General features: G+C 36.6%; 11 protein-coding genes across 19 annotated transcripts; 6 read left to right on the top strand and 5 right to left on the bottom strand.

Annotated features, from left to right (window-relative positions):
• Positions 1–4,929: 4,929 nt before the first annotated feature.
• Positions 4,930–17,537, bottom strand: tmem74 (transmembrane protein 74). 2 transcript variants are annotated; one of them, XM_026283704.1, is made up of 2 exons: positions 17,408–17,537; positions 4,930–6,796 (listed from the first exon to the last, which is right to left on the bottom strand). In XM_026283704.1, the coding sequence occupies exon 2, from the start codon at positions 6,735–6,737 to the stop codon at positions 5,895–5,897; it is 843 nt and encodes a 280-aa protein (XP_026139489.1). In that variant the 5' UTR covers positions 6,738–6,796; positions 17,408–17,537; the 3' UTR covers positions 4,930–5,894. The 2 variants fall into 2 exon arrangements, with proteins under 2 accessions (XP_026139489.1, XP_026139488.1); XM_026283703.1 differs by lacking the exon at positions 17,408–17,537 and adding an exon at positions 8,056–8,140.
• On the top strand, positions 14,698–19,753 carry trhra (thyrotropin-releasing hormone receptor a). Its single transcript, XM_026283702.1, has 2 exons — positions 14,698–16,009; positions 17,443–19,753. The coding sequence occupies exons 1-2, from the start codon at positions 15,230–15,232 to the stop codon at positions 17,872–17,874; spliced, it is 1,212 nt and encodes a 403-aa protein (XP_026139487.1). The 5' UTR covers positions 14,698–15,229; the 3' UTR covers positions 17,875–19,753.
• A 39,809-nt stretch (positions 19,754–59,562) lies between these two features.
• LOC113116816 (transcription and mRNA export factor ENY2) lies at positions 59,563–61,012 on the top strand. Of its 2 annotated transcripts, none has more exons than XM_026285135.1 (5): positions 59,563–59,731; positions 60,012–60,096; positions 60,374–60,444; positions 60,531–60,605; positions 60,787–61,012. In XM_026285135.1, the coding sequence occupies exons 2-5, from the start codon at positions 60,047–60,049 to the stop codon at positions 60,858–60,860; spliced, it is 270 nt and encodes an 89-aa protein (XP_026140920.1). In that variant the 5' UTR covers positions 59,563–59,731; positions 60,012–60,046; the 3' UTR covers positions 60,861–61,012. The 2 variants fall into 2 exon arrangements, with proteins under 2 accessions (XP_026140920.1, XP_026140921.1); XM_026285136.1 differs by lacking the exon at positions 59,563–59,731 and adding an exon at positions 59,753–59,873.
• An 84,178-nt stretch (positions 61,013–145,190) lies between these two features.
• gdf6a (growth differentiation factor 6a) lies at positions 145,191–151,399 on the bottom strand. The gene is made up of 2 exons (XM_026283701.1): positions 150,947–151,399; positions 145,191–147,486 (listed from the first exon to the last, which is right to left on the bottom strand). Exons 1-2 carry the CDS (start codon positions 151,281–151,283, stop codon positions 146,609–146,611), a joined length of 1,215 nt encoding a protein of 404 aa, XP_026139486.1. The 5' UTR covers positions 151,284–151,399; the 3' UTR covers positions 145,191–146,608.
• Positions 151,400–156,078: 4,679 nt separating this feature from the next.
• On the top strand, positions 156,079–168,151 carry sybu (syntabulin (syntaxin-interacting)). 5 transcript variants are annotated; one of them, XM_026283698.1, is made up of 8 exons: positions 156,079–156,340; positions 160,175–160,229; positions 160,453–160,630; positions 160,774–160,977; positions 162,631–162,730; positions 163,791–163,940; positions 166,079–166,234; positions 166,356–168,151. In XM_026283698.1, the coding sequence occupies exons 2-8, from the start codon at positions 160,206–160,208 to the stop codon at positions 167,509–167,511; spliced, it is 1,968 nt and encodes a 655-aa protein (XP_026139483.1). In that variant the 5' UTR covers positions 156,079–156,340; positions 160,175–160,205; the 3' UTR covers positions 167,512–168,151. The 5 variants fall into 5 exon arrangements, with proteins under 5 accessions (XP_026139483.1, XP_026139482.1, XP_026139481.1 ...); XM_026283697.1 differs by having other exon boundaries at positions 160,750–160,977; positions 163,794–163,940; XM_026283696.1 differs by having other exon boundaries at positions 160,750–160,977.
• Positions 168,152–169,846: 1,695 nt separating this feature from the next.
• LOC113115949 (receptor-binding cancer antigen expressed on SiSo cells-like) lies at positions 169,847–175,302 on the bottom strand. The gene is made up of 7 exons (XM_026283695.1): positions 175,028–175,302; positions 174,507–174,603; positions 174,253–174,331; positions 173,139–173,297; positions 172,489–172,596; positions 172,262–172,353; positions 169,847–171,035 (listed from the first exon to the last, which is right to left on the bottom strand). Exons 2-7 carry the CDS (start codon positions 174,587–174,589, stop codon positions 170,918–170,920), a joined length of 639 nt encoding a protein of 212 aa, XP_026139480.1. The 5' UTR covers positions 174,590–174,603; positions 175,028–175,302; the 3' UTR covers positions 169,847–170,917.
• Positions 175,303–176,251: 949 nt separating this feature from the next.
• On the top strand, positions 176,252–186,953 carry zdhhc3a (zinc finger DHHC-type palmitoyltransferase 3a). Its single transcript, XM_026283694.1, has 7 exons — positions 176,252–176,490; positions 177,391–177,710; positions 178,569–178,693; positions 179,783–179,879; positions 180,651–180,732; positions 183,342–183,472; positions 185,381–186,953. Exons 2-7 carry the CDS (start codon positions 177,411–177,413, stop codon positions 185,537–185,539), a joined length of 894 nt encoding a protein of 297 aa, XP_026139479.1. The 5' UTR covers positions 176,252–176,490; positions 177,391–177,410; the 3' UTR covers positions 185,540–186,953.
• Positions 186,954–189,493: 2,540 nt separating this feature from the next.
• Positions 189,494–191,716, top strand: kiaa1143 (KIAA1143 ortholog). The gene is made up of 3 exons (XM_026283693.1): positions 189,494–189,693; positions 189,868–190,012; positions 190,938–191,716. Exons 1-3 carry the CDS (start codon positions 189,586–189,588, stop codon positions 191,138–191,140), a joined length of 456 nt encoding a protein of 151 aa, XP_026139478.1. The 5' UTR covers positions 189,494–189,585; the 3' UTR covers positions 191,141–191,716.
• A 388-nt stretch (positions 191,717–192,104) lies between these two features.
• gpd1l (glycerol-3-phosphate dehydrogenase 1 like) lies at positions 192,105–199,536 on the bottom strand. The gene is made up of 8 exons (XM_026283691.1): positions 199,356–199,536; positions 198,787–198,964; positions 198,358–198,498; positions 197,305–197,443; positions 197,103–197,215; positions 195,235–195,471; positions 194,995–195,101; positions 192,105–193,667 (listed from the first exon to the last, which is right to left on the bottom strand). Exons 1-8 carry the CDS (start codon positions 199,397–199,399, stop codon positions 193,571–193,573), a joined length of 1,056 nt encoding a protein of 351 aa, XP_026139476.1. The 5' UTR covers positions 199,400–199,536; the 3' UTR covers positions 192,105–193,570.
• An 802-nt stretch (positions 199,537–200,338) lies between these two features.
• On the top strand, positions 200,339–241,823 carry osbpl10b (oxysterol binding protein-like 10b). Of its 3 annotated transcripts, none has more exons than XM_026283686.1 (12): positions 200,339–200,783; positions 204,666–204,841; positions 206,429–206,508; positions 210,956–211,453; positions 220,145–220,367; positions 220,576–220,718; positions 231,827–231,973; positions 233,905–234,394; positions 237,779–237,965; positions 238,049–238,231; positions 239,978–240,131; positions 241,044–241,823. In XM_026283686.1, the coding sequence occupies exons 1-12, from the start codon at positions 200,572–200,574 to the stop codon at positions 241,086–241,088; spliced, it is 2,538 nt and encodes an 845-aa protein (XP_026139471.1). In that variant the 5' UTR covers positions 200,339–200,571; the 3' UTR covers positions 241,089–241,823. The 3 variants fall into 3 exon arrangements, with proteins under 3 accessions (XP_026139471.1, XP_026139472.1, XP_026139474.1); XM_026283687.1 differs by having other exon boundaries at positions 200,341–200,783; positions 211,217–211,453; XM_026283689.1 differs by lacking the exon at positions 210,956–211,453 and having other exon boundaries at positions 200,341–200,783.
• Positions 241,824–243,221: 1,398 nt separating this feature from the next.
• On the bottom strand, positions 243,222–284,089 carry stt3b (STT3 oligosaccharyltransferase complex catalytic subunit B). The gene is made up of 16 exons (XM_026283690.1): positions 283,605–284,089; positions 264,834–264,942; positions 262,628–262,915; positions 261,809–261,874; positions 258,169–258,268; positions 253,645–253,743; positions 253,327–253,473; positions 251,792–251,840; positions 248,869–249,023; positions 247,833–248,044; positions 247,014–247,201; positions 246,764–246,935; positions 246,431–246,604; positions 245,879–245,992; positions 245,497–245,703; positions 243,222–244,883 (listed from the first exon to the last, which is right to left on the bottom strand). The coding sequence occupies exons 1-16, from the start codon at positions 283,865–283,867 to the stop codon at positions 244,803–244,805; spliced, it is 2,424 nt and encodes an 807-aa protein (XP_026139475.1). The 5' UTR covers positions 283,868–284,089; the 3' UTR covers positions 243,222–244,802.
• Positions 284,090–288,358: the final 4,269 nt, after the last annotated feature.

Below are 288,358 nucleotides of genomic sequence, written 5' to 3'. Positions count from 1 at the left end.
ATTGTCTTGAAGCTTGGTGGATCATTTACCCTGTAGTTTAAGGATTCTAATAGCTAATGGCAAATTTAAGTAAATGGTTGCTTGATTCATTAATTGGTAGTCATATCACAGACAGGTCATGTTCATGCAATACCAACTGAATTTCACATCAATGATCAAATGAATCAAATGAATAATTCAGTTGTGTTAATGGAATACAATGGTTTCTGGAAAAAACAGGGATACATGACCCAAGGTTTTGGTTCTGTAACAATTTACTCAAAAACAGCTCTAAAAAGAAAACAGTGTCTTATTCGGCTAAATCTAGTGTTGATTTAGTTTCAGTAACAGTGGATGTTGTGTAAAGCCATCTCAGTTCAGCTCTACAGAAGATAATACAGTGTCATTATTCAACCCAAAAAGTCATATAGTCTTGATTCAGTTCACTTTAAAATCAGTGTCGATGTTGTAGACTGTGTGAAAGTGTGTGTGTGTTTGGTTGATATGTACACATACGTTTGGCACATGCATGTGACAAATGTGTTGGATGTCCGGGATGATGACAATGACAAACCTTGTAAAAATCAAGTTTAGTTAATGTTGGTTTCATATATTTCGAAAAATAGAAAATGTATTTTAATTGTATTACATTTAAAAATATATAAATAAAAAGGCCTACATACAAAAATGATGTATTATAATGATAAATGATTATATAAATGTATTATTATTTATAAATATTTTTCAAGGTTTTTATTTATTTATTGTCACATGACAGCAAAAGAGGTTTCTGTGTTGGTTATACACTTTTGTAAAAATAAATAAATACAAAAAAATAAAACAATCTTTTTTTATTATTCTTATTACTTTTATGCATTTTTTAAAACATTTTTATTTGTAAGTTTAACATCCGCATAAAAGAATATGACTTATTTCACCAACTGAAAGCATGTTCCTCATAATACAGGTATAGGCCGTTCAATACACTCAGTGTATGTTTTTTTAGTAACTCAACTGAAAAGATATAGACAAAAATGACAATTGACTCAGTAGATTGACTGTTTTGTCTGCGTGTATTTTGAAGTCATTCACTACACAATACACAATCTGACAGTTGTTCTCTTGATGTGTTTACAGCCAGAAAGCAAAGTCCGGCTCCAAGGTTAGGAGTGATGACAGTGCACAGCATCAGTTCTCGGTCCAGCTGAGAAATTCGAGAACGGTCCAGATATGATCGTTCACCAGTGATTCCCGCAAACAGTCCTCTCCACTCCACAGATAACCGAGGGGGAGGAGGGGAGGCAGGGCCCAAGCGAGATCGCATCAGGGCATCACATACCTTGCCAACATCACCGCTTCACCAAACATGATGCAGCAGTAATCCTTGACATGGTGCATGAGCCCAAAATGCAACCGAAAGACACCTTGATCTTTGCGATACGTGAGAGGAAACCCTCGGTCCACATGCCCACTAGTCTGTAACCCTTTAACAGCTATTGAATAAATAATTCAACTCTTTGTTTGTAGCTCCATTGAGGGTTCTAGTGGTGGAGAGAAAAACTTGATGCAACACAAGCGATCCTAAATAAAGCTGGCGAGATGCGAGGTCAGGTCACCTCCCTTGCATGCATGTGTTTGTGTTTTACAACAAGATCAACAAGAAGAAAAGGTTGTTGTGCAGTTACATGGGCTACGTGTAATGAGGCCGTTTTGCAGATGCATAAACGGGAAGCGTTTAAAGCTGTTTGTTTGCATTGGCTATGTCTGATATGATTAATAGGCCACAATGTGGTTACCTTGCATGCAAAAATGTCCTTGCGAAACGAAATTATTTCCAAAAATGTGCTAATCTAAAATCTGCTATCGCAGAGTTCACCACATGGGAGCGAAATAAAATGTCTGTAAACTGATAACAGAGAGGATCTGATACCACCATGCAATTTATAAAATCAAATAAGCTGTGAATCTAGGCTAAGTTATAGATCCAGCACTCTTCTTATGTAGATCTAAAGGTGCCACCTGCTGGCCGTCAGTGGGAGCTACATTCAAACGATTAGGCGAGTTTTATTTAAATATATAAGAATGTGCTTCTGGTTATATGTAGTTTTAATTGCGTAAAACTATGAAATAATAACCTTTATTTAGAATAGAAATGACATTGGCATATGTTTAAGAACATTCTATTGCAAGTGTTGAATATTCTATGTCTATATGTGCTGCTTATTTTTTTTTTTTTTTCATTTTGACTAGAGAAACCAATTCCAGGTTATTTTGATCCTCGAAGGTCTTCTGAAGAAAATCATACCCATTATAATAAGGCAAAATAAAAAAAAAAAGAAGAAAAGATTTCTTCACATTCCATGTGAGAAAGTATAGAGAAAATTAACAGCATTTTAATTCTGTTTGCCCTCTGCGTTTGTTTCTCCTTATTTACTCCAGAGCAGATACCAAACACTCAGTGCAAATGAAATGTGACAAAGGCAATCATTTCCGGATGCACTCCGAGTTCTCATCAGTGTTGAGACGGCAGGGCATTATTTTCACCCGCGTTTGTCTGATCTAAACAGACCATTAGTTTCTTCACAGCCTTCTTTCGCCCGGACAGACCACAACGAGCCATTCTGGAAAACTCTGCTGCCGACCTGTATTCTCTTCTAATATGAATAACAATCCATCTTGAAAAGCAAGCATGCTGCTTATCTGTGTGTAAGCTTCATCAATAAAAGTCAGTTTAGATGAGAATAAATTGATCTGACGCCAGCTAAAGCACACCTGTCTGTAACTTTTATTGAATTCTAAAACCTTGATTATCTTCTTCAGGTGTTTTAAAAGCATCAGATATTTCAGAAAGGTACATTTCTAGGAAAATGAATGCTGTTCGCTAAGCTGAAAGCTAAATATTACTAAATATTCATCTTATGTGGCATACATAGATGATAACAGATTCCTAATGATACTATTTGGAGACTTTTAATGCAAGTGGGACAATATGATTGTCTTTGCTGACTCAGCATTGAAAGCAAAGTAGCATCTGCAAGCAAATGTGCATGGAGCCTTGAAATTTGACTTTTCCATTTCGCAATTGAATCTACATGGTTTATCCAGACAGGTAGAAACCTCCCCGAGCCAAAGAGGCCCCTCAGAGATTTCCCATGGGCTTTTAGAAGCATCTTTATTCCACCTCATAATGACAATGCTTCAGGCTAATAGAGCTGATGGGAGAAACTAATCTAGGTGCTAACGCAGAGTGCAGGGAAAAATAGTTCCATTTCAGCTAAAGAGCTTAAAGGATTTAATTTACATTACAAAAGAGATATCAAGTCTAATGTTAATAAACCTTTGTAAGCCATACAAATGCCTACATTGTGCTGCTGCTAAAAATAATGCTGGGGAAACGCAGCCAAGAGTCGGGGTCAGATCACTGAGGCTGTCTCAGTAGAGTGCTCTTCTCAGAAATCAATACCACTGGAAATTTTCCACAGGGTTTCCAAGGGTACAAGTACACACACTTCAACTTTCCATCAAATACTGGAGCATTTCTGTAGGAACAAGTGGCATCCCTGTGCTAGAGAATGAATGAATAGGACTAGATGACTAAAAGCTTCCAGTGAGGTTAATGTGTTCCATCTTGAGAAGTTGAAGTGTACAACAAACAACTACACAAAAACGTTTTTTTTTTGCGAGTGCTTACGTTAAATTAATTCAAATCTTCCGTAAAGTTTGCAGTGCTAAGCACATTTCCAGAAAAAGACAAATTATCTTTAATCATGTATGATCATGGAGAAAGAAGGAGAACTGTACATTTGTTCATGAAAAATAATGGCAAGTATGCTTTGTATACGTAAAGGGTTAATTCACCCAAAAATGAAAATTAGCTTGTGTTTTACTCACCCTCAAGGCACCCTAGGTGTAAATGACTTTCTTCTTTCCAGTCGGAGTTATATAAAAAATTGTCCTGGCTATGCCAAGCTCTGTCATTGCAGTCAGCAGGTGTTGCAGTTGATCAGTTCACAAGTCGTCAAATAAACAACGCACATTTAATAAAGGCATTCTGTAGTAAATGCATGTGTTTTTGTAAAAAAAAAAAATCCATTTTTTAAACTTAACAAACACCTTTCTCTCACTTGCATCATCTGTCATAGGCATAAGCAGTTCCGGTGGATGTCGTAGTACGTATGCCCATCACGTGCCTCTAGATATGCTAGTCTCACTAGTTTGCTTATAGGAGAAAAGGAAGCAAAGTCTCCTATCGAAATCCTCCATCATTTTTCTTTCCCAATCTTCAGTTTGTACTTTGAATTCATGACCGACGTTTGTTTAGTTCTCTCTCTGCATTCGTCACTTATCACGCAACTCCAACGTACTATGACATCCGATGCAACGGCTTCCACCTACAGATAACGGAAGTGAGAGAAAGGTGTTTATTAAGTTTAAAATATTCATATTTTTCTTACAAAAACACATGCATTTAATACAGAAGGCCTTTATTCACCCACCGGAAGCCATCTGCGGATCGCTAATGTGGGCAATTACCAGTGACTCAGCTCTTATAGACCTAAAATTTAGATCTCGCTCATTTTCAGGAAGATGTTATTGGAGCCATGAGTAATTTTCCTGTAAAATTGCAACATCTTTATTACAATCAGTCAGAAACATGTACATTACTTTTTTGTTACTGCTAAATTCGAAGCATCTGCACTGCTTTACTGCTTGATAAGGCATTGCTAATGTACAGTAAAAACACCAGAAAGTTTAGTTAATGAGTTTAAAAGCTTAAATCTTTTCATTAGAAAGACATTTGATTCAATCTTTTGATTTTTGATCCCATGGACATAACCAGTTAAGTTAGACAGATGACTCATGATCATGTCATATTCAGGTATTTAAGTGGTCACACTTATCACAGTCAAACACAGGCTACTGATTTATCACAAACAATAAAACACAAAATCAAGAATAATGTAATTTTATTTTCATTTCAGAAAGTGAGTCCTAAGTTATAAGTTTTATGAACAGTCATTAATCATCAGAGTATGAACTGATACAGATGATATGATATTGTAAGTCTTATGATAACTCGTGAGCACAGACATTTTTTTTGCATTTGTGTCAATATCTTGTTACATACGGAGAGCCTATAGGTTCAACTGTGTGTATACAGTGTCAGTGAAGATACAGTATGCTTTGCTCTCTCAGAGAAATGGATTTAAATTTCCAAAAGATAGCAAATCATTGTGTGGCAGCTTCCTCCATTAAATATTTATAAAATATTTTAGCACGTTGGTTGGGTGGGGGGTTGGCGGGCAGAGTATTAGATTTCTGCATGGCCCATTCCGCACATGAACTAACAAGGACAATATGAGAAAATAATGGCAAAAACATCCCAATTATACACTGGCATTTTCTCAGTGTAACACAGAACAATGCTTTCTGAGGATCTGAATACACCAGAGTGCTCTAAATCAGAAACTGTAGCCCTCAATCACTCTACATACCATGACGAAATGGCTGCTGAAGTGGAAACATTTTAGTATTCTGAAAGAGTAAGAAAGAGGCAGTAGGATTGTCAATATTAGCAGCAGGGTGCTGTACAACAGGACTCATTTCTTTTAGAATCTCTTATTTTCAGCTTGGAAATTAAGGGCTTGAATACTATCAGAAACCTCATTTAACATCCTGCCACACAACCTGAAGTTCGAACCTCTGTTTATTCAAAAATGTACTTGCTTCATGATTAATACAAATGATATCATGCTGTGTCTTTCTGAAGCCTGAGGAATCTGTTATGTGATATTATGTTTTTCTGCATCAGTAAGCAATTGTCACTGACACAAGGTTGAAAAACAAGCTCTTTCGGCCATGCTGGAAAGGTCAACATTACACTGGCAGTCCAAAAAAGAAAATGAAGAAAACAGTCAACTAATAGCATCGCCATTCTCCTCCTCGACCAAACTGTGTGGTGGTGATGAGCGACTGGGACTCGACCTTGTTCTTAAATTAATTGAACCATAGAGCTTTGTGGAGTGCTTTGAATAAGCGAAGGCTTTCCTTCTGTACATCTCACCTTTCCACATCGAAATCATTAGCAGAGTGGACAGCACCACTCCACCCAGGGTGAGAAGGCAAAGGCCGGCAATAACGCACCTGTCAAGGTGCGCACCTATCCTGGCGCTCTCATTCTCCAGTCTTTCCATTTCACGTGCAGAGACGTTGTCGGGATTCACTCTGATGTCACGAGGGACCGTGTACGATATGATCACCAGCGAGATCCCGGTGATCAGGAATGTGACTGCGCTGATGAATCCGTAATCCACGGATTTCCCTGAACTCTCTGAGCTGAGGTCAATGTCGGACATCAGCGACAACTCCTGGAGGCCCTCGGGATGGATTTCGCTCGAGGAGTCTTGGAGTGAAGCTACATGGCGAGAGCTTTTCTCACTTGTGTCCGGGGTGGCCAACCGGAGATTGACGTTTTCATCAATGTAAGTGAACGAGGTCTCCAGCTCCTTGTCACAACACACCCTGACCTTCTCTGTAGGCTGATGCCGGTGCTGACCACGTTGTCCTTTGACGGGAACCGTCCTTGGTGCTGAATTACACTGTGCCTCACAGGCAGGCGCCTTCAGAGTGGAAGAAGCTTCTTCCACCGAACTGTTTAGCCTGCAAACATGAAGAGGGCTAGAAGACCAATCCAGTATGCCGGGAGGATCAGGTCTTCCCCCTCTATTATCTATGTAGAGTAACTCCACCGAGGCCATCAGATCCACTCCCACAGATTACTTTGGTTTCTTTCCGCATCAAACCATCCACATTATACCTATAAACACATAATTTATATTACTTTAGATGAGAAATCAACTCATTGAGCATATATATAAATATATATATGTATATATATATAGTAGCTAGTGATTGACAGACAGTTTTTTTATATTTGCACATTTAAATGTCTGATAGAACAGAATCTTTGTTTAATTCCTGCTTTTCACACAATGATATCTAATCAGCACACACAAACACAACTGTCATTTATCTTGGTTGCATGCTATTGAAATTACATTTCTTATTTGTTCTTGACAAACTATGTAAATCTTTTCAGTACTATGTGAACAAGCATTTCTGTACACATCTCACAGGAATTTGTTCTGAAATTTCTCAAATTCTGGACATAGTTGTCACATGACAGATCGCAAAAGATCTGATTTGCTCCCAACAAAATTTTGAGCAAATTTAAACGTATACACAGTGTTAGTGGATTTTCTTTTGTAGGTCAGTGTAGTGTACTGCAGCACGTGTCCCAAGCACAACTGTGACTCATGCGTACTATGTACTGCTCTTATGCTCACTACAGTGGTCTAGAAACAGTTAATGACTGTATTTGAACGAAATCCTTTGCCTCTTTAATGAAAGACGATTAAAGTTACTGATTAGCTCTACTTCTTCGATATCCAATTAGCAAAGCAATCCGTATAAACCCCAAGATAAGCTATAAGTCCCTTTAAAACGCATGGCTCATGGTCGATGGGGATATAGACAATACACTTCACAATAGAGATCCATATCATGACATATTTTTTTAAGAGCGATATCAGTACAGTATCAGTACTTTTACATGCAAGTGGTCAAATAACCATTATTCATATTTTTTTTAATTTATGTTATTATATTTATACAAATTTGTTTTGAAATTTATGTAAATTAATTTGAATCTTAGAATCGATCTTAAAGAAACCAATAAACTGGAAAAGTGTGAATATCAGTATACAAACGTGTCAAATCGATTATTGGTCAATATATACCACTCGGGGGGAAAAATGACAATAAGTCTTGCTACAAATCATCAGATCTTCAATAGCTAAAACTACACAATAGCTAAACCGGAATACGATATACACATATATACAGTAGTTTTGGCACGTGTCCATCAGGATGCATCGTTACACTCATCAATAGGTCATATAATATCCCGCAAAGACAGCGGTACAAACAAGACACATTCCGCATCCTGCATCTCATTAAATTTAGACGCAAATCACAGAATGTGTGTTTGGTATAAACAATGTACTTAGATAATACCTTCTCGTTTGCTGAACATTTTGGCCTCCCGGCTGCTGCTCTCTGCCGTTCTCCCTCCCACGCTCCGTTTTAGAGATGAACTGAGCTCTTGCTCTTGATGGCCAAATTACAAATTCTACTATGGCAAAGGCTTGTTTATGAATATTCATTAGCTAGGGGTGACGTTTCTCAGCAATCTTCCTATGTGGAAGTGTTTGAGTATGAATATTAAGAAGATTGCGCTGACGTCCCTTAGTTGATGTCCTATAGCAAATGGCCGCTCATTGAATTTTAATTAGGTGTTTGTGACGTTCCTTGCGAAAGTTCCAATGGCGAAGCAGCGGCTTATGAATATTAAGTTAAGTCTTCGCCGTAGTAAGATTTAGAAATTCTTCTCAGGTATCTACGCCTCGCTGACTTACATCACTCTTGCGTTTTCAAGTAAATCATAAGAGGTTTAAAACTGTATCGGAACCATGGGAAATGAAGCTCTAGGAAGCGACAAGTAATTATTTTCTGGACAATTCACCAGCGTATGACTGGAAACTACAGCCTGGAGATATTTCCTACTACGACCAGTAAGAAGCAGCGACTGTGCTAAACCACACCCATTCTTCACCATCTGCTCTGCCTCTGTGGTCCTTTGAAAGCTTGAAAGATTACTGGTCAGTTTGAGGTCTGTATAGTCTATTTTTATTTTACACAACCAGCCTGTACCAGATCATATTCCTTAGAATGACCTTGTTAACACACCTTTACATTATTTATTACTAGGCCTACTATATCATCCATAACATAATATATTCTGTTTTTTAAAAAATATACTGTTCTGTGGTTATTAAAAGCTGAAGACTTGAATCAGTAAAAAAAATAAAAATAATTAAGAATATCTAATCAACCTGATTTTGTTTTATTTCAAACGTTTTTTTCAAAGTACATTCAGAAAATATCCCTAACTAGCATTTCAACAAACAATCAATTTCCACATATACATGCTATTGTGTTGACCAATACAAAGGATGACTTTGGCTCAAAGCCAGGCAAGTTCCCATTTAAAGGATGAGTCTGCAGAGAAGCGGGGCTTACTCAGCCAGAGATTAATGTCCCAGACTGGTGGAGGCTCAGCTCAGGGAGTATGAGGTGCACAGTCATGAATTCCCATCTGTCACTGCAGACTTTATGAAAATAGGTGGAGCAGCTGCATGCTGCAGTCAATTTGGACTATTTTCAACAGGACAGAAATCTCAGAAGAGTGCACAGCTTATTTTCTGCTGCATGCCCCTCTGAGATCTCCATACTATCAGCTGCCAGCTGAGCCAATCCGGCATGCATTGCCAAGGACGAAATTGAGTTTTAAAGCCTTGAGTATCAATCAAGTCACCTTGGAATGTACAGAAGCATGCTGTGGCTTGCCAATCTATCCTCATGTTGTTTGATCCAAGTGGTTACACAGAGTGATATGTAGACACTAAATAACATAATTTAACAGCAACAAACCTGCAGTCACATACCTTTGCTCTCGCATATGTAAGAACACATGAAGGCAAATAAAAGGGCTAACGGTCCCTAATTAGAATTTTTTTACAGGATCATTTCTAAACTGAAAAAACCACATACTGAGATGTTACAGTATATTAAAACAAACAAGTATAACATTTCTTTGTTCTAGGACCTGGAAGACCTAGGTGTGAAACCAGGTGGTGACACTTGTCTGCCAGTCTGTGCCAATAAGGTTAGTATTTTCACCAGCTGCCTCCCAGAGGTTAACGTGCATCCACTTCAGCCTAAAGGAGCCAAGAGAAAATGAACTTGGAATATAATCTGACATGACACTCACCTGTATACCTGCTGACCTATATAGTCCAGGTGTGCATGCTGTGAAAACAAAACTTTGCATTGATTTTGAACATTTCAGATTACTATGAATAGAGGACTGTTACACTACCGTTTAAAAGTTTGGGGTCATACTATTTTTAATTTCTTTCTTTATCTGATCAGAAATTACAGTAAAAAAATAATATTGTGAAACATTAGACAATTTAAAATAACTGTTTTCTATTTTTATATATTTTAAAATGTAAATTATTCATGTGATGGAAAAAGCTACAGATTCAGCAGCAATTAATCCAGTCTTCAGTGTCACATGATCCTTCAGAAATCAGTTTAATATTCAGATTTTGTGCTCAAGAAAAAAATATTATTAGTGTTGAAACTGGTTGTGCTGTTTAATATTTTTGTGGAAACGAATGCTTTTTTCCCCCCAAGAGTTTTTGATAAGTAAAAAATAAAACAAAAAAACAGCATTTTTTTATCTTTAACTTTTGATTAAATTAATGCTAAATATTTTTTTTAAACAAACAAATAAATAATCAATAAATCTTACTGACCCAAAATTTTGAATGCAAGTGTATTAGATATAGGACATACAAAAAGCACTAAAAAATTTAAAAAAAAAAAAAAAAAAAGAGTTTGCCGAGGTGTTGGATATTGTTGGGGATTGTATTTAACTGATTAGATGCTGAGAGTATTTAATTCGTTATTAGAACCTCAATGACAGTGTCTTTGTGAATAATAGAGACAAGGTAAGAGAATGCAAGAAGGTAGAGAAGGGAGGAGCTGTCCTTGGTGCTGAGCACAGTGACTCAATTACATCTGAGCTCAGGCTGAAATCACTTCTGCCCACAAAGCTAAAGATGTCACATGATGAGATCCAAGGTCACATGTTCTGTGATCCAGAAGTTCTGCATTTTAAGCTATGTTCAGAATGGAATACTAGCTTAGTACTTACTGAATACTGTGCAGTATATACTTAATACTGATTAAAATAGTAAATGAAACAGTAGGCATTATTTCATGTCAAAAAGTATATACAAAAGTAAGCTACATTGTCAAATTGAAATATATAAATATTAAAAACTAATAAAAACGGCAAAAGCACATTTCAAAATGACTTAAACTTGAACTAAAATTAAAAAAATAAAAGCTAATTCAAAATATTATTTATTAATAAAAATATTAAAGTTTATAAATAGAACTAAAATAACGCCAATGACCTCATGAACTCAAATTGTAGTTTAATAGCAAGTGGCTTCCAAATATCATCTTGATATTATGCAATTTTGCATAAAAATGTCATCAAGGTTTTGCAGTCAGATGAATCATTTATTTTCAATTATTAAAAATGAAAGAGAAACAGAATCACAACTGATATTTCAGTTCATCAATCATGCTGGAAACTGGGCATATAAAAAATATGTATAGTGAGCACATTATATACTGCAGCATTAAAGAATAGTATGGTAGTGTGCTATTCTGAATAAAGTCTCAGATTAACGGGGTATATGTCTGAAATAAAGCTCTTAAATAAAGAAAAAAAGAGGAATTATACTCTGAAAAAGACCACTCTAAACTCTTAAGCCTCTTAAATACACACAGTATAAGACAGAAAGTTTAGGGCATGTGGAGGAGAAATGTTTTTAAGGACATGACTGAAAGAGACAGAATGATGGACAGCTCTTTTAATTACTAAACATCTTTGAAAGTCATGGAAAATAGTGACTCAAAGGGGAAAATAATGTTTTGCTTGTATCTTAATATGAGCTCATCCTTATACATTTTACATTATAACAACACAACATCCACTATCCCATAGTTTTAATTGACAAAAAGGTTTCTATAGAATAAGAGCTGAGAATCAAATATTGTAATAAATTTAATTTGTGGTAATGGGTCAGTGTCGTCAGCACCAACTACCTGCACTCATCTAATTTTTTTTCTGATATGAATGGACTCTTTTTGCAGCCAATAACGACTGGTTTCACCTCATTGTGTGCACAGCCTTTTGGATGGGAGATCTTGTCATTACGGACTCTTGTCATTAGGAAAATTAGAGATTCCTGAGTCGCAGCCAGAAATTGTATTTATTCCTTTGAGATGCTGGCTGCCAAGCTTTGAGTGGTCTGCTGGCATCGTGTCGGATTAAGAGCAGAACAACATCATAGTGTTTTAAATTCTGAAGTTTGCTGAAATCAAATTCAATTAGAGAATGAATGATTTAAACAGTCCTGCAGACGATGAATTATTCATTACATTTCCATAACAAATGATGAAATCACAGCCGTCTTTATGAATGCTTGTCATGCTCCCATATTCATAAACTCATGAGTCTCAGCTTTGATAATCTCTCAGATCTCTCAAAGGCTATGCTTGTTGTTTTCAGAGTAGAAGTTGGGTGATGAACCATTACAGGAAGTTAACTTTGATCAGTGCAATATGGGCTCCTTTGTATCTTTCTAAAGGAGATTTGATGAAGAATAGCTTCCAGATTTTATTCATCTCATAATTTGTGCCAAACCATAGATGAGCAGAGTTTAGATAAAGTAGGAACTGGTATTGGATTGTTATGGGATGCAAATCAAATATACACTGCAATAGGACTCATCCTAGTACGTAAAAATGTCCATCTTGGTCATTGTAATGTAATGTAAAATGTCCCAACAGTATTTTTAAGAGTGATAAAAAATCTTTTATGAATCTGTTTTTTTTTTTTTTTTTTTTTTGCAAGATTTTAGGGACTATTTGTGTAGTAATTCAACAAGTCCACAAGATGGCAGTCAAAGACTAATCGTGCAAAGATGTGTGTGAAAAGTCAAACATTTACTTTACATAAGGTAATGGGCGATTATCTATATGAAGATAATCTATGGTTGCAAATATATTGTACAAACAATTAATTATCTATCTAGAACTTTTAAACAAATAATAAATGAGAAAAGCTGTCAGACCTTGCTTTCATATTTCTACGCTCGTGTACACTTGCAAAGGTCTAGAAAGAGCTGAAAAAACACTTTACTGCATGAAGCTCCTACTGAAATGTTGTTGATATTTTTAAAGATGGCCATAATGGATTATGTCTTTATGACCGTCAGATACAGCCATAAACTCTACAAATAGATCTGACCTTTCGCATAATGGAAAAGTGGAAGGACTTGTACATTCTGTCTGTAATATCCTTTATGGTGTAAAATGAAAATGTTTTTAACACACACACACGTTTGTTTTTGTGAAAAGTGGGGACATCCCATAGGTGTAATGGTTTTTATACTTTACAAACTGTATTTTCTATCGCCCTTCACCAACCCTACACCTAACCCTAACCCTCACTGGAAACCTTGTGCATTTATACTTTCTAAAAAAAAAAAAAAAAAAAAAAAAAACACTCATTCTGTATGATTTATAGGCGTTTTGAAAAATGTGGACATGGGTTATGTCCCCATAAGTCACCCTCTCCTTGTAATACCTGTGTCATACCCATGTCATTATACAGAGTTGTGTCCTGATATGTCACAAAAACGAGCACACACACACAGACACACGCACGCACGTACACACGCACCCGCGCGTTTGTTTTTGTGAAAAGTGGGGACATCCCATAGGCGTAATGGTTGTTATACTCTAGAAACTATATTTTATCGCCCTTCCCCAACCCTACACCTAACCCTAACCCTCACAGGAAACTGTGCATTTATACTCTTTAAAAAAAAAAAAAAAAAAAAAAACTCATTCTGTATGATTTATAAGTGTTTTGAAAAATGGGGACATGGGTTATGTCCTCATAAGACACCCTCTCCTTGTAATACCTGTGTCATACCCGTGTCATACCCATGTCATTATAAAGAGTTGTGTCCTGATGTCACAAAAACAAATGCACACACACACACACACACACATAAACATTTAGCAACACATTTATAATGAGCAAAAATGAACCAACCTAAAAAATCTCACGCCAATCAAACATAAACTAAATCGATGGAATGACTTTCAATTTTTTTTTTTCGATAACAGTGACAACCAATCAGAATTCACCCTGCTTTAAAGAACATGTGAATTTTGTGGCCCCGCCCCTTTTCAGCTGCGGTCGTTGAATTCTTTCTTCGGTTTGCATTTACACAGCATGAAGGTACAGTTCTACAAATGTATGAATGAACCGCTTGTTATAAAATGTTCGGCCTACTGACATTTGTTATTAAATCCGCCTCGAACATCACAATGCTCATGATAACTTTCGATATCCCTTTGAAATGTAATTCCAATTCGCCATCTAATTACTCTTCAACAGATACCGCAAAAACGGAAGTTCAAAGGCAGAATTCTAAATCTGTTTCTCTGGCGCATCGATGATTAGTATATCGTTTGGTATGGTTATCTTGGTTTAAACCACTGTATAAAAAACAATGTCTGAAAGGACATTAATGCTCCAAAGTTAAAGCCTTTTAATAGATAAAACTAGCTTTTTTTCCACTTCCTTAAAAATGTAATTTCAACTCACCTGTTTACAAATACATTGTCAAATGACAGTATACATTATAGCGCAATGCACAAAACTCAAAATATGAATCAAAGTGATTTTTCTGTCATCATAAATAGGCCTACACTGTAGACTATTAAGACTTGTGCGTCCTCAGTAGACTCAGTTAGGTGTCAATACTAGCTCTCCTTAGGGTGTAACCTCTTGCATTCTGCAGGTGAAATCAAATTTAGCCAGTCTTCCTGGGCTTGGATCAATCTGTTACCTTATCACAATCCTTGAAACAAACCCCCTAAAACAAGCACTATCAGTTCTGATATACCCAGAGCAAACTGGCTTTTAAACAAACACCATATTGCAGAGGAACACTGTAATTAGAATGTGAAATGGGCCTGTAATTGTTTTTTTGGCAGTTTAGCCAAGAAACCTATAATCGAGCAGACCGTGTTTTGGAGACACTTCCTCTCTTGCTTGCTGCTGCGGCATTACGCACCGCACAACCTGCCCTTACTGACGCTCTCGGTCTCGTATGGGTTACAGGGGTTTTGAGAGACCATATCATCCTGTGCAGACCTGGGCGGTGCAACACCTCTGTCAGCTCTCTGCCGTTATGCACGCCAGAGACAGGATTTTTATGTATCACACAAATTACCACGGACACATTCTTGGCTGTGCACCAAACGCAAACGCTTTAATTTGCATCTCTGAGATCTAAAGTCTGTGAGCGGTGTTTTATTCCAGAAGGACATTTTAAACTGCACAGATTTTAACTTGAAGGAATTTTATTTCGCTGGAATGTTGAAACATGCCCTTTTTGAGAGCTAAGAAGTGATTTTTATTTATTTATTTTTATTGCGCAAAGGAGAAAACCAAACCAAGTGGAGCATGGAGAACAGCACTTTATTAAAACTGAACAACGGGACTCATGCTACGATATGGACTGATTATAGTATCGAATACAAGGTCGCTAGTATCTTATTAGTGATTCTTATTTGTGGAGTTGGAATTATTGGCAATGTTATGGTCATTCTTGTGGTCTTAACGACCAAGCACATGCGTACCCCAACCAACTGCTATTTGGTGAGTCTGGCAGTTGCCGACCTCATGGTCCTGACTGCAGCCGGGCTGCCCAACATCACCGAGAGTCTGTTCGGTGGCCACTGGGTGTACGGATATGTTGGGTGCCTCTCCATCACTTATTTTCAGTACCTGGGCATCAACGCGTCCTCCTGCTCCATTACAGCCTTCACCATCGAACGCTACATCGCCATTTGCCACCCAATAAAAGCGCAGTTTATGTGCACCCTCTCCCGAGCCAAAAAGATCATTGTTCTCGTTTGGGTTTTAACGTCCCTCTATTGCGTTATGTGGTTTTATCTTTCCGACACGAAAGAGGACGTTTATGAGAACGCTGTCCTCGTGACATGCGCCTACAAAGTATCTCGAAACCTGTATTTGCCAATATATTTCACAGATTATGCCGTGTTTTACGTTATTCCGCTTTTGCTGGCCACTGTTTTATACGGAATGATCGCAAGGATTCTTTTTCTCAACCCACTCCCGTCTGATCCCAAGGAAAGTCGAAGAAACTGGAAAAAGGAGTCGTCCGTGCATGGGAACTCCAGGAGTTCATCCAGCAACACAACTGCTGCTTCTCGGAGACAGGTAGGGTGTTGATTTTATCTCCTTAGTTTGTGCAGAAATAAGTTTTCTTCTGTGCGTAATGTTGCGCTTGTTCTAGCATTCACTGGGTTGGATCGGATATCGTTATTTCTCGTTTTTGATTGGTGGAATTTTTCATTTGTGATACATTCATCAATATTAGAATGAATGAATACATCCATAATATTCATTTTGTTCCTTCGGACAGGACAGTCTGTTGCAAATCTAAACAATCAAAAATAAATTCCACAATTCTTGCAAAAATGTTCCTTTTTTAATTATTTTTAAAAAAGTTTTAGAGGGGATACACATGGAGTTAAAACATTTCTTCCTAACTATAAATTGAATAGAAATATCAATACAAAAAAGTGAACATTTAATTAATTCAATTTATACGCTCATTACAACAAGATTAATATTATAACAAGACAAATAGCCCAATCTATCTTTTCGCAAGGTCAGGAAACAAACTACACTTGTTTCAAGTCTGACGATCTCGCGAGTCCTTTAAAAAGAGTTTGTTTGATTTCCTGAAAATCTCATTTGATTTGGAAACTGCAGTGGTTGTACTGGGCGCTGTATGTTTTTAAAGAGCCGAATCATCCGAGTCACTTGTTCGAGATTCTAATACTTGATTCACATTAAAGGGCCGGCTCCTTCGACCTACGCTGGTCTCGCTGTATAGATTCGGTACCTGCGTTGAGGTGAACAGAAGTACGGGAAACATTTGTGATCCAGAACACAGGATCTGATGCTGATTATTTGAGAAATGTTAAGTGTTGTGATGCTCACATAGCCTCGAGCAGGTAAAGGTCCTGATGCATAGTGAAGCCAGACAGCTTCTGATAAACTTGGAACGACTGCACATGTGGTGGTGTTGTTGCCCTAGGGCTCTTTGAGTTGTCCAAACATGGTGAAAAAACACACCTCTCATGACCTTTATAAAATTATTTTTAAACCCATGAAGCAAATCTCTACAATAAATGAACCATGACATGTTATGGTGCTGGAATAATCTGGCAAACAATACAACAGCTGTACCGTGACAATCATGTTTATACTGTTGCAAATGCTCAAGATGGAGTGAGAAATTAAAATGAGCATGCTGGTACCTCCCTAATAAGAAAACAGGTGTTCTGCTAGTCCATAGTCACTCATATTCAAATACATTAACCTTACACAATAATCAGTATTCAATCAGCAATATAAATATGTAAAACTGACTATTGATGGTATACAATAAATTACCAATTTTTAACTTAAACAGTTGAGGCTTGTAATAATATATAATAAAATAAATACAGTATTTTATCATTTTTTTAATAGATTTATTAAAATGAGATTAAAGAGGATTTTTGTTTAAAAATATATATAATTATGAGGGATCAGAGAGTTACATACATAACTGAAAACTTCTGTCATCCTCTTTGCTGTAGGTGACAAAGATGCTGGCAGTGGTGGTGATCCTCTTCGCTGTGCTGTGGATGCCCTATCGGACGCTGGTGGTGGTCAACTCCTTCCTCAAGAAGGCCTATCTGGACACCTGGTTCCTTCTGTTCTGCCGTCTCTGCATCTACTTGAACAGCGCCATCAACCCTATCATCTACAATGCCATGTCTCAGAAGTTCCGCGCTGCCTTCCACAAGCTCTGCCATTGTGGTCCCCAGCGCTCCGAGAAGCCCCCCACGTATAGCGTGGCCCTCACATACAGCGTCATCAAGGAGACCTCCAATGGAGAAAGCCCAGACCACTATACCACAGAGCTAGACGACATACGTGGAGCCGCCGAAGAGCTTCTGCCTGAGAGAAAGAGGCTCTCATTTAAAGAGTCCTCACTAGCTTGTAAAGACACATTGGCTAATGCTTAGATCCTTGGTTGGTGTGTTTGACTAAGGTGCTTAATTAGCATTTTCACAGTGTCTCAGTGGCCTATTGGATTGGCTGCCACATGGAAACAGCATTTTGACAATCATTGACTCATTCGAAACAAAGCAGATTTATTCATAACTTATCCATAACCTAAACTTATATATTAGTTCAAAACCAAAATAGGTCTTATCCAGTCTGTGCAGGTGACGTAATGCTCCTGAGGCAATCATTGGTGAGGACTGACAGACAATTGGATGGATGATTGAACATTATTCAGAGACAGTATTGATTTGGAGATGATTGAGTGTGTGAGCTAGACTGCACGGTTAATTGAAATAAAGTCTGCAATTGTGATTTGGCTGCGATTTGATTCAGTTAATACAAGAGTTGCATGTTTCAAGAGCCATGCCTACAAAAGAAGCAAAATTGATTGCAAAAGTACCACTTGTCACATTTTGCCAGTTTCCGGGTATCTCCATTGAAAAGTAAGACACTTGCGAGTAGTATGTCCCGAATGGCCTGTGTCAAGTGTGGCACTGTGTTGTTAAACGTGAGCAGCTTGTGGCAGTGTTTTCAGTATCTCAAAGTGGCTTGGTTTGCAGTAAAACTTCTCTACACAAACGCGTTTTTGCATATGCTTAGTTTGGGTGGCTGCATGCATTCGAGAACAAACCATGCACCAAGCATTTTCCCAAACTGTAACAAGAAGCACTTATAAGCTGGCTATTAAAGAGTAAACAGAAAACAGAATGCTCCATTTGGCTCCTTCGCACTGCCAAAATAAAATCACAATTACATTTTCCTCTAAAATCGTGCAGGCCTAGTGTGAGCTGAGGGGTGAATTCTTTGGCACTACAAGTCAGAAGATTTGTATCTGTGGACTCAAAAGAGATGGCCAGTGGTCTCTGTGGCCACAGCTACATGTATCATGGCCAATAATCACTCTGGAAAACCTGTTCCAGGAACAGCTGTCACATTGTCAGTCACTGCGATCAGAAAAAAATGGATGGTTGATTACTTCTCTCATTTGTTTCAATTGTAAGCTCAATATTACATTGTAGAGAAATATCCTGCCCAGAGATACTTTCTTTTGCAAAGGGGTATAAAATGACACCATTATAAGACTTAAAATACCATAGTACATCTAGAGCCGAGACCTTAATTTAATGGGTGTTACATATTCAAGCCCTTAATTTTAGCATTTCAGTCACAATTCACCCCCACTTTCCAAATGTATCAGTCTAAAACTAGAGTAAACAACTGTCTGTTGTTTTTGTCATTCTGTTGTTTTTGTCATTATATATATATGACAAAAATACAGACAGTTTTTTACTCTAGTTTGTATATTGTGTTCATCATCAGCTGAAGCTGTTTTCTCACAGATCTTTCTGATGCTCACGCTGGCACTGAGATTTCCTAGCAGAGCTCAATTTTGCATATGATAAACTGCAAAATTAAGAAGGCGATGAAGATAATCTGTGATTTTGGATGTCTGTACCTTTCGCATCATCGTGATGTAATGGATAGGAAGGTAATTTAAGAATTATTTTCTGCTGTAAATATGTTTTGATATCTCTCTCCCTGAAAAAGCAACATGTTTCAACTCTATCTGTTGTTTTCAGTACTTGAAATATACATGGACATAGATTGTGATGTGAGATTTTAAACCTAACACAACTTGAACTGCACACTTATGTTTTTTTCAGTGAACACTTTAGTGAATGAAATGTACAGCTATTGTGATGTAAACAAAAACAGTGTGCGGTGGTAATATTTGCTCATTATTAGTGTTTAAATAGCCTTTCTTGATGTTTTAAAACATGTTTTGTATTTGTATTTTGTACAGTTGTTGTTTCAAATAAACTGATAGTAAATGTTTGGGAAATTCCTCTTTGCCTGATTTGATTTAATCTAAATGTTAGTCAGATATCATGCTAATGGGAAGCTGTAATGTATGAGTATTTCATAACAATAATCTGGCAACATAAATCCAATCAAATGGAATCCAGCTCATTTCCTCTAAATCATCCCTTGGACACTGTATTTTGTCGCAAATTAGCCAGTGACAAAAATTCACATTTGTTTATGAGATTATGAGTGTCCCGGTCAAACTCCTGCCTGTCAGGCCCATTCCATTGCAAAAGCAGTCCTGACCCTCACTAAACTATCCAGCTAGTGGAGCCCCGATGCAAGGTGGATGATCAGATAGAAGACAGAAACTCTAGAGGAAGAGCTTGAACAGCCATTTATTACCATTCCCTCCTGCCCTCCAATAACAATAAATCAACACTCCATGTAGAGAAGTGGGTTATCAACGAAGTAATTTATAAGGGGCAATAAATTAAAGAGTGCTAACAAACATTCACAAGTTCTTGTGCCCATATAATCTTAGCATTAGTGGTAAACGGATTTGGCTTAATGTCTGCAATGGAGGGCTCAGAGAGATTATATAAGTGGTAAGAGGCTGTTTTTATACTTGGATATTAATTGGAAGATTAGATCGTCATACTCCTCCCGAAATTACGTCAATAACTTCACTTGTTAGAGTGGTTGCAATCGCAAGTGAAATATAATTGGCTTATTTGAGCATGACGTTGCAAAAGTTTTTTGTTTTATGGAAATTCTGTCATTAATTGTTCACTCGTGTTATTCTTAACTCAAACAATTTTCGATTCTATTCTAGCTTTATAAACCTTGTTTAAATATTCTTAAATCAAGATAAAAAATGACATGAGATATTTAGTCTTATTTATGATTAAACCAAGGATATATATCTACTAATGGGAGTAAGAAAATCAAACTTGTCTGTAAACCTTTACATTTATTAGTCATAGTGGCATTTATTGATTTTCTTGTTCTAAGCATACAACTAATACAACAAATTTTTGATACCTCAATGTTTAATATATTTTTCAGAAAACAATTTAAAATGTCATTTAGCATCTCAAGTAAATCTGTCTTGTTGTAACAATGTGCTGGTTAATAAAACCACAATACTGAGTGAGAAAATTACTTTTGATGTGATATAAAGCTAAAAAAACGTAAAGCAGGAATTGATCTGTGTAAAGCATCAAACATGGTGTAGAAACAATTTTCACTCAGAAATCGTAGGTACATTTCACAAATATCATAAAGAAATGGCAACTCTTTAAATGCAATGCTACATTTTCAATTAGAAATACTGAAAAGCGTGTTCTTATAAAACACTTTAATATTCTTTGTTTTGTTTACAGCCTATAAAATATAAAACATATACATTCTTTGATTATATTTCTTAATTTTTCCACATTTTATTTTACACTTTCTATTTGGCTACATGTACCAGCTGGGTTTCTGCACCAAGACACATTGGCTTGTGTGCCTGGGGCCAAAAAGACACAAACAAATGCATCCAGCATTAGTCCCGAGTCAGATGTGGTGAGAATGAGCGAATGTTAATCTGAACCAGTGGTCTCTTGACATAAGAGTCAGCAAAAGAGCTCGGCTGGACAGGAATGATTAGTGTAAACAGCTCTAGCCCAGTTCAGCCTCATGCTCTTATGTCAACACTTGACCCACTGGAGATAACGTACACTCCACTTCTATTTTAGGATGCTGCATTGTATAACATCATAGCCTCTGAATAAAGAGTCTGTGCTACAATTGAATTGCTGTTCCTACTAAGTGCTTATTCAAAACATAGTGATCTATCAAACACAAGGACAACCAGTGAGCATCAGGTGTTTGGCATGCTGCAAATAAACCTTTCCAGATTTTACAAGGATACACATTAACAGTTTGGTTTCTTATATGTTTAACAAATATTGACTTAAGAAAAAAAAAAAAAACCTTCCCAGACTGTTTGCTACTGCAAATGAGACAACTTATGAAAATCAATGTTTTAAACTCCCACAGGCCGCATGGTGGAACACAGAACAATAGACAGAGAGACCCGTTGGCATGGCATGTACATTTTTGCAGTCCAAACAAAACATAACAAAAAAACGGCAGTGACACAAATGCCCACATAAAAATGTCAACTCTCCATGACTAAATTGCCAAACTTAACATTCAATTACAGTATATGTAACTGGAACTGCAATTTCTGTTCAAATCTAATTATTGTTAGCCTTGTATTTTTTTATTATTTTTTTTATTGGCCTTGTATTTGTCAGATTTACAACACGTGTAAATAAAATCATGCAGATTTTAAAATGAAAGCTGGTAAATATTAAAAATGATCCACAGATGTAGCTGAAACCTGGGATCTTAGATATTTCAAGCAATGCCTTAAACTTGTCACATTCTATTTATGTCTCATGGATTTTGCAACAAACACAACAGACCAAAAATATATTTTAAAATATCAAATTGACCTAGAAAAAAAAAAGTTAACTTTAAATACATCAAATGTCTGTATGCCCCTTAAAATAGTTGAGCTGAAATGTATTCACCCTCAGGGGATCCAATATGTAGATGAAATTGTTTCTTCACCTGAACAGATTTGGAGAAATTTGATGATTTTCTCTCACCAATGGATTCTCTGCAGTGAATGAGTCCAAACAGCTGATTGAAAGATCATGATAATACACAAGTAATCCACACAACTCTGTTGCTCCAGGTTCTATACTGATATTGCTTTCTTCAGAGAAAAGAAAGTTGTACTGTCCAAATAAGATTAAGCATTTACTACCAAAAAATGTTAATGTGAGAGGCTGTGCATCTGAATTGACTTTTTTTGCTTGGTTTCTTACTAACGAATGGTTAGAGAGTTGCACTTGTAACCAGAAGGCTGCAGGATCAAGTCTGTGTCACAGTCTGTGCTGGCAGGAGTTGTAGGTGGGAGGGAGTGAATGAACAGCGCTCTCTTCCACCCTCAATGCCCATGGCTGAAGTGCCCTTGAGCAAGGCACTGAACCCCCAGTTGCTCCCCGGGTGCTGGATGCATAGCCCACTGCTCCGGTGTGTGTTCACTACTCACTGCTGTGTGTGCGCACTTAGATGGGTTAAATTACAGAGCACCAATACTGAGTATAGGTTACCATGTCTTAGCAAATGTCACTACTTTCACTTTCACATGAGGGTTGCTTGTGAATTATTGTTCACTGCAGAGGATCCATTGGTGAGAAAGTAACTTAATGCTACATTACTTCAGATCTGATCTGATGATAAAACAAACTAATCTACGTCTTGGATGGCCTGAGGGTAGGTACATTTTTAACAAATTGTATTTTTGGGTGATTTATTCCTTTTGCGTCTGCCTCACTTCAGCTCATCTTGGGCTGGTCAACATACAAAGACACAAAGCCTCACTCACAAACTCACTGAAGCATTAGTGTTATCTCTGCCCATTTCTTATTATAATGCAGCTCATTAAATTCAGTTACACGAAACACAAGAATATATATTGTAACCTCTTTCTCAGAGTGCTTTCTCAAAGGAACAGTTGGCCCAAAAATGAACATTGTCATCCTTTACTGATTCTCATGTTGTTTCACACTTGAATGATTTTCTTACTTTTTAGTTATACTAATAAAGTCAGTGGGGTTAAAAACAATGTTTTTCTAAATGAGAGGGGGAAAAAAGAGAGTCTGGGGTTTGGAATCATATGAGGATGAATTATGACTTTTTGGTCAACTATCCCTTTAATACAAAAATGGATTTCCTCACTCATATTGTGCTGTGATAACGTACTGTGATAACATATTTCTTAACTTATCTCGCTGTCATAAGAAAAAATAAACAATACTAATTTATAGTACATTTTGGTACTTCAGGGCTATTTAAGGTTCAAGTATCAATATTCCTTAAATATATCACATTAACAATATTTTTAAAGGAAATTCTAAGAATATCTAAAGAACAGTTTATAGCAATGGCCTCATACAATGTTATGCGCTTATGCAAAAAACCTTAAATGGCTCTACAATCACTGCCCTGATATCAATTGAGTTCAGACCGTATAATAATGGGTTGTTGAAGTTGCATTGCTAGTGTCCTCTGATTGGCTTTTGCTAGCTAAGTAAGAACATAAGTGCAATTCAGACCGAAGGTATCCACTTAATGTAGTATGAACAAATACTATACATACTTGCTGAACACTAAGGCCTCTCTTCAAAGTAGGATACCTCTGATTCTAAGGTGTTGCTGTGAAAAGAGACACATATGTGACTATTGACCTGTGAGGCTGTTTTAACCGTAACCTGTAAAAAATATATACGCAAACCTGACATCAATGGAAATGCTGTCCTTTGTACTTCAAGGAAATTGTGTGAAATTTTATAGTAGCTGTACTGTTTTCAGGCATACTAATTCAGTAATAAACAATGTCATAGCTAGTCAGTTATCATGTGGTCACAAAATAGACCCTGGGAACAGTCCAGGTGTTTACAGCCCAGAAGTGCTCAAACCATACACATCTTGGTTTAAAACCCAAGCTCTACTTGTTGAATCAATGAAAAATTAGCTTGATCATATAAAATGCCTCAATAATTGTTTTTAAATCAAACTGCTCTCATTATGGATAGGAAATCAAGCAGCGAAAGTTCTCTGTGGATTATCTCAGAATTCGTCACAGCTTGTCAGGCAACACTTCACCTAGTGTGTTTATGATATATTGTAGGATGAGAGATTGAGCAGATGTTTCTGCCTCAACTGTGCATAAAATTAATGGTTAACCTCTATCATTCCCATGTTGCAATGAATGAACAGTAAGGCCTCATTGGCATTCACAAATCTTAAACCGGTGTTGCTAGGCAACAATTATTTCTGTCTGTCAAAGCTGGGATTTGATGGGTGTCTTGTGGACAGCTGTGGAAATAACTCAGCGGAGGGAAAGGAATCAGTCGACAGGGCACTGATAGGTCCATTCAGGTGCTAAAAGCTGAACCATGGATGGACAAATCCGATAAAATGTGATTATCTTTGACTAATCTGCAAAAAAAACATATATTTGAGATTAATCAAATCACATTTTGCCTAAATCATAGCATCGTTCTAAATTGTATTTTGGAATAACCCTGACATTAATCACCTCTGGCTATATCAAACTAAATGGGATTAGCCATTATAAAAATAAATCCAGGATTATTTCAGACTGAAAGATTAAAGATGCATAATTTAACAAATATCTATTTAGAAGCAATTCAACATTTTAAATGTTTTCCACAACACATTATTTCATACATATTTGCAAATAATAATAATAAAAATACAACAACATATGCCTTGACCAAAAAAAGGTTTTGCAAAAAAAAAAAAAAAAAAAAAAAGGTTTAAATTTAAATATGGACCTACTCAGAAATAATTTTACACCTTAAACATTTGTCGCAACCCATTCTTTTTAATGCATGCTGTATGTACACAAAATAATAAATCGATTTCTTTGACAAAAAAGCCACAGGTGCCTTATGAAAAAGGTTTTGCAGAGCAAAAGAATACTAAAGAGGGGGCGCAGGTGACAAACACTCACAGACAAGTGAGTTTTCATTCCTTTCTTTTGTGAAAAAAGAACAACAACAAAAAAAAAAACAGGATTTGGGCTACTGTGATGCTTACATGATTCTTGGCAATGCAAATACAAAACAGACAAAAACAATGAAAACACATTTTCAAACCGGTCTCAAACACTCCTCAGTCTGCTTTTGGTCTGTCAAGGAGATTTCCACTTTAAGCACCAATGGACAAGTTAACCCATGAATCATAAACAATCAATAAATAATAAAATGCTGGTTTTATATATGGTTTAAGATGGTCTCCCAAACTCAACCAGCTTTTCATTAAGTATCTGACCTGAAGTCAAAGCAAATGCCTACAATGTCAATATTGCTTAAAGGGGGGGTGAAATGCTCGTTTTCACTCAATATCCTGTTAATCTTGAGTACCTATAGAGTAGTACTGCATCCTTCATAACTCCAAAAAGTCTTTAGTTTTATTATATTCATAAGAGAAAGATAGTCTGTACCGATTTTTCCCGGAAAAACACGACCGACTGGAGGCGTGACGTGTGGGCGGAGCTAAAGAATCACGAGCGCCAGTAGGCTTTTGCGTTGAGAGCGTTTGGAAGCTGTGACTTTACCGTGAGGAAAACAAAACATCATCCAAAACAAACCATGGCTAACAGTCAGATTCAGCGTATATTTATGATCCAGAATCAGATCCCGAGGCTGAAACTGAACGAGAGCAGCAGCAGCAACGACTCGCTCCGAGCGGGGCTCGAACCCGGGTCTCCGGCATGGGAGGGGACGCACTAACAAGGAGGCAGAGATATTTGAAGCAGTTTTACTCACCGCATGCGGTACCAACACACGATCGTGACCCTTTTTCGTTGGGATTGCATCATCCTTAAGAAATAAACGATACGCAAATCAAGCATCTTCAAAATGCAGGGAACAAACACAAACACTTGCACAACTCCGTTGATGCTCTGTAAAAATAAACTCCATCCACAGGTCCCTTAATGCTGTTTTTTTTTTTTTTAGGGAATTTGTGCAGGGTTGTCTTGCCCTGGCAACCAAAAACACACTTCTTTTGTGACTTTTCGCGACACTCTCGCTCTAATCAGTGAATGAATGTCTGTGCTCAGCCTCTCAGTGCTCTGCTATACGGGAGCGCGCGCTCTTCCGGCAGACGTGCCCTTAGGACCCATATAAGGAAATTCCGCTCCATCTAACGTCACACAGAGCCATACTCGAAAAAAAACTTTCCGAAACTTGTGACAAACCGGAAGGAGTATTTTGGGAACAAAAACACTCCTTCAAATGTACAACTTAATTTTTGAAACTTTGTCCATGTTTAGCATGGGAATCCAACTCTTTAACAGTGTAAAAAACTCAGTATGCATGAAATAGCATTTCACCCCCCCTTTAAGTGTTCCTTGTACTATTTATCCTTCAGTAACTATGAATTCTCAACAATGAATACTGATACATGGATAAACAAAACTGTCATTTGTTAAACCCATCACACAGGGTAAAGCCACACTTGGAAGAGATGGGAGACACATCCGTACACAACTGGCAGACCCAACAAAGGAGGAGTGCACAGACTGTAACTAAATACATAACTTAACAAGGCAATTGGGAGGAACACAGGTGAACAGAATGACTAATTAAGAGACAATGAGGACGGGAACAGGAACGACCACATAAGGGCACATGACGGAGAAACACAAACAAACACAGCACAATCCTGGCATTGATAGAGTGTGCACGGTACTAACTTTTAATCACAATTTCCATAGGACATTTTAACTATGTTACTGAAATGTTTACTGTTAACTATATTGTTATATAATTTCCTTAAAACTTAAGCATTTTGGTGGTAATGGGGTCTAGTGACAGAAATAATCATTAAGAATTAAAAGCAACCAAAAATAACAAACGATTTCATCTGATTTTAACTGCAGTGCTAGTGGAAAACTACACTGTTACACCCCTCCAAATGCTCTTGATGCAGACAGAGATGAATAAGCCTTGTCTGCTTTGAAGCATTAATTTATACCACATATATGATCACATTATGTTTCTAATACGAAGCATTTAATCACATTACTTCTCCATATAAAGCTATTCCACATAACTGAGAAATATTTCATATTTCATCAGTGTGTACTATTTCAGAAGTAATTATCTAATCCATTAGTGTGAATTATTTTCCCTTACACATGACTGGACCCCCACTGGAATCTCATTTTCCATTTTTGGTCTAGTGTTTTTTTTTTTCTTGTATCAATTTTCTTTGGCATGCTGAATGCTAGATCTCCCACTGTCTCTTGTTCTTGCTTACCAGGTTTTGGTGCGTCATAGCCTTACTGATCTTAGTTTGCACAACCTTAGTGTCTCTTATTTCACAGACTACTTTAAAAGCTCCCTGTACAGAAGTAGTCTAGATGTGTTGAATTTTGACCTCTTCAGATGCTTTTAGGAGAGGTGAGTGACTTTATGTTGACCCCCGTCACCTCAAGCTTTGATTCAGTTGCTTGGAGGTCATTTATCTGCATACTGATGAGATAATTTATCAAAAGGTCAGCTAATAACTACTTGACAGTTCACGTCAAACAGTGAAATTCTTCTGTCTGGCCTTTACAAAAGAAGCACTAACTGTGGAGGTCTACAATTCACCTTTGAAGTTAGTTAAAAATGAAAATAAATAGCTGTGATGCATATGTTTGCTAATGTCAGAGGTTTGTTGCATGCTGAGTTCAAAATGAACACTCATGAACAATCAGGCAAGTGTCAAATGTAAGAAAAACTGGCTTTCGAATTGGAGTTATTTGCCATTGGATGGTTTAACCTACTTGGTTTAAATACAAATGAAAGAATAGAATACAATTACACACATTAAGATTGCAAAATGAAAATCTAAGGAAAACCCTTTCTCTCTCTCTGCACAATATAGTAATAGAGGATTTATGAATGGCAGTGAAGCAATGCAACTAACACGGGTAGTTCACATGACAATGACAACATGACAAATGTCTGGATTTAAATTTACATGCATTCTATATAGAACATACAACTTCTGTTCTTTTATTTATCGTTCAGCAATTTGAGCAATTGCTTTAAAATATAACATTTTCAATAGCCCAATTCCCTGAGCACGCCCATATCTGCAATCACTGATCATATCCCAAATTAGGAAATTACTATAATATAGTCAAAGACTGATTATTAGAAATAGAAAGTTGTATTCATGTTTTTTCATTCATTTATCAGATGGAATACATACTGTATAGCCTTTGTACACATCTGCAATCATCCAGTTTTCCAGAGTATATATAATCCTATTAATTTTCCCTCAGATATTGTTTTTGTTGCATGTGGTAAGAAGGCAATTACTACTGGTAATTAAGGAACTGGCAATTGCTCAGGGAAAGGTGTGTTTTCAAATGACAGACACTTCAAATGTTAAGTAGTTGTCCTTCTCCATTAACCTCCTGTCACATTATAGCCATGAAGCTCTAATATCTCTCACCAACAACTGTAGATGTGACTCACATATGAATGGATCATGTGGAATTATGGTTCAGATGCTGTTGTGCATGTGATACCATGTGGTCTAAAATGCCACATTGTGCCAGGGGAAGAAATAAAGCTTGTTATTAATCAAAAATGGTTTAATCAAAGTGCTTGCGATAAATGAACCACTGAAAATAAACTGAAAGCCGTCTATGGGAGAATTTCATAATTCACTCACCTGACGCATGTAATTCTTTAAACAAGAAGAAACTATTTGGTAATATGTTAGTAAGGATTTTAGATATTAAAATAAACTGATTAAGAATACTTATTAAGTATTCTTAATACTTAATACTTATTAAGCCAGTTTATTTTGGCGGTGTACCCAACAAAACACTTTTTAGCAGTTTCACAGCTCCACATGTCAGGATAGGTCTGTGCCTACACAACACTTTCCCTGGCATCAAATTGTGTCTGTTTGCTTCATGGCAGACTGACAGATTTTCCTTTTATTGCACACTATATTCCAACAACAAGACTCCTCCTGCTCCATATCTGTCTGTTTATCCACAGCCATCAGAAAATCCTTAAGTCTTAAGCTGCTCTCAGGTTCAGTGAGTTTATATATGCTCCACACCATGTGTATCAAGCCCAGTTGTTGTCGAAACATCTGTAATATATCCACATGTATACATTACTGAGGGTGACTTTTAATATACTGCTGGTTAAGAAAAGATTAAATTGTGATATGCAAATTACAATATTTCTGGAAAATTTACTGTTAATGTTTTTGAACATGATCAACAGTCTTGGTTTCCAACACTAATGTCAAGAAGAGATTGGAAAACACACAAGATGTTCTTCCTCATATATTGATATTTGTTCTTCTGGACAGAGGACTTTTAGATAATGTAGTTTCCAAGAAATTATTTTTCAAGGCCTGTGAATTCCTATGGGTTGCCCAGGGTGAGAACTTGAAGGTGATATGAGACCAACAACCATGGTTTCCTGTTCCTTCCTGTTCTAATAAAGATATTGCATTGCCAAGGAAACACTAATATGCCACTGTGACTCATGCACCTCTTTTTGAGGAGATGAAAAGACGCAAATCATCTTTGACTCACGCCAGACTGGACAGATATGAGCATCGTTTCCATTTCAACCCGAATACAAACAGGTTCTTCAGAGAATCTAAATTGACTTCTTGAGGCAAAAACTTCTTGAAAGATCACATTTGAACTTCGATTAGAAAATGCTTAGTTTTGGGATAGGTGGTTAAGGTTATATTTTGCACTTAAAGCATATTTTGATGTTGGGATCAGATCAGGTTTTTACAAAAATGTTGGACAGACATTATAATACATCTAAAATGTTTGTATGTTTGTGTGTGACTACCTGACTGACTTTGCCTTGGACTTACTGGCATAAATCAGCACAACTGAAGGCGATTAAATAATTAGATAAATTTTAGTGAATGTCCCAACTGGCTGGACTGCTCATTTGCAAATGCAAATGAACTCAACTTAGCTTAAGTAAATAACAGGCCTGATGATGATAATTATGACATCTCCACGGATGCGAAAACATGCTTACTCACTTCGCGCTGAAGTCTCATTAGACATTTAATAACGATGCAGCAGTAGTCACTGCTTTTGGCTTTGCCTGATCCTGCTCACTAGATCAATGTCAGACTTCAGATCAGATGGCATTTCACATACCGCATGTTGCTATAATAGATCCAAAAAATTGCTCACTTTGTTAGCAGAGCCTCAAACAGCTCTTCCTGTCCATCTGCATTATCATTGCTGAGCCGGATAATTGCATGATATGTGATAGTCAATCAGAGCAGTTAATTTACAGTGACACTACACAGACAGACCGGATTCAGCAGTGCTGAGAGATTTACAGTTCATCGAGATTTATCAAGAAGGAGTTATGGGATGTCAGCAATTTCAATATATGAGATGAAGTGCAGAAACCATATTAAGGCCCTTTGAGGGAGATACTGATTCTTCTTTGTATTTCAATTAATTGTAACATGAATCACAATATGCTTTATACTTTAACAGACTTGCACAATATTATTAGCTTTAGGATTCCCTGGGTCTATAAAAAAATTAAATGATGGTAACAATGGTGCTCTGTCACATTGACATGGAAATTCCTTACATGAAACATTTCGAATGTGCTTCCTTTCACTTGCATCGTTTATAAAGAGGAAGGAAAGGAGGATCGTCACTATCAAAAAAGATCTCTCCCTCTTAATTGGAGCAAATTGTATCAAGATAAATATTTGCTACCCATACAGGGATGTTTAGAAGGCCAAAATCCATTTGGAGTTGACTGCAGGGAAGCAGTTGCCTGTTTTACAGCAGGGTGTATCCGTGTGTAAACGGCTGCCAGGCAGGTTGTCTGTCCTGCTTTATCTTTATGCTCTGTGAAGGACCGGGGACCACAAACACATTCTCTGCTGCTTCAAGATGCTTGCCTGCTATCTGTTTTCACAGCTGACTGTATCCTCAGAACCAAAACCCCCACCCCTACTCATCCCTTCTTCATTGGAACAGATTTAAAGAAATTTAGAATCACATCACCAATAAATCCTTTGGTGTGAATGGGTGCCATCAGAATGAGAGTCCAAACATAGAAATAATGCACAAGCAATATACACATCTCCAGTCCATCAATTAATGCTGATCCAGCAAATCCGTCATTCTAACTTTAAACGATCACTTCTTGCCACAATATGAGTTTCAATAATCCATAATAACCCTTCCTCCAGTGAAAAAGCCTAAGATCAGCCAGCATATTTGTTTAGAACTATTTTGTACCGTTTCAACTTCAATTTAATCTCAATTATGTATGTGTTTCTGACAAACATGCAGCTTGTGGATTACTTATGGATTACTGTGATGTTTTTATCAGCTGTTTGGACTCTAAATCTGACGGCACCCATTCACTGCAGAGGATCCACTGGCGAACAAGTGATGTAATTCTAAATTTCTCCAAATGAAGAAACAAACTCATCTTGGTTGGCCTGAAAGCGAGTACATTTTCAAAATCTAAAATTTCTGGCTGAACAAGTCTTAACTTTGGAAATTATTAAGTTAGTAGAATTCATCAAGAATAACAGCGCTATCAATTTGCACAAGTTTTCTGCATTGTTTGTGGTAATACATAAAGTATTTTAATCTTTTAATAAGCAGCCAACTTAAACACAAACATGTTAAACATTAAGTAAAATAAATGAATTCAAGCTAAATAAAAAGAAAACAATTCAAATAAATTACAATAAATAAATGCCAAAATGCACTTGTCTGTGAATGATTTGATTAATCATTTTTATGATGAAAATGTACACAAGCATTTAAATGTACAAAACCCACTTGCTTTCCCTGTGTGGTAATAGCATGAAGTTAATTGTAGTAGTCAAACACTGCTGACTTTTGTGAATTATCTATAATAAGCCTAATTTACATAGAAATGAGTCTTGTTTGTGCTGGGAGGAATGACAGTTACTTCATTTAAATAATCACTGTACAGTTCTGTCATGAAACTATGCTATTTTCAGAGCATTTAGCTCTTGCTTAAACTGGATGGTGGGTAATTAGTGAACAAGATGCAGATTTTACGATAAAATATCATATAATTGGCAATCAGACTGTCACGAACCAGGAACTTTATTTCCACACACAGACAAACACACACTCAAATGTTTATCAATATACACACTTCTCTTGATTTTCAGTTCTCCTTAAGTCCCAAAAGAATTCCTCTCTGGCATCTGAACTGTCAGAAGGTCCACACTCTAATGTTCCCGTGGGATCTGAAAGCACTCATAAATCCCAGAGGTGTCTAAAGTCTGCCTTCAGATATAATAAGCAAATTCTAATGCTTAAACTTTTTTAAAGCATGTATTAGGAACATATCTGAGGTAAAAAGGTAAACTGGAGTTGTGACTTAATTATACAGCTGCATTCAAAGAGAAAATCCAGACTGCAGATATTTCAAATATTGTGTTACAGTTTATAAATATTTGTAATTAATCTAATTAATATGATACCCAAAATATAATTGGGAATGACCCAATTAGCTGCTGTGATGACCTGAACGTTGCATTAGTTTAAGTTCTCTTCTTGTCCATCATCTTGTCCAGCTTTGTTTTATATAACTTAACATTTAAGACAGTTTTAGGGACATTTATTTATCCAACATTTTGGTTTTTGATTTTGAATCTAACACTGATTCTGGTGTTGTCACCACCCCCCCCCCCCAAAAAAAAAAAAAACCCCAAAAGACTTCACCACCCACCAACTTTTCAGAAGGCAAGAAAAACTGATACTGATGAGGCAATGTAATGCTTATATTCAAATCAATATGCAATGATATTATTTAATGTATGCAATTTCAATGATATGAGGGTAAGTTCATGGCAGAATTTGCATTTTTGTGTGATCTCTTTAAATCCCTGCCCGGAATGCCATTCTGATTATTCTGGCTTAAATTATCTATGAGGTTTTGACATAAGTGATAGGAACATTTAAAAAAAAAAAAGCAGACCCTTCATGTCAGTCCTCATTTCCTGTGTAGAACATACGTCTGACTATAAGTGCATACACAAAAGTGTACAAAACATTACAGTTTTCTACAACTTCCATCATTTTCCCTCAATGCAGGTTAGACAAATGCAAATGTTCTCCCTTGAGGGTGGTGCATCTTTACAACATTGGCAATAATAGCCCAGCAGGTTCCTTTCATCCTCCCATGATGTTCAGGATTTTCAGAATCTCTTATTGTGATTAAGAATGGTTAATGGATGCTCGAGTCACACCGCTGGGAGGAAAGCATACATTCTCCTCACATAGCCTGCCTAACACACAGAGAGCACACAAAAGGACTCATCAAAGCTGTACTGATAAACTAAGAGAGAAAAAAAAGGAAAAGAAAGAAGCGTACACCCACAATGCAAGAAGAGTTTGTGTGTGTGTGTGTGTGTATTTGTTTGTTTTATTTATTTATTTTTTATTCATCAAAAACATTGTCAGTTTCCAGAGAATCTTATAAGCACACTGTCTGACAGACAGTAGAGCAAAATAACCTAAAACATTGTATATATTCCCGGAAATAGTTTGCTCATACAGATGAGACTGCCTAGTTTGTGATGATCCACAATGGTCACATAAAAGGTCACATAAAAGTGGTAAAGTGCTTTTCAGAGCATATTTGTCATGTTTATCAAGTATTCAGTGGGCATTACGTAGATACTGCTGTCAGCCAATAGTCCAATGACGCCTCTCCTACGTGGTAAAATGACATCAAAATCTCAAAGTGCAGTTCATCTACCAGAATTCATAAATCATATTGCTGGGAATGATCAGTTCTCCAAACAAACACTGGCACATTTATGACACCACAGCACCCACAGTGTCGCCAGGACAAATACAGTCTCCATCAATTTACAGCCAAAGTGTATCATTTCTGTTCAACTAGTATCGCCCTAAAGAACAGCAAAAATAATGACTGTTTTCAAACTGGTTTCTCCCCCATTCACTACTGGCCAGACAGATGACTGGAAACCTATCTAGAATTAGCTGACATATTGCTTTGTGTATTCAGTGATTGGGAGTAACTAGGTACATCTATTGGAATTATGTAATTGAATTACAAAATAAATGTAACTGTACAGTTACTGAAAAAAAAGTGTACTTAAATTACAGTGACTTTTGAAAATGTTAACGATTGCAAAGGGGAGTTACATCGGAATATATCTGACTATATTCGCACACATACAGATATGATTTACTTATTTCCCAAATTGCATTGACTGCTTTAAAATATGAAGCACCAATGTTTCAGTATAAGTATTTCTTTTTAGGCAGTACTTAAAGGGAGCGGTGTCACATACATAGAGGGCAGATCCTCACATTTTTTAAAGGGGAAATTCATGCATTAATAAGTAGCAAAGGATTAAGTAGCTGCATTGATTACTTTCATGCCACTGATCAGACTTTTATATGTAGTTTGGGTTAACAAAAGGTTTTATAGGTTTGACTGAAATAACAATAACTGACACTTTAAATCAATGTTTCAAGAAACAACAACAAAACAAATGAAAAAAAAAAAAAAAAACAGATAAAGACAAAGAAAGTAGCCACTGATAATATCTAAACATATCCAAATCCAAATGTAATAAAATTAATTTATATGTGATTTATGTGTAAATTATGTGCAATTTCTTAGTTACTAGGGATTGTTACAGAGGCATCTAGTGGCAACACACGATGTTTATATTAAAGTCACCATGAAATGGAAGTTGCGATTGTCTTCTCTTCTCTGCTGTGACGTATATCAGAATGAAATGGCATCTGAAATGAGAGGGCGGAACTTGATTTCATCCTTCGGGAATTGATCGGATCAATGGAAGCTGGGTCTGTAAGCCAGTTTACAGTTAGTTGTGGGGGATTTCTCTCTATCGGATTCACAGCCGACACCCAAACGTGAATAAATGTTTTATTTGTTAAGGATGAAGACGATGATCAATGGCACAAAACATGCCTAAACAGCGCAGGAAAGAGAGAGAAACATGGCATAAATTATTTATAATAGACACAACAGTATTCCATTAAAAAAAATAAGAATTTTCAATTTTGATTTCATGTTAACTCTAACAGTCAATTTACAAATAATGCATTCAGATCTGTGGAATGCAATTCCGGTCCTCGTATTGTTAATTCATTTCCAGCTGTGTTTGATTAATTAAGTCATTTGCTTCCAGGTGTGTCCTATTGTTGTATGTGTATTTATAGTGTGTTCTGCCTCTTGTTTCCCATCCATTATTATCAGCCATATATGAGTTCTTGAGTTTTTATCCCTTGGTTCGTTGAATTAAATTCCAGTTACAGTATTCTCCAGTGTCTCTTCGTTTCTCCCTCATGAACCATAACCGTAATCAGTAACATAAATTGAATGTATGGTTACATTTTATTTGAAGGTGTCTGTTACAGTGTTATTAAGAACTGAGTAATAATTAACTACATGTACTTACTATGTTGTGGGTTAGGTTAGGTAGGTTAGGCTTGGGTTACTTGCATGAAATCATGCATAATAGTTATTATAATAATAAGTACATGTACCGTGTAACAAGGACACCTTACAATAAAGTGTTACCAAATGTATTTAGGAATTCAAAAAGTTACACTATTTATTGCATTTTCAATAGGGTAATTTAGGATAATCTCTAACCTATTCATTTCCGAAGTATCTTTTCCTGCAAATTAAGGTACATAAAATAATTTACTCACCCATGTTGTTCCAAACATATCTGATTGTATTTTGAATATCATACTGGTCATTCTTGTCCATGCAAATATAATGAATGGGCTTTGAAATTAAAAAAAAAGCACCAAAGCATCAAAAGCTATCATAAAATGAGTGGATTTGACTTGTGCTCTATATTCCATGCCTTATGAAGCCATACAAGTATAATAGCTTTGCGTGATCAATAGACTGAAATTTAAGTCATTATTCACTAAAATTCCCCTGCAGTGAGTTTCCATTTAGAGACTGAATTAACCATTCAGAGTAATTTTTATGAATCAGATCAAATCATTTATTGAAAAGATCTGCTTCATCCACACATAATACATTTTCTAATTCTCTTAAAATCAAAGTGAAAAGAGCTACAGCAAAGGTGAGAACAGTAACTTCAATTTAGGCACTATTTATTCTGTTCCTCGCACAAGTTGTGAGGCACCCGATGTAGTCTTTCTGATATAGTAAAAGAGTCATGCTGACCATTTGTACAATCTTTTGATGGTGCCTTTTGGGGCTTGACCCAAGTACTGATTCATTTGACCCTGTACTTATTCAAGCCATGAAATTCTTCAAAAATGCGTCTTTTGTGTTCCACAGAAGAAAGAATTTCATGCCGGTTTGCTACAACAGATTTTTTATTTTTCAGGGAACCATTTCTTTTAAAATGTAATAAAACAACATAGCCACTTATAAAGGATAATAAACGCCACAATGCTCTGTTGTGGGGGAGGCTGAATCACAAAAGACTTTTGGCAAGATTTACATTCTCTGTAACATTCACTCCTGCTCTAAACTGAACTGTTTTGACCTTGCCTAAAAACACAGAAGAGAACCAGCACAATGCCAAATCGACCTCTGCAGCCTTCTGCTAAGCACATGATTCTTGCTACTGTCGCTCTGCCACAGTGTGGGCTAAAATGTCAGGCCTATGAATCAATGTTAGTTGGCAGTGTGCCACCATGGACGCTGTTACCACCACCACAGAAATCAGTCTAGTAGAGATTTGAGCGAGGACCCATCGCCATCATAATAACCACAGCAACTGAAAAGATTCTGGCCTCACCTCACTGATGAAAGAAGATAAAGAGAGAGCATAAAAAAGTGAAAAGAAAAATACATATAATATGGTGACCATGTTGCCATGGGTCCGGCACTGTAATTATCTAATCACATCATTTTATTGAGAAAAAAGAAAAGAAAATGAGTGATCCATGTGTTACTTGGACGGTTGCATAAAGATCATGAGAACTCATTAAACTTAATCCATTTTAATTTCACATCCAAACCCATTCTCCCTCTCCATCTCTAAATAGTGCATTCATACGATCAAATAAAAGAGTATCAGTGAGTGTGGTGGGTGAGTGGCCTTCATCAACTCGGTATGGGGGAGATGTGTTTATCAGAGGACGGGGATGACAGCATTAAATGTTAATGGAATGGAAAAGGAGCAGAGGTGGACTGCTGATCAGCCTCTCAGTGAAGTGCATGCATCAGGACACAGCTGCAAGAGATGACAGCACTGGACCAGCAGGCCTGCTCTTATACTGCCACTTAACTCAGAATTAAATGAATTTACAAGTGGCCGTGAAATTGCAATATTTGTAACAAGTATGTATCTGAGTGAGCAGATGGAGGGTTAATGTTTGATTAAATAATTAAAGAAATATTTAACGAGGTAAACTAAAAAATTAAAAATGGAAGTGCACATTTACTTTAGCCTCATATAAACAAGAAAACATAATTATGGCAGTTAAGGAAAAACAGATTCAAAACTCAAAACACTGACAAAAACAGGAAAAAAGTCAGAGAAAAAAGAGGGCAAAAACAACAAGAAAATAGTTTAGGGGTGTTGCTTTATTTTATGTAATTTTATAATTAATTATTATAATTAATAATAATACATATTATTTTATAATAATAAAAATATTATTTTAATAATAATAAAAATATTATTTTAATAATAAAAAACATTATTTTAATAATAAAAAATATATTATTTTAATAATAAAACTATTATAATTATTAATAATATGTAATAATTATTTTATTATTAAAAGAGAATAATTAGACAAAAATGCAACAAATTAATAGAACAAGTGAAGTATCAAGTCTCACATGAGTGTAAAAAACAAAGCATTACAAGAGAAAGAGAACAACAAAGGCTGCTGTTTAATTTTAGGTACAGTATTTTCATTAAGAAATGTAAAACAAATTATGACATTAAATACATTTTAAAAAGGAACACATGTGCATAATACAACAAATGAGCAAAAAAAATGAAGGGCAGTTGTATTTTTTTTTTTACAATTTATTTTTGCCGTTTGTGCCTTTTATTTAATAGGACAGACAGGAAGCGAAGTTGGAAAGAGGGGGGTGGGGGGGGCAGGAAGGTCTGTGAGCCTTCATGTTAACGCTCATGAGCAGTGTTGGGGAGTAACAATAACGGCATTATGTAATTTAATTACTAAGTAAATGTAACTGTAATCAGTTACAAAAAAAAAAGTGTAATTCAATTACAGTTACTTATGAAAACGTTAACGATTACAAAGGGGATTACATTTGAATATTTACACACATCCACATACAGATTTAATTGATTTCTTTCCCAAATTGCACTGACTACTCTGAGACATACGGCCCTATAATTTCCGCGATGCAGAATTTGAGGTAATGCAATTAAAAATAATATACTGAAATATTTTAAATAATTAAAAGGGAACAATTGCACATTTACCGGAACCCACAAGCTTCATCATCTCAAAGCTGTGCGCAGAAAATAAAATGTCTTACGAGATGCAAAACACAGGCTTTGAATAAACATGGCTCCAGGGACTTCACAGCTACTGATTTTAGCAGCTGGCTACAGAGGAAAGACTGTAATGAGTCACATTCATCCATTTATTTTGCACTGGTTAGATGACATGGTAAGGGGCCGTGACTTCAGCTTAATTGCTTATGCGTGTCATTGTGTGCAAAAGAAAGAAGTTGCATTAAGGTTCTAAGACAACTTTGGGTGGACCACCTAATTGGACTAATGCCACCCTGGTCTATGTCTGCCCTATCCAAACACCTTAATGACTTTTAGACACTCCATTTACCAAACATAAAGTGCACAGGTTGTGTTTAGACACTTGTAATGGTCGCTGTATACACCCATTGTATTTGAAGAGTAGCCAAAAGCAGGACTGCAAATTTGGCTTGCACTTTGGTTCTTTGTTCTAACAAGGTTAGAATCTGCTCTCTAAATCCCACCCCTACTAACAGCCAAATTGTGTGTTTTGTCAGGTAATCTTGTTTTGTTTTTGTAGTCCGACAGTCTTTCCTGACAGATAGCAAACCCATAAGCATTCATCTGCCTGGGGTTGAAACTTGATATGTTGAGTAAACTTTCAACATCCTAAAAAACAACAACAATGTACCAAAGAAAACAAACTGTGTCTTTAGGCTAAAATCCAGCTAGGAGAATGTAAATGAACTCAAGGTGAAATCTGCTGGCATCCTTAAAGGGATAGTCCTATATATATATATATATATATATATATATATATATATATATATATATATATATATATATATATATATATATATATATATATATATATATATATATATATATATATATATATATATATAAAATATTATAATATATTTTAAATAATTTGAAAACAGTTTTGGGTCCCATTGACTTGGACGAAAAAAATTATACAATGGAAGTCAATGGGAGCTAAAACTGTTTGGTACACCAACGTTCTTCAGAATGCTCTTTTGAGTTCTAGAAGAACATAAGTCAGAAAGGTTTGGAATGACATGATGATGAATCAATTGTGACAATTTAAATTTTGGGGTGAATATCTATTTAAGGACAAGGCCATAATTCAGAAGTGCAATATAATATTGTGCTAATTTTTGAAAGTGGTTTAATAAAAGAATGACAAGTTCCTGGATGCTGATTGAATACAGCAGTCCAATCATGCAGTCCAAGTCCATGATACTTTACTATATAATTAGCTATGACTATAATAACAATATAATAAGAAACTTATTGCTTTTAGAATTTTACATATTATGGCATTATTATGCAATGTGGAACTGATTGCTCTATAAATATCCATTTGTGTTACACTTTTATTTTGGGCTTTATTTATGCTAGCACATTATGTTGTGTGTGGGACACAATATCACATTATATTGTTGTTGCTTTTCTAGCACCAATAATATGTTCATCTAGAGAATAGGTAATTAGACTCATTTGGACTCGGAGAATAAATGAAAGCTTATAAACAAAGCACAGAGAGAAAGAAAACAAATTTAAAGACAGAAATAATTCAGCTGCATTTTCTGCCACAGACATTCAGCCAGATCTGCTTGCCAGAAATGTCTGCCAGAAATGTATGTTATTCCTGTCATCTATGTTCCATCTTTTTTTTTTTATTACCCACAACTTTGTTAATAAATGGGGAGAGGAGAGAGAGAAACAAGATCTAGAGGAAGAGAGAGAAAAAGGGGTAAAATGTGAAAGCTGTTTGTGGAATTTCACACAAGTGAATGTCTGAAGCTTTTGAAATGCAATAAAGCTTTCTAATGTCAACATTAATAGCCTATATAGTGCACAACCTGTTGCTAAACAATATTATTTTATATAAATCTAAAAAATAAAAACTTCCAAGATATTGCTGATAGTGTTTTGGTTTTGGAAAGACAAGCAATCCTCAATGGATGCCAATCAAACAAAGCTTTGACAAAAAAAAGCCCACCTCTTCCAGAAACTAAGATGTATTGAAGCTTGTTTTGGCAGAGACTTTTGTTTACATCATCTGTTTTTTGTCATCATAAGAGGCTTAATCTCCAAATTTGAGCTGGAGTGCCAATGGCATTAAGCAGGATTAAGTGGCTGAATCACAGGGGGTTTAGGACCTTCTTGCTAAAATGTGTCATCCTCTAGTACAATGCACTGAAAGATTATCACTCTAGACCTGGATGAACAAGTCTCTCGAACAATGAAAGATCAATGAAGAATTCACCTGATTACACACAAATTATAAAGTGACTTGAAAGAGGACCATTCACAGTACAAATAAGACCAGATCGGAATAAAGGTTTAAAGGGTTAGAATGTCACAATAGTTAACTGAACTCATCAGCATACATACTCCACAACAAGAAATGACAATACAGTATGTATTTATTTGAAAACAATTATTATTATTTTAAATAAAAGGGTGTAAAGTTAGGCTCAAAAACTTACTTTTCAAAAGTATTTAACAAAATCTCAAAGGGGGTGGTCCAATGCGCTGAGTTGTTTACACTGTTAAAGAGTTGGATTCTCATGCTAAGTATGGACAACATTTTAAAAAACTATTTGGATGTATGACGGAGTATTTCTTTGCCAGAAATCGTGGCTCTTTATGACGTGGACAAGGAACTCCTTATATGGGCATTTCTCCCTAGAAAAATGTCCCAGCACATGCATCGTCCGGGGATCGCATTTTAGGGGCTAAATATCACATTTTTGGGGTCGCTTAAACCCATAGACTTGGCAAAACTGATCAAATGTCTATTTTGTTGGCATTCAGCACTCAAGTGCTGCAGCATGCCTCCAGGAGCTCTGCTTTTCCAGAGAAAATCGTAAAGCTGTATCATTCTTTTATACATATGATAAAACTAAAGACTTTTTGGAGATATGGAGGATGCAGTGCTACTCTATAGGTACTCAAGATTAACATGGATTGGGTGAAACTGTGTGTGTTATGCCCTCTTTAAATCCAAGCTCAAATTCTAATCCATGCCATGTTTAAATCGCAAACAACTGAGAAGTTGGGCATTTAAAATAAACCCTAAGATAAGCACATCCCACATTATAAATACAGGAAATAATCATTGCAGCTGCATAAACCTAGAGAATTTTGTATAAATACAATGTTCACCCACAGAGTTACTTGGCAAGTCACCAGTATTTTTGTAAATCAAAATACTGTGCAAAACTTAAAGTTTAACACTGGCAGAGATCACATATTAGCATGATAAATCTAGCTGATTAATGAATTAAAAAAAATAATAAAGAGCACTTGGATCCTCTTTCTGTTAGTTACAAAAATGTATTACATAAAAAGCCATTAATACTAATAATATTACCATAGTTCTTTCACCACATTTATGTAAAGATGATTTACATGCAAACTTTAGTGATCTGTGAGCATAAACTGAAACTCCCGTAGAAACGTATTTAGAGATGTTACATTTTTCCTTGTCGGTCATTAAAGTTGCCAGGTGCATTTCTGAGTAAACAGCCATAAACATCAGCATGAATTTAACAACACCACATGAAACATTATCCAACAAGTTGTCAAAAGCTCCTGCTAAGGTTGTCTACTTGTATGCAAGTTGTTTTTAACCCATCTAAAATAATATTTACAGATGGAGATGGAGGGGTAGAGCTTTCGGCGTGTTCTGTTGCCTGTGGCCTTAAATGACAGCAATTAAACTGACAGTGAATATAAAGTTGACTCATGTTTACCGCTAGATTCAGGATTTCTGTTGCTCTAAATCTGCTAATAAAGATCTACTGCAGCCTTTCCAGTGATATAGTCAAAGACATTAAGATAAAATATTTCTTGCATTGATTGAAACTGCATTAATTAGATTAGACACTTACAATCAAAAGTATCCTGGGATATGCTAGCTGGGTAAATAAAGTATTTGATTTAATTATTAGCAAATAGGTCCAGCAAGTCGTGGCCTAATGGGGAAGTCGTGGCCTAATGGTTAGAGCGTCGGACTCCCAATCGAAGGGTTGTGAGTTCAAGTCTCGGGCCGGACGGAATTGTGGGTGGGGGTAGTGCATGAACAGCTCTCTCTCCACTTTCAATACCACGACTTAGGTGCCCTTGAGCAAGGCATCGAACCCCCAACTGCTCCCCAGGCGCCGCAGCATAAATGGCTGCCCACTGCTCTGGGTGTGTGCTCACAGTGTGTGTGTGTGTGTGTTCACTGCTCTGTGTGTGTGCATTTCGGATGGGTTAAATGCAGAGCACAAATTCACAGTATGGGTCACCATACTTGGCTGAATGTCACTTCACTCACTCACTCACTCGCAATGGTGACTAAAAATACTAATCACTGTACCATGTCTTCATCTGTCCGCAGGTTCCCTGCCTTTCAAGACCAATCAGCATCATATACAAACCTGGAACAATCACTTTGTCTGTATTTTAATGAACTAGCCACAGGGAAGAGATCAATTTAGGTATACTCACTGAGAGCCATAAGAAAGAAAGTTAGAGTGTGTTGGTCTGACATACCTTATCATGTAAGACATCATATGCTACATTAGCCATACACAAGCAGAGCTCTAGAAAACTAATAAAATTACTCACTGTAAAAAAGGCAGAAAATATAAAGGACGAACAGTAAACCCTTAAAATGTCTGTAAGATGTTTTGCAAGAATGGAAAAAAAAATATGTTGAAATAACAAAATTAGTTAAATATAAAAAAGTTATAATATAATATAATATAATATAATATATAACAAAAGGCTATAATATATGTAGAAAGACATTTCAAATTAACACATTTATATGACTTATGGAAGCCAGTTTCAGCCACAGAATAAATAATAAATGGTAATTGTGACTTTCTATCTCATATTTCTCAAAATTCATTCTTTTTTGCAAGCAACTCTGAAAAAAAAAAAAAAATCTAAATTTGTGGGATATAAACTCTGAATTTAAATTTTATATCTCGCAATTCTGATTTTTTTTCCTGAGTTTTGAGTTCACAGCTCCCAATTGTGTTTCTGCTTCAGAACAAAAAATAAATAAAGGTAATTGTCACTTTATAGCTTTATAGAGTTGCAAGTTTAAGAACTTCTTGCAATTTTGTATTTATATATCACAATTCTGAAGTCGTATTTTGCAATTCTCACTCGATACCTCAAAATTGTAAGTAAAAAATTCACAATTACCCTTTTATTTTTTAATTCCATGGCGGAAACAAGCTTCCATAAGGTCTACTACATACTGTAGTGTAGAAAACAGCAACAAATCCAAAAGATCTGTTACATATTATAGATAATCACATAAGCTCAGGTGAATAAGGTTATTGCTGTTGTGCAGTGGACTGTGGAAAAATTATATTTTTAAATCGGATGGTTTACATTCTCATTCTTTCTGTCAGAGCCAATAGATTGTGACCTGGGTGGTTTGGATTTTGCTGCATTAGGTTGGATTTACTGTGACAGTAGTTCATGTTTGTTTAAGAAATATTACATAAGACGTTTCCTGTCCTGTGTGTTTATGGTGCAATATCAGGAGAGCAGCTCAATAGTACTGCGGCACTTCGTGAGCGATAAGGACTGTGAAGATTATCACCGCAAATTGTGAGATTGTCCAGACATGCTCAACAGGAAACAGTTTTATATAATCTCTAGTCTGACTTCTTTCAGTTATGTTATCCTAATTGCTAATGATAGATGTTATGTGTCTGCCAACACTGCTAATAATTTTTCTGCTGCTATCTGTGTGTGTGTGTGTCGGATGTACACCTTTTCAGGATAAGAGATAACTAATCGATATGGCAAACTAAATGAGGAGCCACTGAATGCTGGGTCGTGCTTCCAGATGGCTAATGTTTACTTCCTCCGTGACTCAATCTGCTCTTATTAAAACATTCTCTCGTAGCATGGCCTCCGGATGGCAACTGCGAGGTAGACAGGTGGCATTTATAGCATAAATATCATGATATCTCTGTGATATTAGGCTGATTGTGAGCATTAAGCCACCATTTGGTGTTTAAGAGCAAAGATTAGTGCAACAATCGACAAGGAAATACATATAGGCCCACATGTTTGTTTGTTCACATTGAAATTTTTGCATTCTATTTCACTAAAGGGTGTACAATTACAGACAATTTGACCTTATAATGCATTAAAAGAAATCTAAAAGTAAAAAATAAAGAGAAACGTCAATATTTGCAATCAAATGGACAGGCATTAAAGAAATTGAAAGTGCTGTCATATCCTCCAAATACATGTATTCTTAAGCAAGACTCAAGAAAGAAATGAAGAAGGATGGTTAAAGCAGAACCATCTCATCAAGCATCCATAAACATGGATAAATGGCAGCCTTTTGGAAAATTGAGCATGTAGTTTTCAAATTTAATGGCAGGAAATTGTCTATTTGCTCATCACAGTGGGGTCCAAAAGTTATATATATATATATATATATATATATATATATATATATATATATATATATATATATATATATATATATAAATATACAGAGGTCAGATGTTCTTGCTTTCACTGAACATGCTCTTTAGATTGAAAGATTTCTCAAATAGGGCTTGAAAACATGATCATCAGGTTCCCACAAATTGCAGAGTATATGCAGTTTATGTGCTGCTGTCATTAAAGCATGCTGTCATTAAAGCAAAAAAAAGGACAAATCAAATTCATTCTGACATTCTGAGTTGTCAAAAAAAAAAAAAAAAAAAAAAAAAAAAAACCTTTTGTGCACCCTTTACATTTTGGTCAAATCCTTCAGACATATATAATCATCAGAAGTTTTTTTTCTTTTTTCTGAAAATACAAAGCGTGTGGAGTGAGAAGCTTAGTATACGGTTTTCTCTTTTCAGCCTGTTCAATGGCTGTATTATAAATTGCACAGTCAGTCAAAGGCTCTTCTAAATAGCCCTTATCTCTCAGTTTCAGCCTGCTGTCCATAATAGAAGCCGTCATTTCACAAGGAGCTTTGCAATGGTACAAGAGAAGACTAATGCTGGACCTAGAAGTTTGTCTCAAATCCATTTTACCTAAAAATGAACTGAACTACAGCAGATATCACACAGGTGTCACCGAGCTTGGAGTAAATAGTGACTGCAACTGTCATTTTCTCATAATTAGACAACTACTATGATTCATTTGGCAGAGGAGGAGTGTTTCAACATCACGAAAACACAACAAATATACAGTAACAAAACAGATTTTCAATGTCAAAAAAATTCTTTATTAGTATTTTTGTGCTGTTTTCTAGTAAAATGATCAAAACATCATTAAAATGAGATCCAAGTACATGTGCATAATAGATTTCAAAAAAGATGTCAGATAACTTATCTTGAATTTCGGATTGTTTTCCATATACATTAATTTAACAACTTTTCCTGTTTTAAGAATAAACGCAACAAATTTAAAATTGCATCTAACAAATTTAGTTATTAAAAACATGAAATATTTGTTTCTAAAACATTAAATATTATTTATAAAACAACTTGTAATCTACAATAATAATAAATACAACGATTTAAGTACATTTTAATATGTCATCTTCTCTAGTAAATATCATCATTTTAAGATTTTTTAAAATATTTTTACAGTGTTGTTTTCCATTTTTTAAACAAAAGGAGTTGGGAAAAGGAGACATAATTGACTTCTGAAAAAAAAAAAAAAGAAAAAAGAAATCTGTGAGCAGGTATTCACAGTTTCCAAATACAGAGAAATCATAGAGGAGCCTTTAACTAAATGGTAGCACGTCTTTTCAAGTTAGCATTAGCCGTCATCTGGTGACTATGGCAACACTGCGAGTAAACGCAATGGATTTGTAGTTCTGATATGAGCTTTTGGAGTTCAAAGGAAGGAAAGAGGGTTTGTGAAAAATATGAATGTAGCACGTGTGTGTGTGTGTGTGTGTGTGTGTGTGTGTGTGTGTGTGTGTGTGTGTGTGTGTGTGTGAGAGAGAGAGAGAGAGAGAGAGAGAGAGAGAGGGACGGTAAACAACTTCCCTCCTTTCATATCTCACATATTGAACAGTATGAAAAGGCACTGATGAGGGGAACAGCGAGAGGATATTAAACATTGGTCTTTTTGTACTTTCCATCTTTTGTTTACAGTCATTTGACGTCAGTCACACACACCCCGGATGCACACCATGCAAACACTGACAAAATTGTTTCTTTTAAAAATACAATAAAATAAGAAAAAAGGCAGGGTTGAAAAAAATGAATTCTTAAAGGATTAAGGAACATAATTTTTCTTCACAAAGGGGAACATAAAGGCTAATTATTTAGCAAAGTACAAAAATATTAATTGACTTCACATGGGATTACACATATCAAACAAAACAACACTGCTCATGTAAGTCAGCATGAATTTGGCATTGCAAAAAAACTCAACTACATTTAAAATGAGGCCTCTTGCTGCTTCTAAAATGAATTTCTCAAGAACAGATGACTCATTTTCAGGCTCTTGACATTTTAGTCTGCTGGGAAAAAGTTTATCATGTGGCTGTGTTCAGCCAAAGTAATTTCCTTTTTGTTATAAACATGATGCATTTTAAAACATTTAAGGAAAATGTGAAAATGAGATACTGTTATCACAATGTTCACATTAATATAGTTTTCAAATCAAAATTTTTAGACGTGCAATAAAACTATGGTATTCTTTGAAATACCTTGGTGTATAAATACTGTATGATAATATACAATAAAAGTAACTTTTTAATGAGTTAAATATTCTCTAGTGTTACATACAGTACATTTTGAAACTGTATATTTGTAAGTTGAAATTATATTGACTTAACAACACATTCAATGTACTACAAGAACACAGAAAATGGAACAATGTATAATTATTTTATTTATCAAGCAGCCAAAATGCATTTCCCCTTAAGCAGCAATGTAATGACATTTCTGCTCTGCTGAGATCAACAAGGGTCTGAAAATGGGTTTTGTTCTCACATGTAGTGAAATACTAGCAATCATTGAGTTCTTCGGAGGTATAGTTCAATGCTGGGTTGAAGATTCAAATCAAAAAATCTTTTTAATTTGTAAATGATAATTTTTGTAGAGGCCTGACACAATTTTTAGGAAGATGTATTTCTGAAAGGTCTGGTATGATGGGGGGTCTTAAACCAGATGTTTTGCTGGGTTTAAAGGGGTTTAGGTTTTTGAAAACAAGCCATCTGACCTGCTGATCACCAGCTTGGCCACCATCATAAACCGGCTAAAACCAGCAGGGGATATTAAATTGTTTGAGATGTTTTTTGTTTTTTTTTGCTTTTTTAATTTCTCAGAAGAATATTCGCACTTTTGTGCGATATTCTGAAAAACAACAACATCCACATTTTAAAATAAGTCATATAATTCTATCAATGCTATTTTAAATTCTAACTCATCATATAAACAACATTAACAAATAACTGTGCTTCTTCAGGAAGCCATCAAACACTATGCTAGCGGTTGTAAAAATATAGCAAATATAGCTGCCTGTTGCAGCGATTCATTTTCGAGTCCTTTGACTCTTCACGGACCAGTGGCTATTAATCAGTGTCTGAGTGGGAGGCAAATCACTCTGGGTTTCGACATTCAGTCCCCATAGAAAAACTGACACCATCATTCAGTGTGATTACAGCAGTACGTCTCAAAGGCAGGTGATCACTGTTTTAGAAAGAAAGAAAGAAAGACTTTCTTCTGTGTAAGAAAATATTCAAAAACATATGATAAATAATGCAGTAAAGAATCTATTTCTTTAAGAGAGAAACTTCCTTAAACAAAGATATTTCAGTTAATTGCCTATTGGCTCTCTCACACTGCAGTGTTAGATTAAACTGAATGAATACATTCCATTTTATTAACTGGACCAGATTGGATTATAGCCACAAAATTGATAGTAATATATGTACTCTTTATTTCCAAAAGCAAATGACTAGCCCTTTCTAGTCACTTAGATAACGGCATTCTAGTGAATATGCAAATAACAAACACATGACCTACTTATTCTAAACTCTGTACAATGGAACACACAACAATTCATGACGCATGTTATGAATTATTGCACTAAAGGATGTATTTAAGCTTACTGCAATACGTATGAGTGTGTCATTCATGTTTTTGAGTTTAGAAGGTGAAAAGCAGGGCAGTGGAATAAAAAATGGTGGATGTTTTTTAGATCTCCTGAGCAAAATATTGTGATCTGTGCTAAATGCTGCAATATATGACATAAGCACAACAATCCAACATTGATTGTTCATCTACGCTGAAAAAAATGGTAACCTGAAACTACTTAATTGGTTGTATTCAAGTCAAGAATATTGCTTAAAATCGCTGAATAGCCCAATAGATTAATTTATACATTTAACAACAATAAAATAATTGTATGAGTTAAATTAAATAAAAATCGCTATTTAAGGTAACAATTTCAGGTTACCACTTTTTACAGTGTAGCACATGTTTCCATAGACAATAACATGGAAAAGCAGAGCAGTTAAATGCAAAAAAAAAAAAAAAATGCATTCTGTGTTTCCTGTAGTGACACTTGCTTGCTATAATATTCAGAATCACAAAACACACACACACACACATACAAAAAAATAATAATAATAAAAAAATGGCAAGACAGTTTTCAAGTGAGTTGTCGATTTCTTAAACAAATGACTCAATTGATTATGGTCCAAATAATGAAATAATTATGCTTATGAGCTGATTTTTATTTTACCCAATCAAACAATACACAAGGTAACCAGTGTAATCTGAATAAAAAACAAATGATTCTTATGAGTGAACTCTTGTGCAGATACTGAATCTAAATTTGACTCACTTGCTGAACTGCAAGTTATCATTATTTTCAGTGATCTCCATATTCAGTCAAGAGTTTAATGAATAAATAATTGAATATCCAGCACTTCATATGCACACATGTATCTCAGAGTTCTGCTGGAAGCAGGAAACAGTTACTAGAAATGCCAAATGCTGCTACTCATAACTGCAGTCATCGATCAGCCTGCTTCCACTTTGAAACCTTTTTTTGTTTTAGTAATTGAACCTCCATGAAATTTGATGCATTCCTAGACACTAGACTTCCTGACCTAAGCTCATTTAGCATTATTCAAGTCTCTACTCAAGATCAATCACTGTATTAGCAATAAACACCATTTATAAACGCTGACTAAAGAAGATCATCAAAAAAACATTAATGAAAAGCTTCTCGGTGTCTCCAACACACTGGAATCTGGTTGAGCTGAAGGCCAAACTACACTCTGGTGCTCTTTGAGGAGGCTGGTGCTTATTATTGGAGTCCACAAACCTCTAACCCTAAAGGTTATTTGCTGCATGCATGGTAATTAATTCTCAGTTATATGTCACAACACACCACATACACCCTACATTCAGACAAGATTTCCCCATCAGTATGTGCTCATCCTCAAATGTGCATGTTGGAGAATGCACTATAGCCTACTGAGAAGCTTTCTTGCAGAGGTACAGTTTCTGTACATAATTAGTTTATTTTAAGACTTTCTGGTGTGTAACATATATGTTATTTTAATGAGCAGAAAATTACCAGAGGAAATCTGTTATACCAGCTTGTCATTTATGTGACCAGAGGACATGGCATTAACAGAAGATATTCAGCTTGCATGCTAATGAACTAATTATCTAGTAAACTGCAATGTTGCTCAGTTCTGGCCTGTTACAAAACTCAGCGAAAATACCAGAGTACTTTGGTCAGCCAAGGTAGCGCTATCTCTTAAAGGAACACTCAACTATTTTTGAAAATAGATTCATTTTCCAACTCCCTTAGAGTTAAATAGTTTTCGAATCCATTCAGTCGATCTCCGTGTCTGGCGGTGACACTGTAGCTGTGGCTTAGCATAGATCATTGAATCTGATTAGAATGACAGCATCCCCCTCAAAAATGACCAAAGAGTTTCGATATTTTTGCTATTTAAAACTTTACTCTTTTGTAGTTTCACTGTGTACTAAGACAGACAGAAAATGAAAAGTTGCGATTTTCTAGGCCTATATAGGAACTATACTTTCATTCCAGCATAATAATAAAGGAACTTTGCTGCCGTACCATGGTTGCAGCGAGCGCAATGATATTACGCAGAGCCTGAAAACAGACTATCTCTGGAAATTATCTGGGAACTATTTGGAAAAAAAGCCTATTTTCAAAACTAGTGGAGTGTTCCTTTAATGGAAACTCTATTACAATTGATTGAATTCCTGTAGGGGAAGTGTTGATGCCTATCCCATTGACTGCAGGGTGCAGGACATGAGAAATATCCTCAGTCCATCGCTGAAGCTCCACACAGCTACATGAAAAATGACATGGCAGTTTGCACAACGGCCACAGTCGAAAGTTGGCTGTTTTTCCAGGCTTTGCCACCCTCCCAAAAGAATCTCTTCCAATGTTTAGCCATGATTATCTGAAAGCAAGAATTAGTCATTTGGCACCCAGGCGCCACGGTGTAGTCCCACATTGCAGTGTTAGCTGGCATTACCAAATGATGGAACACACACTTAATATTGGAAAAGCTTCTTTAAAAGTTTAGCTTGCTAAACACCAAGAAACTCCGTAACCATTTACAATTACCAAACTACATTCAAACTACTTTTTAAGTGTGTGCAGGGATGTGCAGAGACATTTTGAGGGGCAGGAGCTCAAGTTTAAAAAAGGGAACTAATCATATTTATTTTAAATCTTTTTTTAAAAACAAAACGTTAAATATATTTACACAACTCTGATTTACCAATCTATTTTAATTCCCTCACACTCAATTGTTTCATGTTTTTTTATTTTTTAACATAAGTCTACAAAAGGAAATTTCCAAAATACACATTAAGGTGCTTGTTTCAAGCCTACTACCCTTGTCTGTTTGCTTCTGTAGAACCAAAACAAGCTATCTGCATATTTAAGCATAACATTTCAAGGGAAACGACCCTTGATCTAAGTCATTAACTAATAACTGGGGAGGTTCTGTGGTAATATGTTTTAGTTATTTTGTTTTTACATTTCATCTGCAACACCTTGTGTCAAATGTGTGCAAATCAGCACATTTTAATTACTTAATGCCAGGCTTGCATGTCAAAGCGTTTCTCGTTTCTCCATGACGTTAGCCTGTATGCCCATGATATATTGCCTTAGCTAAACTTTAGCTAAATTATTATATGGTAGCTCATGAGTAATGGATGTTAGCAAGACAAATGAACTATATTTGCCTTTTGGATAATTAGCTGTAAACTCGAGCCACAGGTAGCATCGTCTTTTGTTCATCAGCACTAACCTCCACACCAAGACAAACACAAATGGAAAGGGAGGGAGGGCTTCAATTCTGTAGCTCTCTGCCTGTCTGTGATGTGTATGTGCCGATCAATGTGTGGGGGCAAAGGCATCAGAACTCGACAGTCTCAGCATTTCCCAACCTGACCTGATATTTAGATTTTTTATTTGTTTGACAGTGAAAGCTGTGCACAAACAGAAAGACACGCACACACACACACTATTTTGGCACACTCTAAACACTACTTGATGGGTAAACAAAAAGCTGGAAAGGCTACATTCAGTTACTCTCCAAATGGCAGAACCTGATTTTACCAAGTGAGACATGTTCCTGGGACAACATCTTTGTTGTCCCTGGAACAACATTGTGATTAACCAATCAGATTTGAAGAACCAGTTTATAGATTTTGTGAAGTTTATGCTTAAAATCACTGTTTGGTGCTTGTACATCAGTGTCATTCATCTATCATTTCCTCTGATTTTAGGGATTACTCATGGTTAAGGTTAGGTTTAGGTGTAGGGATATGGTCAAGAATATATTTTTGGAGTAAAATATTGTTCCAGGGTCAACAAAATATGTTGACCTAGGAACACATCTAACTCAGTAAAATCAGGACGTGCTTCCAAATGAGTACTCTATGAGTACGACTGGTGTTTGTCACCTGAAAAGGCTCAAGCAAACAAAAATGAGAGCTGAAAAAAAAATGAGTCTATCACCAAGCACATCATCAATTTGCAATTCAGTAACCTCAACACCACTGAGACAGTGAAGACATTGACTGATACTGGCAGTGGTAACACATAGATCTGAAAAAGTTCTCTCACTTCAATTTTAGTTTTAACACATCTGCTATATTGAAGCCCTTAAGTTGTGGTGCTGATGCTGACTGCATTGCAGCTACATGAGGTGGAAGCTGCCCTCATAAATTCCCTCTCTCCTTCACTGATGTTTGTCATCTCTGGATTTATTTGCGGCATTTCAATCGACCACAACAGAGTCCCACATTTCAAAGAGTCGGCTTACTTCATTAAGCATGCAACAACTTTGCATAGCTGCAGGTGGCCAAGCACTAGAGAATCAAAGCAATGACTCTAACTTAAGAAAGCATCTCTCTTCAGGTGCTTGCTGAGGGGAAACCCATTTGTAGCACTGAGATTAGCTGCTAAATATAGATGAGGAGCACAGACTCAAAAAACAAACAACAACTACTGTTGAGGTCAGGATTGCTGTGGCAGATGGATGAATTATGAAATTTGGGTTACTCTGGAGTAGCAGGGTTATGGAAAGCATTCTGATTCATTGTTAATTAAGCTCAGGAATTGACAGTCAGTGACAGCCTTGATGCCAGACTCGAGTATGCTGTGCTTTTTCTCTCAAGGGATGAACTTTACCGCTGCATCTCAAACAAGATTTCATCAATGACACAATCACCAATTTCCCACAGCAACTTATGCATAATCATCAAATGAATGCTACTGCATGCACTGTTCCTCATTGAGTGATTTTGCACCGGTTTGTGACTGATTAAAGTTGAAGCAAACGAATGTCGCTGATGAGAAGGACGCATCCTTCGCACTCCAGCATTCCCACCTGAGCCCTAAATCTTCAGACTGTCTCTTGTGATCGCTACCTCTCTCATGAGAAGATCTGTGCAATGCCATCAGGTAATGAGCGAAAGCAGAAAGACTTGAGAATCATTTATTTCAGTATCATAATCACGCTTTTTAAATCTGACAAATGTATTTGAGAGGTACAGCAGATGGGAGGTGTGTCAGGAATGACTGAGTGGAATTTCATATGCATAATCACGGTTCTAACACATTTGAAAGCTTCTGTAAGCAATTTGTGCATCATGAGTGTTACAAAACAGATTTGCAAAAAAAAATAAAAAATTGTGACTGCTTCCAAAATAGCCATTGTTTGGACCAAGGACTTAATAACACCTTAATAGGTTGACCAAAGCACAGGTCTTCCAGGATATATTTGACTTGTGTGCTGTAATCTTTGCTCACACGCACTCAGTACTGGACGATTTTTGTAGTTAATAACCTGCGTTTTAAATGGCATTTGACAAATCACTTTGGAGCCACAGGGAAGAGTACCATGACACATGCGCTTGCTTTGAACTACATGTAAACAACGCATGCGTGTGTTACTGCTGACGTAGAACATGATTGTTTATATTTAGAGGAAAGCACGTACATGTGTCATGGTACTCTCCATAATGGAGGCAGAGGGTAACTCCTCAGAGAAGAACTGTTGAATAAAACATTATTTTATTTTATTTATTTTTATTAACTTTTTTTTGCACACAAAAAGTATTCTGTTAGCTTCATAAAATTGTGGTTGAACCACTGATGTCACATGTATTGTTTTACATATGTCCTTAGTACCTTTCTGGGACTGGGAACAATTCAGTTGCTTTGCTGCCTATGGAGGGTCAGAAAGCTCTCGGATTTCATCAAAAATATCCTAATTTGTGTTCCTAAAATGAACAAAGGTCTTTAGGCGTTTGGAAAACATGCGGGCGAGTAATTAATGACAGAATTTTCATTTTTGGGAACCTATCCCTTTAAGTCAGAAAATCAGGAGCATGGAAATGGAAATTACTGTTTTTGTTTTTTTTTACTATTTAAAAAACACATATCTTCAAAACCAAGAGTTTTCTCTTTACATCTGATGCTTTTTAACAGTATTAGTCAGCATGCAATGGTGATGTTTGCTGAATAATGCCAAGCAAGATTACAATTTCTCTTACGTCTTTCACTCTGACGTCTTAATTATATAACAAAGGTAAATTCCCCCAGTTCATGACGAATTAAATGGCAGCTGTGAAGTTGCCAGGCATTAGTGGCCATAAGTGGCAGATCGAGTACTGCACCAAGGCTGTAGAGGAGAGAGATTGTAAATCACCACGTCCCTTCCATAAACACCACCTGGAGATACTTCCTGAAACAATTAAGCTGTTTTTAATGATTCTTTTAACCCCTAAATATGTCATTTTCCTGGGGCTTAACATTTAGGTTCTTCCTGCAAAGCATTAAAGCCAGACTTTATATTTGTCTAAAGCTGTTACTAAGCCAGCAGTCTTCAGTTTTCAGCATAGATGAGACAGATTCTGTTCATCCATGAAGAATCTCGATTAAATATCCCAATAAATTTCTCTGCTTAGGCATGTCTCAGCTGCCCTCTTCAATTCACTGGTAATGGTTAGTGAATGCTAAAAATTTGCCCTAGAGAAACAGGCAAAAGAGGATGTTTGACTGCTCACCTCCTATCACTTACACAACTTTGATGATTAATTATAAATTCATATCTCAAAGCATTAATAACACTTTCAGATTGTGTTCTGCAGCTCATATTCCAACAGTTAATTACTTGTTTCGAAAACGAATCATAGCATCAAAAGTTTGAAGTTAAGCTGAAAGAAGACTAAATAAGGATCAATCTATTTTAGACCCCTCAGACTGACAGTTAACAAGCTGTTTCTGGATTTTACGTGTGAGCACGATCAATCTACCCATCCTTTTCTCTCATTTAAAGAGACACTATGACTCTATAACAGACCTTGTAAGCCATCAGTCACTGTCAGACCAGGGCGTTTCCACTTGAGTGCACACTCACTCCTCAATTGTTTAGCATGAGTTCATGACTTTAACACACATACAGGTCACTATCAATAAAAATCAACACACAAAATTCTGGAAAGGTGTTAACGGCAAATGTCATGAGCCTGAGTCCATTAATCACGCAGCTTGGGATGCTTAGATGTCAGTAAAACAAAGGCAATTAAAAAATCATGAGGCATTCAAAAGCTCAGTAGAGTGTTTAATTAAACTAGAGATGAGCAAATCCATGGTAGAGACTGTCATGGGGTCTTCAAATCAAGCATAATAAGGCCCCTTGAAAAGCACAATGCCACACTTGTTAGCGGTTTATGACACCCCATATGGTTTAATTAGCTGATTTGGGAGGAAATTATAATTTGGATAATTGTAATACTTTTAAACCACCAGACATTTGATCTCAGAACTTTGGAAGGTAGCTACAACTGCCATGATTGATGATTTTTAAGATTGGTAATTATAAAGCAGAAATTGATGTCCGGTTATGTGTTATGGTGCTGTTGATTCTCCTGATACATAATTTTTCTGAACTTTCTGGCTTTAATCAATACATTTACCGCACTCTCTCAGGTAATTAGGTGCCAAGACCTATATACGTATAATCAAAAAATGCTAAATTGGTCTGCACTCGAACAAATCTATGAGGTTAAAGCAAGAGATACACAAGAGAGACCTTTCTGACTTGAAATGTGATTGCAAAGCTCGACTTCCAGATGCCACTTAGCCTTCAGTGTCACATGATCTTTCCGAAATCATTCTAATATGCTGATTTCATGTTCAAGTAACATTAATTATTATTAATATTGAAAACAGTTCTGCTCCTAAATATGTTTGTATAAACTATTTTTTGACTGATTTGATGAATAAAAAGAACAGCATTTTTTTTAAATATAACTTTTTGAAACAATGTCTAATCACTTATGGTGATTAGTATTGACCACATCAACAGTAGTATTTAGGTGTACATTATAATAAATATTAGTTTCAACAGATTCTGCTTGACATAGTCCAGACAAACCAATACGTATCAGATAAGGTCTTTTTTGTTTGTTTTTTTTGTTTTTATTTTTTTACCCGAGACCTGCTTAATCTGTACCAGAGGTGTTCTGCCTGGACCAAACAGCAGACAGTATGACTTCTTCTGGCTTCTGGCTGCTGTTGTAACCTTAATTAGTTGTTCCACTGCATCTTCACTCCCAAACAAGGTGCATGGAAGCAGAAAACCAAAAAGTTAGCACACAGGCCAAGATAGACATGTTGATTTAATTAAGGTTATAAAATATCCAACCAACAGCTAAGTGTTTCTGATTTGTCTTCTATGATGGTGATTTGTTGCAGTGGCCTACTACAGGAGGCCCTTAAAGAGATACTCCACACCAAAATGAAAATTTTGTCATTCAAAGAGATACTCCACCCCAAAATGAAAATGTTGTAATTAATCACTTACCCCCATGTCGTTCCAAACCCATAAAAGCTTTGTTCATCTTCGAAACACAATTTACGATTTTTTGGATGAAAACGGGGAGGCTTGTGACTGTCCCATAGACTGCCAAGTAAATTACAGTGTCAAGGTCCAGAAAAGTATAAAAGACATTGTCAAAATAGTCAATCTGCCATCAGTAGTTCAACAATAACATTATGAAGTGATGAGAATACTTTTTGTACATGAAGAAAACAAAAATAATGAATTCATTCAACATTTTGTCTCTTCTGTGTATCTCTGCATAATTGTAGTGCCATTTTGGAGAATATCTGCTGAACGCAAACTGCATTGGGTTGTTCTGTCAGCCACAAAACAAGGATACATTTTTTTACAAGTATTTACGCTTCGATTTACTTTTTTGAGTGTTATACCTAAACCATTTTGGTGTTAACAAGTGTTGTCAAAGATGAAACGACTTAGATTTGTATATGTATTAATTTGTGAGTGATCAACATCGATGCAACACAGAAAAAGCTCATAATCATCAATAACTCTTGTGTTCCTCAGCACTGGTGCCTGACAGTGTAAAGAAAGAGCTCCTGCAGAGAATAAGAGCCTTCCTCTCCCAGCACTCGACATGATGCTCAGCATATCTAAGAATACTCTAAGAGTATGTCATTTATGTATTGATGCAATGCCAATAGCAATGCCAGAAAGCTAAGTTAAACTGTTTCCATCATGGTATGATTTCACTCTTCATTGTGTATTTTTGTTACTGCCAATAAAGGTTGATCATGTTTGTACATGTTTTGTACAGCTTGATTCATTTAAGGAATTTATCTCTGTATTGAACTCATTTTGGAGAATATCCGCTGAACACAAACTGCATACGCTGTTCTGTGTCAGCCGCGATACAAGGATACGTTTTCTACGTATATTTACTCTTTGATTTGAACGAAAACAGCGCATCTGTGCAGCGCAGCTCCAAAATGCCGCTACGGTGATGCAGAGAGACACAGGAGACAAATTGTTAAAGTCATTATTTTTATTTTATTTGCGTACAAAAAGTATTCTCGTCACTTCGTAACATTACGGTTGAACCACTGATGGCAGATGGACTATTCTGACAATGTCTTTCATACTTTTCTGGACCTTGACAGTGTAAATTACTTGGCAGTCTATGGGACAGTCACAAGCCTCACGGTTTTCATCCAAAACATCTTGAATTCAGTTCCTAAGACGAATCAAGCTTTTACGGGTTTGGAACGAATGGGTACTAAGTGATGACAATAATTCATTATGGGGTGGAGTATCCCTTTAAAAAAAAATGTCACCAAGAATTTAAAATTATTTTTTAATATATTTTTTTTATTTTTATTTTAATATATAGCCTATATATACGTTCGTGATGTTTTTGCATGCTTTTTGAAGCTAGACAGCGTCAGTCAGGTATGGATAGTAACAGCACCACATTCGTATCGTTGACATTATTCAATTTGAATAATGTGAACAAAATAAAAATATAACAGATTTTTATTTTTAGGGTGAACATTAGAAATTGGTCTTTAAGCTACTGGAAAGCTTTAGTAATGTGTGCGCTAAATCATACTTGGTCTCGCCTAATTTACATATCAGTGCCATTGTAGGACTACATGTAATAAATAAATTATGAGCAAAGCATAAAATTTTCTTCTAAGAGACCCACATTACTCCTTGACTGGCATCATAATGCCATATTTTGAATATTATTTGGAAATAATATTTTAAGTTAACGTTACCTGTTACGAAGAGCTGACGCTGGGTTTTGTGTTGCATTATCTATGACACACCGCCTCCTTGTGGTGTAGGATACTTTCATATATAGAATTTTTTTACTATTAATTTCGCATCAATAAATCTAACATTATATTGACATACACTAAGCAATTAGCTAACCTTCTAAAAATAAAAATAAATTCCCTGACTTTCTGTGGTAATTTAACTGTATTAGTACTGTTACCACAGCTGGCCTAAAGTCACTGCTCCGAGTGCCTTGTAAAATTATTTAATGAAAAATAATCGATGAATAGATTTCCTCTTGATAGATTTATTTTATATGACGAATCTACAACATGTCTTTCCAAATGCAGTCTAGTGAAAACGGTGTATTTTCTGAAGCACGGTTTCGGTCTTTCTCCACATATATTTGGATAACCATGTCTTATTTTAACGTTACAAGTAACGTTACATTGTTTCAAAGACTATTAAAAACGTGAGTAGTAAAAAAAAAAAAAAAAGAAAAGAAAGAAAAAGCATGTTAAGGACGCTTCTTCTCTGCTACTTGAAACAACGCCATACAGCCACAGCACATCGTAGGAACCATTAAGTTGGGAGGAACCTTCCATCGGCGAGAGTGTTCTGTAGGGAAGGTAAACGGTGTTCGGAACGTCTGCCTACAAACAACACCAGAGAGGTCCATATATACACGCCGATTAGAACATTATGCTTACTTTCTTCAGTGTTTGGTACGTTTATTACAATTCACATAATTTACCATTTTAATTGTAATAACGTTTACTTCATATGTACGCACGGGCCATAAAAGAGATACCCGTGATCGTTAGAGGCAAAGTGAGATTGGTAAAAGGGCATTTCGGTAAAAAAAACGTACGGATTGTTTGCTCATGTTTAATGTAAAAATAGTGTATATTGTGTTTTGTGAGTGGGCACACTCTTTGTCTATTGCACTGGCACTGCGAGCTCGATATTATGTCAAAATGTAATCGTTTTAAATTCTTGTTTCAGATTAATATAAGTAACGTAACGTTAAAGAATCACAAATGAGGGCCGCCATTAACCAGAAGTTAATTGAGATGGGTGAGAGGGAGAGGTAAGTGTCTATAATCATGATCTATGGGTCTCAAAACCCTGCATGTGTAACGTTAATGGTTTTGGGCATCGTATTTCTGAAAAGACATTTGTCATTTTTAGAATTACGCTGAGCTCTTAAGTATTTCACTGCCTACAAATGTTTTTGATAGTAGTCACAGATGCCTAAAAACTCTAAGAAATTATGTCTAGGTAGGGTTCTTGCAAAGTTTTTAGACTCATCCCATTAGTGCATGCTGCATTTCATTTCTGAAATAGTCTTTTTTTCCCCCCCTCAGGTTAAAGGAGTTGCTTCGAGCCAAGCTCATCGAGTGTGGCTGGAGAGATCAGCTCAAAGCCCTCTGTAAAGGTAAAAACACTGGATCCGATCTATCTCAAATCATTGCATACACTTCAGTGGTTGATTTTAGAAGAAGTATCATTGGTTGATTGCAGAGGTGATCAAGGAGAAAGGAATAGAGAATGTTACTGTAGAAGACTTGGTCGCTGGAGTAACTCCCAAAGGAAGAGGTTGGTGGTTCTTGCTCATAAATCCCTTATGATTGTTATACTGAAACCATTTTGGTGTTAACAATTGTCGTCAAGCATGAAATGGTTCAGATTTTTTTTATATGCATTCATTTGTGAGTGATCGACATCGATGCAAGACAGAAAAAGCATGATCATCATCAATAACTCTTGTGTTCCTCAGCACTGGTGCCTGACAGTGTAAAGAAAGAGCTCCTGCAGAGAATAAGAGCCTTCCTCTCCCAGCACTCGACATGATGCTCAGCATATCTAAGAATACTCGGGAGTATGTCATTTATGTATTGATGCAATGCCAGAAAGCTATGTTGAACTGTTTTCATGATGTGATTTCACTCTTCATTGTGTATTTTTGTTACTGCCAATAAAGGTTGATCATGTTTGTACATATATTACTTTGTAAAGCTTGAATCATTTAAGGAATTTATCTCTGATGTATTGAACTAATTTTAATTTTTTTTTTTTTTTTTTTAAAGTCAGAGTCTAGTACAATATGCAGAAACTCATTCACCAATACACCACTGCCCTCTGCTGGGCAAGGCTAGAAACGTAATGATAAATCTCTAATAACATAATCCAACTAAACTAAAAATTGAAAACAAATAGTGATTATCATAGGATGTAATTATTTAACATTTAAGGGTTTGACGTGGTAGGAACAATGGTTGTGTTTTTTCAGTCAAGGTTTTTTTTGTTTGTTTTTTTTTTTACTTGCAAATTTTCATTGTTGTATTTTTTTTTTTCTTAATTTCAAACCTAACTTCAAATCCTTTAATAATAGTCTGTTTTTTTATTTGAATATATATATATATATATATATATATATATATATATATATATATATATATATAATCTCAGTTCCTGTTTAAGCATCAATTCAGCACAGATAAAACAAACAAAAACATTAAATTGTCTAATTAATGTATAATCAATTCCTTCCAATTGTATTGGTTTATTAAAGCCAAACTGCTTATCATGATTTATTTTAATAATTTATATGTAAGTATTCCAATATTGTATTCTGATTCAAAGTATGTTTAAATATCATTTTGACATTCAAACTGTGTGCATTCTACTCCTCTATTAAAAAATAAATGTATGTTATATTGGCTTAATGAAAACTGATACCTCTTAAAAATTTGTTGAGCAGAACAGAGTCTGGAAATCTCATAATGTTTCAGACGAAAAACAACCCCTTTTTTGTCAGAGACTTAAAATGACAAATTGTTTAAACCTGATTTTGAAATTTCGCGGAACACAAACCACAAAAGATAATTTCAAACCTAGAGCTGATTTGTAATAATTTGTAGTTTTGTCTTTAAATCAAGAATAGACATTAAATGTATATCAGATTTCTAGGGTTCAGCTTTTTCAGCTTTCCCATGGTGTACGCTAAAATCGTCTGAATTCTTTTGCCTAAATTTATGAGACTTAAAACCCAAGGCTTCAGCTCTTATGGAGCTTACAGTTCAAGTCTACATCTGCATGGGTGTGCGTCTGGAGAATGAGTAGGGGAAAATTGGCTGTTCACTTCTGCCTCAGGACTGAGGAGGTTTAAATGTATTTACACCCTGTTGTGCCTCCAGGGAACTGTTTTCCACAAGCTAATGAGACTCTAGAGCAAGGGCAACTCTGTTATTACTGGCATGTGCCTGCCGGTCAAGCAGGCATCATTCTTTCTCTCTCTGTCCCTCCCTCTCTCTCTCCCTCTCCCTCATTTCTTCTCTAAGTAGCCCATTGCAAATTACAAATAAGAGGAAATACATCATCCCTTTTAATTTAAGAGCCAAGGCAAGGTCTGCCAAAGTTAACACAAGACAATCTTAGGTAATGATCAGTGAACATGTATAAAGTTTCATTGACCATGACTTCACATTTCTCTTGTTTATAAGTGTTACAATCAGAATTCACTGTAATTGAAACATATATGAAGTTGAATCTTACTGGGGTAACTACTACAGCAACATTTTATTTTTTTATGTACTAAATAACTAAAACCATAAAAAATTGAATCTAGTTAAATAAAAAAAAATAAAAAACAAAACTCCATAAAATTACTAAAACGGAGTATAATTGAGAAGAACCAATTATAAAACTACTTCAAATTATGAATAAAAACTATAACAGTATCTCAATGACTTTAACACTGATCTGAGGTGCAGATTGTGGATCTTCTCATTGCTAACAGTGCAGGTGTCACGCAGGCTATATGATTACTTTGAAATTAAACTTCTTTCATCATTCACTCACCCACGTGTCATTCCAAACCATGTTATAGTTGTTGTTTTTTTTCTGTGGAACAAATGTCTCTGGTCTGATTTAGACCACATTCACTTTCATTGCATGGACAAAAACTATTGAATCTTTCTTCTGGGGAACAAAAAAGTACATTAAAAAATGTAAAAAAAAAAAAAAAAAAAAAACATGGTTCTTGATCTGTGCATATTTCTCTCCTGTTTCAGGCAAGACAGCTATACTTTCCTGAGGAAAGCAATATCATGGATAGAAAACGAGCATTTACGTTCAGAATTAACTGATAGACTATACATGCTTGGATTTCTGAATGTTTTTCTTAGCTGAACTCTCATTTTAACTGCACCCATTCACAGTCGAGGATACATCGGTGAGCAAGTGATGCAATGCTAAATATCTCTAAATCTGTTCCAATGAAGAGACAAAGACACCTATATCTTCGATGGCCTGAGAGTGAGTACATTTTCAGCAAATTTTAATTTTGGGGTTAACTATTACTTTAATCAAATGCACTGAACTGACAAGTTTAATAATGACACTATTGTCTTTTAAGAGCTGCTTTACAGCAGAATTTGATTGAGCCTCATATTGATTCTTCTGTTTATTACTGTGAAGCTGCTTTTGAAATAAGCAGTGCTACAAATAGAGGTGACTTGACTTAAACAGGTGACAGGGAACACCTAAACGATCTAATTGAGCTGTCATCGGCTCACATCAACAACATTTCAATGAGCAATACCTACAGCGTAGCAGGGATCATCTGGTTTCTTGCTGTGTCCAATGCAGTGAAAGAGAGAAAGTAGGCAGTCAGTACAAAGCAGACATTGTTTATACTGTTTTGAATGCAAGGCCACTTATTGTCTTGGCTTAATTTGCCATTCCCCCCTTTGAAGTGCACTACACATTTATATTTCCTGACTCTAAAGCCCCGACTGTTGGTTTTTACCCACCGCCGCTGCAACTGGATAGCGCTTTTCCATGTGGTGATCTCTCGGGCCCTCCTCTTATGATCGGAAACACAAGCAGAGATCATTTCTCTGGTGGATGGGGCTGCAGAGAGGCCCCCGAGCGGGCCAGACACTGCTGCAGGGGCTTCTGGCACACCCTGGCAGCAGAATGGTTTCAGTTAAGAATTTCAGTAATCACTTTTAGGAGCGTAATATATAGCTGACCTTTGGCAGCGACACACGACCCCCACTCCCCCGGCGATTTGATCAAAGGAGGCGGCGGTGGCTGTGCAAACACTGCTATCAGTGAACTCCAATGGATTTACTGCCTGCTTCTTCTCTCTTGTCTCGGCCCGAGTTGTATCGCTGATACATGGAGGGAGAAGGGTTTCATCTTACAGGATCTCACCCTCCCCACTTGAATTTACAGCCCCGATCGGGACCCCACCAATGACACCCCAGCCATCCCGAGACGGCCGCCTCTCTCATCAACCCCAGCGGTTTACTTGTGGGAACTCGGAACACACATGTGCTGTTGCACGCCCCACAAACTTAATGCTAGGTTAAAGAGGAAGAATCCCAACAGGAAAAGAGAGAAAGAGAACAAGAATGAGAGAGTGGGAAAAAGAACAGCCGTTAATCATGTCTTGAAGAGCCCCGCTGCAGGAGGGAGAGAGAGTGCATGACCTGTGTATCGCAGCAACTGGCCAGCCCAAAAGCTGGCATGGAACCAGGTGTCATGCAAACCACTCATAACAGAGAGAACTTAATTAACTACATGACTCAGAGATGAACGAGGACACATGGCTTTCAGACAGTTATGTTCACATCCACATGGGTTTACAAAGATGCACTTGCAATTTTAAATGCAATAGTTTTCTTCATATTGTATGCATTCTTTATGAACTCTTTAATGGGCATATGCACTTACAGAATAAAACACCCATTGAAAAATCATTAATTTAACTTTGTAGTTTGAGGTTTCTGGGGTCAGTAATAAATACAATGTATTTTTATTATGTGATTTTTTATTATTATTATTATTTTGCTCTGCTTTCTATTATTTATACTGAAATAAAAAGCATCTTTCATATAACTTAACTATATCTCTTTTAATGAAAATATATGATGCAAACCAATCTGTATGTGGGTGAAGTCACACTGACTCATATGTTGTAATGATCACTAATAAAACACATTAGTATAACAAAATACCAAAACAGATATACAAAAAAAAAAATAATAATAATAAAAAATGAAATTAATCTGAAAAAAAATATTAATAATAAAAAAAACATACACTGTGATCTATTTACAGTAAATGAAAATAAATAAATAAAAAATGAAAAACAAATTCTCAAAATGCTCTCAAATGAGTAGGAAAGGTCAATGTACTTTTGGTCTGTTGGAAATTTATTGTTGGATTTTGAGCATGTGTTCAGAGCATGAAAGGACTATTTATTAGTCATCTTAGTTATCACTATGATGCTCTTATCAAAGCCATTATCAACATAAATATTTATCAAAATCTGCTACCACGTGAAGTTATTTCATTGCATGCAATATTAATGCATGTTCAAGGCTGAAGTTAGAAATAAAAAACTTCATATATGCTGTATTCCCATTCTGTGATCCCATTCATTCTATCTGTGAAAAAGATTTGAGGAAATAGAAATACATGATCAAAACACATTTATCTGTCCTGTCAGTTTCTAATCCTGGCACAGCAGCAGCTCTTAATGCCACTGGATTGTCCGGCAAAATTCAGTTGAACTGCACTATAAATATTCCAGCGGGCAAAACATGAGCACTATACTAAGAAACATAACCATGAAAGGAAAAATGAAAGCCACTGCCTTATTTTTTACACTGCTTTTGTTTGGTGATAAAAAATAAAATAAAATAAAAAATCTGTGGGAATCAAAAAACAAGTAAAATTCTTGTGATGTGGTCAAATGTTTTTCTTCAGAGATTTTATAAGTTGTGGTCATTTCGGATGTCTTTGCACCATCTGTTGTGTTCAAAATTCCACAGTAAAATATGTAACAGTAACTCATGCAAGAGAGCAATAATACAGATTAGCCACCTGGTGGCGGGGCAACACCAGTCTTCCTGGATCAAGTGTTACCCAGGCCAAACCCCACTGACAACAAAAGCACAGCCGCAGATCCGCGAACTAAAGCAGTTGGCACCGATGATAAAGTGAACCAGTAAGATGATTCAAACCCAAACCAAGTATTTATCATGCTTGGAAAATATCCCCAGGTGGGCCATTAAATAACCTTCGGTATAATGGGATGAACGATAAAGATATATAAAAACACCCATTCCCCAGGTCATGCTTGTTTATTGGTTGACATGACCGGGAGTGTTTATTTGACTCATTTCATTACAATGTGCACAGAGTCATTAAAAGTCCACAGGATGTCCTGTGTTTTTATGAGATTCTTGGGCAAAATGGGGGAAAAAAGGGAACTGCTTCCTGAATCTACCACGAGAGTGTAACCACCTAAGGTTATGACCATCCTGAAAAACAGCAGGAAAAAAGAAACAAAGTAGCTTTAGCGTTGATTCACTTTCCTTCCCAGAGGACACATCTAAAACCAACAACACAACACTAATGGACACACCTTTTTTATAAGGTTGGCCAGATAATGGAAAAGCTCACATATTTCTAATGAAGCTAATATTCTGTAATGATGCTAAGGTTGGAGTAATTATTAGCTAGCCGACACGTATACTACCAAAGAAGAAGGTATGTCACAGCATTCCTGAAAGGCACAATTGTTTCCTGGTCGTCTTTCCTGTGGCAGCCTTGCTGATAAGCAGCAGTGTTTGGTCGGTAAACTAGAGTCAAGGTGCCTGCAATAAAGTACTTACGAAGGTGTGAAGGTTTTACAGCTTTGTGTGAGGTCATCTGTGTCATGCAATGGGGAAAAACATGCAATATTGTTACGGTAACGCTGCAGGAACACGGCTTGTTTGGTACGCAGGTGCCAGGCGTGCAGTAAGAGTGATTCACCTTGCTCCTCGTTGAACTCTTCCAACTTAATTAGTCTATTCAACTTCACAGCTGTGAAAGAGCATGTCCCTTGCCAAGAAAAACAATAAAGCAATTATACCAATGATGCATCATGTGCAGCGCATAGAAAAAGCAGCTCTGGAGCTTGCAGAAATCCAACTCAACTCATTTCAGCTCTGTTGACCTGGATATAAGCAAGTTTATTGGCCCACTGCTTCTTTCTGCACTTTAACCAACATCTGGTTGATGTCAATTAAAGCGCAGTTATGTATTTTACACAAATTTTACTTTAAGATTAAATACTTCTGGATTTATACCTCCAATACGGAAATCCAAAGATGCACTATATGCACTCTTGGAAAAAAAGGTTCTTTATTAGTATCTACATTCATGGAAACTTTCAATTGCAAGTGGGAAATGTTCTTCAGATTTTTTAAGTATTTTTCAGACTCAGAAAACTATAATAAGTGTTCTCCAAAAAGTTATTTGGGGAACCCAAAATTGTATTTTGTGGCATTGCTGCTATCTCCCCTTGATACCACCAGAGTTGTGGTTAACACTGGGATCAGCTGAGACTCATGTGGCCGGCCAGGCCGTGCTCCCCGCAACCCAGAAAGGCTGAGCCGCCCGCCAGCCCCCACTTAGCCCACATTCCAGGTTTATTCCCAAAGCTTCAGCCTTGCTGATGAGGGCAACGTGCAGTACTGTAACTTCAAGGCCATATGTCAGCAAATGATCACGCATATGTTCCACATCTCCACCCTGCCTATATATCATTGGTTTAACGTAAAGAAATTCGCATACACCTGATATCAAGCTTGCACACAAGTAAAGCACACGCCCTTTTCCCCCAGACCACCATCGGAGTGATCCAAACACAGCTGTCAAAACTCCGCCACTTCCAGTGCAGCAGAGGTGAGACAGGCGGGGTGAGAAGAAAAGGGGAGCACACACACATCAGACCGGTGCTATGTCATGGACAATATTTGAAATGACTCCCCAGGACCTCGCTACAGGCCAGGGACCCACTTTGCCGGGGCCTCTCTCCCCACCAACCAGTCACGATCAGCGGCCCGGGGTCCAGCTCCACCCTGCTCGTCTCACATATGCTGTATGTGCACTGCTGAAACCGCATACATGTTATGAGCTGCAGACGCTCTTAAGAAAACCTTCTGCAATCAAAGGGAAAAACGCATTTGTGAAAATTTATATAGGCGTTTCTTCAACTATGGGCACTTTCGGGCCTGTGGGCTTAAAGAAACTAACTTAAAACACTTTTCACATGTTCATTAGTTGAATTTGTCTGCTAACAATGCTAACAATGGTTACAGGAGAATTCTGTCATTTTGTAAATTTGTTTTTGAGACATGAATGATCATTCCCCCTGTGTAATTTATTTTACATCTCAAATTATGTATTTTATTTGCTTTGTGTCATGTAAATGTGTCATGTCATTTAAAAAAAAATGGCAGTTTGCTTTGTAAAGCTAATTTCATAGAATTTATCTGAAATACACAATTTAATCATGTTTTTATACTTTTTGCATAATTTGACCAAACCAGAGTTAGACTGGGTTAAATTATAAAAAAAATAATAATATTAACAAGTGACATTTACATTGATTATCTGAAGCACAATCTTTTGTCCCCATGGTTATCGGGAACACAAACAAACCTTTTTTTTTTTTTTTTTTTTTAAGTTTAGCTGTCTAACATAATTGAGATTAATAAAACAGAAAGAATTTAAAATGCAATTTTTTTTAAACTGTTTATGCAGTAACAATACAAATAACAATAAAAAAAAAAATCTAAGGCCATTTTAATTTGACAAATTTCTAAAACAGATATGTTTCTTTTAATAATACATAACTCATGGTTCAACAACCATATACAGTAGGGCTTAAGAGGCATAGCAAAGTCCATATCGCCACGTGCTTTAAATGTTTTGTTTTAGTACAGACAATTTAGTGTTTGTTATGTCTTCAACGAGTCTTTTGAGAGAACTGAATTGCCCACTGTATATTTTGTTGCACACGTACATATACACACACACAGACAGCTATGGCTCATCAGGAACTACTACAGGAAATGTTGAATTTTATTCTTGTGCAATAACTAAAAGCTCCTCAGACTTGTCGAAAGTTGGACTGAATGTATAATTATCCACTACAGCAGTGAACCCAGTATAAGGTTTCTCAAGGTCACATTGACACTAAATCGTAATATTCATAACCTATACTCCATATGGTTGTGATAACATTTGGACCTTGCTTCCACTTACAGTTAATCAGAGTGTATCAACACAGAAGGTTCCTTAAGTGACTGCCTTGTTGTGCAACCGTGGCCTCAGAGTCAAATCCCTCCCATAAATTATCAGATTCTTCTTTAGGTCAGCGACATAAGTCTAATCCCAAGTAATGTTCCAGGAAGTTCTCGGGAGAGCTTTCTAACCCGGAGAAGCTCCCGAGGACCACGCGTCATATTTTTTGGACAGTGTTTTATATGTTCTGTGGTTGTGTGATGGCTTGTCTCAAAAGTAGCCTTTAATCCTGCTCTATCCTGTTCTCTTAAACGAGGCGCGAGGAATGCGTCAGCCTCTTCAGCCTTGTTGCTATGCAGGTGAGCGACAAGGCGAGGGATTAGCTCTCAAACTCACACTCGATTTTATCAGATCCACCTGGAGATCAGGTCCAGCCCTCAGGGCTTCATCCTTGCGACAGTCACCGCTATATTTAATTGCTAAGTGGCCCAAACCTGAGATGTTCTCATCTAAAGCTCTGTACTTTTCAGAGTCTCTTGCAGCCTTGCAAACTCAATGAGGTCAAGTACCTCTTTATGCCCCTGTGTGATTAGCTGCAAGTTTGGATGATGAGCTGGCATTCTCCTGACAGTATTGGATGGCTAGCGTTTAAGGGAAATGTGCTTTTTTCATGTTAGCTTCGGTGAGAGGAAACGGTGTGGTTTCACAATTTCAAGATTATTACGGAGATCTTCGAGTCCTCTACCACATTAAGTGGTTGTGGTGCACACTCAGGTCCATTGAGACCATAGAAACATACACAGTGGTTTAGAGCTGGGCAAACGCCAAGACAAATGGCTGCTTCAGGTGAAAACAAACCTTGGCCAGAGCTAGCTAGCTTTTTTCTGTTCCATCGGAGGGTGTTTCTTTCTGGAACGTTCTTACTGGAGCTCCTCCACCCTGTAGCACACTCAGGGCCTGTGAATTCATCAAAATGAGGAATTAATGTTGAAATGCCACTCTGCGAAAGAAGCGGTTTCACAGGTGCTCGAGGATTTAAAGGGAACAAGCTCTTCAAAGCCACTCGGCCGCACTCTTTGTGACATTAAATGATGGAAACTAACAGAAACTGAGTGAAGATTTGTCAACTATAAAATACGACTTCAGAGGGTTAAAAAAAAAAGAAATGGAAATTACACATCCACATTTCCCCCTCACAACCCCATAGTCTCCATTGCTCCTGGCATTCGTGTACAATTGACCATATCTGGCACAAGACCACAATAAAAGTATTGGCTATACCCTGAGCAGTCATAAATCCTGAAGAGGGAATTTTACCTCTGCTATTTCACAGGGTCATTTCCCTGTGTGCGGGTTCATATGCAAATATTCATATTTACGAGCAGCCAATTCATGTTATGGCCTATTATGGCAACAGCCAGTAAGATGAGACCCTATATCATTTCTAGGTAAAAAATAAGACCACAAAAACTTTAGCTGGATGTTACTTACTTATTTTTATGTACTTCTTAAGTGTTAAAGGGAAAGCCAACATGAAAATTTCTATTCTCTCTTATGTTATTCCAAACCCGTATGACTTGTCTTCTTCTTCCTTAGAACATAAAAGCAGATGTTTTCCAGAACAACACTGGTCCCCATTGACTTCCATTGTATGACCAAGAAAGCTGAAAAATACACAGATATGTTATTTTGAACTACACAAGTCAAACATTTTTGGAATGATAAGATAGTGACACTTTTCGCTTTTGGTTAAACCCTACTTTACTAGGTGTAATGTGTTAATCCTTTTAACAAATATAGAACTCATCACTCAAAAAACCAACCAGTCTGATTGGATGAACCAAGCTCATTATTGTACATTCTCAAGGAATGGCATTATCTCACAGCATAATCCACAGCGTTGCTATGCATCAGGTTCTGCATGGGACTCAGGGTAGTCACCTGTGGCACACCTGAGGGGAGCCTGTTGAAGAGGTTAAGTGGCGTCAATTAAGAAAACAATTGGTTTAGTCACACAATTAAGAGCCTAAGTCTTGCTGAATGCAAAAAAAAAAAAAAGACCCTGAAGGACCACAGCCAAGGATCTCAAGCATTCACTCAATCTGAACAGCCCACCCCCCTACCGACCAATGGAATACCAGCTTGGGGGCTAAGGGAGCAGCACTGTCCCACTGGGGGTGAATGGTTTGCACTGTGATTTAATGCTAATGAAACGGCCTTAGCTGTAACTTAACCTCCCTTCAACGAGGGCAATAAACAGTCTGTCTTTCAGCACCAGCTCATACAAAGCTGAGTGAAAGCATCATGGGAAAGACTGCCAAATCAACGCTGGTGACACCGCTGACTGATTTTTTTCAGGGATCTAGATGTCTAGCTGGCAGTCAGGAGTTCATCTAAAAAAGGAGAGGCTGAGAAGGGCTAATCGGTTCTTTACTCAACTTGCACAAAATCCCTTACTGAACAAGTTCTTAATCCAATTCAGATATATGTAACTGCATGTATACAGTTTGTTGAATTAATCATCAGATCTGCTTATGGCGAGAAATCCCCATCACATGCAGAGGAGACCCTTGGGTGAACACTTGCTGGCATTCCAGAAGACGCTCTGTAGTTCATGTAACATTACACAAGTCATATGCAACACTTCGTTCATTTAGACAAGGGCCAATGTGCACCAAATGTTCGTCTAGCAATGCAGGTGGAACTCATTAACATTTGGCTTGGTGGATTTCTGCACGGCCCAGAGAGGAAGGGTTCTGATATGAAATAATATCAACACGTACATAGATTTAAAGACACACCTTCATTGCTCTCCTAAGGGTTATATGGAGCCAAATGGGCTATTAATTGACCAGCGTGTGCACCGTTATTTCACAGCGAATGAACTTGGGCGAATTTTCAGGGTGCCCTAAAGTTACTGGCCTTTTTGACAGATTTTCTTACAGTCATTTGGAATGTGCTTTATATGTTCAACAGATTTACTTGCACTTGTGTCCATTTTTATTATTGCAAAATATTATTGTTGCGTAAGGAATGGCTGTTTATAATGGCCCTGCTGTATTAGTACCACATCTATATGTTTATGCCGTAGCTTAGTCTAAATTATAACACGTTGTGTCCCTGCCAGCACATATGGGAAAGATATTAGCCAAACCAAGCAATTTATGTCTGTTTATCATGTTCACGGCTCTTAATTAAAGGAATAGTTCACCTAAAATTGAAAAGTTGTCATTTACTTTTCAAATCCCATATGACTTCCTTTCTCAACACAAGATGAGTTGTATAATGAAAGTAAATGAAGAACGGGGCTTTTAAACTTGAAAAAGGATTCAAAAATCACCATACAAGTGTCCACGTGAGTCATGCAGCATATTCCAAGAATTCTGAATCTATATTATAGCTTTATGTGACAAATGGTTTAAGTCATTATTCACTCCACTATACTGTTAACTCTTGTGAACAGACCACTGAGAGAATCAGTCAGGAACAAATTAGCCATTTAAATTAAAAATGACATAAGGGTGATTAAAGGGTGACAAAATTTTCATCTTGAGATGAACTGTCTCTTTAAGGGGGGGGGGGGGGTACAATTGTGTTTCATGTATTCAGAGTTGTTCACAGAGTTAAAGAGATGCATTCTCATGCTAAACATGGACAAACTTTTGAAAAATAATTTAGAAGAATGAATTTCTGTGCTGAAAATCTTACTTCCGGGTTGCTACAAGTTTCGGGTTTTTTTTTTAGATCGTGGATCTATAATGACCTAGACGAGAGCAGAACTCCTTATATGAGCATTTTTCATGGGAAAGCACACCTGCACACACGTTGACCAGAGGAGAGCGAGACTGTGCATATCAGTGTGCTTCATCGGAAGCACATAAATGAATATAAACAACACGAAACATCATTATTATAGCTCAGCCCACCACACGCCTCCAGGAGCTCGACTTTTTCCATTGATAATCAGAAAGCTCTATTTTTCTTTTATAAATATGATAAAATTAAAGACTTTTTGGATATATGAAGGATGCAGTACTACTCTATATGTACTCAAGATTAACATGAGATTATTTAAAACTGTGTATGTTATGTACCCTTTAAGCAAGGGGTTTTTTTAAATAATTTTATGTCTAGCTCTCTCTTTGTTCCTACTTCCACTTTTTGGCTCTCTTTCTCATTCATATACATATTCACAAGCACGCACACACAAATAAGATCAAATATCCACAGGGATTTTTGCAATCCCACTTCCTCTAAAACATATCTGTCAGTTGCATTAGTCTGACACTCGCATGCGGTGTACAGGAAACGGTACGAGTCTCCAAATGACCTGATTCCCAACGTTTCTTCTAAGCTAATTATTTCCAGTTGTAATTAGAATAACATGCTTTTTAATAACCCAGCAGGATCAGAGCTCTCCTGTTTGTCTGACACGGCTCATATAAACACTCTCCACCTGGTTGGAAGGGGGCCTTTGCATGGGGTATCAAAACCTAAATAAAAATCATGCTTGATGTGACACCCCTCGTGTTCATACTGCAGACAGATTCATGTTGGATAGGGTTTCCCTCCCTCCTGCCTGACTAGTCCTGGCTGCCTGATTGACTGTGATGGGCTTTTTTACACGCCACACGTGTTGTTTCGATTCCTCGCCTGGGCTGCATCGTCAGTCTTTTCAACACTTTTTTCCCTTCTTTTCTTTTTTTCTATTTGGCTGTGTGTGCAACTACCTCCCTCAGGGTTTATAAGATAATCATATTTTTTTTTATAAAATGAAACCGCTAGCTTGTTTCTTTGGAAACAGTGTTGAGTAGTATGTTATCACATAACACGGCCTCTCCGTTGGAAAATACATGACTTGAATTAAGTTTGGGAGGTAATAATTTGTGTGCTGTGCCGAGTGGAACAGCTTCATGTTGCTTATTGAAATTGTGCTTCTGTGACATCCGGAGCAGCTCCTTTTGTTCAACAACAGAACCTCACCTGAGTCAAAACCGCAAGCCAAAAGAGACCTTGTTAGCCCGTCTGACTGCACACACTCCTTCCAAACACCGCTTTCCCTGCTGTCAAATATGCGTAAAGCTGCGTCTCATATGATTCATAATAGTATCGGTATACACATCCATACTGTTCTGCGGCTCACTGCAGTGTCAGGTGACCTCTGAAGGAGCGCTGCCATACAGCTGTGCTCTCACATAACCAAACGGAGTGTGAGGCTGAACTTTAACACCAGACACGGGTCCAAGTCGTTGTTTTGCAAGTATGAGTCCAGTCTCTACTCCCAGCAATTTGTGTCTCATGTAAAGTGTCATGACATGATGGAAAAAAAAAAAACTTGTTTTGAATTTTCGAATGGCAGACTTGAGGCAAGGCTGGTATAGTCAAGTTTTGAATTAGAGCCTCGAAAGTCGGCGAAAACAGTAATTTTATGACACGTTTGTTCTTTAATATATTGTATTTATAAAATATTTTTTTTTTTTTTTTCCTGTAATGCCAAAGTTGAATCATTACAGTGTCTTCGGTGTCACATGATCCTTCAGAAATCATTCCAATATGCTGATTTGGTGCTTTGTTATCACTGTTCCAAATAGTTGTGCTGCTTAATATTTTTGTGGGACAGGATTCTTTGATTAATAGAAAGTTCTAAAGAACAGTGTTTAGGATGCATTTACAATTTTGCATATTGTATGTATCATACCATTTCACAAATATAACCAGACTTGATTGATTTGCTTGTACTTAATGAATATCAACTCCATATTCAGAATACAGTTGTCAGTTGTATATAAATAAATAAAACAGAATCTGAGTCAAACAAACAAAAGTCAAAATCGAGTCTCATGTTTTCAACATTTTGAGTCCACACTTACTTTGAACACAAACACACACACACAAACACACACGTTTGTTTTTGTGAAAAGTGGGGACATCCCATAGGCATAATGGTTTTTATACTGTACAAAATGTATTTTCTATCACCCTACACCAACCCTACACATAACCCTAACCCTCACAGGAAACTTTGTGTATTTTTACTTTCTCAGAAAAACTCATTCTGATTGGTTTATAAGCGTTTTGAAAAATGGGAACATGGGTTACGTCCTCATATGTCACCCTCTCCTTGTAATACCTGTGTCATACCCATGTCATTATACAAAGTGGTGTCCTGCAATGTCACAAAAACATGCACACACACACACACACAGGCCTATAGGGGGCAGTGTATGCATTTAACAGCCCCCACTCAGGTAAGATCCATATTGGTTGGGGTGACCACAACAGCCACATACTTTCCACTCCACCACTTCAGCAACTCCTGCTCAATTACCATTCCTTTCTGTTCTCCCCTGCCCTAACGCAGCCATTACAGCCACTGCATAGGAGGACTTTCAAGTATTTAAAAACACCCAGCTTCAACTAGGCCAAGAGGCATTTGAAGGACACTAATGCAGGGGGCCTGAGTCCTAATATAAACAACATTTATCACATGAAAGTCCTGGTTGGCCCATTAGGAATGACTTGAAGAGCGGGCACTCCTGCCTCTGATCCCTAATGGAGCTGCTTTATTTAGCCAGGCTGTTCTTTGCACCTAACCATCTCCATGCTTCCCACGTGCCAATTTGAGCTTTTTCTGTCATCTTATCTTGATCGTTCATCTCCAGCGATGTTTGTTCATTTAAAATTTCTCTTTTAGTCAGGAACATGGCGTTCTTGAATTTTAGAGCTGTGATCCAAGACAGATAATGCGAGTAAATGTTTCCAAGATGATAACAGGAAATAAATTTTAATGTAGCAAAGTTTTATGATGGTCTTTAACACAGGTTAATCGTTAACTAAACTGTTTTCAAGATGCTTTATTTTGCTGTTCGAACAAGTTATATTTTTGTCATTTTTTAAACCATTACCTCAAGAAGTTTCACTCGGCCCAGGCCTAACATGGTCAAAAGCATTTTTCCTCATTTCTAGAAACATTTCTGTTTGGAAATATGAGCTTCTCCTTGAGAAAGTGTTGACATAGTGTCACAAACTCTAAATGATCATAGAGGCTACAAAACTTTCTGTACTTGTCCTTTTGAGACTGCATTACACTTAATGTTGCGCTCTAACTATCCCGTAACATGACAGCTGACAGTGATCGGTTGAAGTGTCACAGCAGCTGTTTAAACACATAGTCCAGTTGATTGGGAAATAGCTAAATTCTGTGAAATTTGTTACTGAGCATGTAATTTACAACGTCCAAGAGAATAGTGCTGGACTCAGGTCCAGATTTGACAAATTTATTAGTCCTGGATACACACAGGACAGATAAAATCCTGTATTGGGCCACATCTATCTAATCTATCTGTACTATGAGAAAATAACCTTAAATCTGGACATTTATTTGTTATTATTACAGCTTATATCGGAAAGTGATTTGCAGAGTTGTCACCTTGGGGAGGCACTGGGTTTCGTCAGGATGTCAGCATTTGTATTACTTTGACCGATAAGAGGAGACAAACACACACACACACACACACACACACACACACACATACAGTTGGTGTAACTAAGACTACCAAACAAAAAGTGTTAATCATACAGACAGGACGAATCCTTGAAATAATTAGGCTTTTGCCCGGTATTTACTTGGCTTTAGTTTCTGAAATAGTTTCTATCAGTAGGGATAAAAATATATAAATACATAAAATAAAACTTAATGTTACTTCAAACAGAAAATTTACATGAATTATCATGTACTAATGCCTGAATTAATGCTTACTTCAACACTTAGCTACAACTGGAGTACTATTGATTCATGAATGAACAATGTAGCCTTTACTACATATTGGTACAGTATATGTTTGATAGAGAATGCATTAATTAACAGAAGTAAACTAAACCGTCTCTAAAGGAAGGAATAATAAATCATTTGACACTTAAATGTAAACAATGTAATAATGTCAGAATTTAAACTACTGATGTCTGCAGTTTCATCATTAACATTACTGATTCTGATTTTCAATGCTAAATGCACTAATAGTTGATATTGAAAGGTCATAATCTGGTTTGTGTTTTTCTCTTTCCTGTCAAACTCAACCTTCTGCGACTTCTATACAAAAAATGTCAAATTAAAACCCACAAAGCATCCCAACATCCCTGACGAATTATGACTTTAAGATAAATTAATAGTATATTTAGCATTTTATAGATTTGATAAGGAGGAACAGTTGCAATTAATGTTTTAACGTTTCAAAAGGACAAACAAGCACCATACTTTACAAGTTCCATAAAAGTAGTATGTATGATATTCCAGCTGAAGCAAAACTACAGCTTTGTGTCACAAACAGAGCAGAATTTAAGCCATTGTTAATTTATAATCCAGAAACACTAAATAAACTATCTCTACATTATCTCTAGAATGTGATCCGTCAGATTCATGGGTGAAGCATTCAGGTCGGTTTTGTGCATTTAACTGTGTGGAAGTACACTGTCATTGTTATTCATGTTACAAACTTTTATGAACGCTTCAAAAAAGTTTCAGTCACACAGAGTCACATTATTGTATGGCTTCAGAAGTCTTGAAATATAGTGCACAAGTATTTTATGATAATAGTACTTTCAGTCTATGGGAAAAAGCCAGTTATGCAGTTTTGGAACAACATGAGGGTGAGTAAATAATATCAATTTCCCTTTCTAACTGAACTATTCTATTTAACCAGCCTTTTTTTTTTTCCTTTTATCTAACTTTCTTTTTACTGTTTCTACTATGCCTTTCTGATACTTGTTTCCTGACTCTGACCAGCCAAAGGAGGAAATGCCTTGTGTTTGCCAGTGAGTGACACAATTTTACATGGGATTTCCATGGTGCATTGAGTCATCTGTGTTAAAGCCTGCAGTACCATTCTGTGACCCCTTCCCCAGTCAGTCACATCAGGGATTAAAGGTGAACAAGAGGGCAAATCGGCTATCAAGTCAGAAACACTGACCGTCAACTTTGTACTGTTTCTGTTCTCTCCTCCGTGCACAAACACTCTCCCATAGACACACATTCTCTGACACACACGGGCACAAACATATACACAATCCACCTTCTTAGCATGGGGTCACGGCCCACCGCAAGCAAAAGAATGAGCGAGGATACATAACTTCAAAAGCCATTACCACTCGGAAATCAGCTTATTGCTTCACGGTGACTTGCTTTTGCTAAAACACAACAAATTAATTCTCCTTTAAGTAGGAAGAAAAGAGGCTTGGGGTTTGGGGCAGGTTATTACATTGTTTATTTAGTAAATATATTTCTCAGGTTAAGTTTATTTCTGGAGGTACATTTATGTTAGACACAAACTACCAAGTTCTAAGAAATAAAAGATAAACTGTCAATGAATTCTGCAATTAAACAGCCTATTACAGGGTTTTCAGCAAAATGTATACGATTAGGGCAGAAAAAAAATGAATGAAACACCAAATATATACATATAAAGTAATATACAAAATAGCATATGAAATAAAATCAATTGCTTTGGACAAAAGATATTGCAATCCAATGCAATGTAATGTAATAAAACTAAATAAACAAATAAATAAATAATTGTAATTAAGAATTTAATTAAATAATTGTACTTAAAAATAAAATAAAATAAAATGTGAACCATACAACTTGCCCTGAACTGAAATTTATGAAAAATTCACTTGCCTGAATGTATGCTAGTGCAGTTTTATTGTGTTCACTAGTTCATTTTAGAAAACAGAAAAATATGATGTAAGGATTTCAGTTTTGAGCGTGAAAGAAATGCTGCTAGATAAAACACATTTGTGTAATAGTACTTTTGACTTACAGTTACTGACATATAGTCCTCATGTAATATTAAACTCCATTCCCTTTCATCCAAAAATAAAATAAAACAACAACTTACAAATAATTGCAATAATTCTGCAGTTAGAAGTTCATAAGGCTAAAACGATTCAAATATATACAACCTTGAATGGCAAAAATGGCTGTATTTTGTTATATACATTGTCCCAAAAATGTGAGTCTACCAGCAGGCCTTTCAGTATGACCTCAATACAAAATAGCCCTGACCTTTCGCCTCTCTCTGCGAGAGAAAAAAGATTGACAGAATATTTTCTTTATTACATTACTTCAGCTGTTGTCTTTGAAGTCCAGTCGTTCAAGATGAATGCGTACGCTTAACATTACTTGCATTTTCAATTTCAGTATGAAAGGTTGTCCAATTTACTGTTTGTATGAAATATGGTCTTTTAAACCAGGCAATAAAACAAGTTTTATGATGGCATTACCCAAACCCCCACAGGGAGAATGCTGCATTTGCTTTCTAAATGAAGCTTGCTGGAGATTTGGTGCAGGTTTGCTGACTCAGAATAATATACCACGTTAACCCTGGCCTGCTGGTCTATCAGGGATCAAGCTAACGTGGATTAGTGAAAAATAAATTCATATGGCAAAGTTTTTATTTTTTAAGACTTTGCTATACAGTACAGCAGACTGATCTGTGCTGTAAATTATAATATGAAAAATATATAATCTTGTCTTTAAACACAAACACACATTAGGGATCGTAATTAAAAAGAAAAGAAATAATAATAAATGCAACAACATTTTAGTTTTAAGCTTGAAAGCAACACTTCTAGAGAAACTGACACATAGCCCTTTTGACAACATTTCCATGTGACAACTAACCCCATTCCCCTATATCTAAAAATAAAAATAACACTAAAATAATAATTGCAATAATTCTTCAGTTGAAAGTTCATAAGGGAAAGTCCCACCCTAGGCTCACGGGGAAACCTAATAACAAAATAAATAAGGACAAACAATCATAACCTGCAGGACATCAATGAAAAGGGCTACTTATGTTATTAACATTTGTAACACTGTATAACATTTCAATATATTTTAAAACAGAAACCTGCATCTATGTAAGCCCATCTATGCTTGATATCTCAATTGTCTGAAATGCTAAATCTGTCATAGGCATCAACTGATGATACCATAGGTAACATTTAATGATTGCAACTTTAATACCTAATGGTTTTAACCTCTAGCTAGCCATTCAATGAAGAGAGAAAGTGAGCCACATGCTTTGAGAGCATGCTAGTTGGATTAACGACCATAAGAGTCAAACCCCTCTACAAGCACCACAGAGCTGCTGTGGTACACTGACCTAATCAAGCTTTAGGTCACTCGCTCAGATCAGTTCCAGAGAAAATAGCGATAGAGATGGTGAGTTTGTGTACAGGAGAGAGGGAGGGAGGCTAATCCTTTATCTCTTTGTGTAATAAGTTGTAAGACATGACTCCATAAACCAATCTCTCCTCCTAAACATCTTTTCTTCTCTTGAGACCTTTCTGACATCCAGCGATTGTTAGTAAACACTAAGGAACCACTAACCCCAACAGCGCGCTTCCTCTCGACCTAATCCATGCTTGCACAATGACCCCCCCCCAACACACACACACACACACACAAACCCTTCAAACTCGCCCCTCCTGTACAGAGATGGGGCGCTCTGATAAGCCGTGTTGGAATTCCTGTCTGGGTGTTCTTGTGAGAGACCTGGGTGGCAATGAGGAGCCGATAAAAATCACTCAGCACCGGACTCAATAGTCACCCCATGCAGTCTCTTTTTCCTTATTCATCCACTTTTCCTATATTGTCTTTTCTGATTCTGCATGGTTCAGATGGAATAAGGAAAACTGAACTTTTCACCCAGAATATAAAAAAACTGCAGAAACATGCCACCGGGTTCACCATGTCTTATTCTCATTAATACTTGAGCGAGATTAACTGTAGAGCATGAAAAAATGAAAGCTCACAAAATCCTATTTCGTAGAAACATTAAAAGGATTATCTAAAAGGTCATATTTACTCACAACACAACGTGTTATTGTTAAGGTATGAATGAGAACATGGCTAAATGCACTATAGTCTCCCACACACCCAAACAAGAACTCAAGATGCATCTTTTCCATAGCACTTTAATCCTTTTAAGACTCCATGTTGCAAGCAGTGGATTTCAGAGAATGATATAAACAAACCATCCTGACAAAAATACTGTCTTTGCCAGGAGAGGCTATTTCAGCATTTTCTTCAGATAGAAAAGAGTCATACAGTAAAAGATTATGAAAACATGTTTTTGCCTCAAAGTTTAAAAAGAAGGTGGTGGCTGCAATTATGACTTTATATCTACCATTTTCCAATTTTATTTCTCACATTTGTACCTTCATATCTTCTAATTGTGAATAGTACATTTTGGTCACTTGTTTTATAATGCCGAAGTTAAGCGATTTAAAGTCACATTTTAAGATTTAGTCGCACTGCGAAATTATTTCACAATGTGATTTATTGCTATATTGCACATTGTAAAATATACATCACATATGAGAAAATACATTATACTTCAAATTTTGAAATGTGACATTCAATCCTACAATCTTGACTTTGTGAAACAAATTGCGAAATTTCAAAATAATGAATTTAAAAACACATTTCAACATTACTTACAATGCTAATTTCTTTTTCACAAAATGTGAGTTTACATTTGTTACATTGTGACTTATTGAGTCGCACTGTGAAATAAATAAACAATAAAAAAGATACTTCAGATCTTGAAATCTGACTTTAAATTTAAACTTGTGATTTTGTGGAACAAACAGTGAAATTTCAAAAAATGAATTACAAAAAAAGTTGCGATAGTGCTATTGAACGACCAAATTAGAAGTTATGCAATTACAAAATGTTGCCTAATTATGACATTTAAAGTCACACTGTTAAATACAAAATCGTGACTTAAAAAAGAGCGAATGTATACATCACAACATGACAAAGAAAGATCTAGTCACAGTTTGAAATAAATATACATAAACAATTAGATTTCAAATCTTGAAATGTGACTTAATCTTACACTCATGACTTTGTGGAACAAATGGTGAAAAAAATAAAAATAATAATAATAATAATAAACGAATTACAAAAAAAATATGAGATTGATTATGAGATTTAAAGAGCAAACTGGGAGTTATTCAAATGCAAAATTTTGCCTAATTGTGACATTTAAGTGCAGACTGTAAAATACAAAGTTGTGACTTCAAGACTTAAAAGAGTGAATTTATATTTCACAGTATGTGACAATAAAAGATTTAGTCACACTGTGAAATAAATATAAATTCACAATTACAAAAACAATGAGATTTCAAATCTTGAACTATGACTAAATCTTACAATTGCGCCTTTGTAAATAAATTGTAAAATAAAATAAAAAAAATACAACCATGAAAAAGTGAGATATAAAGTCTCAATTTGTATATTTAGTCACATTGTGAAGTATAAATTTGCAATTTTAAACTTTCTTAAAAAATCTTGCAAATTCACCTTATATCACCTAATATTGATTTTATTTCCTATCTCAAAATGACCTTTTTTATCCTCTAACGGGCGTTGTTAAGGGGAAAATGAGAGTAAGTTCCATACTGACTGTGGTCTGCATGGCCACATGGCCAGTGTGCACCAGGAGAAGTGGGACCCTGACTGGGTGACAGCTCTCTTTGTTCAGCTCCTAGTCTTACTTTGGAGCAGCCATGAGACAAATGCCATTTAGGAGTACTTCACTTTCTATTTTAAACAAATTGCAAGAATGATACATATTATATTTATGAAAGGAAACTGATACAACCTTTGGGCATTTGTGGCACACACTGACCCCCCTGTGTCAGATTCCAGGATTCAGGCACTCTGCCTTAAAAAGGAATAAAAATGTATTTATTTAGTTATTCTGATCATCACTATGTTATATCTTGAGCAGGATATCATGATACACCAAATAAACTAGAGGGATTCTTTGTGTTTATTAATATATTTTTTTAATATTTATTTCAAATGTTTATAATCACATACAGATGTCAACGTGATCATGAACTGCAGAGTTTATTCCAGTCACAACTGTGTATACAAAAATATGAATTATGAAAACATGTGTTAAATGGTTGACTTCATGTAAGTCCGTCTAGGCCAACATTTTAATGGTTATAAATGTCAGCGTAACCCAACCTGGTTCATTCCCCACAAGCTTATTCTACAGGGTACAGCGTGAATGAATCACAATGAATCAAATGAGTATTACGACCATAGTAAGTACATTATATCAGTAGATGACTGCAATATAAATCATAACTTGCCACAATAATGAACCATGTAGGAAAGACTGGGGCTAGTTGTCACACAAGGATGTTATTTCAGTATTTTTTGAGTCAAAAGTTAAATTAAAAATGCTTTTCTCCTGCAGTGTTTTTGTATATTGGTTTCAGACAACTACAGAGGGGAGGGAGGAATAGATACAGTAGACAGACAGACAGACAGATAGACAGATTGATTTGTTTGATATTTTGGTACATTGCCTTTTACTTTTCTTTGTTTCACCATTTGCTTAAAAAATTGCAGTTCATTTCTGAGGCATGTTTTATCCTCTGGGGCTTTGGCACTACTGAAATTAAAGTTAAGATGATCTTAAAGTACACAGATCATATCAGTAATGCTCACTTTGCCCATATTCACTGAGATTATGTCCATATATTACTTTGAATGCACTTAAATGTTGTCACAAAAGGTCAATTCATGGTTAAAATGGTCAAAAGTTTTATTTTTTTATTATTATTTTTTTTTTACTACAACTTTAAGGTACATATCTATACAGAATCTGACTTTCAAAAATAAATCCTGGCCCTAAGAAATATACACTTGAGTAAAAATTGTGACAACCTGCCTCAAGTGTTTTGTGGACCCAAGGATTTAGTCTTCCATTCACCACCAAGCCTTTGCCTCTGACAGAAACTGCACACATCCCATAATGTCATGTACCTCTGCTATGTGTTGTGAGGCAGATGACAGTTTTAATGAAGTGGCACAAACCACAGCTGTGTCCGCCAGCCCATAATCAAGTGGCCTGTGAACCTTTTGGGTTCTCTTTCCACTCTTGCGTTCCTGGTTTGGGCTCATTTGATGGGGCCAAGGCGGCTGGCGGAGGGCATGACACCTGGAGCTCTCACATGTGTGGAGAGAAGGTGTGAAACCGGTGCAGTGTGCCGGTCATATAAAAAAACTCCATGATTACGGCACTGGTTACAAGTGCGCACGCAATTAACTGGGTCCACTCCCCTACGCAGTGGGACTGTAAAAGAGGCACAATGGGGAAGGAGAACTCTTTAATTATGCTCACAATAATATATGAATGTAATCTCAATGAAAATGCACTAAATCACAGAGGTGAGCTTTCTAGGCACACTGTGAGCGTTACTGATACGCTTTGTGTATATTTTATGAGCCCAGTTTGGTTTAAGCTTTAGAAACATGACATTCATTTTTAAGTGTATTTAAGCATGAGTGAGGAACGATTCTGTGCTGTTTGCAGTGCCAAAGGAAACGGATGGTAACAGTTGTGGAATTTAATCATTTTCCTCTCACTTTGTTTAGTATTCTGTAGTAAAAAAGACCTATTCAAACCAATTCAAAAATATATAAAAATATATGACCCAACATGACTTACATCAAAATGCATTATTATGAACGATGAGTGTTTTTGTGACATTTAGACTCAGGCCCCATCCACACGGAGACGGAGCTTACCCCAATCCAATCTTTTTTTTCCTCGTCTCAAGAAATATCCACGTCCACACGAAACCACATAATGATGTAGAATACATGCCAGACCAGTATGTGGCGCTGTAATTCTGCCACAGAGATACACTAAAAACAGAGAAGAAGACTTGGACTATGCTCATAAACCTTGCGCGTGGTAGACAAACGAACATGGAACAATACATTTATTAATCAGTGTTAATGTTAGTTAATAAAAAGACAATCGTTCAGTGTTTGTTCATGTTTTTGTTGCTTTTACATGACATAGAGGTGTCTGACTAGAGGGGGAGACGTGGGCTGATGACGTCATCGTTTCAGAGAATATACGGATTAGCCGTCCAGACGAAATCGCAAAGACTGCATTTTCAAATTTATCCACTCTGGGACCCGGTTTAAAAAAATAGCGGTTTCACCTTCTGAAAATGCCGGATCCGTGTGGACGAAACGCCTATCCGATAAAAAATTTGTGCTTATTCACAGAAACGCGTCTCCATGTGGACGGGGCCTCAATGGACTTGGAGTGAAAAGGCCTTTATACTTATCCAGAACAAAATAAGAGAATGGTAGAACAAATACGTATGATAGAATGAAGGATGGATAGATAGATCAACTGAACAAAAGATAGCACAATAGACAGAATGATAGATAGAATAGTAGAATGATACTGTATAAAAAATACATCGATGCACTGCATTTAATCGGATCAATGCACGCAAGGCTGCTGGCCCAGACGGCATTCATGGATGTGATAAACTTAGGGGATGTGCAGAGCAGCTTGCAGGGGTCTTCACAGACATTTTAAACCTGTCCCTCACCCAAGCAATTGTGCCAACATGCTTTAAGTCCACATCTGATGTGCCAGTTCCAAAACACTCCTCCCCGACGTGCCTGAATGACTACCGCCCTGTAGAACTCTGTAGGACCTGGACATTAACACTTCCCTCTGCAACTGGATTATGGACTTTCTGACCAACAGACCTCAGCATGTTAGGTCAGGCCACACCTGCTCCACCACCATCACACTCAACACCGTCGTACCACAAGGCTTTGTGCTGAGCCCATTCCTCTACTCCCTCTACACCCACGAGTACAAGCCTGTGCATGGATCCAACTCCATCATCAAGTTTGCAGATGACACCACAGTGATTGGCCTCATCAGAGACAATGATGAGACTGGCTACAGGGAGGAGGTTCAGCACCTGCCACATGGTGTGCTGACAACAACCTGCTCCTCCACAACAGGAAGACAATATAGCTCATTGTGGACTTCAGGAAGAAGAAAGGAAGAATGCATGATCCCATCCACATTAACTGGATGGTTGTTGAATGTGTCTCCAGCTTCAAGTTCCTGGGAACCCACATCTTGGAGGACCTTTCCTGGACCACAAACACCTCCAGCCTGGTCAAGAAGGCTTACCAGTGCCTCTTCTTCCTTAGGACACTGAAGAAGTTGTCTTCAGCCATCCTGGTGAATTTCTAATGGTGTGCGATCAAGAACATCTGACCAGTTGTATAACAGTCTGGAATGGGAACTGCTCAGATGCTGACAGCAAGGCACTGCAGAGGGTAGTGAAAACCGTCCAATGCATCACAGGGACACCACTTCCTGCTACTGAGGACAAACGCTGTCTACGTTGAGCTCACAGCATTCTTAAGGACTCCACACTCCTCATCCCTCTTCATCACACTGGAATATTTTTCTATAAACTTTTTAATGTCCACTGCACTAGTGTAAAAGATTTTCATATGTTCTTAGCTTCTGCTTATAGTGGACATACACTTATTACATAATCCATCTGTATAGTAGGCTCATAGTACATCTATCTCTATATCACACTGATAGTATTTAAAAATCTGTAAATTATGTCTATAGTACTGCCTTATCTATATATTTATTGTACATTTGTAACATTGTAGCCACTGTATATCCCGTACTTACTGCTTATTGAACTTCTGGTTAGATGCTAACTGCATTTTGTTGCCTTATACCTTACATGTGCAATGACAATAAAGTTGAATCTAATCTAATCTAATCTAAGGATGATAAACAGATAGAACAACTGAATTAGAGATAAAATATTAGACGCAACAAACATACAGACAGACATACAGATAGATAGAACAAAAGAATGAATGATAAAGGATAAAATGATGGATATAAAGATAAAGAGATAGAACAATCTAATTACATATAGAACGATAGATGCAATGATATATATAATGATAGATACAATGATAGATACAACGATAGATTGATAGATAGACAAAGCATCTGTTCCATTCAGGTCTGCAGAACAACTTGTGGTTAGAGTTCTTAGTCAGTAGCTGCTCTGTATGAGAAAGTAATATCACAGCCAAAACCACATGTACAACAAATCTAATACGGGTTAGACAAATACGCAGTTCTGATGTCATGAACATCAATTACCACAACACTTCAGTGCTGGAAGGGCATGCGCTGGAAAAACTGGTGCCACAATGATTTAATTGGCAAGAACTTGGCCGCTTTTACCTGCACCCACCCAGTTCCTGCAGGTGTCTCAGAGGAGGCCTCCCAAACAAATTACAGTAGGTCAAACCATTACTTCTGACGCTGAGGCACAAACTCACAAGGCTGGGTAAGCAGAGGTCCCTGCTTGACCTTTGAGTGAGAGGTCAGGCCACTTATGCCTGTTTTACACTATTATGTCATCAAATTATGAAGCTTAAACCATTGCCAATGCCACAGTCTGATCCAATACACACACACACACAAAAACACATTCACACCCACACTCTCTCCCCAACACAAATACATCACAGTGCCCCAGTCTTCAGGCCGGTTCGACATTATGGGTGCCATACCCTGAATCATGCCAATGTGTGTCTGTCTGTCGACATTAAAGTGTATGTCAGTCAGCATGTGTGTGTGAGAATGTCAGGGGTAGTATTTGGCAAGAGAGCCCGTGTTTGATAATGAAGTCATCAGTTTAAGTAAACTCCAGATGGCTTGGTTAGAGAATAGAGCTGTGCCATCTGCAATGCATTCAGCTTCTTGGTCTCTCCCCCTCTTCTAGTTTGGCACGGCTGCTAGTGAAGTGCTCACAGTCTTAATGCCATTACTGAAAGGTTTCAGAAGTCACAGCCAAGCAACGTTCTCATTTCACAATTACCTGTGCTCTCTTAAAGGAATAGTTCATAGAAAAATGAAAATATTCACACCCTCGTGTCGTTCCAAGCCTGTACTATGTGTTAGTGGAACACAAAAGGCTATTGGAAGAATATACTAGCTTTGTTTTTCAAAATAATGAGGAGGACTGTGGCTGTGAAACTTCTAAATGGCAAAAAAGCACTATAAAACTATTAATATGACTCGTGCCCTATGTTTTAAGTCTTTTGAAACCATATGGTTTTGTGTGAAAGATTGATTGAAAAGAAAGCTCATATGAGTTCTTGAAAGAATTAGCAGATTTGTGACCAATTCTTTCCCTTGAGTCAGATCTTTTCAAATGAATCAGTTCAGTTTACAAAACCAGTCTGAATGACTTAATCATGATTCACTGTCAGTCTTTCCTTCCAGTAAGTTTGAGTCAATGATTTTGGGCCTGTTTACACCTGGTCACTTCATGTGATTCCAGTGATCAGATATCTATCTGATTTGTTAAAATGTTTCCATTTACACTTGGCCAAATAAATGTGTCTTTGCAAAAGGGATATAAATCCGGTCTTCAATTCCTGCACTATACGAGTTCATGTCAATGAAAGATACTAAATACTTTTGATGAAGGTCACTGAGTGTTGAGCATTTGCGTCTTACTTTCGGTTTCATTTGCAACAGTTTTTGCGTCGGTTTGAGATACAGAGATCCGTGCCAATGCATGTTGCATTAGGGCAGTCATATCTGGCTATAACACCAAATAACCTATAACATGCTCTCACAGGATTATTATTTTAACATTTTGGGAGGAGTAAATTTCACATATGTGGTTTCAACAACCAGATGCATTTACACTCGTCCAGTTTTGTCTGGAATGTGGCCCAGTCCAATTCCTAAAGTAAAGTGATTAAAGTGATCAAATTTAAGTCTGTCTTGAAAGTGGTTCTGAGGAAATTTACACCTGGTCTTTTCATGATCGGATAGCTTTCTTATAAGAGAAAACGCATGAAATGACAAGATGTAAACAGGCCCAAATCATTCAGACCAGTTTTGTGTACTGATTCATTGAATTTATTCACAAATCGACTACTTCTCTCAAGAACTTTCGAGAAAGCTACTGTATTGTTTCAGAGCTTGGTATACACCTGAAACAAAACATATGGACTACTTTATGCAATTTTTTATTATACTTTTACTATTATTTTGCATTCTCTTTGAAGCTTCTAAGCTTTTACCCATTAGTTTGACATGGCTAATAATTACCTGCTCTCAACATTCCCATTTTTGTGTTCCACAGGAAAAAGTAAGTAGTTTTTCTATAACATGAGTAATCTTTAACATTTTAACTTAACCTTGCTGGCTATACAGTTTTCAATTTTTAGACTATGAAATCACACTATAAACTGCTGATCGTGACACATTAATGGTCCCGATGTAAGCCAATCCGTAGCAAGAGTTTGTGTGCATTGCAGAAAAACTCCCTGACAAATACCCCCACATCCCTATAATATTCTGGACACTAGATATGGCTCAAGTCTTTCCTATAAGTCTAGGTTTTTTTTTTTGTTTTTTTTTTGCTTTTTATCATTTGTCAGGAGAAAATAGGTCTGATCGCTTAGAAAGGTAATTGCACACCTCTCTTCAATAAACTACACGACTTGAGATATCATTCATGTCTATAGCAAATGACGCAGGACGAATTATGATCATATCACTAATAAATATACTAGTTATACTTGCCTTAGCATGCAGCGCTAATAAAGCATATCCTTATCGACTAATCAAAAGCATATTTGAGTTTTGTGAAATGTATGGTTGGATGTATTGAGCATTAATATCCGATTCCTGAGCATTACTCCAGACCTCATTCGGTGCATTAAAACAATTCACTGGTGACAAAGAACAACACTTGAAAAATAGCATGTATCCACTCTCGCTAATGCAGGGCTCAAACCCATTTGGAGAGCTCCTTCATCTTACTTAAAACATGTAAATGAAAAATCAGTTCAGCTGCGAGCCCCCTGAAGAAAAACAGCCCCCGTCTTCTTCAGTGGTGCTGTAATTACCATCACAGCTGGCAGTTCCCATTACGCCATCTCGGCCAGCTAAGAGAATGGCACAGGCCTCTCTACCACTCCACACTCTGCAAGCAACACCTGTACATTGTAAAGGAGAAGTGTGTAGAGGAGCACGCACACTCTCTCTCTCTCTCTCTTCCTTATTCTACATATCTTTCTTCTCCATCACTTTTTCTTGCCTCTTGTTATTTGCTATGTTCTTTTTGTCTTGACCCCCCACAGTTCTTTCACACTCATGCATATTTCACTCAAAAATAGCTTAAAATGCGAACTATTAGGAGGCGTGTCTGTTATCAGGTGGACAGAGGAACAGATGTAGCGCCTTATGAAGATGATCCAAGGTAAATAGTCTGAAACTTCAGTCAACCTCCTCTTTCTGTGCCAAGATAAGCCAAGCGACCTCTGAGCCTGCTTTAACAACAGACAGTGACAGTGATAAAACAGATAAACATGACTTGTAAAGAAGAAAAAGTTTACTTTTTGCTTCTCTGCAGCCTCAGTTTGGATGTCATGTTGGTTTTAATATTCTAGAGAGAGAACATGGAATCTGATTCTGCACCTACTTAGGCTGCACACTTCATCATGTAGACGGGCAGCTGAGCACGCTCAGACATACAGATGGGGGAAAGTTGAAGCTGAACCTATATATATATATATATATATATATATATATATATATATATATATATATATATATATTTAATTTAATTTAATTTAATTTAATTTTAATTTATATATATATATAGTTAATATATAATATATAAGTTATTTGCTTGCAAAGTGTATGACTATTTTATTTAATTTTGTTTTGTTATTTTCAATTGGTAATATTTATAATATAACCATATTTTTTCAAAATATAATATCAAACTGATAAAGTATGTATGCATGCATTTATGTATAATATCAAACTGATAAAGTATGTATGTATCTATTTATTTATTTATTTACATGACATCACTGATTAGATCAGTGGGCAACCCTGTTGCAATTAAATTTGAATTGAATTTCAGTCTTTAAAATTGTATGAGTATTTGACTCTTTCTGACAAACAGGAGACTAAAGGATTTACGTGACTAACAATCATGTGATACAATGAGTAACACATGGTTGATGGGAAGCAACAAAAGAAATGCAGCATTTAAAAGGGAACTAGGCCTACATGTTTTTTTCTTATCTAGTTCTGAAACAACAAAACAACACATCCTGCCCAAAGGGACTGTTGAACCTCACTATCAGAGCCAAATCTCAAGTGAGATCTCTTTTTAGGAGAGGCCTTCATCCGTTTTTAATTCCAATCTTCTAACACAAGGAAAAAAGACAAATTTTTAACTGCATATCTCACATTAATTAAATGTTTAGAAGTACACTAGCATGGATAGTCAAAGTTAACAGCCATGGACTAAAATCCACAAAAGTCTAATTTTGACTTTATAGGGCCTTTCAGGTTCATCCGTTTAATCTGTTGTTATGTAATTACAGTCCTTGCAGGTGCTGCTGATATGACCTCACCGATGAAACACAGCAACCCATTACAGTCCGAAACGGCACAGCAAGGTCACCTTTGTTTTTGTTCCTAGTGGCTCTGTCAAACATAAAAATGAGCTTGCTTTGTGTGTCTGTCTCTCTTTGTGCTGTATGTTTATGTAAGAAATTCTGTCAAAACATGGAAAAAAAGATAAATGTGGCTAATTAAAAGAACATTTCTTTGGTAGTCAGTGTAATAGATCCCTCATTGTGAGGTCTGGGGCCGCAGATTTCTTTAACATCTCAGAGCCCCGTCCGAGATTGAATTTGACTCCTGTGAAAGCAGTTGATTTTTTACAGTTTCACAAAATGAACGTAAGCTTTATGCAGCCACGGTGAACGCTCTAACACAAACATATCCGCACAGATGAATGCTAACTCTGCTCTTACTTTCATCATGATTTCAGTGTATTTTTTCCCAAATGTTACGTGTCAAAGACAGTTAGGGATGCCTATGGAGGGAGAACACAGCAGTGAAGTATATAGACATTCAGCAAAATTCCAGCATGGAGTGGAAAGTGTGAGACAGAGGAGCACTGTAGAGAAAAACACCACCACACCACACACCTGCTGTACCTTCATATACTGGTGAGCGCTAGAGAGGGGATATTCCAAGCATGCTTCTCCTTTCATCAAAACATGACACGCTCCAGCTGAATGCAATTAAACGGTAAACTGGAATTAATGACCGTTGATTTAGTTGTACATAAATTGTTCAGCACACAGTTACAGGGAGGAATCCATCACCGTAGTAAGCAATGAGTGGATTAATCAGGAAATAACTATGTTCTGGCTATGTTCAAAATGGAATACTGGCATACTGTGTAGTGCTGCATGCTGCCTATACCAAAAAAAAAAAAAAAAAAAAATATATATATATGTATATATATATATATATATATATATATATATATATATATATATATATATATACAGTATATATGTGAAACAAGTGCTTTTAACATGCAAAGCTAAATGTAGTTAGCTACACAATAAAAAGTAGCTGTAAACTTGATTGAAACCATTAAAGGGGACAATTTCTTTACACTATGTACACTAAACACTTTATTAGGCTATATGCAATTTTATTGTATTGAACTGTAACAAACAACAATATTGAACATTTTGCTATGCCAAAAATAAGTTGTTATACTACAATGTTATTCAAATCACTTAATCGTTTTTTTTTTTTTTTTTTTTTTTACATTAACTGAATATGTGCTACTGTTGAAAAGTTTGGGATGGGTTCATTACGATTTTTTATACTATTTATTTAAAAAGGACACATTATATTAGGAAAAAGTGGCTTTTACATTTTTAACTAAATAAATGCTTTTTTTTTTAACATATCTGCTTGTCTAAGAATCCTGAAATATGACACGTTTCCAGAATTACTGTTTATTGAAAACATAAACTGTTTTCAATTGTAATAATAAGAAATTTTTTTAAGCACTTAAAAATGTTCCTTTTTTACCTTACCAAACCCAAACTTTTGAATAGAAAGTGTACCAAATTGAATTTCTCAACTCTAAAAAGAAAGAGAAAGGAAGATAGTTTAGAGACTGCACACTAAGAAAAGGTGTTTTTTTTTATTTGTTTTTTAACAGTACAAGTTTGATTATTGTCAGACTGTGTGACAATAAAAAATCAATAGAAGTGTGTCAGATTAGTTTGTGTTAATTTTGTGTAATACTTTTAGCAGTACCTTCAAAAAACTAGAAAATATAGTGCTTACTTCCAACTCATTTATCATTTGGTGCCTTTGTCAAATTTTGGAAAATGCATATACAGAAAATGTATTTACTGTCCACAGTATGCATCACGCTATAGTACGAGTAGTGTGAAGTTTGTTATTTAGAACATAGCCATCATGTCTGTCTCATTCTCTTGTTCCATTTCATTCTTTCTTTCTCAGAGTAATACTAACCTCATCTAGAAAAACAGGCTGACTCTCACAAATCCAAAGCTGAACAGTTAATCAGGATCTGGGCCGTGAACAGCACTGGGCTTGCTCAAAACAGACCATGAAGAGAAACTTTGAAAGGCACAATTTCATAAGTTTTGTTTTCTCTTTTTTCTCTATTTGTATCTGTTGAACATCATTTCACTGGATCAGTGTGAGACTGTGGACCAGACAGCCACCAGCAGAGATTTATTCATGTTCCCAGAGATAATTCATTTTTAAATTCAGGAGTGCAGCCTCAGCTATTTAACACATATCGCACACACACACACACACACACACACACACACTAGACTCCTCCACAGCATTAAAAAAAAAAATATTTGCTGTTGAATTTGCTGTTGAGGGAGACAAACTGTTAGGATCTGACCTGAGGTTGATGTCTGGAGTGAGAAGATTCAGACCTTTCCCACCCTGGACAGACAATTCGTGGCTTGTGCTGCCCAACTGCACTGACAAGGGGGGAATGAAAACAAACATGTTTAGAAAGTACACAGAACAAGAGCAATATTGAGGGGTGAAGAAGGGAGGAAATCCCAAAAGGGGTCAAGCTCACATCCACTGACTTCAAAAACAGTGTAAAAGCCTGTTCATAACATGTCTGATGTGATTAATGGAAGCATGTGTTCACAAAGTTTTTTCATCTCAAAATAAACATCAAGCCCAATGCCAAATAATTCAAATTGTATTACAATATCTTATTGAGAGATTTTACTGGAAAAATAATGTAACTAGTGTTTAAATCTTAAAAGGACAACCCAGACTGGGGCATCCCAACTTACAGGGAATGATCACAGAACGTTTTTTTTTTTTAAGTTTTAGTTGAACATTTTTAAAACTTTACTAACCACTGTACTAGTTTCAGAGCATTCAGAATTACGATTGTGTTCATAAAATTGGACATATCCTTAATGTTTTCTGTAACGTTCACACAACCAAGACAAAAAACTGGACATTTAAATGTTCAAACAACTTTCAGATATAACATTTTCATAGCTAAAGGGGGAATGATGAAAAAGCTTGTCTTTTTTACAAGCTAGGATCATAGTGATGCATTGTTTCTTATTAAAACTGTGCATGTTTTCATGCCATCATTTTAGACTTAGCCTTTTCTGTGATCCTTTATGGGTCAAACAGTTATAGTATCTTGGGCCAAATGGCCAAATACAAAAGATACAACTTTGTATCTGCAAAAACTATGCACAGAAATAATATTTTACTCTGAAGATAACTATGATGGGCGATCTGACAACAGAACCATCTGACATCTATATCAATGTCTCTGCATGTGTGTGTGTGTGTGTGTATATATGTGTTTATATACATATGCATATATATACATATAGAGAGAGAGAGAGAGAGAGAGAATCCTCCATATTATATCAGTGTACAACTTGTGCAATGTAACTGACTCTCAACTGTGCAATGTTATCATTTGCATTACTAAAACAAATTATTTTACTGAAAACTTTTTTTTAAAGGAACGTAACCCTTGTGGGATGCGTATATAAACTGCCGCTCTATGGTGAGAAAATACCTTACTGGGATTACAGTTCATACCTGCAAATATCATTCATTTTCAGTCCACCCCCAGACATATGAAATTGAGGTGGGAAAAAATAGACAGCACAGTTCGATATAGCTCAGCGGGAGAGAAAACTGGCCAGACCCTGCCTCTAACCACATTAACTGCAGCAAACTTGGATAGAAATCAAGAAAGGCAAGAGTGGGCACCCCCTCACCCCCCACCTTTTCCCACATTCTGTTGTTTTAGGCAAGGGAAAGATTTCACACAATGAAACTCCTCTCAAAACAATCAGCACGCCAGACAATATCCCAAAGTGTACACTCCTCCCGAAGGAAAATAAATGAAAGCTCTTGTTTGGGTTAAGTCTTCAAAGAAAATAAAGTTGAAATCCATCGGAACAGACGGTCACCGTAGGGTTTGCGCGATTGGATAAGGATCGTTTTTGGAGTGTTGCCATTCAGTGCATTTGTAATTTCAAATCCACTGAAACGGAGGATGAAATCCGACCTTAAACTTCAGACAGACTTAAGTCTCTACAACAGAGAGGGAACTTTGCAACTTTGCAATAGTGGTAAAGCGGATCACGAACAAGCCACATCAAAGAGATTCATTCAGAATGGAAATAAATAGGTATAAACTACAATTTCCAGAGCTGCAACTTTGCGATACCATTGTACATTACTTATGATATTGAGATTTCATTACCAGGCCAGTGGAAAGTCAGAGAGTGCGCTTTTCGAGCGAGCGAGAAGTCACGCACAGGAGGCAGAATTTAGCGGTCGTTCTCATGTGGTCTTTTCTAGAATGTTTTCTTTTAAATGTCATGTTCTAAAGAAAGTTACAAGCAGTGTGGAATTTCCAGCAGCTGTTTTTCCCTAGTGACTCAGGTTGTTGCAATCGATAGCCCACAAAACTGGGCATTTGTAAATACACCCATAACCACAAAGCTGAGCCAAAGCTAAAACTGGCATATCACAGTCAATTAAACAATTTAAACAATCTGAACAAGAGCAACACTGTACCAGTGTTTCCAACTCAACATACTGAAAATTCAGAGCACAGGAAGACCTTTTTCAGAATGACAGGATTTGTCTGTTTAAAATGGATGGAATTCTGGTTTTGATTCTGCTTACGTAAAACGATTTTTTTATGATACTATTAATGATTCTTTTAGTACTTTTGAAGGAGCAATAAACTGTCTATACACAGAACAAAAGTACAATGCAAAAACAATATTTGTGTCTGCATGTCTAAACATTCGTTTAAAATTAAAATAATAATAATAATATTAAAGAATTAATACATGTAGTCATCTGAAAAATCGGTTTATATAACATTGATTTAAGTCAGATATATATATATATATATTATACAGTTTTGTTCAAAATAATAGCAGTACAATGTGACTAACCAGAATAATCAAGGTTTTTAGTATATTTTTTATTGCTACGTGGCAAACAAGTTACCAGTAGGTTCAGTAGATTGTCAGAAAACAAACAAGACCCAGCATTCATGATATGCACGCTCTTAAGGCTGTGCAATTGGGCAATTAGTTGAAAGGGGTGTGTTCAAAAAAATAGCAGTGTCTACCTTTGACTGTACAAACTCAAAACTATTTTGTACAAACATTTTTTTTTTCTGGGATTTAGCAATCCTGTGAATCACTAAACTAATATTTAGTTGTATGACCACAGTTTTTTAAAACTGCTTGACATCTGTGTGGCATGGAGTCAACCAACTTGTGGCACCTCTCAGCTGTTATTCCACTCCATGATTCTTTAACAACATTCCACAATTCATTCACATTTCTTGGTTTTGCTTCAGAAACAGCATTTTTGATATCACCCCACAAGTTCTCAATTGGATTAAGGTCTGGAGATTGGGCTGGCCACTCCATAACATTAATTTTGTTGGTTTGGAACCAAGACTTTGCCCGTTTACTAGTGTGTTTTGGGTCATTGTCTTGTTGAAACAACCATTTCAAGGGCATGTCCTCTTCAGCATAGGGCAACATGACCTCTTCAAGTATTTTAACATATGCAAACTGATCCATGATCCCTGGTATGCGATAAATAGGCCCAACACCATAGTAGGAGAAACATGCCCATATCATGATGCTTGCACCTCCATGCTTCACTGTCTTCACTGTGTACTGTGGCTTGAATTCAGAGTTTGGGGGTCGTCTCACAAACTGCCTGTGGCCCTTGGACCCAAAAAGAACAATTTTACTCTCATCAGTCCACAAAATGTTCCTCCATTTCTCTTTAGGCCAGTTGATGTGTTCTTTGGCAAATTGTAACCTCTTCTGCACATGCCTTTTTTTTAACAGAGGGACTTTGCGGGGGATTCTTGAAAATAGATTAGCTTCACACAGACGTCTTCTAACTGTCACAGTACTTACAGGTAACTCCAGACTGTCTTTGATCATCCTGGAGGTGATCATTGGCTGAGCCTTTGCCATTCTGGTTATTCTTCTATCCATTTTGATGGTTGTCTTCCGTTTTCTTCCACGTCTCTCTGGTTTTGCTCTCCATTTTAAGGCATTGGAGATCATTTTAGCTGAACAGCCTATCATTTTTTGCACCTCTTTATAGGTTTTCCCCTCTCTAATCAACTTTTTAATCAAAGTACGCTGTTCTTCTGAACAATGTCTTGAACGACCCATTTTCCTCAGCTTTCAAATGCATGTTCAACAAGTGTTGGCTCCATCCTTAAATAGGGGCCACCTGATTCACACCTGTTTCTTCACAAAATTGATGACCTCAGTGATTGAATGCCACACTGCTATTTTTTTGAACACACCCCTTTCAACTAATTGAACTAATTGCCCAATTGCACAGCCTTAAGAGCGTGCATATCATGAATGCTGGGTCTCATTTGTTTTCTGAGAATCTACTGAACCTACTGGTAACTTGTTTGCCACGTAGCAATAAAAAAATATACGAAAAACCTTGATTATTCTGGTTAGTCACATTGTACTGCTATTATTTTGAACAATACTGTATATATTAAACAGTTTCTGTAATTTAAATGAAGCTAAAAACCTTAATTTATGAAATAATGTTAAGTACTAAAATAGCTAAAACTAAATCTGACATAGAAATAAATAGGAAAATTTTAAATAACAAAATATCAAATAACAAAAAAAAAAAAAAAAAAAACAAGTAAAAAAAGGTTTAAAACATTAAAATATTATTAAAAACATATAAATAACACCAAAAGAGACCTGCTCATGATTAGATAATAACTTGACTTATTTTCTGTGTTCAAGTGACTCATTAGATTGAATCAAAGTTAGTCTTTTTGACCAGTTTTATTAAAAGAACTGGCTTGTTCTCAAAGCAGACTTTACTGCAGATAGTTATTTAGTGTTCCATCCGCATTGCTAGAGAAATCTGCATTGGTTTGAGAAGCGTTAATCAAGTTGAGCATAATGAATGGAACTGGTTTTAAATAAGAACCAGATCCTAGCTCCAAATCCTAACACTATTAAAACAAATCCAAGAACTTTAATAACACCTCTACTAAATCTGCATGGGGTTAATCGATCTGTGAGGACGTCGAACATGCAGAGGTGGGTGGAGCACAAGGTAAGCAGCAGTGGGGCATGATGGGAAGAGAGTGATGGAGCTGTGCCGTATTGCCTGCAGGGCAGTAGAAGGTCTCTGACCGCGGAGGACCAGGCTAGCAGGAGGCCCAATCTATCTCACAGGCTTCAGTGCTGGTATGCATCTCATTAGGAGAACAGCTTGCCATTTGAAGGCAAGGAGGAAGTTTACTGTTGTTGGATGATGAATAATCTTTCACGCTGTATGTCCTGAGGGCTAATCACCACTCCTACTGTAACACATCAAGGCACAAAATTACAGAAAAGTAAATAGAGATTTAAACCAATTAGCCAACAGGAGGATTATGCATAGGCATTAAGTGTTATTATCTCTAGCTATCAAATAAATATAGGCAGAAAATAAGAAATTAACCAATAGACAAAAAATGCAGTGTTCATGTAATCTTACATTGTTATAATATACTGTAGGATCCCAGAGATAGTCGAATGATGCAGTCTTTAGAAAATTAAAAGCCATCCGATTAGCACAAAAAGTGTTTTGCAATTAGGTTGAGGCCATGCAATTTAATTGATTAATAAAGTCTAAAATGTAAGAGATTTTTGGACACTGAATAAAAAAATAATAAAAAAATGTATGCTCATCGTACATCATACTTTATCAAAAATGCAGTAAAACAGTGATAATGTAGTCATATTTTTTTCCAATTTAAAACAACTTTTCTTTTTTATTATTTCAATAATATATTTTAACATGCAAGTGATTCCTTTGAAATAAAGCAAAGCTGAATTTTCAGCATCATTACTCCAGCCTTCAGTGTCACATGATCCTTCAGAAACATTTCAGTTATACTGATTTGGTGATCAACCTTGAAAAAGCTGTGCTGCTCATTATTTTTGTGGAAACTATTATTTTATGTGATTATTCAAAAACTAGCCTGCACTCGTGTTGTTAAGTATAATTAACAATTCCTGATCTTTTTTTTTTTTTTTTTAATCCACTATATTTTATTACCAATTTCTCTGTATTGTGAATTGAACTCTCTGTGAATGTGAGCTGCTTTCTTAGGATCTCAGGAGACAGCAAATTTAAAAAATGACCTAACTTTTGGGGACAGCTTGTATCAGGAACACATTTATGATGCCTTAAAATACTCCCTCCGTGGGGTGCTCACTAGATTTTTTGGAACAGAGCAATTGTCTGAGCCTCTTTTGCATTTTTATTAAATGTGTGAATTGTTCCTTTGAATAACAGGTGAATTATGCCCAAAGTTCAAACCCTTGGCCTCTACCCAAACTCCAAAACTCCTTCAGTGTGGATTCCAGCTCCAGGTTTAGTCTGAGAGAAGGACCCTATCCAATCCCTCTGTACTTCACCACTAAAACCACAGGAACGAACCTGGGAAAGGAAATGAGCATAGTGAGCGCTGAAGTTTAATAAAAAATGAATGAATGGGGTGTCCCAGGGACAGAATGAGAGAGAGCACAAGAGAAACAGGCATTTTCTGAAAGAAAAATATCTTTTAGAAATTGTACCTATTACAGTGGGGTTCTGTACATCGATAAAGCTGGTAAACTGAAACCAGCTGCTGCTTTGGCTTCACACAGGACCTTCTGGACGCTTTGAAACAATAATCTTCTTTCATTCATTGATCAGCTTCAAAACGGACAAACACTCATCTTGAGATAGGAACGTAGATCTCTTCCTAACGTTTTCTCTTCCTCCGACACAATGGGTCTGGATGTGGAGACAAACATTCCACACATGCCAAATGTCCAGGCTACAGGCAAATCATTAAACTCAAGGGAAAAAAGAGACTCCAGGACCTCCTCTTCCCTGTCTCTGTCTTCCCTTTGTTGCTATTAGCCTGTTAATTGATCCAAAACATTTGAGAGGGTGATCTGTGAGCATTAAACCATGTTGGGAACACTACAGTATATCTTCCAAAAACGCATAATAGAGCTATAAATTAGACAGATTAGCATCAAGCGGTGCCACCTGTTTACAGACTCATAGTTACTCATACAGACTCTTTAGAAACACAAAGTATAGGGAAACACATAAATAATCTTGACAGAGAGAAAATAAGAGCTGTTATCTTTTACAAACAACTGAAGGATATTGGAAAAGCTAGCTACATGCTAATATGAACTCCAATCAAGCTACACTTAAAAGTAGATTAAAAGCTTAAAAGCTGCAAGTTAATAGCATATTAAAGCATACATGTACAATAGTAAAAGTACATTGAAGCTATTTTTTTATAGGGAAAGTGTGTAAATAAGACTAGAATTTATTTTGACAATTATCAGAGTATTTTTCTCAAAAAAAGGCTATTAAAGTTAGCATGGTAGCATTGACTAAAATTGTTATATAATCCTTATAATGAATAAATACATTAATACTAAATGCAACTAAAAGACTATAAACACTAAAACTAGCTAAAACAATAACTAAAAAGTGGTGGAAAGAACAGCGTTAAAATGAATCGGATTTCACAATGATGCAGCTTTTTTTGTTGGTCAGCATGGCAAATTCAAGTGAACAACATAAACCTGTAGCAAACTGTGCATAAAGAAATCTTCAACTCAAACCTAACTCAAAATTCCCAGTTGCGTACTCATGTATATGATGACTGGATTCCCCCTGTGACAATTTGTCGAACAGCAGTAAATGTGACTGCACCTTACACGTTAGTCAAAGAGATAGTTCACACAAAAATAATTGCCATCTTTTACTCATCCTCACTGAAGTCTGTTCAGCATATAAAGTGATGGTACCTTTTTAGAAGAATTAGATTAAACTTCTTGATTCATATGATGATTCATATAATTAATATTATGATACCTTTACAAAATTTTGGTTACTGGAAGGAACAGAAACCACTCAGGTTTTACAAAAAAAAAAATCTCTTTCAGTATGTAGCATTGCTTCTTTCCGTTAGTCACACTGCAATCTAATGTCTGTTAGCATATTCTTGTCTTGTTCTCAATGCAATGCTGCCAAAGAAATAGAAGCCCCAACAAGCTGAGCAGCGGGAGTTAAGCGAGAAAATTCACTACTTTCAGGAGAGTGGAGATCACCCCTGAGCCCTCTTCACCCTCAAGGCATGGGGGTTTCGCCTCTGACATCTAAGCACTTGAAGTGTGAGGACAAGCTACCTATTTAGAGGCAGGTGATCTAGAGAACAAAGGGAGGATTCAGGGCCCTGCTGACACGCTGGGAGAGAAATGAGCGGTTATTAGCTCCCGATGGGACTTGACAGAGTATTTAAAGTCTGTTTCCTTTGATTGTGACAGTGTAATTGTTCGGGAAGATACCATCAACTCACCAAGTTACCTTAAGGCAAGGGAAACTGGACTTTCATTAAAGCGTGGGACAGGAGAGCTGGTTTTCTCTGCCTGTGGTTCCTAATGGGATGTAGATGAGTGAGCTTCTTAAGCCAGTGGTGTGAATTGGTTTCTTTAATGATTAATAAGGGCCGTGTTAACACGAAGGCAACTAGTAGGGACTCCTGTTGAAAGTGCGGTGTGACTGATTAGGCTGTCACTTCATTATTCACAGCAGAGATGATCTGCTGACGGTTCAGTGGTCTGAAGATGATGAACTTCAAAACAAGACCACAAACTAAATGCTAAAGTAACACTGACTTGCAGACACATGCATGTCCTTAACTAGACGGCGCTGGATTATCCATAACAATATCCAGGAAATTAACCGTATCAAAACAGTGAATTAAGAGACGGGCACAGCTGAAAGACTCTATCAGTACTCCAATTTCTGAAGCAAATCTTCAGTGATCTCAGTCCTGCTAATAGCACAGTCGACATCAAACACAACTTCGGAACGTGTGCAACAAGCCCAAACAAGAAATCCCAAATTAAGGTCTTCACAGAAGCACAATCGCAATCTCTGATCCCAGAGTGCAACAAAAAGAAATGGAAAACGCTGAACCCCTGTTTCCCCTCCTGGTTTCGGTCAGACAGTTCATGTCTTTTAAGAGGCAGATTGTAGAAGAAATAAATAGAGCCGTGGATAAGAGCACATTTCACTTGACCTCTGCGCTCCGAGCTCGGCTGCGTACACTCTCACCCTCCCCACCATCTCGGTCGTGGCAGAAAAGCAACAAGAGTGTTTGTTTTTGATTGTGGGGGTTGAGATGACACAGTTTGTTGGGCACTCTATTGGCCATGTCGCTAGGGTCCATTGGCCATGGCTGGCTCTCAAAAGCCTTCTGTGATTATATAATAAACTATACTACGGGACATGAGATCTCCACCATTCGAAATGCTCGTTGCCATTGGCCAAAAGACTGTGCTTTACTGAGAGCCCCAGAACGGCCAGGTCTGATACAAACCAGAGATGGAAATGTAACCAATTATTAAAGCAGATTGCAGTCGAGGTATTTTGTGTAATATCTTCACAGAAGGGCAAACTAATGTGGAATTTATGAAGGCAAGCCATTTTGCCTGGGTCTAATATCAGATTAAATAACAAACATTGGCCTCAGACAGTGTAGATCATAGTAGTGTAATATTATTGAACATTTAAACATTTCTTTTAAATCCACCAGAGGATGTTTATACGCTTTGGCATTTTTATGGCTTACGCTGAAGAAATGTAATTTTGCAAAAGCTCGTGCTGGCCCGCTGCTTTTGCAATTTAGAAGAAATATTGCACAAATCATTGGTACTTATACATTTTTTCCCCTCAGAGGATGTTTGTTTTTAAGGAATGTGTTACAACAAAATGGAAATAAACTGAATGTGCAATTACAGACTGCAGTGTGCTGACAGGAAGAAATGTGGAGACTTACAGCTGAAAATTTAAACAGTGATTCTCCTGACATCTCTGTGTGGGTTGTTTACTTCAACCATACGGGCCTGGTGTGAAGATTTTTCCTCGTAGAAAAACAAATGATTATTAAACTGTTTACATCATTCATGCATTTACACTGGCTTAGCAAAATTATATTTTTTACCTGCAGCTTTTGTGGTATCTCGATCAGTTCAAATGGGGTATGTTTGTTGTGAAAAAAAAATATATAACAGAAATATATTTTCCAGAAAGAAATATTCTCTGAAAAGCACCCAGGCCATTTCTGCTTTGCAGTACATTTCATATATAACAAGAAACTATAATGTCTGTGTTAATATATTGGATCAAATATACAACCAAAAGTTTTTGAGATCAAAATCATGCTGGTTAGTTTGCTGTAATCCCAATATCTCAGTTAAGTTAATATATTGGTGAATTTAAAAATAAAAATCACTCCCATGGACTGAGCAGATGTTGATTATATATATATATATATATATATATATATATATATATATATATATATATATACACACACACAAATAATTAGAATATATAATTACATGTATTATTGGCCCCTCCTGTTCATTTTTGAATTCTAATAAACTATATAATTTCTAATCTTTAAATGCTTGAGCGAGAATGTTTGGTACAACCAACCATTATAATACAGACATATTAATTTCTTAGCATTGCAGAGTTGCATAATTAAAGTGCTGTATAATGGCCTGCCACATAAAAGTGAAGCTACATTCATTAGTAAAGGAGTGAATGTGATGGATGGGAAAGACAGAGATAGAGCCCTGTTTATTTGAGTTGTGAAGGTCTGAGCAGACACTTGCCCCGGGTGAGATGCTTTCTCCAGATCAGACCCAAGAAGTTTCCCATCTAATAGTGTCGATCGAGAGCTACAGAGGGCCCTGGGGTCAGCAATGTAGACTTCCTTTTACCTTGAAGGGGTCAACAAACAGTCAACATTCTTTAGGCTATTTCTATAATTAAAAATTCCAAAATAACAATAATAATACAAATTTTAGTCTTACAAAGTTAAAAGTGGGCATGTCTGCTTTATACCCCCGGGATCTACGCCCCTTGCTGGGGCAGGCAAAAGGGTCAGCTGGTCAGCCGATGAGAAAAAAGACCCCCAGAGCTGTTTAGCTGGAGGCTGATGAGCCTGTCGCAGTGGGGAGATCAGGTCTGCTCTTTATTGGGCCCCGGGCCCCTATCCGCCACCAACCCCTCGTTCGACGACTCTCACATTTGCCATATCAGATTCTCCACCATTCCACTGTGAAGCTAAGGAGCACTTGATCGACAGTAATTACTGCTTCTCTAAGTCAGCGACTGATAGCTGGGATGTGTGTCCTAAGGGGGGCTTGGTCATGAGAAAGCAGGATGTACATATCTGCGTTTCGAGCATATGAGCAAGTATGTCAGAGAAAGAGAGAGATGGGCCACAATGCAGTGAAGCTACAAGAACAACTAACCCCCCCCCCCACCTCAGTCTCCAACCCCCACAAAATCACTGTCAAACTTAGAGGTCTTTATTCTCTCCCCTTTTTCTCGTTTTCTCTTTCCATGTCCGTTTATAAGTGCCTGAGTCTCAGAATTTAAAATAATAAGATCAGGTTTCTGGACCGATAAGTGCATCCAGACATGTTATCTGTACTATCACAGGAGCTCAAGACCTCACAATCCCCTTTCTCTCTCTCTCTCTCTCTGTCCTTACTCTCTCTACTGTACAATGATACACTATTCTCTACGTAATATACTTCATGAAAGGTGGTGTATGGTGCATCTTGTCATCATTTTGTATCGCGGGGCTTTTTGAAGCGCTCTCAGGTTAGGAGCGCTGTGCGTAGGAGCTATGTATCCATTCCACAACACCGTATTATTTACCCAGATGGGGTTAATTGCTGAATAAAAGAATGGTTCCTTTCAGTTAACCATTATACAGCCTTTCTCCACCCACCCAACTCACCTCTCAACTCAACCCCACAATGTCCTCTAATGCAGGGGTTTTCAAACCTTTTGATGCCAAGGACCCCCAAATATGATGCTCCTCTTGCAGGGAATGTCCTTTCTAAAATTATTGATGTTTAAAAATGTTTTTAAATAATAATAATACAATTTAAAATAACTGTTTTGTACTTTAATATGTTGAGGTGTTAAATATGTTATGTTTAATGTGTTTATGAATAAAAAAATATTATTATTATTATTATTATTATTATTATTATTATTATTATTATTATTATTATTATTATTATTATTATTATTATTATTATTATTATTATTATTATTATAATTATATAAAATACCTGTAATGGCAAAACATGATCCCTCATGAATCATTCTAATATGCTGATTTGGAGCTAAAATATTTCTTATCATTATCAATGTTTAAAAAAAAAACTAGTTGTGTTGAGCTGCTTACCAGTTTTATGGAAACCAAGACACATTGTTTATCGTTTGATGAATAGGAAGTTCAAAATATATCTTTATTTGAAACAGAACTCGTTTTAAATATTATACATTTCTTTACAGTCACTTTTGGTCAAATCATCCTTGTGGAATAAAAGTTCTTTCATTTAAAAATACAATTCACAGACTTCAAACTTTTGAAGGGTATTGCTGATATAAATTAAAATAATTTTACAATTAAATATTATACACAATATCTGTTTTTTTTTCACAACAAGCATTTCTTTGCTCATGCTGTTAAATCACAATTAATTGCTTTATTTCTTATAAGTCTTAAAAAGAAAATGAGAAATTGATAGTTAATATAACACAATTTCATATTTCAGTAATATGTGCATGTTAACCTTAATATTTTTTCTTCGTAGACTTTATGAACTCCTTGCAGGCCTTGCATTTTAATGGACTACATTTTGTATCATAATGTGCTTATTAAAGTTCCACAATATTGCCTTTTTTTTAAGTGCATTGAAACATCAATTTAGGTTCAGCTAGTCAAACAAATGCACGCACAAAAACCCTTGAGAATCCTGCCCTAAAACCTTGCAGTCCAGGCCTGAATTACTTCTTCAGGAATTACAAAGGACAAAGTTGTTATCGTCACTTTGATTCTTGTTTAGCAGCGTTTCTGAGGTACTGAGGGCTGCTTTGTGTACCTCAAGCCTTGTGAACCTGTGCAATCTCCATGCTGTTCTGATTCGTTTAACCGGTACGGGTTCAACGCTGAAGCGTTTGCTTTGAGGACGAAAGAGGAGCTCGGTGATATGCATCAAACTCCTCGGGCAGAAGAAAGAGCCTACTAGGCCACTTGTAACTCCACTGAGCGTGGAAAACAGTTCAGCTACTACCCCCCACCTTCTCTCCTGACCTGGCCTTTTTTTAAATTGTTCCTCACAAAGTGCATTGTCTTGCTAAGCTCCAGCAACCCCCCCAACCTCACAGCCACCCCCCAAACACACATGCATTCAGATACAGAAGCGCACACACACGTCTTGGGGTGTATAGCATCTGAGAGGTTTGAGATACAAGTACTGGCTTAGATTTTGGTTACATGAATCCTACAGGGCTCTGAACCAAAGCTTACCATATAATTGCACATCTGAGATTATCTATTGCCTTATTTAGTTCACAAATAGGTCTTGCTAGGTGACATATTGAGCTTTATTTTCAAGGAGATAAATGTGATGTAGTCAGTATTCCCATCCAGCAAGATATTAAAGAGTGTGACAAATGAGAAAACAGCCAAAAAGAGGAGATCGAAAAAGATGAATAACTAGGTTAACTGGATAGGGCATGGCCCTAAACAGTTACTTCCTTCTGTCAAAATAAACGTCCAATCAGCAATGGTGTTGATATGGTGCAAATTTGAGTTTCCGGTGCCATTCTCTTCTTTTTATCTAATTCATTTTCTGTCATCATTCCGCTATCCTGTCAAGAAAGATAGAGAAGAAAGTGTCATGACATGTGGCCAAGTATGGTGACCCATACTTGGAATTATTGCTCTATATTTATTCCATCCAAATTGCACACACACACATTGAACACACACCCGGAGCAGTGGGCAGGCATTTTTTCCTGCAACACCCTGGGAGCAGTTGGGGGCTCAGTGGCTTGCTTAAGGGCACCTCAGTCATGGTATTTAAGGTGGAGAGAGAACTGTACATTCACTCCCCCCACCTACAATCCCTGCTGGTACAAGACTCAAACCCACAACCTTTGGGTTATGAATCCAACTCTCTAACCATTAGGCCACAACTTCCCAATACAGAATAGAAAAAGACAAAATGTTATTAATGCACCTTTGAAGAAAATTTATTCAGCAATGGTGCTCTTATAAATCCAGCATGTGTCCATTTCCAATTAACAAATCCTTTTCTGTCATCTTTCATCTTGTCAGTGAAGAATGAAAACAAAAGGCAAAAACGCAATTAACAACAATGTACATAAAAACACGACTACAATACAAGCGAAGGCAAGGCTGGCTCATTAATAGATGTGTATAAAATTTTTGTTATCCATTAGCGAGTGAGCACCAAAGAATGAAATTAAATGAAATGAAAATATAGTATGCATACACACAAAAAGCCCTTTAAAATCTTGTCCTAAAACATTGCGATGCAGGCCTGAATTACTTCGATAAAAAATGCAAAGGATAAAGTTTCATTGTCACTATTTTTAGTAAATAAAATAACAAAACAGTCTTTCTGGAGTACCGAAGATCTGTTTACTTCTAATAATGATGTTAATAGAACTGACTACTAAAACCTATTTGATAACAGATTTGAATCATGGCCATAAACGCTGAGGTGGAAACATTCAACCCAATATTCAGAATAGTGGTCAAATGATATGCTTTAAATTTATGCATAAGCCTTTACATTTGGTCTCCCTAATCTTAAATATATGGTTACACCCTGGCTTAGGGTTTGTGACCGCATCAAAATGGTCTATGCTTGAATAAACAAAGATAACTCAACACCTTGGGAAAAATCCAAACCAAGATGGCCCTCAGATTCCCAGCAACCAAACTATCCCACACAAAAGACCCGACTTGCCTCGACCCCTGAATTCCTCCCTAGAGGCCAGCATCCCATGCCCCCCTCCCCCCCCCATCCCATAGCCTGCCACTTCAAACAGGACCAGGACTTGCACTGATTAACTGGCTTTCTCTGCCACCCACCTATTAATGCTCCAACCTTCATTAACACTGGGCTGATGAATGGTGGAGTGTTGAGAGGAGGTGTTAACACAGCACCTGCCTGCACTCATGTGGCCATTTATTAACCAACAATGACCTTCCACATCATAAAGCTGCTGGCCCTCTATTTGCTGTCTAATAAACAGAGGGTTGCCCCTCCACCCCACCCCAAACTTTTTCAAACACTTCAACCCACTCTAATTATTTATTGTGCTTTAAAGGACAGAAAATGTCTGTAAACTCAGAACACCTGGAATGCAGTAGGGGACAAGGATGAGACTGCAGGTGGTTCAAAGAGGTCATCTGAGCACACAAGCATACGTTACTGCAAAAATATATCCAGGTATGGACGTTCATACATTGTCTGAGATGTCTAAGGGTGTATTCACATTTGTAGTTTGGCCCTCTTGGTCCGTACCATAAATATATATATATATATTCCAAGTACAGTCATGAAACTCTAGATGGCGCAAGCTGAAGGGTTCTTTCCACAAACTGCTGATATTCACAGCGTTAAACTACTTGGCACAATCTGATTGGTTCATGTTGCATATGCCTCCAATAAGCTTGCTGCTTTACATTTAAATGGCTGGTTAAAATTCACTAGAGCATTTTGTAGCATGCTTTCAGAGTTCTTCTGAAACCCTTCACCTTCCCCAGCTCCACCTGTATAGATCTTCCACGGGATATTATATATGCTATTTGTGCAACAGCATATAACACATATTCTTAAATACTCACAGCACCATATCATCGTATTTATTGGCAGTAGTTCCTGTACTTGCTTTGCACCAGCTGCAATAATGAACAACAGCAATAACCAACAGCAGCAGCATTTCAGCAGATTAGCAGATCTACACCACCAAGACCAATTACACATTGTCATAACCATTACCATGCAAAAATCATAGAGCTGTCATGATAGAAAAAATATCTAAAATAGAGCTTCTAAAATATCAAAACATTGCCAGGAATTCCCCTGTTGCACATACAAACAAAGATCTGCTACAAGAAGATGAGGTTTCCGAAGCCTTCACTGAACTGTAGTAGGCAACATAAGGCTCCTATGATGGAGAACCAAATTTTTGTTCCATTTAAATGTATTTATTGCATTCACATTTCAGTTAAACAGCACCAGAGTTTGTTTGGAAGTACCTGTTGGATGTATACCAAGGTTCGAATGCCAGTGTTCACACTTACCCAAATGAACCTCACTAAAAGAGTAACTGGAGTGCATTGTGTTCAAACCAACCCTTCCAAGTGTTGGTTTGAATACAAAAAAAGCACAATTTAAGGCCTCATATGGGGAAAAGTAAGTTGATGTGGAGGTTTTCATTCTTTTCACCATTCTTTTGATTAAGAGCAATAGAAGAAAGTGGGAAAAATTGGATCAGAACATAACGCTAATCTCCCACGTGAGCGGCACAACTCATTGTACCGGAGCATTTACGCAAATCACCAGGCCACAGAGGCAATAATAGTCTAAATAACTTTAATATTAGACTCTATGGGTTTCATAAAATGAAAATATGATGGACGGATCACATCTCGCATCTTACCATAGAAGTAAGCCACTTCTGGGCTGCTTCTTTCGAGCTATTAAGTTTGGACTCGGAGCACCATTCCAGTCTCCCCTCTGCGGCGGATCGCAGGGAAACAGGAGAGAGTGAGGGAGATCATAATGGGCCCTAATGTGAGGACATATTTATTTCATTCATTAGAAGGAGTAATTGGGCCCCTTTTTCAGTGTGGCCTAGGTTAAACAGCCGAGTGATGGATGGTGCTTTTGACAGAGGTTAGCCGGCTTCCGCTCTCACTGCCATTCTTTTCTTTGAGAGATGGCTCCTGTCACGGCGTTCGAAGAGAGAGATCAACTGGGAGAGCGGCATTCTGGCCAAAAATCGTCAAAACTAATTTGGGGAAAAGTCAATGAACAGCATAGAATAACACACCGGAGCCCACCGCAACACTGAAAACCGCCCACCCAAAATGGCCGCGCTATTAAGAAACGACCAAAATTGTCATTCTTTACGATTGCTGGAAACATTTTCCTTGGTATCAAAAAAGAACCTGTTACACAAACACAGTTCCTGTCATTATGCGCACTCCAAACCACAGAGTATCGGGGAGGCATAAAAATACTTCCAGTGACCACAGCGAAACATTTAGTGGACTCAAAAAGATGGATAAACATTTGCATGAGGAGATATTGGCTAATAAAAGTATTTAAATAAATTTTTCCAGCTGAGCAGTGCTGTAAAAAGGAAACCATATTCATCATTCAAGGTTCAGTAACAATACCACAGCTAGTCAGTCGCAATCACAAACTTTCACAGAAGCGGTAATTACTGTAAAATGGATTTAAAGTAAGACTACATTTTAATAATGGCTGTAATTTGAACTTAATTAGCGGTCCTTGCTAAGGCACAAATTATGATAAAACAATATCATAAAATAGACTTGCGGTTGGGCTTGTTTGATTTGAGTAAGCAGGAGTTTTGCATTACTCACAATTTCTTTAATAAATATAAAATCAAGTCGTTAAGTTGCAGTCTTACATGCATAAAGTAGATTAATCCCAAATTTATTTTACACACAATAATGGCTTTTATGAAAACCATTCAGGTACACCTGACTGTATTCACTGTTGCTTTTTAATTCTGTGAACTGACGATCCACTGTACACCCTCCCCATCTGTCTATGATCCTTTCTTTTGGCAGAGTCCCATCTCTGGCAGGTGGATCAAACCATCATTCGAGCAGAGGTGGGACGGGTTCTTAAATTAAAGCGGGGGTGAAGCATGGTTTCACAGCTCCCTCGCCACAATGCACTGCCAGCAAAATAAATGCCATTTTATGCGTTTCCATAAATCCTTTCAAATGAGTACTTTTCCTTGTTTTTTCCTCCATTTGATTTGCCAGAGCTGCTTCCTGCCACAGAGCTGGTCGAATGCCTGCCCAATTGCACAGGCATCAGCTTACTATCATTAACTCTAAAAACACTATAAGAATGTGCTTCAAGATATTAGACATTTTACAACTCAGAAACTTCAGGTAGCACTTTATTTCGATACGGACATTCTGATGACTGTAATAAACTTTACAATTACTGTACATGTCATTAAAGTATTAGCAGAGTGTCTGCTTAATATCTGCTAACACTTTATTTTGATGGTCCCCCAAGAGACATCCTACTGACAATAATTAAATCTGCAAGTACATGTCAACTTATTTGACTAACCACAACTGACTAACAGTCTACTAATATTCTAATGAGGAAACTAGCATGTGGTTGCAAAGTTGCTTAAAGTTAAAAAGTGTAAACAAGCTCTAAGTTTATAGAATAAAATAATAATGAATCAAATGTTTGTACACACACACACACAAAGTCATCAGTCATGCATTTATATAAACATCAATATAAATATATAATTCTCAATTAAAAATGTATGTATAAGCACAGATGCACTGAAGACTAAATTTTACATTGCACTTAAAAAAACAGTAAAAATAGCAATGTTGTGAAATATTATTACTGTTAAAAATATAAATTTTCGAATTTATTGTACTTTTAAATGTTATTTATTCCGGTGATGGCAAAGCTGAATTTTCAGCAGCCATTACTCCAGTTTTCAGTGTCAAATGATCCTTCTGCTCAAGAAATAATAATTATTGTTGTTATTATTATTATTATTATTATTATTATTAATGTTGAAAACAGTTTTGCTGCTTAATATTTTTAGTGAAACAGTCATACATTTTATAGTCATAAATTTATATACACATAAATATAAATATATTCTCAATATATTCATTTTATATATTTAATATAACACATTCTCAATTAAAATGTATATGTACAAACACAGATACACTGAAGACAATTTCATTTTGCATTGCACTTAAAAAATAGTAATATTGTGAAATATAGTTTTACTATTTATCATAAATATTTTCTATTTTATTATATTTGAAAATGTAATTTTTTTCCTGTAATGGCAAATATCAATTGAAAAAAAAAAATATATATATATATATATAATGCTAATTTAGTGCTCATAAAACATTTACTGAATTATTATCATCATCATCATCAATGTTGAAAACCGTTGTGCTTTTTAATATTTTTGGTGAAACAGTCCTACATTTTTCAGCATTCTATTCAGATCAAAAGAAAATGTAATTGAATTTTTGTGTTGTAACAATATAAAAATCTGTCACTTTTGATCAATTTAATGAGTCGCTCCTAAATAAAAGTATTAATTTATTTCAAAAAATGATTTATATACACATACATATACTGATGTAAACGAGTTCAGCTGGCCACAGCATTAACATTTCCAAATGTTCAAAATAAATGAAAGCTAAACAAACTCATAAGTGTGCTTTTGTGTAAGAGCTCTGGTGTGCAGACTGGGGTAACGGTTTTGTCTCTATACCTCTTCCAGGCCTGTTTCACTATATTAGTCAGGACAGGCAATAGTGTTGATTACTCATTGGCCATTAGATTGCTTTCACTGCCATGGCTAAGCCCTCTGCATCATGAGATTGCTTGGCTGAGCACAAGATTAGAACGTACTTCAGCCAAATCCCCCCCTTTTCTGCACCATTCTCTCTCTCCTTTCCTCTTCCCCTCCAGAGTTCATGTGGCTACCCTCAGGTCAACACAGCACACACACATTTACAAGTGCACACACTGAGTTTCAGACAGTTTGACTAGCTGTACAATCACTATTACCTCATTTCCTGTGACCAATTCTTTACCCCCACATATGGCCAAAACATGTTTAATGATAGCTATTAGGACTGTCAATCAAATAAAAATATCAATTTAAATAAATATGTCATTTAACATTTACACATGCTTTTATCCTAAGTGACATATATTTAAGCAAACATTTTATAAGTTCATGCATTCCTTGGAAATCAAACCCATGACCTAGCACATTGCTCTACTGTTAATGAATCAATCAAACTGACTGCAATTAATAGCAATTAATCAAGTAAAGCAGGGTTATAAGACTTAACTGAAACCATCTGAAACTAAAACTAACACCACTTAAAAAACATCTCTGGGTAACATTTTAGTGTCTCTTAACTACTTGCTTATTAGCATGAATATTACTAGAATGTTGGCCATTTATTAGTAGTAATTAAGCACATATTAATGCCTTTTTCGACATCCCTAATCCTACCCAATTCCTAAACTTAACAACTACCTTACTAACTATTAATAAGCAGCATATTAGGAATTTGTTGAGGGAAAAGGTGTAGTAATTAGTGAATAAGTGTTCCCTATTCTAAAGTGTTACCCATTTCTGCTATCTGAAAAAATAAAATAATATTTATGAATATAATTTATGAAAATGAAACTTATTTCAGTTACTTGTCAAGACACTATTTCTTTATTTTAATTTAGTTTAGGGTTAGGGTTAGGGTTAGGGTTAGGGTTAGAAAACTACAAAAAATGACAAAAACAAATTACAACATTACTAAAAATAACACAAAATGAACATGAACATGAAAATGGAAAATATAAAAATAAAATTACACAAATTTGCTTCAAAACCTTAAAAGCTATAATAGTCTCAGGCATATTCATTAAATCTATTAAAAAGTAATTAAATATGAAATAGTTTTTATTAAATTTATTTATATATTTAATGCCAGTATAATGTGATCATTTATAGATTTTCTTGTAATACTACTAGTGAAGTGAGAGGAGCTAAAATATTTTTTCATAGATTTTTTTTTCACAAATAGCTAACAAAACTAGTTGAGAACCACTGACTTAACATTATTTATATACGTGCAAAATAAGACAACTGCAAAAACAACTCATAAAAACTGCAGATTATGAAATAACCCTGAGCAAAACAAGTAGTCAGACAAGAAAAACCTTGTCTTTTTTCATCTCACGCTCACAAAAAGCCCTTTCCCTGAAAAACAGCCGCCCTTTTAAAAGCCTTTCAACATCTCAGTAGATTTAACAGGTGTAAAAACACTGAGCTGGCCGATCATGTGGTGAGCTGAGCACTGGGAAATTCAGAATAACCTACAACATGAAAGTTAGAGGGAGAGAGAGCGAGCGAGCGTAGCATAGCATTGCAGCTTAAAGCTCATTAACTTCTCTCTCTGGCACCTTGCTGAGTTTAAAAGGGCCGGCTGCCTGGCAAAGACACGTCCACTGGCCGATAATCAGGTCAACAGCAGCATTGAGCATTCTTTTAAATTTGGTCACTGATGCTTGCAGGTTGTAAAAATACTTGCTTTTGAGTGTCATTGTAGCTTAATGTGATAAAGTAGCCATCTGTCATGTAGAACAATGGGGGATCTTTTAGACAAGGCCAGCCAACAAAGAAGATGTGGTAGCTTTATTTAGACAAGCCCATGTTAGTTATGAACGTAGTGCAAAATATGTCTTTTAAAAGTCTATTCAGACTATATAGACTACAGGCTCAAATGAGAGAGACACAAATCTTTCTCTATGCAAACAAACTAAAGGTGACGTTTTAGCGAGCAGCCCTTTTGATTAATGCTCGAAATAAAGCCATCTCCCGCTGATTCCAGAAACAGCGTCGGCATATAGCAACGATAAAGCGCTTACGGGAAGACCACCGCAAGTATACACAACGAACATAAAGCGAACTCAATCCGGGGCCAATTTCCAGCAAACAAAAACAAACCCATCCAGACAAAATAATTTGTCTTATAATTGGATTTGTCAGTAGAGTATGGAAAAAGAGAGACTATGGATTTACCACATGTGTCAATGTGTTCACACACACAAACTCATCTCCGGCAGAGGGCCGCTGGCAGGTTCTCCAACATTAATCTGTCACAGTTAACGCTGTGCCAAAGGTCTGCCATAAACTGATCAAACATAGTAGGATGTGTATGTGCAGTTGTCTATGTGGATGTGTGAAGGAATTTTTACTGAGCTTTGCATCTGGGCATAAATGCACCCCTAATGCAAACAAACACACACACATAAACTGACATTTCTTTGACTTATAAAACTGTCACTTCACACCTGCATGCATGAGCTGTTGTTCTGGCTGTCGATCGAGACGCTTCCTTTTCCCATAAGTCTTTGCACCCGGGCAGAAGGCTTTGGATTTATGGCGGACGTGATTGAATTTATTAGTAAATTTGTTCATTAATTCATTAAAATGTATGAATAACAAAATAAGTCCAAAAAAGAACACATATTTCAAATGACGCAAGGCTGAACATACAATGGTGCCGTGTTTAGCGTAGTCCATCGCTGAAAGCTCTGTGTGTGTGTGTGTGTGTACGGGCACTTACATCCTAACTGTGTGCCACACACCTGATCTCCAGTTTCATGGGCTGAATACCAATGGCCATTTACCAACAGTGATACTGATATACATCATATCCATGACAAGGGGGCTGCTTTGAGTTTTAAGAACGCACACACACAAACACACACACACACACACACACACGCACACACACACACACACACACACTCACACACACATTATACATACACTCTTATTCCCTCTCTCTTTTTGTCTCAAACCTGGGGCCTTTTCCTTTCTGCAGTCATGCGCATATTAAAAGGGCAGATACACTGGGAATATGGCTCTGTGTTTATGCTTGTATCTGCCATGTTATTGCTTAGTAACCAGAAATGTACAAATCCAGAGTCTTCCACACCAAATAGCACTGGGAAAACTTAACATAGAAGATGATCTACCTGACAGACGTGTTCCTCAAGTCGAAGCTGTGGCCTTGTGGTGGTGCTTATGTAGCGAGTTTGAATCTAGCTTACAGACTCGTTCTCAGGTGATGTTTATGATTTAATATTTAATTCTGTTTATAGTCTAAAAACAACATTTAAAATGATTTTTTTATGAAACATTTATTTATTTATTTACTTACTAAATATAAGTCAATATATTCCTGTTCATCATATTACCATTAATTCGTTTGAATGGGTTAATGAAGAGTTAAAAAAATATCTTTAAGGCTGAGGATGAATAAAACTTTCTTTAAATATACTCCAAAAGTATTAGTTACCCAAAAAATGTACTCAAGTAAATGTAACTCGTTACTACCCACCTCTGCACATGATGTAGGTGGTAATACCGACCAAGAGTTTTACAAAGTGAATGTGCATAAAGAGTCGAACGGCCGTTACAAAAAAAAAGGTAAACCAATGATGTCGGACGATTTTGATCCGAAGTATACAGACCAAGAACTAACCGCGTGTAATTTTTCTAATGTGGTAACGTTGTACGTGAAGATGTGCATGCACATCGCAGAGCTAGTGCAAGACAATTTTTTTTTTTTTTTTAATGACCTGTTGTTTTACTAGGTTAGAGCAGGGGTCTCCAACCTTTTGACATGACACAGGTGTGAGTAAATTATCTGGATATTTTTATTCTGGAGTTGAACTTATCTTTTAAGATGGCGAGTACAGGGTGTTGAGTGAGCTGGGTGAGACACAGCTCAGGAAAGAAAGAAAGAAAGAAAGAAAGAAAGAAAGAAAGAAAGAAAGAAAGAAAGAAAGAAAGAAAGAAAGAAAGAAAGAAAGAAAGAAAGAAAGATAGAAAGAAAGAGACAGAAAAGGGATTCTCCCTATGCGGTTCTCCCTCATGAACGCACACCTAGCGAGTTCATTCCTAGCATTCCAGTTCAAGGCAGGCACAAGCCCACCAGATTTGTTTGTTTGTTTATTTCTTTACACCAATCCAGCATATATGGTTATCATCAGAGAACCAGTCAATCCATACACAAGTCGATCCATACAAGCCTTGTCTTTACACACACATCCGGGGACATTTTAGAATGTTCAGTTAACCTAACCTGCATGTCTTTGGTCTGTGGCAGGAAACCCTAGCACCCAGCATAACCCACATAGACACACGGAGAACATGCAAACTCCTTGCCCCTTACCTTCTTGCTATGAGACAACAGTGCTAACCACCGAGCCACTTTGCCGCCCTCTCACCATCGGGTCATTTGACATGATTGACATTATTTACTACCATTAGCCACCACTATATTGTTGCCCTCTAACCTCTGGCGAGCATGTTGTTTGACAGAACTTTAAACAGTACGGTTTAATCTCCATGGGAAAAAAGCCCCTGAATCCAGACAGAGCCACTCAGATCAATCAACTATTAGAGGTGAGATAATAGGGCTCTAATCTCCAAGGTCAATGATTTATCTTTCTCTCTCCTTCTGCTTTCACAATATCATAACACACCCAAAGCATGACCTGCTACCAGTGATGAGTATGTTATTTCACTAATGTTTGTATTGTGAGGTCTGGGATGTTGTCTGTCGTTTGACAGAGTCTGACATTCCAGGGAAAACTTTTACAAAAAGAGCTTTTAAAGACTGATGCAAGAATAAATCAAAAAGTGAAATGAAGATGAATGCTTTGCAGCCCCGAGCACATACGGCTGATTAAATCAGAGACAATTTCAACATTCATTTTAGCTCCGAGTTTAGAAATATCGAGGAGCTTGACAAAATGTGCTGATTTAAAGGACAGGCTGCTTATACTGGGATGAAATGTAAACATGACAAGATGACTTGTTCAATTTATAATATTTCACTAAAAATATAGACACAGCTGCTCCATAGAAAATAAGACAATACCAATGTTAAAAAGTGAGGAAAAAAAGTCAAATAAAACACTACATTGTACATTGTAAACATTAAGAGCAGGAAACTTTTTTGTCATGACATTAGCCAAGAACCTAGTGCAAATAGTCACTTATTATTGAAATAAATTGAAATGCACATATTTGGTACACACTTGCTGAAAGTGCAAGCTTGTACAGCATAGTTCAAATCACACCAATCAGTCCTTAATTTTTGTCTGGTGGTCATTAGAAATTCTCTATATTCTCTACATGTGTCTCTTTGATGAAAAAGCCTCTTCTGCTGCACACCTTGAGTGAAAGCATTGTGAGGCAAGCAGCCAAAAATTTCTTTTCACAGCTCCTCAGAGGACCGAAAGCTAATATAAAATTGTGAATAATGTTTATGATAAACTAATATTCAATTCAAAATTGCTCCTTCCTCTCACAAACCCCTTGAAAGTTTTCAGTGCTGGAGCCAAGTGCTTTGGCAACTTGGCTGCTACCCTTTGGTTAGATTCAGGGCAGTGGAGGCCTGGTACAGGCTCCAAAACACCTGAAGTAAATTAAACTCAGGGGAGCCTGAACTGTGACCCCCCCACACTGAGCAGCAGGTGTGAAACACAGGTTAACAACAGCACAAATTCCCCAATAGAAGTCGTACCCTGAAGAACTGAGGGGAAGAGAAGAGAAGTCAGGGGCCAAAATAGTTGGTGGGAGTAGGCCTCAGACCTGGTGATAGGGTGACAATGGCTCTGTAGCACGCACCGCAGTCCCCACACTGGGATGTGATTGGAAGTGACTTCTTACAATAAGCAACTGCTTGGGCTCAGGCATGGCCATACATCTTTAAAATAAATACCTTTAATAGAAAGGCTTCCTCTCCCACATGCAATCAATTTGCTCTTGTCCGTCAGTGCAGTCTCGGCCCCCCTTTAACCTGCTAACCTCTCCAAACTCCCAAGTACAAACCCTGAGAACGGCCCCCCGAAAGAAAGTGACTTACAATAGGTCTCATCTGTGTGAAGTTCACAATTCTCCAGCGCTTCCCGCATTTGACACCAACTCAGAATGGCTTCCATTGTTCTTCTTGGATCTGGAAGAATCAAGGAAAGCAGCTGAAAGAACAAGGGACAAAAGTAGAACAGTGCTGTCAGAGCAGAACTGATATCAATTATTTATGTCATGCATAACATGTTCTTTCCTTGAGGTAGCACAGCATACATTTGGACAGTTTAAGCACTGTAATTTAGTGCTGTTCTCTGGGCGCTGGGCTCGTACAGTAGCCTGATAATTGTTTAAATCTGTTTTTCCCCCAGAGAGCCCTATGTGGAGTGGGGAGAGGTTATTAAAGACCCTTTCCATCCTGTGGGGAATGTTGCCCCCAGTCTGGGAAAGTGTTAATAACTACTCTTAACGTGATGGAACAGACTTTCACCACCGATGCGCAGACGGTAAAAACCATTTGCTCTAGAAACCCCCTTTGGAAACTAAACTGTGAAAGCAATGCATGTGCGAGACGCAACAACAGTGATCGAGAAGGCAGGTGCAGCTCTTTTTTGGAGATGTTCCATAAAGCAAAGAGGCCGGGGATAGGCGTCCTAACGTGGCTGATCTCCTTCTCGCTCAGCCAGATGTCTCGACGGGGCCGTGCATATGGAAGCACTCCCCAAAGCAAACACAAGAAGCCTCAGTACTAGCAGGAACCATCCACTGAGCAATAACAAAAAGGCCTCAACCCGAACCGGCCCCCAGTCCACATTTCGTTGGCTCACTTAAACACATGCAAGCTCATACGCACAAAAACACACACGCAGATGTGCAGGTTCATAATGAAAAAGTGCCCCCCACCACACCTCGGCATTCACTTCAACACACCTGCCACGGTGGTACACGTTTGTTCACTTCCTTGCACACATTGGCGAATACATCACCGTATTCCAGATGAAAAATTGATCCCGGCCGGATAAACCAATCTTGTAGCCAGCTGTCCTTTGATCAGCGTGCATTATTTCTAACTGAGGTCTGAGGGCCCCCTTTCGCAACAGCTTTTTTTATTTGAACTAAGACCTGAGGACCGGCCCGGTTCTCTCCTGAGGGAGGAATCTGAGAAGGCTACTATCTGTGCGAACATGCCCCTATATTACACCACTGATTTATCGGTACTGAACACAGCCACTAAAACGCTTTAATGAGCAGACAAGCTTATGAAGATGGACATGTGATCAAGAGCAGACCCTCACCCGCCCAGGGTCATGCAGATGACCTAATGGGGCTGCTGGGCTCCATATGCACTTGGGTCTCTGAGGTATGTGCATAACTGGCGCTGTAACAAAAAAGAGAATCTAGAGATTGCTTCAGACTGTGGATGAACGTGCAAGTGAATGACGAATGTGCAATGTCAGGGTTTAGGCCTAATTTTTTTTAAGTAAAACATGTGGGATTCAAATGGCTTTTACTAACTCAGAAGGATTTTGCACATAAAAGAAGGGATTAATTAAAATTGATCGCTTATGATAACAAAGTTAACATACATTCTGAAAGACAAGCCCAGGCTGTCGGAGAAAGGAGAACTGGCCAAATAGATTGTAATCCTTACAGATGCTCAAGCTTTCTTTAATTGAAAGTCCTCCAAGTTTATCATCCAAACAAAATTCATATCATCACAGCATTAGAAAAGAGTAGGAGGTTTTCAGAGCAGGCTAGTTTCCCTCAGACAGCCCCTGAGTGATAGCGGAGTCCTCCAAGTTTTGCTCCTCCTCTACTGGCTCATCAACCAAGGGCTCAAAGTGGACTGAAGATCTCCTATAGGCTAGGAAATTCAGAAATGAGATCTCTTCAATTTCCAGATACCCCCAGACAGCAATGATAACTTTTTTTTTTTTTTACGAAATTTTGGGGGCACAAACGAAACCCATGCTGACGATGACAGTCAGATGACAAGCATACCAGTGATTAACAACCAAAGCTAGTTACATAAAAAAAGGCCTAGATGACCTCACAATCATCCCAAGAACCATCTTAACTACTCACCAAAAAGCTACTGAACTCACATAAAAAGAACATGCCATTAAAATCAATCGATTATGAGAAACCCAATAAATCACTTATCACTTTAGAGAGGATATGCCATACTGGATTTGTTTGTGATAATCCCCAAGCCAAGAAAGGTGACTGCTTTGACATGTCCCAAATGAATCATAGGCTGGCCAGATAGACATTGCCTGCGAGAAACGAGACTACAGGTTTTAAGTCTTATTACATAAAGAGAGTAGCGTGTAAGAGACTTAGTCTCCAAGCATGTTATTTAGCATTGCACACTGTACCCTCAAATTCACACCAGCCCACAATCAGGTGGGAACAGAGATGAAAGGGAAGAGACAGCGACAGCTCTGAAAGAATAGAAAAAGAGGAGAGGAGAAAAGTTACGGCCCTTGCAAAATTGGAAAAACATAATTAAAGGGAGACTCCTCTCATGCCAAGCCATTACTGTATTACTGTGATATCCAAGAAATGCTGTGGCACTCTATAATCAAGGCCTGCTAAAACACGGCAGAGTACAAGAGCAGTTTCGGGGAAGGGCAACTGAACAATTGAGAAACGGCAGAATCATTTGCTCTGTTGTTAACAATAAAACCTCATGAGACTATGTGTCAAACTAGGGGGTTTTCACAGCAGATAAAGGTGAAATCCTCATGCAACGGTGGATGATTCTATCAACTTCCGACTCATCAAACACATCAGCGGCTTTTAAAAAGGTGAGTCACATTACCTCAGGTGGTATAAAGGCTAATTACAGGCTGTAAGTTTAGAACATCTAAAATTACACCTCTAAATACTAATTACCACATAAGAAACCACCTATTACCCTTAGCATCATACGCAAATGGACTTTGCGATGTTATGAGAGCACATTTACATCAGGCCAAGGAGGGAGTGAATGAGAAGTGGTATTTTGAGGAAGAGATCATTATATTGGGGACAAAGGGCTACAGTACTGTAGAAAAAGATAACCTAAAGTTATGATGAAAAGGAAGTAGTGACAAATCTTTTCTTCTCTACTGTGGCATACGTCCAAGTGTAAAAAAATTAGGCAGGTACTTGGTTCTGTGTATTGTTCACAATAAGACCTATAACATGAATTTAGAAAACAGACAGAGTGAATTTTCATTTCATGCTTACTTAAAACCTTAAAACAAGCCCTCTGGTCTTATCTAACCTCCTATCACTGTAAGACTAGCCATTCTGCTGGTTTTGGAGGAGATTTGGGACACTTTTCAACTGATCAGCCTGGGATATCAGTTGGCTGCCCAGCTAAACACTGTCTTGGACAGTTAGAATCATCTAAGACCAGCTAACCAATCTAGGCTGGTTTAAGTTGAGGGGTTTTCAACCTGTACAAACTGAGAGAAACCTTACCCAGACATTCAGCCAACACACGGACCCCCTAAACAAAGCTAGATTTTCATGAAAAGATTTTCAAACAGCTACACCCCTTTGACAAGAAAATTCCAGTAACACTTTACTTAAAGCCTTAAAGGGTTGGTTCAACCAAAAATGAATTACTCACCCTGAAGTCATCCTAGGTGTATATGACTTTCTTCTTTCAGACAAATTCAGGCTGTTATTTTAAAAATTGTCTTTGTTCTTTCAAGCTGTTTGATGCCACTCGGTGGGTGTTGCACTCCATCGGTCCACTCCACACCTCATCCATTAAAAAAAATGTGTCTCACACGGCTCCGTGGTGTGAACAAAGGCCCCCAGTAGCGAATCGATGCATTTTTGTAAGAACAATATCCATATTCTAAACCTAATAATCACTTAAATCTATCTTGCACTCACAATTGTAAATAAAGCAGTTCCAGAGGAATGATGTATGAGGTTAGCTTTGTGCATGCGCCGCTCAGAAGTGAAGCACACGGAAATGCAGCGGAGAGATCAAAACAAGACAACAGTTACTAATTAGAAGCAAAAAAGGAGGATTTGTAAAGAATGTCGGAGGATTTCGATATAAGCCAAGAGGAGACTGTTTTTTTCTATGCTAAAGTAAGGAAACTTAGCTTTCTTTGCTCCTGTTAACAATCGTTTGTTTTCACGAGACTCAAGGCATAATGAATGCAGTAAAACTACTTTTATAATGCATTATACACGGAGGCTTTAAGTAAAGTGTAATCAAAATATTTTATACTTTATCTTCTCTATGGGCCCCCCATAGTATATTAACAGAGCCCTGGTTAAGAAACCCTGGGTTTTAAACCATTGTACAATTCATGGGATCTTTGGATCAATTAACCCATTCCCCAGTAGCTACATCCGATCTGCACAGATTTATGTCAGAGAAAGGGCCGCGCTCTAAACTTGTGCAGGTCTGAGCCCGCCACCCCCCACATGTACCACTCACTTTTCTTAGTGATCTTTGGAAACATATACAAATGTGACACTGAGCCTGAGATATACTCCAGAGCTGCATTCAGGCAAAGGAAATCAGCACCGGTCACAGGATGTGACCAAAGCCTTTCACTCCCTCTTTTCTTCCTTCTTTCTTTTTTCACAGATCAATCATATTTCTGACTATCTGAGCAGGGCAGGCGGAAGGGTCCTGATGAGGGCTGTAGGAATGGCCGAAAGGACAGAGGCCCTCCACACACACACACACACACACAAATTAAAAAACACAGACCTGCAGCCATACTTTTATGTCTATGCACAGGGGGAGGATGTCGGCTGTAAACGATGCTGGCGGGCTGGTAAAGAATGAGCCTGCAACAGGATTCCAGGTCTGTGGTGCTCCGTTTACACTTTCAACTCCTCCTAGCTTATCTCGCAGATTCGTTGGGATAAGAGAATTATGAAACCGCTTCTGGCATCTAAAGCTTCCTGGGGGGTCAATGGCGTGATGAGAGACAGCTATGAGGGGGCGGTTACTCAAGCCTACAGGCCCCCACGCTCTCTCCCTCTGGGTTCTCTCGCCTGAGCGCAGGACCCTCGTGGGCCTTATCAAACTGTAATCATCACCTTGGATGTTGGGCGGCAGGCTGCCTGAGTGGGAGTAGGCTGCGGAGGGCCTCGCGAGCTGATAGCCTCGCTTCCGTGAGCTCCTTCCGGAACATTCCCAGCTTTTTGTGACCCAAGTTAAAGGACAAAGAGCTTCGACTGATGGCAACAAACTCCTTAAAGGGATAGTTTAACCAAAAATGTATCAATTTAAAACCTGTGTGACTTTCAGTTTTTGACCCAACTGACAGATTTTATACACAAAAATAATCGAAACAGTATGAAAATTATCTTCTATCGTGTTTCTCTTACTGTTAAAACTAAGGGTTTTCTCATCTAAAGGGTTTGTCGCAACCAGGCTCTGGACTTTTTTTTTAGAAAAGCAACAATTCTGAAAAAGGCCTTTATGGAAGCAAAATGGTATTTGGGCCACATAAGCAGTTACGCAAGAATGAGGTATTAATCAAACAGCCATAGTTATATAATTATTGCATCTGTCAGTATAACATATGATGATTATTCCCATTCCAATTCCATATCCGGCTATTTCCATTTGTTTGCCTTTGAAAGAAAGCAGGGGAGCACTGAAACGCTATAAGCAGGAGAAAAGACTAGGTTTTCTGTCATGACTATGTCTGTAAGACAAGTGACAATAGCTGTGATCCAAAATTTTGTGAAACATGAAAGCTATTCCAAATAAGTATGTTGAGTAACAGATTATTCATTTAGGCAACACATTAAGCAAGACAATACCACATGTATCCTTGTACAGAAAAAAAAAAATCAAGATTGTGGACAGATCTTAATTATAAACATGCTTACAATTTATTTGATACCGAAAACAACATTAGAAAAAGTGACTATTTTACGCAATACTTGTGTATGCTATGCTAATGTCACACTCATAATATAGAAATCAATTCTGAATATATTTTATGAACTCCTGAAATGTCTGAGCTAAAGAGATTTTTGTCACGATTTACATAACATGGAACAAAGAGTCCTGAGAAGCAATGGGCTAGGCAGTGAGTAATATCACAGAAAATAAATTCGCTAGTCTCAGTGCTTTAAATCTGGGTGAAGATGATTGTCATCATTGGTGGCACTGGACACTGGATGCATGGTCCCCAAAGTTCTACAAATACAATAACATTTAAAAAACTCCAGCTTAGAAAAAAAGCAAGCAAGGAAGACTAGCAGACATTCGGCACTCGGCCATCAGTGATTCACCCTTACACTCTGTCGTCTCCACTCGATGACACGCCTTGTGCCTGGGGCATAATTGTGCAAGAGGAACAGGAACCGGGCCACACCTATGAGTCACCTCTCGCTAACAGAGACCCTTGTGGTCGGGGTCCTCCAAATTCACAAAATCTGCATCATAGACACCCGAGCCAATATTCGCCACAAACTCCAAAGATCAAACCCTCGCCCCAGCCTCCATCATTTTCCAACCCCCACCTTTCCAGCCGCCCGCCAGCGCTACGTTGGTTTAATCCAACAACACTTCCTATAGCAGCCTGTTAACGTCATGGTGGATTTCCTCAATGTTCTCACTGACCCAGAAAGGAGCACCACCCCAGCACTTCGCCAGGACCCTTCCTTGGTTTACTGTTCCCAACAAATAGCAAATATGCTTCAGAACCAATAAATGCAGATCTGATATTTATTGGACTGTTATACGAGTATTCCCTACCTGCCTGGCCAGCCTTTTCTCCGTGAGCAACCTTAACTGCGCACAAGTCTTTGCAATGCTAATGAGGACATGAGATGAAAGGGATGCAGCGTTACAGTGCAAGGCTAGACTTACACAATGCAGCTGCTAGGTGAGAGGAAGAAACGGACGGGGAGGAATTGGAGAACACGGTCTGATTAGTGCCCTCAGAAATATCTAACCTTTGACTGCATAAAGGCTTACTTAAAACTCCAGTGACTAGATTTCATGAAACACAGCACACCTATGAGTAGTAGCGGGTGCTTCCTGTGAATGTAAATGTGACTGCTAAATATGGAATAATGTATATATATATATATATATATATATATATATATATATATATATATATATATATATATACAGGATATATTTGCTTTAGATGTTTAGGAAATTTATAAAAAAAAATTAACATTTAATTAAATTTAAACATACACTGCATTCAGCTTATTACATTTTAAGTAATAATACAAATTATTATTATTAAGAAATATCAACACTCATATTCATAATACAAAATTATTATGTGCCAAAAGAAATGACATGGAACATCAGGAAACTTTTGTTCAGCTTTTTTCATCATTTCAAATCTAAAGATCTATTTAAAAAGTTAAAACCATCAGCAAATCTATTTTCAATTTTAAAATACACGTGAAATGTAACATGATGTAAAATGTCATAGTGTAAGATTAATGAATGGCTAGTAGAGCAACTGTGTACTTAAAATAAATTACTAATTCTGCCTGCGAAAAAAATTTAATTGTGAAATTAAGATATACATGTATAAGTCACATTTTGAAACATACAGTCACAATTCTTAGAACTAAAATTGCAACTGCAATTCTATTGTGAAATATGGTCATATTGTGAGATATATCAAGTCACAACTAAGAAAAATAGAAACAATTGTAAAGAAATAGTTGCAACTTTCAACGGTGAAATACAAAAGTCTAGAGATTAGTGAGAAACAAAGTCACATTGTGGGATATTAAGATATTACAGATATTAAGTCTCAGTTAAGATTAAGATCTAAAGATGCAATTATGAGAATACAGTTCAAAAAATGTTTTTATTTGGAAAGTTTTACTATTTGCTATCTCCTCAGCACAGAACTGATATGAGAATGGAAAGCTCTTTTTTTTCCACCGAGCAACTTTATGACCGCACATCCCAATTTCCTCCCTTTGACCACATACATTGTTCTCTCTCTGCGTTTTCGCTGCTGCGGCCAAAACTGATGCTTATCAATACACTGTCACCTCCATCATCCATCAGTCAGCACAAAGCTCTCGCCTTAACCAAAGACAGTCGTTTCCTCAGGCCTGTAGTCTGTTGCTAGGGCCTGGCCAAGGTTCCTTCTTTTCCTGCCTCTTGGTCTGAGGCCAATAAAAACCTTCTAGTGCACAAAAGCCACCTCAAGGTGTCGAGCTTGCTGTTTGTGTGTAACTTTTACGGAGTGACTTTCTGAGTAAATGCTAAAGATTGGGCTTGAATTCAAAACATGTACATTAATCAGTAAATGAGTTTGCAGTCTAGGCATGATGGATTGAACCTCCTCTGAGGGACAGCACAGATAACAGGCAGCAGCCCATGCTAGTTCACAACAAGTTAAGCATGCACACACACACACACACACACACACACACTCTCGGGAATGGGATCTGGTCTGCGTCACATGCTGTGGGGCAGAGGAAGGGAAGTGTTTCTTGTTTTAGCAGCACTTAGGCCACCTTCATATCTCGCCGTTGCACCTTTATTCAATCACTTATAAAGCATAACCAAACACTTAAAAACTAAACCAGCTGAAATTCTGTTTTACCACCTTTCAACATGTTTACCAGAAGCAGGCTGCACTGTATAAAGTAAAAATGTACTGTTTCAAAGCAGCCAATTCTGTCTAAATGGACCCTTTTAACTATACAGAATCATTTATGTTTAGTTTTTTAGGTTAGCTGACAAAACATTTATGAGGCATTCTACAAAACGGTGCCAGTTGGGAATGTTTTTCCTATTTTCTTGGTGTACATTTATGTTGAAATATTTCCATTCTGATGAAATGTACATAAAACTCACTCTCTCGTAGATTGTAGATTTTATTTGTAATAATGTGTTATGAAAAATACTTGAAATTTTGTGCCCAAGTTATGCTATTACCCTTTGATATCATACATTTCCTATTCTAAAGTAATAAAGTACTGCATAAATTTAAACTTTCAATATTGTTATAATATTATTTTAAACTGTAATTATATTTCACAATATTACTGTTTATACAACATTTTTAACCAAATACAGCCTGGGTGAGAATAAGATACTTATATACTTATATATATAATATGAATTGTTTTTTTTTTAATTATATTTATATAATTATTATAATACATTTTTACAAAAAAGCCTTTAGACTGAGAATAAAATCTGGTTTGTTTTAGAATCTGTGCATTTTGAATACTTCAGCAATACTCCAAGATTGTATGAATTTTTTTATCCATCCAGTGCATGCTTGGCTTTTGTAATCATGACACACAGCTCTAGCATGTGCAGTGTGGCTCTGCTGTGTTTCACGCAGACATTTCTTTCACTGGCTTTGTCGTTTTGTCTGGCGGTGGAGCGCTTGCAGAAATCAATGTATGTTTCTTTAAATGTCAGACCGGGCATGGTTTAGGCCTCGTGTAACTCAATATGCATATATGCTCACTCTCAAACAAACACGCACACAATCCATAATCCCTCTTTCCTCAGACACACATACTCTAAAACAGACACACAACCTGGTTAACCATATCATATGCTTAAACAGCAACCTCTTGGATCATCCTTATGCTTGTTATCTACAGAATTTTTCACTAGAGTGCAATACAACACCTTAATCTCACCGAGGGAAAACTTTACTTTACGTAAATAAATACATACATAAAAGATTAAACAAGAGGAGGCATAAATCTTTGTAGAGTCACGGGAAAGGAAACTTATACTCATGAACAAGAAGCACATGTAGAGCACAAGCTACCAGGAAATTGGTATAGTCTTGTATGATTTTATAGGGATCTTGGGCATGCCCTTCAGATTAATTAGGACGTGGAGTAAGGAGGTATTTTTTACAGGAAGCTAAGAATGGAACCCCTGCTGTCTGCCTTGGGGCACAAATCATGAGTCAAAAACACGAAGGACTGTAACCAGGGTTCAGGTAGCTGGGGGGTAATGCAGGTCATATGCACACACACAAACAGATGCTTGCACCCTCACAAATACGTAAGGGCATGTTCAGCATCTACTTTTAATGATGTGGTCATTGTGCACACAGGTACGGTTTCTAATTTGCAAGCTATTTAGAAAGCCGAGAGCTTTCCATCCACTAATGCTGGTGGATCTACCTGGAAACAGGATTGTTTGGCTTTACTAAACCATGGAAATGTTGCCAAGGTGATTAGATAAACAAACGGCTCACAGATAGTAAATACAGATCAAATGTGGTGAGCACACTTAACTCTCTTGCTCTTTCTCTCATAAGTTGTATAAATGTATAGTAAAAAATTTGAAGCCTTATTTACTCACCGTCATATCAAACCTAAACATCCAACTTACTTCTGTGGAAAAAATTTTAATTAATTTGTATTTTTTTGTTGTTGTTGTTGTTTTTTTTTAATACTTTGAAAAATATTTTTTTTTTAATTTTTTCTCACATAAGGTCAACGGAGACTTTCAAAAATTATGTAATAGCACAACAAAAGTATAATTTAAATTGTTTTAACCTAAACATGGTAACATCTAAACTGGTTTTATTCAAGTCAAAACTATTATGTACTATTGCAAAATTAAAAATGCATTAATTGAACATTGATCGAAATTAAGTATTCTTTGTCCCGTCAAGTAAAAATAGCTTTAGAGGTAACAACTGCAAGTTATAAATTTGTATTTGTGCGCAACATTTTAAGTCTGTTGAAGTATTTTAATGGTTTTGTGTAATTAATGGATTATGACAAAAAGTGAAGAAAAAAAATTACATACTGATATTTGAAAGAATAATTTAGTTCAAGTTTTGAACGGGATCAAAAAGATTCATTTACATGGTTCCTTCACAAAGTTAATGGCTTTGAAGCATCAGAACGCTTGGGCTGCATCCAAAATCACATGCTTCTAGTAGATGAAAAACAGTCATTTACATTGTTCAGATAAAAGTAGGAAAAAAAGTATTCCAGTGACTTACTATTTCCGGCAAGATTCTGAAGTGTGCATCCACTTCAGAACACTTTACTATTCACGGGAGAGGATTTGTGAATGATAGTGAAGTGACGACAACATGTTGCTGAATGTATCCAGATTACATTCATACACATATTCACACCATATAGAAAATACTTTTTTTAATGGTCATTAAGCAATTACTTATTCAAAAGAAGCACCTACTCCGAGAGTATGCGATTTCAGACACAGCCTCAGAACATAGTGCATAGGTAGTATGGATCACTTTTATGGTGATGATAGTATTCCTTTAAAAAATCACTTGTGTCTTACATAGAGGAGGAAAAAAATCATACAGGTTTAGAATGACATGACGGTGAATAAATTCTGACAGAATTTTCATTATAATCTTCAGATTTTTAACATCAAAAGAGCAAAGCAAAGTCAAGACTGCAGAAGAGGATCATCAGCAAACTCCAGAGCACAGTGTCAGCACTAACTGTGGATGAATGTATGTTTGCACAATCTAATGCAGCGGTGCAGAGGTGAATGGGCCAGGCTTTTAATGTTCGACTGTTTATTTACTTAGACTTGTGCTTGGCAGAGAAACACACACCGCACTGCAGAACTCCCCCACAGGCCGACCACTGATCCTAGGGCAGTATGTGAGGTTATAGTGTCCCTTGTAAAATCTCCCCGCTGAGCAGGGGTAGGGGACCCCCATCCCCGGCAACATGACATCACTTAAAGCAGATTGCCACCATCCTGTTCCATGTAAATAGCCAGAGCTGTTTCTGTTTGAAAACGCTGTTTACATCAATTCTGTGCGTAATGCTTTTAAATACTGGAAAGTTACCTTTTTTCCTAGTAAGAGAAAAAGCATATCACCAGAGTAAGCATCAAGTGCTTTAGAAATTACAGGTTTGCCTTCCCAGAGGAAAATTTTTATTGTTATTTCATTGCTCATGAGACTTTATGTGGCGCTCGACGTTTAAGTATCAACTTTGTGTTAAATGTTTCTCATGCAATTCCTTAGATAAAATAGAAACAAATTCAACTGATTGTTAATATATATCTAAAGCACACCAAAAATAAACCAAACTAATTTGCTGGTCTGCTCTGTTGGCTGATTTCAGAGGGGGGTTTGCTGGTTTATGTGTACATTTCATTAGCTCAAGTTTGAAACGTTTGGTCTTGGAAACATTTCATTAATAACGTTTAAGTTCATATTTAAATCTCTGATTTCTGATTGTAAATTTGAGAACAGGTCTCAAATATGGGAAAACCCGAAAATACATTTGAAATTACAACTTCTAGACTACTGTCTAGAAAAAAAAAAAGGTCTCGTTTGACATTTTATCTTCGTATGGGATGTGGAACACCAATTTTATCAAACACACAACTTGATCCGGAAACATCTTGTCACGCTGGCACTGTTATAACCAAGAGCAGAGTTTTGCCACAGGCTACATAAACACTTGAGCCATTTTATGTGACCGGCGCACAGTAAGAGAAGAGTGTTGGTCCTGCGACTGCCAACTCATAAAATTGACATGTCTGTAAATCCAGGCTTTTATTGACACAGTTCTGTGTGCTGGAAAGCTTTTGTTTGTCTGTTTCAGGATTGTTATTATTCAGTGTTTTAAACGTGAACTCTCTGCTCTGCCGATGTCTCTTCGGATACACAATGGTCTTAATAAAAAAGGGGTTTTAAACCTGGTGACTTGTGGGAGTTTGCTGAAAAGCACAGATTTATACAATTTTGTGTTACTGTTTTGTATACAGATTATAACGGTAAACCACTGAATGTAGTGGAGTAACAGTGAAACATAACCACATTAAATCTCAGGAGCAATGAAATTACTTTTTAAGCAATAAAATATCTTCTGAAAATGTAAAACACACTTAATGATTATGTGGGTAATGCATCATTTTCACTAGTTTTTAGACATTTTATTCAATCATGTGTGGATTAGAATTTTTATAAATCATAACTTTTTAAGTGATGGTTAACCAGGGCTTAAGACTACAGCTAAAAATGTTACAATTGATAAATTGTGAATTGTCTTTGTAAAAATAAAAATTTTTAGCAATAAAACATTGAATGCAAACACAATCAATGCTTTCATGTAAAATGCATAATTTATCATTTATGTTTGTTGTTGTTGTTTAATATGTACATTTGAATTTTTGTTATAACAAAGTTAATAATCTTCAGGGCAATACTGTAATCTAATGGCTTCAGCTGAAATGTAGCTTTTATGTAATATGATAATGTAATGTATGAATTGTCACTAAAATTAAATAAAGAATTTAAGTAATATAGAATTTTTTTTAATCTTAAAAATCTTCTCCAAAGTCACATGAGCAATGAAAGACCAATATTCTAAGCAATTAAATATCTTCTGGGAAAGCAAACAATAAAAAAATAATAAATAATAATAAAAATAAAATAAAATAAAGCTCTGCAATAATTCAGTTAAATCCCTAAAAGGACATTGAACACCCTGCCATATGTTCTTAAGATGCGTCCCGGCTTCCAGAGGTCAGTGGTGCTCCACAGCTAACCTGGCTAATGGCTGTTGCACTAAGCAATGCAATTGGCCCAAGGGCACGTCATTCAGATCAGCAGCCTGTTGATGGAGCCAGTGAGCTGCTTTCAAGCTCATTTTCCTCTTTGGCTGCACATTACTCATTCAGTCAGAGATGCTCATCTCTTTTTACATGTCCTTTCTCGACCTTTAAGTCAACATTTGTTTGTATATTTGCATCTAGTTTGATTACAGCATTGACTATGCCTGAAGAAACTTACTATGCAGACTTGTATTAGGAGTGTTCAGTATGTAAAGTGGCTTCCTTGGGTCGTTCTCTCATTTTCTCACCACTCACTTCACTTAATGAGACATGCCAGTCAGGAGGGCATCCTGCTGCTAGGGACCGGTGCATTGCCTCGGAGCAGAGAGGATGAGAAGCAATCACCGATCAGCCTGGCTGGAACTCTGGAATGCCCCCTCCTCATACCAAACTCACCAGGAGCCCCCCGATCTTTGCCAAAAAACCCTGCACCACCAGCCTGTGGGAACTCAATCACCCCTGCCAGCATCCAGACCTACCTCACTGAGCTCAAACCAGGGTTTCTCTCTCTCAGCTCATCTGAGAAGATCCCCTGAAGTCCATGTGAAGCCACCTTTCACATGCTTTCCAGAGCACCACAATGAACATGTGCTCCATCCGCCCTGTTGAGAGAAGCACAAGGCAGAATAATTGAGTGACCCATCACCATAACCGACCATGTAACGGTTCGGCGGCCGCTATGCAGTCTCTCTCTAACCAATATCTTTTAACAAGATTCATAGACGTTTAACCAGTCCCTTGTTATGAAACCTTACCCATTATTGAGAGCTTGTTTAGGGGTTTTAATAAGAATAATGAAAAGATGTTTCACTACTGTTCTGGTATTTTTATGGGTGCTGCATTTTTTCCTCTTCTCTCTCTTTCTTTGCCTGGGTTAGCATTCCCTTTACTGCCTCTTTTCCGGAGTTTGGCTGGAAATGCTCTGTTTCCCCAAAGGCTTTTATTGCCCCCTAAGACTGTGTTAGGACACAGAATACTCCACAGACCTCAGAAAGAGGGAGCAAGAGAGGAGGGGTAGGTTTGAGATGTCAAAAGGATGTGGTTAAACTCACCGCATGATTTTCTCTGGCTCACATTTACTCTTAAATTTGAGCACAATGCCATGCGGAACATTTCCCGTCCATCTCAGTGCTTTAACTGCTCAGATATGCAGTGACCTTAAACTTAGTTTCTCAAAACACCTTTCCTAAACATCTAATGGTGTTTCTGCCACTCTGTTGATAGATGAGGAAGAGACTGCAATGACTGAATTACATTAATATACATTTTGGATATGTTTCTATTTAAAGGGACTTAGTATCAGTTACTAATAGGTTATAAACTAATGTACAAAAACAGAACACTCAAATTTAAATAAAATACTATACCATAACATGTAACACTACTGTTAATAATCTGGGGTTGGCAAGATTTTTAAATGTTTTTGAACAAAGCCTCTTATGCTTCCCAAAGGCTGCATTTATTTGATTAATACAGTACAATTTTGTATTTCTGTTTAAATATCTTGTTTCATTTAGAAAACATGTAAAAAACAAGTACATTGGTTTGTTAACTGCGATTGACATTGACATCAAAGACTTTTTTTTGCTATTATTTTGTACAATAAACAAGTTTAGTAGAGCGCTGACTCGCCACTTAAAGTCTCTTCTATAACCAGAAACAACAAATTCATCTTTGTGACCAGAATGGATTTGAGTTTCCTGCGGAGCTGGCAGCATGTGAATGAGGAATAGTTTAACCTGACCAGTGTACATTTGAAGGCATGATCTGGTGACCTGCAAACGTAAATTAATTGGATTCAGTGCACTATCCCTGCAATCCTAGAAGGCTGAAGGCAAATTCCAGGTCTTAATTTGGACTTGCGTTTCCAAACCCTTATGAAACAGACAAAGAGCCAATTTGCAAAGGCATCTGGTTCCCCTGACAGTATAGACTTGCCCTCCTCCCTGTCGCCCTCTGTCTCTCTGTCTCTTTCTCCTGCCCCCAGCCCGTCCTCGTCTGTTTATCATAGAATCTTGAAAACAGAATCAAACATGAAAGGAAGAGTGCAGACTCAAGCTCTTTAAGACTGGCTGGAAATGTGACATCTCTGGAAGTGTTTAGCCTGTCATAGCTGCCTGTTCTCTTCAAAGAGGAGCTGGAGGAATGAATTAATGTTGCTCCTGTAACTAACATCCTTCCTCTTCCTCTCATCCCCCTCCTTTCCCTCCCCATATTGCCGATTATGATAGTGTGTCTGTGTGTGTGTGTGTGTGTGTGTGTGTGTTGACCCTAAAAGAGATCCTTATGAATGGGGCAATCTCTGAGGGGCACATTTGCAATTACAAATTTAAGTATAATTTAAATCATAATGCAGTAAAGTACGATAATATGATTTTAAAGAAAAGTCTTGTTCTCTCATAAACAATCAGAGAATGGCCCAAAGCAGTGCCAGAAAATGTACACTACAATGAAGAAGTTTTTTTTATGCTTTTGAAAGACTTATTTTATGCTCATCAAGACACACAATGCATTCATTTTTATCAAAAATACAGTAAAAACAGTAATTATGTGAGCTATTATTAAAATTTAAAAGTACTGTTTTCTCTTGTAATATAATTCAAAATTTACTTTATTCCTATGATGGCAAAGCAGAATTTTCTTCGAAGCTTCTCATGGCTGAATAAAAGCATTTATTTCTTTAAAGTAAATAATCAAACTTAAAAAAAATCACACTGACCGCATACCTTTGAATGTATTTCAAATGTAGTTCCTTTGAATGTAGTTCTGCACTTAAAATCATGTTGCGAAAGGGTTATAAAAGTAAGCTATGGCCCTGGGTCTTTCGTGGTTCTGAAAAAAATATGAATTAATTAACACACCAATCATTTGGCCTATGATTATTTTTGTGACTTCAGAATTGGCACAATGTGTCTCCACTCACCAAGTTAGAATATGCTTCAGAATACTTGGAATGCAGTGCATTTTTATGCTACTAAAATTTTGTGTTTTTTTTAGAGCATTCATTGTATGGAAATAGCTGTGTTTATTCTGCATAACATTATTCAAAATTCCACCTTGTGTGTTCCACATAAAAAAAGAACATCGAATGGTTTTAGAACAACATTAGTATCTTTCAGCAGTTTCTCCTTATGTTTTATTGTGGATTTTGGTTTAGCTCTCTCTCTTACTGTATTAATACTTTTTGATGCTTGATTTTAAAGTCAACTCTAAAAGAAATCGAAAGTGTCCTCTTTACTTTCTTAATGCACCTTTATGGTCTTAGTGAATGACTTATTGAAAAAAATGTTTATCTTCATAATCTTTAATCAAAACATAATAACCCACTCTTTCTTTTCTGTCACTTAGGTCACATGGACATTTGAATAATGGTAATAATAGCCAAATACGCCTAGTGTTTAATAAACTTGCCCGGCTATATTCTGGAATGTAACATGCAATGTTATCGTCCAATCAATTCTCAATGAATAAAATCAAGTACTTCCCTCCATTTCATTGCATATCCAGTTTCACTCAGAAGAACATCGAATGGCATTAAAATGGATTGTAAACAAAAATTCATGTTGACTTTAAGGAAATTTTTGCTGACATTTTGTAAAATCTAGATGATGAATTATAGCCAGTTGAGAGCAGTGTGTTAGTGGCATTTGACCATTCGCAGCTGGCCTTAGTTCTCTATCTCTGTCATCCTCTGAGCCAATCAGCGGCCCTCCTGCCAGCGGCCCAGGGAGGAACAGGATCAAGAAGAGGGAGAGTCTGTCTCCCAACTTCACTGAACCCAAGGGTCAAGAGGAGTTTATTATACCCAAACCAGGAGATTCAGCGTCCCTCATCTGCAGACAAACTTAGACCCACCCACTTACATGCACTATTGAACACTCATTTGACCCATGCAAACACACTCTCATACAAAGTGGTCCACAAAGGAAAGAATTCTGTTTGCTCACGCCACTCATCCATGTGAAAGCACCATCTCAACGGCAAAGCAGACCGTCTGTGTGTATCTCAGCACGTCCAGTCAAACACTAACAGACACATGCACCAACAGACCCCTTACCGCCACAAAGAGAAGTGGCACGACACTTTCCTTTTCACCACAGCATACTGACTCTCTAGCCTCCCTCCCTTTGCACCTTTGTATCAGTTGAGCAGCATATGGTTACTGCCATCTGATTCCACAGCTGAAAGTGCCTTTCACTTAAGAACAGTTCAGAAAAAGGTCAGACTTCTGCAAACAGAAATATCACGCTGGAGGGACACTCGCTCACTCTCATTCCTAGGTGATGTGAGACAGAAAAAAAGACAAAAGCATGAGGAAGATAAAGTTACATCTGCTTAGACAGGAAGGGGATCATAGCACACTAAGATTTTAATGGGAAAATGGGCAAAAATTCCTGCGACCTGTGCAAAAAGTGGCATTTTGGATCTTAGAGATGCATTTCAGATAAATCCATTACTGGAAAATATAGGAACAACAAAAAATGTATTGCATTAGTCCTAAGCAGTGATGTATTACATTATTAGTTGCAAATGACTATAAGAACATGTGACCCAATCAGCATCTGTTTTGGCTGATTAGTGCTGTTGTCAGCCGGTGTTTTATCTAGGACTTGAAGAGCATGTGCACTGGGCTATCTAGTCTCTCAGGTCCCCATTGTATCACGCTGGTAAATGATTAATGTCAACTGTTCCTCCTCTGACCTTGTTGGTTAAAGACTTGTACCTGACATCTCTCACCCTTAGTTGGAAGAGTTGTGCCTCATCAATAACAAAGAGAAACTCTCCTGCTCAAAATAAATTAATAGAATACGAAATAGAAGAACAAGTACAGGTCTTTTCCCCACCAAAACTAAAATAAAGAAATTAAAGATAAGAGATTATTAATACAAATTCTCATGTTTATTATTATCATTTTAAACAGTGAACTGATTTTAACTCAATAATGACTGTTTACTATTGTATTTTTAGAGCTACTTTACAGCAGAATGCATCAGAAATAAGAATGAAACCCTAACCACCAATGAGGAAAGTATGGTAATAAGAATATTTTCAAAAGACAAAAAGAAAAAAATTTGTTGAAGCAAAATGTTTTTTTTTTTTTAAGGTTAAATTTTTAAGGGTAAATGACCTGATGTTTTGTTTTTATAATTTGATCACACTGTCAACTAAATTTTATGTTGAGTACACGTTATAAAGTCTGGTATGCACTATTGCAATGAGCTCATCATTCCAAACTTTTGAGTCTTTCAGCAACAACTTCATCAAATATTTTTCTGAACATATTTTAATGAACACAATGAAGAGAACCACAAGGAGCCACAAAATCATCCATTGCTTTTGAAGACAACAACACAAACGACTTGAAATCCTGTCAGTCACATATGTGGTCTTTCCATCGTCTGCTAAACTTCAAATAGTCAAGAGAATAAACCACTTAAGCTTATCACCACCTCCTCCCATCTCTACCCCTTACAGGCCACATACATTGAGGAAAATCGCATGATTCTGAAACAGCAGCAAAAAGTATCTGATCATACACACACAGCTAGAGATTTCTGATGAAAAACTGCTTTCTGGAATCCCAGTTCGTTCTCCAAGTCCAAATTAAGTGCATGTGGTACGCTCGCTGCCGAGAGTGTCAGACCACATCATGAATGCACGCCGGCTGACTGTCTCCCAGACGGGAGCCTACAAAAACGAAACACATCCGGAACAACTCATCTGTTTGTTGTTTATGTGTGTGTTTGTGTGTGAGGGGGGAGGGTGCGGGTGTGCTTTCAGAATTGCACTCTTGAATGGCATTGTCGAATTACACCATAAATCTGTCCCTCATCAGGGAGACAAAATGAAAAGGGCTCCCCGCCATAAAACATCTGTAACAGTTCCATCCACCACTAACACGTAATGGGGTAATTACCGAGTGGGGGCGGTTGGTTTAGGGGACAACGCTGAACCCTTTTCTTTAGAAAGGCTCAGAGAATGTTCAGCCTGACATCCCAAAAGTGGATGAGACCCGGCCTCCATCCTGGAGGTGCATAATTGATATCTCATCTTTTTTAGAAAGGATATTCGCTCCCAGCCGGCCGCTCTCCACACCTCCTAATCAAGTCCAATTGAGGTTAACTGTATTGTGCTGAGCTGAAACGCTAGACAGGTAAGCTGCAAAGCCTCATGACTAATGGATGGTGTGAGCCAGCAGGGGCTGTGACCTTTTGAGACACCCCAGGCACCCTCTACAGAGCCCGGAGGTGTCCATCAGGCCGACTTACCAATCAAGAACCAGAGTTCAATCCCCCGGTCCACTCAGTTCGCCGAGGGTCTGTTCTTGCTTGCTCATGCCCAATGTTTGTTTTTCTCAGTGGATCACTTTACAGTACCACTCCAAACGCTCCATTATTCACAGCGGCGCAAGCTTATTTTTATGAAATCAAGCAGGCTCATAGGTCTCCGGCTCACCCGAACTTTACGTCGCATTTTAAGAGTAGCAGTCAAGGCACACAGCCAGCAGCGCAACCAGATGGAGGGTGGCAAAGAGGTCGCGTCCCTGCCCCGCCACTAAACACTGCTATTGTCTGATCGGCTGTGCAAATTTACCCTGCTCTTAGCACACACTCAAACCAAACCCCGAGACAAGACGCACACATACTTAATGACATTAACCAACACCAGACCATTGTCTCTAAACACTCAATTGAGCTGTGAGTCTGACAACGCCTAAATAGTTTCCAGAAAAATAAAGTATCTTGTCAAACAAGTGTGTGAGACGTTTATCATTGCGGACACCCTGCAAATATTTGCGTATTCTCCCTTTCTTAAACTAGAACAACCAATCTCCACACGCTTCTATTAGATTTGAAATGTTTTGCTGTCGTTAACTAAATAAAAGCACCGCCTCAGTTTTCAAAATGGCCCCCGGCCTGTGTTGTAATGAGATTAGCAGGTAAGCTAAAGCCAGGTGTTACTCAAAAACATGTCAGGGGAAACTCGACAGATGCCCCATTAGAGGAACTCCACCTTTTTTATCATCTGTCCTTCTATGTCATGGGTTTTCTGGCAAATCATCAGCTGCTAATTGCTTTGGCCTCTATTGATATAAACCTTATTCAGAATTTCCTTATTCGGAATAACATTATTCGGAATTCCCATTGGTGTGTTCCACGTAAAAAAGTAGATTATACAGGTTTGGAACAACAGAAGGATAATTTAGTTAACTAACAACAGATTCAAAGTCTGTTTTAATAAAACTTTGAAAATATAATTGTGTATAGTTATGTATAGTTATTGTATAATCTTTTATTTTTGCTGATGGGTTTAAATTTCAGATAAAATCTCAGATCTCTCCTTCTCTGTCATGTTTTCCGTCAAACTGATTTTATTTAGCTTCTATTGATATAAAAACTTAGTCCGAATTTTCTTGTTCGGAATAACATTATTCAGAATCTCCATTTGTGTGTTCCACATAAAAAAGAACATTATACATTATATATTTTAAACAACATCCATTTAGTTCAGTGGTTCATAAACCTAATAACAGGCTCAAAGTCTGTCCTAACAGAACCATAAGACAGCAAGGTGGAAAAATATAATTGTGTAGGATAAACACACCCACACACAAAAGAGAGGTGAAAATGCTTACCTTATCTTTATTGTTGATGTCGGACATTGTTCATTTCTTAAAAACTCTCAGTCGGATGCCTCTTTAGAAGAATGCATTTTTTTTTTCCGTCTGTCTCACTCTGTCATGTGTTTTTCTTCAAATCAACAGCCACTAATTGCTTTGGCCTCTATTCATATAAATCCCAAAAACATTTTCAAAGAGAACAGAGCTACAAAATTAGATGAAGGATAATCTGACCTTTGACCCTGAGGCATGGGCACTTGTATGTACTGTTTGGGTCGGCCTTTTGTCTTTGTGTGGTGTCCAGCGGATGAATGCAGGGCTACACTGGGGGTCAGTCAAGGCATCTGCCACCCTTCAAGCACGCTCTCATCCACCCTCCATCTTCCCATCTGTGTTCGCTGCAGTCCTTCTGTCTCCTCAAACACACACTCCTTCTTACTGTCTTTTGATCTGTCTCTCTGCCCATTCAGTTTTATTAGCAGGATCCTGACACATGTCCCGGCCTTACTTTAAACCTTCGATTTGAATCATAAAAAATAATAATAATAATAATAATGAAAAAAAAGAAAGAAATGTGCATTTAAATGTGAATTTCTGTCATATATATTCAACATAGCATTTGAGGTATAATGTTGATTATCACAACTAATCATTTTTCATTGTCCTTATTTTCCTTTAAAAATGTAAAAATCAATGTTACAGTGATATATATATATATATTTTTTTTTTTTTTTTTTTTTTTTTTTTTGAAGGTTGAATTCCAGTAAGTAAATATAGTAAAAATTGAATACTTATGATGCATTATGGTGCATTGTTTGAGCTGTACAATTATTTGTAAACTTTAGCAGTGAAAGTTGTTTTTAATTATTTACAGTCATTTTAGGGTTTAGGGCACTACACTGTATTGGTGACAAAGTTGTAAAACTGCATTTAACTATGATGCTTTCTTAATATCTATTTGATGAATCCATTATTAGTAAATGATTTGTAAGACTATGAGCTTCCCAGAATCAAGAAAGAATCAAAACTGTATATCTTCGAGCTTGAGCATTACCACAGGCCTCCACAGTCGAAATCCTGTCTGATAGCACCATGCACAGATGTGATGTGTCAAGACTATTTATGAAGAACATTCCCAAAAACTGCGCTGAAAGGTATCTGTCCGTCTGCCAGGCATTTCACTGTACGATTTTATGAAAGAAAACACACACACGCACACATTAGACATAACATTCAAATAAACAGTGATGTCTCAAGAGGCATTCCCGACAGTAGAAGATAGCTCTCCAATGACCAGGAAGAGCCATTTACTTAATGCAGCACTGAGTCCAGGAATGCACTGAGGAACCCGGAATGGTAAACTCTGCATTCCATTTTGCTAAACACCCTCTGTATCTCCTGCATTCCGATCATCATCTACTCTTTCTATGAACCCAGCCATTATTTCATAAATCATAATCAAATAAGAGACGGTCTCTGGTCTGCAGTCGGTCTCCGTTTCTATCCTTTAAAAGTTCACTGATGTCCATTTAGGATTAAGAAACAGATTCTGATCGGTTTCGTGCTCGAAAGTGCCGGAAAACCTCAAATGAGGATCCAAAAGCAAAATACGGTCAGGCTGACATGAAGCCTGTCATATCTAGCAAGGAAATCCCCATTATTTTATCCAAAGTAAACTTATCCCATGTGTGTCTTTCAACACAACTTTTAATTCATGCAGTCCACTATAACGTTTTAGTGAGAAGAAACCTTAAACGAAGCTTGAAACATGTTACAACAAGGTTCTATACATTACGTGAAATAAGAACAATATTTTATATTTAATACTTTTTGATCTTCTTATAAATCTATTTTGATTTACTAATACCTTTTTAGCCTTTAAGTTGTTCATGTACATAATTATATCTAAATACATAAAAATATATATTTTTACAACAATTATTCAGTTTGGTTAAGATCTACATTATACTTTATTTTTTACATTTCAAGTTGTTAATGTGAATACTTATATTTTATACATGTTCTAATAATTTTTTTACATTTGAAGTTGTAAATGTGCATATACATGTGTGTTCACACATTCACACACACACACACACACTATAATAAGTATTGAACACATCACAGTTTTCTCAGTAAATGTATTTCTAAAGGTGCTGTTGACATGAAACTTTCACCACATGTCGGTAACAATCGAAGTAAACAAAACAAATAAGTTTAGAAATTATGTTCTGTTGAAAAAAGTGAAATGACACAGGGAAAAAGTATTGAATGTATGAAGAAAAGGAGGTGCAAAAAGGCATGGAAAGCCAAGACACCAGCTGAAATCTATCAGTGATTAGAAAGCAATCCTGCCCCTTGTCAGTGGAAATTACTATTAGCTGGTTTAGTCCCAACGGATGGCCTATAAACCTATAAAAATAGAGAAAGTTCTCGTGGCCAATGTGTCACACAAGAAACATTTCATAATGGGTAAAAGCAAAGAGCTTTCTCAAGACCCTCGCAACCTTATTTTTGCAAAACATACTGATGGCATTGGTTATAGAAGGATTTCTATACTTCTTAATGTTCTAGTGAGCGATGTTGGGGCCATAATCTGAAAGTAGAAAGTACATTATTATTCCATAAACCGGCCACAACCAGATGCTCCTCGCAAGATTTCTGACAGAGAAGTGAAAAGAATTATCAGAAGAGTTATCTAAGGGGCAAGGACCACTTGTGGAGGGCTTCAGAAAGACCTGGAATTAGCAGGTAAAATTGTTTTAAAGAAAACAATAAGTAATGCACTCATCCGCCGTGGCCTGTATACACGCTCATCATACAAGGCTCTATTGCTGAAGAAAAAGCACGATGAAGCTTGTTTGAAGTTTGCTGCACAACATTTACACAAGCCTGTGAAATACTGGGAGAATATAGTCGGGTCAGATGAGACCAAAATGAAACTCTTTGGATGCCTTAAAAAAACACCACGGTTGGAGGTCAAATTGCACTGCACATCACCCCAAAACACCATGGTGTAGCACTGGAAAAATTCATATAATTGAAGGAAGGATGAATGGTGAAATATAACGAGACATTGTTGATAAAAATCTGCTTCCATCTACCAGGATAATGAATATTATTATAATGTGATTATGTTATTATTATGTTTTTAATATATGTATATTTTATATTCAGCCAGGAAGCATTATAGATTGCGTCATATACATTGTTTAAAAAAAATCAACACATATTATGTATGCACTATATCCCAATCTTAAATAAATATATGCTGTTCAAAATCATGCTACCTAATAAATAAACTAATGTCAATGAACCTAATGTGAAGTGTTGCCAGAAAGAGGATAAATCTTGCAGAATGAGTTCTTGTGTGTTTCCATCTGTTTAGATAGATCTAATAGGACCTGTAATGGGTGATGAGATCCCACCTGACACAGCGTATGCTGTCTCCATCCTCATTCTGAAAGACATTATCATTGTAAGTGTCATTCCCTGAGACAGCTTAAGAGCACATTAGCATCTTTTTCCCCTCCTTGAACAAACATGTGTAGAGTGACACAATACTGTAACTGAGTCTGGACAACATATAGCATTTCAAAGCAATTTCCTAATTGCTTCCAGGCCAAAGCCGATGCCTATATGGAAGCAATCCGTCCCTTCAACCTTTTCATCTGAAGATTGGGAAACATTACAGTGTTAAGAAAACTTGACCTGAGGAGGGCTAATTTATTGGAAAACAGCCTGTTGCTCATACACTCAGATCCACGCTGGAGATGTATTTCCTTAAATCTCTGTGGTCCACGTTTCAACACTATTCAAACACTGAGAGGTGACTGTGAGAGGCATTACTCTACGACATATTAGCCCCATTACACAAGCCTGATTATTGGAGCAGAAACGTATGCTAGGATAAAAACTCTGCTAATAAACCACGGTGAAAATGAGCCACAGAAATCCCATGGGGTTTTTTAAACCGTCTGAGAGCTAATAAAAATGTGAAACAGATCAGGTGAAGAGCTGGATTATCTCAGGAGAGGATCTGTCAGTAGAATGGAAACAAAAGATGGACACATGAAAAGAAGCTGCTGAGTGGAAAAAGAATAGAAATGTTAGACTTCACACAGCACTCAAACGTTTTAACTCTGTATGACAACTTAAATGGAGGGGAAAAGCTAAATCATCTGCACAGGCCCAAAAGAATGGCACTTGTGCGTTCCCTAATTCAAATTGTTTAATCTAATTTATAAAGCATTAGGCTTTTATGCAAGACACTGTTATCATGTTTAATTTATGTCGTTAAAAACTAAGAGTGACGTATCATTCAAAATGATGGAAACCAAAATGCAGTGTACAGGAAAACAACAAGCATATAGGATTTTTTTAAAAAGTCGAAATATGGTTTTCAACAGCTCCTACAGTGGCTTCTATGAGGTCATCATCTCCTGTTTCCCGGGACAATTATTTAACCTCACTAATAAAATTACTTTATCTTTTAAAAAGTTTGAGAGATTGATATTATACGATGTGGAATTAAAGACTCCTACTGTAGTATATGCCATACAGTGTGCTTTTTACCAAAAACTGCATGTGGGAGAAAATAAGAATCATTATTTGTATATGTACATAAAATATTGAGAAATGTTTACATTAACAATTATAACCAAGTCTGATTGTTTTGCTGGCCAGCATGACATTTCATTGATATACTTAACAATTTTAATGATTTAAAAATAAAAAGTATCTGGGGAGTCAGTTGCACCACACAATTCTTGTGAATTAAAAATAATAATAATATATATATATATATATATATATATATATATATATATATATATATATATATATATATATATATATTGAAAATTACATAAAAATAACAAATAAAACACTGGACACTTAGTAAAATGCTATTGATATATAATTCAAACATTACAGAGGTTTTAAAATCAAAAAAATTAAATGGATCTTAGGAGTCAGTGGCACCACACAAAGTGCATTTATTTTCTTTCTTTTTTTTTATTAGTACAGTAATAGTGTGGATTATTATCCATTGATATACTGTATATATATATTTATATATATTTGGGAAAAACCTTAAACTCTAACTGAATGCACCTCAGAAAGTAGATTCTATGCAATTATGAGGTAGAGATTGATAATGGTATTTCCACCCTCGGCAATAATGAATACATTTTAAATTAAATTTGTTTTATCAGCGTAAGAAATACACGATTATCATGAAACTCTGTACATCACAAATAATAAAATTATTATAGAATAGAAATTATAGCGATTTGAGTGCATTTATAAATGTACATTAACAAAGAAATGTGGTTTTACATTTCTTCACACGTTGCACTTCAGGTTTTACTTTACAAATATTTACAGCTCATAAAATGAACAACAGTGCATTCAAAGCTAATGTGCATTTAAATATAATCTCGCATTCGAGTCTCTTTTTTTCCTTGTCAGTCGATAGGAAAAACGCTTCTTCCAGACTACTTGGACAGTTGCGGAAGTGCATTTTGTAAAGATGCAAACGTTGATGGATTTCCATTTTTTGTCTTCTCAGAAAGTACAAAACGACATTTTGTGGATTTTTTGTGGAATGGTCGATCGCTTCTAAAACATTTACTCGAGAACGTTACCCGATGCTCCTCAAAAAAGCATCAGTCAGTCTCTCTCTTTCTGTCTGTAGGGATGAAGCAGAATCGCTTTACGTCTTATTTATTTTGGGTACATTCACCTTTGCTCCCAAAAGCTGAAAATGCCTAAAATTACGCACTGGTGGTCGTAAAAAGCGTTTCCAGGGCACTGCGTTTTGCTCATTCATCATTATCCATATACCACACAGTATCTTATCCATATAACTAACAGATGAATTTGAACAGGTGCCCGTCTCCACATTCTTCTGAGTCCACAGAGATAATGGTGTAACACAATCCTCAGTGAATCCTGTCCAGACGGATACGCACGAAATCTGGCGTTTTTCTACCTGCCTCGTCCGAGAGACTACTCGTTAAAGAAATGTTTAGGTTTTTTTTGGACACGTGATTACAAAAAGAAACCCAGCATGTGTAAAGAAAAATGACGACGAACCTCCTAAAACACAATTTTGTTTCAAGCCTAGAGAAACTGTACATGCGCTCTTGGCACAACTGTGAACAGTGGCCGGTGGAGATCGTTTAAATCGTCAGAAATGTCTGTGATGAAGAATCCCTTTTGCATAGGTGATAATGCGCAGTTTGGGCGGCTCAAGCGCGTCTTTACGCATCGGTCAAGTTTTTTTATGCCTTGGTGCCAAACCCTCGTGTCTGATTCGCTACCTACAGCCACACTGTTCTACCACCATGTCCTCGTATTGTTTGTACACGACGTTGTTGCCGGAGTCTATGTAAAGTATACTGATGGGGCTGAGTTTTGTTGGGACGCAACAGCTCGGCGGCGTGCTGTTGGGGTCCATGGAGTTCATGAGCGTCTGAATGATGGCGTGGTTGGTCGGCTCCAGGTGCGACCTTAACGGGAAGTCGCACACGCCCTCGCAGTGGTAGGCTTCGTAGTCCAGTGGAGCAATGATCCAGTCGTCCCATCCCAGCTCTTTGAAATTGACATGCAGCGCCTTTTTGCTGCATCTCGATTTGGACTTTTTGCCATGTCGTTTCCCGTGGCGATTATTGAGCGCAGTTCTCCGTCTGCGCCGCGCTTTGAACTGCAGCGCGCTCTCCTCCTCCTCCTCGTCTCCGCGAGACTTGATCTTCTCTTTCATCTCATTAAACAAGTTTTCTCTTTTCCTAGACTTCGCGTAGACCACCAATATGGCCTTTTCTTGCTGCGTTCGGTCGTGCCGGTGGAAACCCAGTTGCTTTAGGTCAATTTCTGTGTCAGATTTGCCATGCGTAACCTTGAGCTGGAGACAAAGCTGATTCCCTTGATGCCTGCTTTTAAAAATTCCCCAAACGTCCAGAACCTCCCATTCTGCTCTTCGGGAATCCTGGAGATCAAGGGATCTGGAAACCAACGGCCTCTCTGATCGACACGAGAGTAGATGAAGAGTGTAGACGCCTGATGGGGACGCCTGGCCATCCCCGGGCGGTTTGCGAAATATCCTTAATTCAGCACCGACCAGCTCCTCTTTGTCTGACAGAGTTGAGACATCAAACAGATACGTTTGTCTTTGCAAAGGAAAGAGCGTGAGATCGTCTGCAAGATAAAGAGAAATAATTGCAGTCAGATTCACTTAGAGTGCCTCACATTCTCATAAAGGGCCCAGGTAAAACCTAAACCCTTATTTTAGACTCTCTTTTAGTCTTTAAGATAGAAAATACACACACAATTAGGTATAAAAGAGTAGATAGGTTGAAAAAACAACAACGAGAAATAAACATGATGAAGATGCAGCAGCATCTTTTGAGAAATATTTTCCTGTTTTTCTTTTTCTAAAATGAATCATCGCATGCACAACATTTAAAAATATGTAATAATATATGGATGCAGATTGTATAGACTAAATAAAAATGAAAAGAATATACACAGTCACACTTTTGGCTCACATTCTCAAGAGATCAGGCTTTATTTTAGTCTTTAAAAGATTCAAAGTGGGAAAGACACACTCAAAAGAATATCCCTCTAAAATTAGACAAGAAGCTGGAACAGTTGGAACCCACAAATTAACAAGATAATTGTTGACATTTTCAGAGAACTCATTTTTTCTTGGTCAGTGCAGCAAAAATGTATCATTTCTCTAAGTCTACACTCTTAAAAATAAAAGTTATTCAACATTCTACACCTGTTCAGTAAAGAACCCTCTATTCATCAAGAAACATTTTCGATGGATATATTTTGGGAGGGGATTAAAAATTGTTGATTGAACATTATAGGTCCTGAAGATTATAATTGCTTTTATGGGTCTATAAAAGCATTGGTAGGCTATATAATTTTCTAAAGCACTAGAATAATAAAAAAAAAAGAATAAATAAAAAAAAGAAAGATAGCTTACTTTTAGAACGTAAAAAATATCTCATGTGGATCTAAAGCATTTTTGGTTCTATTGGGAACATTTACGCAACGTTGGTGCTATAGTACTATAGTCCTTTATGCGTTTTTGTAATTTAACACTTTGCAAAATAATTTGTCTTAAGTATGTATACAGGTGACGACGCAAATAAGAGAGATCTGGTAACCATAGCGAGGAAGAGAGAGAGAGAAAGAGGGAGAGTGGGGGGGAAAGAGTGCGCCAGACACAAAGCGACATACTGTACGTGTTGAACAATGCACAATTAATGCATTCTTTCCCCTTCAGGAATCCAGAGGCCTAGTCGCACTTTATCACCGCCTTTTATCTCTCTGACAGACCAAACGAGAAGCATTTATCAGAATTCATGTGAGCTTGTGTATGTAAGAATTTCAGTTGAACTATTAGACTATTATCGTTCCAACTACGCCTGGGGCACAGATACCATTTACCCTGAACAAAATCCCAGATAAATACGTGCATAATTTTGAATAACACCAGGCTAATTTTAATATGGCTTTTCGAGAGCCTATTGCTTTTTAATGCTTAAATACAAAATAACTGCACTGCTCTTAAAACGAAATCGAATCTTTAAAAAAACGGCACAGAATTTGTAGTTTTAATTCATATTTACTACAAACAAAACGAAAATGAATATTATTTTGACTTTCTTCGTCCATGCGTGAACATAACTGTCAAATAATTCTAATAAAATATTTGTTTTCGTTCCTGTGCACGTATGGTTCACATTAGCGTTTTTATAAGACCTCGAACAAATCGAATACAAGGTCACCAAATAATTAACAGTTCTGAATTCCCTCCCACCACATTAAAATGCAACCCGCTTATATTTCATCCCTTCCGCCAAAAACAACATCCCCGTTCAAAAGTGATTATCCTACATATAAAATACAACTCCAAGCAGCAAGAGTTGGACGAGTTTACGCGACGGCCTAAACAAGATCACCGAGACAAGGCAAGGCCACTAACAGAAATTCATAAATCACTCCAGCCACACAGTCGCTCGCTTTTAATCAATCAACATTCTTCTCCAATAATTCGATTCTGTAAGACGAGAAAGAGAGAGAGAGAGAGAGAGAGAGAGAGAGAGAGAGAGAGAGAGAGACTTAGTGTGGCTACCGGGGCACCATCTGCGTTTTAATGAGTTACTTACAAGTGCCAAAAGTAATTTTCATACATTCCGTTTGTTCTTGTCTGATCCTGCAACCATAACGATCTAAAATTTGGGGAAATGTCTTATCTGTTTTGGAGGAAATTCCTTCCTGTTACACAAAAAGATTACTGCCTTATCATAATTGAACGGCGCTTGAGTGGAAATGATTCTTGATGACATTCAGCAGCGAATGACGCGCGTGGTTCCTATAGCCAAGACACTGTAGTGCAGCCTGGCAACTGGAACGGTTTGATCTTTGCGTTAAGTGTTGATGGTAAATGTTACAGACCGATTGCTACAGCATTTTGAGACGCTTATAAAACGTTTTGATCTGCAACTCCGCGTAATGCACTAAACTCTCCACAATTTGAAGGCTATAAGGCCAGCAAAATGCCTAAAAAGCAACAGTTGTCCAAGCCTAAACATACGTAAGGTCCTGTCCAGGTTTTGCTCTTCTCTTTTGGTGATGTTCCTCTGGCTGAACTAGTTCATTACGGGAGAATAGACTGTGTTTGATATGTTATGACATGGACACTCAATTAGATCACCCAGTTCAAATACTCCAATCAGCGGTTTGATGCAAAGCAACCCTCAGAGGGTCCAGTGAAGGGTCACAGCCAATGACACATCAAATCAAAATCAGTGAGGAAAGTAAAGCTTTTTTCATCATATCGGTTGGCGCTTCTGTTCTTTCTGCGAACGCGTTTGTCTGCAGAGGAAAAGTGCACTGTTTGCGCCGCCTTCCTCTTTTCGTTGCATGTTTTTGCGTTCGTCCCCCCACACATTGTTCACGCAATTATTTGTTGCAAAGAAATCCAATTTCACTGCAATTTATGCGCATAGCATTGTTAAATACAAAATGCAACTAAAAACTATTCTCTAAAAAAAAAACGAAATAAAAGTCTTAAACGTTTGAACGCAAAATACTGTATTTGTATTGTACAAATAATGTAATTCCTATCGGAAAAATATATTTTTTTTTTCCTGCATAAGGTTTGAGAGAACAGTCCGTGCTTGCACGCGGGGAAGTTAAGGGAAAGATTTATTGCCTTCATTTAGAAAACGCACCAATTAGTGTTTTATTGGCATGTTACCTTGAGGTCAATGTAAAACTAATATAACTTTATACTGGCTGAGCATTAAATTGTGGCCCAAGCAGGACCCTTAGCACATGAACAAACCCTCGAAAATGATTCATCCGATTTAAGTTATTTTCCCTCTAAGAACAATCTAGGTCTATTTATGGTTTTTAGAGCGAAAAAATAAATAAAAAAAAGTATTTTCTTTTTAACTAACAGAAAATTGTTGCTCAAGTCTGAGGTAAAGTATATAGCCTACATATATTTTTCTTTCCTGTTTTACATTATCACAGTAAAGATTTCAAAGTAAAAGAACGGTTCATTACTAAATATTGAAAATGCATAGGCATAGTGCATAATTCAGACGGATAATGCATGTAAGAAGACAAAACAAACCTTTCCCCCTGTCTACAAAACTCGTTATGGTGTTTGCAGACTTTGAAGAGCGGAAAAAACTTGCATTGAGCCCCAGTTTTTCAGCGGCGGAGTAAGTCCTGTATATAGAGATCATGTAATCGTGAGGTACAACCGGGTCCTTTAAATCATCCCGACGACCAGCTCCCGGAGAGGATGCGAAAATCTCTTTAAGAAATTTGGGTGACCTTTGCCCGTCATATGCGCTCCTGGCACCCTTGCTTCTTTTCTGCGACATAAGCGCAGCTGACTGGCAGCACGGTAAACTCCAGAGGAAAATGAAGAGCGTGTAAAAGGCGACTGCTCGCAAGGCATCCATGGTGTTACTGTCCACAAAAATGTGAAGACGAGCCGTGTCTCCCAGTGAACCCGATTTTTTTGGTTTGTTTCACGAGCGCGGACTGCGCGAGATCTGTGTTGCGTGTCTCAAGTGAAGTGCGCTGTAGCTCAAGAGCGCCAGACTGCAGACACTCTCGCTCACGAGACACGCCCACTCACAGACGCTCCTGGATTTATTGGAGAACTTCTCCAGACTCTCTATACTCCTCCTAAGTTGTGTTTTTTACGTCATTATAACATATGTTATATACAATTTATTTAAAAACATCACTAGTAGTAGTAGTAATCGATTTATTATTATTGTTATTATTGATGATGATGCTAATAGCATGCATAATAACAATAGCATATTATAAAGAATAAATATTGTGTGCTTTCTTGCTTAATCGTTATATTAAAATAATTGTAGAATATAGTATAATAAAACAATATTTTATAAATATTATTATTATATATAAATGTAATAATAAGCAGCCTATACAAAAAATATATTTATAGAGGAATAATACATCTAGCATATACTCGCTTTCGATAGATAGATCATAAAATCTATATTAGAGAGAGAGAGAGAGAGAGAGAATGACAGTCTTAAAGATAAAGCTGGGTTTAAAACAATGATTTTAATGATTTTAATGATTTTTTAGAAATTATATAAAAGTTTAATATAAAAAAAAAAAGTCCATATTTTAACGAACTGCTCAGTCTCAAGAGTCTGACCTAAAATAAAATAAGTCCCTGGGTGAGTCTTGTCTTGGTCTCTGCACCAGGCAACACAACAGGACACCAGGTCTTCCAAGTAGACTAACATGTTGACAGAGGTTAACAGGTCGACAAAAATATTCACAGATCTATTGCACTAGCTACAAGCACCTCACTGCAGGGCACATCGTCTCGTGAAGAACTGCACCAATCCCGTAGAAAATACAAGTTGCATTATAATGAAAGGTCAAAATGAAGAACTTATTTCTAAAGGAAGGAACAGGCAATGTGAGAATGTATTGTTGTAGAGTGTAAGCCCACAAAAACTAACCAAATAACTTGATCATGTGAACGTTTCTTCAAACCATCTTCAATGAGATACAATTATATTGAAATTTATGTTCAGATTAATTCCCAAGCAGTCCTGTAAATCAATATGTTTAAGTCCCAAAGCTGAAAGACATTTATTGTAACTGTCATGTAAAAAGTCTCACTTTTATCCTCACAAAGCTGGCCGCAGACACTCGGTTCATTCTCCAGCTTCACCTGTCCCGTTATCTTGCGCTACACTGCCTCCTCGCGGTCATCAATAGCGTTGCGTATTGAAAAATGGCTACATCACACAAATGATCAAAATAACACAACCCAGCAAATTCAATTAGTCGATGTAGGTCGATTCTATTATTTAAAGCTCTTACAATTATCAAATGTAACGCAACAAACAATTATATGGTCTCGGACACATACTAGTGTGAATTCAAGTTAATTGGGATATTTTCCCCAGTCATCTCATCTGCAAAAAACCATCCCACTGATTGGAAAAAGTGTCCCTGAATTTACAGGGAACTTACTGGGCTAGTTGTGGCACTTTATACTCTGATGAATATATATCATGTTCTCTATATTCACATATACCTTTGTTGACACAATCTGTCATTAAACAGACAATTATGGAAAACTAAACTCAAGAAATTAATTAAACATGGGAATGCTTTGAGATCACGCCTGAAACGTAAATGTGAGGGGTTATTTTCCCCTGGTGGCAGCTCCTAGACCTTTAACTTCATGTATGTAATCATTTTGTAAATTTACATTTACATTTAGTCATTTAGCAAACACCTTTATCCAAAACGTCTTGCACACGAGGACAATGGAAGCAATCAAAATCAACTAAAAAGCAATGATATAAAAGTGCTATAACAAGTCTCAGTTAGCAAGCAGCTAGTAGCTTTTTTATTATATAAATAAAAATAAAACAGATAGAATGGAAAAAGAAAAGAGCGAGTTAGTGTTAGAGCCCTTTTCTGCTTTTGTTAATTGTATAATAAAAAAATAAAAAAATAGATAGAATAAAAAGATTAGAAAAGCTAGTTTTAGCTGTTTTGATTAGTTTTTTAAAGGAAACAAGCAGTAAATGAACAGAGTGCAAATCTAAAAGGGACAAGTTTTTTATGAATAGAATTAGAATAGAGAGTTAGAGGGTCAAATAAAGATGGAAGAGATGTGTTTTTAGGCGATTCTTGAAGATGGCTAAGGACTCGGATTGAGTTGGGCAGTTCATTCCACAAGGAGGAAAAAGTTAATGAAAAAGTTAGTGAAAGTGATTTTGTGCCTCTGGGATGGCACAAAAAGCGTTGTTCATTGCAGAACACAAGCTTCTAGAGGGCACATAAGTCTGAAGTAATGAATTTAGGTAAAGGGGTTCAGAGCCAGTTGTGCTTTTGAAGGCAAACATTAATGCCTTGAATTTGATGCCAACGGTAGCCAGTACAAATTGATAATCAGAGGTGTGACTTGCATTACTTTCGGGTCATTAAAAATTAATCTTGCTGCCGCGTTGTGGATTAATTGAAAAAATGTACAATTAGGGATACAGAGAACTGGCTGGAAGACCTGCTAGGAGTGCATTGAAATAGTCCAGTCTGGACAGAAGAAGACCTTGAACAAGGAGTTGTGAAGTATGTTTTCCGAAAGAATAAATAGAATAAAGCAAATCTGCAAGACTGGGCAGTTTTATCAATGTGGTTAAAACACATAAAACAGAAAGTAAGCTGATCATCAATCATGACTTCAAGGTTTATGGCTGTTTTTGAAAGAAAGTGAATATGACAAAAGTTACGTAAAAGCACACACACAGCAGTGAACACACACCCGGAGTGGTGGGCAGCCATTTATGCTGCGGTGCCCGGGGAGCAGCTGGGGGTTCAGTGCTTTGCTCAAGGGCACCTCAGTCATGGTATTGCCAGCCTGAGATTCGAACCCACAACCTTAGGGTTACGAGTCAACCCACTTTTGACACCCACTGTGTCTTTTAAAAGTGCTCTAAAGTTGAGCTGAGAATGTAACTGGTAGCATTGTTTTAGCCAACAAATAATGTCATTAATCAATGGTAAATCACATGAAAAAAATCTTCAGTTCAGCACGGCAGCCTATTACATAGACTCATTGTTTTTTTTTCCTGCAACACAATTAGGCTAGTACTGTAAATACATAGCCTTCTACAGATTTGTATAATATTCACAACGTATATTTTTTTACTCTAGAATAGACAATTTCTAGAAATGCATCAGTTCTCCAGCATAACGTTTCGGACATTTTAACAGTAACACGTAAGGTTGTTTTATCAACTACCAGCAGAGGGCAGTGAAACACCGTATTAGAATAACTGCGCGCCCTTCATATGACAAACAGCAGATATACTACTGTATGCATTTATATTCAATGGTCACATGTATTTGCCATAACTTGCACTTTAATTTTTATATCAATTTAAAACGTTATTAAACTAAGTGATATTTAATTTTATTTTGTATTAAATGTGGTTTTATTAACAAAGTTCGGGAGAAGCACGATGAGATAATCATTCAATTTGGCACAGGTGCATCTAGTTTAGCTAATCATCCTAAATAGCACACAAGCGTATATATATATATATCCAGTCTTCCTACCTCCTGTCCCACGACAGTTTTTTCGGCATCCCTCCTCCACCCCAACTCCTCACTTCTAATCTATTTATCCCAAATTGGGGATAGGGGAGTTATTTGGGTTCGGGCTGTGCTCCGGGCCCGGACCCCTCCCCCAGGACAGCACGCCAAAATATGCCTACTATTCGCCTTCAGATTAGATGTAAGGGTGAACTCGTGAAACATAGATATGATTCGAAGATTATTATTATGAATCGTTTTGTGTTAACACGGAGAACCTGCTCTGGAGAATGACTTGATGCTCATTTGGTAAGTTGACTTCAGCACCATGGAGAGCTGACTCCTCCACTCGATGCACTCAGACTTTACTGTCAGCAGAGTTGCTCAAGTATGTACCCTGCTGCAAATAAACCTCTCAAACCACACAGAGCTGGTTTTCTTATATTATATGGTCTCCCAGGAATGGTCAACGTGAGAGTTTTCCACTTTTCAGCAGGTCGGCCTGGGATTCACCCAAACTGGGAATTGTTTTCACTAGTACAATTGACCATGTACATGATTTCTACACTTCAAATGTTAATTTGAATACTGCAAGAATTAAGAATTATCCTACTTCTGTTTGGTATTTTGGAAAAACTTTTGAGGAACCATACTGGGTTCCCCAAAGAACCTTTCAGTGAACAAATCTTAAAAGAAGTTTAACATTATAATCATTTAAGAACCTTTTTTTCCCCATTATAAAGAACCTGTTGTTCAGTGTTAAGGTTCCATGAATGCTAAGGTTTCTTCATGGGACCATCGATTCCAAAAAATAAAAAAAAATTAAGAGTGTAGGTCCATCCATCAACCATAAATACTGTGCACAAAAACAAGGCTCCACAGTATAGTCAACATTTGAAGTGGATCAAAACCTTTCATCAAACATATACCCATAACCAAAACAATACCCTTTCTAGTCTTAGGACAACTTTGATGAACTTCTTTGATCCACTTCAAATGTTGACTACTGTATAAGTCACTTTTAATAAAATCATAAGGTATGAGTAGAATGATTTTCATCAGTAAACCAAATCAATAAATCCAACCTGTTAAATCTCATTCGACCACGTAAGGGTTAATTTTTGCTGCTCGTTACATAACACACTTGGAACATAGGCAGATTCACGTCGTCCTGGCGATGCCAGTGTCCTCAGCCTCTTCTGCTCGAGCACACACGCACACTGATGCACTGCGATGTGCTGTGTGGAATAATCTGGCTTCTCTCGCAGACTGAGGCTGAGAGTCCACCACATCAGATCAAAACAAAGGCTGAGGACCGGGAGAGAGCGCATTTTGTTGTTTTGAAGCGATACGGAGCAGCGCATCCTTCACTCTCACTCTCTCACTCAGAGGAATCCATCCAGCCCATCACGAGGCAAGTGTATTTATTTACTGCGTCACACTGTTGTTTACCATAGCGGGTTTTACTAACACATAGATTCATGGAAATGATGTTATACATTCTAATATTAGCAGATAAAGGCTAGTTTTTTAATCATTATTTTTGCTTTTTTAAGAATAGCCTACGACATGTTCTTTGTATAGCCTCTATTCAACACGTTCGCTCTAAACTTTAATTACGCATTGCTGTACACGCATTGTGTAAGACCAATGTTTCATTTTAAGAAAAAAAAGTATATTTTCGATTAGTAATGCAGTTTATGTATATTTTTCTTTCGGTTTTTTTTTTAGTCGTTGTTTAGGTGGGGCAGAAGCGTCATTTGACATTTCAGAGATAGGTACTTGTCTGCAGCTAAACTCTGTCAGTGAGGCACCCTACCGTGTACTGTCAATCAACTTTGTTTTATTAAGGTTATTTTTACGACCTAAAAAAGAATAATATTGCCCTTTGTGGGAAAATCTTTGTTTTTTGTGTGTGTGTCTAGTTTTGACAGAATATTCACAGAACGCTATAAAACATTCTATCCATTTTTAAGTTATTATATTTAAATGATATATTGCATTGCCTTTAATTTAAATATATTTTAGTCATAAACATGTATTTTATATTGTTGTACAGTAAAGAAATTACTGTATCAAGAACTGAATTGGAGTTCCCTTTGAGAATAAGAGGGCATTAAAAAGACAAATAGTAAAATGCCAACAACAAAAAAATAAAAAATGTTATATATTGTAATAAATAAATAAATAAAATAAATTAATTTGATTCAGAAAATGACTTCATTTTATTATTCATATGTTACCCTGGACCACAAAACCAGTCATAATGGTCAGTTTTTCAAAAGCTGCATAAATAAGCTTTTCATTGATATATTGTTTGTTAGGATAGGACAACATATGGCCAAAATACAACTATTTAAAAAAAACTGGAATCTGAGGGTGCAAAAAATAAATAAAAATAAAGACTTATCCTTTCCTCATCTGGGAGTAAAACGTGAGCCAGGCATTTTTTGGGTTAAACTGATCTCATTTTAACTCTTAAATGAAAGGAAACCGAGAATCAGTTAAACAAGACAAAGCATTTGTGTGGCAACATGTCATCTATTGTCTTCTTAGAGAAAGTGGACTGAATTCTCCATGGAAATAGAACTTTAGAAAAAAATTATAATAAAAACTAATCTTAATAATTGAACTAATGAAATAATAATAAAAACCCTATAGTCAGATAAAAATGCTTCACACTATAGACTGTTACGTACAAGAGAAGGGGCTACAGAAAAAGGAAATGCAAACATTAGTGATCGTGCACACTGATTAATGTACAATGTCGGCCTGTATTTAACCAGCTTCTCCTGTAGTCAAGCTCAAATAACAAAACTGAAACTAGCCAGCAGAGAAAGCACTCAAAGCCAGTAGCAAATGCATTAGCACACATTACTCTCCGTCTCCAGTAGCTTTGAGTCATCACTGCTTTAGTGGACTAAAGACAGAGTGAGGAGTCACTGGTGTCACCATGTGTTGTGTTGACTACATATTTAGCTTGAAGACGTCAGCCTTAGTTACATATCTGTATATCAGAAACTTAAATACTAAAAAGTTGGTAAAATTGTTGATTATAATGGAAAATTACAATATAGTTTGATAAAAGGGGGTAAGAACAAACAGTATGTACACTATTAAAAAAAGTTACAGAACTGTCACTGGGGTGGTATGTACATTTAAGGTACTAATATGTATTTTTAAAACACTAATATTATGTCTTTAATATCGATATTATACCTTTAAGGTACTAATATATAGCATTTAGGTGAAATATAGTACAAAGATGTACCTTTTGTACCTTAAATTATTGCCCCACTCTGTACATTTTATTCTGAGAGTGAGAATGTCATGTTTTATGCATGAAATCATTCTTCTTAATTAAATATGAGCAGCATGTTACGTTACATAAGGTGTTATGAGTCAATGAGTGTATAACCTCTAACTCTGACTGCACTCCAGCTTTATCACCTCAAGCCAGCCGTGCCATTGGCATATAGGATGGATAAGGTGATTTAAGAGAAATTGCATCAGTAACTTCTAACTGTGTCAGGCTGAAACTAGTCTCAGCTTTTCTATTAGGCTGACATGAGGTAAAAAACACTAAGCTTCTTGCCCTGACACAAGGCATCAATCAAGGACTGAATGGCTGACTAATGTCACTGACCAATATCCGACTTCTGTAAAAGCAATGTTCCTCTGTGCTCACAAGTCTTTGTTGCTAGGTTCTGTTGCTAAGGCTCTGACTTGGGCTCAGAGAGGAAAAGGTATAGAGTGGCAGTTTGATAGTCAATAATTTTACAGCTTATTGAATAAGTAGAAAAAAAGTACAGTTCAAAAGCTTGGAGTCTGTAAGATTTTTAAATGTTTTTGAAAGTGTTTCTTATGCTCACTGAGGCTGCATTTATTTATTCAAAAATACAGCAAAAACTGTTTAATATTTCTGAAATTAAAATAACTGTTTTCCGTTGAAATATATCATAAAATGTAATTTATTTATTTGAGCTGAATTTTCAGTCAGGTCTTTAGTGTCAAGTGACACTTCATAAATCAATCTAATATACAGAGCTCAAGAAACATTTCGGATTATTATCACAGTTAAAATGATTGTGCTGCCTATTATTTTGTATTGTATTTTTCAGGATTCTGATGAATAGCAATTCAAAAGAACATTTATTTGAATGGGAAATCTTTTTTAATATTCTAAATATCTTTACTGTCATATATGACCAATTAAATGCATCTTTGCTAAATAAGAGTATAACTTTCTTTAAAACAAAAAAAAACTTACTCACTCCCCACCTTTAAATACTAATGTACCCTTTAATTTCAGTTCCTTTTCGTTTCTTTAAACAAAGCACAAAAATCCAAAACAAAAGAATACTTTAATAGTTGAAAAAGATGTGATCACATAAGACACTCAAAAAAAAAAAAAAAAAAAAAAAAAAAAGCAGCACGTTTTCCATATCCGAAAGGAATAGGTGACCTACATAAAGGCTGTCCTTTGACTTCTTTTGTAATGAAGCATGGCATCCAGACAAAAAACGGAAAGAGACAAGAACCCAGCTATGCAACAAGGGTCAATTACGTCACCCGCACTGAGAGCAACCCTAACCCTTATATAACAAACTTCAAAGAGATGCTGAAAAAAAAATGATGGTCTGTTAGTTATGAGCAGACCAGGAACACCCAAAACAGTTAAATAAGTTATTCAGAAGGATGGGGTTTTATCATCTCTGTACCTAGACAAGGATTAAATTGAACATATTACTTCATTTTCCAAGTGCAAAGCCTTTTACATAACACTTGGTAAATTCACTGATCATCAGAATAATGTTAAATAATAGCATTGGATCAGTTTAATTTAGAATAAGTGTTCCTGCAGTTTAATTCCAAGTAGGAGTGAATTAATTTATATTTAGTGGGTGGCTGAACCTGACGTATATGAAAAGGCATTCTTTGCATTTATTTTTTTTATTTATTTAAAAAGTATAAAAGTGAAGCATTAAAGCATTTAAGTATTTTAGCCTGTAAGTATATAAGTATTGTATACTGTACTGGTTATATAATTATATACAGGTATATAAGTTTTGTAGCTTGTGCTCTAGTCTATTTACAGAACCATTCATTAACTAGGTTAAACCAGCCTGGCATCTTGCATGATGTCCTCATTCATTTTAACACTATAATATTTCTTTGTTCTGGTTTGTTTGTCATACAGAAAAAACCTCAAGTTCAAGCAACCTGTTTTCTTTTTTTTTTTTTACAGTTTTATTTGAAGTATTCCCTAATTAAGAAGAATGGGACCTTTTCAGACATACGAGGTGCTGAATTATCATTAAATTATTTCTGTCTAAACACGTTTTTACTTACTGTAAGACTTATTGCATGTAAGCAAGACGTATATTTGGATACTTTAAGGACCCAAGCATAATACAGCTTCATACCAGCTTTAAACAGCTCACCTCAGATGCAGACTGTAGGTTTTCTGTCGGTAGTCGTAGCACCAATCCATGTTCCCAGTTACAGATTTTCCATTTCCTGCAGGTAAAAGAAAAGGGAAGCATGCGCAGCCGTATCCCTCGATTTGTCCTCCACCCTTTACGTACTAAAGCAAAGGAGTCATCAGCATCCAACATACCATTGTCAGAAGAGGAGAGCAAGGATTTTGACATGAGCTCCCAGCACTCGAAAAGAACCATCAGTCCCAATAGCCTGTCCTCAGGTAGGACACAAGTTATCATGACTTCTCTGATGGCTTTTATGTGTTGTTGACCTTATTCATATGGGCTCTTTGATAAGGAAAAGCACACTAATATCATTTTTAATTGGGTGTTATGTCAGTTCCACTTGGCTTTACCTTTGCAGATGATACTGGATGCCCAAGCAGTCAATGTGCATCGCCAACCAAGACCCCCTCAGGCTCTGACAACAGCCCACTGAGTTCACCCACTCTGGGAGAGCGCAAGGTCAAGGTGAAGAGAGTTCGGATGAACGTAGTGGCCGAGTGGAGCGCACCCACACAGAAGCACAAGCGAGAGAAGCAACAGCATTCACCAATCATAAATAAAGGTAATTTCATTTCTGCAAGCTTTGCAACCTTATTATATTCTATTTACATTTTTTATATTATTTTCCTTAGATTGTGTAGGTTTATTCAAAAAAATAATAGCAATAATAAATTATTATTAATTGCATATTGCCTTTCCAATGCTCAGAAACACATCAATCAGTCAGAATAATTGAAAAGGGGAAAATATATATATGATTTTTGATTATGACAACAGGTTAAACAGTCAATGTTTATAGAACTGCATGTTTTCTGCATTCTAAAAAGTAAAGAACCGCTTGGTTTAGTAATCTAACATAAAAAAAAACACAACTAGTGTACATAGAAGGACAGTTTGCACATAGAAGGACAGTTTGCACTTGGGATCTTTATCAGCTTGTGTGCAAGTGTGCACGTACATGGGGTGCAGGTTCAAACACAGAAACTTCTGTTTTGAAACAAGGGCATGTTGAGTAATTCATTTATGCCATGGTCACACTTGCCTGTTTCATCTAAATGTTCTTGGGATTCTGCTGGAATGGGTTTCTCTGAAGGTTTTCTTTTTTTAAAACAGAAAAAAATACAACACAATCCAGGAAGTAGCAGGTGCCATGTGCTTCATTACACTTCCTCAAAGGGGCCAGTGATTGGATGGCTTGTAAATGGCCAATCAGTGCAACTTAAAGTAGTTGGCTCCTCCCACTGCCTGTGAGAATTCACAGCATTTGAGCTTGATTTGAATTGAGCAACTTGCACAGTTTTGTAAATGTTAGCGATTCACATTTGTTTGGTTAGTTAGGTGGATAGAGGCACGTTTGAAAAAGTACGCACTTTATCATGGTTTTGTCAAAAGGAAAGAGATGCTTCTCAGGTGTGTATATTTTTGGAAAAACACAGTTCTAAATTATTTTACCCCATCTTTAGCGTATCTCTGTCTTTCAATCACCATTATTAGACTAGATTTTTAGATTTTTTTCTTCCTCAAAATATTTTGTTGAAATGTATCTTGATATAAGTATGTGTAATATAGTTCAGAAGGTTATCTATTTGCTTTCCTACTTCAGTGGTACTTCCAGGAAGTAGGTAATCAGTATTATATCTCTTTAGTCTTAAGTTTAGCAAAAATCGAATTGTATGAGAATATATCATATTTTTAAAAGCCCTCTGAATAAAATAAAATGTTACAATTTCAAATATAATGATTTTTTTTAGCAATTAACATGTTGCAAGATATGATAACATGGCTACTTTTAAATGGCTTTCTGGTTCTGGGATCTGCCAGCAATCTCTTAATGCTAAATCTAACTAGAAAAGTTAATGCAGGTAAGGTGATATTCAAGCTTACATAAAAGTGCTGAGAGAAACCAAATGTGAAGGATTCCTCTGTCACTGAAAGATTCAGTCCCTGACTTTCCAAGCCTTACTACTTCCATAATGGAGTCAAACTATGTTCATCACAGAAGTCTGTAACCCTATATCCTCTGACAGGCCTCTTTGATCTGGCTATACTGGAAGTATGCTAATTGGAAACGTGCCTGGGTTGTGCATTCGGCGGGTTTGAAGTCTCTACTTCCACAGTCTTTTTAGATACCCTTGAATGGATAAGTTTAGCTGATGTTGAAGTCTTTTTAGAGGAAACTTTTTAGACTTTTGATCCCGATTTTTATGCACTGTAGGCAGTGAGACAGATTTCAGCATATCTAGCAGCACTGGAAGCTACAAGACGCATGAAACTCTACCCAGCAACTCTGCAGGGAAGAAATCATCTTCTCGCAGGTATGCTTTTTTTTTTTTTTTTAGTTTCTGAAGCCTAATCCAAGATGACTGATACTTTTTATTTTTCTCTGTCAGATTTGATATTACATGCTAGAGGACTTATTTTAAATGTGAATGTTAAAGTGGAGGTTAAACTTTTTTTTTTTTTAGTATTGATTTTTCAAGGCTGGGGTGCAGCCTAACATGTGTTAATGCTTAGTTATCTCCTCTGCTATAAATGTGCTGATGATTTCCTGCTTTTATGAAGCCCCTCCCTCAGAAATACACAATGGGCTCAGATTAGTTAGCTGGTCCAGTGTGTTGTGATTGGCTAAACTGCCTCTAGTGCGCATCTAAATGTCCCGCCTCAGCGGCATGCACTCAGATTGTATTGTAAACAATGGCAGTAAGCCCTAAGAAGCCGTGGATTACAGTGAAATTTTAATAGCTAAGAGGCATTGTCAGGCATGACATTAACCAAAGTGAATTAATGGTATGTTTTTTTTGTTTATTGTCTCATACTTTTAGATGCACTGTTATTTGTAAATGCTACTGCTTCTGTTAGCTTTTATGGTTTTATCCTGTTTAGAGCTTTAATACAGTGGGGTTTATCCCTACAAGCCGTTTTTGTAGGCGTTTTTGCCAGAATTTTAAAAGGCATCAAGATGACATTTCCGTTTGCATTGAAATTTCAGCCCTGCAACTTTGCAGATATTTATACTCAAACAGCAACTAACGTTACACACTAACGTTAAAAGTGAAATCTCAATCAACCACCCCTTTAAGTCATTTTTTTTATATAGTGTTTAAAATAGTTTGATACAGCATGCAACATTGTTGTCACTTGATCTTATTATGAGATCAATGGCATACAGTTATGTAAGCATATAATAAACGTCACACACACACAATTTCAAATCATGGTGCAGATTTTGGTAAATCTACAGTAGTAGGTAAACAAGATAATTCAATGTATGCTAAAAGATTTGCATGGTTGGTTGTTATTCCAAATATAACCGGCGTGTCTTGCTATACAGTATCACTATACTGTCCTGTCCGATCTCGCTCTTATCTCCCTTAGAAGTGGGCCCCACATCAGAAGCCTGCCAGTGTTCAAACCCGCAGGAAGCCCTACTGCCCCTCGCGACACAGAGCTTTATGCCCCATACAGGACGCCCACCAAAGCCCCCTCCACTACTTACAGCAGTAGCAACTCCAACTCTACCAGAAGGTATGGACAAAGAGGTAGACGCAAACAGATGGAAAGAAGCTGAGAACATGCTAGATGCAATGTATTCTATGCAGGGCTCAGGCGCAATACAGATAGTTTTATCATGTCTTCAACCTCTTCACAGAATAAAGGATTAGATTGGTCATGGTTTGGCTGTGCCAGGCTTTGAGGGGATTTTGACAAAATTGTCTGCTCTCATTTTGCCAACGCAGACAGTAAAGCCGTTTGCTAGCTGATAGGAGCACTGTGTTTTTCAGTGCTACATTTTTTTTGTAGAGAGGGTTCAGGGGCATTAATATTTCATGTGCACACAGTCACTATGTTTGAAGATATTTAGGCTGTGTTGTTTACTTAATAGCATGATGTGCGGTTTCTGGGTTTTTAGTTCTGGCTTTTATGTGATTGAGGGTTAGGAAACTAGTAGATATTCTTGTTAACATGGTCAAAAGGAGTGAATTTGGTTGATTTTATATTTATATATATATATATATATATATATATATATATATATATATATATATATATATATATATATATATATATATATATATATATATATATATATATATATATATATATATATATATATATATATATATATATATATATATATATATATATATGAAGAGTTCAGATGCAAAAACCTCTAAATGCCATCTGAAATTTTCATCTAAAATTAGGATTTTTATCAAGGTCCTATGCTTAGGTTGAGTCATTTTACTTTAATTGTGATGTGCAGGTCCTTTTCCAGGCTAGTAAAGTGAAATAACTGAATATAAATATAGGAGCCTGATAAAAATCCTAATTTTAGATGAAAATTTCAGATGGCATTTAGAGGTTTTTGCATCTGAACTCTTCATATATATATATATATATATATATATATATATATATATAATTTTTTTTTTTTTTTTTTTTTTTATATATATATATATAACCCACACCCGTTACATTTTTTTTTAATGAAAGTGTGTGCTTTGTAATGCCTTTCTGAGCTTCTCCAGGGTCCTTGTTTGTTCTTCCGTTGTTCCATCTCTAGCACAGATGCAAATTTGACTTCAAAGCAACATAGCAGGTTGCTAGGATATTGTGCCTCTAGTTTTGCTGCCTGGTAACAGGGCCATTTCTTTGACGTTACTTTCATGATTTATATTTCATTCTTTATGTACTTTAATATATTCGTACCTTTACTTTGTCTTTTTTGTACTTGTTCATTATGTTCTTTAAATATTAATGTTAAATTAATAATTACCCTGCTCTCTTATTGCATTGTAGGTTGCATTTTATTATTTGCTTTGCTTTTATTTTATTTTTTATTTTACCTCGCTAACCATGATGCTATCAAAACAGGGTCACTTACCACATGTTGAAAACGATTGGCCTAAACAAAATTGAGTGGACCAAATAAAGGGCAGTTATAGTGATTTCTGATTTTTTTTTTTATTTTTTTTTTTAATTATTATTATTTTTTTGATATTGGCAAATCTTTTAGCTTTTGCATTTGAATGGAAACAGTAGCTGGGTTTCCATCCAAAGTTGCGAATTTAACTCATGCGCAAAATTGAAATATCGCTTAAAACATTTGCGAATAAGCACCATATCTGTGGAAGGAGCCAGAGAGAATAAAATCATCGCTTCCTAATAAATGGCACTAAATGGCATTAAGAAGAGTAGGAGAAGCCATTTGAAAGTAATAATTTTCTTGTATAATAAGTTATTTGCACCTCAAGATCCAAATATAAATGCGCAGTGTAAGACAGTTCTGGCAGGCAATTATACAGAAATACTTTGACAAAAGCATTTGCTCAGGCAATTCAGAATGATAATAAAAACATTTGAGATGCAAATCTGTCTGTTATTTAGTCCGATTATACTGTCCCATTGCATCATGTGAAATTTATTAGCAAAATGTGTTTCTATCTCCCGTTATTTGCATTAACCTTTTATCTCTGAAGTCAAAAAACACCTCGTTTCTGATGCAATACTTCAAATTGCACATAAAAACAGGGTGATGGAAACATAGCTTTTAACTTGTTACAGACACAACAGGCCGTAAAGATGATTACTTCAGCTCTTGTTGTAGCTTTCATATTAGCATGATTGATTACATTTTTAAAAAGCTTGCTTTTAATTTTCAGAAGAACCACTCCTGTACGCTACCATTCTTGCGGAGACAATCATGGCATCAAGCCTCCCAATCCAGAGCAGTACCTTACCCCTTTACAGCAGAAAGAGGTAGCCATACGACACCTCAAGACAAAACTCAGAGACTCACAGACCACAGTTTGTGACCGGTAAGAGTCTGCTTTGAAATTCTTGCTCTAATGCATTACTGAATTGCAGTTCCCTTAAGAGCTCTGACACCATTTGCCAACTGATATTACATGGTACATTTTCCACACTAATGGGTTTCAGGGAGGCTGAGATTGAGGAGCTGAAGTCCCAACTGGGGCGTATGCGGGAGGACTGGATAGAGGAGGAATGTCACCGTGTGGAAGCTCAACTAGCTCTCAAAGAAGCACGCAAAGAGATCAAGCAGCTGCGCCAAGTGGTGGAAACCATGAAGAATAGCCTCATGGAGAAGGACAAGGGCATCCAGAAGTATTTCATTGACATAAACATCCAAAACCGAAAGCTGGAGTCCTTGCTCCACAGCATGGAGTTGGCACAGAATGGCTGCAACTTACAAGATGAGCCGTCACTGGACTTTATCTTTGATTCTCCAGAAAGATCCACTACAGTCAAGTTAGAGATGGAGCTACATGGTGAAGAACAAGCAGTGGAAGAGATGGCTGATAGTGAGCTGCTGGCCAATGACGAGATGGCCAGCAGAGCTGAAATTCTCGAGAAGGTTCTCATGTCCACTGCGGTTGATTCCAGCCAGGATGGTGGCACCAAGATCATTCCCCAACCAGAGCTGTCCACCTTGGAGCCAAGTGTCTCAGAAAAGAGCACAAAGGGGCATATCTCAAGCAACCTCTTTGGTGCAGAAGATAAAGGTGTCCAGACTGATGAGATGATCTACACCGCTGATCTCCAAGCCCTCCTTCTCCAGCTGCTAAAGCTCCAAGGTGGTGGCTTCCCTGGTCTTCTTATTTCTTCTACCCATCAATCCCAGGAGTCACCTTCAGCACAGGTTCCCAAAAAGGTTGAGGACTTGCCTGAAGCACAAAAACCCATAAAGGAGGAGTTACCTGAAGCACAAGTTGAAGAAGTCAAAGGTGTTGGCTCCATTTGCAACAACACTGCCCAAAACACCATTAATGATTCTAGTCTGGTCATTTCCGAACCCAAAATGAGTCCCCCGTTCATGGAAGAGCTGAATTTTGACCTGAAGAATCCCAAGAACACCTCTAGCATGGCAGTGGTCGGAAAAAGCCACTGGAGCAACAACTTCTTGGTCGATCTGGTTGCTGTGGCAGCACCCGTTCTGCCCACCGTTGCGTGGCTCTACTCCCAGCACGGTTTGGTTGGAGGGGCTCCTGTGTACAACATTGCAGCTTTAATTCGAGGCTGTTGCATTGTGGGATTGCACTCGCTCCGCCATGTCTCTCACGGGCCAGACACTTAGTGGCCCTCACCCACAGTTACAGCAAGAGCACTTAAGCGTCGTCATCAAGTAGAAATTGTGTTTTTGTACACCTGTGATGATATGCATACACTTATTTTCAGTTTAGTTGCAACATTCCTACTTTGCACTGTGTATTTTTGAGGCACAAAGGATGAAATTAAGTTGATGTAAAGGGACTTGTTTTGTCCTTCTTTGTTTTTATTGCCCTTATGTTTGTGTATATATATTTTTGCATAATCTGATAATCTGGGTGGGTGATTTATGTTGCTCGAGTTTTGTTCTTTGCTGACTGCTATTCCCTGCTTTTTATGAAAGTGTCATTTAGAGTGGCAGTAGGGGTTGACTGTCAGTTGACCGTTGTTTTTGTTGTAGTTAAAATGTCACTTGTGTTCCAAAAGAACTAAAACCTTCTGCCAAAGCTTAAATGTGTTCAGTGTTTTGTGAAACTGTTTTTCTCTCCCTGGAGTTAGAGCTTTTACATGTTGCTCTGCAAACCAACAATTTCCTGTGAGCTAGCGTTGGAAAGGCAGCACTTGCCACAGTACAGCGAACACTTGTTATGTGCCTGAGCTATGTGCAATATTTTTGTTTATATCAGATGTATATCATTATATTTATTATTAAAGCATGGAAAACCCCTCCAAACTTGGACTTTTTTTTGTGTTCGGTATTGCATCATTTCTAAACTTGTATTACTTGTTTAGGCCCACTCTAATCAGTGTCCACAAAAAGCTTTAAAGGCTTCGAATGAAAGATATTTACAATGTGATAAAAATCCCTCACCATTTCTGCTATCATGCCTGTTGAATATTTTGGATAATTTGATAATGTTTTCATCTACCAATAGAAGTAGAGTATTTTTGTAAGGAGTACTAAAGATTCCCCATTAAATTCGTGCTGAAAATTAAAAACGGTCTAACATCTGGGCCTGCTTTTCAGCTAGATCTCATAAATAAAATGAATGTACAAAAAATCTTCACAAATCTATTATGGAAGGTGTTTTACGAAAAGGTTTAAGGCTGTGATGTTCCAAGTAGAGCGAGTTAAATCAGTAAAGTGATCCTTAAACTTTAATCCTAGATTAATAAAATGTAATTCTTTGCTCTTCACAAGATTAGGTTTCTTTGAACCGCTATATGTTAAAGAAGCAGTAGACTATTTTTACCAAGACAGAAAATAGTTTGCAAGTACAAGTGTAGACCTGTAATGTCATTTCACAATTTCACACTTTTTGCATAATTTAACATTACATCCTTTGTGGAAATGGCAGACATTTCGAGAGTTTTACACACTGGTTATGTTCTTTCTAAATCCCTCTTTTAAACCCAGGCAGTGGAACTTTTCACTCCAATAATTCATTAGTGGGGTTAACCCCGTGTTGTGGTTCAGTGTGAAATGACATTTAGGTGTTGGAATGTTACAGATAGATGACACAGACGCCCAGTCTCAAGTCTCATTCATGTGCTTTGGACAATCACAAAAACACCCAAAAGAACCCAAAACCTTAAAAAGAAATACAAAATATATGGAGTATATGAACATAAGCGCTGCTATATTCAGAAGCTGAGACTAAAGCAACCATTACACAGCAAGCATGGACCCCTGGGCCACTTGAGAAACACACAGAACAGTACATCTGCGACCAGATGGGACTCGACTATTGCATAATCATGCAACCCTGCACGCATGAAATGGCAAGACTGAGCAAATGCTTGCTGCTAGCCCAGTTGAACACTACAGTTACTGTAGCTATTTACTCTGTTCCAGACTATGTATTGTAAATGTTTCAATATTATATTTTGCTGAGGTGCCCCCCCCCACCTCACCCACGCCCCCCATAAAATCAATACAGTGCTTATATACATTTTATTTAATGAACATGGTCCAAAACAGAGACAAACTCATGTGAATACCATAAAGTCAGGTGTGATGAAGAAGCACAAAGCTGCAGAAGACAGCATGTAATGTATAATTCAGTCAGAGTTTATTTTCCTCTCTCATTCTAAGTGGGTCAGGCTGTGGGAGGGCTGGTCGGACGGATGGGGGCGTTGCTGAAGCAGATGGGGATTATGACATCACATTCTCAGAGCTGGAATATTCCACCGGTCCGGACAATGCGTCTGACCTTGAATATCACAAATGATAGCACATGTATCCAGCTTTATGATGCTGACTGAACATCTTAACAGTCCGAGTACAAACAGATTAAATTACGTCTAGTATTGCTGATTATGTTCAGAGACCCAAAGACGTCATCTTTAACACGACACGATGAGCATGTTTTTTGATGATGACAGTAGAAGATTCCGAAAGCCTCTGAATAAAGATAAACCACTGAACAGATAACCAAAATGTTTATTACAGCTAAGGCTGCACTGTGAAAAAAAAATGTAAAAACAACTTAAAAAGGGATGAGCATGCACAAATGGAAAACATAAATCATAGCAAAAGGTGTGATTTTATTCAGTTTTTCCATTGTTATCTGTACCTGTGGCTCTCATGGCTTCATGTTCCTTAATAATCATCACAGCATGCAGAGCTTAATTTCAGCATCAGCACCATCCTCCTCCTCCTCCTCCTCATTCTATCAATAAACATGATCAATTTCTACAATAAGAAATTCTTTAATAGCTAAAGAACAAACAGTGAATGCTTTTCTCTTAGTCATTGCTCTTCTCGGTAACACAGCCTTACTAAAAATAAAAGATGGTTTAGTTGCCAATTTGGATATTTTAAAAAGTTCAACGTTTCCATGACGACCAACCCACATCTCTTAAAAGCACTCTCTTCGAGCCTCGGTATATACTGAATATCTCTGCTCTCTATTCCCACAGACAATTAACCAGATGACTCAAAATATAAGGATTATTCACAATTAAACCCATCATTTCCAGGTAAAAAGAATTGCAACAGATAAGATAGACGGCTAAAAAGAATGTGAGGAGCAAAAACCCAAGGTTGCATAAATTTGATTCTTTTGAAATATTGAGATATCACCCATTTCTGGAGAGGTCCGGTGTTTAAAGCACAGACACAAGACTTTGATGAAGAAAAAGGCAAAAAAGGGAGGCAAAAAAGCTAAATCAAAAATGAACAGAATTCCTGAACTAAAATGGTTCTTCACGAAATCATTCAAGTGTTAGAAATACTGAAAGAAAGAAAAAACATTTCATTTTTTCTTTTATCGACTGCACCGTAAGAACAGTCCCAATAGCTCAAAAATAAACAAGAGGGACGAGTCTTGGTGCTGTGTTCAATCCAATACAAAAAGAAAACCTGAAGAAACAAACAAAAACAAAAAATCCCCAAATGGACAGCAGTGTGGCAGGCAGGACAAAACCAGGTCAAATGTAATATGAGCAGTTGTTTGGCTGTTGCTTTGAGTGTCCGGTGTGCTGTATTAATGTTAGGAAAGCTTGACAGCAATCTTCTGCTCTTTTTTCATCATTCTCTGTGCCTCTTTTTCCATTTTCTTCCTCTGTTGCTCTATTGCACGTCTCTCTCTCTCAGCCAGCTTCTGCTGCCTGTATTCACAATAGACAAAGAAAAATCCATTTCATTGCATTCATAAGTTTAAATAGATAATGGTTTTGAAAATCAATAATCTTTTTTTATCAGATTATTGATTTACTGTATCAGTAAATACACTAAAAAAACATACCCTTTCAAATATGATGGATAGATGTTAGATAAATGTAAAATAGCACTCTTAAAAATTACAACTGGAGTGGCAAGAATACAAACAGCTCAGTACTTCCATTGTATTTTTTATTATATATATCAACTGAAACTGTTATCAAGAGTCTTCATAATTGTGTCTTGTATGTATTACAGAAGAAAAAAATGCACACAGCTTTGGAATGACATAAGGGGTGAGTAAATGATGACAGAATTTCTAGTGATCTATCCCTTTAGTCGAGATTTGGCACAATGCAGAGGAGGTTGAAAGCAACTGTGCTTGTACACTGACACCTAGTGGACAAAATCAGAAAACCGCCATATTCTACCTCAAAATATTTTGAGTTCAATTATTACCAGACCATCACAGAATCTGCTCAGCTAATTTCTACAGAATTTAAACCTCTGACATATACACATCACATCATCATCATACCAGTTACAAAATATGTAACACGTTGCTTGTAAAACATATGTGACCCTGGACCAGAAAACAAGTTTTAAGTGTAAATTTTTCTGAAAGCTGAATAAATAATCTTTCCACTGATGTATGGTTTAATATTTGGCCGAGATACAACTATTTGAAAATCTGGAATCTGAAAAAAAAAAAAAATTCTCTAATGTTCTTAGCCATGCATATGCATATGCATATATATATATATATATATATATATATATATATATATATATATATATATATATATATATATATATATATACACATACACACACACACACACTGTATATACATACATACACATGGTAAGAAATTTACAAAATATCTTCATGAAACATTATATCCTAATGATAAAATGGCAAACTATTTGTTTGCTTTTTTTATGTATTTTTGGCTATTGCTACAAATATACCCTGAGCTGATTGGTTGAATTCGCCATCTTTTTCTGTTGCTTGTTTTGAGTCTTGTCACCAGGTTTTGGCGTAGTTTAGAGTGGGAAATGTCAAAATGTCTAACCGCTATGCAAAATGTGTACAGGTTGGCAGTCTTCAGAACCAGAAAACATTTTTTTTATTGCTCAGGACCACCTCATAGTCAGCTGGTCAGGTAGCTCACCTCAGCACATCCTCTGCCTCCCAGGCTGCATCTGCATCATCCTCCCAGGCATTGCTGTCCTCCTGCCAGGTGTCCATGTCCCCCAGCTCCGCCTGTAGCACACAGAGACATTGTGTTTCCTAAACATCATATCAATTGGAGGACTCCCAATAAATCTTTTGTTGCTGTTGATCTAAAGTGTTGATTTGCCTCACAATCGCAACTGTGATTGTTACACTGTCACTCACAGAGGGCTGGATGAAGGACATGTCCTGACTGGCTGCTAGTCGGCTGGAGAAACCTGAGGAGCTGTCTGGCATAGTGAAATTCAGAGGTTCCCTTTTCTTCAACACAATCTGGAAAAAGAGCACAAAATGGCACTGATTTTTTTTTTTATGGTTGAAAAATAAGAGACATTTTTTAACCCTCCTTTGATGAAATAAATGTAACGTCTTTAATATCTATTTATTTCAGCCTTGCTAATTACTCCAATATTTTGAAAGATATTGCACATATTACACAAAAATGGGATTGAGAAGGACTGCACTAGTGCTTCAACAATATTTGGCCCTTTTTTCATCACAAGGTGAAAGCTGTTATTCTCAAAACCCAAACTTACTTGATATTTTTACATGAAACTATAAAAGTCTCTTATTTTGATAGAATTTAATTTCTTCTTGCCCTAACTAAAGAAATAAATTGTAAAAAAAAAAAAAAAAAAAAAAAAGTAGTGTTTTTATTGTTTTTAAGAAAGAAAGCGAAAGAAGAATGTAAAAACATACAATATAAAACTACAGGGCAGAATAAAATACAAACTAAAAGAGAAGTTAGAGAGAAATAAATCAACAAATCACAGTGAACCAGCAGCAGATGAAACCCCTCCTAATAATCAATCTACCTTTTGTGTTTTCCTGATGGTGGGAGCCATGTCTTTGAAGTAGTCTGGCTCTTCTTCTTCATCTCCGTTCTGTGGAGGTGGAACCATCCCATTGCCACCTTCAATTTTAATACTTGTTGGAGCTTCCTCGTCCCATGAGCTCCAATCCTCAATCTCTGGCTGAATTGAATTATACAACAAACATTCACTCACATCAAGCTAAGGCCAATGGTAGGAATAGTCATGCCCAGTTTATTTCTACGTGAAAGTGTGCTTTATTTTTGTTATTTTCATAGACGCGTAAAAATGTGTGGCTTCTTTTTGTGAAGGACCTCCATGATCATTTAACCATTCGGACATGGTCGGTTTCTAAAAGCTCTTTCTTTGTTTACATGCACTATGAAATAGTGAAAAATGCGGCTTCTGATGCTATAATGGTATTTTTTCCCCATCTATTCTTAAACATATTTTTTCCTGAAATAAAAACAAAAAGTTTTTGCCACTATTAAGGCCAGGACATCATTTTCTAGACAAGTTTGTAATATTTTGAAAGAAGTGTCTTATGCTTTAGACAAAGTATTTATATGATCAATAATACAGTATGTGTGTATATGTATATATATATATATATATATATATATATATATATATATATATATATATATATATATACACACACACACACACACACACACACAATGTGAAATATCGTTAACTGTTTTATATTTTAATATAATTATATAACTGTAATTAAATTTATTCCATGGCAAAGCTAAATTTTCCGCAGCTAGTATAACAGTCTTCAGTCATATTATCCTGTTGCTTTTAAAAATATATATTTTTTATTATTTCTTATTATTTTGGTGGAAACTGTGACACATTTTTTACAGTAGTAAAAGTAGTAATACAATATTATTCAGTATTCTTTGATCAATAAGTTCAAAAGAACATAATTTGTTTAAAATATAATGTTTTCTGACAATGTGTATTTATTTTGAAAATGTATTGCATGAATTTGCCCTTAAAAAAATACTTTCTCTGTGCAAAGTATTTTTCTTATGACCCATTTCTTAAGCAATATTTATTGTAAATATTCATGACAGTCTCCAGCATGATTCCAGAATTTTTTATTTACCTGTTTTGCCCCAGAGGAATAATCAACTGTGGTCGGGAGGCTGATCTGATCCCCACTCAGCTTGCGGGACCTTCCAGTCCTACAGTAACAAACAACAACAGTCAAAACACAGCGTAGCAGAGTAAACTAATCACCACAGCATCAAATCTGTAAGGGACATGCATTCATCTCTGGATTCCCTGAAGTTAACAGGCTTCAGACTGACAATTCACAAGATGAATATGCGAGCAATAGAACAAGAGATTAATACTTACCTACAAATCAATCTTTTCAAGAATGAGAGAATAGATGCCAAGCAGGTGCATATCTTAAAAAGGCGAAACTGTGAGATGGCCATGTTATGAGTGATATCTAAATAGAGACAAAGAATACAGGGAAAAAGTGTATGTATTAATTCATACATTCAAAACAGAATTAAAATAAGCAACGTCAGCAATTCAGACATGAAGACTAGGCACTATAAGAATCCATGCAAAGTCCTCGGACACTAATTGTTTGCTAATTTTTTTTCCGTTTTGAGTTTTGATATGGTCCATACAGTTATATAATGCTATTTTGCGTCATCCAATTTGCCATATTGACCTTTACTAGCAGCAATCAAGGAAGCATGTAGTACCATAGCAATGGCTAATGTTAGCTACAAGCAAAGCCAGCTAACTAACTAAACATCTATGTTTCCTAATGAGGTTACTTCGCTTAAGTTTATATTCAGAGAGCTTGTATGCGTATATGCGTCATGAAAGGGCAAAAATCAATCTTAGTAACGTTAACTCACCGGTTTGGTCAATTAAAGAGAGTTGATGTGGATAGAATCATAGCACGGGGCTAGCAGATTGAGGCAAACACAACACTTGGCCTTTACAGATGGGACGAAACAGGGAGATTACTGTGTTTTGGCAAAGAAAGCTTTCAGGAAAGCAGAGCCATCATGAAGAGCGGCTGTCAAGTTGGTCATTCTCATCCATATTACTGCAAGCAGCCATCGCGCCTTCATTGTACAACCTCACACCAACAGGGAACTGGACTGGAGCCTGTGGGTTGCCAGGTTGTCCGCATAAAATAATTTTCCTGGGTTAAAGCGTGTAAATATTTATTGGTGTCAGGAAAAGACCCAAATACACAATATGTGTTTATGAAAAAAAAAACACACACACACACAAAAACACACGATACATTAACCATTGTTATTTTGTAAGAGCTGTTTCTGCACATTAAGCTAAATACAAATATAAAATAAAATTGCAATTTAAATACATTAAATAAAATTATCGGTGTGGTTTTGTCAAGCAAAATATTTTGTTTAAATTTAATGGTCATTTACAACTTGGCAACACGCATGCTGGGCTGTTTTGCGCAAATTTGAAGGGACGCTTTACATTTTCTGCCATACCACAAAATAAAAGTCCGTTCTAAAATGTACTTTTTTTTCTTTTCTTTTTTTCCTTAATAATTGCAAAAAAAATCTAAATATAATTAATCTTGCACACATTCTATCAATCTATCCTGAAATGTATAATTATAAATAAGTAATGCATTAAATCTGAATTTATGTATTTATTTATATTTTAAAGCAATCCCTTTGTAAATTTCTCAGTGTCCATAAAAAGTGCCAGATATACAACGATATTATCACGGGGTATCTGTTTACTTTTCTCTGCGCTAAGAGGACGAACCAATCACAGTCGTGTGTGATTAATTGAATGCCTATATTTTAAAGGCATTTTGCAATGATACTTTTTCAATGACATTCATTTTGAACCAGATTCGAATTCTTATGAAGTAAAACATTTAAATGATTATACTTTTAATGCTACAAAATATATCCAATAGTATTAGAACAACCTGAGATTTGAATGCGGCTCAATGGGATATTGGGCTGACTGAGCCTCTGAGCTCACTCAAATAAAAGACCTCAAGTTTCAGTCTCACAGGCAACGCCTAGCAATCCACAGATTCGTTTTCTAGAAGTGGTTTCCATTTCGGATCGTGATCCGGTTGCGCCTCTAATGAAAGGGGGTGTGGCGATCAGTTTCTCCAGTGAAGGGAGGAGCTGGCACAGCAAAAAAAAAAATGCAGCATTTCTCCATCCCCCATGCACTAATTGGGTAAACCACATTTTTTGTTAAAATACTAATCTCAAACATGTCCCCCTGTTAGCACTGATCCATGCATTTTTGGATGTTCTCTGCCTTGAGTGGGCGAGCAGACGCGAGGAGCTCCATCAGTGTCGCCAAATATGTGAGTAACGTTAGTATCGCTTTGGTCTGGTAGCGCTGGTTTCTTTACACAGCTGGTTTATTTAATTCAGTGTTATTAAGTCAGAATCACGTCATTATGAACTGTTATGCCATACACTTTCTATTTCATGAGAATAATATAAACGTTGCGCTTGGATGGTGTATGCGTTATTGGGGATATCTTGGCACACTCAAGGCGTAATTCACACCATTGTGAGATTATGTCACGATTCTGCTGCTTTGACTTTACAAACCAGATTTTGGGCTGTTTGGTTAAGTAAATAATTGTTTACACATTTTGAAACGCGTAATTTTAGTGCTAAATAATGTCTAGTACTCTTGAACAATGCACGACTGTCTCATTATGGACCCAAGTGGACGGGAATGCCATCAGTAGGCATAACGTTACAAGTTGGATGTAGTATTGATATGCGGGCCATAAATCGAAAAAAAAAAAAAAAAAGTGAATCTAAATTGTGTCTTCTAGTGACACTGTTGGCTCTGCTCAAGTGTGTTTATCTGTCAGACCGCATGCGTCCACTAAATATGACCTTCTGTGTCTCCTAAACCAGTGGTCCATGACCCCCACAGTTTACACTTTTACACCTATTTATTTACATGTATTTTCTAGTCTACTTTTTTTTTTACAAATAATTTTATATTTATTTTATCTTTTGTACCCACAAATAATTTTTTAACATAACTAAAAATTATCATGACCTTTTAGAATTTTATGAATTTCTCCTTGGTTGAGAACCACTGTCTAAATACTATACAAGATCTATACTTTGCTCTGCTTACCATGGTTTTATGTGAAATCACAATAGACTGTGCACCAACTTTTGTGATGTAATAAGGTAATATTATCCATCTTTGTCTCTTTTTCCATCATTTCTGACAGGATGGCATCTATGTGTTAGGATGAGAAGTCCAGTGCCGCGTTTCAGGGACGTCGAGAGGCAGGGCAGTGGCCTCCAGCCTGTACAATGTCTTCCTCCCTATCATGAGCGACAGAATAACATGTGGTTCATCCAAGATGTCTGCGGCATCGTTTGTGCGATCATCACCTGGCTTCTTGTCTTCTTTGCTGTGTTCGTTGTGCTGTTCGTCATGCTGATTCCATCGAAGAACCTCACCTACAGCCTGGTGAATGGCACACTCTTCAACAGCCTGGCCTTCCTTGCTGTGGCATCTCATTTCAGAGCCATGTGCACTGACCCGGTGGGTTTTTTACTTGTAATAATCAATTCTTTCATGGAGTCTACTGGGTAGGGGAGAAGATTTCCCATATTATGAGGGATTTCTACAAGTATATCAGAGGAATTGTATGTAATGCTTACGTATTATACTTACTATATCTAATATATATATATACACACACACAAACACACACACACACACACACACACTACTACTAATAATAAAGATAATAATAAAGTTAAGCAAAAAGTGACACAGAGAAACATCCGAGACAAGTTTTACAAAGCCATGAAAAGAATGAAAGGAAAGAGTAAAGATATAAGGTGTACCAAATACATGTTCCAAATAAATGTTTCACCATGCTGCTGCTGCTGTTGTTCTTTCAATAAGCACATTTAAAGGGTATACAATAAATGAAATGCCAAACGAACGTACAATAAAAAAAAACTTTTTTTTATCAAAAGTACATCGTCACCACATAAAATATAAAAAGTTGTAACAATTTATCAATTTTAATTAAATAAATGAACACGAAAACATCAAGTAACAAACTGACTCCAATATTGAAAACATTATACTTGACTCTGAACTGCTGTCAATCATTATTCTTTTGTCTATAATATTCTGTGACTATTGGTGCCCGTCTCACACCTAGATTGCCATTTAATCGTTGTTGTGTTAAGCGTCGCGACATGATAACATTAATCTACACCCCTCATCCAGCATCCAGCAGGTGTTGGAATGATTGGAGACAGTATACCGTCAGTCAGCCTTTTTGAACTTATTTTTGCCCCCAAACTTAGAATGATAACAAAGGTGTCATAAATGATTCCCATACTGCTATTAAACTGTTGCTGAAGTTTCCCGATGCTTTCTTAGGGAGCTGTACCAAAGGGCAACGCCACAAAGGAGTACATCGAGAGCTTGCAGCTGAAGCCAGGCCAGGTGGTTTACAAATGCCCCAAGTGTTGCAGTATTAAGCCGGATAGAGCTCACCACTGCAGGTGAGACAGGAGCATATGGAGACATTTCTATTTATCATGGTTATATTACTGTCCATGTTTTTTCTGCATTGAGATCATTTTAGATGCTTTCTATTCAGTTCTATTGTTTTATTACCATTTGTACAGCACATTCCTTAGAACATAGTCATGTTCAGAGTTAGTGTGTATGTATATACAGGGGTCGCACAAAATAATGTGAACACCTAATAAATGGGCAATATTTCATTATTATGTTTTTTTTTACCACCATTGGCCTTTAGTACAACTTCCAACCTTAGAATAAATTAATTCAAATGAATAGTCTCCAATGGATTGTCATCATCTGCCAGTCGTTTCAGAAATGTTATAGGGTGGAATCAGCGTCTCCAAAACTTCCCACAGTGGTTTGATAATATTCAAGTTGGGGGACTGAGCTGGCCAGGGTGTTCCAGCTGTCCAGGGTTTGTGATAAAAGGCATTCTTTTTTTCTGATTTTGGCATGTGTGTCTGTGATTTATAGTTTCAGCAGATGCAGCTCTTTCACAGATGCAAGTTCTCTGTAGTCTACTGAGGTTTGCTGTCATACTGCGGGAGTTTTTCTGTGTTGTTTGGACAGGATCCTTCTTAGGGTTTGACAGTCTCTATTATTCACTTTCGGGTTCCACCCATTATTCTTCTTCATTATGAAGTCTTCCCATGCTTTATGTATGCAATCATTATCATAAAGACTGGAAAACCAAACAACACTATAAAACACCAAACAATTGGGCTGGTAAATTCACAGAAGCTCCTGCTAAACAGACTTATGATATGGCTACCATTTCACACACAGCTTGAATTGAACACAATTTATCCACAACTGATATGCATATGACAACAGAAAGGATAAATAAAAGATAATAGCAATGTTTTCATTGTAGTTAAACAAATGATATTAACCCCTGTAATAATAAGTGCTCTCATTATTTTCTCCAACCCCTGTACATGAAGCTGAATGTTTTTGAAAACTTCAAACCATTGTTTAAGTTAGTCTTTCAGTTATTTGGAAGTGTTAAGGAGACTTTTTTCTTCTCTTTCTTTCCTCCATCCCTCTTTTCAAACTCACTTTAGTGTTTGTAAGCGCTGTATACGGAAGATGGATCATCATTGCCCTTGGGTAAACAATTGTGTTGGGGAAAATAACCAGAAGTACTTTGTGCTTTTCACAGTAAGTATTAAAATGGCTCAATATGCACAGTTCTAAAAAAAACACAGACACTAGGCGCATTTCCATTACTGATTTGCGCAAAACTTTGGCGATATTTTATAAATGTTGCTAAAAAAAGTATTGGGAAAGGATGGCGTTTCCATAAACCAATGTTATGTGACTAAATCATATCCTTTTGCCTCTTGGGTTAAGTCATGGCGATGAATTTTGGTGGGATTTTGACAGATTTTGGTTATATTTATTCAAATTCCCTTTTCACATTGCCTGAAAAACCACCTCATACAAGCTTGAAAACTTTTTGTTGCGATATATGGATGGTTTTGCAAAATTGACGCATCTGAAAAACTTGCAGATCTCGCTGAGAATCAAACGTTTCTTCGGGCTCTGCAGAATAGACATGGTTATCAGGTCTATACATGTATAAGAATAAGGGGGTTTAACCAATGCATTTTTCCCTGCTTTATCTTCACTTATCTTTCCATTTAGCATATTTTCAATTCGCAATTTTAATTTGCACAGGGTAATGGAAAAGTGCCTACTGTTGTGTTAACCACATGTTATAAGCATTTCATTTTAATGAAACTAAGAAGTTCTGGACTTGCTAATAAAAGTCCATTCAATTACTTCCTTCTGAATTTGAAAGTATAACTACCGGTAATATTACATTGATTGTAATGTTTTCAGTAGGGATTTAATCGTGTTTTATTTAATTATGGTTATTTAAAACCAACACTAACAAACATCTAATGTTGGTGCTGGTGTGTTTTTCAGATGTACATTTCGCTGATCTCTCTCCATGCCTTGGTCATGGTGGTCTTTCATTTTCTCTACTGCTTTGAAGATGACTGGACAAGTAAGCAAGAAAAGCAGCTTATTGTTAGCATAGCAAGATGGATAACTTGACCCCAGTGACCTCTAAATGTCAGGGTCAGATGACAGGCATGCAATTTAGAAAGTTATTTACTGGAAAAAGCATTCCAACTTTTGCAAATACAGATAAGTACTTCTTAAAGCGATCCGAAAATGTAAACTCTGTCATTTTCCTGAGCCTCCTTTCAAACGTGTATTTCTTTCCTGTAAACTTTGCTGACAAGATGCGCATTAAATATCGCATGCGAATTATCGTACAGCCTTGTGTGGAACAAAAAATTGCTGCTGAAATTTACTTAACGGTATTATGTAAATGTAATAGAATGTCCTTTTTATTAGGACAAAAAGTGGACAGGTAATGAAGTAGAAGCAGATTCAAATACACATGGTCACTGTTGGAGGACATTCTTATACCCCTGCCACATCTCCAGTGAAATATTATTTATTTAAAATTTTATTCAGCTTTGCATAAGTTTTTCAACCTGTGTTTGCTGCTAGCTTATACACGCACCGGCCACTTTTTTAGGTACACATGTTCAATTGCTTGGTAACACAAATTGCTAATCAGCCAATCACATGGCAGCAACTCAGTGCATTTAGGCATCTAGATGTGGTGAAGACGACTTGCTGAAGTTTTAACCAAGCATTAGAATTTGAAAAAAAGGGATTTTAAGTGACTTTGAATGTGGAATGTTTGTTGGTGCCAGAAGGGCTGGATTGAGCATTTAAAAAACTGCTGATCTACTGGGATTTTCACGCACAAACATCTCTAGGGTTTACAGAGAATGGTCCAAAAAAGAGAAAAAAGACAGTTTCTGGCGCTCAGTGGTAGAGCATTGTATTAGCAGTGCAAAAGGTCATGGGTTCAATTCTCAGGGAACAAATGTATAGCCTGAATGCACTGTTAGCCCTTTGGATAAAAGCATCGGCTAATTGCTGAAATGTAAATGTAAAATATCCAGTGAGTGGCAGTTGTGTGGACGAAAATGCCTTGCTGATGTCAGAGGAGAATTGGCAGACTGGTTAGAGATGAAAGAAAGGCAACAGTAACTCAAATAACTACTCATTACAACCAAAGTATGCAGAATACCATCTCTGAACGCACAACAGATCGAACCCTGAAGCAGATGGGCTACAGCAGCAGAAGACCACACCGGGTGCTGCTCCTGTCAGCTAAGAACAGGAAACAGAGGCTACAATTCACACAGGTTTACCAAAATTGGACCATAGAAGATTGGAAAAACCTTGCCTGGTCTGTTGAGTCTCGATTTCAGCTCTGACATTCAGAAGGTAGGGTCAGGATTTGGCATAAAGAACATGAAAGCATGGATCCATCCTGCCTTGTCTCAACGGTTCAGGCAGGTGGTGGTGGTGGTGTAATGGTGTGAGGGATATTTTCTTTGTACCAATTGAGTATCGTTTAAATGCCACAGTCTACCTGAGTTTTGTTGTTGACCATGTGCATATCTTTATGACTACGGTGTACCCATCTTCTGATGGCTACTTCCAGCAGGATAATTCACCATGTCACAAAGCTCAAATCATCTCAGACTGGTTTCTTGAACATGACAAAGAGTTCACTTTACTCAAATGGCCTCCACAGTCACCAGATCTCAATCCAATAGAGCAGTTTTGGAATGTGGTGGAACGGGAGATTCACATCATGGATGTGCAGCCGACAAATCTGCAGCAACTTCATGGTGCTATCATGTCAATATGGACCAAAATCTCTCAGGAATGTTTCCAACACCTAAATCTATGCCATGAAGAATTAAGGCAGTTCTGGAGGCAAAAGGGGCTCCAACCCGGTACTAGCAAGGCGTACCTAATATAGTGGCCAGTGAGTGCATACTCAAAGTACAGGTTCTTTAGAAGAGAAAAGAGTTGTTGGAATGAATTTCAGCATCACAACCATTCAAAAGGTTGGGGCTAGTAAGATTTTTTTTTTTTTTTTTTTTTTTTTTAAAGATGTTTATAGTTTTAGTCACCCAAAAATGTAAATGCTTTTACTGACCCTCAAGTTGTCCCAAACCTGTATGAGTTTCTTTCTTCTGTTGAACATAAAAGAAGATATTTTGAATAATTCTTGTAACCAAACAGCTGATGGTAGCCATTGACTTCCATAGTACAGTATTTTGTTCCATACAATAAAAGTCAATGGCTACCGTCAACTGTTCGATTTGTATTTTTGATAAAATAAGTGCAATCTTGCTGATTATGAGACTTCTTTCATAAACGTGAAACAAATCTTACTGACCTCCAAAAATTGAACAGTAGAATATAAATGTCAATCCAAAAAAAAAAAAAAACAGTGTTACCAGTGGCGTTTTTAAACAGGTCACTAGTATATTGTTAACCAAGCTTTGTGAAATGATCAAACCTCTTAACCCACGTCATGATGTGTTTCAACGCTTTCCAAGCCTATTATGTCCCAGTTTGCACCTACACATAGACACGTGTTGCCAGATACTCACCCTTTTTTTTTTTTTTTCATTACAAATAATTAAACAGAGACAAAATGAACCTTGGATTTTATAGTTGTGTTGGTATATTGTATAGCTGTATGTGTTCCCTCTCCCCTCTTGACCCCAGAGTGCAGTACCTTCTCCCCTCCAGCCACTGTCATCCTCCTCATCCTCCTGTGCTTTGAGGGCCTCCTCTTCCTCATCTTCACCTCTGTGATGTTTGGCACCCAAATCCATTCAATCTGCACAGATGAGACGGTAAGAGATCGCTTCCTTTCAGCTGTGGGTGAACGTGGTGGAGGTAGTGCTTGTGGTCTGATATTGTTATTTTATGGTTAATGCATGTGGACAGCTTTACCAAAAATGGGCTTGAAGTGAAATGTAACACATATGCAACAATTATAACTAGGTCTCTGTGTATTAAATAATACATCCAATCTATTTGTTTATGTTGTTATTCTTTTTTTGCTACATTTTTTACATTGTAAGTTATAATTAAAATATGCTGTAAATTGGTGACACTTGACACATGAGTCCAAACTATCCAGTGCTTCTGGTCAACTTATTGCATAAGACATGGGACCCTATTTTAACATTCTAAATGCAAAGTGTAAAGCACACGGCGTAGGTGTACAGGGCGTGTCCAAATCCACTTTTGCTATTTTAACGACGGAAAAATGGTCCGTGCGCTGGGGCGCATTTTTGGAATGGGTTATCCCTTATCTCTTAATGATTAATGGGCATAACATTCAATAAACCAACCAGTGTGTCATCTCCCATTCCCTTTAAGAGCAAGATGCGCTCGCGCCATGGTGGGTCGCTATTTACACAGCAGAATTTATTGGCGGAAAAGCTGAAAGTTTCTCAAGCGAAGAAACCGATCTGAACATGCACGAAGTTAAAGCGTGCAAGCAGATCATCTACGGTACAAGCAGGAATCCACCAAAGCTCCGTGCGATGAGTCAGTTAATATATATATATATATATATATATATATATATATATATATATATATATATATATATATATATATATATATATATATATATATATATATATATATATACAGTATGTGTGTGAATTGGCACGATTGTTCAATTAATTAGCCAATTTCATTCATCATTATAAGTAGTAATGGGCTGAATTGCAAATAGGTAGCCTAATTCTAATACACGCAATGACTATCATTATATTATGTAATAATATATAATATTCTTTTACACTGTAATCCTTTTGTTTTTAATATTTGGCATGTGTGATGCGCATCCCTGTGTCTAATAAGAACTCAACGCGCAATGTGGACCCTCCAGAGGCGCATTTTCTACCAACACGCTCTTTAAATAGCAAAAAAATATTGCGCCATTGACTTTGAGGTTTGAGTTGGTCTATGGCGCAGTCTATTTTCTGCTCCTTAAAATAGCAGTGTGCCAGGAATGCACCTGAACACACCTCTTTTTTGCTCCCATGGGTGCACAAATGAGCGCAAATGCATTTGCTAATTAAACGATGTGGCGCTGGACGAGAAAATGCGAATGGCGCCGGACTGAAACTAGCAAACACACTTGCGCTGCGCCTTGTGTCACATTTTGCCGGGTGTATGATAGGGCCCATGCTCTTGTGAACATTATTATTATTAATTGTTTTAATTTTAAGTATATTTATAGTTTTTTTGTTCTGAAAATAGGATGAATATTGGATGCAGCACATCATCCCAAAATAAAATGCTCTCCGTTTTACATATTTTTCCAATATGATGAATAAACCTGAACTATTATCACCTCTCTTTCTTGAATCCTTATTTGATTGGAATATTGGGAGTAAAGACAGTTTTACATATTAAAAATCCTAAAAAACAGTTATCTGTTAAATAACAGTTACAGTACCATTTTAACACATTACTGTTTGAGATACATACCGTTATATAATATATTATACTCCAAGATATTTTTATAAAAATAAGTGGGCAGTATATACTGCACTGAAAGGACTGAGCAGTATGCTAGTATTGGTATTAGCATGACGGTTCACTGTGAAAATCACTATATATAAACTGATTTCAGATAAACATTTGGATGAAGTTCTTTGTTTTATGGAATGGGTCAGTTGTTTTTCTTCTCTTTTGTAATATCCACACACTCTGAAGTCTTGGTTATCTCTTGTTTTTAGGGCATAGAGCAGTTGAAAAAGGAAGAGAGAAGATGGGCTAAAAAAACAAAATGGATGAACATGAAGGCGGTATTCGGACACCCCTTCTCGATAGCATGGTTTAGCCCGTTTTCCACCCCCGACCACGGGAAAGCTGACCCCTACCAGTATGTGGTCTGAGCTCAGGAAGCTTTATGCTAGAGACTCAAATATGCCTGGACTGCCCTTATAAACAGTATCTTTTAATTTGTATGTAATCCCAACTCAAACAGAGCATATACCAATGAGAATAAATCCCCTTCATCTTTCAGGGAACAAATCATTGCATATCCAATTATCCTTGCCTCTATTTATTTTAATTCAGAACAGAAAGTGGATGCTTTATCATGTCATAATCTCAAGCATCTCTGCCTAGCTACACCCAAATGAAGATGAATGTTGCGCAGATAATAGAAGCCAATTTATGCTAATATAATCACTATTGTAATCTTGCCAGACTGTCCAGAATGATAACCTACTTTCTGAAGGTACTTTTAAACAATGTTTATATATATATAAAATGTAAAAGGCTATTTTACCAAGGATGATAACTGTAATGATAACTATAAATAATTCTGGGAGAATAGTGAAGTCCACACGACATCTACTTTTTAAACAACAATGACATTAAGGAACAATATAATTTGAATCACTCTGAACTATTTTTTTCCAGCTCATGAATTATTAAAAACAGTGACAGCCAATCAGATGCTTTTATAAGCACTGCTATTAAGGACATATAGTTATAGTTATCCTTATATTTATCATTTTTGGTGTAAACAAGCCTTAAAATTATTGCCACTGGATGTGTACAAAATATAAAAAGTATATAAACAATATAGGAAGTTTAACAGGGGTGTAAATATGTTCTGACAGCTTGGATTCAAGTGATTCTCAACTAAATGATGCACTGATGACATCTGATCATAAATTGGTTTGATTATTTTTGAAAACGGTAATAAGCAGGAATGTAACTAAAGAGACCGTATTGATAAATACCGATAAAGCTATACACAATTTTCTTTTACATCCACAAATGACAGAATTGATCTATTATTAAATTCCATAATCAGTGCATTGTCAGCTCATTTCTACACCCCTGATTCTTAACATTGAAAATTAATTCCATTTAAATTACAATTACTTTATAAATGTAAAGAATGTGATTTGAGAAATCATGAGTACATTTGCTATTACATAAGATTTTGATTAATAACAGTACTGATGTCACTCAGCTGCCCTATAAGATTTACTTCCTGCACTCAATTTACACTCTGTACTTTTTTAGATCTGATTTATGTTTCCATAAACTTGGCTTGCAGAAATGTTTAAGAAGGGAACAGACTTAAAAAAAAAAAAACTGTTTTTGAAAACGTTATTGATTTACCATTGATGCCATTGTTGTGGTTAATTGCATTTGACATTTAATTAATATACATTTTTTTTTTTATGATGAACAGGATGATATGTGCTTGAACTTTTAGGTGTGTATGAAACAGACACTCTGTTCTTCTTTGGCAAATGGTAAATAATAAAAAGCCTGAACACTCGTCATTAGTGCTTTATGTGACAATGTGTCAAAGTGTCTGACAATACATTTCATATGTGAATCCAGTCTAATGACATGAAAATCAGCAGCTAAAATGCCATTCACTTTGCAAAATCACTGTGTTGCAATCTCTCAAGAGGTCCAAATGTTTCCAAATTTTCCTTGGTCTTTGTCTTCTTGTCTACTTCCTGTCTGTCTTTGACACTAACCTTTTTTATTATTTTTTGTTGTTTAAATGAGTTTCCTTGTTCAGAAATATATTTGTTTAAATAAATTACCTGTTTCATTGGTGTGAGATGGAGGTAAGCTTTGATTGCTACTCTTGTTCTTTCGACACAATGCACGCTATTTAAGATGATCTGTTTTTCTTTTCCTTTAGATACCTCATTTGTAATGTGAAGGCATGCTGCATGCTCCAAGTGTTTTTAACTTGTGCCATAAAGTGAAAGTCAAACCATTTCTTCCAGTCGTGTTTTTTTTTGTATTAAAGATTGAACAAGCATTCAGGTGCATGAGTAAAAGTAATCGCTCCCCATGACATTTATTTAAGCATGGTAACCATTTGCTTTCCTTTTCAGTTTAATCAGTGAAATTTAATTACTTTTTTTTGCCAATATGGATGTTGTTTTCTTTGTATTTATGGAGTCTATTTTTTTTTTTTAATCTTTTTCAAAAATCACAGTGTTGTTGTTTTTCTTTTTTTGAGGGCATTGAAAAATTTAAGTGTGAAGACCCTACAGGGAAGAAGACTCCTTGGAAGCTATGAAGTCAGCGTTCGGAGGTCCTCTTTCTATGGCCTGGTTGAGCCCATTCACAGATCTCTCATGACAGAAAGGTACTTTGGATCATGTTCTCATGTTCCCACAGGGTGAAATCATTGAGGAGGATGTGATTGAAATACCTTTGGAGCCTCATTAGGTCAAAAACCCTGAGACTCAATGGCACATTTTTTTGTTTGTTTTTTACCTATGGAATAAAACATTTACATACTGTACCAAAGTGCCTTAAAGCAGTATTTAAAACCAAAAATACAGCTAGCTCTTCTAAACTTATACTGTGCATAGAGAGATTGAGTTCCTGACAATGTCATAAAATATGTACTTCATTATCCCAGCTGTTCCTGGAGCAGTGATGTCTTTTAGACACTATAAACACTATAAAATAGTTGAAAACCAATTAATGTATAAATTTAGGTGCAGAATCTGACAATTTAAAAACATGGTTCTCAGTAGACCCTTCGAGCCTTTACCATAATTAGCAAAAATGCAGGTATGACTTAATGTATCATCCAGGGATTTTACTGAAATTTTACAATGTTGTTGTACTATGGCATTGTTCTTTCTTTTTATTGTATTTATGGCCTTTAAAAAATATATATAACTGTGCATCTTTCCATTACTGGCTACATTATTATTATTTGTAATGTTCTGTATTTTTTCCATTACCTGATGTTTCCCATGGCTGCACACTAACAATTTAAGCTTCTTCAAATGAATGTGCTGTTTTTACAAGTCTATTGCTGTCTGAATAAAAATGTATGGTTGCATGTGGGCTGTTATACACCCACATAGTGCAGGTCAACTTTCAGATGTGATTTCTGAGTAGAATATATGTTAATATCCTGCTGCTCTCAATAGATGCTGCTTTTGTGGTTGAGTTTCCCTTTAAAATAGAGTCCAGGTCAGTGGTTTGACATACAATAGTCATTTAATAACCAAAAACATTAAAACACTATCAGTGTGTGCATCCTTTTGACTACATTGTTCTGACTGGAGTGCTGGTTCAAGTTTTACTTTGGAAGAATGTTTCAGAGAAAGATGAGAGGTGAAACAAAATTTCATTTGAGATCCACAGCTGCATTTGGTCAAATATCCAGCAAAGCAATTATTATAAACTTGTAAGTAACCGACCATATGATAAAGATATAAAGCAAGTTCTTTGCATTACTATAGGCTCAAAAGTCATACACATTTCAAGGCTTTGCATGTTGTAATATTTCACATTATTTTCACTGATTAACTACAAAAGCAATCACACAACAGAAAAAAAAATATAAGTTTAGCATAGATAATTCTAGCATACAACTTTGCATCATTCTTATTAGCTCTTAGTACTTTTCACAGCCTTTTCTCTTGACTGATTACACTTCAAGCTAGGACAAGGAATTTATGCTGCCTGTATTCTTCTGTCAATCATATGTCTTATCCATATTTTCCTGTGGAGCCTGGGGAGTTGATCCATGCAAGACATAAAGCCCTGTCAGGGTCAAAATGATACCAACCCACCACAGCATGGCATGAGTTTCACCAAAAATCACATGTCCAAGAAAAGTCTGGAAAAAATACATTATTCATAAGGATATTATCATAAAGATATTATGATAAAAACCATTCAAAAATATACGTTTAATTTAAATGTAAGAATTCTGAGCCAGCGAGCGCCTCTAGAGGAAATAAATTGTACCGATAAATTGTTAGCAAGTAATATTTAGGTTCCAATGTAGAAACAGACAACGCGCCGCTGATTGGTCGTTTACAGACGCGTATTGATGAGGTTGCATGAACGCAAACTTTACGCGCCTGTTTCTTGAGTGTTTAGTGTTTGTAAGCCCATTTAGACTGATCTGAACTGAAACACGATGAATAAAAAGGCTAATGTGTCATGGGTGAAGCCAGCCGAGCCATCTTTTCTCAAGAAATTCAAGAACGATGTTGGTTTTAAAGAAGGGCCGACAGTGGAGACTAAAGTAAGTGTTTTAGTTACATTACTCGTTCCTCAGCTAAAAAACAGTGCTGCCTGAACGCAGGTCTACATGTTGTCTCTGTAGGCAGCTCACTAGGTTTTCATTCGAAACATTTATTGCATTAATTTGTGTTGTAGGAAATGGAATACCAAATAAATGTTGCTGTTGTTGTTGCAGAAGCAGCAGATGCCGCAGATGGATGAGGACAGTGGTGGCAGTGATCGGGAGGACGAGATGCCGCAGGTCGTGGTCTTGAAAAAGGGAGATCTGAGTGCTGAAGAGGTTATGAAAATCAAAAATGATACAACTGATTCAGACAAAGGTAATGAACAGATATAAAAAAAATAGCGATCAAACCATATCTTTCATGCAGTTCTTGAGTTTCTCATCATCGACCCCATATATGATGCGTGACCAAAATACTCAAAACGAAATAATTATGTCAATGAAATGACTTTTAACATTTAACATTCCATAAGTAAAAACATTTCATAAATCTAATACTATAAATATTGGTACAGTATTCATATTAATATGTTATAAATAATATGAATAAAAAGCTTAATTTTAATTAAACTCAACTATTTTGGTATTTAATCTTAAAATGTATTTAGTTAATCAAATATGTTGGTCCTGCAGATTTGGTGACTGTTACTCTGAATGTGGTTGGTGAGGGACTTATAATACTTGAGTAGCAATGAAAAGATAATAATTATGCAACCTTTCTGGTCTTGCTGTGAAATTGCACTCATTTTGAATATTTAAACTGCTTAGTGGCTGTTTTTAGGAGTTATGAAATAACTGTTTCCACTGTAGACTAACTAGTAAAGACTACGCCGATACATTGAACCAGTGGTTTGTATTATTATTTAGTATTATAAATCTATAATATTTAACTTCTGATTATATCTGACTTTTTAAATTTAATACTATTTTTAAATCTGTTGGTGATGGATTTAGGTTTGACACACACAGTTTTTTTTTTATTGTATTGTGTGTGTGTCTATATATATCTATATATATATATATATATATATATATATATATATATATATATATATATATATATATATATATATATATATATATATATATATATATATATTTTTTTTTTTTTTTTTTGTACCAAAGGATGGCAAGTAGATTTTATGACAGAGAAAGTAAAAATCACCCCAGTCTTCCCTAATGTTCTGGAGTTCAGCAAGTATAAAGTCATTCATTAAAGTAAATATTTTCATTTTCTACAGATGATCAGCCTCCACCGGATGGGAAGATCGTCTTTAAGAAGCCTGTCAAACGCTCCTCTGATAAATTCGGAGGCATTACTGCTAGCTCTAGCAAGAAGAAGAAAAGTGAGGATGGTGAGAAAAAAGAGTCAAAAGCTGGTGTCAAGGTGAAGAACAACAGCCTGCTGTCTTTTGGTGGTGATGATGATGATGATGAAGATTAGTTTGACAGGGATGTAAGCATCTATTCTAGTCAGATTGTCTTGGACTGCTTTTTGCAAAGACTAATCTGTTCTTTTAAAAATATATATTTCTTTGTGCGTGCGTGTGTGTAAAATAGATGTTTGTGGGATTGGTTAAATCCATGCATCTTATTTGTTATGATATAATTTGATAAAACATGACTCATTATGAGCATCTTTATCAGCAGGTAGGAAGTAACAACATTGATTTATTTTGCATTTTCATAATTGTCATTAATGATACTTTTAAAAGGCTATGGTGATGAGGGATCGAAAGAGAAACAAAAACATCTGGGTCAATTAGAAATGCGAATAAGATTTCAAAGATGCTCTTAAATGTTTCATAGAAATCCCTATAAAAATCCAACAGGATGTACAGATATGGCTTCTATAAAGGAGCTGTTCAGTTTTCTTTTTATTGTTTTAGGTTTTTGTTTTCCAAACAGTTGACACTCAAAATCCCTGATTCTGGGACATTTGAGGTTGTATTTTATTATTAAATACATTTTGAGGAAAGAAAATGCATGCATTCTGGAATAAAATGTTTTTACCACCATTTATCTTGAAAGTTTTTTTAATGTACACCATGTGTCTGTTCAGGAAGGAATGTCAATAATAATGTAAATAGGGTACTTTAAAAATCTTATCAGGTTGAGTAAAATTACACTTTAGGGACTAAATAGAACCAACAGTAGTTGGCACTTAAGAGATACGATAATATATATTAGGAACCGGTATTGCTATAGGTACATAAATTAACCACTATTCATTTTATGATTCCATAAGTCTCATAAAAATTTTAATGGAGTTTTCAGTTCCTTATGTTCATTACTTCTGAGCTACAGCTTAACATGGGACTATTTTATGATACTTTAAGATCTTAAAATTTTGCAATTACAGTGTTGCTTCACATTAAAACCAATATACATACTTAATCGAACAAATATTTAGCACGGAGATTTTTTTTTTATTGGTTAATTTTAAAAGCAGCATTTCAACGTTCAGCCTTGTTGACATTTGTTAGAACACACAACTTGCAAAAACAGTCACATTTAGAGAAGAAAAAAATAAACCTGGACGGGTTCTTATATCAACATGAATACATATATAGTTAATCCACTGGAGTGTTAGACTCAGTACACTGCAACTTTTCCACAGCTGAATACTTGGATGAATTAAACTCTTAGAATAAAGACAACAGGGATAATATGACACACTGTAACAGATTCATGCTAAGAGCTAGTCTCGAGTTAGGTATGACCTAACTGTAAGCACAATATAGTGCCCAAAAGAAGGCCATTATGGATCTAAACACTAGCTGCTCTCGTAATACACTCCCTCATTTAAAAACCACAGATCTTACGAAATCATTCCTTCATTTTTTGTCATTAGTACAACTAAATATTTCATTAGTATTTTAATGCTAATCTTCATAGAAATGTGAGTTATTACAACAAGAACTGTAGTTATGGTAGTTGATCAGGATGCTAAAGCGGTCACTATTTAGGGTTTTCAGTGATTGGGGGTTTCAGTGCATTCTTGAAGCTTAGATATGCAACACTATTATTTTTACTGTAATATGAAAACATTCTATAACATGTTTTTGTAAGTACCGCTGTCTTGAAAGCACTTATGTCTTAAGAGGGGGTTGCTGGGAAACTGAGGTGACTGAGCCCCTTTCATAGAATATGTTGTCCTTTAAAACAAAACAAAACATTTCCATTCAAGTATTGGTTGACCTGTGACAATTGTTCCTGACCAGTGAGGAGTTAAAAGGCATCTTCACAGAAATCTAGTTTTACTTCATCTACCATGACCCAAAAAGTTCAGTAACATTTATCAGAATGAAACCAAGCAGATAAGAACTAAAACAATGAAAGTGTTGTAAACCTAGCTTTTGTCCTTGTGTTAAACGATGTAGAAAAGTTTCCAAAACTGGTATTATGCTGGTTCTACAGAATCTTGAAGATTGTAACAGAGGTGTTCTAGTCGTGTCATGTTGCTCTCAATATGGACGCATAGTGAGCCTCAATGATGAGATCTCTATCGTCGTTAAAAAAAAAAAAAAAAAGAGGCATTTCATCTCTTCTGTCAGTGAGGTGATATTGTGGGCATTCCACAAGAGGGCAGTCAGACAGAGAGAAAAAAAGTCTCAAACAGGACAGATAACAACACAAGGCTTTTCTGAAAAACCTCTTCGAGTACATTGTCATGTATGATAACATCAAAACCTGCTGGGTTGGAAACAAACCCCCGAGTTCAAGCCTAAGCATTAGTATAGAATTGGACCTGGGATAAAGAGAGAACTTTAAAATAGAACATTCTATGGGTAAAATTAAAAAAATGTTGGAGGTAGGACCACCTAACAAAACATAAGAGATGATGGTGGAGAAGGGGGACACTGTGGTACTCTCACAGGTGCTCTGGATGGCTTTGCAGGCAGGTGATCATGTCCTGAACTGGTTTGCCCTCGAAACAGATCTGATAAACAGCCGTGAACAGGGGGAACCTGGAGAATAATGTAGATTTGAGATGTCACCAATTTTGTCCTGACTTACAGCAAGTCATTTAGCCCCCAGGATGCTCCAGGTGGCACTGCTGTAGAAAAGTCAGTCTGAATAAGACACTGTCTGCTATATTAGGAATGGTGCAATGTATCCAGCACTTTCCATAAATAGGATACAAATGTATGTCCTATTGATTTTTCAATCAAGATTCCTGTGAATTTTCAGCAGCCATTTCTCCAGTCTTCAGTATCACATGACACTTCACAAATCATGTTAATATGTTGATTTGGTGCTTTCTTATTATCAATGTCGAAAACAGTTGCTCTGTTAAATATTTTTGAATAAACTGTGACATACATTTTCATTCAGGTTTCAATGATGAATATAAAGTTCAAACAAACAGCATTTATCTTACACAGACATCTGTTGTAACATTTAAATAGCTTTGTCACTTTTAACCAGTTCACTATGTCCTTGCTAAATAAAAGTATTAATTTCATCATCTTCTTCCCCTTACTAACCCCAAACTTTTAAATGGTAGTGAATGCTAGATCATTTTGTTATCTAAGAAAGCATGAACATACCATTAACTAAACATTAGCATTATTAAACATAGCATTAACCAATAATTTAAATCATGTTATAATTTTGAAAATCGATTTAATTGATACAAATTCTGGCACCCTTTTATAACTTCTGTGTTATTTTTTATTTATTTTTTATTCTTACCGACCCCAAACTTTTGCAAGGTAGTGTCTCTAACACTAAAATGTGGGTTTTGTTTTTATAACTTAAGATTTTTATTGAACACTATAATTTGTTCCATATTTATGTTAAAGATAATCCCTACACTCGTTAAGCAAATCCAAGTTCATTGACCAAATACAAAGATATAGAAATATAGAGAGAGATCTTCACTCTGTAAGTGTCGTTCTTCTTTTTAATGCATAATGACAGCCACAGGCGATAAACATATGCATTAAAAAGAAGATTATTTAAAAAAAAAAACAATTCCAGAGTCAGATCTCTTTTGTACAGATTTTATTGCTATAAAATCATGCTAATCAAATCAACATAATCATGCAAAACAGAATCACCTTAACTGTAATCAGTGTTTTAAATGTGTAAAACAAAATAAGTTATTTATTTTATTTTAGGTTTTTATTTAATAGATAAAGTGCCATAATTGTTTGGAGGTGGGTGGAATTGTAACTTAAAGCTGAGTCACCTACCTGAGCATAATTTCAGTAGCTATTGTACATATATAATAATATATGATTATGACTATTAGTTAGAAGCACTGATGAACAAAGAAACGTTTACACATACTTATCCACCAGGCCTTTCTGTTTGAGGATATGATAGACCTCAGCAGAAGTCAATGGTCCCTGAAGCTTTTGTCCATTTAACATCTCCTTTTCCAGTTCCTCGATGCTCTGAAAGAAAAGGAAATCTGTATTGATCTTTTCTGCATCAGCAAATGTGCCAAACGCTCAGCGTCTTCCTTCAATCCATAAAACATTAAATTACATGCCATGAAAGGCTCAGATGGATCGGTTTTCTTTTTACCTTCCCTGTCCTGGCAAAAGCCTCTGCCACGCGCCGGTTTCTTCCTCCGTAGCAGGTGGTGATGAGGTCAGCCACGCCACAGCTCTCGAGGAATGTGGCAGAGGATACAGAACCGTCTTTGCTGAAGAGCTTGGCAAAAGCGATCATCTCCATCAATCCCAGACGAATGACAGCTGCTTTAGTGTTGTCTCCACACTGCAGACCATCACAGAAGCCTGCGCCCACTGCAACAATGTTCTAAAACAGAGTGAAATAAGGATGTATAGAATGTATATGGCACCTTCCATATATATATATATACAGTGGGGCTCGAAAGTTTGGGCACCCTTTGCAGAATCTGTGAAAATGCGAGTAATTTTCAAAAAATAAGAGAGATCATACTAAATGCATGTTATATTTTATTTAGTACTGTCCTGAGTAAGATTTGTACATAAAAGATATTAACATTTAGTCCACAAGACAAAAAAATTGCTGAAATTATTAAAATGACCCCACTCAAAAGTTTGGGAACCCTTGGTTCTTAGTACTGTGTTCTGTTACCTGATGATCCTCTACTGTCTTTCTGTTTTGTGATGGTTGTGCATGAGTCCCTTGTTTGTTCTGAACAGTTAAACTGAGCAGCGTTCTTCAGAAAAATCTTTAAAGTCCTGCAGATTCTTCAATTTTCCAGCATCTTTGCATATTTGAACCCTTTCAAGCACTGACTTCATGATATTGAGTTACATCTTATCACACTGAGGACATTTGAGGGACTCAAACACAACTATTTAAAAAGATTCAAACGTTCACTGATGCTCCAGAAGGAAACAAGATGCATTAAGAGCTGGGGGGTGAAAACTTTCACTATTGTAGTGAAAACTACAATATCTTACTCAGGACAGTACTAAATAAAATATAAAATGCATTTAGTATGATCTCTCTTATTTTTTGAAAATTACTCACATTTTTCACAGATTCTGCAAAGGGTGCCCAAACTTTCGAGCCCCACTGCTGTGTGTGTGTGTGTGTGTGTGTATGTATATATATATATATATATATATATATATATATATATATATATATATATGGTACAAACTGGTGTCCAATCATTTTTTAAGTGACAAAAGCACAAATCCTACATTCTAATATTAGATTCACTATCATTCAAATGTTCTTGAAAGAAGTATTGTATGCTCACCAAGGCTGCATTTATTTAATTAAAACAAGTAACAAACTGTAATATTGTGAAATAGTATTACAGTGAATAATTAATGTTTTCTTAAATTTGTAAAATGTCATTTAGACTACGTTACATGTTGTAATGGTGCTTTTCTGTTGGTTTTTGGAGACCAACAGCCCAAATTCACATTCAGTTTCATTTCTTCTATTGTGACACACATAGGTTTGGAACAACGCCGAGATCTGTCACCATTTACTCACTTTCATGTTGTTTGAAACATATATGTTGTTTTTATTTTTCGCTGCAAAAATATGTTTTGACTAATAATTTTGTCTACTGCTGATTTTTTTTATATGGGCAAAAATTAAACCACGGAATCATTTCTCAAAGTCTTTTGTGTTCCACAGAAGAAAGAGAGTCACACAGGTTTAGAACGACATGAGGGTGAGTGAACAAAAACTTTATTTTCAGTTTCAGATGAACCAAACCTTTAAGCTGTAAATAACCCAAACTATTTGTCAAAGCCTGTCAATATTACAACAATGTATTTACGAGGAAGACAGCAGCCTTATAGAATCTATTGTAAATTCAGCCATGCAAGCGTTTCTTTACACAGAGGTCTGAGTCGTGCCCAAGAAGCCCTGCATCTCAGGTGCCAGAATCAAGATATTTCCTTGGGGATAAGCGACGAGACAAGACTGATATTTACCTTGAGGGCTCCACAGAGCTCTACTGTGTCAGCATCATCCACCACAGTGATTCTGAAGTTAGGCGTCTGCAGGAGCTCTTTGAACAAGAGGCCGTTCTCCAACACCTTGCTGCCTGTGGATCGAAGAAAATATCTGTTGAGTTTGCCTCTGGTGGTTTAGTTGCTAGAATCCAATGCCACCTACAGAACACTTTTCACTCACCAATGGTGCTCTCGCAGAACTTCTCATCTGCCACTTCATTTGCAATGTTGGCCCCCATTAGGACACTGACATCAATGTCCATTTTTTCCCGAATGATATCAGAGATGAGCTTCAATCCTTCTGGTCCTTCATCAATGCCCTAAAAAAAAAAAAAAAAAACGAGTCCATCAACACCAATGTTTTTTTTTTTGTTTTTTTTATGTAGCATCACACTATTTCCCCCTCAGTAGATATAACTCTGGAGCACAGCTGTTTGGATCTTCTTTGCCTAATGACTCAAAAAATGAGGAGGAACACCAAAGCAGAACAAAAATAATAAAGGGGGTCAAATAAGTACACAAGAAATGGGTACAAATCCAAAAAAGAGAACAAACGAACCAAATCTTTTATAATTAAACGGGTAACACTTAAAGAAACTTGGTTACGTTTCAAAAAGAGAAGTGGAAAGGATAAATCTAATTTGGTGAGGTATAACTGCAAAGATGCATCGCTGAGCGGCACAGCCAGTAAGAGAGGAGACAAACTGGCACCAGGAGATAAATTGCATACGAAGAGATTGCCAGCAGGCCAGAGGGCCTTTTTTACCCATGAGTCACTTCACATATGGTGCACTTAAAAAAATAAATAAAATTCCAAAGACGTCTCTGCATTGTTCATTCCCGAACATCCTGTCTGCATGAATGAGGATGCAAAAACAGCCATGGGAAGCATTTTATAGGCACATTAAAGAAGGTATACTATACAGCAATATTATTTTATTTAGACAAATGCTTGATTTGTCATTGATGGACATTTTGTTCCATTTTGTTTGTCCGACATAAAAAATTATATTGTGTAAATAAAATGTATTTGATAAAGCAAGTTAATATTTTTTGAACCAATTACTGCCTAACTGACATCCACTATGTAATTTAAAACTAGGTTATCAAGTTGGTTTCAAAGCTGCTATAAAATCCACATCAGGTTTTAATTAAACAATGACAAAACCTTACCTTGTAAACCCACTTCAAAAAGCATTACAATTATTTACTGTAAAATACAGAGCATTCTTACTTTGATTAATGTGATTCCACGAGCCTTATCCGAAACACAGCCAACCATCTCATCGCACAGTTTCCGGATAAACTGATGAGGGACAACGAAAACCAGGAGGTCGGCTCCTTCTGCGGCTTCCCGAAGCTGCGGCACCGCAACCTACAAGAGAAATCTGACGCTTATATCCACACCCTAGCAAGCTTGACCAAGACTATATTTATGCAGAATGGTATGCAAAAGATGATTTGGTTTCAAATGATAGTAAACAGATGGCAAGCATGCAAATGTTAAAGACTAAAAACTATTTCAAGTGCAATATTTAATCTACACATCTAGATCTTATATCTATTATTATCTCAAGCATTATTAAATAGCAAAAAAAAAAAAAAAAAAATGCAAAAGACATTTATGTACTATTTACTTACAACTACAAGTGAACGGTCTTACCACATTCTCTGGGAGTTTGTAGCCTGGAAGGTACTTGACATTTTCGTGTTCTGTGTTGATGATCTCAGAGAGCTTTTTCTCGTTGACCATTTCTTCATAAACCCACATCTTGACTGTGGTGGCAAAGCACTGGAGTTTCTGTGCATTGGTGCCAATAATTCTTGCAATTGCAGAACCCCTTGGCACAGAAAAACACAACAGTATCTTTAATCAAAATGTCAGTCTGTTGTTAAACAGCAGTTCACTCAGGCATTCCAAGCAGGGGTTACAACTCTGAGAAGCTGCTTTGCCAGCTGCAGTAAAATGACGGTTTTACAGCATGCAGATCTTCAGATCAATGCAGTTAAGTAATTAACCACTTCATTTTGCCCAGAATAATAATGCTTAACATATGGATCTGAATATCAGCTCGCTGTAACTGCTGTTAGTTATAGGGAATTAGACTTGTGCTCCAGTCTAAGCAAGTCATGTCTGAGCTATAACAGTTGGACCACGTCATATGTTCTGTATATTAATCCCATTACCAATCACATATTGATCATATATAATCATTACACGTTCATACTCACCAGTTTCCTGAACCGACAATACATACTTTCAACGGAGCAGCCATAACCACTTTTGCTTTCCACAAGTGGATAAGTGTTTCAAGTAAACAATTTAGGTAATAATACTATAAAGTCAAGCAGTTACTCGGTGGGAGGGAACGTGTTGGTCGCCTTTTGACTGCGTCATCAACGATAGCAGGGGACTCTGGGAGTTGCAGTTTTTCTTTTGGTTCCACAGATTACTTTTCGCTGCCTAAAATAGTCGCTGTAAAAACAGTGAAACAGACAAGTTTATGTGTATACCGCGATTCATTGGGTGTTGAACTAATAATTCACTTATGATTAATTAATTTATGATATTTTATTTATTTATTTATGAGTAAGGCTTATAACTGAATATATTATGAACAGTATTATTCGACAGCGCAATATCTTAATATCTATAATATTAATGCATACTCATAGAAATACGGTATCGAGGACAAAATCTGCATAATGGGGTTTTCTTTATTCTATCTAATCGTCTCCTTTTTTTTAATGTCACTGTTCAAATGCCTTTATGCAGACTTTATTTTAATTTTACAAAATGCCCACCCTTTTAATCATAATTTATTATAAAAACATGAATTGTTGAAGGTTTAAAACTGCGACAATATTAAAAACACGTTATTAAAAAATATTTTTCATGTGTAAAAAAAGAAAACAAAACTTATTACAGTAGTGTAATTTCCTCCTTAAAGAACACATAACATAATACAGAAAAAAAAAATAATTAGGTAGGTAATCAAGATATCTGCAAACGGATAAATATAAATATAAATATTTATATATTTGTATTCATTTATGTATATAAACTGTATTTGTTTCATTTTTAATCTAATATATGTATAACTTAATTTCATATACTTCTGTTTTTTTAATAATTAAAGCTGTTTTTCCGTATGTATGATAATAAGGGGCGTGGATTTACGTTCAACATCATATTCACATTCACGAGCGCCTTTCTGATGTAGCGGCAGCATTCCTGTCGGTGGAGCGCGGGAGGGGAGTGACCACACACTGCTTCCAGAGAAGCCCACTAAAGAGTCCAAGGCAAGCCAGCAAGAGATAAATGAGAGTAATCTCCAGTCACATCCTCTCCATACGATGAGCATTTTCAGCAGTATCTTTGTTTTGCTTTTGAAACTGCTTTGGATTTTGAACCGTCACATTTTATGATCCAGAGTTTGGAAAAATCATGGAAAAAACATTGAACGTGTCGCATTCAGGAAGCAGTAAAGGAAAGTGGTCCGCGGATCTGGGGAATCCCGCACACAGGCAGGCAAGAAGCGGCTCGTATAGTCCCGGAACAGGGGCTATCTCGGACACTCACCCGTCTCAGACCCAAAAGAGACACTTGGAGGGGGTTTTGAACAAATACACCAATTTATTACAAGGCTGGCAGAACAGGTAAAGAGTTTCTGGCGCTTGCTCACACTTGACAACTTTTAAACCCACTGGGGATGACAGATGTTTTTATGATAGATTTAGAGTCTAGAGATTTAGAGGGAATTTCTGATCATATCATTCCATCATTTCCATGACATCCAGTATCTGGATCAAAGAATGAAGACGTCATCTTCCAGCAATAAACAGAACGCGGGTAATTCCAGTGCTTTATGACGCTATAGTTACATGAATGAAATCATGTTTCATCGCTTACATTTGTTACATTTTCTGCCTCTGTTGATGCTGAACATCTGGGCAGCTTTATCCACCCACCTAAAGATCGTGTTTGGTTTTTGTCAGAGATAGCAGTATGAAAGAATGGAATTAATATATTTACATCCATTATGACATCATGCATGAAAAAAATGTGTGGTTAATATATATATATATATATATATATATATATATATATATATATATATATATATATATATATATATATATATATATGTGTGTATATATATATATATATATATGTGTGTATGTATATGTGTGTGTGTAAAGTAAAAAAAAAAAAATGTTTTTGACTCTTTCCATTCACAAAGTGCAATATTTTAGTAATGTTGCACTTTGTATAATCTGATTAAATCTGTTGAGATGGAAGATGGAGATCTCACCCCTTAGTTTGCCTACCTGTTATCTAAGTTCTGCAGTTATGTAATATTCTCTTATGATTTGATTTATCCTACAAGCTCATTGCAGATTTTTATAGTATAGTAAAATTGCATTAGTAGGAAGGTTATTTCTCTACATAATAACACAAAATCTAGTCTGAGATAATAAAGGTCTCCTGCAAGACCAACATTAGTGATCTGAAAGGTCATGATTTCATGATATTGTCCTCTGTTTTAAAGCACCTTCCCTTAATGAAAGTGTCTATTTGTAGTCAGGAATCTAAATGTACAATGAGCTCTCTACCAGCTGAGCTATGCAGAAACACTCCAAAGCAAGAGGCTTTCGTTGAAAGCGGGAGGATTTTTGTTTTTGTCAGATTTCATGGTTGTGTGTGCTGCAGTGTTGAGTGCAGCACAGCCCACAGATAAGGCTCTTTCATCTGGGAGAGACTATGACTCATCCGTGATGGGAAATCCCTCACATCCATAATGTTGTGCTCATTCTGTTGCTTAGTCCAGCGATCGATGGAGGAACGGGCCAAGCATATAACGAGCATCAGTACCGTAGGGTTGCCCGCTCTCCACAATTGCTCAGAAATAGCCCTCACGTTAACCTCAGCACTAGTCACTGTTTAGTGCTTAATGATTTGTGGGTGTGTGTTTGAGAGAGAGAGAGGTTTCCACACCACTCAATACTTTGACCTGATGACAATTGGACCTCGGAGAGAATGACTAACTGAATAGAACCGCTAAGGGAATGACTCTCACAGATTTCATTAATTCACCACTGAGCATTAGTTACATGTTAGCACAGTTAGAGATTGATCATGTCACATAATATGGCAGGGTATTCTTTGAAGTAGAATGCATTTTGAAATAACACTGAAATAGTCTTTACTAGTGTTTTCACGGTGCCAAAACTTCAGTATTCGGTACCGATACCAGTGAAAATCCACGGTTCTCTGTACCAATTTCGGTACCAAAGCAAAACACAAAAATATGCTAATTAAAAAAAGAAAAAACACTTTTTATCCCATTAAAATAAAACCAATGCCATTCTTTATATTTATTTGCAATTATGTTTAAAGTTTTTCTACAAGTAATATAATTATGAAGAACAGTAAACAAGTTTTACCCAAATTTAATTTGTCTTTTAATTAATGAAATTTAAACTTTTTTTTAATAAATAAAGGGGATTTGCTATTAAAATGTAAACATGGAAGAAATATTGTGTGATTTATTTCTTTACAAAATAAAGAAAAAAAAATTCTGTGACTGTCCATATTAAAATGTAAGTTTCATTTTCATGACTGGATTTTGAGATTCCGTCCACGTTTTCTGCTTTGTGGAAATCAAAGTGTTGTATGCATCAAGAACCGGGTTGACTGGGTTCTCGGTACCACCGGTACTTACAGAAACCTGGTACCGTCACATTTTCATTTTTTTAGTACCGACTTGGTACCGAAGTACCAGGTCTTTTGACAACACTAGTCTTTACAACAGTTTTATTGTATTATACATTGTGCCATACCAGCATATATGAAATCTGACCACAAGTAAGAGTTTATATCCCCTTTAAATTAAGTTGATAAAAAAAAAAAAAATGTTATTAAAATATACAAATAAATTAAACAATTTATATTTTTTATTTAGTCATTTAGTCAGGATTATTATAGTAATGTGTATTTAATATGATGTTGAATTATTGTAATATTATGCTAATATTTATTCTTTTTTTTTCTTCTTTTTTTTTAAGGACGAGAGGAGATATAACACAATGTCTTTTTTTGTATAGAATCATACTGGGGGATGAGGTTATGTAATCAAATGTCACCAAAGGTCCACAGTGATCATCTGTCCTCCGCCATCAAAAGCAATGCATTTGCTTCCTCTTTGATCTTCATACTTTTAGCTGCTTTTTAAAATAATGACGTGTCTACCTTTCAGAGACCCCATCAGAGAGACCCTGGAAGTGAAATAGGCAGCACATCCATTTTTTACTAAGAGAGGGTGACTGTTGTGTTATAGCACCCAAACTGCATGATTACAATCCATTCCCTGCAGAGTTACGATCCCATATAAAGCACCTCTCTGGCTCTGAAAGTGGGGAACCAGAGGTGGCATGTAATGCATCACAAATAATGAGGAAGGAAAAGAGAGAGATAATAATGGCCACCGTAAAACTCTCATGTGCTTTTTTGATTTTGGCCAGTTTTACTAACTGTCTCTAATCATGTTTTCTAAGGCAAGCATCATTGGTACTATTGCTCATACTTTTAAACAAACCCCTTAAGTAGAAAATGTTGTCATATATTGTAACTCTCACATTTCTGTTATGGACATAAATAAAAATAAATACATAAAAAGACTTTGTATTTTCACCTGGCATATATTAAAGTGGATGGAATCCACAAACTCATAGCTACACACTGGCAACCAGCAAAAGCATGGTAGTAACCCCATGCCGACACAGTAAAACCACACAGATAACTTTAGGAACTGCACAACAACGCCCTGGCAACCAACAAGAACAGTGCAGTTAGTGCTGAAATGATTAGTCGACATTACCAAAAAAAAAATACATATATTTTTGTTGCCGAACAGTTGCTTTATTTAATATGACCTATTGTAAGGGCCTGCAGTAACGCAGTTTGACCACTGTGGCACAATACTGTAATTGAGCCCTCGCACATATAATCCAACCCCCCAAAGAACACTGTGCTTATGAAAATATCTTGGACGCTGTTGCCAAGTCTATAATTACTAGGGGGAGTGGGGGGTATGCTTTTAGTCGTTTTTAGCCGACGGTATTACTCAATATTTGAACTAATTGCAAAAGCTGAATAATTGATTAAAACCTACCGATTAATCACTGAAATAACATACAATTTATTGATTAATTGTTCTAATAAACATCAGATTAATATTATCAAAATAATCTTTTGTTACGGCCCTAAATCCAGTGCAGCCAATCAGAACATTTTAGAGACCGGCTAGCAACACACTAGCAACTAACAAGAGCACGATAGCGACCACATAGCAATGCATAATAAAACCACTCTGAACACTTTAGCAACTGAAAAGCAGCACCCTGGCTATCAAAAGAAACACCTATCAACCACAAAGCTATGCAAAACAACCACTAAGAACATGTCAGGCGTCACACGCTGTCAAAATCTAGGTTTGCTGTAATGAAACCCTCTTCTCCTTTCTGTTCTCCATCATGCAGGTATTTCGTGTTGGACCCTGAACTCGGCCAGCTTCAGTATTTCATCAACGAGCACAGTAAGAACCAAAAGCCACGAGGGTCCCTGCCCCTCATTGGCTCCTCAGTGGCCCCAAGCGATGAGTTTCCTTATATGTTCACAGTCTCTGCTGCAAATGGAGATTTCTTCAAACTGCGGGGTGAGCATCTTTCCTTTTTATCGGGGGTTTCAATCCTTTGCTTTTGCTTTTAACGTGGTCATTTGATCCCTTCCATCTCCATTCTCCTTTAACATGAGTCTCCTCACACTCTCTCGCACAACATCTCTTAAGGAAGCATCTCTGATACATGTTTTTTCCTTCAGGCACCCCCTTTATCTGTGATTTAGTTGTCCACGTTCACTCTTTCTTTTTCGCCAGCAACTTCCTCATCAAATTAGATCTCTATACTTTCCCCTCTTTCTGTTTCTCTCGTGTCGTATCAAGTATGCCAGGAGTCTTTTCATGGTTGGCATTCAGTGTATGCCACAATCTTTTATGATGGTTTTACATCAAAATTCACTTTTGGTCCGAGGCGGCTCTGAGAACTCATTTACACTGTGTCAGGAGTTTACAAGCAAAATGCCACCAGCCAAATCGGCCATTTGTAACAAAGGCAATTTCGGAGAGGTTGAGAGAGGATGGATTTCTTTGGGAAAAGAGCTGTCACCTCCAGCGTTATTCCCAGTAGTTTGACAGCCTTGCCGCAGGCGGAGTCTCGTCCGCTCCCAGTCTTCCAGCATTCTGAAATGATAATCTTCAGGTGCTATTTTCTCATTTCACACCTTCTCAGTCTTACCCTGAGTTACAGACAAACCACAAATTAGGTTTTTCGGTCTTGTGTTGTTAAAAAAGCTTGCATTTGTTCTACCTGGGTAACTATACCATACATAATGACCTTAAAACTAGATTTCCATATGTCATATGAAAAAAAAAAACCTTTTGGTTCTTCTTCAGGCAAGAAAGTGCAGAACAGATTTGGGGCTGTTTTGCTTCCATAATTTTACTTTTTTCAAGCTAGTGGAAAGAAAACATACACAATATACATTAAAGTGTTTATTTTATTACAGCTTTCTCTGTGTGTTTCTGTAGTTTTTAATTGAAATGCATATCTTTTATAAGATATTTTCTCAAAATGAATTTCACCAGAAATTTCCAATTCAGTAGCACTTATGGTGATATTGTTTTTATGACTGTTGACAGTATTTTACTGTATTTGAGTAAATAATGTGTTTAATTTATGGAGTGATCCCCTCTATAAAATACACCACTGTAAAAACATTTAAAAAAGTATTTTATGACAAGAACATTAAACCTTGCTTTATCCAGAGTTCAGATTTTAGTTTTGGAAATGTATGCAAACTCCTGTACATTTAATTAGAAAACACCTATTTTCCATATTTAATCATAACATTTCAGAAAACATGTGTTGTTTTACTGTGATTAATCAACTGGGGATTTATGGTGATATGTATTAGTTATCTGTTTTTAAATTTCTTAAATTTAAAACAATGTTAACAAAAAATTTAAATTAAAAAGTAAAATGCATTTCTCATAATATGACTGCTTTAATATGCAGGACTATTTATAAGGATTAAACAAACAAACAACTTCATTATTTTTAATGAACATAATCAAATTCATTACTTGTTATGTTATGTTATGTTGTGTTGTGTTTATTGAATTAAATAAGCTGTAGATGCAGCATGAATGGATGTGGCCATTTATAGTTGACATGTCTTCTTTTAGCTTGTGATGCGCGTGAGCAGCAGATGTGGATGACCCAGCTTCAGCTGTGCACCCGTCGCCACTCAGACGGCAGCGCCAAGGTAACCCAGTTACATTTAACTCAACACACTCTGCTCTCATTTCCTTCCTTTAAATCTTTTTCACTCCCTCTTGCTTTAGAAAGCAAAATGTTTGTCTTGAGGCTGTCCTCCTTTGATTTTGTTCACTCTGTCATCGATGATGTACTAACTGTCCTTTCTGTAAGTGCATTTTCTCTTGAAATCCTTCCTGTCTTTGTCTCTGTCTCTCACATTCTGTGTACTGACTGACTCGCTCTTCATTTCCTCTGACCTCTCCAGACTCTACTTGGATGAAAAACGGCCCCTGTAATCTTGAGATTTGTCTCTTTTCAGTAGAGAATAAAGTTCATCTCACTGCATGTAAGGCTTATTGTTATGGCTGGCATTTCAAATGAGGTCATTAACAAGTTTATACTTGTAAGTCTTGTAAATTTCGCTTAATTTGTAGAGATGTGCTATTACTTTTCTACACAGTTTAGCTTGATGGATGATAAAAGAGGTAAATGAAAGCCATTGACTTAGTGCACTGAAGGAGAATATTTTAAATTCAGACTTTCAACTATCGTCTCTTTCGTGGTTACAGGCTTACATGGCGTTGTTGTGCTACATGGTCCCAAAAACGTAACATTTACGCGCTTTTTTAAGCATTGCTGTTTAGAAAAAAGGGATTTTTAAGCCATTGAAATGAACTTATTTCGCTATACTTATATAGGAGTGTTGTCAATGAGGCGTCGCGCACGTGAAGATGGTGTATATACCTTATTTTTCGGACTATAAGTCGCACCTGAGTATAAGTCAAATCAGTCCAAAAATACGTCATGACGAGGAAAAAAACATATATAAGTCGCACTGGACTATAAGTCGCATTTATTTGGAACCAAGAACCAAGAGAAAACATTACCGTCTACAGCCGCGAGAGGGCGCTCTATGCTGTTCAGTGTAGACTACAGGAGCACTGAGTAGCATAGAGCGCCCTCTGGCGGCTGGAGATGGTAATGTTTTCTCTTGGTTGGTTAATTTCTCTCGGTTCATGTCAAATTAATTTTGATAAATAAGTCGCACCAGACTATAAGTCGCAGGACCACCCAAACTATGAAAAATATATATATATGTGTGTGTGTGTATGTGTGTGTGTGTGTGTGTATCGTTACCGTGAAATAAAATCACTCATACCGTGATATAAGATTTGGTTTACATTGCCCATCCCTATTTTGACCTTATAATCATGCACATATGTACAGACTTGCTAGTGTTATCCACAGATTCAGTTATGGCTATTATAATTCATTGAGCAATAAAATAAGTAGCTGTATGGAGGCATGTGATCTATACATGTGACAGCTCACCTGACATGATCATATACTGTAAGTGTGGTCTTATTTCTCTTTTAACCACATAGCATGGTTTATCTTCTTCCAAATGTATTAACAATTGTTTGATACTAATTGGAGAAACATTGTGTCAGTTCACTTATCATGTGACAAAAACACACTGCATGTCACACGCTGTTTCCCATTATCGTGTGACTCTGAACACTGATTTGTATGTTTAACCTTTACAGAGTTAAACTTTAAGCATTCACCTCCATTAAGACATGTCATTAAATTATGCCTCAAGATGCAAAATGTTTGTTTTGCCGTCTGAAAGAGATTCAAATGGATGTTTAAATGCAGTATTATGCATTCGGCAGACTGTTTTAGGCAGATGGTGTTGTGTCCAATTATTTATTGTAATTTTCAGCGCTTCTGAGTGGCAGAGTAATGATAACTTTAGTCAGATCTGAAAATGAGTGTTTACAAATGGGAGAGACTAGCATTGGCCATTAATTTAGAGCACGGATTTAATGGAAATGAATTTAGCCTTGAGGCTAAAACATTGTTTGACTTCTATTAGCATTCATTTTCAATATATGACCTACAAATGACAGTCTAATAACACAAGCCAGCATTAGCTGCTAATGTATTCTTAAAAAAGGGAAAAACCTTGCAGTCTTTATGATTATTCCCATTATAAGCAAAGTAATTTGAAACCACACAAATCTGGGCCTGGTCTTCATCATCGGCCTAAGGCCAAATATATTACATTACAAGTGTGTTATATTTATTCATTTAAAGACTGAATCCATAATGCATGCAACAGATGCTTCATGTATTCTCTACACTTGGCATGCTTATTTCTTATTTTCTTTTTTAACATAACTCTGAAAGTAAGTGTACTTTATGTATTTCATAATGCACTGTACTGATTGCCTGCTGCAGTGTTAGCAGAAGGTTTATTTATTTATTTATTTTAATTTTTTTATGAAGATCCATTATGCAATTTTGTCCGATTTCAGTGTTTCTACTTAAAAAAAAGAAAAAAATATATATTTTAGAAAGAAATTAAAACTTTGATTCAGTAAGGATGCACTAAACTGAACAAAAGTGACAGTAAAGACATTTACATTGTTACAAAAGATTTACTTTTCAAATACATGCTGTTCTTTTTCCTCTTTTCTGTTCATCAAAAAAATCCTGAAAAAAATTATCATGTTTAAACAAAAATACTGAAACAAAAATGCAGCTGTTGTAACCAATAATAATATATGTATTTTTTAACACCGAATCAGTATATTAGAGTGATTTTTGAAGGATCACATGACACTGAAGACTGGAGTTATGTCTGCTGAAAATTCGCCACAGGAATAAATTACATTTTTTTAAATGTATTAAAACAGAAAACATAAATTGTAATATTATTTTACAATATTGCAATTTTACTGTATTTATCAAATAAATGCCACCTTGGTCAGCATTATATTTATTCTAGCTTTGTATACATTTATATGTATATGTATATGTGTATTCTCTCGAAATATCTGAATTGTAATTCAGATTTCCCAGATACGTGCTGTTCTATGAACATCTCTGCTATAAGGGGGTCTAAGGGTCCGTATAGACTTATGTAACTTGGTATTCAGTGCTAAAATCTCATATGACTGAACAATGGACTGCCATTAGACTGCGAGAATGCAATTGCATGAAGTCGGGGGAGCTCCATCAGACCTGAATAAAATACTCATTGTCGCACATACAGAAAAACCTCATAGTGTGGTCTCATTTTGGGTCATTTCAAAGAGTGCGATCTTCCTTCAAGCCTAAGACTCCATTTAGCAGCACCCAGGGGAGCAATGTTCTCTCGCATTTCTCAAGAATGCACAGGTGCCTTTGACATGTTTTTTGTTTTTGTTTTTTGGCCTAAATACATCCTCCTCTGTTTGTTTGATATGAATCATTTTTTATAGAGCATGACTTTGGGAATGTTGCTGTTCTGAGACTGATTACTATGTTTTATTTTGGCAACTCAGATCTTCGTATGGGTGTTTGCTAAGGCCAGTATGCTGATTTAGAGCCCAATAAAACATTGCTTATTATTCATTATTTTATCAATGTTTACAAGTTTTGCTGCTTAATACTTTTGTGGAAACTGATAAAAAAATTTCAGGATTTTTTTTTTGTGTGTGTTTGTTTATAAATGTATTTTCTGTCACTTTCAAATTTAATGTTGAATAAAAGTATACATTTCTTTATAAAAAATAAATAATAATAATAATTAATAAAAATCTGTGTGCCTTAAAGAATAGACCTGAACAACAATTGTGGTCAAAATTATTAGAACACCTGAAAGATCTGAAAATATTGACCTTTTTTGCCTCCAAAACATGATTTAATTTCATAATGTTCATGAAACATGCAGATGGTTCAGCACAACAGATATCAGATGTGTGTCTTACTGTTTTATCCACTTTTTACTTTAATAATTGGTATGTCAATCTTTTGCAGTAATAAAAACAGCACATCTTTCTGGCATTGTGCCAGTATATTTCCTGAGAACCTCAAGCCAAAGGCTTTCCTTTAAAAGTACAGTAGATCTGTCCAGTTTATTTTCCAACTCGCCCCAAATTTGCTTGATAGGGTTGAGGTCTGGACCATATCCATCTTTTACAATGTTCCAGCAGATTACTTCCATCGCAGGTAGTTCCAGCAATAGTTGATTTTATGGGTATTGCAATGACCATTTCAACCAAAACAACTGAAACCTCTTTAATATGCCATGTGTTCTAATAATTTTGCCCACCATGATTTCCATGACACCCCAGAAACCATGTTGCTGTGCTGTGTGGTAAGAAAAACACCCCAAACTCTACAGAAATTATGGAAGAGCAGTTTTGCAGTAAAAAAAAAAAGTTAGACTTAGACTAGATCTAGTTAGACTTGTGATTTTTTGTAAGAGCATGCATTAGACACTTGCTTTTGTGCATTTTTTTTATCAGCAGTGCCCTAAATGCTTTTGTGAATCACAGACAAATGATGTCTCTGATTAGCTGTGATGGAATGAGATTGCAGTTCTCAGGTTGTGCTGAAGAGCTTTTAGAGATGAAAGCATTTCAAACGAGTGACAACCTTTATCTCTCTGCTGTGGAGAACAGTACTCTACAGGAAGCTCTCTCCTTTTCTCTCTGCCGTCTCATATTGCACTTTTTCCCACCATGCACTGCCCTTGCTTCCCCTCCCCCTCCCTGCCTGTATGTGGCTGCTGTCTTGGTGGTGTCAGGCCGATGATGCTCTTTTGCGTGATGGCAGACCGTGCTGGTGGCACAGGGCCGGTGTCTGTTCCCATGGGGAAGCGAGGCCTGGGCACCTGCTCTCGCTCTTACTCCTGCTGCTGCCATTGCTGCTATCTCTTTCAGGGCTGCACCTCCTCCTCCTCCTGCAACACCTCCTCCTCTTCCTCCTCCGCCGGCCGGACCCGCAGCTTCTCCCTGCATCCGCACCCCATCCCACAGTGCTCCTCCATCTCCGCCCAAAGACAGACCCCCCAGCACGGGACGCCTGCCTCTGTCATCACCATCACCCACCACAAGTCTCCCCCTGCCAGCCAACGGGCCTGCAGTCAGCATCCTGCAGGACTGCACCAGGTCAAAGAGGTATGGACAGCGCCAGACAGAGCCAGCTAGCCACTGTTAACATTTTGCAGTGCCTGTCAGGGTTTTATTTGATTGAACTCTTTGATGAAAATTTAGAATTTTTTGGGGTTAGACTAGTAGTTTGGATTTTTTGGCCAGTCAGTATTTTCATTAGTCATACCATAGTTGTTATTAATTTTATTTTTAGTAACATATATTTATTAAAACATGTTTAAAGAATTTTATATATATATATATAATTTGCTTCATATTTTAGATTTAACATATTATATGTGACCCTGGGCCACAAAATCAGTCATAAGTATATTTGTAGCATTAGCCCAAAATAAATTTTTGTATTACAGATACACATTTTTTTTTTCTTTTATGCCAAAAGTCATCAGGATGTGAAGTAAAGATCCTGATCCTTTAAAAACTAAATTAACAAAAAACATTTTTGCATCAGATTTCAGATTTTCAAATGGTTGTATATTGGCCAAATATTGTCCTATCCTAGAAAATACATAAATGGAAAACTTATTTATTCAGCTTTCAAATGATGTAGAAAAAAATTTACCCTTATGACTGGTTTTAAGGTCCAGGGTCACATATTAAATATTTTATTATATTTTAACTTGCTTTATATATTTCAGATACATGCAACTTTATATCTAATTTTATTTTAAATGCTTGTTTTTTATATTAAATGCATTTTCCTATAAATGTTACATTGTAGTTACATAAAACTTTTATTGGCTTGCTCATTTGTTAATTTAAGATTTCTTTTTAGCAACATGTTTCAATAAAAGTGAGAAATTAAACTATAACACACACACACACACATTTTTGGAGGTTTGTGTTTGGATTATTGTACGGTTGGATGATCCAAACATGGTCCATTGTAAGATTTCTAACAGAGTCAGTCACTTTTTGATTTTTTATCTGTTGGTATTTGATAGAATCAAAGATGCCATGTATCTAAACAAGATGTCCAGGATCGCCAGCAGGCCCACAACATCAAAAATACAGCAGTGTATTTCATTGAACACATGGGGTTCTTTTTAGGTGCTACTTTGACAATTTTTTTTAAGGTTTTCTGACCCCGAGACTCAACTATTTCCTGCAATTCTCCAGCTGTGGTCTTTAGCCACTCAAACTCTCCTTCTAACCATGCATTGGGATGATATAGACACACGTCCTCTTCCAGGCAGATTCGTAACATTTTCTGTCGATTGGAAATTCTTAATTATTGCCCTGATGGTGGAAATGGGAATTTTCACTGCTCTAGCTCTTTTCTTATAGCCACTTCACTAATTTGTGAAGCTCAGTTATCTTTGCTGCACATCAGAAATATATTCTTTGGTTTTCTCATTGCGATGGATGACCCTGGAGTATTCAAAATTGTGAATATGAATGGGAATATTGTGGCCAATATGTATTAGAGTAAAACATTTATTTTATAATGATATTTCCCCCATTTTAAATTCTTATTATCCAATGAAAGGATAGATTTTTGTGATTTTTTAAATAAAAGATCAAAAGGATTAACAATGCAGATTCATTTTCACAGACGCCTTTGATCATATTTACCAAGGGTGTCCATATTGTTTGGCATGACTATATATATTTTTATATATAGTTAAAAAAATAACATTTGTCAGGTATGGTGTAAAACATTGGTTTGTAAATTTCATTTTAACTGATGCTTCCAGGTCTGTCAGAAATCAGTTGTGCTATTCCTACAAAACCGTTATATGTAACTTTACATTGGTAATATATTTACAGTAAACCAATCCAGTATCTGCAACCATATTCCATTCATTAAAGTATAATGTTACATTAAAGTTAGCAAGATACTGTGTTAATGGTCTGTCCACTATAGTAGATGAAAAGCATCAAAGGGTTAAGCATTAAATATTGTTTGTCTGTTCTGCCAAAAGGTTTTAAATTGTCAAGTTAGTATTTATTACACATAGCACACAGTCTTTTGTATTAAGCTTTGAAGGTCGACGGCGGTTCAGTATGCAGTCAGCAGCACTGCCAGTGTTGAGCTGACTCCCTTATGGAGCGTCTCAACCTCCGCTGGCCTGTGAGTGCTACGTCAGCATCAGAAAGTGGCTGTTCAGCAGGAAGCTTGTGTCATCACATTGTTTTGACATTGTTGCAATTAACCCTCAAAGTGGAGTGAAAATGTTAGAAATAGTCAGTTTTGACTCAAAACTACAGGAATTGCACTCATTCTCATTCACGTATGAGTACTGAAAAAACTACTGCCAAACCTAGCATCACTATTACTATTGCTCATAGATGAATCCTTATGCCAAAGTATAATAGTTAAATAGTTTGAATAGTTCACCCCAAAATGAAAATTTGCTTAATATTTACTAACTTTTAAGTTGTGATTATTTAAGTTGTAGAAAGCTGATAAAACATCACAATAATGCTCATGTAATCAACACTGTTCCATCAATTGCATTATTAAGTGATTATGGTGATGTTTTTGTCAGATATGTGAACTTTCATTCTGTCTGCACCCATTCACTTCAGAGGACCCATTGGTGAGCAAGTGAGGCAATTCAAAATTTCTCCAAATCTTTACTGATGAAGAAACAAACTCATTTACACCTTGGATGGAGTACATTTTCAGCAAATTTTTGGTTGGACGATTCCTTGAAAATTTGGCATGTAGCTCGGGTAGTACTGCTTGTAGTGTTGGGCCTGAGTCGAGTTTTAGTTTTTAACCAACTGAGTTTGAGTTGGAGACATTTATTTGTCTTTTTATCTTAATTTTTAGTTTAATATTTTATACAACATATGATGTGGATTCGTCTGTATGCTGAAAAAATTCTGTGTTTAAAATGTCCAAGTCCAATTCCATTAACAATTGAAGTCCCAGTCCAGAACTCTGACTGCTTGTGCTATAAAAAATGTACAGCACCACAAACTGCTGTTATAAGCAACTCAACCGAAGAGATGATCAAACAAACAAAATAATCCTATAGACGTAAACTGAATCTTATCTAAGAAACTAGCTTTTGTTTTGTTTTAAACCGTCAGTTTGTATGACCCTAATGTGATATTTTTTTTCTGACAACCAGCTGCTTTTTCCGGCTCTTATGCCATATTTTTTGGCCTCGAATTAGACGACACTGTCACTTTCGCTGACAGTCCAAAGGAAACATGCAGCAAGTCATTGGGAACCAGCTGAGATTCATAAAATGCGCTTTCAAAATGTGTGTGCATCTAAGCAGTGAGGTGAAAATTATTATTAGCAATCTCTCTGAATATCTTGCCAGCATGATAGGCAGAATATTTTACTGGTATATAAAGCTGGCATGCGTGTTTAAAGGGACAATTCTTTTAAACTCATGTCATTGTAAACCTGTATGACTTTCTTAGGGATGAGTAAATACTACAGCGTTGTATTTTTTGGTTTGACACTAAAAACTTAACGACATTCTCTTTTTATGAAGCATTTTGTGGGGCATTCAATTCTCCTCTCATTCATCTGTCTTCAGTCAAGCCCCACTAAATTATCTTTCTTGGCTGTGGAGCCAACCCACCCCCATACACCTTTTTAAACTCATCCATGCCCATTTACACCTGCTGATATGGAGCTCAAAAGAGGTAATCTCTGGGCTGTCAGTCAAAGATGTGGCTAGCGCCTGTGCTTTTGAAAAGACAACTTCTCCTTTGCCAACTGGAGATAGCCGAGACTCTTTTTTCATATTCACACCATTTGCTTTCATCTCTGTAATACCTTTCCTAGCAGGTGGAATTCTGTATATTTTGTAGTGTATTTTGAGGTTTTGCTAAAAGTTTTTTCCCCTCCATCAGCACTTCATATTCGGTAAGTGTATTAACTTGGAGTCTCTAATATTCATATTATTCTTTTTAATTCCACTAGCATCACTTAACTTCAACAAATGTTGAAGTATTTATTGTCACTTTTGATTCATGTAATGCATCCTTGCTGAATAAAAGTATGAATTTAAATCTAATTAAATATAGTGACCCTGAACTTTTGAATGGTAGTGTGCAGCCTGCAATGTAAGCTGGAATAGCAGAAAGTGTTGTAAAACTGAATGAAAGGACACACTTTACCTAAAGAAATGGTTTTGAAAGGCTCCATATAGTTGCACGGAACTGTTGGCATTTTAATTATTCTGCTGTGTTTATTTTTATCCATGGTTTGATGTGCAATTAGTCACACTGTTTCCCCTCAACAAGTGTGGAGGAGTGGAAATTGCATTTACACAGAAATCATTAGTGAAGATTAGAGAGGATCATCTTTATAGGGATGTGTTGATGTGTCTGCTGGAAGGTTGACAGGACTTGGTCTTGTATAATTCTGGAGGTATTCTGAAAACAATTGACCCCAAACTTAGTGCTTTCCAAATGTATTTATTTCGTAGCCAAAGTTATGTTAAAGTGACATTGCATGTCCTTTAGAGCCCATGCAAGGAAAAAAAAAAGGTTGTGTGTGCGTGAAAGTGACAGTGATAGAAAGTGACTGAGAGAACTGTAACCTTTCTGACTATGAACATTTTGACGGTGGAAAAAAAAAAGATGTGATAAGAAAGAGGCTTTGTGAAGAAGGGAGAGGGGGAGGAAAAAAGAGCAGGAGTACAAGGAATTGATTTTCTGTTCATTCTACTATATCGTTTCATGAGTAACAACTTGAGAGGTGTGTTAGAATTATCTCTGCTTTCTGTATATAGAATATAGTCAAAACCTTAGGAGTATAGAAGATAAACCATTATACTCTTACTTACTCATAAATAAATATTGGATTGCTACATATTTTGAATGGAATTATGGGTAAGGCCAGACCCAAACCTGCATTAGCATTATTATGTGCTATGTATCTGCAAGAATCTAGCGATATGATATGGATCACGATACATGGGTTACGATATGATATGTTGCGATACATCAATTGTTGTTAGCAAGGCGACATATTGGGATATTTCTTATATTAGGAATAGGAAAGCTGTCATTAAGAACACTTCAACATATGCAAACTTTAAAAAAAAAAGTTTTTTAACCAGAATACAGTGGGATCTTTTGCATTCATTAGTCCCTGTAACATTCAACATCATTGAACCACTTTTTGTGCAGTACAAATAAAGGGGAAAAATAAAGGGGAAGTCATGGCCTAATTGTTAGAGATTTGACTCCTAACCCTAAGGTTGTGGGTTTGAGGCTTGGGCCGGCAATACCACGACTGAGGTGCCATTGAGCGAGGCACTGAACCCTCAACTGCTCCCCGGGCGCCGCAGCATTAATGGCTGCCCACTGCTCCAGGTGTGTGTGCACTTTGGATGGGTTAAATGCGGAGCACTTGGCTGTAGGTCACTTCACTAAAATGCTTGCAGGATTCTTTAGTTAAATTAAATGTACAAACCCGATTCCGAAAAAGTTGGGACACTGTACAAATTGTGAATAAAAACAGAATGCAATGATGTGGAAGTTTAAGTTTATTCAGAATACAACATAGATGACATATCACATGTTTAAACTAAGAAAATGTATCATTTTAAGGGGAAAATATGTTGATTTTAAATTTCATAGCATCAACACATCCCAAAAAAGTTGGGACAAGGCCATGTTTACCACTGTGTGGCATCCCCTCTTTTTTTTATAACAGTCTGCAAATGTCTGGGGAGTGAGGAGACAAGTTGCTCAAGTTTAGGAATAGGAATGTTGTCCCATTGTCTAATACAGTCTCCTAGGAACTTTCTTAGGTCTTCTTTGTCGCATCTTCCTCTTTATGATGCGGCAAATGTTTCAAATGGGTGAAAGATCTGGACTGCAGGCTGGCCATTTCAGTACCCGGATCCTTCTTCTACGCAGCCATGATGTTATAATTGATGCAGTATGTGGTCTGGCATTGTCATGCTGAAAATGCAAGGTCTTCCCTGAAAGAGATGACGACTGGATGGGAGCATATGTTGTTCCTGAGCATATGTTGATTTAAAAAAAAAAAAAACATAAATATCAATATTGCGTACAGTATCGCCAAACAAAATATCACGATATTCAAGTATAGCAACACCCCTACTGATTACTTTCTTAATATGTTCGCTTTTCATGTTCCATGTTAGAAAGAAAGTCATACAGGTTTGGAACGACATGAGGCAGAGTATATTTTTGGGTGAACTATCACTTTAATTCTATTTTAGGCTTTTTCTCTCAGCATTATACAACAGTTTTGAGTTTGTGTGATCTCTCAGCTCCTGAATCTTGATCAGTACCAAACCTGTGTGCAAGGGTCCATGGGAATTCTGTGCTGAGAGCAGGTGACAGCTGTGATGCCTGTCTCTTTCCTTTAATGCTCAATAAAAAATAGAAATGGATCAAGGAGAGAGTATAAAGAGATTGATCATTTTTTCATGAGAGCTGGGTTCTGAGCAACCACAAAATCTCTTCTGTACTCAAAGTTTGCCATGATGTAGCAGACAGACAGGACAGTTATTATAGAAATCCCAAAAGTAGTTTGCTCGTGGCATAGAGAGCTGGCAGTAATATCCCTGTTTCAGTGAATTATTTAAAGATGACGTCAATGTATGTGAGACCAAACACATAAAAACCACATTTAAAAGGATAGTTTACCTGAAAACAACAGTTCTGTCATCATTTATTCACCTTTAGATTGTTCTAAGCCTGTATGATTTAAAAATGATTTAAAATTACAGTAAAGACTAGCAATTTTACAAATGATATCTAAATAGAAATAATGTTCCTTTGAACTTTCAGAATCCTTGGAAATGTGTGTCCCAGTTTACACTGTAGATATTAAGCGGCACAACTGTTTTCAACATGGACAATAATAATAATGTTCCAAAATTAGAGTGATTAATGAAAGTTCAGGTCACTAAAGTGACGGAGTATGGAGTAATTCAGTTTTCACAATATTTTTTTACTGTATTTTTAATCAAATAAATGCAAATTTTTGAGCATAAATAAAATGTAATACAAATCTTAGCCCCGAAACTTTTGAAAAGTGTTCTTCTTTTATATAATCTTGTTTGTTTCTGAGTGTTTATTATTATATTTAGATACAATCTTAGCTGTTTCAGAGAGGCAGATGTCTTGAGTAGACACTAATGTTCCTTTTAAGAGTTTAAGTTTCCTCCGTTAAAACTACAGCTGTGCTGTAATAGTGTTGCAATCACTAAAGTGTTGGAATGGAGGAAGGAGAGAGAGAGAAATATGTGCGTAGTGAGCGGCCTACTGTGATGAGTCACATCCTGCAACTTTCTGCTCCTCTTCGGCTATCTGTCTGCTTTTCATTAGAGCTGCTCAATAACCACACCACCACGAAAGCCCATGGTCATTACCTTCATGACAGACTCAAACGGAGGAGGCAAACACTACAAACTTTCCCTCTCGACTCGCTTCACAATCACAAAACATCCTGTATTCAATGCACATTAGAGTTTTCACAAACACCTAATAAGGGGAAACTCTGCAACATACACCCAAATATGTCATATATTCTCTGTCTCTGGGATTTGCAGTTGACAGCATGTAGTTTGTTTGAACATTTGTACAGCGAAGAAGATAGGATTGAGCTAATCCTGGAGATTATTTTCACTCCGCGAGGATTACAGGTGTCTCAATCTGCTCTAAATCAGACACCTGCAATACAATCCCCTGGATTAGATTGTTGCACTACACTTCTCATTTCTTCTTTACCTCAATATTATTATTTTATTTCTTTGAGATTTAAGTCAACTTTATTTTCATTTTAAGCACATCATGTGACAGTTGATTAAAAACAATTATGTGTGTATATGTACACACGGAGACAGCATGTATTAAAAAAAAAAACTGTAAATAATACTACAACATTAACCATTTGTCACATTGTTAACAATACATGCTATGTTAATATATTTAAAAATGTATTTTTGTCCCTGTGCTGGCAAAGCTCAGTTACTCCAGTCCATTACTCCAGTATTCAGTGTCACATGATCCTTCAGAGATTATCAGAATATGTTGATTTGATGGTTAAAAACATCAACCTTGTTATTATTATCAATGTTGAACAGCTGTGCTGCATACCATTCCTCTCCAATATATGTGTATTTGAGTGTATAAATGTATTAAAGTTTCCACAGCCACAAAATTAATAAACATAGATAGATAGATAGATAGATAGATAGATAGATAGATAGATAGATAGATAGATAGATAGATAGATAGATAGATAGATAGATAGATAGATAGTCATTATTCAAGTGGCAAAACAGATTGGTTAGTTTTTTATCAGCAGCCAATGAGCTTTATGCTCAACAATCAAATACTCGGCTAGTGCTTGCTGTAGCAGCTGCAGTGTGCTTCAGACACCCTCCACCTTCCCCAGCTCCACCTGTATAGATCTGCTACGGGGTGATCCATATATGGCAGTTTTCTTATATGTTATATGTGTTATACTCTGCCAAGACCAGACACATTAACATTGTCATGTACATTACCATGCCAAACCCTTCAAGGGCTGTCATGATAGAACTAATTTTGTACAGTTTTTAAGTGCATTCTAATCAAAGATTCATTTACTGGAGGGCTGTTCTGTGGATAATAGAAAGCCCAACTCAAGTAGCTCTAAATATAAATGTGGGCTGTTCAAATTGATTTAATTAAGATGTTTTAGAAGTCCAAATGGAATTGATGAGAAGGCTTTTTGTTGATCTGTTTTTTTTTTAGGTCATGTCCCAGGCAGAAGGCCAACAAAAGAACCTGGTGAATTCCATTGAGTCGCTGCCGAGCCGAGGGCCACTGTCCTCCTTGGACCAGGACCTGCTCCTGCTCAAAGCCACGTCTGCAGCCACACTCAGCTGTCTGGGAGAATGCCTGAGTATCCTTCAGCACAATGTGTGCCAGGCGGCCCAACAAATCACCCACAGTCACATCCAAGGATCAAATACAGGCAAGAATATGGCACTGTCTGTCTCTTCTGAAATATGTGATGTGTGTTAGTGCGGTGTGCCAAAATGTGTCCTCTTGTTACATCGCATATAATATTATTGTTTGATTTATAAGCTAAAATAATTTGAAGCCCAACGTTTTTTGTAATGGTGAATTTTGTAACACATTTGAATTGCTGTCTATGATATCAGATATCATCCTGTGTGCAGATAATGTCTCTAATTGGTCAAGGCCCAAGACCGCATCAGAAGGCCATGTGAAGATTGGAGAATTGACTCGTAACAATACCGCAACTATACATCAGCCCCACTCTCCACTTCACAGGAACAAAGAACGGCTCAAAGACACGGAGGTACTCACAAACACACATATAGTATTGTATAGTGTCATATAGTATAACATCTTTTACATTCTATATAGCAGTTGCCACTGTAGATAGTAGTACTGTCTTATTTTATTTTAATTTATTTTACTTTATCTTTAATTTATTTTAAAGTTATTTTACATTTGTATTTAATTTAACTTAAATTTATTTTACATTTGTATTTAATTTAATTTAAATTTATTTTATTTTATTTTATTTTTAATTTATTTTTCTATTCTATTCTATTCTATTCTATTCTATTCTATTCTATTCTATTCTATTCTATTCCTTGCCTGAAATTTGATCCATTGCTGTCACTGTTGGACAATGTTACTGCATAGTTTATTTGGTCTCATATATGATATTGTTTCATTTTATTTTGTCACAGAGATTCTCAGAAATGCAGATATATTATTATTTTTTCATAACATTTTCTTTTATTTAAATTTTTTTTTCTTTACATTTTATTTAATTATTTTTTTATTTAATTTTTTAAATTGAATAAAGAAAAATTATGGATTTTATTGTTATTTAATTATTCTATTCTATTCTATTCTATTCTATTCTATTCTATTCTATACCCTGCCTGAAATTTGATCAATTGCTGTCACTCTTGGACAATCTTACTACAACGTTTATGTACTATTTGTCCTCGTATATGATCTTGCATTTCATTTTATTTGGTCACAGAGGAACTCAGAATTGCCAATTTATTATGTTTTATATCTATGACACTTTCTGAAAATGTATCTGTTACTGTCACTGTTGGGCAGCATTACTTTAGAAAAATGGGTACTTTAGACACTATGTGGTCTTGTATTTCATTTTACTTCGTTTTTGCACTAGACTTCTCATCCAAATTTCTGAGGCGGCACTTTCTCCCTCGCCTCCTCAAAGAAAACGCCCCTGCAATATAGTCATCATTACACCCATCATTATCATTCTGAAACTGGCAGCTCTGTGACACGCTACTTATCACTTTAAAAGGGAGATGATCTTTCAGGGGTAAAATCTGTCACCGGGATCCGTTCAGCTTTTCTGATAATAGCCTAAAAAATCAGAATGGTCTCTGACTCATTTAAAGTCTCCCGTAGAGTAGACACGTCTTTGAAAAGTTTCAAATATGCGTCTGCGCTATTGTGCGTGAGCCTGCCAGGCTTCTACGGTGAAGGAGTGGAAGAGGAGCGCTAATTGGACGTGTTCTAGTTTTAGCGTCTGTGGCGGGTGACTGAGGATACCCACAATCCCTCTGGAGCCCTGAATGAGTCAGCCCTCTTGGAAAAATTTTATCCGCCTGCGCTTCTCTGGAGAAAGGCCAGAGCTGCTGTTTCTTGGACGTAAGCGTGTGCAACTGTTTGTTTGCGCGCACACAGTGGCGTATGTATAAATACACGTTAATTTGTGTGCGCGCGTATGCCTGAAGGGAGCTAATTCATTTTGCGTTTGCTTTGTGTGTGCTAGTCATTAAATCGGCTCCCTGTGAGAATGAACATGCTCCCAGAATGCAACAGACATTTTTCTGTTTTTTCTCTGATATAATCGCGATAATCAATCTAATTAATTTAACTTTGTGACTCATGCCATTAAACCTTTAAATGACTCAGTTCGCACTGTAGAAAATTAAGATGATGATGGCATGATGCTGAAGTGTAAAGCAAATGCATGGCACATGTGTACTTCAGCTTCTAGCACCGAATGCAATTTTAACAGATGCAACATCAGCATCGACTGCATGGCTCATCATGGCTTATCTGGGCATGAAACTGTGCCAGCGCAGACAGTGAAATATGCTGATGTATCTGAGGTCTGAAATGAGTTTGTATGAGCTCCATCAATCCCATCATACTGCATATGAGATCTGGCTCCATGCGCCTCCTTTTTCGGGAGTGCAGTTTGTTGCTAAATGGATTCTGAGTGGCACAGTGGATAGTGCTCGCGTCACGCAGGAGTGCTCTGGTGATCTTTTATCACACTGTGTGTATTGTAGCCCTGGAGATACATAATTACCTGGAGCTTTCGCACTGCATAATGTGATTGCCAGCTGCAAAAAGCCACTTCAGCTGCTGTGGGAATTAAAGGAATAGTTCATCCACAAATGGAAAACCTTATCATCGTTAACTTACACTCATGTGGTTCCAAACCTGTATGACTTTCTTATATCCATAGAGACTTTTTGCTCTTTTGAACTATAATAACTATCGCTCATTCAGTGCCATGGCCGCTGACGTTATTTATTTGCTAACATCTTTGTGCTCTCTGCTCTGCGTTGAGTCTGAATCTGACCAATAAAACTTTAAGATTAAACCGTTAGTTTATATTATTATAAAAATGGGAGAAAATGTAAAGCGCGGTCGAAGGCAAAGTGTCCCTCACTGGTTGCCATAGAAACATGAAACACACTCGAGACTGCACATGCGTGCTAGCTGGATCAACCAAAAATATACTTTAACGCAATTTGAGCATCATAGAAAACATTCATGTGAAAGTTCACCTCAGATTGTATTGCTGATTTGAAAAATATTAAATATGACTGTGTCAAGTCTGCAAGCATTATTACCGTGCGTGCACTTGCATTAACTGAGTTTCTAACGGCAGAGAGAGAGAGAGAGAGAGAGAGGGAGAGGGAGAGAGAGAGATCACTTTTTTTTTGGCTCACTCTTTTCTTTTCCTAATTTTACAAGTTGCAGGTTACAAAAAACACAAGCAGTGTTTGATCACGGTGGGTATTCTCAGAGTCTATTACACACAATGTTAAACAGACCCAGGACCCGAGGTAATAGATTCAGACCCGACCCGGACATAGCTGATCATTTAAAATATAGACCCGAACCCGTACGGGTCCCGGGTTGACGGGTCTCGGGTGCACTGTGAAGACCTCTAGTATAAAGGGCATCAAACTACTATTATACTACTACTACTACTACTATACACTTATTGCAAAGAAAATACTGCTGTTTTTGCATAGTATTAATAGAATACATCGCTATTTGTGTGTAGTGTAAATAGCATCAATTAGCTGCTGCCAAAGTTTTATTTTTGGGTGAACTGTCCCTTTAAGTCATTATTCACTGAAAAAAAGACACTCTAAATGCTGATTTACGAGTCTATTTTGAGTAAATTGTTTAATTGATATAGTTTACAAAACAATTCTGAATGATTTGTTAACAAATCAGACTGATCTGATTTTTGGGTGCAACTATCTGTAATGGTTAACAACCCGTTTAAGAGGAAAGTTATCCATGAATAACAACTTAAATTTAAGTCTTTTTATGGCACGTGTTACAGCATGCACCTCTCATGGATCACTTACAGTATATCAGGGTTTTCCAAGCTGGGGTTTGTGAGTTTATAATTCTAAAAGCTCATTATTAATTAAAAAATAAAAAATATGCTGTATATAATAAAAAGAGAAGATTAGGTTATGTGCATGTCATGACTATTAACCGTCATCAGAAAAAGAAGAAAATGAAAATGTGTCATTATTGTTTGTTTCAAGTTTATTTCAGGTCATCCCTGATTTATATGAAGCTTCCCCTTACATGACAATTCCCCATTGTAATTTAAGTGAGAGCAAATTATGACATAACTCATTTTAGATAAAACATGTTTCGATATTTTATTTTTAATTAAAGCAATCCAGTTCTGTTATATGAGCAGATGCCCGGAACTAACTGTTGTATAACATTTATAATACACTGACCTTGACCTAGCAAGTGGAATATTGAAATGTATATTCTAGAATTCCAATCATGTTATTGAAGCAGACTCATCAGAATGCATCATTACTTATTCTGCATGAGTTTGGGATATTGTAATTCATTTTGACAGACAGGGCCATGGGTCGATGGTGTAGCTACTCACCCGATGAGAAACGCCTGGCCGGTGTTTCAGCCGGAACAGTTTAAAATTCACGGGGATTGCTCAAGGATAGGTGGAACACAACAAATGATTAGCCAAGCGATGTATTCAGCAGCCGTTACAGTGATTCTTCTTGTCTGAATGCAGAAACAGTGAGACATGCTGTAAAACAACAGTGCTGCTCGAAAGGTTATACATCTTGGAGCGAAAGGGCTTCTCCTTTATGACCGCTGGGCCAAAAGCCAAAGCATTTGTCTGAATGTGATACTGAATCTCAGAATTGACAAACACGTACCTTTGCACCTGCAGATTGTGTTTGCTCTCATGTAAATGAAACTTAATAAGATCTCTTGTGGCAGATTGCCTATTGTTTTCATTATTAGAATAGTTGTACTTCATTGCAATCACCAGTAGAGGAAAGCAGAGAGCAGAAAGGATTGCAGTGATTGAAGATTACAAGTGAACTGCAGAGAAAAGCAGTCACGACTAGCAGTCACGACTGTATAAAGCTGTCTGTGAAGAAGTTTGTGTAATGTACACAAAGCATTTAATGGTTCTTTTTTTAAAACAATGTTTTTATTGGCTTTTTGGACAACTGGGATTGAAATGAGGCTATCAGCAGTCTCAAGGAGAGAGTGTTTCTTTCCTGTCTGTTCATGGTCTGACAGCTCGCTCTTCTGCACTGTCAGAGGAAAATAACAGCAGCAAAACTGCAGGGAGCAGAAAAACAAACCCGAGCTATGAGACATGGCCCATCAAGCATACATATCCCAGATGTTTGACAGGAGAGGCAGCGTTGCAAATCCTTGTTGAGATTCAAATTGGTGTGTGTGTGGCTAGAAGGCAAACATCTGTCTTTGTCTCTGCTGGGGATGAAAGGTAACACTCTCAGAGACACCACACTGAGGGTTTGGATTGGTGTGCTTGGAAATGGAAAAGATTTCAAGGCGGTCAGATGACCAGTCATACAGCTAAGGCAGGGGTTACATGGGGATCATGAGGAATATATTGATTTCTGGTTCAGATTTTGATTCCAGTGATTATGATTCACTAATTCATTGTGTGTTGTTGTATAGATGAGTATTGCACTAAAAGAGAAAACAGACATAAAACATTTTTTTTTTTCTGCAGTTAAAATTGCGCTCGCTATTAAAGTTGTTTAGTTTCTTAAAAAATAAAAAAATAAAAAAGCTAAATGTGACTTTATTAGTTCAATTGAGTACATTTTCTTATATTTTTTTCTTTAGTTTGCCTGTAATTTATCACTACAGTTATTCAGTTTATGTATACAATGGCAGTAAATAAGCTAAATGTTATTATTATTATTATATCAATGTAAAATCTAATTATTTAATAATAATATTTTAAATTGCGTAATGTAAATATAGTTTGTACTGTAATTTTTTGAGCTACAACTCATAATATAAATATTTTGTCAATGTAATGTACAATCATATTTTAATACCATTTTGTAAAATCTCATAGTTAAAATTTTTACAATTATTATTTTAATGATATAATGTAAAATATATAATGTAAAATTATATTGTAATAATATGTAATAATTTAAAAAGTAACTGTCTTTAAAATACTAGTATTATTAATATTTTATCTATGTAATGTAAATATTTTAATACATTTTAAAATGAATAAAGTAAACCACATGTACTTTTTACATTTTAAAATGTATTAAATTATGTTCCTTTACATTATTAATATAAGATATTAGTAATATAGTGATGGTAGTAAAATTTTTATGCTACAAGCTACATGATAAACTACATTAAAGTTTTTGATATCATTTTAGATATAATTTGATACAATTACATTGTTAAAAAAAATATTTATAAAAATACAAACCTACAAAACCTACACACACACAAAACAAAAAGTACATTTTACTTACAGGGTTTCTGCGGGGTCTTAAAAAGTGTTAAACCTTAAATTTAGTTGTATCAAATTTAAGGCCTTAAAAAGTCTTAAATTGCACAAGAAAGTCTTAATTATAACTTCAAGAGGTCTTCGATTTGGGGAAGATTTAATTGAATAAACATGAGCACTGCACATTCAAAGTCTGGTACTGCACTGCTTTGTGTTCTGCCGTTGCTGAACACAATATTTCCACCATATTTCTACCAAACGCTCCATCTGCTGGAAGAGAATGAATGAGCATATTCAATAAAAACGGGTTTTTTCAGAGTTCAAACCGATGCGAAAATCCACCAATGTTTTTACCCTGCAGACAGGCAGAGTTTTAAATGTGAAATGGTGGATTGATAAGAGGACAATGCAATATAACAATCCAAACATAGGTGTGTACGATATGTGTGATCTGCGATTAATATCGTAATTGTTGTTTTAATGACGTGCGATTTGATAGTATAAGTATATCACGAAAAGCAAACACAAAATACACCTAAAAAGTGCATGCATACATAAGGTGATTAAGTCTATTAAGTTATTAGGTTTTGTTCCTGAATGAATCACCCGTTTAAATGATTTGGTTCAAACACAATGACTCACTTATTAACAGTGACTTACTGCCGCCTACTAGCGGTTTTCATTTTTTACATTTAATGTACCTTTGCATTTTTTAAATAATTTCAAACATCATTTTTCAATGTTTTATGTTTAAAATATCCAAACATTATTTATATTTTCTATTATTTACATTAAGTATTTCATGTCCCTCAGAGCTACATTAAACAATATTGTATAAAAATACAATATTGTTGTATTTTTTTATAAGATTGGTGAATTCAAATGGTTGTGTTTATTCATTATCATTGTATTTTCTGCAATCTGTTTGTTTCTGCAGACTATTATAATTTGATATGGTAGAGTTCATTAAAGGCTCTTTGTCACAGGAACGTGGTTTCGTCTTGTTCTCAGTGCGTGGGCACTTCGGTTAACCGCGTCCCTGAAGACAACGTGCTGCTGCTGATTATTAATTCACGATGGTGGTGCTGTTTTAAACACTCCTTTCCCACCAGCTCATGCTGTTCTCCCAGGAGCTCTAACATGATGTCACGTCACCTGACCAAAGTCAGCTGATTTTTTATGATCAGTCCTAAAAAGGAAGGTTTTACCAAACAGTTTTCACACATATCTCACAACTCCTTTGAACCCCACTGTATTTCATCTGGAGTGAATACTAAAGCTAATTGCATTGTGCACAAAAAAAAATCTCTGTATGCTAAGCTGAAGCCTGGAGCCAGAGCTGTACTTTGAGCTGTTTTTGTGACCAAAAGACACAGCAGAGTTAGTTTCTTTATTGTTCAAACTGAAAATTGGTCTTAGGTCTCACTTACAAACAATGCCAGTACAATTCACATATCAATACAATTCACATAACACATCAAATAAAGAAATAAAACAATTCTCTAAAGAAAATGCCTTTTTTCATTTTCTAAGTATGTATAATGAGGTCGGGTGACTACAGAATACTACCGTATACCATACTTTGTATACGGTACGATATGCAGCATTCTAGTGTTCCATAATGAAATACCATACACGCACACACACATCTGCATGCACACACTAGGTTCAGGAGGTTCCCGTGGAGTCATGTGTGGATCAGGTCTTGTCATGGGACCGCATGAGGATTAAACACATCATCTGAAATGATACTGAACACATCACAAACTTAAACTGTTCTAACATCATGGCAGATCATTTTTTTCTCTTGCTTTACTGCATTTATACCTTACTGTTCAAAAGTTTGGCCTTAGTGAGACTTTTTTCTTTTTGAAAGTAATTTTTTTTTTATTCTGTTAGGATGCATTCAATTGATCAAAAGTGAAACTATAGATATTAATAATGCTACAAAAGGTTTCTTTTTCAAATAAATGATAGATAAAAAAGATATATCAGCATATTAGAATGATCTCTGAATGATCATGTGACACTGAAGACTGGAGTAATGACTGCTGGAAATTTAGAGGAATAAATGTAATTTTATAATAAAAAATATATATTTAAATTGTAAAAAAAAAATATTTCACAACCTTTTTACCGTTTTTACAGCATTTTCTTTTCTATAAAATAAATGCAGCTTTAAAATAAAAATACAAAATCTCACCGACCCCAAACATTTGAGCTATGCAGTATATTTATACGTTCATTACTTAAAAAAAAAAAAAGTGTCTTTGAGAAATCCTAAAATGTAAAGCATTACTCTCCTAATGCACCAAGGGTTTGTTTTCATACGTATGTTTACTAGTGCAGGTGTGTTAACTAGTGTTGGAGCAGTAACTAAAGTGGATGTTTGGTCAACTGGGAGTGACTGGACAAGTAAATTTACATGCCCTTAGATTTTAATAATTTGCCTTTAATCTGACTGAAACCAAATTTCAGCTAACTACACTTGTCCTCCAAATTGTGTGTGTGCTTGCTCTGAGAAACAGAGGTGATGCTCATTATACGTATGTGCATTAAAACATGGACGAGACAGATGTGGAATAGGTGTAAATGCTCTAAGAAAGTGATTTACAGTGGCAGCGGCTTTGACAGATTGAAGGTTATCGGGAGGACCTAATTTTAATCTCTTCACCGGTCATGATCTCTCTCTCTCTCTACTATAATGTCAACTCCATCCACCATAAACCAGAGCAAACAAACTTCATGAAGTTCAGCTGTACCTAAGCAAGCTGACTGTGGTGAGTCGAGGCAACATTACAGTGAGAGAGAGAGAGAGAGAGAGAGAGAGAGAGAGAGAGAGAGAGTGTACAGGCTGGCAGAGTGGGAGGGAGCAGCACTTCCTCTGCTCAGGGACAGCTGGGCAGCCGGATAAAAGTGTCAAGAGTTAGTGAGAGATCGTGAAAGAAAGAGTTTTGTGGATACCACCACAGTCAAACTATGTGAGGAAAACCCGCGTATTTCTGAACCAGCCCTGAAATGAATGTAAGTTTGATGCATGCTTATCCTGTTGGCGAGAGGCAGTGGTGACTCACTGGAATGCTGGGAGTGAGGGAAGTTGGAAACTTCATTCATTGTTGTGATGTTTTTATTGGCTCATGTTGGTCATGTTTTTGTGCCTGTATTTTTGCATATTAAGACTAGCAGTGGAACTAGACTAGAAAATACCATTGCTTAGAGGTTGCTATTTAGATGCTCAGGTGACAACGTTGTGTTCATCACATCACCTCATATGTTCTTCAAAATTGCATTATGAGGAATAAAAAGAACAAAATGAGACCATTTAACTTCGTATAGAGCTAAAGAATCATATGGATCACAAAGCTTTGGTCATGGTAGAATTTGATGAGAAATCTCTGACTTTTGATTGCAGACACAGTTTGACACATTAATATCTCTTCTGAAACTTTAAAGGAGAAAAGTGAGGTTACTTGAGTTATTTCCTCTGACAGAAAAGTCTTTATTCTCTCTATTCAATCTCATTGTTTTCTAGGTGAAATTTTTTTTTTTCATATTTTACTCTATTCTTTCCACTGCATCTCTAAAATCGCTGGGTATTTAATTAGCTCTGATGTGATTTGCATAAACAATCTTTACACACAACTTTTGCTTAGTAGTTACTGGAGCTACCAAACACTCCCACCCAACTGAGCGTACACAGAAAAAGAAGGACAAAATTGAATTGTTTTGAGTGTCCTTGACATGGTCCCTTGCGAATCATACAAGGACACTACTGAGTACGTTATCCAGAGTTAATTGAGCAGGATGACGGCATGGAACATTGTATTTAGTATTGGTGGTGCATTTGTGTTATAGATCTGTGGTCACGCTGGATGTGTGACCTTGCATGTGACCTCATTCGCATGTGTTTATTTAATCATATCTGTGATGACGTAAAGGGAGAGAGAAAGTGCTCTGCTCTTGTTCTATGAAATATTCAGGTGGATCGCTGCAGCTCTAAATGAGGACGTCCCATCCAGCTCGATGAGCTCCTGTACTTTTTACAGGAACACAATATTCCCTTTTTACCGCTAAGAGAGAACTCTGAATGAAAGGGATATATGATAAATGGTTTGCAAGAGAATCTAATAAAATCGAGCCATAACGCCACAGGCAATGGTTTGTGCCCAGCTATAAGCATTACCTTGGGGATTACGGCTTGTTCACAAAACCCTACTGTTTTACTTTACAGTCTAATCATATTGTAACCCATTTAGATCCCATCTGCTGCCCCTCACTTAATCACATCCGTGTGCCTTGGAAAGGAAAAAAAGGAGTGATCCACCGAGAGAGGATCATGTGATCTGTTATGCTCATCTGTTAACATTATCTACATAGAGCCCTTAGAGGAAGGGGCTTTTTATACGCTTCCCATGATGCTTTGGGGCAGGCGCTTCTGGACCACTTCTTTACATTATGCATTAGGAACAATGTAATGTTTTTGCATGAGCGATTGCAGGAGTTACCAACTACATTAGCCACCCCAGACTGGACACACCGTTGCCTTGAAACCAATGAGCATTTGTCACTATAAGAGAGAAAAAAAAAGTTTGATATAATATACACACATAAATTATATGTATATGTAGCTCAAGTGGTAGAACATTGGGTTAGCAAGCAAGCGCAAGGTTGGGGGTTAGATTCTCCGGGAACACAAGATAGGTAAAAATTTATAGCCTCAATGCACTGTAAGTCACTTTGGATAAAATCGTCTTCTAAATTCATCCATTTAAATTTGATATGTATATAATTTTTTTACATACAAAAATGTTTTAAATATAATGAGATTTTACATATACTGACAACCTATAATGCAATGACAACTTTTATATTTTACAACAATGACATTTACATTATAAATTAAATGATTTAAATAATAAATAGGGGGGAAAAAGAAAAGTAAAAAAATGTAGCTTGGTAAATGTAAATAATTTCATAAAAAATATAAATCATAATCAGTCAATTATGAGATGGTATGAGATAGTAATGGTTATGACTTGAGTTTTTATGACATATTTATGATTTTTTTTTTAATGTCATAAATTTGACTTATCATGACATCTCTTTTCATGATATTGTAATGAATACATTTAATTTTTATGTAAATTCTAACTCAAGATCTTATCATTTACACTGTCTGTGTCATAATTTGATTGTTTTTCTTCTTGTTTTTTTCTTATGTGGTGGATATGGGCTTTCACAGCATGCCATGTATGTGGTGTAGAGAAATTAGGTTTAGAATATAATTAATAGTAAGTAACAAGTGATATTTGTTCAGTTTGAGACATTTGGAAATTGTCCTGTGTGTGTGTTTGCAGAACTCCAGCTCAGAATCGGTGGACTCCAGCGAGGAGATCACAGACACTGAAGATAATGAGGAGGAAGACCTCGGAGTCTTGGATGACCAGAGGAGCATCATCCTGCATCTGCTGTCTCAACTCAAACTGGGCATGGACCTCACACGGGTATACACACACACACACACACACACACACACACACACACACTTGCTGTCCCACCCAAACTTATCGTGAAGTTGAAATGTTTGTGAAACAATTTGGCCATTCCCAACTTGTGTATATTTGCTCTTCCTTTTCATATACAAACAGAAACCACACAAGACTATTTATATCCTCTTGATCTCGGGGAACGAAGGATGGTTTTTCTAGCTTTTTACGATTTGGAAATCTTTATTATTAGATTTTTATTATTAGAACATTGTGGCATACACCCACATCGTGTGCCATAAAAGTTTTTTATGTATTTTTTTAATTATTACAAATGTTTTAGTGGTGGGTTAATGTTTATCTGTAACTCATAATTTGCTTCATATAAAAAATAGAGGTGTATGTTATGTCCTTATTTAGAATTTAGTTAAAAACCGGACAATGGTTTTTTCATGTTTTTTTTTCTTTGTATTAGGTTTACATGGACATTGTCTAGCTTTGGACAAAGATTGAGCATGTGCTACATTACATGAAGATGAATATAATCAACATAATCATAGCTCAGGGCAAACTCAGTTTCATAATTATACTTTACATAATCAGTTAACAGGAAAAGTTATCTGATTCGATGTTCCTATTGGTCCTCGTGATTAGGAATCTAATGGACTAATTCAAGCTTGTCGAGAGGTGTGGTAATATTATTGTCCTAACTACGCTTCATCAGCCTGAGGAATATTTCAGAGTTGTGATATATGTTTCTCTCTCTACTACCTACCTCGTCTTTGTTTAGTCTCTCTGAGAGGAACATTTCCTTCTGGGCTTGTGTTTATAGTTGAGCAGGGTTTGAGCAGTCATTTGGAGAGCTCAGATGATGAAGTTCAGTGATTTGTGTGTGTGTGTGTGGATGTGTACTGTAGGCCTCAGGGGGACCGGGCAGAGCATTGATCCATGGAGTCAGAATCTGTGATACAGAGACTAGCATTCAGTTATGTTATTACATCTTTGAGCATCAATATTACTGTGTGTTTACACTGACAGCAGATCACGTTGCATAAAGTTGAAAAATATAAAGTAATTTAAGCTGGTGTGGGCGGTATGACCAAAATCTGATCACGATCCGAGTTAATTTTATTTCACGATAATGACATATATCACAATTTAGTTATTTTTGCTTTAAATAGGGTCTTTGATATCAACATTTTTGATAACATAGACATTTCTTAATTCTAGTCACCAGTGTCAATATCGCAAAAAACTAAAAGTAACCTAAAAAACAAAAAAAACAACAACTCGAGGTCACTGAAGGCAAGTAAACAGTCATTAATCAAGAATAAATAAGAATAAGAAACTAATTACAAGTAATGGGGTAAAAAAAAAAAAAAAACTACAGTATATAAAATAAATAAAGCATTATTGGTGCTCCCCTGCCCACCCTTCAAAAACTGTATACATCCAGAGTGAGGAAAAGGGCTCAGAAAATCTGGGTACCTCACATCCAAGTTACTCCCTTTTTAAACTTTTGTCATCTGGCCGGCGCTTCAGAGCCGCAAATACCAGGACAGCGAGGAAGAAAGAAAAGTTTCTTCCCCCAGGCAATTAATCTACCTCATAAACAGTTAAATGTTCCGCACTTATGCAATAAAAATAACCTTATATTTATTTGTTACCACCTCCATCCCAGTACATCCCATTATCATCTAGAGCACAACTGTTCATACAATTTTTTGATAGGATAGAAGGGAATGGGTCAGTGTTATTGGTTGAGTGAATTATTCATTCATGCTAATCAATCAGTGAGATTTTTATGATATTTGAGGATTTAAACCACAGAAACACAGATAAGTTATGCGATACATATATAATATAATATGTTCTCTGCTGCTTAAGTTTCCTCAAATCAGCAGCTATATATTGGTCAGCTAATGCATGCCAATATTATCAATTCTCAGGTGGTGTTGCCCACATTCATCCTGGAGAAGCGCTCTCTTTTGGAGATGTATGCCAACTTCATGGCCCATCCGGATGTGTTTTTGGCCATCACATCTGGAGCGACAGCAGAGGAACGTATGATCCGGTTTGTGGAATACTATTTGACTGCTTTCCACGAAGGTCGTAAAGGTGCTGTGGCCAAGAAGCCTTACAACCCCATTCTGGGGGAGAGCTTCCAATGCACATGGGACGTACCCCAAGATAAGGTGCGTCCCCTCAGGACTACCAGCTCAAGTCCAGCCCCTGCAGCTGCTCATTCCACCCAGACCGCCTCCAATGAAGGGTTAGGATCTTACCGGCTACGTTTTGTGGCTGAGCAGGTGTCCCACCACCCCCCAGTCTCTGGATTCTACTGCGAATGCAAAGAGCGGCAGATATGCGTCAACACCCATGTTTGGACTAAAAGCAAATTCATGGGCATGTCCATAGGTGTGTCAATGGTTGGAGAAGGTGAGTTTGACGAGTCTCTCTTAACACTAGTTTCAGTTTCAGTATGCTTTATTGGTGTGACAAACATTTTACATAAGAATGCACAGTACATTGGTACCATATCGACTGATAGCAGTACATTTTTGATTTATTGGTATCAGTGGATATTAAGTATTTAATTATTTGTGCTCATTTGACATAATTTTATGCATATTTTAGGTATATTTTTGTTATCCAATGCTTACATAAAATTAATCTTTAAATTATAAGAGTGAATATACAAATAAATCTAAATTTTTCATGATGCATCGCTTTATGATGTAATTAGATCATTTCAGTTCTTATCATTCGTATGCTTTTACAGTTTTTGTTAATATTTTGTAATATTTTTTGTATGTGTGTGTGTTTAAGTGTATAGTTGTAGTTATTTTAGGTCAAAAATGAGAAATGTGGCCTTGGCAACTAGCTGAAATAAAATAAGTATTTATATAATTTATTTATTTTTTAATTTAATGATCCATTTATACAAATCTGTATCAAAATATTGATATACCCATAGCATGAAAATAATGATAGTCTTATAGGTAGTAGTCATAATTTTAATATTAAATGATAATTATTATTTGTTAATTATTATTTAATATTAAAATAAAAGTTGTGCAGAACACAATAAATAAGTTTGTTCAAAAATAATACAGTGTAGTGACAAAGAAAGATAAAAGATTTTTGTACTGTGCTTCTGCAAATTACTTCACCATGTGACAAATCACAGCCAAACAGAATGTGTTAAGTATAGAATTTTGGACCAATGATATTTCACAGTGGGCGGGGCTATATAGTGCAACAAGATTCCAGTTCATTCAGCTCTCAAGATTCCTCCATAAGATCTTACTATGAGTCAGGTTTACATACTAAACAAAAAACATGTCTGGAAAAACTGCTAATATAGTTTCTTAGAAGCATTAATTTATTTATAAAGTTGTGTTGTGTTTATGGCAATCATTTTTTTCTGTTGGGAGCGTTGAGTTTTGTTCATTACAGTTTGATTAAAGCCTGAGGGTTTGCTCATTCAGGCAGAGCTGTTATTCCTGCATCCTCTCAAATGTGTGTCCAAAGAGCATAGCGTTTCAGATCAGCTGATTGTGGTTATGTGAGAGTCGGCCTCGGGGCCTGTGATATTTACTGGTGCTTATATCACAACTCCATCTGTCTCAGAGAATAACAGCAGAAACGTACTGCCGTTTGAAAAACTCTCCCCTTGATGTTTCACTTCACTCAGTCGCTTGATGTTTCATTCTGATTCTAAATCTGGTGAGCTGCCAACAAAGGGAGTATTTTAAGGCATTGTCATCTCGCTCCCTGATGCATAGACTGTTCCAGAATCTCCGCTTTAACTGTTATTACATTTTTTATTTTTTTTAATGGTTTAACTGTAATAACGCATGCATGGCATGATAATTTTCCTCTGTGAAACAGTAAAATGCTCACTATTCTAAAAACCCATTTAAGTTTCCTGATGGAAGCCGTAGTCAATTAGCATTCCGGGCTCGCTACAAATTGACATAATGACTGAATTAAGGGTGTTTGCACAGCCTTAACACAGTGAATGTCTCTCCTACTGATCAGCCATGTCGGCTCCATCAAATGTAGTTTCCTGACGTGTCAGCACAGATGAATTCAACTGTCCTCCACTGGGATCTTCAGAGAAGCTCTGCTCCAGCAGCACTGTTTCAGGCCGCGGCACGCTTGACCCTTCTGGAGCAGAGATCCAGAGACAGGGAGCCGAACCGCACCCGTCCCCTTCGGCTCTCTCGTCTCTGGGAAACAGATGTGCTGTTGTCAGACCTGGCTGAAAGCCCACAGAGATTTTGCCACTAGACAGCTGTCCGTTATGTAACCAGAATAAAAAGAGGCCAGGCCCACTGAGAGAGCTGCTGTGGACATGCTTGCACTCTTCAGATGTTACCCGAGTTACACAGCTAGACGCGGTTCATCATTTGAATTAATAACTTCCAACTGTAGTTCGAGACTTGCATTATAATATAGTATATTCAAATCAAAGTTCACCAGGAAACTGATTAAATTATTGAGGGGGAAAAATCTGTCACCCTGACTACTGATGAATCAGAACAGGTCAAAAGACATGACACTGGGCTGTAGAGAACGATTATAGTGGTAATTAAGCTTGAATTTCATTTTTAAAAACTAATAGTCTTAAATGCATGCTAATGAATTGAACCAATTCTAATATGCTCAAAAAAAGTAGTTTTGCTTTAGGATCCAGAGTTTATATTGGTAATAATGTGTCGGCATTAACATAACTGTTTATCATACAGATATAAACAATGTATTAAAAAAATAAAATATTGATCTTAATATTACTGTAAACCTTCTATATTTTCAGCTCTTTTACATTTTTCCTAATTTACTTTTTTATGGTTTGTTGAGGCTTCCATTTTGCTCATTATTTCAAAGTTTTTTTATTTCTAATTACTTGTATTTATTTATTTTTGTATTACATTCACTATAATTATTTTATTGCTTTTAGCATTATAGTATTATAGTTTTTTTTATATTTTATATAAGCTTTTATTTTATTTACTTTTTAGTTTATGTGCTTTTTAGTATATTTCTCTTTTTAATGTATTTATTTGTTAATTCAATTATAGTTTCAGTAATTTAAGTGCTTAATCTTAAACATTTTAATTTAGCTGGTTGCCAAGGCAAGACTTTTTTTTTAATCTAATATTTATATGTCAGCTTCATTTCAAATTAACAAAATGTTAGTTATATATATTTTTGTTTTAGTTAACAATAACAATCACTGTCCATAATCCCTCTTTTCAAGCATTTTTATGTGTATTTTTGATTTGTTTACCTATTTATAATGTGGATTAAGTAGCAAAATGAAACCTTTGGAAAGTTCTTAAAACATTAAGTTGCCAGTCAAAATGAATTTTGAGTTATTTGTTAATTTTGACAAAATAATTAAAAATCCTGGATCAACTAAACTAATATATTGAAATAGGTCATATTGGTTTATATAATATTAGGATCTGATTTCATTATTTCTTTGAGAATTCTTACAGGACATTTGATTTCTTTAGGATTGGTTGGGACTGATTTAGAATTGAAACAGATTTTGGACACAATGTGATAGATGAAACTGTTTGACATTCAGGAGACCGTTTTTTTATTTTTTTTGTATTAATGCAAAATCACTGTTCATGTTTTAATTTGATCATAACCTAAACATCTAGCATAATACATTTCTTGCTTTTTGAATTTCTCCTCTGGATGAGTATCGCTGCCAATCTTTTATATGGAGTTGAACTGAAACCATTCTGTACTGTATCTACGGTTCCTGGTGAGCGTGTGACCTGTGCCCTGTGTTTTTTCCGTTAGGAGTGTTACATCTCTTGGAGCATGATGAGGAGTATGTGTTCACGCTGCCGTCTGCTTACGCTCGCTCCATCCTCACAGTGCCCTGGGTGGAGCTGGGTGGGAAAGTTTCCATCTGCTGCGCCAAAAGCGGATACTCTTCCGCCGTCACATTCCACACCAAACCCTTCTACGGAGGGAAGGTCCACAGGTGAGAGTGCAGAGACTTGTCTTTGAGAGCCTGTTTCATTTGACATCAGGTCAAACCGTTTTTCTTTTGTCGTTCTCCAACAGAGTCACAGCTGAGGTGAAGCACAACCCCACCGGCACCATCGTCTGCAAGGCTCAGGGGGAGTGGAACGGGACTCTGGAGTTCACCTACAGCAGCGGAGAGACCAAAGTGATTGACACCTCCAAACTGCCAGTCATTAAGAAGAAGATCCGGCCACTGGAGAAACAGGGCCAGTATGAATCCAGGTGAGGAGATGCTTTCATGAATTTAGCTTTAGTAATGACAATGCGAGAATTAACAAAGGCATTCCTATAAGCACTTATTCCATTAATTTTACCATTTTATATTTCTTTTCATTAGTAGTAGACTTTACATATTATATGAGTAGCAGATTTAAACCTTTATTTAAACGTTAAAAAGTAAAGTTAATAACCATTAAATATTGTTTCAATTAATATTAATTATTGCTAATTGTTGTTAAAATTTCCTCAATTTGAAAACTTGCTAAGTAACTCAATTTTGTTTTGTTTTGATCCCACAAAATCAGATTAGTCAGGTCTGTGTGACAACCCACATATTTACCGTATTTTCCGGACTATAAGTCACACTTTTTTTCATAGTTTGACTGGTCCTGCGACTTATAGTCAGGTGCGAGTTATTTATCAAAATTTATTTGACATGAACCAAGAGAACTAAACTAAGAGACATGTACCAAGAGAAATCAATACCGTCTACAACCGCCAGAGGGCGCTCTATGCTGCTCTGTGCTCCTGTAGTCTACACTGAACAGTATAGAGCGCCCTCTCGCGGCTGTAGACGGTAATGTTTTCTCTTGGTTCTTGGTTCTAAATAAATGCGACTTATAGTCCAGTGCGACTTATATGTTTTTTTCCTCATCATGACTTATTTTTGGACTGATGCGACTTATACTCAGTCCGAAAAATAAGGTAATGCTTTTTATGCCTTTTCAAGTTTCTTTAAATTTGTAGTCTTGCTGCATTTTTTTAAAAGGTGACTTTTTTTTTTTAGTTCATAACCATTTAAAAAATACCTCAATTTGGCAATTTTCCATCTTACCTTATAAGCTGAACTAATAAACTAAAATATGTATTTCATGAATTACATTTAGTAGGGATTCAATGTACAACTAGAGAGAGAGAGAGATTTTTCTTTAACCTCTTTAAAAAATAATTTATTTTATGCAGCCATTTGGGTGTAGTGTCGAGAAGGCCAAAACGGTCTGATTGCCAGACTTGCCAAAATAAAAAATGGACTACGGTAAATACATTCATATAAATAATGTGTATTTATTTAGTTACTTTGTTTTATTCATCTTGTACACAAGTCCATTACTGTCTATTTTCATTATGCTTCAAATGGGAGCATAGTGAAACCTTCCTTTTAGGGAAAAGAGGCACTCAGACGATACTAATAAATAACGAGTGTAGAAGATCAGAGCTCAGTGATCCAGATAATACCATGGAGAATGAGCATCCTGCATTTTATTTTAATCCTGCCCCTCTAGAGCTCTTCTAAAATACTCGTGACCCTCATGCTCCGCTCTGGCCCTGAGCGAGCTGCAGGCTTTACTCAATAATCTCTAATGCTGCTTATTGACTTATTGTGGAGGAGAGATCCAGCCGGACAGGACAGAGCCCATCAGAGTAGTCTAATGCTCTCAGCCTGGTGTTACCACACACCTTTAATGCAATCAAAAGAAGATACAGAGCGCCAGAGAGGTGCGTGGAAGCAGTGGTATGCAGGCAAAAAGGTTTGGGGTCTAATTTAATAAAAGGTTTAGCTGATTCATCATCTGAGGTTGCCTTTCTTATCCTGATCAATATGGCTAGACATAACACCATTGACGAAACAGCTTTAGCAAGTTTTGCAGCCAGACATCTTTTAAACCTGATTCTTTCCAGACTGTGCTCAGTGTTCATGCGACGGTCAGTGAATCGAGCGTTTCCCTGTCTTGTGACAATGATTGACAGGAGGCTATGGCAGCGCGTGACAGCGGCACTGAAGGCCGGCGACATCGATGCGGCCTCTGAACACAAACACCAGTTAGAAGAGAAGCAGAGAAGAGAAGGGAAGCAGAGAACAGCCAGCAGCACCACCTGGAAACCCAAGTACTTCATTAAAGAGGTGAGGCTTTCTAATCCTGCACTAAATAGCATACTTTATGAGGACTAACGGTCTCATTTTTCACATTTACATTTGTTAATAAAACCCCTTTATATTTAGACTGGTTTCAGTTCACCAGACCTCGATCAGGTGTGTTTTTAATAAGACGTCCAAAATTAATAAAAATAAAAGTTCAACCATTCAAAAGTTTAGAGATGCAAGACATTTTCGTGTGTTTGAAGCCTAAAGCTCATCAAGGCTGCGTGATCATAAATACAGTAAAAAGAATAATATTAAGAAATGTTTTATATTATAAATATATTATTTCTCAATGAAAATATTGCTTTTAATTTTTTCAAAATATTGTATATTTTCAAGAATTTTCACAAAAAGTTATTGTAAATAGACTTTAAATTACAGTTATTGTAAATAGAAAAAAAAAAAAATATATATATATATATATGCACACACACACACACAGTATATATGCACTTATATATTAGTGCTGCCAAATCAATTAATCATATCCAAAATGTTTGTGTATACGTAATACATACATTTATATGTATATATACAGTGAAAACACATACATTTATACATTTAAGAAATATATTTAATACATATTTCTACATGTCATGTGACTAATTGTTCTGGAAAAGTATGTCATATACAGTACATGTAAAGATTTCTTAAATATAGGTGTGTGTAATTTATATATATATATATATATATATAAATATAGAAATATTCTTATTAAATTTAGCACTTTATGGAGCGTTATGCGTCATGTCAGTGTATTTACAATGGGGCCAAATATTAATTTCCCTTCACTGTCCTGTCTTTCACGATTAGCTTCAAAGTCATGCAGGATATTGGTTCTCGAATCAGATCTAGCATATCTATTATTTGTTTCTGTCCTTAAATGGGCTGAAGGCGGACGGATGGGTGTACCACAGTCCTCTGTGGAAGGCGAAGTGAAGTCAAGCTGGAGCCACATGATCTGGGTCCGTCACAGACCTCCAGCCCTGCAGATGGGAGCGTCCATGTGAGCGAGGGGCTGGCCGACCAATGGGACTCGAGCAACAGGAAAAGACATTGATCCATTTCTCCAACTCAACTCATGGAGAATGCAAGGTGCCAAAAACTAAAAATGAGCTCGAGGGTGGTTTAAAGAAAAAAAGAAGAAAAAAAAAAAAACTCGAAAGCCCCTTTGGATAATGAAGATTTGGATGTGGAGGCCTGAACTGTGTGACCCGGTGCAATATCTTTATATTTGTATATTCATTCTGGTAATCAATACTGAGTAAAGTGATTTTCCACACAGGAGAGATGTAGCATCTGTATCAGAGTATAAATGTTATATAACTATTTTAGAACACCATAAAGGCAGATATTGATGCAAGCAGCATTCTGGGTATTCGAGAGCAGTGATGTATTCATGTTCAATAGAGCTCATCTCTCATGATCTTACCATTTTAATTGAATGACTGAATCAATCTTTCCATACGAGGACAGTACTGTGCTTGAACTTCCTGAAGAAAGAATAAAATGGATATTTAAAGGAATAGCTTTTAAAATCATGTGCAAATGTATTTTCCCCTCATGAGGATTTCGTAAGGTCAGTGATATGCATGCATTTTAGTCACTTCACTTTAAATTCAAGTTGGGTTCTAAAAAGTAGATCTTCAGGAGTTTGACCTTTTCACACGGTTTCATTTTTAACAACACAACTATTTTGTTTTGTTTGTTTTTTAAACCAAGAATCAAAAACTGTTTCTGCAGAATCAAATGCTGTTGGTGTTACTTGGCTCACATGGTCATATATATACACACAATAAAAAAAAAAAAAATATTGTATTTAATGCTAGTTGTTTTCAAATAAATCAGGAGATTAGACTATTTTTGCGCTCTAATTAGTAATTGTAATTTTTCAAATTAATTTGAAAATGTCCAAATATACATGGAAACATCATATAGTAATTAACAGGGTCACATGTAGACAACACAGAGCTTTTTCAATAGACAAGTTAGTTTGAGACCAAATGTTGGTTACTGAAACATACATTTCCCATAAAGAAAAATATTTGATTCTTGAGCAAGTTTAATGCAACCATGTGGTTAAATATATTAAATAATGCCAGTGTTGTATACGGACATTCAATGTTTAAAACGAGCTATGTAGTTCATTGTATGTTAGATACTGATTTATACATCATAATTCTTACAAAAATGCATTTAATTTACGATGTATCTAATGTAGTAAAGAGCAGTTGTCAGTTGCACATCCAAATCAGTTGATGTAAGAGTAAAGCCACAAATTCAGATATCACTAATCAGCTTCCCCCTCAGTATTTTCATGACTAGGACAAATGTGTGTAATATTTTTAAAACCAGCTGAACCACCACCAGTTACATAACTTGGTCCTTTTGTAACTTCCATAATAGGCTCAAAGTGTCTGGACTGAATGAAGACGAGTGTCTCGGAGCGTCTGACAGAGACTGATAATGCTGTATTAAAGCTGCTCTGGTTTCTGTGCCACTGAACACTGAGCTTGGATCAGAACACTGGCCATCAGCACACAAACGTTATAGATTATTAAAGTAGATTTCGGGTATATGAAAGCCAGTTTAGCATTTTTACGTGACATAATTTGCCCATTTTGACTGCAATTATACTGTGTGGTTGTAAAAAAAAAAGAAAAGAAAAAAAAGAATTCCATTTAAAAGGTATTAAAATGGAATTGTATTAATAAACATGAAAATCACATATTTCGTTTATACTATATTTTACTAGTTCTTTTTTTTATTTTTATTAATTTTTCTGAATGAATTGTGACTGCTCAGTGCTGTGACGTACTTTCACCGAATGATTCGACACGTTACGTAGAGCTCGACTGATTCGTTTAAAAACTTGAAGCTGTTCTGAAAGACGTCAGTCTTGAGCTGCTCCTCGATGTAATGTGCTGTGGCTGCCACCTAGAGGACACCTGCAGAGCAACACCGATGACTTACAGATGTAGAGGTTTTTACTCTTTCTATTAACAGTAGAAAAGATAATCCTTGACAAAATAAAAAAAAAGGTTGTGAGATTGCAAGCATGGATAAGGCAGGTTATTTCATCGAGTCTTTTAATCACAAATGGCATCAACTCATTCTTACAAACAGCATCTTTGACTTTCTCGCTCTTTTTTAATATTTTTATTTTATTTTACAATTTATGGAATAAATTTTCACTTGAAAAAAAAAAAACAAAAACAAAAAAACAACAACAGTTTTTGCTTTTCAGGATGAAAGGCTTCCTCTTCTCAACTTCAAACGCATTCTTAATAAATACCTTCCCCTAAGCTGCAGAGCCCTCCGAATAATATGGATATGTTATGGAGAAGAGGGTGAAAATCGATCAAATTTTCCTTCTAAATTTCTTACAAAAACAGATGAAGCAAAAGCAATACGCAAGGATGAAAACCAGAAAACAAACAAAGAGGGAAGTTTAAATGGCAGCCCAAAAGAACCGAGGAAAAAACCCACTGGATGTTTCCTTTTCAACCTAAAATAAAAAAATGATCGGAATATTCATACTAAAAATACGCACTCTCCACCTGCATGCTACTCAGTAGTGGATCCACATTAAGGTGAACTAAGACAAAGTGCATTCAGGCTAGTAATGCAGCATTTTATAAACCTACAACTAATTCAATTCACTCTTTGTCCTGACAGACAGTCGTTTAGGAAGGGGAGACAATTTTGATTTATAATTGGCCTAAGAAAAACATCCATAAGCATCTGTTTTTCACAAACGTGTGCACAGGAGATGCCAAACCACAGCGGCCCTCTGGACAAAACACATGAGCGACACAGGAAATAAAAGCCGATTTTCTTCATTTGAATTTAGAATTATTGCATAAAATCTTACAACCAATAGAAAAACGAAACAAAAAGCAAAAAAAAAAAAAAAAACATTCAAAATGATGTAACAAACAAAATCATTTATATTCAAAATCACCACAATAGTTAAACGTTACTAATAATCGCGTCCTTTGCGGTGACTGCCTCAGAAAGAGAGCCACAAAGAGCCCACTGCATTCTTTACATAGGAAACCGGGTTTATCAGATAACTGTTGAAACCAAGAGAGCATTTTAGGGGCTGTCGCACTGCAGACTGCTCCGTATTCCTCCGATTTTTACATATCTTTTATTTTTAAACCATTTTTTAGTCAAAAGGTTAACCATTTATTACAGACTCTGACAAAACAAAAAAAATCTCTTTGGTGCTCCAAGGTTCACTGAGCTTGATGAAATTCATATTTGTTGGTTGTTTTAGAATTCGGTTATAGATTATATTAAACTGTACCACAAAAATAGTGCGTGCCGTTTGAGACACGGGCAGAACTCTCGCTTCACCAGCACATTCAAGTACGAAAGAAAACTAAACAAAACAAAAAAACAGAACGCAAGAACAAAACTAAATCCAGAGTTGTTAGATCCCCATCCTCGAACCCATCATGGAACCTCCGTGTCGTCGTGGCGATCGCCGGACCAAAAGCCTCCAATCAAATGTTCTCAGGTGGGCGGCGCCAGACAACATGTTTGTTCTTCTTTTTTATTGGTGGATTACTTACTAGTTGCATTTGTCCTTGTCTTTTGTTTTCCTCTTTTTTTTTTTTCTCCGTTCTCAACGTTTTCATTCAATAGCTAAACAGACTTCTTGCTCAGTTTCTTGCCTTTTTTCAGAACCAGTTTGTTTTTGATGTATCCCCTCTTCCTCTTGGCTGTCTGTGAACCAAAGGAAACAAGTATATTTGAAACAACATACCCGAGTCATCAACATTCATAATGACAATTTGCCATTGGACACAATAGTACTATATCTCAAACAGACTATTGTGAAAATCGAGATCCAAGTAAATAAATGGAACTTTTCCTCAAATACTTGTGGTATTTAGTATTTAATTGTCATCTGGCTATTATCTTTCATAAACAATAGTTTTCTAAAAACAAGGGGGGAAAAAAAACGTATTTGTTGTTTTCTTTGTGTATGGATTACTTGGGTTGTTACAGACATCTGCTTAAAATTTTTATTATTATTATCATATAAATATGTATTATTATTGATATGATTAAAAAAGCTACATGGACATGGAAACCCTCAAACATGCGCTTTGTTCTTTTTAACATTAAAATATTTGATCAATTAATCCTTTGTGTTAACTAAGAACATTCCTTAAAACCGACCTTTTCAATTTACTATATACAATTTAATATGGTCTTAATACGAAATACCCCAATTAAGCTCTTTAAACGAACCGAAAGAACATAACAGATGTGAAATGATTGAAGTTTACACAGACACATCACAGATGTTTAAATGGAATCTAGAGGGAAGAACCTTTTTTGAGGTGTACTTCTGCTTGGCTGCGATGTTGCGGAGCTTGTGGTCCAGAGCCTGTCGGTTCTCCTGCTTCTTCACCCTGTAGATGCGTACCAGCCAGTGCTCGGAGGTGAACGCCTCCTCCAGGTGCTTCAGACGGATGTCCTTGTTGCCGATCTCTGCGTTCCGTGTCCGGTCAAATCCAGGAGGTGTGCGGAAATCCAGCTGGGGAAGGTGTTTTGGCATTAAGCGAGCGGCAAGAATTTGTCTATATGTGCATTATTACACTATCAGAGATAGCGACAGCTCAAAGATCAGCCTATGTTTTCCACCGCTGTCAGAAAACAATTACAACACTCTTGTGTATAGACCTAATGATTTACAGGGTAGCAACACTCACTTGCATTTCCCCGAAGCGGTAGTAAGACATCTTGTACATCAGGCAGTTGAGCAGGGTTGGAGAGCCGGCCTTATCCACTCTAAACTCCCCCTGCGGTGTGAAGTAATCACTTTCCTACGACAGAACAAAAAGTTTGAGGACTCATCTCTGACATATTTAACAGCAGAACACACCGTCACTTTCAAATGATCTCGGTTAATTTTTCAGAAAAAAAAAAAAGACATCTCAAACAACAGAAAATATGAAAATCACAAAAATAAAAGCATGTAAATGATGTATAATAACAGGAATATTTCTCATTGTGGGTGACCTGAAGCCAAACAACAGTAACGGTTCAAGACAGTGACAGTGGCACAAAGCGCTGCATTCATTGCTTTAGGAAGGATTCATTTCGAGTTCATGTGACAGCACACTAAAGCACAGAGCACCATCAGAACGCTAAAATCCTGTCAGAAAACCTCATTCCCTCTGTAGGACTGCCACAACTTCTTTGGCTATTTTCATGGGAAAAAACACATTACAAATTCAGCGAGAGAATAAATTGACACTGACCCGGATATCTTTAGGGTGCTCTCCCTCAGCAATGCGCACCATCCACAGGAATTTGTTAATGTCGTCGCCTGAATATCCAATCACTCCCCCAAAAATGATCAGGACGTAATCCACATCCAAGGACTTCATAATCTCATAGGCTGCACTCTCATTGGAGGACATGGCTTTACCGACCTGCAGAGGGAACGAACACTGAACGTGAGCTTTCATTGTCCTCAAGATGGCACTCCTGAGCTCAAGATACCAAAACAAATCAGTTACATCTTAGCGATTTAGAAAAAGCCACAATTTATTTCTAAAAAAACAGCAAGTTGGACAGTTGTCTGTCCTCACCAGTGCTATGTGGCTGTTATTCCACGTGTTGTTGTCCACCAGCGTGGTGCGGTTGGCCATGCCTGCGATCTGATACCCGTAGTCCCACCAGGACATGACTCGAACATGTTCATCTGTATTCTGCCTGAGCCAGTAATATGCTTCACGGAAATCATCCAGGATGTTGCGCGATCTGAGGGTAATGAATGAAGAAAACCTCTAAAGAATTCTTCTTTTAAACAAGAAACAGATGAGATGAAGGTGCTCTTACCCATCATGGTTGTATGAGGCCAGCACTACACTAGGACTGGAGTAAGCGTTGCTGGTGACCCACGTGCAGTGCACAGCAAACATCATCAAGAGCATCAGCATTAACATGGTAACGATGCTTTTGATGTTGGGGCCCAAACCCTCCTCTGGGCGGTCCTGCTCCGAAACATGCTTTCGGACTTTGCCGGCCTGCAAATGAACAAGTACATACCAATTAGACCAGACTGAATACAGATGAGCTACAAACAAGCTACCCATGAATCACCAAATCCTTTTTCACTAACAACAAAATAAACCAACACAGGGTCTTCAAAAAGGGTCTGTCAATTACTGGAAAAAAATAATAAATACAATTACTACTAAAAACAGCTTGATTTATATAAAAAAGAAAACGTTTGATTAAAACCAATTTGATTTAAATATGATTAATTATTAAAAAGATAAAACACAAGGTTTAATATTACACAACATCTCTCATAACATTTAAATAAAATTAATTTAATATATACACATAAGCGTGTATATATATATATATATATATATATATATATATATATATATATCACACACACACAATCTCTGTCAAAAAAAATAATAGCTTCAATAAATAGATTAGATTTAAAATCAGTTTTTATAAAATACAGTTATTATATCTTTACAATTATTATTAAGAATATACACTTTTTAATAGTATATAATATTATATTTGTAATTTAATCTAAGTTGCATTTAAATGGTACCATGCATATGTTACTATATGGCAGGCCTAAAATGCTACATGTATTCACCAAGCTGTACTAACCTTTGCCCCTTCACTGACCTTATCATAGAGGTTCCCCTGATTCCTCTTGTCATCCTCATCACTGCTGTCCTCAGCCGGCGGGTTCTCACGCTTCATGTCATCGCCCAGGTAGTGCTCGAACACACTGGAGAAGGCGATGGCTGAGAGCATGCACACCACTGGGGTGAGCGTCAGCATCAGACGCACCATCACACCGGCAAAGTACACCGCGCTGATGGCGTACAGAGCCACTAGAGGGCAACAGAAAACATTTATGATTCCAGCAGACAATGTGGAAGTGCAGTGTAGAATGAACGTTAATGAACTGCAGTGTAGTGTTTATAGTTCTGTACTGAATAATGACTCTAGAGAAATAATGAAAACACAGAAGTGGGCCTTTAAACATGTTGCAACATGTCGCCTGTTCACGTTCCCTTGTTTATTCTAGTAAAAAAAAACAAAAAAACTCAAGAACGCCATGACAGCAATTAAAAAATAAAGCAAACTCTTCTGGGGACTGAGACTAATTCAATGCATCCTGTTCTCCACGAATAAAAATACTCATAATAGACATCAGTGAGTGTTCTCAGGCATAAACAGGAAACAACTCGAAATTGTTCAGAATAAACAGCCTGCTGGCAGAAATCAACTCAAGGATGTTTAGTGGCACTTCTCAAACAACTTTTTTTTTTTTTTTTACAGAAAAGCTAAAGACATTTCAACTGACAACATTACATACATTTTCAATTCTATTATTATTTTTTTTTTTTTATAAACTAAGGATTTAAATGATTCCAAAGTAACTTGAATAACTTGAAATGAAAAAGACATAAGCTTGATTAAGCAATTTTATTTACCATCTCTTAAATGTATTTAGACATGTAAGTCACACAAGTTTGAATGGCACTGCATTAGAGATGTAATATAAAATCAATTTTCATCCGGAATCAAATAAAGCCAAAGCTTTTCTCAGGACTTTACATTTCTGAGCCATTTTTGCAATAACTTTAAACAATGAACTGAACTAAATGCAGACACATCATCTGGTAACATCAAGGATGTTAGACATGCTCACCAAAGACTCGCTCATCGTTGATGTTCTTGATGCAGAACCAGAGGCCTGCTGGGAAGGTGCAGACGAGGATGTGCAGGTCAAAGAAGAAGGAGACCCAGGTGGTGGGCTGATGCTCTGACACAGAGGCGATTATAGGGATGTGGATCTTTGCGTATCTGAGCACAGGAAGCAGGGAGGGCTTTGTTAACTAACTTACTTTGTTAAAAGTTGCAAATAAAACGAACCAGCATTGAAGGGATAAGTTCACCCAAAAATGAAATTCTATCATTAATTGCTCATCCTACTGTTATTCCAAACCCATAAGACCTTCATTCATCTTCGGAACACAAATTAAGATATGTTTGATGAAATCCGAGAGCTTTCTGACCCTGCACAGACAGCAACACATCTACCACGTTCAAGGCCCAGAAAGGTAGTAAGGACATCATTAAAATAGTCCATGTGACATCAAAGACTGACACTGAAGAGAAGTGTAAAATAAAGTTATTTTTGTTTTCTCTGCATACAAAAAGCATTCATGTAGTGTCATTAAATTACGGTTGAACCACTGATGTCACGTGGACTATTTTAATGATGTCATCACTACCTTTCTGGGCCTTAAACTTTTCAGCTGTGTTCCTGTCTATGCTCTCGGATTTCATCAAAAAATATCTGCATTTGTGTTCCAAAGACAAATGGATTTGGAATAACATGAGGTTGAGTAATTAATGACAGAATTTTCATTTCTGGGTGAACTATTCCTTTAAATTACTGCATAAACTACTGCAAAGCTGCCCTAACAACTACTACTGGCTAATACGATGCCTCTTGATATTTGACTAGCAGCTGACATAAACTGACAGGGCCTAGGTGACATCAGACAAAAAGATAAGTCATGTCAGAGGAAGAATGCACTTTTAATGAAAGATTATGAAGACAGTCAACCATTGTATATTTCGATTTCATACTGACTTGAAATCAGTTCAGTTCAGTCTGTGTCAGTTTTGAGTGCAAAGCGTCCACAACATCCACATCAAACCAACACTTTGAAGAATAAAGCCTATTATATATCAGCGAATTGCATTTCCAAAAAAAGTTTAACTCCCTAAGGGCTAAAGTTTGCTTTTCTAAAAAGAAAACTGATCCCAATAAGTGAAACAATGTCAAGACTCTGGACGGGCAGAGCGCAGAACAAGGGCTCATTTGTTGTGGAGTTGCTCTGCTGTTCGTCCTCTCAATTTTGCTGCATTACTGCGCTCAATTTTGGCGACTATCAGTGCTGTGATCATTATCTGGCGACCTGACCTTCTGTATCTGTGCGGACTGCGGCGCAGATGGCTGACTGTGCACAGTGAGAGCTCGACAGGACTGTGGGTCTCCCTGCAGAGCTGCTGCACCAGGGGAGTTACACATTTATGATTTTATGATGGGTGACGTATTACTGAGGGCAAAGAACAAGAAGCCGGCAAAAAAAATTAAATGGTTTATGGCTGAGAGGTAAAACCGTAAAACCCTTTTTAATTTTTTTTTATAGTTAATAGAAATTACGATACAAGGCTTATCACTAAACAAGAACCTGCCCTGTTGAGTGTGTTTGATCCACAGCTGTAGGATTTGTTTCACGGTGCACAGAGTCCTGAAAAGTTTTGTGCTAAATGTTGCATCAGTCGCTTTCACCGTACTTTGTGTACCACCCAATATACTCTGCCAGTGAGTGATATGAGCTTACGCTGTATATTAATTTTTTAAATGAGTAGTTTTTCATGCTGCTCAGAGAGCCAATGTGAAGCCGGCTGTTAATAAAACAGCAATACAATTACTTCAGGAACATTTCAGTGTTTTAGTAGCCTACATAAAGAATATGACATACAGTCCATACAAAATAAGTATTTACATGTAAATATACAAGTCTCAAGACATCTATCGAGAAAAGTTTGGGTCACCTTGAGTAACTTAAAAATCAAGAGAATCTTTGCCTGTTTTAAGGACCATTAAGATTTGCATTTTAACAAGTTTTAAGTACAAGCACATTTCTTCTTCAATAATCTATTTAATGCAAATAAATAAATAAATAAAATACTATTTGCACACAGTATGTTATACAATTGCTTATGCTAATCTGCATTCCCATTTAATAATAATAATAATAATAATAATAATCTGCCATTATTGATTCATAACAACATCTATAAATATTAATAGTAAAATATCTGGAATTTGTTTTTAAAGAATATCAATTATTTATTTTTTCACAGATTTACATTGGTTAAAGTTTGCAAGAGTGTGATAGTCAACTAGAACGCTTTGTTTAAAAAAAATAATAATAATAAATAAAATTTCATTAAAATTGACAGAATGAATGACATGAACAAAAAAATATTTTATTGTACATCTAAAAAAATAAATAGTGTCACTATTTTAAGGTCAAATTCTCACTTAAACCATTAACAACCAATTTTGCTTCAATAAACTCGTAATTTGCTGCTTATTAATAGTTAGTAAAGTACTGATTAAGCTTAGGCATTGTGTAAGATTAGGAATGTAGAATATGGTCACACAGAATGTGCTTTATAAGTACTAATAAAAAGCCAGTATGTTAATAATTGGCATGATAATAAGAATTTAGTTAATAGTGAGAATTTGAAAGTGCTACCCAAAAATTTCTTTTAACAAAAATTCTATTAACACGTGATTACATCAAGGCAAATAACAATTACAATTTGTCATCAGATACTATGAACTAGATGTGGGTTTTCAATGGCGGCGTGAATTAATGTCAACTGAAGGCAGCTACCGACAAAATCAGGTCTTTTATTGTTAAGCCGCTTTACAGGGTGTGCTAATGACCTATTAGCAACTTGCTCATACGATGGAACACACACACACACACACACACACACACATTAAAAAAGTATATGCAAAGTAAACTGTACGGCATACTTACCCTGTGTCCCAGAGAGAGTAAAAACGCCCACTCCAAGGAGCAATGTACCCTGAAAGCACATTAACATAACGGAGTCATTAAACGCAAACACACCGCACGCAAACCACCCAACCATTACTGACTCAAGAGCACTTTCAAGCAACTTCTGAGGAGCTGACGAGCTTGGATTACGTCCAGTGAACCTTAATACCACACATACAGCCGGCGACGTTTTCAATTAATCTACACCGCGAGTCTGCGCTCGGTTTGAAAAGCAGCGTGGCGAGCAGAGGGAAGTGCTTAATGAGATCTCAGAGGCCTGCTCCAGACGAGGCCCTGCAGCAGAAAGATTAATGAAAGCCCCGGGTGCGACGGGAATACAAGCAAATCACCCGGACTCCATATATACCGGCTGAGGTGCGGTGTTAAGAGGCTGAGGTCATAGTGTCACGCTGTATTCAGGTGAGAAGGCAGAAAATTGGATGTGATGGTGTGGATGGGTTTTTCTTTTTTCTCCATTCTTACTGAAAGATGTTTGGTTTGGATGATTTAGTCAAGGGCAAAATATAATTTAAGAATTTGCTATTCAAATGTCAGAATAAAATAAAAAGTGTTTCATAGTTCATCAGCGTTGTGTCCTCTACGTGACTAGTAAACAGCAATGAAGCTTTTTAATATCATGTTGAGAAAAACAACAGCAGCTTATTATTCCTCAAATCAGTCACGCAGTGTGACAATTTATTATGGTGCAATCTATTTACTGACAATCTAGCAAAATAATAAAACGTCTTCCAGTGACCTTTTGATACAGAGTGGGGTAAGAAATATCAATGGCTTAAGTTGTGACAAACCTTTAAACCAGCAAACAATACATCATTTTTAGTACATAAACATATATTTGATATATATGATGAACATGACAAAAGTGATATTGTTAAGCTACTAACGTTTATGCATGTTAAAGTAAGATTTATACATAGAAGGTAAATGACACTGAAGCAACATTTTATTTGTATTTAAATAAGTTACTTTTAGTCAACACTTGATTAAAAATGACTTAAGACAATGTAACAATATTTGATTTCAAATAAAAGTTCTTTTTTACCGTTGCATTAATCAATAAATCCTTCTAAAAAAAATTAGTTGCTACAAAAATATTAAGCCACATAACCATTTTTAACGCTGTTAAGAAATGTTTCTTGAGCACCAAATCAACATATGATTTCTGAAGCATCATATGACACTGAAGACTTGAAATAATGTCTACTAAAAATGTAGCTTTGTCATTATAGGAATAATTTAATGTTTACATGTTATAGATGCCTTCTAATTTCAGACAATAGCAAACATGACATATAATTAATAAATATCTATTTTTTTCCTCTCTCACTTGTTCTTGTCCAGAGGACATCTCAAGTGAAAATTGGAACAGTTTATCCCACTAGGACTAATTGAGGTTCAATCAAAGGCTTATTTAAACCAAGCCTAATTATTGTCTGGTCAAGAAAACTGTTGGTGGAATGGAATGGATTTAATTGTTGTGTTTTTGCACTCACCTGTGTAAGTCAGGTAAATGACAGTAAGGAAAACCACCCCCGCTGCCAGAGAAACGCCCAGAAAGAACAATGTCTGGAACTCCTGCCTGGTCAGTCTATCCTTCAGATACTGCAGAAAGGCGTAAGCCTGAAGCAGTGCAAATACACCTGCAAACACACACATGCACCATTAATCCACATACTCAACTTTGTCAGACTCTTTCTCAATGGTCATAAATTCCTGCTGCTCATCTAATGGCACATAAACCATTGCTCTTATGGGATGAGTTTATGGATTTGAGTTGATAGAGATGATCTGAGACCAGTGTCCAGTCTTACCTGCAGCAGCCATGTGCTCACTCGTCCTGATGGGCTGGAAGCCAACGAACGGGATCTGCATGGACAGCACCAACCCCACTATATAAAAAGTGCTGTAGGCTGAAATAGAAACAGAAAAAGAAATCAAAATTTATCTAAAGCAAAGATGTTTACCAGAACTATCAAACTTAGTGTCCCTAGATGGCCATTGTGATATGTCTCAATAAAAAGGGCTCTTACGTGAGCACTTAAAGGGATGGTTCACCAAAAATAAAGATAGTCAATATTGTCTCAACGCAATTATGTTCAACCCCATGTGACTTCAGTGGAACACAAAAGGAGTAATTCTGAAGAAAAATGTCCTCCAAGGAATTACAATGAATGGTGATAGATTGTCACACATATGTAAGTACACAAACAATGTATCCCGAAAGTTGACTTTGACTTGTGCACTTTATGATGTCAGGAACAACCCAAGGTCGAGTAAATCAGTAAATGTATTTTCTCTTATAAGGTGAACAATCCTTTATCACTGTGATGAACTGCTTATGAACCTCTATTTTAATGTTATTACAATGAAAAAAATAAAATCATCTACTAATCCGTAAATGTACCCTTTTTTTTCTTCTTTTACAAAGAAATTATTTTTATTCAGCAAGGGTACATTAAATAGGTCCAAAAAAACAGTAAAATGTATTTACAATACTACAAAAGTGTTAAATTAAGTTTTTTAAAAACTTGCTATTCATAAAGTGATCATGAAAAAAAAAAAACGTTGTGGTTTCCGAAATAATATTTCCACTGTTCTGTACCACTTCGCACTCTCTCAAAATCTGCATTGAGGCACTCTTAATATTGTTATTTTCCCATGATTAATTGCCTGGGCTTTTCTCCCCATTTGCAAATTGCTGTGAGTAAAAGAGTCTGCTAAGTAAATGAATTTAAAAAAGTCTCTTTAAAGAACCACCACAATTTGACTGCAGAAGAAGCTATTGAGTTCATTGCAGTTTTGTTCTGGATTTACAATTGTCCAATGACAGCAGTGGAATGTGGGTCTGCCTGAAGCAGAACGGGGTTGTGTAGGGAGACTAGAGGCCTCGAATGTCCCCAAATGCCATCTAATCTGTGCTCCCGTCCCAGCAATACAAGTGCAGTTGAGTAAAAGAGTCAAACAACAACAAAAATTGTACTAAAAGATGCACACTCTTATTTTGGATCAAGAAACGTCCACTTTGAAAGGAAGCGGTTATATATCACAACAAATAAACTATTTTAATGCACAATATACATACAGTATTAATCCTCTTTTTCTAAACCAGATATCAAAGTTTTCTTATTAGCCAAAAATGACAAATACTGCACAATAAAACAAAACGGAGAGAAACGCTGACACGCCAGTGACGGAGAGCAGTCATGCCTAGAAGAATGACAACCGTAACAGTCTGTCACCTGTGCAACACTTGACTGACAGATTCGTGAAGTGGACCACTACCTGAGAGACAGGTGTTGACAGCCTGTCAGAAGAGAGTGTCCAAAACACAATGGTGCGAGTGTGTGTACATGAGACGGTGATACAGCTGCGCAGTAGAGGAAACTGAAGCCGCTTGTGACAGAGCAACTACATGAGCTGTCAGCCTTTGAGAAGCATCAATTAAGGGCCAAACCAGACCATCTTCACTCTAAAACGGGATGCTCTAATAAGACAGTACACACCTAAGACTCCAGACATGCACACACACACACAAAAAAACAAAACCATAGCATTTTCTCATCCGTGGACAGTTGACGGGCGGTTTTGTAAAATAAACTCTCAAAAGGAATTGGAAAAAGAGCAGAGATTAAGAGTTAAAAAGGGCTGATCTAACTAGTGACGAAAACGAAAGGTCTGGAGTCCAAAAAATGGCTTTCTGAATATCTAGTTCTGGAACTTACTACCTGGAAGTGGAACTACACACTTTTCCTTTCGCATTGGCACCTACAGTAGGTACCCTGTGGTGACGCAATCTAGTTGTGTCGTTTCTGTGCACCACACAATAGCAGCAACAACAAAGGACAACGATGGAAGATGCCAGGATTGGAGCTGCGCTTTTGTTACTCTTTGGATACTGTTGGTTTTATGTTGTCAACATGAAGGATGGAGAGGAGACATGCAAATCTGAGACGATAGAAAGAACAAAGAATATTCTGACAACTCGAAATCTCTCTGGATGTCGACTACGCGAGTTTCAGCAACTTCAGAAATATTCTGACAAGTTGGACTACTTCTGAAGTTTCTGAAACGTGCATTACTTCCTGCAGCGTGAAAGCAGCTAATATATCCATAGTATCGGACTAAAATCTGGCCTACATCTCCACTTATTCTAGCCAAGAATCAACAGTTCTTAGTTCTACGCAAAAGAAAATAAAACCAACAGCTTTAACCATGTGTGTTCTTCATGTCACCCTGGTGCATAAACAATGTATGTCAGTTGCACCATGCAGATACATTATTTTGATTCAGATCAAAGTGTAAACAACATAGAAAATGTTGCACGTGGCGCAGCTGACTCAGAACAGCATACATTGTTTATGTTCAGTGGATACTCTCCGAAATCCACCAGGGTGATGCAGAAGAGATAAATTGTTGAATAAGAATTTTTAACAACGAGAATAACAATAGAATTTTTTTGCGTACAAAATGTCCTTACTACGTTTCTGGATCGTGGTAATTCCATTGCTGTCTATGGGAGGGTCAGAGAGCTCTTAGAATTCATCAAAATTATCTTAATTTGTGTTCTGAAGATGAACGGAGGTCTTACAGGTTTGGAAGGATATGATGGTGAGTAATTAATGACAATTATCATTTTTGGGTGAATTATCCCTATAAATGAAAGTCTGGGTCTCAATTAAGGGTTTGTACAGTAAATATCCTAGAAATCAATAGACACATTTTTTGTTTTATTTTAATGTAATGGACAAAGACTACCGAACTTCAACTGCAATACACTACATTACACTTCAAAAGCTGGGGGTCAGAAAGAATCTTTTTCCAAAAGAAATACTTTGATTCAAGCAAGGGTGCATTAAACCGAGTACAGAGATTTACATGGTTAACAAACATCTCCATTGCAATACTGTGTACTTTGAACTTTCCATTCAAAGAATCTTGAAAAATATTCCACAAAAATGTTAATCTGCATAACTGATGCCCTGATATTCAAGAAATGTTTCTTGAGCACCAAACTAGCACATCACATTCACTTCTGAAGGATCACGTGGCACTGACAACACTTGTCCGATGCATTCGGCACACAAAATTGGAAACACTTCAGGAGTTTTGAAGTCATCATTGGATTGGTTGAATTATACGGGACCTCCGGGAGACGTATGTGTTGCGTTCTTTAACATTCCGCCTGGAAACAAAGATGCTGTAATGCAAAACCCCATCGTCACAGAAGAAAGCCGTAGTGTTTACAACTACGACAATGAGCACTTTTCAGGATCAACTAAATGCTGGATTCTCAAAATGATGTCCTCATGGGCCATTTTGTGGCCAAGACATATATTAACAGTCATTAAATAGACTTTTACCATTATGTCTGAGGCTAGCAAAGCAGATGTCACTCTAGGAGGAGACAGCAAGGTGAAACAGAAACGCAATAACCAGATCCCACTGGTTTTACACCATTCTCCATTCATCTCTGAACATGACTGCTGTTCTTTGTCCAAGCCCCGGCCCCATAAACCGAGAGCAGTGCTACTTAATCTAATCACTATGATCTATTAGGAGAGGTGGCAGTGATCCTCCATGTGGAGTCGGGCCATGGCAAATGTGTAGTGGGACCTGCGGCAAGTGCAAGAACTTTCCAGAACGGAGTTAATACCCAGCATCCATCAGTAGTGCACTTTGCACAGGGCAGCTGCTGCAGAGTGGGAGGGGCTAATAAAGATTTAAACAAAATCAGCCCAGTGGCACAAGGCCCCATTCTTTTATCAGAGTGCTCACTCAGAAGTCTCACAAAAGCACTGCACCTTTAATTATTCATCCGCCTAAAAAATAAATGGCGTAACCCATCAAAGTGAACAAAATTACTCTTTGCTCTTGAAGGAAAAGAACTGTTGTCTTTTTGCGCTTTGCAGAAAGCTTGTTCGTGCTATTAGAAGTCCTAATTGACACGGTTAGCATGTTGTTTTGGCGTTTAAGTCTGGATTCAAAGGCTTTTCAGGGACATGAAGATCCATGCATCCTCAGATCAGCATTGCATATGTGATTGGTTGTGAAGGCAAGAGTGAAGTGGGCGGAAAAAATGTATCATTAAACATCAACTTTAAATGCTGCTGTCAATGCAATGAGAGACTCATGCTGTCAAGCTCTTAGCGATCACGGCTGCGCAAGCATCTCTGCATGCCCAAATCAAAAATCAAGTGGGAAAAAGCAGGTTCACGCTTCATTGCTGTATTGGAGAACATGCACTACGTGGCGTTTTTGTGTGGGCGGTGATGTGTGTACTTCATACAAAAAGCAGAGATGCTCACACAAACATACACACAACACAGGTGACTCACCGATGTACAATCTCCTGCTGAAGCGCTGCATAAGGAGCAGGACGAAAACATGGAGAGGAATCAGGTTGATGATAAAGACATATCCTCCCCACGCAGACACCTGCAACACAAAAACACGTCACGTTATACACAAACACACAAAAAACCCAGCTAAATACTGAAATATTTTTACTCCTGATACTTTTTAGGATCCTTAGATTAGGAATCAGATAATACTTCAATATGTTAATTAGAAGGTTATCATATCTCAAGGATCTGGGTTACAACAAAGACAGTGGTTGTGAATATTAATCATCATTATCATGTGAAGTTATTCATATTTTGAATAATATAGTAATATAAAATGTCGGAGAAAAAAAATTTTTGGTTTGTTAAGAAGTGACATTTCACTTTCATTGAATACAATTAGTTCTTTCTTTCAAAAACTGATAAAAAATGTATGACATTTATTTTTGTTAACATATAAAACCTAAACTTGCCAATACATTCAAGTCAGTTTTACATCAAGACTAAAGGGTCAGAGTATAATAATATTAAACCAAACAAAAAAAATTAATTAATCAAATTAAAACTATATTTAACAAGACAATTGTCAAAAAACAGAAAAGGCTTATATACTCAACCAAAAAAAATAAATAAAAAGACTACAAGTTTAGAAAAGAGAACCAACTAAATTTTGCACTGGGCAACTAAATATCTGATATAAGCCACTGGTTAATAAACTGTTAGCTTTCACTCGCCTGTTTATATAAAAAATATATTTTGACTGCATGTTGTATCTTATAACTGCTTTAGTTCGCCTACACCACTACGACACTTTGACAGAGCATTTGACAAGAAAGATGCATTTAGTTTATGCCATGGAAAGAGGTGTTCTAAATGTAAATAAAGCAGAAATACAGCAGCAGAACAACAGAACACTATTCCCATTTATATCAATGGATTTGCATAGTTATCTGATGCATCGTAAAAACGGCAGTGTGTAAACGGCCTAACTCACTGTCACATGGCTGGAAGCTCTCTCTCATTCTTTCTCTAACACCCATATATACACAATATACCACTGTTCTGAATAACCAAACACTGAGGGTAAAGAAACGCAGTGTGTCATGACCAAGTTATATCATATCGCCCAGGTCTCTGCTGACTCTCAGCCCCATGATACACCACATTTACCAGAAAACTCCATTAGCACACTCAGCCTTTGGAACCTCTGCTCTTTTCTAGGTCACTTAGGATGTCCCATTCAAGAGATCATCTCTCAACTCATACCCTCGGTAGCGTCTCTGGGCCATATCGGACCGTACTGGACCCCAAGGTCTCAATGCAGCAGATGGCTCCGATTGCACTGGTGTCATTTATGTTTATGAACACATTTGGAAAGCCAGAGACTATTGGGGGCTGGGCAGGGCTGTAGGCTTCCATTATTAATGAGCGCTGCCTTCCTCCAGGGAAAGAAGCTCAAGTTTCAGAAATAGCTGATATTCATAACCGACTGGCACATGGCTCCCACCAGGGTGGCGTGATGGATGCATGGTGCTGTTTGCTTTTTCATTTATTTTACATATCATATTAATGGGTTGGAAAAGAGCAAGAGAGACCTGCAACCAGCCCCAGAACATCGAACTCTATGGATGGAAATCATAAGAATTTAATGACTCTGGATCAGCTTACGATTCCAGATCCTTAACTTTATATAACACAACAATATTTCATTGGAATAACACTGTTTTACATCTCATGAAACTTGCTTAAAACAAAGTTCATCAATCAATTCATAAAACCAAGTGATAACTTGCGATTTATTGAGTGAATCAAATGTTAATTCTGAAAGCGTGCAATTGGTTCAGTAGGTAAATGGGCCGTTTCAGACCAATGAGTTTGTTTGCAACTCATCTGATAGTCATTTTGACAGATTCAGCAAAAATTACAACTTCACAACTAACTTAATAGCAAATTGGACTACATTGGTCACATTACACATTGCTGTTCAAAGGTCCATGATAAGCACATTTTCTTAATACTTTAAATATATTTCTAAAGTTACAAATGATTGGCATTTCAAATAAATGCTATTCTTTTCTACTTACTACTCCTTTCTAGAGTAGTAGTAAGCTTGTTAAAAAAAAACAACATTTACAATAAGAGCATCTGAGCACCTAATCAGAATATCACGCTAGACATGTGCTGGTATTTGGTAATGTGATACATCACAGTAACAAATATGCACAATATTGTTATCGTGGACACTAAATACCGTTAATAATTATACATTCAGAATTTGGGATGCATTTTAAGAATACTTTTTTCATCAACTTGTCACAATGCACAACACAGCTGTATGCTGCAATGAAAGACGGATGTGGACTCTGATGTAAACAAGCACCAACAAGCACATGGGGAACACGTGAGAGACTTGCTGAATGAAAGCAAAATCACTCTTTGACAGCAGATGGTGCTAAACTGCAGCTGTTACCCTGGAAACTCCATAAATAAAGCAGCTGCTAAAATGTATTTAAATAGATTTAAATAGTCATTCAGATTTGAATGCTATTCATTTTGAAACTTTTTTTTACATTTTAATCCAGACTACAACATGCCCTAGATATTGTTTGAAAATGTTTTGATTGTTTGCTGTTCATTCACACACATTCATTAATCTTAGGTATTCCAATATTTAATAACACGTTTATAAAATTGAAACTAAGAGTGGTATTTTTTAACAAAGATTAATAACTTCGGTAGTAAATGTAGCTATTGCTCATTGTGAATGTTAATGCATCAATTAAGGTCAACTAATGAGGTTTTATTGTAAAGTAATACCCATTGGTTTAACAGGTATAACATAACAGAATATCCCAAATACAAGTCTTCATGATCTCTCTCTCACACACACCTGTTTACTGTACAAACAGAAAATTTGACTGTTTGCATTAGTACACAACCCTCTTTCCTTAGCTGAAGTATGTGTCTCTCTCTCTCTATTTAATTATATATATAGGGCTGCTCGGCCGATCGTTAATGCTCATCTCGTCAATAAGCCGGTTCTCTAATGAGCGGTAAATTCCATCAGGTGCGTGATTTCACATAGAGCAGCTGTCACTTTCACAGAGCTGTTGTTAACTGAAAAGATGCGCAAATAAACGCCGAAAATGAATGTGGATTTGCGCAACTTCTCAGTTAACAACGGTTCTGTGTAGTAACAGCTGCTCTATGTGAAATCACGCATCTGATGGAATTTACCACTGATTAGATTTACTGACGAGATGCGCATTAACGATCGGCCGATCGTGATCAGAGGAGCATACATATACACACACACACACATACACATACATATATATATATATATATATATATATCAAAGCTAATAAACTACACCAAATTGTAAAACAGTTTACTGTATTTTTGCTCATTACATATAGCCTAGGTGAGCATAAGAGACTTCTATTAAAAATATATAAATATCTTACCAAACCTGAACTTCTGAAAAGAAGTGTAGAAAAGTAGAAAAGTAATTCCCTATAGGCAGTGGCAGGAAAAGCTGTCCAGGTCATTTACTACGGTATTACCAAGCAACATTAATAGAAATGAAATGCCATAAACCACCCAAACATAAAAAAATCCAATGAAAACTCACCATATAAAAGTACGAGAGGCAGCAGCCGATGGTCCAGAAGACAGAGCCGGTTTTCACTGATTTCACCTGTGTGGAGAGGACGCACTTAAGTTAATTCCACTAATCCCAAACAAAGGGTCTGATACCATCACCTCAAATAAAGCCAAGATGACAAACACTCAGAGATAAGAAAGAGACCAAGGAAATTCAATGTTTAAGTAAAGCTTGACAGCAAAGTCCTTGGCGTTTCAGCTGACAGTGAGCTCCAGAGAGAAGAGATGGGCTAAAATTCACAAGTGCCAAAAGAGACAAAGTATGCTGCCACTGCATCTGTTCCAGCTGTCTCGACATTCAGCTGAAAAAACCTGATGAATGTCTATCAAGGTTAATTCATCATTTCAACAGTGTGGGACAGCGCAACACTTGCTGAAATGGGTTTTTAGTCATTTTAGAACAGTTCTCAATGGACATCATATAACCGGTCCTCATGACTCATGCGCTATATTCAAAAGTCCTTTGAAGACGATAACCGTTATAAACAGCCAAGTTATTCACTGATAATATTTTCTTCCACTGAGCCGTTCCCTTGAGGATCACTGTAAGAAAGAATTTAACCAGAGAAACTTGGAATATACAGACTCATGAACAAATAATTCAGATGTTTCTGACTAAAGAATTCAATAACTAGATTGGATCAACTACAGATGTCATAATTAACAGTAAATAATGATAAATGACTTCAGAAGACTTGACACAAAATTTGTACAGTTTAATTATTATTAATTTCATATTAAATTTGTTAGTTTTGATGAACGAAGATGAATAAATGTACTAACTCACCCATAAGTAGTAGGTAAACTGCAAGGCAAAAATGGCGATGCCCTCGTTGTCAAACGAGCCGGCCACAGAGCGTGATATGTAGCCTGGTACGATGGCGATGAAACACGCCGCCAGCAGGCCGGCACCCTGGTTCCACAGCTCCCGCGTCAATAGGAAGGTAGAAACGGCGGTCAGGCCACTGAAAACCGGGGCCAGAAACACGCAGACATCTCGTATGTGCACCGTCACATGAAGCAGATTCAGTATGTAGTGGATCAGGCCCGCCGTCACCATCAGACCAGGATACACCTGCAAAAGACCAGATATGGGAGATGCTATCATTTGCAAGTGAACAAAATTTATCAACTAGAAGTTTGCCTGTAGCAATTTGAGAAAAAAAACCTAATAAAATCAGGATCTGTAAGAAAGTGTGTAAACGTTCCTAAATATTTGATTGCCCCCAAGACAGAGATAATGAGAAGTTTAGCTCAAGCTCACTCTTAGGAGCCTGGTAACCAATCGTATTATAGGAATAGTTCACCCAAAAATGTCTCTCAACCACCCTCAGGCTAACCAAGGAGTAGATGCGTTTCTTTTTTTATCTAAATAGATTTGGATAAATTTAGCATTACATCACCAATTGATCCTCTGCAGTGAATGGGTGCCATCAGAACAAGCCAAGAAGCTGATGAAAACATCATAATAATCCACATGACTCCAGTCCATTAGTTACATTTGCTACATTTCTCCAAATCTGTTCTGAAGAAACAAACTGATCTACATCGCAAGTTGTTTACATTTACAGCAAATGCATTACATTTTTTTATTACTCTTTAATTCATTCTAAACCTGTATGGCTTGCTAAACCTAAAAGAAGAAATTTTGACAAATGTTTTGGACCCAATTGACCTTCCCTGTATGACCAAAATATAGTTCGTGCTCCGCAGAAAGTCATACAAGTTTGGAACAACACGAGGGGGAGTAAATGATGACACTTTTCATTTTCGAAGCTGAAATTATCAGACAAACAGCAGTGAGAAAGGAAACACCCCGTTCTTTACCTCCACATTCCCACCCCCTCTTTCATCTCTCATGCGATGAGCGGCATCTGAAGGCTGTATAACGACTGATTGAACTGTACACAACAACAGATGCCGTTCTCTGCCTCCTGCAGCCCCCCTACAGCTCCAGAACCAGAGCTGTCAGATGCCAAAGGCTAGCCAAACTTTCTCCAGCCGGAGAAAGAGCTCATTAGGTTCAGCAGCATTGCACTTCTCAGTGACAGGGAGTGTTAAAGGGGGTGGCCTTATTTAGGGATGAAAGATGCTGTTTTCAAGCAGAAATCATCTGGAGGCTGTCTGTCCATAGGTGCTTGCACATAAACAGCCTTTGGCACGAATTGAACCGCATTTTTTTTAATATAGGAGGTCATAGGTTTCCACGAACCGTTGTCAAAATGCAGACAAAACACATCTAGCAGTTTACAGAGTTGAAAAGTTGGAAAAGTTCTGCATTGATGCTATGTGTGAACAATGCTGCAGCATTAACGGTTGGAGGAACAAGATCAGAATGCCATGATGCGAGAAGTCTCCTGTCAAAGAAATCGAGCCAACCACAAAGTTTGGAGGAGGCTGAATTATTTCATACTGTTTGTGATGCGGAGTCACAAGCGATTGTATAAAATACGAGCATTAGGCATGGGAATGCATCAGCAATAACGTGGACATCGTGCATTCAACTACAAATTTTTTTAATAGTAATTCTGGATTAGGAAGTGAAAGGAATTGTCAGGAAATGACAATTGATTTTAAATGATAGACAGAAAAGAGGTATAACAGTTTACTTGTTATTTTTTTATTCATAAATTAAGATGCACCAATCTTGATTTTAAATGAAACCGTGTTAGTCAAGAACTGAAAACGAAAAAGATAATATGGTAAAAGTACAATAAGATTCTAGTATTATCTATATACATATATGGATTGTATTTAGATTAACTTCAACAAACAGAAAAATACTCCTACAGCATTTATTAATCTTAAATTAAACATAATTTTTTTTAAATAAAATGTTATGTAATATGAACAAACAGTTTGAGATATTATTTTGTTTTAAACAATAAAAGATAATAAACTATTGAACAAATAATTGAAAAAGTCATAATAAGACTTTATTGCAAAGTGTTACCAGAAAAAATAATTAAATAATAATAAAAAAAAACACTTACCGTCCCTCCCACTATTCTGCCCAGTGGGTACCAGGCCCTCTCATCGAACCAGTTGAGAAACTCGTAAAAGCCATTAGTTGAGAGATGATGAGTTGATCTGTAGTTGAACCTGTAGACAAAAGAACAGAATAGAACATATTGTCACTTCTACTGGGGGATAAAAAGCATTTTATCAACACTGTTCTGTCAAGGTGTTTGATGGCTAGAAGAGGTGCGTGTTTAAGACACTTCCTAAATCACAGATTAAATGCCCAACTGTCAATCATCACTGGTGCCAATTCACAAAGCCCACAACAAGAACATCCACTGGGAAGTACTTAAACGGTTAACAACCATCAGAAATATAGATTATTTAATGAGAGGGAAAAAGACATTTCAGTTATTTAATCTTGAAGGACAAGTATTTCCAAGGACAAGAACTGTTGACTCATTGTGTTCAGTGCACGCAGACAGAAAAACACCTGTTCAATCAGTCATGCATACTTGAACAAGGATTTCTGCTGATATTCCTTTAGGCCAGTTTTCTTATGCAAGATGAATAAAATAAAATAAATACTCAATGATAAAGAGTTGTATTTTGTACACTTTTTTTATGTGACCTGTGCAGACAAAATTATTCACAATGAGCAAATTTTAAGATTTTAAGTTTGACCAAATTAGAAATTTCAGTTATTTTTTTATTTTATTTTTTGTCTGTAGCTCAAAATTAACCTGTGCTCATTCAGACTCATTTTGCCAGCACAGGTCACATATTATACATACTACTACACATTTCTTTATCAAAAACACTACTTATTCTTTGGGTGTTTTATAAACACTTTAAAACTCCAATGCTCAAACTAATACATTTCCTGGCAGTCTTTATCAACTTGGAAGTTATAATTTGATGCACACCTGATTAACAAAAACCTCAAACAAAAGCACCATAAACATGGCTGCAATTAAACTGTGTAATCCTCTCTAATGCCTTTATCAGCCCAAGTTCAGCAAACTGTGTCCCGCTATCTCTCCAAACTCCACAGTACTCAATCTGAACCTTTTCTTTACTACCAGCTTAATATAAGACTAGCTTCTTAAAAACACCCCTTAACCACAGAAGAAGAAGAAAAAAAAAAAAGTAATTGCTTTATATTTTAACTAAACATTCTATTTTCAGAAAAAGACCAGGACTAAGCAAAGCCTAGCTCACTAAAACACACAAGTTCAATAATATATGCAGGAAGAAGAAATTTTAATAACTTCGACAAATAATATATTAAAAAAACAGGTGGATGAGTAAATATAATTTCTACGTACTGCATTACCATAAATGTTTAGTGAGAGAACATTCAATGACCATAATCAATAATAATTCATTTGCGCAAATGAAAATTGGGAGACAATCGAAGGCTAGTCAATCACTCAGCCAAAACACCAAAAATAATGAATCCATTATACTGAAAAAACTAATATGATATTGGACCTCGAGACAAAACAACTTATTAAAACGGAAAACAGCTAACCCTCACAGCCTCAGTTTTATTCACGTAAAATATAGCATCGGCCTGGGCTAGGCTCCATCAAATACTCCTCTCTTATTGGAAGTTTACAGCTCCAGTGGATTCCTGATTGCTGCTATTGTAATGCAAGTAGATTGTGTCCAGTGGGATAGAAAAGCATTACTTCTGGATTTATTTAATCAGATTCTGCATGCATGGCAAGTGTCACTCAGCACACAGCCTGCCATCAGATTAATGTCCTCACTCTTTTGTAATACAGCCGTCTCACTGGCAAGAAACGCTCAGCGTTCACAGTAGAATCTGGCAACCCGATGCTTGAGTGGGAGGAATGGCAGAACTGTGAATCATGCGTATTTAAAGCCCCCTTTAAAGCACACAAACCACCCATCAGTGACCCTGGCTGCTAACTGACACCACAACCTGCTTCCATTCCTGCCTCGTGACCTTTCTTTCCTCTCTAGACAGGCTAAAGATTCGGGAACCTTTACTGGCATGGTCAAACTCTCCATCACGATCTGATATCTGAACAGGGTCCTTGGCATTCACGGAGCACTGCAATGTCCTTTCTGCAAGGAAACGTTATGAACACACCAGCAAAAGCAAATGATACCCTTGTTGGCATCAGGTGTTATTGCAGATTTGAGATATTTTATTGAAATGCAATCCTCTGGAGATATCAGTTTCCATTCAAGCAGAGATAAAATGTACACAAATAGCTGCTCTGGATGCTGTTATGAAGAATGCCCATCGAGGGGGAAGTCATAGCCTAACAGTTAGAGTGTTGGACTTGCAATCCAAGGGTTGAGAGTTCGAGTCTCGGGCTGGCAGGAATTGTAGGTGGGGGGAGTGAATGTACAGCGCTCTCTCCACCTTCAATACCATGACTGAGGTGCCCTTGAGCAAGGCACCGGTCCCCCAACTGCTCCCCGGGCATAAATGGCTGCCCACTGCTCCGGGTGTGTGTTCACAGTGTGTGTGTGTGTGTGTGTGTGTTAACTCTGCTGTGTGTTTCACTTTGGATGGGTTAAACACAAAGTCACCATACTTGGCTGTATGTCACGTCACTCACTTTCAGACTTGCATTAAAGAGACTTTGGTTATACATTGATAAAATTTGAATATTAAACTGATTGCTCTCTCTTCAACTATGGGCATTTTGGCCCTTTTGAAAGTAAACACTTCTAGTCAAAATCCAGCATGTCCAATAAAAGTTAACAATTGCATTGCAGAAGCAGCATATCAAAAATTAAGTTATGCATTCTGGTGTGAAAATTAAACTGACATAAATGACACTTTAAACACTTAAAAATAAATTTCATTGCTAGCATTTAGTCAATTCTGCACAAATAAAAAATACATTTTTGTATGATTTATTAAAATAATTGACTGGACATGATGCATAAAATAATCTGTTTAAATTTGATTTGATTTAATTTAATTTGCGTCACGCATACACTTCCATTCAAAAGTTTGGGGTTAATTTTTATTTTATTTTATTCCTTTGAATGAAACATATACTCAACATGACTGCATTTATTTAATAAAAATTTTTATTTTAATGTACAATTTCTGCTCCGTATGTTTGTGGAAAACGCTACATTTTCCAGCATTCTTTGATGAACTTGAAAATGAAATGAAAAGTTGATGAAAAAAAGCTTTGTGTTATCACTTTTGATCAATTTAACAGTTCCTTACAGAATAGGACTACTAATTTATTCCAAAAAATCTTGCATATCATTTCAGGCATGCTCTTCAATAGCACAATTGTCTTCTTGGCAAAAAAGTACAGTGTGGGACAGGCATAACTGAATCATTTTCATTTTCATTTATAAATCTATTTAGATGATCAATTTAATGCATTCAATAATACAACAAGGATAAAACAAAACCTACTAAATGCAGAAAAATTAATTAAGGCACAGGGAAAATTTTATAACCATAGTTTCTGACCTTCATTACCAAAAAAATAAATAAATCAACCCCTGGGACATAAGTTGAAGAAACACCCTAATGCTTCCGTGACTTCAGTGACATACTCTCCTCCAAAAATAATCGCCTGGAAACACAATCACAGGGAAGTCACCCGGAAATGACCCGGGGCAACGACTAAGTCTGTTATTTTAAGGTGGGGTAATCTCAGCAGACAATGTGTAAGACTATCACATTTCGTGACAGTATTATCAGCTGGATACATAGAGATGTCTTTGAGCGCAGTGAACTGGATTTCTTTATTCTGCAGTTTAACCTCCGTGACACGTGTTCTGTTCAACGTTCCCACCAACTCTGAACTCCGCACTTCATAAAACTCAATTTCACACAGCGTGAACATACACGAAGAGCTTTGAAAAGGTCCAATTCAATGGCGTGGAGCAACCTAACATTTATTAATGGCCACTGCTGAGGGTATGGGAGAAATTGCTGCTGAAAGTATGGCTGGGATTGCTTGACATAAAGGTTGCCTAAACCATGGATTTTCTTGTAGACAGAGTGGCTAAGATCCAGAGTTGAGAAGCGCTAAGGTACCTGGAGTAAGTTGAGTAAGTTCATTATAGACTGCAGTAAAGTCTGGGTAAGGTTAATATCTTGTTGCTGAGCAAATGTAACCGAAATGGAATAACTTTAGGTAAGAATGAACCGAGGAATCGAATACTTGCCTGTTCAGCCTGAAAGAGCTCAACCTTGTATCATAAAGGAGTGTTCACACTGATGCGGATACTGTGGGAGGTTGACAAGACATTTATACTTCACTGAAGTATCCAAAGTAGGCAACAAATTGAGTGAGCTTCACCGTCTCAAACGGTGAACTTCAAACCTCCAACTATTATTGAAAACAAATGACTTCCAGTCACACCGTCAGTGCAAATCGCTCTCCATGTAAGTGCCCATTAAGACCTGGTATAAGGCATTACGGGAGAAAAAAGGAAGAGAAACATGTTAAATCTGGAATGTTTTACAGCGACTAAGAGTATCATAATGAGACTGAGGACTGCCTGGACCCAAGGATTGGTTTCTTGTAAGTCTGATTACGTCTCTCCATCACACCATGTGCATATCAGAGGGTAGAAGTCAGACATTTCATACTTCTAGATTGCTGGTAGGATATCAGGGACACATTTCCCTGAGATTGATGATGTGGAAAAATTATTGTAATAATTTACCCTGAGTCATCAGGATGGGTAGCTTGTCATATTAAATTTGATGGCTGATATTAAGCCTGCATCACCTTCATCAATTTAATCAGGATGCAGGCATGGAGCATACAAGGAGTTTGGACCCTGGGGCAGATGGGAGTCTGAGGTTGATGAAAACGGAAATGGTTGCAAAGATGGAACATGACAAACTTGGTAGGAAGGACCGTTAAGCAATTCTAATCATAACTCACCCTTAATTTACACCAAATAAACCAGTACAAAAACAGGCTAAAGCACAGAAGATCTCTCACAGCTCTTGACTAAATCACTTTTGTAACTTTAAGAGGAAAAACACAAGATTTACACCGTAAAGAGCATGAAGTGTTTTTGGTTCATATATACAATGTAAGGGTGGGCGATATGACCAAAATAGTATATCACGATAACTAATATATATTTATATTATTATGATGAAAATATTGGTAAAATGTAATTGGTTTTCAATGCGAGTCACTGAAATTCATATTCATTTTGTTTTCAACAAATATTTTGTCCAACTGAATACTGATTTAATAATACAGTATGTGGTAAACTGGGGGCAGCTGTGGCCCAATGGTTAGAGACTTGGACTAGTTATCTGAAAGTTGCTTGTTCAAGTCTTTGTGCTGGCAGGAGTAAGTGAATGAACAGTGCTCTCTTCCACCCTCAATACCCATGGCTGAAGTGCCCATGAGCAAGACACTGAACCCCCAGTTGCTCCCCGGGCGCTGGATCTATAGCTGCCCACTGCTCCGGGTGTGTGTTCACAGTGTGTTCACTTCTCACTGCTGTGTGTGTGCACTTGGATGGGTTAAATGTAGAGCACCAATTCAGAGTATGGGTTACCATACTTGGCAAATGTCACGACATAAGTGTAGAAATCCTTTAGCATGCACTTCTTAATGCAAAAGTGCTTGTTTTCTACATTTTGTTGTTTAACACCTAGTGTTGTTTGATTGCAAGCAACACGTAGGTTCAGGTATACCTGAAACTAGCCTATTACACAAGGCTCCCTTATTAGTCAACGAGACATTCAGACAAATCAGACAAGTGGATTTTTGAAATACAGTTTTGCACATCCCTATTTTCTGGACAAAAATAGAAGTAGCCTCAGAGGTAAACAGTCCGAGTATATTCCTCGGGTTTTTATAGCTTCACTAACCTTTTCTTCTCTTCAAAAAAAAAAAACAATTACTGTGATCTAACAAGGCAGTCTTCAACCCTTCAAAGAATTAAAAAGAGGTTTTTATGCTTAATGTGCTCTAAAGGTGGCCAAAGGGCCAATGCATCTGACCTCAATCAGTACAGCCCAAACGACACACACACACACACACCTCAAACTCATTAACATCAGATTCTGGTTCAATCGTACCACAAGCTTATTTCATGACCCATACCAGCACTTGACAAATGCAAAACAAAAAAGAAAACAAAAGCTGTACCATCGACAAGAAAATGCCAGCAGCACCCAGTGGAGAAAGTACACAACTTGGTACAGCACTTCAACCCTTATGCTGCCTGTGTAAGACAGTCACAAAGACCAAACCTCAACAACACAGGTGCTCCGTGAATGTAAAAAAAAAAAAAAAAAAAGGTGAAGACTGCAAGTTCAGGCCAGGTTGGAGGTTTGATGGGGCTTCAGCAAGGTTTGCTCTTTTTAACTGCTCCATTAAAAATGGGTCTGTCGAAGCAAGACTGCTTCAGACTGCTACAGAGCAACTGACGGCTGAATAATATATGGAAAATGGAAAAGAGTTATGGTTTATAAAATGAGATGCACTGCCTCCATGTGCATTAAATATGTCAGGCAGGGAGTAAAAGTGAGTGCTGGTGCTTTGCAGAATACTCAACACTGTAAAAATGACAATAAGAATCCAAGTGTTTAATTTTGGTAGAAACTGACTGTACATTCTCTTCCATTTCAACAAGAGACATTAAACAGACATTAAACTGACCAATTCAATAAACTGTTAAATGTGTTTATGTTCAGGCTCTTTACTAAACTTTAAATTCTCTATTATTTTGTCAAAATGAATAAAGGAACACTAAATTCTGAAGTCAATTGCTGTAAATGCTATAAGTGAATTATAATGTACAGATTGGATGTTAATCAGTCTGATTTAATTATTTGGACTTGCTGGTGTTTTAAAGTGTTAGTGAAAATGAGACTATTAGACTATGTTAGTAATAATGATTGGCGTTTTAGGCAGCCAACACAAATTCATGGTAACATTTTACACTTTAGGTTACATTTATTAACTACATATTTATTGAGAATGTACTGTAAAGTGTTACCAAATTATTCTGCAAGTGCATGCGATGGTCTGAATACATCAAATGAGAATGTAGACTTAGAAATTTAGCAATTCAAGTACATCCGTTTGCATCAATGGATCCGCTACTGACCCAAACTCTGTGACAGAAAAACAAAAAGGATAAAAAGATTTCATAACCGAACTGGCTGGATCAACAGATCAGTCAGCTGTAAGTGATTGGGCGACTGTTCTTTTTAAAGAAGAAATTGGGCTTCAGAAACTCATGAAACGCCTGACTAGATTTAAGAATCCCGAATCACGCGTCAAGCTCGTCTGGTCAAAGCAATCAGTCTGAATGATTTAAGCATCGATGAAGGCTCATACTGAAAAACCTTTAATCTTTTTAATCGCTGATGGGAGGAGGAAAACCAACAGCAAATGCCAAATTCACATCTCACTTCCTTTGTGTTCGTTTCCTGGAGATTTAATCCAACATAAAAGAACTGATTAACCTTGAGGAATGATACAGAAGGTTTTCCGGATGAGGACAAGGAGTTCGTCCCGCCTGACACAAGCACATCAAAGCAACGCTCTTGGAATAACTTTGAGGGCCCGTAATTGGCGAGGGGAAAAGCTTGTGCTATGAATGCAAAGCAGCTCGACGAAGTGAGCACATCTTAATTAAACCATTCCGTTTCGGCATACAAAAACGCCTGCGATGCATTGTGTATCACACAAACAGAGCAAATAACTTTACCCAAGTGGGCCGAAAAACCACTGTGATTAATATTTAGCATATCACTGTGTGATAACGGATTAGAAAACCTCCATCTGCAATATGGCATAATGCTACTTTGAATCTTACATTTCATTAACCAGAAACCGAGACTGATATGTTATTCCTAAACTAGATTTCTATGCATCAGTCCTCTGGAAATTGCTATTGATCCCATATTTAAGCTTAATTCTCACCGATAATTATCTAGCACAGAGTTAATGAACAGTGTTAAATTCATAATGGCTTACAAAGAGGCCTTGGTTACACCAGTTATTGAAGAATTTGTTTAAAAATTACAATCTTTCATCGAACACTTGTTTTTATGTTGTTCTGATCTACTTTCTTCTGATATCACAGATTTGTGTACCGATTCTACTTATTCTTTGGAAAGAAAAGACTCAAAAAGGAATTATTTATATACCTCTTTGTTTGAGCATTATAAATATATGAGTTTGTACAGCTGTGAACTATCATGTGATATCAATGGTCAGGGTGGAACATTACATTGCAAGCAACCTTATGGACCACATGCGGATTTCAATAAGCAGGAGAAGCTTAGGTGAGAGTCTCCTACAGTATGGAGGAGTAAAAACAACCTGTCCCTGTAATCATGTTTTCACAGTATATCAGTCAGTTGGACAGTGTTAACTACTCCACTTTGACCTCAAGCAGAGATGACACCGCATGAATGAAACTTGAGTGGGAGAAGGCTACAGACACAACTGATCAAGCTACAGGAGCAAACAACAAACTAAAACCTAACTTCCATTTCAGTGTGGGCGAAATACCAGTTTTAAGAATAAAGCTTAACAACAAAGATTTTGTTCCGGCAGGCCAAGTAGTTCAGATTGATATATGGTCTGCCAAAATGTTCACCAGCTCAATTTTCAGCTTTATTTTCTGCATAATGTTTTTGGCAGTCAGAATGATGATTTGCATTTTATAAAAAAAAAAAAAAAAAAAAATGCAATTCTTTAAAAAATTGAATGTACTAATTATTAGTGTAGACTGATATCGCTAAGGCCGATATATCAGCCGATATTTGGCATTTTTCAAATATCGCACCGGAGAAAGGCAGCGCCTGAGCGCGCACAGCTGAGGTCACATTCTCCCTCGTTTACGGTCATCGTTTACGGTTCTAATACGGATAGAAGTCCCTATAATAATCAGATAGAACGTTTAAACAAAGGAATTAATGTATACAAAAACTATCATAATGATTGCTTTTATATTATTAGTAACAGAAAGGCAAACAATATAATACTTTCTCGTTTGCCTGTCAGCATTCAGCAAAAACGCATTTACCATTTAAACAAATCTTTGAATGGCTAATGAACATTTAATTTCACAAACCTAGCAAACTTAGTCAAGTCCAGCTTTGTGATCTTGTGAAGTGTGCATTTTTATCCAAAGTGTAAGTATGTTTATTTTACACATATTGTAATTAATATTAAATTGATTTCAGATTTCTAAAATAACAAACATTGGTTTCATATCGGCCCCCTACTTTCCAAGGTATTGGAAATACATCTCTTTTTACCAGTACCTGTGTTCCCTGGGAATTGAACCCACAACCTTTTGCGCCGCTAACGCAATGCTCTACCACTGAGCCACAGGAACACCTATTTGACAGTGATTTCACATTCTCCTAAAATAAACACATTCTCCTTGGCAAATTCATTTTTCATAAGTTTGTATGCACAAGCATCTGTTGTGGGTGTTCTTGGCCATTTTTACAAGGCTTTTTTTATAGTGTTCATATCGATATCGGTATTATATTGTATCGACCGAAATTATTCTATAAGAGCAGAAAAAAAAACATTAAAACTCCCTACATTTATCCACCTCTTTTTTTATAACTACACAAACAATGGTAAGACTTTCAAAAGCAAGTGAGGTGAAGGTCACCTTCCACAGCCTGACAACTCCATCAGGCATGATCCAGGCTGCTAAACGCTCAAACTCTAAAGACGAGGTCAGCTGGACAGGAAGTAATAATGTTAATAAGCTGGCTAATAGAGACAAACATGAAGAGGTCATGAACCTAGACTGAGTTGCAGTGGCATCAGCGATGCTAACTAGACAGATAAACAGCACTACAATAACTGGTGCCATTTTAAGCCATCCTAATTATCACAGCACTTCCCTCTATTCCTCCAAGTGATACTCGAGGCCTGCCACATCATTTTATGTGTCCCGTGAAAGCATAGCTGTATGATCGTCTTAAAATAAAAATCGAAGCTTCTTTAGATTGTAAATTATGAAAGTGCATATCAATACCAAACATTTCTTTCTATTTTGTGTACGATTTATACGGAGAAATTGACTTTGGTGTGCATTACAAATCACATGCAATGGTTAGGATTAGGGGTGTGGGATTTTTCTGTTGATGATGACTGCATGGACGACTCAAAGGAATAAGTGCAGACCTCAGTGCTTGAGCACCACCTCGAATGATCGAGCAGCACACACGGAAAAACACGATATACTCAATTCATTAAAAAAAAAATCCAATTGCTGCTTTCAGACATGATTGGACAGATCGTTTTAATAGTTAGTTTGTGGCGGTTTCTATTGAGTTTTTGTAATGCCCAGAACGCATTACATAGCCTATGCAAGAGCGCATCAAATGTGCTAGCGCAAATCTTTCTGCTTGCAGGTGGATTCCCATTCACTCTCACAGAAAATGGACAAGCTTTCTATCGGTCAGACATGATAAGTGCGCGCGCTCAAATTATATTCTCTCCTGTGCTTAATAAAACGCAACCTGGAGTGTGGGTATGCACTGGCAGAAATAAATTGGCGCATATGCCAACGAAATGTAAATCAGTAGCATTTACATAGCATAACCGTAATAAATGCGTTTTGCACATTCCCGTAAAATCACATCTACTGTCCTGCAACAGATCTATAGCCAGGTGGTCACCCTAGCTTAGAGCAATAAAATAATAATTACTAATTTAAATCAGTAAATTTGAACGAAAATAATACATTAAAAAAATTAAAAGCAGTTTTTTGTTTTTTTTTGCGATCCGAACAACTAAGGATCCAGTAAGCGAATGCATTCAAAGAGCAAGTTCAAAACAGCGCTAATGAAGAGAAAGCTTGGCCGATGTCATCGGAGGTGGTGGAGATAACAGTTCTCGCTTACAAAAGTCACAAAAAAAATTATAATTCAGCAAGCTATGTGGCTTAAAAGCAAGAGTGTTTTAAACTGGGTGCTGGCTGAAGGTGCTTTAGTTTACGCAGCAGTCAGTGGTTTAGTAAATCTGGATCAGTTAGGTCAAGGTAGCTCGTTTAGTGGTCTTTTGGCGTCCCTCTGTGTTCCTGTTTGGTATCGCAGATTGCAATTTTTGTTTATTAAAAATCTGGTAAACTACTAAATGCAATGTAGACATTTTCATTTTCCGTGAAGGTGCTTCGCGACAGGGTATCATGAAAAGTGCTATACAAGTGAATTTATTGCAAACAATTATTAATTATTTTATTCATTGTGGCACAATATACATTCATTGCGAATTATGAAAAAGTACTTTAGTTTGTATCTATTTATTTTTGGGTGGGGGAGCAGGGTTGAGCACCACTTCTTTTTTTCTACTACAAGCATTGATTGTGTATCATATGCACACCAAACGTGTGTATCATATGCACATCAAAGCCAATTTCCTCATATAAATCACATGCCATATATAAACAGAAAATCATGCTATTGATACACATCTGCATGAGACCGGGCTCATGCCATATCGGTCACACATTCTTAGCAGCTCACAATTATTTGTTGTGCCATAAATGTTATAAAGTTTTTAGTTAATTTAATGACTTGTGTTTTATGATACTTGCTTTTATTATTTACTCTGATTTATTAATAATAAATAATAATAAAAAAATTATAGTGTGATTTGGATTTCTTAAAATGATAAATTAAAAAGGATGTTAAAATAACACCAAGCAATTGCATATTTTTTAAATCTATTCAAATGCATATTCAATATTTGTAAGTTAAATAATTATTTAACAACATGTTAAGGAGTAGTAACATTTGTCTTAGAATTACAACTGGCCCTTTGTTGGCAGCCATAATGTTGAAGTGGCCCTCAGTGAAAATGAGTTTGACACCCCTGCTATATTCTCTAACAATGCCTTGAACAGGTTACGCCAATACAGTAAAAAAAGATGGCCGGTGCTTGGCCTCTTCTACTCCTTTTAAAGACTAATTAATACGTAGACTTGTAAAGGCCAGCCAGAGGCAACAAGGTCCCTGTGGTCCCTGAAACATTATAATTCTCCTCATATCCTCCAATAAAAGTAGAATCTCATTCAGATATACAGCTCAACTCCACAGGCAGCTCAGAGATAAGTGGCACTCAAATGCTTCTTCAGATCAGAATGCCTGTCACAGACACTGCAGCCCCGGTCAGGGAGATACAGGATGAAAGCTCAATTAACACAGGGGTGGATGATAATGCCATATGGATTGAGAGAGCAGAGACGGGGATAAGAGCAGGATTCAAAGAAAATGGGGGAAAGGTAAAACAGAAATATGAGCTTTGCGTTGCAGCTCTTATTTCTGTTGCGCAAACAGAACACAGTCAGGGTTAGACGTGGGCAATATGATCAAACTCATTTCACAATATGATTCATTCTATATCACAAGAGATGAGGGAAGAAAGAGAAAAAAAGAAAAAAGGACTTCACTGTGGGGCAATATTTTACCTGACAATACTGCAATATTCTCTCAAATCTCTCCACTCATTTATATTAGGTCAACAAACAATGAAAAGACATGAATTGAGAACTGTAGAAATTATAATTATTATAACTTCAGAAATCAGCGTTAAAATCTCTAAACGTGCGTGATTATATATATACATATACATATATATATATATATATATATATATATATATATGTGCTTCAGCAACTAGCTCCCAATCTAAGATGGTTTTTAGTGTCAGAGGGAACAGTTTCATGCCACAGAGCTTCTCTTAAAACTGCACAGTTGACAGACTTGTGTTCTTAGCTTAAAAAAACTTTTACAAATATATATATTTTTTTAAATAAAATACTTAAAATCCCAGTTGCATAGTTTAAATTGTGAATTGCATGCACTACAAAGTTGACAATACATTTTCTGTACTTGTTTTGCACTACTTCAGTTACATATAGGCCTACATGTGTTCATTTAATAAAAAGCAGTAAGTGATCCCTTGGTCTAGATTTTTTTTTTTTTATAACCATGTTTTTTTTATTGTTACTTAAATGCAAATGCAAACATATACATACATCTCAAATATTGTAAAATATTTAGACAATATCAAGATCAAATTGTTTTTATATTATATATATATATATATATATATATATATATATATATATATATATATATATATACACACACACATACACATATATATATATATATATATATATATATACACACACACACATACATTATATATATATATATATATATATATATATATATATATATATATATATATATATATATATATATATCGCCCAGCCCTACTAATTACAGAAATGGTTTTACTGACAAGATGCGCATTAAATATTGCATGCGATTTATAAGCGAAGGGATAAATGTATACAGAAAGTATAATAAGGATTGCTTTTATATGCCTATTAGTAATAGATAGCCAATCAAAATGCCTTATAATTTGCTGTCAGCATTAAGCAAATACGCATTTATATGATTTAAACTAATCTTTGAATGACTAATGAACATTTAATTTCACAAACCTTGCAAACTAAATCAAATCCAGCTGTGAGATCTTGTGAAGTGTGTATGGTGTATCCAGCATGATCACATGCTCTCTGTGTGACAGCTGGTCAGTGTGAATTGAATGCTTTAAACTTTAAACTCGTGATTTCAAATTATGTTTTGCTTAATGCATTTGTCCACTGTCATATTCATGTAAGTTTTACTGTGTGCTGTATGTTAAATCAGGGTTACCCTGGCTTTATTTGAAAAATATGATTCCCAGTGCACACAAACTTCCCAGAATACTGAGTGCCCCATGGATTACAGTGTTTACTTCCTTTTTATTATATTTGTATTAAATATTTGTGAAAAATACCTTGTCATCTAAAGTACAAGTAAGAAACACATTTATTTTTAATCCATTGTCAAATGATTTTAAATTTCTTAATTATTAATTTTTTTTTTTAATCATATCGGCTTAACATCGGCCCCCTGCTTTCCAAGATATCAGCATCGGTTTCAAAAAACACATGTCGGTCGACCACTAATACACACACACACACACACACACACACACACACACACACATATATATATATTTGCCGATCACTATCAGCAAAAGCTGATAACACCAAAGCTTTCAAATAAATATAAATATGTCTGTGGCACCATAAGCACATTCATTTTCACTTAGACTTATTCAGATCTTTCTATGTATTTTCATATTACTCCTCAACTTTTGTTACATGTAAATAACGTAAAATGGTTCCCGCCCCCTGACAGAAGCAAAAATACCCCTTCCGCGATATATACAGCATACCACTTGACACATTTCCTCTTTCATTCCAGCCCTAATTGCATGCTTTGTTACTTGCCTTAAGAGGTTAAAAGAAGTGCACAAGCCAAAGCAAGAGAGAAAACCGATAGACAATACACTAGAGGAATTAAGAGTAGAAAAGCAGAGCAGGAAAAGCAGCACTCCAGCATCCAAAAATGAGAAAGGACAGAGCAGGCTCGGGGCAGTGTGCCGGATCTAAATGAGACACCCAGAGAACCAAAGTGTGTGTGTTGCACTGAAATTATCTGGACATGAAACAATTACTCATTTGAGCTCTCAAATCAATGAAGCTGCTGGCTGGAAACAGAAGAAAAAAAAGTGTCTGAACAAAGCATTTTAAAATGAGGTTCTCTGAGTTATTGCAATTTGCAAACACTTATGATGCTCGGTCAGGCTCCAAACCATTTGAAATGGTTTTATTTACAGGGACAGGTTGAATAAACTTCCCTTCAGTATTTGAACCCAGCATTCAGACAAAACTCCTTCACCTGGTGTAACTGCAGGTAACATTACATTTCAAAAGCCTTAGGTGTTCATTTCAACATCTTACAAGTTTTCTAAGGTTGAAGTCCTAGAATATATTATCAAAATATTTTGCATGCTGAATGACCACTGAATGTCAGCGGGCTCGGATCCAAGACTGAGCCCAGGAAACCAATAACCCAGAGGGACCTGCATCCCAACCTCTACAAAGGGACTTGAGCACTCACACTCAGTTAAAAGCTTCTGAACATTCATATGACTAACAGAGCTGGAAAATCAATCTGAACCAATGCACGCCTGCCAGCGAAAAAGAAAAACTCCTCCTGCATGTCAAAGTAGATTACTGAAAGAGAGCACACAATAGCCTGAGAGGTGTCAATGCCACACTTGAGAGGACAGTCGCATGTGCGCATGCAAACTGAATGTAAGCACTATGAATCACAAGAATGCAGTCTCTTATTCACAGACAGAATGATCTAGAAATCAAAATCAGATGGATGACAAGCTTAAAAAGTATTTAATACACACAGACAAATGGAATGCACACTTATTCATAAATTAACACATTGGACATTGCACGGCCAAACAGATTTCTCAAATATATCCATATGTTTAAAACATTTCTATGGTGTTATGTACCTCAAACAAGCAGGGACAGGAGAATAAAGCACACAAAACACTTCAGCATTAACAGATGCCAACAGCCATGCCCAAGTGTGCAACAGCATCACAAGGAACAAAGTGGCATCATGCTAAATAAATGATCATGCCATTCCAGGGTTTGCTGTGTGATTTATGAATGCTCTGAACGGAAATGGGCTAATGACACAAGCACACTTGGCTGAGCCATTATTGTAAATGGTTAGAAAACTATGCTAATAAAATTTAAGAAGCCCATTAGCAAATAGAAATGCCCCGTTTGCTAATTAAAGCTACTCATGCAAGTGGTGCAGTGCATTTATGTATGAGCGCGCTTTCTTGAACATGCATATCAATGGCCATGTGCAGATTTAAGGGGTGTTCTCACATATAGATATTAAATGACTGGAGGTCGTCAAGTCTCTGTGCTGTTGTTTGCTAGTAGACGTTCCTACTGGACTGCAGTATCTAACTCTGTCAGGCGGACTGTGAAACCTACTTCCTACACAAACAAGCTGTCTGGGCAACACAAAGCAACCAAATACAGTTTATTTTGCGTTTATGTGCTGTTCAGGGACCACAATAATAGACCACACAGAGGAATTGCAGTTCTGCTAATGGAGGTCTAGTTAACATGCAACTAGGTGTCTCAAACCAATTTCTGTATATCTTTCAAACATCTCAAAGACACAAATGTTGCAAAATTTGGCCAATACAGTGATTATGTCAAGCTTAAAAGTGCCTAATGCATCAGCCATGTATGCTGAAAACACATTTCATTCAAGATGGACAGAAAAAAAAAAAACAACCCTGTGTGTCCTAACATCTCAGATCAAGAAAGCAATACGACACTCAGGATACGAATACCTACAAACATAAATCAGTGTAATATTGAATTGTAACTGAATATTTTACATATGCATAATGTAATACAAAAAGGTACCAATTCTATGACTATTTCACAATAGCGGAAGTAGTAACCAAAGCTAAAAAATAGATCTTGCCACATGATTAAATTTTTTTTTTTTTTACTACCCAAAGAAACCTCCAAAATCATATTAGCCTTTTTTAATTTCTTAAAACTAACTGTACATGAGAGTTTATGTATTCCATGACTACATTTTTTTTTTTTTTTTTTTTTTACAGAAACACTGAAACAAACGTTTTCATTAAGCTGGAACCTTTCTCTGTATTTAAACAATTATAATCTTTCATTGAACAAATTAAACAATTAATAGCAATGAGCCACCTCTCAGTCAGTATTTTAGCTTATTTTATTTTATTACACAAATTTCTACTCTAGAATTATAAAAGTATTCAATAAATGGTCAGTGATTTTGGCACTATTAAACTGTAACCAGTGAGCTTGAGTTTTGTTTTTTAATTTAGGCTAGTAATATTTGTTTGTGATATTGAAACTGGTGACTAGCATTACAAAATTTCTATGGTATCAAAAATTAAACTGGAACTGCATAATGCATACTTTTTGGGGGGGTGTTTCAGATAAATATTTTTAGTTACATCATTTGTAATGACCAAGTTTTACCTTTGTGCACGCTTAACCTAAAAGAAGCCCATGACTGGCAGACAACCAAAAAACTATACTCTAGCATGTTCACCTTCTTTGCATGAAGATGTTCTTCCGTTGAATATCATTAGTTTCAGCCTAGGAGGTGAGGTTAAGCACATAGATAAGAGTCTTTGATCTTCCGTTCAGACTAATGAAAGCAAAGCACCATTACCATCAACATAAGCAGAAAATTTGGACCATACTGTGAAAGGATGGTCCTGCTGTTATTCTCTTTATATGCTAGCCATGGTATAACTGCTGAAACGCAATCTAACACATGCCTGACTACAATTATTGTTTTTTTTAAAGAATCCTTCACGGTGAGATGCGTGACAATAACGATTACTATCATGATAAAATCAGAAGTTGACCTAAATTCACAAAGCCTCATATACCAGTTTGAGACTTTTTATCACAGACTTTCATAAACAGTTCTTTGCTGCTCTTAACAGGGGGCATGAGGAAATGAGCTATACGTTAAACAAAAGGGAAGTGAATGCTTTTGAGTCTCAACTGGATGTAACTGCTGCACAAGGGTTTTAATTCATACCTATGATTCAGGAATGGATTAAACATTTTAGTGCTAAAAATAAACCATTAATTCTAAAGCAGTAGCCATGCGCTTGCATTTGACATATGTGGATAAAGAGAATTACACTTATCTGCAAATCTGACATCGTTATAAAACACAGGGATAATTTATGAATACATAACATATGCACACATTAATAGTACCATGAGGTGGGAACACTGCACGGACAGCCATTTTAACATTTAAAACTTTAATATTGCTACTAAAACTTAATTACCAGTGACCCACATAGTACCACATAGTGACCAACCATTTTTACCGGTAAGCTTATAGTCACTATTGAGTTACATACTAGTAATTAACAATAGGTAACATTAACTGATCCATATTAAATGTAACCAAACAGTAAAATATCTTTGATCAGTTCAACCTAATATAATTTGTTAGATACCAGTACTTAAGCATTTGTTTCTATTCATTACCCAAACAGTTGCTGCTAGGTAGTGCAAATTTGTCAGAGGATTGTGATTCAGATAAACCTTTCACTTCTAAATAGAACCAGTTTTCCCATTTACTTATAATAAAAACATGTACTTGGTTACTAACTTAGTTCCTGTTCTCCCAATACTAACTTACTAGACAGTCGTAACGTTGTGTATTACAATTTATAGTTAAGAATTTACAATTATGACTGACTATTGAACTAGTAGGCTCTATGTAATGAAGGAAGTGGACAGATACTAGGACTAATGACGCTAGTTAGCTAACGTTGTAATTAACAACAAGCAACAGTAGCAAAATACAATGTAGGACATTTTAAGAGATAAATGCTAAAACGACTTGCCATAAACCACAATTTTAAATAAATGTAAGTTACAACAGTTCATTTTCTCATTTGGAGTTAAGACATCTTGTTGTGATATTCAATATTACCTCAACAGACTGACAATTAACAGCAGTGCTAAATTTAAATAGCACGTTTCTAGCGAAGGCACTATCACAATAAATTTTATTTATCTGGAAATAAAGAAAAAAAATAGAAAAAAAGATGGAGGGCAGCTGCCATGCGATTACGTGTCAAAATTGTAAAGCATGGACGTACCGCAAAAAGACAAAACGCTTCCTGAGACAATTAACGTTACGCTGAGATGAATGGAGGGTCGCAGGGGCTTTGTGCATTACGCACTGACACTCCATTCACAGCGAGATTAACCGTGCATTAGTTACATCTCCAAACCTCAAATTCAAAATGCGCCACAAACCCTCCCGCCTTTACACTCACCAAGGGTCAAACTCGTGAATGATGCTCTCGAAGCGAATAACTGCGAAAAGTCGCGAGCTGAACCCTGCCAACCAGGCCAGAAAGAGAATGGTGAACGAGAGCAAAGACTGCCATCCCGCCGGCTGCGTCAGTCCCCCGGACAGGCCTCCTCCGCTGCCGCCGCATCCAGCCGGGGAGCTGTGCCGTCCGTTGCCCGAGACCGAACCTCCGGCGTTGGAGCTGGCTTTGTGCTTACAGTCGGAGGCGGTGTGGTGCTCCGCCATGTTCTGGAGAATTTGGTTAGAAGAGCACTTCCCACCGCCACGCACCCCTCTTGCCACCAACCCGCTCCCTCCTCGGCGCCAATATTTCTGCGCAACCAGGCCTTTGCTCCAACTGCAGGTATTTGGCGTTGTGTATGAACAATCTGGATTTATTTGCAGTAGATTCCGCGTCTGGGTTGCATGCTAACCGGCTTGCACACGAGATCCGCTGTAGGAGGAGGGGGGGGGGGGGGGGGATAGGGCGGTTCTACTCCATACAGCAGGAAGAGTTTTTCAGCCTCTCATAGCGAGACAGGTAGAACAAGGCTGGTCATACTTCAGCCAATCCGCTGCAAGGAAACCACTAACAGAAGCTGTGGATCAAGCCAATGAGAGCACGCACAGCATCGAACGTTGACAAACACAAACGGAAAAACGTTGACAGGAGGCTGGCCAATCGTGACTCTGGATTTCAATAACGGACACTGGTTTGAGCCAATCAGTATGAAGAACCGTCACGGCGCTCCACGCGATACACCAATGAAATAAATGAATTTTGCATCGAAAAAATGCTCACTTCACAGAGGCCACTACGCAAACGAAATTTTCATGCGGATGTGAAGCGAATCGATAATAAATCATAAAAAAAAAGCCTTGTTTTTGAAGTTGTGGTTGCTTATTTATCTTGAGAGAGTTGGCAACAGTGAACATGATGTTTATGCCTGAAATTTATTGCGTTTTATGTAGAAAAGGGCGTATGTTTCACTCAAAAATGCCATTTTCTCACCCTCACGCCGTTCCTTCGGATATTTCACGGTCAATAACTGCCTTGGTGAGCAGTAAACTCATTATAAGAATAAAGATGCAATGCAATTAGAGAAAATAACCACTTTTTTGTTTCACGGATGAAAGTTAAAAGGGTTTGAAACGATATGAGGATGACTTAATTTAATATATTTAACATGTTTGTCATGGCAGCTATTTGATGCCTGCTATTGAACACAATATGAAAAAATATTGCGCAATAATCATTGAATTGAATAACCTGAAGCTGCAGCAGTCAAAAGATTTAACATGGCGTAAGAAGACCAGCTAAACAAGAACACCCTGAGATCACCACAAATAATGTTCTTAAACTATATTTATATTTTAGAACATGTAATCATCATAAAACAAAGACAAATGTATGTGATAAAAAAAATTGCATAATATTTTAGAGAGTTAAGCTGCACTGAAAACAATTAAATTGAACTTTATTTAATTAAATCTGTCATTAAATCTGAAATACTTAACCAAAGCCAGGCTTTACAAAAGCCATATCAGCTACAATTTTTTTCTAAAAGTCACTGAAAGCAAATCATTAAAAGAATATGGCTAAATTAAATATATATATATATTTTATGCTTAATTACATTCTCAAGCACCTGCAAGCACTATTCTTCTAAACCAGATTTATAACCTAGTGCAAAGACATGATGTTTAATTCATATAAATATTTAAGTGCATACCTAATGCTTTAAATGGTTTGGAGATAAGAAAACATAACCTATGATAAATCTAAATACTTTTTTATTTATTTTTTAATGTAGGGTAGTATAGGAAAGTTACTGCTACATTACCGTACATGGTGATCTGAAATTCAGAAAGTGAATTCTTTACCTTGGTCAGGTTCTCTTATATTCCCCTGGATCCCCCTAAAACATGATCCCAGTTTTAGACTCAAGCACTGCAAGGTTATGTTTGCTTGAAACACAGTTTTTCAAAAGCCACATGCAGTATAGATCATACAGTTTTTTTCAAGGTTTTTTGCAGACCAGCATGCAGAAAGCGCTGCATGAGATATCACGGGCACCGTGGCAGAATATATCAGTTCCAGAACATCTTCTTTTACAGTGTAGCAAGACCAGATTTAATGTTAAAAACACTTATTAACGCACACATTTCCATATGACTTATATTTTTAACTTCACTTAATTAAGCTTGAATGTCCTGTTTAAGAACAACAAGGTTTTTAAAAGCAACCTTCATGAGTCAGGACATCTCTGATTTGATCTCTGAGCATATTCAAGTTATTCATTAATGTGACATTGCAGTCGTGGGGTTTAACAGTGCCCACTAAACCAAAAGTTAAACCTTCAGTTTATTTAAACATGACTTTATCTACAGTGCAAGGTATCTGTCTCTGGAGACAACATCCAACATTAAGCACGTCAATATCACTGCATTTAAGCCAATTGATTTTTGTATTTTCTTAAAGCATCTGGAAAAAAATAAGTCTCTTTTTTTCCTTGCACATGTGGCTTTGGTATATTGTTCACCCAACAGATGTTAGTATGTTTCCTCTCTGGAAGGAAAATATGTTTTGCTTATTTGAATATAAAGTCCTTGTTTTCTTTTCATCAGCAAAATTACAGTGGAAATTTTATTTGGATAGATGCTTAGCATGCTAAAACAAATCATGCATCGAAATGCTTTTTCAAAGATGTCATGTCTTTTTCAAGTACAGCCTCAATGTGCCTCTGCTGACACCCACAGTTTCCATAATGCCAGTGCACAGCAACCTCCTGACTAAAAATAATATAAATAATCTTTCATTTAGCTATCAGTTCTTTGCAAATATATGCTGAATGTTGAATCCAGAGAAATATTTCATTAAAAGTTGTTGCTGTTAAGACTATTGCATTTTATTTATTTAGACACTTATTGTCTTCAGTAGAGTTTAAAGGGTACCACTGAACTCTTTTGCTTCCAACTTACCCTGGTTTTGGTATGTTTACATATTTCTACTGGAATGAAAATACAGTTTAAGAACATGATATTTGTGTGCTGTGCTCATAGTGTTTTTGTATCACTGGTCTTTTTAGTGCCGTTATTTGATTTTAAAAGTAGCTGTAATCCCATAGAGGACCAGGCACCAGGAACATTTCAGTAATTCCAGAAGATCCATTCTTATTTAAATGCAAAGGCAATCATCCGCTGCAGTCTGACATCAACATCCAGTTCTAACATTTGTTTCTTTCACTTTTATTTTCTTCTGTGGTTTCTTTTTCTCAATAGGTGAATGAATGCAAAAAGTTTTCTAAAAAAAAAACAAAAAAAAAAACCTGTGTACGAGGAGGTTAGAAGTGATTCGATGGTTCCTTTATGATGTGACTTACCTTCTGGTGACTCATAAAAGTTTTTTGGGATGGAGGCAGATAATGAGGCTGAGTGTGTATCTGTTCGACAGAAGAAAAAGAATGCTATTCTCGTGTGTGTTCATTTATTGGGTTGTTCCATTTATTGTGAATGATCCAGCAAAGATCACAATGCTTCGGGCCTTTATTTCTCTGAAGACAGCTGCAGCTATTGGCAGAAGAAACTACTGATGCTGGCGTCTCACTTTGATTAATCATTCATTTGCTTGTTTATTAGTGGTTCATAAGTATTCACATTGTGCACTGTTTGTGCTACAGACATAAATGGCATAAATTGCAGGTTGTTAAAAACAGATGTTTCTGTAATAAATCAAACTTGCAAATTATTAGTAAAACAGGTAGGATGCTGGTGCTGTTGGTTCATTTTTGGACGAAAAGTGTTATGTTTTGCTTTTTTCAGAATTTTTAACTTCGTCAAAATGAAACAAAACTTGTGACTGGTGTCATGTGAACAAACACACACACACACACACACACACACACACACACACACGTTTACTTAGCTAGATCTAAATGGGGACATTCCATAGGCATAATGGTTTTTATACTGTACAAACTGTATATTTTACTGCCCTACACCAACCCTATATAAACCTAGCCCTTACAGAATTCTTTCTGAATTTTTACAATTAAAAAAAAAACTTTGTTTATTTTTATCCCAGTTTAACAAATGAGGATGTCCCCAAAGGGAGGTTTTTGTAGATTTTTCAGGTTTAGCTCACTTTTTGTTATAAATGTGTCCCTAAAATATGGTTCCATAGGTTCAAACACACACCTAACTTTTTTTGAGACTGAGAACATATGTTTTTCATGCTGTCTTAGAGTAAAATATGATTTGGAAAATATATGTCATACTAAATTTTAAAAACAGTATGGTTCATAATAAACTAAAACTTCTGTAACTGTATTTTAGTTTACCTTTTTTCAATTTATTTTTTTTTTTTTGTTAATCTACCAAGTGCATTTATGTAAAAAGAGTCCAAATTACATGCATTCAAGATTAACAAAAGTTTGAATTGGAAAATTAATTTTCAGGTCTATGCTCAAAAAGTGGTTGACACGTAATTATTGAATCATAACTATTCCGTAAATATAATTTAGTACAATGTAGTATAAATTAGAACATTATCCAACTAGATTAAACGTCACCGGCCACTTTATTAGGTACACCTGTTCAATTGCTTGGTAACACAGATTGCTAATCAACCAATCACATGGCAGCAACTCAATGCATTTAGGCATCTACCATATTTTTCGGACTATAAGACGCACCTGAGTATAAGTTGCACAGTCCAAAAATACGTCATGAGAGAAA

The sequence above is a fragment of the Carassius auratus genome, chromosome 16, assembly GCF_003368295.1.
Source record: "Carassius auratus strain Wakin chromosome 16, ASM336829v1, whole genome shotgun sequence".
NCBI lineage: Eukaryota > Metazoa > Chordata > Actinopteri > Cypriniformes > Cyprinidae > Carassius > Carassius auratus.
This window is presented reverse-complemented; position numbering and strand designations above follow the sequence as displayed.

Bases quoted from the DNA above. Each gene is read 5' to 3' on its own strand.
- tmem74 (XM_026283704.1), bottom strand. From the start codon at position 6,737: ATGGCCTCGGTGGAGTTACTCTACATAGATAATAGAGGGGGAAGACCT.
- trhra (XM_026283702.1), top strand. From the start codon at position 15,230: ATGGAGAACAGCACTTTATTAAAACTGAACAACGGGACTCATGCTACG. The intron at 16,010-17,442 runs GTAGGGTGTTGA...TCTTTGCTGTAG, and splicing joins CTGCTGCTTCTCGGAGACAG to GTGACAAAGATGCTGGCAGT.
- LOC113116816 (XM_026285135.1), top strand. From the start codon at position 60,047: ATGAGGGCCGCCATTAACCAGAAGTTAATTGAGATGGGTGAGAGGGAG. The intron at 60,097-60,373 runs GTAAGTGTCTAT...TCCCCCCCTCAG, and splicing joins GAGATGGGTGAGAGGGAGAG to GTTAAAGGAGTTGCTTCGAG. The intron at 60,606-60,786 runs GTTGGTGGTTCT...TGTGTTCCTCAG, and splicing joins AGTAACTCCCAAAGGAAGAG to CACTGGTGCCTGACAGTGTA.
- gdf6a (XM_026283701.1), bottom strand. From the start codon at position 151,283: ATGGATGCCTTGCGAGCAGTCGCCTTTTACACGCTCTTCATTTTCCTC. The intron at 147,487-150,946 runs GTTTGTTTTGTC...TTTATCTTGCAG, and splicing joins TTTTGTAGACAGGGGGAAAG to ACGATCTCACGCTCTTTCCT.
- sybu (XM_026283696.1), top strand. From the start codon at position 160,206: ATGGGACCTTTTCAGACATACGAG. The intron at 162,731-163,790 runs GTATGCTTTTTT...TATCTCCCTTAG, and splicing joins AAGAAATCATCTTCTCGCAG to AAGTGGGCCCCACATCAGAA. The intron at 163,941-166,078 runs GTATGGACAAAG...TTTAATTTTCAG, and splicing joins AACTCCAACTCTACCAGAAG to AAGAACCACTCCTGTACGCT.
- LOC113115949 (XM_026283695.1), bottom strand. From the start codon at position 174,589: ATGGCCATCTCACAGTTTCGCCTTTTTAAGATATGCACCTGCTTGGCA. The intron at 173,298-174,252 runs GTAAATAAAAAA...AATTCAATTCAG, and splicing joins ATTCCTCTGGGGCAAAACAG to CCAGAGATTGAGGATTGGAG. The intron at 171,036-172,261 runs GTGAGCTACCTG...TTGTGAATACAG, and splicing joins GAGGCAGAGGATGTGCTGAG to GCAGCAGAAGCTGGCTGAGA.
- zdhhc3a (XM_026283694.1), top strand. From the start codon at position 177,411: ATGAGAAGTCCAGTGCCGCGTTTCAGGGACGTCGAGAGGCAGGGCAGT. The intron at 177,711-178,568 runs GTGGGTTTTTTA...ATGCTTTCTTAG, and splicing joins GAGCCATGTGCACTGACCCG to GGAGCTGTACCAAAGGGCAA. The intron at 180,733-183,341 runs GTAAGCAAGAAA...TCTTGACCCCAG, and splicing joins CTTTGAAGATGACTGGACAA to AGTGCAGTACCTTCTCCCCT.
- kiaa1143 (XM_026283693.1), top strand. From the start codon at position 189,586: ATGAATAAAAAGGCTAATGTGTCATGGGTGAAGCCAGCCGAGCCATCT. The intron at 189,694-189,867 runs GTAAGTGTTTTA...TTGTTGTTGCAG, and splicing joins GGCCGACAGTGGAGACTAAA to AAGCAGCAGATGCCGCAGAT. The intron at 190,013-190,937 runs GTAATGAACAGA...CATTTTCTACAG, and splicing joins TACAACTGATTCAGACAAAG to ATGATCAGCCTCCACCGGAT.
- gpd1l (XM_026283691.1), bottom strand. From the start codon at position 199,399: ATGGCTGCTCCGTTGAAAGTATGTATTGTCGGTTCAGGAAACTG. The intron at 198,965-199,355 runs GTGAGTATGAAC...TTCTGTGCCAAG, and splicing joins ATTGTCGGTTCAGGAAACTG to GGGTTCTGCAATTGCAAGAA. The intron at 198,499-198,786 runs GTAAGACCGTTC...TTTCTCTTGTAG, and splicing joins ACAAACTCCCAGAGAATGTG to GTTGCGGTGCCGCAGCTTCG.
- osbpl10b (XM_026283686.1), top strand. From the start codon at position 200,572: ATGGAAAAAACATTGAACGTGTCGCATTCAGGAAGCAGTAAAGGAAAG. The intron at 200,784-204,665 runs GTAAAGAGTTTC...TCCATCATGCAG, and splicing joins TTACAAGGCTGGCAGAACAG to GTATTTCGTGTTGGACCCTG. The intron at 231,974-233,904 runs GTATACACACAC...ATCAATTCTCAG, and splicing joins TGGGCATGGACCTCACACGG to GTGGTGTTGCCCACATTCAT.
- stt3b (XM_026283690.1), bottom strand. From the start codon at position 283,867: ATGGCGGAGCACCACACCGCCTCCGACTGTAAGCACAAAGCCAGCTCC. The intron at 262,916-264,833 runs GTAAGTGTTTTT...GGTCTTTTGCAG, and splicing joins GCAGAATAGTGGGAGGGACG to GTGTATCCTGGTCTGATGGT. The intron at 245,993-246,430 runs GTCAGTGTCAAT...GTTCTGTCGTAG, and splicing joins AGCACCCTAAAGATATCCGG to GAAAGTGATTACTTCACACC.